At 39.0% G+C, this 288,358-nt stretch overlaps 1 protein-coding gene across 7 annotated transcripts; it reads left to right on the forward strand.

The window, feature by feature from the left end:
• Nucleotides 1–5,157: 5,157 nt before the first annotated feature.
• LMO7 (LIM domain 7) lies at nucleotides 5,158–137,240 on the forward strand. 7 transcript variants are annotated; one of them, XM_030234063.2, is made up of 34 exons: nucleotides 5,158–5,312; nucleotides 40,201–40,271; nucleotides 44,001–44,070; nucleotides 62,913–63,019; nucleotides 92,180–92,210; nucleotides 92,606–92,719; nucleotides 93,167–93,365; nucleotides 94,480–94,732; nucleotides 95,162–95,461; nucleotides 95,822–96,109; nucleotides 96,381–96,581; nucleotides 97,049–97,765; nucleotides 99,298–99,327; nucleotides 101,579–101,696; nucleotides 102,860–103,002; nucleotides 104,304–104,757; nucleotides 105,488–105,802; nucleotides 108,695–108,809; nucleotides 114,468–114,629; nucleotides 116,005–116,189; nucleotides 116,881–116,941; nucleotides 117,937–117,993; nucleotides 120,139–120,164; nucleotides 120,473–120,577; nucleotides 122,345–122,437; nucleotides 123,779–124,149; nucleotides 125,815–125,880; nucleotides 126,207–126,272; nucleotides 127,908–127,960; nucleotides 129,510–129,729; nucleotides 130,619–130,891; nucleotides 132,228–132,336; nucleotides 134,064–134,166; nucleotides 136,485–137,240. In XM_030234063.2, exons 1-34 carry the CDS (start codon nucleotides 5,178–5,180, stop codon nucleotides 136,505–136,507), a joined length of 5,634 nt encoding a protein of 1,877 aa, XP_030089923.2. In that variant the 5' UTR covers nucleotides 5,158–5,177; the 3' UTR covers nucleotides 136,508–137,240. The 7 variants fall into 7 exon arrangements, with proteins under 7 accessions (XP_030089923.2, XP_050826311.1, XP_018764279.2 ...); XM_050970354.1 differs by lacking the exons at nucleotides 95,162–95,461; nucleotides 95,822–96,109; nucleotides 96,381–96,581; nucleotides 97,049–97,765 and having other exon boundaries at nucleotides 5,161–5,312; nucleotides 105,488–105,617; nucleotides 105,762–105,802; nucleotides 123,824–124,149; XM_050970347.1 differs by lacking the exons at nucleotides 95,162–95,461; nucleotides 95,822–96,109; nucleotides 96,381–96,581; nucleotides 97,049–97,765 and having other exon boundaries at nucleotides 5,162–5,312; nucleotides 105,488–105,617; nucleotides 105,762–105,802.
• Nucleotides 137,241–288,358: the final 151,118 nt, after the last annotated feature.

The raw sequence follows: 288,358 nt of genomic DNA on the forward strand, positions 1-288,358 counted from the left end.
TTCTTCCCTGTTTGAATATCTGTTGAAAGTTTGTCAGGTGGCATTACTGAATGCTATCTGATAGCCTTCCCCGTGCCATCCCTCCCACTCCACCCACTGATCTTAAGGTGCTGTTGAACAATTTCTGTACCTGAATCAGTAACATTGTGGTTGTTTTCAGTTTGATCTTGTTTGGTTTTGGGTTTGGGTTTGGTTTTTTAGCTAAGCAATCTTAACACTTAAGGATTCTTGTGAAGATTGGTTTAGGTTAATGTGTGTGGTTTTGACATTCCAGAAAAATAGTCCTTATTCACTCCTTTGAAGTGGAATAATTTAGGTTTGCTTTCAATCAAATCCGCTGCTAAAGGAAACTAACCCTCCATGTCCCAGAGGGTGCTTTCATTCTCTATCAATTGTCATTGCAGGAAAAATGAATGGGGGTATGCCAGAAGCACTCTGGCAGAGTTCTCCTTCTTTATAGAAAAGAAAGAGGCCTGGGAGTTTGTCTTATCACTTAAGAACATCTCTTGCACTCTAAAGAAAAAGTTGGCATGTCTGTCTAAAACATGTCACCTGGAGAGTCCAGTAAAAACAACAGTCTGTTTTCTAAGAGTGAGCTGGTTGGAAAAGCAAAAGAGAAGAATATGACTAATGAGCTTCTATTTTTGAAGCTTTTGCTTTTTCACCCCAGTAAAATGCAGTATCATTAAGACTTGGTTTATGTTGCCATGCTCATTAGTAAAGCCCTGAAATTTGCTTTTAAATAAAAATCAGAGGCTTTAGTAACCAAACCAGCTGTGTTGTCTTCTTGCTAATACCAGCAAAATCAAATAAAGGTTGTCAGTACTGCATTGGGATATTGCATATTTTAAGCTAATGGTGACTTGGAGAATTGCCTTTCAAGTAAGCCATAGTTAATATAGATAAGGCCCTTTTAGGATAGGGGAGAGGGTGAGGACAGAGAGGAAGTGCAGTTCAAAGCTGTTAAATAAGCTACATAAATTGTCTACTCTAGGGAAATGGTCTCATCACACATGATCTTCAGTGTTCAAAAGATTTCAGTGGGTTTAAGTAATCAATGGTGTGTGTCTGTTTTTGTGCAGCTGTTTATTGCAAAATCCCTTCAGAAGTGGAGCTCCTTGCTGGATACAAGAACTGACTAGACAAATCCAGGACAAAGATAATAAGGTTAGAATAGTAAATTTGGGATGGGATTTTCTGTGGTCATGCTGAAAAATACATCTTGAATCTTAAGAAAAAACCTATAAATAAGAATTCTTAGTATTTTGGCAGTATTGTAGTTTTGCTTAGCATCTACATAGTCTTCAAATCAATTGTTCTGCAGGATAAGGTTTCCCTCTTTTATTTGCAGTGTTTATTTCTGGTTTATTAATATGTAAGATGGTACGTTTTGAGATGCCAAAGGAAGAGCAGTGCACAGTTTTTATGCTGAACTATATCTGCTCATTGCATGGTCTCTTGGTAGAAACTGTGAAAGACTGCACTACAGAAATTCATCTCACCCAACATGTACATTGTAACAGCCCTCCAGAGCTTGTGAGACTGCTTTGGCACAGGCTTTGGCACTGTCTTGAGGAGCACAGGAAGTAAAGGGATCTACAAGCTGCTGGAATATCTCCGTCATTGACATGACCTGTATAACATGGATAAAAAAAGTGAAGTATGAACATTTGGCTGACTTGTAAAGTCAAGCAAGGTCCTGCTTAGAGGCTGATAAACCCTGGAGACCCCATGGTGCTTTTGGCTCTGTGACGCCCCAATGTCTGAGCTGTACAATCATCGCCTGAGCTGTACAATCTCTGCTTATTAGCTCAAGCTCCGTGGGAAAATAACACTATTTTCTAACTTGTGCAGCCCTGCCAGAGCCTCAAACACCTTTGTGTGGAGGAGCGTGGCTTGGCCATGGGCACGCAGTGCCGGGAAATCCCTCTTCAGCCCCTGCAGTCTGGGCTGGCTATACACACCATTTTATGAAAATGGTGTGTGTAGGAGTGAGGAGGTGATGCATGCTCCACGCTTGCATTAATTTTAGCTGAGAGGAGCTGGTGTGCTATTAAGCACTCAGCATTGTTCAAGCTTTTTAAGTATATTGGTGCAAGTTTTCCTATGTTATTTACAGACATTTTGTTAAGAAATCATAATTTAATAACCACTACAATGCCCTTTCAGTCATGGCTGCATGATTCAATCAAGGGAAGAAGTAGTTGGTTTCTGACATTGAAATGTATGTTTTGGAAAATACAGAGACTTAACAGCCCACACTTACAAAATAAATAGGGTCTTTCCTTAAAGAAAGAAGCCTGCCTTAGTAGATAATATCATTGTGTCAAATATTTGTAGAACTCTCCTTGAAAAGAATATGACGTAAGCTGTTGCTTGACTTATCCCTAGGAGCACACACATTGAAAGGGTTTATTTTTGTCTAGTAGAACAATATTACGTTTGCTACTTTTGACAGCAACAATTAGCAGTCATATCTGGTATATGTAATCTTTCTCTGATCTAGGACTCTGGTGACTTACATTGTTAGCACAAAGGAATAATAAAACTATTTTGGTTGCTCAGGCTTACATAGATAATTTATCTGCGGCAGTTGATTTAAAATTCACTTTGAGGATCAGATTTACATGTCGGAACTTTTTGTACTTAGTGAGGAACTTTGACTTGAAAGTTACTGTGATCCATGCAGTCTATTTAAACACTTAATCAAATTACATGATTACTCAAATTACTTGAATTACTTGATCTAAAACACTAAATGCTTCATTTGTAAGAAAAGTGATTTGATTTGTTATGAAGTGAAATAAAGCTACCAGAAATAAGTGAGAAATGTGATTTTATTTTTTTTTTTAACATAACCTCTTTTGAAGCCTGTTTTATAGAATTCTTAGTTACTTTCTCCCACTTAGGGACAAGCACTGTACTCTTAGATGAAGTGAAAGTCCTTAAAAACTGGAGAAAGGCTGCTGTAGTTCTCCAGAGAAATGTTTGGTAACCTCAGATAATGCAAACTGATGTTAGCCAGCAGCAGCTGATACATGTTTTATTTAGACATTTTTAAGCTTTGTAATCATGGATGTTAAGTAGTGAGATGAGAGGGTTGTTTTCTGATGTTCAGGCTTCCCACTCAAGAAAAATGCAGATTCTTCATTTGTATCTGGTCTTGTGGCTGATCTGGCTTGGAACAGGAAAAAAGGGTACGAAAAAAACCCTTGAAATTACAGCTTTGGTTATATTATTCCTTGCTGTCTCCATAGCATAGATGTCTCAAATCAAACCATGGTGAGGAGCTAACAACATAACTTCTATACATTTGTAACTTTAATAAATGTCAAATATCTCCTGTGGAACTTATTTCAGCCAAAGCACTTTATTTTCCCTCCTGAGTCTAACCCCAGCAACACTGATTTCCATATACTGCAGAAACTGATGGCTTGTTGATCTCCTAAAATTTTTCTTCTCCATTCTAAGAAGGTCTTTCGTAAAACAGAAAGAACACAGATGTGTTCCTAAGTCAACATTTCAAGAGAAGTGAATTTGTGTGTAGTACAAAAGCTTTAAGTTATCTTTTCTCAGTAGTCTTTTAAAAATTAGGTATGTTCTGCCATGGGCTGTAAAAGCAAAAGATGTGTGCAGCAACTCAGTTTTACTTACAGAGAAGACATGGAAAGAAAAAATACTATAAAAATTTCAAGTAGGAAAACATCTTAGAATCGTGAAGGTTGGAAAACACCTCTAAAATTACCAAGCAAAATGTTAAACTAACATTGCCACATTCACCACTAAACCATGTCCCCAAGTACCACATGCACACATTTTGAACACTGCCAGGGATGTTGATGCCCCTACATCCCTGGGCAGCTTATGCCAATGCCTGACCGTGCTTGCATTGAAGAAATTTATCCTTATATCCAATCTAAACCTCTTCTGGTGCAACTTGAGGCCATTTCCTCTTGTCCTCTTCTTGTTACCTGGGAGAAGAGATTGAGCTCCACCTCGCCACAGCCTCCTTTCAGGCAGGAATAGAGAGCTTAAATACTATGTCAAAATGAAATCTAGTACTCCGAAAATCCCAAATCAACCAAAGCCAAAACACAACAACCTAATCCTGTGGATTAGTATTATAGAAAATGGCTTTTTCCCCTGATACTTAACTTTTCTGCTTAGCACTTGCCCATCTCTATTGGAAAAAAGGAATTCACTGTGTTCGGCCAGCAAACCATCTCTCCCTCCTACCTCCCGTGCTTCTGTTTGCGGCAGCACAGCGTGATCCCAACCTGCCCCACATTTGTGGTCACCGCAGCGGGCAGAGCTCAGCGCAGCTGAGCCCAGAACCACGGTGGAGCCGTGCTGAGACCGGGCTTTAGCTCTGAGCCTGGGATAGCCTGTGGAATTGAGGAGTCGCAAAAATGTGTTGCAGTGAGCCGGGCACAGGGACACGAATAAGCCAGAGCAATGGGCACTAGTGTGGGAAGTGGGAGCTAAACCAGAGTTGAGGCCAGCGCGGCTGGGGAAGCATGGAAGCCGAGCCGTGCCGGCTCCAGCTCAGCCAGGGCACCTCCGCCTCGGTCACTTTGTCGAAAAAGCGCTCGAAACGGAGTGCGGGTCTCTCATGCCTCCCGTAGCTGAGGAAAAGGCTCCTAACTTCGTCCCCAGACAGGACAACGCTGCAAAGCGTGGAGCCGCTTCGCCGGGATCACGGCGCTGCCTGTGGTTGCCCGGGGAAGCCCCATCGGTGCGGAGGAGAGGGAGGCGGCCCGGGCTCCCGAGGCTCCCGCGGCCCCGCCGGAGGGAGGGAGGCGGCGGCGCGCTGGGCAGTCCCGGCCGGGCGGGACGGCAGGTGGCGGGGGCCGGGGCGGCGAGGCCGGCCCTGAAAGGTGCGATTGTCCCCAGCTATTCCTGGTATGCGCCGGGGCGGGAGCCGCCGGGGGCGGCCTCCACCGGCCGGGAGAGCGAGGGGCGCCGCGTCCCGGCGGGAGGGAGCCGCCAGGGCCGCGGGGGCGCGGCCCCTCCCGGGCGTCCGGCTGCCCCGGGGGTCCCGGCTCTGCCACAGGGCCCGCGGCGCTTCGAATTCCTGCGGCCGCGAAGCGCCAGCGAGCTCCCGGGAGGGGGAGTTCCGCGAGGAGGAGGCGGAGGGGGAGGAGACGGCGCTGGCAGCGTTAAAAGGAGGCAGCTGAATGACAGCGGCTGCCGCCGCGCCCCCGCCCCGCCGAGCACCGGCCGCCCACCGCTTGCTGCTGACCATGGACGGGAGAGAGGACGCGGAGTACGACTGCCAGGCGGCGTTCGCCGAAGCCCGGCGGTGGCTGGAGGTGAGGCGTCTCTCGGTGCTGCTGGGCGCCAGCCCCTCATTACCGCGGTCCCTGCCCGGGGCCGGGGTCCCGCTGCAGCCCCCGCGCGGCGGAGCGCGCAGCGCGCTCCCGCGGGGCTGTCCCACCGGCCGGCAGCAGCTCCTGGGACACGGCCCCAAACCTGGATTCTTTGTGGGCAGCTGCGGATTGCTATTTTTAGAAAGTATCGTGGCAACTTGCAGAAATCTGTGCAGTATCGCCACCGCCCCCTCCTCGCAATCCAAATTAAAGGCTGGCTTGGTTGCCCTCCTGTCGTTAAGGCTTATAATTTCTTGCCATCTTGTAAATTACTTCTGTAGCGCTTGCTCCGAGACAGTCTGAATTAAAGACACTCCTTCCTGTCTCGAAAGAGTTCAGGACAGAGAGTAACCTGAAATTAACACTCATTTTCTTCTCTCCTATTTTTAAACATGATTGTCTGACTGCACACAGCGCTTGACGTAAATATCCGTGTTTCTGTATGATTACCCCGAGTCACGCCGGTGCGGTACGTGCTAAAGCGTGGGGAGAGAGGTTGTTCCTGGATGTACCTGAGTATGACCAGGGCAGCATCGGCTGGACGAGAGAGGCTGATGGCTTGGAAGCTGAGAAATGTTAGGAATACTGAACAGCCTCCCTCAGAGTCGTGGTGTGCTTTTAAAGAGAGTGCTGGTTTAGATGTATTTTAACTTATTTCTTTGTCCTTAGCCACTTAAGATGAAACTTAGTGTTGTCAGAACAACTATCGCAGTAACTTTGGAAGGAGGAAATATTCAAAAAAAGACGTTTGTTACTTTTTACCCCTCTTCTTTACAAGCTTGTCAAGACCTGAGTTCAGGTTTCTTTGTTTCCTCTGTAAAACAATGACATCTAGTGCTTAAGAGAATGAGAATGTTGAACTGAGCGCACCAAAGGCAAGGGTATCGTAAATGACCTCCACAAGTGTCAGTTTTGTGTCCTCTGTGAATGTAGGTAATTACAGCAGTCCTGGCTTCCCCATGTGTCAATTTTGCAAAAGCTAGCTGTGAGTTTGAGTAATTAAAGCATTCCTCTCTCAGGTGTACCTTTCTTGCATTGCTTTCTTTAAATTGGCAAAGTTTACTTTAAAAAGCTTCATTAAGGTGATGTAATGTTGACTTTGAAAATCCTATTTTAAGGTGCTGGGGATTTGTTTTAATTATTACTAGATTTCATATGATACTGGCTTGTTGTACCATTCCTACTGAAGTTTTGTGTCTTTGCCTGCCAGCAGCATGTGGGACCTCTAGCAAAGTAATGTATGTAGTGAGCACTGTTTGTGTAGGGGGAAAAAACATATGCTCAGCTTCCCCTTTGCCCAGTCTAATTTGTGTGGCTATCCTTTGATATGTGAAAGCTGTTCTTATTTTAAAGTAACTTTTAAACTTACCCCTTGGAGAAACATTTTACTGTAAAGAGAGCAACTTGCAAACTGTAAGGTATTGATAAACAGGATGCTAGGAATTCCATAATGTTAAAGGAAGATGTAAATATTTATTTCCCTATGAAATGAGGTTTGTGTTTCCGAAGAATTGTTGTGTTTCTCTGCTCTTCACATCCAGATGGATTTAAAAGCCAAGACTAACCATTTCCGTTGTTGTATGGAAGAGTAATGATATTTTTAGGGTAATGAGGCATGTCCCAAGGTTTTGTGAGTCTTTGTAAAACAAAGTAGTGTGTACATGACAGTGAAACTTGGTGAGTCCTAATGATTAAACAATTTGTTTTGAAGATGAGGCAGATTTTCAAATATTTATGATCTTGAACTTCTGATGTTTTGGTAAGGTTTTGTGTACCAGCTTCTCCCTAACATTAGAGGAGATGAAAGCATACAGACACTAGCTACTATGTATTTAAGGGAACAAGCCAAAATATCTTTGTAAACTGTTACTCTTTCCCTTTGCTAATGAAAGCTTTGTTAACATATTTCTGTATTTCAATGGAGAATTTTATGGACTCTGATACTTAAAAAAAAAAACCCTCCAACCTTGAAGCTGAGGGCTTTTTAGTAACAGGAATGAGCAGCTGTATTTGTCAGATCCCAAGAGAAGTAAAAAAAAAAAAACCCAAAACCATGAAAAAATATTACCCTGTATTTTTTTAAAGTTTTTGTGAGAGAAAACTGTGTCCTGGTCAGGTTTCTTTTCTGCCTGTTCCCAGCTGAATTCTCCATGCTGTAGGGCAGCCACTGGCTCATGGGACCTCAAGTATTTGTTCCTAGTTCTTATGCTACCAAAAAACCCCCAAAAAAACCAAACCAACAAAAAACCCCCCAAAACTAAATAAACCCCAAGCCCCCTCCACCCTGCACCCTCAACCTCCAAACAACCCAAACCAAAAAAGCACAAGAGCTTGACTAAGAATAATAACAACAAAAATTTGTATCTGATATCTGGTGTTACTTAAAGAAAGACTTTGTTCTTTAATTCAGGTTCATGTTGAGACATATTTTATGATAATGCAGACAAGGAATGTCTGAAGTCTTCACAGTGCAAAGACCTCTTAAAGTGTGGTCCCCAACCTCTTGTGTTTCATGTGTTGGGAGCTGGGAGGGGATATTGCTTGTTACAAGAGTTGTAGTCACTGGGAGAGCTGCATGTTGAGGATGTCTACTTCTTTGGGGGAAGGAATGGTCATTTCCTGTGCAAAACTCAAGCTCCTCTCAGGTGTCCTTTCCAAAGAAGTCAGCACTGTTTAGTGGTGTTGGCTTCTTGCATCTGAGACTTTTGGCACTTTGTGAGCTCTGCCTGGAGCAAGTGGTGCTGATCAAACTCACCCAGCCTTCACTTGGTGCCTAAGCTGGGCAGATGGTGCATGCTGAGAATAAAACATTGGAATACCATGACTTGGCAGTAGTTTCTCAAAGAAGCAAAGACCAAGGGGAGACCTCATCACAGTCTCCAACTTCCTCATGAGGGGAAACGGAGGGCAGTCACTGATTTCTCTCTAGTGACTAGTGATGGGACCCCAGAGAATAGCATGAAGTTGTGTCAGGAAGGTTTAGGCTGGATATCCGGAAAAAGCTTTTCACCCAAAGGTGGCTGGACACTGGAACAGGCTCCCCAGGGAAGTAGTCACAGCACCAAGCTTGGCAGAGTTCAAGAAATGTTGGGACCATACTCTCAGGCACATAGTGTGACTCTTGAAGCTGTCCTGTTGCTGTCAGGAGTTGGACTTAATCCTTGTGGGTCCCTTCCAGCTCAGGATTTTCTCTCATTCTATGAAAGGTAGAGCTTGTTTGCCAAAGCTAGAAATAGCTGGGTTAAATTGTTTTACTGTGTTCTGTTCCATATTATAACTTCAGCAAGCCAAAAGCTGTTCCTCCAAACCAAAGCATTCTTCCCCCAGCTATTAAATATCCCAGACTGCCGAGTCTGTTTTCCTGCTTCAAGATGTGGGAGGGCAGTCTGCCTCTCCCTTTCTGCAATCCACCACCAAGTTCACCCTTGTGAATGAAGGGGAGACACAGCGCCTCTCCCCCAACACATGCTTCACTGTTTTAGGAGTGATGCCCCTTGAAGAGTTTGAGAGGAAAGAAGTCTATGCTGTTTTCTTGTAAAATGTCTCAGCTTCTGATTCTACTTCTGTGTTTTAAACAAATTCTGATATTCTGGTAAATGTCTATGGTTTGAAATTGTTTGCTAAATCAACTTGAAACCTGACCCACAAAGTCTGTAAATCTTTAGTTAAAGTGCCTTGAGGCAAATAATGCCTGAATTTTTTTCCCCCTGAAGTAGTCAAATGTACAGATCCAGTCTGTGGAGGGTGGCCAGCGAGCGTGTGCCTGAATGAATTGTTGGAGTGAAGCAGCAAAGCTGTAGGAAAGCATGTGGAGCAACTTCAACGAATCCACTGAAGTGAAAAATGGGTGTTCAGCCAAGTAACTATTAATATTGCAAATTTTTACAGCTCTTCTTGTGAGCTGAATTTCTTTCTCTAATAACTTCTATGGAGTTGTAAGTCAGTTATTCTGAGAAGTACTAATCTCATCAGAGTGTGCTGAGAGTGTCAGGACCCTGAAATCCTGGAATTGTTCCTCACTCAGGGACACTGCAGGAGAAGTTCTTCCTGTTGCTAAGACTACCCAGTGATGACGGAGAGAGCTGTTTCACCATGAAGATTTTTATAGCAAGATAAGGTTTTTATCAGTTTTAATAGGCAGTGTTAGCAGAAGGAAGCCCAGCATCTGGATGGCAACTAAAGCCACTCCTCTCTGTCATTAAATAGATAGTGAAATGGCTTAATTATTTATTTTGAATGCTGGTGTGTATTGACAGCTGCATGCAGTATTGCATTACAGTGGATGTTGGAAATTATTTAGGGCCTTTTTTTCCCTTCTTTTTTCCAGGAGAAAACAAATTTATATATATGTGTGTGCACCCCCTGCCCCCTTCTCAAACCTACTCAGAAGATTGAAAAAGCAGATTTGCAAAGTAACTTGGTAGAAGAGTCTGGTTGAGGATAAAACTTTAGAATCAGGACAACTTATTGAAATCTTTTGGTTTGGACCAACAGTACAGCAATCAAATTCAGGGAATGGTCTCTGACATGTGGTCACCAAATGTTTCTTTTTTTCAAAGCTGTTTGGAGTTTGCATTTCTCCTGTATATTTTTATGGCTTCTGCAAATGCAGCTAGAAGTCTAACAGTGATGTTTTCCCTGTATTTGCATAGAGATCTTACCTCAGTGATTATTTTATTTTGTTTCTCCCCCAAGCATGAATCTAATGCATACAGTCTGGTATGGGAAGAATAACTGGGGAGATAGAAGACTAATTTCCCTGTTCAAATCCTCTTCTTGTAGATACCTTGTTTAAGTTGAATTAATCAGGATGAAAAAAAAATGTTTTTCTTGGTTCTGGATCATGTACTCCTGGATAGTCTGTAGAGAACCAGTCAGTATCCTGAATAGCGCTAGAATAAAAGATGTGTGAATGAGAAGGCAAAATCTGTATATTCTGTTCCCTAAACCATGTTTAATACAGGGTAATTCTGTCAAGTCATAAAACCTGGGTGGACTGGTTTCTGGAGAACCTTTTACAGCACAGCTGCCAAACGTCCTGGCTCACGTTTACATAAGGGGTGTATTTAACCCTGCTTTAGGTGGATGCATCAATATTTTATTACTGTGTGTATATTCTTGGCAATGAGTATTTAGTGGAATAAATATAAGTGTATCTAGTTGATGTATAAATAATAATTGATGTACAAATGTACATGTTGTGAAGTAAATACTGTGGGAATTTTAATCCTGGAAATAATATTCTCTCAATTGCCTGCAGACTATGAAAGTGCTGTGGTAAAATGCCATATAATAGGGCTAGCAACAATGTGTTAGAGAGAGAGGGTGGCAGTAATGCCCTTTGATCTGGCTGAACGCTTTTTCCTCCGTTTCTTTGTCCTCTTGCTTCCAGATCTCAGGAAAGGTGTCTGTAATATGTTTGAGAGACAAATGGGACTAATTTTTGCTTGAGAGTAAAATCTATTTCCTGCTTTCTGCAAGGTGGGTTTATATATTTTCAAGTCTATATTTGGAAATTCTCAGGAATAATCAAAAGTCTGTCTTCACATAGTCTTGTGCGATGGGCATGCATAGCTTTGAGCTGAGTTCACAATGTAGTTTCCTTTATGAAGTTTCTCTTTGTAGTTTTGAGCATTGTATTAAAATTTTGCATGAAAGCAGCATCTGCAGGCACTTTGAGAAAGAATTAACTTTTTGACTGTAGAAGTGGGTATTTCTTCTATACTGAGGAAATGCATTGCAGCTTAAGGGGAACTGCAGACAGTTCTGACCAGGCTTTTGTTTTCCTCCTGTCTGTATTTTGTGGTTAGCAACTAGAGTTAGTTGAGGCATTACTTTTGTTGTTTTTTCTCCTGTCCTTTTGTTTGTTTTTTGAACTGTGTCCTGATCCTTTCTGCAGTTTTGTGGGGTCAAGCATTTTTTTCTTTGCCCATAGTTTAGGGAGAAGGTGAGATGGTAATGATTTCCATGTTTAGCATGCATTGCTCCCTCCTCCCCCATTACTATGGACTTACTTTTATCACCTTTTCTTTGTCAGGTGCTTTTTTGGTCTAAATTTTTAAGTTTATAATGAGCACTTGTGCGTATTATGTTAGATGGTGACCTTGCTGAGCTTTGGAAAACACTTTGGTTTTATTGTGTTGTAAGAACCAGATACATTCCAGCTGTTTCTTGTACCTACCACTCCTCCACTTTAAAGTTCCTTTATCCACTCCTGCAGGACATTTTTTAGAAACAAAACAAACCCTGACCTTTTCTGCTTAACCAGACTAATATAACTCTTAACTATCATTTTCTAAACAGACTTTCCAGCTACAGCAGTTTAATGAAAAACAGCATGTGCTCTCAGACACAGTGTACTAGAAATGCTTCTGCTGGTCTAAGGTGTGCTTGACACACCTCACTTCTTATCCAAATTATATCTTGGGAGGAGTGTTTCGGTTTTGCTGTTTTTCACATTTCTGAATGCTGTCAATCCAAGTGAAAATCTAACTTTAAAGGAATGTAGTGAATAAGTTAATTTAAAATAGGTTCTGTTGCTCTGCATACCGTGAGCTTCTGCAAGGTGTTGTGAATTTAGTGTTTATTATTAGTGCGAATTTTTTACTTTTCTAATGAAAAGAAAGATGTATGGATGTGACTCACAGCATGCTAGCTTCCAATTGGATACTTAGCTATAAAACTTTCATTTGTGTTATATTGAATAGAGAAACCTAATTTGAACAGTGTTTTCCATTCATGGTACAAAACATCTGGGATTATCTTGGAAGGGCATGAAGATTATAAAACTTGCTTTATATTTTTTTGCCAGTGTTGGCGCATGTTGTGCGAATGTTGGCACATTTTTTTTGGTACCAGCTCATGTGAAAGTTCTCAGTTTTGTTTCTGGATGTGATTCAGCTTTCAGTTGTTACTATTAGAAAAGAACACAATATACTAACTTTGGGAAATAGTTATTACTGTGTTGGCCAAAAAAGTCAAAATCCTTGTAATGTATCGCAGATTTAAAGGAGTTAGTGTGGCTGAGATCAGTTCAGCTAGCACAAACAGTGAAATCTGTTGTTTGGGCCAAGCTGTCCTCCTCCGGTAGATCCCACGACAATGTGGTTTTGTGTTAGTGCTGAGATGTTATCCCAGCAGGGTGTCGTTGAAACTCCCGTGCTTGGCCTGTGCTTCTCCTGCCTCCTTTTGCTGTGTCAGTGGCGTTTGTCTGATGCTCTGGTGAGTTCGCTCAGGGGAAAATCAGAGTGTTTTGGTATTTGCTTGGCTCCTGAAAGGTAAGAAGGACACCAGTGCTCCAGCCAGGGAAGAGGCAGTGTTGATGGAGGTCGCCTTTTGGCAGCAGCTCACTGTTGGGCTGCAGCTGACTAGTGGGATGAAGAGAGGCAGACGCCTGAACTCAGACAAGCCATCTCTTTCCCTGGAGGTTTCTCAAGTCACCTGCTTCTGCCCATTGCTTGGCTCTCTTCCTTACATGACTCAGGAGCTGTTTGCTAGGTGCCCAGGGTCGAGGTATAAGCTAGACACCTGGATTAGGGAGGCTGGCTTCTAGCCATAAATAACTTCTTCAGGATGAATTTCTTAAGGTTTATAAATACAGTTGGAGCTGTTTTAAATAGCAACTCTGCCAGGAGTTTGAGCCAAAGCATTTGATATGCTTATGCACTGACTTTCCTATGGAAGAAGCAGTCCTTGTGTCTCACTGAGGCTGTGTTGGTTGGGAGATGGTCCTTCAGAGGTATGGGGATATCTCGCTCAGAAGTTCTGCAGTCATCATCACCTGCCCTTCGCAGGGGCAATCTAATCCCAAACCCCATTTCTAGTGTTATTTGTAAATTCTTTCCTGGAATTGCTTTATTGACCCTGCTATTTGTTATTTGTTTATTACTTTTTCTTTCAGGAAGTAATTGAGAAGTCTAGCTTCTGGAGTTTGATCTGAGATTTTCTGTGTGGTCAAATGACCACGTCAGCTAATAAATCAAGATGTGGTAAAGAGCAGAAACAAGTGTGGGATGTTTTTCTTTTTACTTTAAGGAAGTGGATGAAAAACCAGCCAGTGCACCGTGGGGCTCCAACATGCCTTTTGTGCAGCTGGTGTCAGAATTTGGGGATGCTGGAAGAGGTGGATGGGTGCACTGTGCCAAGTTTTTCTGCCAGTTGTAACCACATAGCCTGGGTCAGTCATGGCAGTACTGTGCCATTTGCTGATGCCTCCAAAAACAAGTATCCTATTTCTGTTAGATAGTATCTGTTTGGCATTGAAAGAAGCAGAATGTTAGGCTTGATGACCTTTAAAAATCTTTTCCAGCTCTAATGATTCTGTGAAGCCAGATGCCAAAGTGGTTGTGGAGGAGGAAAAAATAAAGATCCAGGTTTGACACTAGAGCATTGGAGGAGTTTTGTAGCATTACCTGTTGCGCTGCCTTGAAATGCTTCTTTGGAAACTGTTTAAGATTAGGTGAAGCAGGGGACAAAGGCATTGCTACATTTTTGCTCTAGGAAAAACCTTTGCTTCCTTGTGTCACCTTGCTGTTTGCCTAAACAGTGCCATTGGCACTTGATGCACCTGAAAATGTAATCCTAAATGAAACAGGGCCAGACATTTGGTTGCAGGTTCTTTTGCAAATATAAGGGGTGGTAAAAAATTGATGTTGACTGTCTTAACGAACTACAGGGGTCTCACCTTGGTGTATATGTGTGTATGGGGGGGGTGGTTTTGGTTTGTTGGTTGTTTTTTTAAATGCCAGGTGGGCATCTTCTTTGTGAGTTCTCAATGTTCAGTAAAAAGGCTGCTTGTAGTTGATCTTATTCAGACAGAATGGAAATAGAGTGAGGATGAAGGTGTGAGCTCCAGGTACAGATGGATATCTTTCACAGACATTTGCCTGATGCTGTGGAGGCAAAAAAAATCCCTGATATAATAAACATCAACTTGATGATTATTCAAGAGGGTATTGCTTCACAGCTACAAGTCTTACATGTGGATGAAGTTTTCAAAGCCAAATCCTCATTAAAATGCACAGACTGGGTTGCTCACTAATGACCTAGCTTTCATGTGTCTGATAAAATCCCAAAGTTCTCTGTGACTTTGGGGTAGGTCTGGCAAAGTGATCTCAGACTCCAGGAAGGTCTGCATGTCAGGTGTCAGTGGAATAGGGCTGGGAGCTGTGCACTCTGAAGAAATGATAGAGAAGAGAGGCTTGGAAAGGGACGAGGAGAAATGTGCACCTGAAGTTATTTGTAAATAACTACTTTTTCCTTCATTGATTTCTAACCTTGTAAGTATTTAAATTGTGAAATTTCATAGAATGTGCCAACTTTTTCAACCTGTTGTTTTCGGGTTTTTTGCATTTGTTTTGCATTTAGCCATTTAAAAGATTGGGGGAATGCAGTCTCAGACTATTCTAAATTTCTGAATGTGTTACTACACTTATTTTAATTTTTTCACATATTTAAAAATTAGTATCTCATCTGCTTTACTTACCATTGAACACGGAAGCCTATTGTTATACCTGACTGAAAAATGCTTACATGTTCATGCTTACGGTTCCTTTTTTGTTTTCTTCCCTTTCTTACCTCCACAGCTAAGAATTCTAAAGTAGTTTGTTTTTTTTTTCTTTACTGAGGCAACTAAAATCTTATGTCATTCCATTTTCCAGTGGAATCTTTGACCTTTCCTTGTGAAAACTCTCTTCCTTTGGAAATGATAGTAAAAACGCAAATGTTCTTTCCCTAAACATACTTAGATATACCATAGTTAAGGAAGATAACGCTGTTAAACCTTGGGTGATTCTCAGTGCAATGGTTAATTTTTTGTCAGAGCACAGGATATTTACCATGCACATTTCAGCACCAGGGTTTGGTGTGTGCATGCAGGCAGGTCTCTTGCAAGACCCAAGCTGCCTGGTTGTGGCAGTGAAGCAGACAGCTGGAGCAGCGGCTCCTGGCAGCGTGGCAGATGTGGCCGGGAAGCTGGCAGCAGTTCTGTTCCCTGTGTCGAGTGCAGTGATGGCTTAGATGCGATCCAGCCGTGCACATTTCCAGTGGTGACTCATCTGATTATTTTCTCTTTCCTCTGTGATTAGCTGAGGAGGTAGGATACAGGAGGATGTCTCTCTGGAGGTGGAAGACTTCTCTGTCATGCTACATTTCCGATATGGGGGAATGAGGAAAGGATATTGGTGTGTATTGGCTGTTTATAAAGGTATGCCAGCCTTCCTCACCCTCCTTTTATTTTGTGTTGCTTCCTTAGAGTGTTAAACCTAATCCAGCTGTGCTCTGGCTGTACCTTGGCCATGTCTTACCTTTATTTTTGCACTGTTCTGGAGTATGGGAATCATACACAGTATGGAATCTTGTGCACACTTAGCTGAACGCACACTGCTCCTGGGGGCAGGATGTGGAGATGAAATCTGGATCTCCAGGTTCTTCTCATCTTAGCCTCAGAGTTTCTACACTCAGGTAAAGTGTATGTGTCTTTTTTTGGTTGGGTTTTTTTTTCCTGGAGGCAGGAAATATGTATTTCCATTTGGGCAGGGGCACTTTTCTGCAGACTGCTAGTGGAGGCAGATGTGAAGTGCACCGCTATTACCAATTTTTTAATCTACCAATGCATAAAATATTGTTAGGTTGCATGTAGTGGTACTAAGTTTTGACAGAGATGAAAATTGAGACTTCTACCTGCTTTGACTGTGTCGGCCTACCTGATGTAGGCTGGAAATTGGAAGCAGCATGGCTGCTGTCACACAGAAGTCCTTGTGAGCCAGGATAGGTCTGGCAAGAATACCCACAGCATTATGCAATATAAATATCCTTTGAGATTAGATTGCTATGCATTAATTGCAGCCAGACATAGCTCATTGTTCCTTCATCTAAGGAGCCTGGATCTTGCTCACTTTTTTTTATGTTTTGTGAGAGAAGATTTGAAGTATGAAACTTGCTTCAGTGCTTTTATCTGTCAGGAAGACCTGTTTACCAAAGTACTAGTACATAGGTGCCTCAGCTATTGTAAAAATACAATGGCTCTTCATCCTTTCAAGAGCTTTATAGTCTTAGTTAGAGAATGCATCATCCTTATCATGAGAAGTGTCTGTTGGAAAAGCTGTTCTTGAGAAAGCTGCTTCAAACCCGTTCATGTGTAGAGATTTGTGGATTTCATATGCCCTTTCCTTTATTAGAAGTTAATGCCATATTATAAGAATTATAATCTCTGTGTAAATGTTAGTATTATATATCCCCTCCTGTCTACTTTTAAAGTGGTTTTAATCCTGGGACTTGGAAGGGAAATAGGAACATGAGGGACATGCAGCTAAAACTCTATCCCATGCCTGGGACCACTCTGATAGTGTGGTGTGTTGACAATCTTTGTGTACAAGAAGGAAGATTTGGGGGATTGAATGTTATGGTAACACCAGCAATCAAGTACTGAACACAGCTGCCCATTACATGCATGGTGGTGTTGTGTTCCTCAGCTTAGAAGTTTTGGTCACCTTCTCAGCTTCCACCAGCAGCTCCTGTTCACTGGCTCTGTTTAAATGATCATGTCTTTTTTAGCATAGGTTTTATGGTAATGATGCTCTCTGGTTTTCTGCTAAGAAAAATCTGGTTTTGATACTGAATTCTGAGCTGTGGGGTTTTGGGAGGTGCTTGGAACTAGGCATGAGGTTTCAGTATGAACTAAAAGGTGAATTGTTTCCTGGTTATAAGTTCCAGGACACTTTCTACTTTACAGTGAATTTGACCAGGATCTGTTGCAGTAGCTCCCAGTGGTCACTAAAACATTGCCTCTGCTGTTGTTATTTCATTGTTACATGGAATTTAAGTGACGTGGTTCAGAATATTTGCATAGTGCACTTCTCTGTATTTAACTTTTTAGCATAATTAGGCCACAGCACTGTCACAAGAACACAGTTTTGGTTATGTGGGATCTTTAATGACCTCTGGAACATTGCATAAGTCATAGCTGTCAGGCTGCAGTGGTGAAAAAAATCTCTGAAGCAATGGCTAGTTTCAGGGAGAGAGTTCAGCAGTCAGAAAATTGGTATAATGCTATTTTTGGCCTTAAAACCCCTTGCTTCTTTTAATATTTTAGGGTCAGTGGGAGCTTGCTGATGATGCTTGTTGCAGATATCACATGCTGCAGTCACAGATGATGGAGAAACTGCTGCATAGAGCAAATGAACAGCTCATGTTCTCCCTCTGCATAGATTCATTACTGGGACCAAGTTACATATATGCAGTCTGGAAATACTAGAGGTCTTTGATCTTTAAAACTTAATGTTTGAAAATGTAAATGATGAGCTCCTTTTGATCTGCTTCTTAAATTAAATGGTAATTGTGAAAATTACATTTGGCAGTTTTCCACTTAAGGGCTTGTACTTCTCATTTCACACTATGTTAATTTTAAGCTGTATGTCCTTGCTGGTTTTCCATCAGTGAATTCTGGTAAGGGGGTGATCCTTATGTTTCTGCATGGCTTAATTATCAGCAGCATGTGTATTTGGTGCTACTCTTTTAACATGCAATTCTTCTAAACCAAGATGTCAGGGATTGCCAGTTCTGCCTGTATGTCCATGACTAGGGCAATGGGAATCACTGAGGCTGAGCAGAACTCTGTGAGAGTTTGAGCTGTGTGTGCCCAGGATGGAAGCCCTGGCTTGTTCACCTCAGGTGTCAGGAAATGCTTGGGCACGTGCTCCACTGCAGTCTGGTGATGGGTCCTCACAAACATCTGCTGATAGCAAAGCAGCAGAGGCTTTTTATCTGTGTGCTTCTGTGCTCCTGGACTACTTGCCTTTCCAAATTACTGGCATCATCTAATCAAAAAAACTGCTGGTTAATTTAGGGCTCCTAAAATGTTGATGAAGTTCATGCAAAGCTCAGTCTTTTCCTTACATCAGCTTTCTAGTGTGTAGAGGATTTGTCTCTTATTTACCATAAATGATGATAAAGACCTCTCTGTCTTTGTCCTGTTTTCTTATGAAAGGGGCCTTTGAAGTCTGAGGGCCACATCAAACTGCAGCAAGTAACTCACAAGTTTATTCAGAAACTTATCCCTGTAATAGGTTCTTTTAAACTTCTGTTGGTTTAAAGCCAACTCAAAATCAGCTGCTGAACTGAAATGAAGTTGCTAATTACCCCCTTAGCAAAATCACTTTGTGTACTTTTCAATTATTAATATTTGTTTCACTCTGCAGAGATTAAATTTGTGGGGGAGAAGGTTCAAGGTTGTTAGTACTGAATGTCTGCCGCAACTTTAAGATGTATTCATGGCTGGAGGAGGTTTTCTGTGGGCTTCTGTTTTATTGGGTCTTTTTAGGAGGAGGTAAAGATTCTTTCAGATCCTAAACAGTCTGTGGAGTGAGGTTTTCTGTTTTGAATATCATCATGTGGACCTCCTGCTGTAACTCATTCTACAGTCCTCAGATTTGTCTTGCTTTCCATCTCCTGTTGATTAGCTTTAGGGATGTTTGCATTGAGTTCAGCATCATGCTGAATTAGCATATTGCTGATTTTGCTGATTTCTGTTTGTCTGTGAGCTGGCAGATTGGAGCATTCATCTCCAGGAATTTGCATAGGATGTTAAACAATCTGAGTGCTTTAGTGGCGCCCATCAGAGTGAGGAAATTGCCCAGCTGAGGTGAACAGGAACATTGCAACTCAGACCTGCTACAGCAGCCTGCCTGTGAATTTGAATTTTTTCTTTTAAGCCCAAAATAGAGAGAAAATATTTCCAAGTGGTGATAAAAACAGTTGCCAGGGAAAGTAAATTTTAAGTATCTTTCTGTGGTTATGGAAAGCATTTACCTTGTGTTTGTGCTTCAGAGTAACCTTTCCTTATTAATTTTTTTTAGTAAATAATGACTTAAACAACCTTCCAGATAAGTTTTCAAAATAAAAATGAGTGCTCACATTTTTTTGAGTTGGAAATTGGATGCTTAAATTTTATCTCTCTTTGTTGAGGTGTGGAGGATTTGGGATCATACTTTTTCAAAATTTCTCTCTCTCAAAATGTCGCTTTGGCTTCTGCAATATTTTAGGTAAGGAAGACTTGTAGAATTATTAAACTCCTTTCCCCCTCCCCCATCCCTATTTCACTTTTCCATGTGAATTTAAATTATCTGATTTAAGTATTTGTGTGGGAAGCACAGGGTGCCACAGAGGCCTTCTATCCCTTCCTGCTGTTGGGACAGAGACCCCCACCAGAGACAGCTGCCTAGGAGTGGGACTGTGCAGCCTGTGCAGCACCATTTTAAAGAGTATTTTCAAATATCATGTGATGCTAAACTTTTGTTTTCATTGTTCCTTTGTAGTGATTAAACTAATTTGAGGTCTAATTAAAGCAAGTCAATAATTAAAGCAAGGAATATTTGAAGTCCAGATTTTTTTTCAAACTTGAAGAGCTTGAAACAAGTGAATTCCATAGGTGCCTAAGAGCAGAAAACTTGTATTTCTGGTGAATGATGTAGCCAGTTTTAAACCTCCTTCACTGCTCCTTTAAGGCTAGCCCAGAAGTAAATAAAATAAAATAGAACACCTTAAGCTTCAGACCAAAGCTTTGATTTTGAATGAATTGCTCAGGATGAAAAAAGAAGAGGTGGGTGTGTTCTGTTTCATGGAATTTAAAAAACAAACAAACACAAAGTAGTGTCTGCTGCCAGGAGAGCTTCTTTCCTGGAGCCAGACATTCATAAACATTCTGGAGGTCTTCACTTGACCCAATGTAATTTCATTTTTAGCCCTGTTTGGGGTGGGGTCTCACAGCTTCTGCCGAGTGGAAGGTTTTTCTAGAGACCAGAGCTACAGAGCTGCCGTGGCTCTGTAACCCTTAGTGCAGCTTCTGTGTCAGAGCACAAGAGCCAAGGGCTTGCTGTTTCCTGTAAAACTCGGTAGGAACAGGATCCTGACAGGACAAGTCTCCTTCCTTTTTAAGGTGTGAGGATCCCATTTCTCTTGTAACCAGAAAAACAGATAGTTAAACAGCACTATGCCTAGTTGTATTCTTTTTGCCCCGCCCTCCTACTGACACTGTAGGAAAAGGTTTGACAGTGACATCTCAAGCTAAACTGGCTCCTCAGGGGCTTGGTTACCAGCAGAAATATAGGTACTTGTTTGAAATCTTAGGAAACTGAAAGGGCCAAGATTAAGGCTTACAGAAAAATAAAAATAAAGTTGTTCTTATATGATATGTACCTACAGGAAGCCATCAGATGTCCTTCTCAATTTTATGATAAATAATGTATGCTGGGGTTTGGCATTAGATCTTAAATGGTGTTTAAATTAAACGCTCATGGTTGGATAAAATGGGCTTAGACAGGCTCTACTTTGTTTTGGTGCTCTAGAGCTAATCATTTACAAATTGCTGAGCTAAGGGGCACAAATTAATGACATTCCAGCATCTTAAAATATCCCTAACTATGTCATACTGAAAAAATGTGTATTCTGTGTTTAGATGCTATGAATTTCACAGATGTTTTATTTATGTGAAACAAAATCAAGACAGAAGCTGAGTTGCTGTTTTGTGTCAGTTACTTTGTTATTCTGAACTGCTGTGTATTTTTGAGTAGCACACAGTCTTTATAATGTTTATAAAATTACTTTCTAGTACAATTCTGCAAAGAATTTTCTGCCATAGTATTTTCCCCATGTAGCGTTTTTTAATATTTTTAATGGAGGTATGGGTATCATATGTTTACTCACAAAAAAATTTCTAGATGTCAAAATGTTTACTTCTTAACCCAGTTTCACTTTGTGCTAAGTTTTCAGATTTGTTAAAAGTAACAATGTCTTCTATTGCAGAGTGTTACTTTCCAAGGATTCAGAAGAAATTTTGCAGGGATTCTCAACTTACCATTACACTGTTTATGAAGGAAATCTTTTGTTTCATAATAGGATAGTTTCAAATAGTGTTGAATATATGTTTCAGAGTTGTTTTACTGTACCCCTTTGTTTTTGGCAAAATGTGTTTTGGGTAGTTACATTGTAGCCTTCTTCCTGCATGTAGGTAAGAATATTAACAAGGCTTTTGATTGTTTTGTTGGATCTTATTTAATTTTAATTTGTTTTTTCAAAGTAATTAAATGGAAGATGGGTAATTTACTTTACTGACCCCAGATGTGTCCTTTGACATCTAATGCAAAGACTGACGGTAACTTTTCACAGCCATTTCTTTTGTTAGAGATATATATTGGTATGAATTTTGTACATTTTAAAGTGTGGCCTTGACTACTACAAATCTTTGTCCAAACAAAACCTCGAAGAGCTACCTCTGAATGTCAAAAGCTAGTAAATCATATTTACTTTTTTTGAGGTTCTGGTGCCAAGTGTCATTACCATGGAATATTTAGTCACCAGGCCTTGGGGCTATTTCAGTTTGCCAGGTTTCTGTGTGCTTTCCCTAAATTCAGCAGTGATGTTGCACAGGATCGCTGGAAGCAGCAGTGGAACTGGAATTATCCAGGCTAGCAACTTTTCCAGTATATATCGGTATAGATGAAGGCAGGAGACCAAGGTGCAGCAAATGTCATGTCCCTATTGCAGACCTGAGGCAGGGTTATGTGAGGGCTGTGCTGGGTACTATGCCAGTGTGGGCTGGAGGGGATAGGGCAGAAATTAAAGTGGCTCTTCTCATCTTCCCACCCCCCTGTTGCTCATATGCAAACATGAACAGCACATCTAGGGCTCTCTAGATGTGTTTCTTCTGTTTCTTTGTCCTGTGTTTCTTCTGTTTGCACCTCTGGCAGCGAGGCTGTGTTGAGGTTTGCATGTTCTTCCTTGAGGTAGCAAAAACTTGACTTTTTTTTTTCAATTTTTTTTTTTTTAATATGTATTAGAAGTAATACCTTGAGCAGGTGGATTCATGTGCCTGTGACCAAAAGCTATGTAATGAAGTCCAGACCTGCTTTCACTTTGAATATTTCCTCCCCCGAAAAATAAAAGTTATTTTTCTTATGTGGTTTCTGGAGGTTCTTCAAAGAAAACCCCACTGTGGTTGTAACTATTCTCTCCACAGGTACCTGCCTTATTCCCACATCACTCTGGCATTGTAGGAGCCCTTTGTCCTTCAGAGCTTGTAGGTCAGTCATTTTTACTAGCTCAAAACATCTTCCATCAAGAAAAGGGAAACCAGATTTTTAAATTTGTTATCTGACTGTGATGTAGACTCTGTGGAAGTGTAGAAAGTGCCAGTAGTGCATAGGCATCCTCAGCACCACCACCCTGCACTCTCCCTTCTCTGCAGGCATCTCCATTGTTTTCAGGGTCACTGGAGAAGCACAGGTGGGCCATCTCTAAGCAGTGTAACACTAATAACCTTGCACATAGACCAACCAGTTTCTTCCTCCCTAGCCCCAGCTAGTGATGAGAATTAACAGACCATACAAAAGAACTGATTAAAGAATTTGTTAGAGAGTATAAATTGGATGTAGCCTTCAAATTCTAGTCAATCCTATCTCTCTGTGCATCTTCTACCACAACATTAGAGTTACAGAGCCTGGTGTTTGGGTTATATGTGGTAGTGTAAGCACCACTTAAATGTTGTGCCCTCAAAGTTGGCAGTTATCCTGATATGAATATGTATACCATCTTTCTTTTCTGTTGCTTTAACAATGCCATGTCATAGTAGGCATTACAGGTTTAAATTTCTGCTTTGGCACTTAAAGGGCATGTCCTAAAATAAACTGATTTATTTGTAGATTTTTTTGCATCTAGGTCATTGTGTGTTTTGAGCAGTTGCTGTGAATACCTAATTTCCAAAACACCACCAAAAACTCTCCTGGAAACTCACTTTGTTCTTTCTTGTGCCTTAAATCATGGAGATACATACGTGCTTAACTAAGAATTTTTACTGGGTTTGATATTTAGATGATGAGACTGAGTGAGTAATAAGTTCTTTTATGTAGAAATTGCATATATGGCTCAGAGAAGCTGAGGGGGTCATGTAGTTCATGACTACTCTTTTGTAAAATTGAATATTCTTATACTTGGACCATTCCTGGCATATCTGTCTATCTCCATTTATTTTAACCTCTTCAAAACTGGTACTTAACTTTCCTGGTTAATTTTTCCTCCCTAATGCATGGCAATCTTTGCTGTGAAGTAAATCCATTAGTGCACATTTTACTTTATACATTTGGAGTATGTATCTCATCTCTTCTTTGCAATAACTAGTCCTTGTACTGCTAAGTGTCTTTTCTTGAAGCACAATACATGAAATAGCGTGACCCAAACTAAGAGCAGGACTCCTACTGCACCAGTACAGACTGGTGAATAACCACTTGAAGCAGTGTCATTGCATGAAAGGGTATGAGGTTGACTTACTACAAACTGACATTGTCAGTTGAAAAAAAAAGTTAACATTGTTGTGAGATATACAGGAATATCCTATTCATGTGTTTGGTTGCACTGTTTTAAGAATAAGATTTTGTAGCCAACCCTGAATTTTTCTTGCTGAACTTTGCACCAGTGCTCCAACTTAGGACTTGAACATGGAATTTTTGTTTCATGCAATGTCTCAGGTTGAGCTTGTAAATAATGTGGTGGTTGTCCATCACCTAATTCTGTTAAGGACACACTGGAGTTATTTAAAATAACTTCTCTTGGGTCTGGTTTAGTATTTCACGTCATGGCCTTTTAATCTCCTTACCTAGATTGCATTTCCACAGTCTGCCCTTAAATAAAATAACAAGGCTTTTTTTCCAGTTGCATAACTTCAGTTAATCTACAGCACACTTGCTGCTTTTCTTGTGTCCAACCAGCTTATTTGCCAAGGCAGAGAAAAAAAGTGTCTTTTCAGACCAAAGTGTTCTTCCCTTTCAAAAGTCATGTCCTTGTGTTGGTGGTGAGTCAGCAGTATTTAATACCCTTCTAGAAGCTAAAGTTGGGGAGAATAGCCTAAATGTTTTTCTAATCCTTTTTCTGTTTTCTTTCTCATGTCATCACACCTCAAAAGGGGATCTTTATTTTTAATTTTTTTTTTCAGTCAATGAGACCTTTCCAGCCCTTTGAGTTAAGATAATTGTTAATGGCTTAGAGCATGCTCTAGAACAGACAAGAACTTTAATTATGCAAATTCTTCCAGGCTTTGCCATCTCAACACTTATACTCTCAGTGGTTGTTTTCCCAGTCCCATGCTTCTCTGAAGCATCTGCCAGCTCTTTACCTGAACATCATAACCATCTTTTGATTATCTGGTTTTTTACTTTCATCATGCTCTGTCCTTTCTGTTTCCTGTAGTAGGACCATAGAATTTCTTCTGTGTATGTTGTCTTTAGTTATTTTTTAACCTAAACTTGCCTGACTTTTTTTTTTTTTTGCTAGTTGTATGAATTTTTTTCACTTCTATTTTTGTGAATTGGTTTCTCAGACTTCCTGTTTAACCATGCTATACTTTGTTTTAGGCTATTAAATTTCTCATAATATTTTTTTGAGAGAATACAAAATTAAACTAACCATAGTACTTTATTTTTTCTTTTCAAGTGTATTACAGAATCTGAAAGATGTTCAATCAAACTAATAAAGCCTTGACACCACTTGCAGTATGCTGCTGGGTATTCGCTCTACAAAGAGAGCACAACTAAGGCTTCCTCCTTTTATTGTCCAAAACTCTTACATTTATAATTAAAATTTTTTGGGGGAAGCTGAGGTGCTTTAACATGTCTTATTTGAAGTAGTTCCATATTTTTAAAAAGTCAGCTGTAATTTTAAATCCTACAGGACACTTGTGGTAGTGTGTATAACTCATTGTTTACCACCCTTGCTAACAGACTAGCTATCAGTTACTGGAGGTACAGTAACATTTTGGGGGGTCCACACCGGTTTGGTTCCCAGCAGATGATGGTTTTAACTGGGGCAAAGCAGAATGTGTAGGGATGTTTATTGAAGTAGGGAGTGTGTGTAAACTAACAGGCTGTCTGGGGACGTCTGTATGGTGGGATAAGGTGCTATGCTGGGCTTTAATGGCTGTTTGTTTTGTAGCTGTTTTCAAGGGTCCTGTAAGATTCATTGGTTTATCTACATTATGCAGTTGCATTTCCTGTGCTTACTCCAGCAAAGGTGTGAAGGCAAATTTCTATATATTTCACTCAGCAGAAGCAAAATTAAAAAAAAAAAAAAAAAAAACAAACCAACAAAAAACTATGCATGAAGGTGAAAATAAAGTTGTTGCATGCAGAACAATTAAAAAATCCATTAATTTTAGTATTGCTTATAAAGAACACAGTTAATGGTGAAAATATACTGAAAAGATCTGAACAAGACTATTTCTTATGTTTAGAACTACAAGAGGTAGGTTCTTGGCATAAAGGTGAACTAGATGATTTTAGATTAGGGTCTCTTCCCTAGTTAAACATGAAGATAAAATTAGCATTTAGTGCTGAAACACACGTTTTGCACTGTGTTGCCGTCTTTCTATTCCTTAATCAAAAGAGTATTCTGACTGGGAGATAGTCTGAATTCTTACTGCTTATAAATATTTGATCAAGTACTTTATCATCTCTTGAGCCATGGGGAATCAGCAAGTCTGGTGGAAATCATATAAGCTGCACATGCAATTTTATTTTGAAGTGTAACAGGTGTTAAGATAGGAAAAGGAGAGGAAAGGGTCTTTGAGCATTTGTGATAAGTACAGTACAGGTTCAAATGTTCATCTTCAAGATAAAGTCTGAGAGGAGACTTCTTATCCAAAGGGAAAGAAGTTTGGAAGCAGAGAATCTGATGGACACCTTCTCTTTCTTCTTTTCCCCTCAAAGTGCACCTGTAACTTAAAAAGTGATGTTTTGCTGCTTTCAAAAGTTTGCCAGCCAATATACCATCCTTCATTCACATTCACATTTTCCCCTAATGTTAATGTACGACATATTTAAAATATGATTTTTTTCCCTATATACAGGAAAGAAATACTGTCAACATTCAGTGTAGAGATCTAAACCTGTACATAATTTAGAGTTTGCTAGGGTACTGTAGAGTATTTTGGTGGTGAAAGTGCAACTGGCACTGGAAAAAAAAAGTGCTGTCTAAAATTAGTATGAAAAATTTCATTTTAGTGGTAGTCTGTTTTGGTATGTTCTGGGTGTTTTTGCTGGTATCTGTCACAAAAGCCTAAAACAATTCATTCTCAGAGAGATGATTGGGAGCATACAGAATGTCTAGATTGCAAAAAACCACCAAAGTATTTGTATTTATGTAATAGTCAAATGATGCAGGTTATAATAAATGTCAGGATGGTAGAAACATGAGGGGGAGGGAAAAAGTGTGGAAACTTTGTTTATGTTTCATGGTTTAAAATAAAAGTGATTTTCCCATAATTTCTTTTCCCTGGATAATTGCTGATATTGAAAGTTCTTATTCAGCTGAAGTCAGTGTTTTAAAGAAAAAAATTATTGTCAAAATAAATTCCACTTTATAACAGCAGAGGTCAGAATATGTCAAGAGATACGAGATCAGTTTTGCAGTGACTCCCAGCTGGTGTATGAATTCACACTTGATATAGACACAGGCTCTCAGTGTGAGGCTGAGAATACTGTCCAGGCTTGGAGAATACTGTCCTGCATAAGATGCATGAGTTTTTAGTAGGATATTCATGGGTATATGCCTTAATTAAAAAGGCATTGCATACATTTATTACCTTGGACTTACCACAAGTTAGACTTGTGTTCAAGTTCTTCTGGCTGCACATCTCCATATGTTGTATAGTGCAAACAACGATCTTTAAGCAACCAAGTATTTTAAAAAGCTTGTTATATAGGCACAGGAGGAAGTGGTGGGTGACATTTCTCCTTTCTGTAATGATTTCTGATGCAAGAGGAGTGTTTATGAAAAGATGTGTTGCTCTCCCTATCTGTGTTTTTTACTATTTAATTATAGAGAAGGCTAGAACACCTCTGCTCTAAATATGAAAGTACTGGTGTCCTCCCTCCCCACCCTGCAAACGCACTGACATTCCTGCTACGTGTCACTGTCAGGATGAGGATGGGATGGACAACTAGTTTAACTCAGTGGGATAATTCCTTTGTCAGTCTTTAAATGTTGTGCAAGTCATGTTTGGATGCTTCAAGTTGAAATTATATCCAAATTCTTGTTCTAACAAATGATCTGAGTCTGTATGACCAATGAAACACATGGTTTTGTGATGCCCCCAAAACCAGAATTAAATCTTGCATTGGAAATAGCATCAGTGCTATGAAGTATCATTCCTTTCTCTCTGGAATTTCGAATTAAAAAAGTCCACAGAGACAACATTCTGTTTTGATAAAGCAGTGGATCTAATGTTAAAAGGACTTCCCAGGCGTGTGGTTTTTTTTTTGTGTTTTTTTTTTTTTTTTTTAGGTAGGAGAAACATCTTTATGAGCTTCAAATAAAGTGGTAAAAATTTTCATGTAGAAATCCTGACCACTTACTAGATCAAGCAGCAGAAATTGGCATAGCTTCATGCAACATATATGGAGTAACATGTTTAAACTGGGGGCAGTCTGTGCTTTGTCTGTTGCTAGGCAAAGTTTCAGACATTCCTGGAGTCTGCATGCCCTGAAAGACAGCTGGTCACAGAAACCATTGTGGCTCAAACCCGAAATGCTTGAGGCATCTTGCCTATGGTAGAAGAAAATCTCTGTCTTCCAGGGCATAGATAATTCTGCCTATGAAAAAACTGTATGGATTACTGATGGTATTTCTCCATTTAATGCCTTGTTATTTTTAAAGACAAAATAAAGTTAGGCTAAAGACAAAAAATGCCCAAAGGACATGCATCTGTTCATAATCTGAAAAGAAGATTCAAGGTACAAACATACTAAATGTGTAGAAGAGAGTAGTCTTGGAAGACTTTTTATAGCTCTGGATATGTTTTCTAGTGCAATTCGCCTGCTTGTGTGTCAGAGCTTTTTTGTGTGTGTTTTGTGAAGCTTTTTTAATCACTGTAGATGTATCATTAGGGGACATTATGTGAATGTATGTGAACCAGCCCACTGCTTATTGAACACTCTGTTTTTTCTACACAGGACTTAAGTTCACAGTGTGTCTTTGAGAAAGGATGTATTTGCCATATGCAGATAAATTGTTTAGTACACTGCTGACTTGTTTTCCTCTGAATGAGAACAAAAAAAAAAATTCATCAACATGGAATTTTCTAATGATATAAAAAGGTGGATACCAAGGATTCACATTTTAAATGTTTAATGGATTGGATATGGAGACTGTGATGTAAATTTTTGCCTCTCCCTTGCAGAATATGGAATTGTTTACAAAGAGTCATGAACATTTCTGCAAGGATGTCATAATAAATACAAGCAAATTATAATTTTCTTATGTAATCAGGGGGAGATAGGCTGCTTTTGACTAGTAATTAAATCCTACCTCTGGGCAGTGTGCGTAGCAACTCTGTGTAGCTGCTGTGATAGTCAATCTTATCTTGGGTTCCTCTGCACACCCAGGCAAGGAGGCAAGCACTCTGTCAAACCAGTTTGGCTCCTCAAATAATGAAATAAATAACGCTGCATTTGCAGAGGAGCAGTAAAATGGCTGGAGGAAGTGTCACGCTGGAGGTGGTTGAGTAACACCTGGGTCATGTGCAATGCTCACCCTGGATCAGAACTGGAGTGATGAGTGATGGTGTTGAAAAAGAAAGGGGGATGGGAAGGGGGAAGTGTTAAAAGGGTTTGGGAGAGCAGCAGTGCTTCCCTTCTGGACCTCTGTGCTCTTCACCTTAATTCTTTAATTGTAGTGCAGCAATTATTCCTGCGTGGAGCTGCGTGTGACTGACAGCTGACTGTGCATCTGCTGTCTGTGGTTTTGCAAACCATGCATCAGAGATCCCTGGAAAATAAGAGCTGGCTAGTAATGCTTGGCTTAATAAATACTCCATCAGCTTCACCAAAATGTTCAGATAGGAAGGACGTGACAGGGAAATGTGGTGCTTAAAGAGGGACCTTTACAAGTCATGTTAAATTGTTTAATAGGGTGAAGTCCTGATTTTGAGGTTGTTAGTAGCCTGATCCCTGATTTCTGCTTTTCTGAACCTTTGGTTTTTTGTAAAGGCAAATATATCTCAAACAGTGAAGAAGTTTGATTTTTTTTTTTTTTGAGAGGGGTGAGGAAATATATCTATAATTATGAATGTGTGGTTACTGTTCATGGTGGCACTGTGCCTGCTGTGAGATGATGGAAGGGTCTTGAGGAGGTAGCTACAACAGGATCCTCTGAAAAGCTGGAAGCTGTGTGTTCAAGCCCAAGAACAAATTCATTTCAGAGTTCTCAAAGTACAAAAACACTTGACCATCTTGCTACTTGTTCACCAAATATTCCCTTTTATTTAAATGCTCTGAAAGGCCAGCATTCATATTTTGAAACTCTGCAAACACCTAATCAGTGAAAAGCATTGGTCAGCAAATTTTGCTGAGCCAAAACTTCTTTATTTCTTTGCCCAGACTGATAGTCTGCCTCATCTAGTTGTTCTCCTGTCATCATTTCAAATGCACGCCATCCTTTTGTGGCTCCCTTGGACTTCAATTTCCTCCACAGCCATTCTTCCTCCTCTGACTGCAATTATTTAATTTCTGTGCCAGAGGCGATTTCTCTCATCTCCTGCCAAGGAGAAGGGCTGCACAGAAGCACAGAGCCTGTGGTCATGTGTTGTAGGGGATGTCTCCCATTAGATGGTGCTGTGCAGCAGCGGCAATGGCCTCTGCTGGGATACAGGAGCTCGCACCTGGAGGGCATCGTCCCCACGAGCCTTGGGAAGGGCAGCATTTGAAAGTCTTGCTCCTGGTGTAGTGACTTGGTCCATGAACAATGCTTTCCAAATAGCCCGATATAATTAGTTGTATGTGTTTATGTTCCTTTCAACTCCATGTTTTAAAAATTTCTAAAAAACAGCTAAGAAAACCCTGATTTTTTTTCCCTTGGTGTCACTGTTCTATGTAGCTTCTCTCACTGCTTACCTGCTATCATATTATAAAATGTAAATGTAGTTAAGAAAGCCCTCAGCTACCAACCAGGAGCTTTGCCATATTGCTTTTTTTTTTTTTTTATTTAGACAGGTCAGATCAGTGGAGTTCTTTTAAGCTAACCCTTCCCCCCAAGTTATTCAAATTCCAGAGAAGAGCGTAGTATTTCTCCATCTGAAGTCAGCATTCGTTTCAGTGACTTCCACCTGATTGTTTATTTCTACATAACTGCTGCTAGATAATATTGAAATTTCCGAGCTGCATTGTTTAAGATCTGCAGTTAATGCCAAGTGCCATAGCTTACTGGGAAGGGATGTTGTGACTACTTTTCCAGGGTCTGTACATGCCACTAAATGCCTTTACAGTGTCTTTGACCCTGTTAAATGTTCGTTTCCGCACAATTTCTTTTTTCACTGTCCATCTGTTTCCTTGTTAATGAGCTAAGAGAACCTGGTGAAATGGCTTGGAAACCAGTGTGTGTAGCAGAGAGAGATATAAAAGTCAGGGGATGTGGGGGCAGGAGGGAAGATGAGCAGAGAACACTGTTGGTTCCCTGAACCCCATGTGCAAGCAAATGGGTATAGTGAGAGAGGGAGAGGGGGAGTGTTGGGAGAGAATGCTTTGGGCTGAATGGACTCCATGCACATCTCAGTATGTATGCTGCTCAAACTACTGCTTACAGTAAAGGCTGAAAATTTTGAAAGGATTGACACATCTCTAGTAATAGCAAGAAACTACTTTCATGCATGAATAACCTTGCTAAACATGAGAAAACAATTGTATCTAAAGGATTTTCCCTTTGTGTGCATTTTCTTTTATCTAATGCCTTTTTTCTTCCTCCTACTGAATGTCATTTCAAGACCTTGTGGTTAGCTCTCTGGTTTGCTCAGTGCTGGTCTTTGGAGAAGCGTGGAGAAGTATTTAAAATATATGAAAAATCAAAGTATTGAATGCACCCAGGATCAAGGCAGTAAATTTGTAAGAGATAGATGTAATCTAGGGCAGAAACATGCTCTGCTCTTGGCCATTTCATCTGTTATCTCTGTATGTCTCTGCCATTTATATATATAATCCCAACAGGGACCTGCTTGCAGATAGCACCAGAGTTGTAGCATGTTTTCCTAATCAGCGTAAGCAAAGATACTGTTTTCTTTAAGGTTCTTCCTGTAAAAATAGATGCCAGTGGATTGAGAGACTGTACTGAAATTTACAGCATAGACTGCAACCTGGAATTATAATAATAGTAAAACTGAACTTAGAAAATACAAATATCCCAAGGCTTTTTATAGTTTGCATTTATCTTTTGTTCTAAATGAGCAATACCAATATTTAGAAATTCAATTGCAGTGAAATGGAGACATTACTTAAAACACTAAATATAAAATAATAGATTGAAATGTTAGACAAATGTTATTTTATTACATCTACAGCAAAAAAGTCTAAGCTGATATTTGCTTTAGTCCTTTTTTTGTGTTTGTCTTAGACAAATATGATTTTTATTATCATAATGTTTTATCTGTTAATATTCCAAGTAATGCCTCTATTTGCATTGAAGCTTTTAAAGACTTTTTTTTTTTTCTTGTTCCCCTGAAAGAAAACTGCTGCAGTTGTCATAGGCCTTTTTTCTCCCTCCTTTAGCAAAAGAAATTAGACAGACAAATTTTGCTTTTGGGGCAGAATATTTTACTATTTCTGTCTGAACTTGAAGTTCTTCATGAACGCAAGTGACTCCCTGTCCCACTGGTCACATACTGCCTGGGTGCCAGGGCACTGAATCACTGGGTCTTTGGGTATGCCAAGCCTCTCAAGGATCTGCATAAAATCTGAATGTTGTCCTTTTCTTATCCTCAGCATGCTGTGGCTCCAGCCCTTTTCTGATGCTTGCCCCCCTGTTTCAGCTGATATGCTTATTTCTGGGGAGGGGGAGAGGTGGGGGTGTGTGTGTGAGGGAGTTACATGAGATGGGATTGGGTTTCTTTAATATATATTTAGTACTATACTGAAGCACAAATAGCCTGGATGATTGCAGGACGCTTCAAAAATGCAGACCCTTCACATGGGCATGAAGCAGAGAGTGGGAATAGAGGCTCTGGTGCGGTTTCAGGATAGCAGGAAAATCATGGCTTTCTCCTGCGACTGGACTGCTCAGCCAGCCATACAAAGCCTTGTGCATCCTAAGTCTGGAGGGAGATATTGAGAACATACTGATATTCTGTCCAGGACAAGTTTTTTTATGGCCCTGGTGGACACTACATAGGATGCATGTATTCATTTATCCAGCTGCAACAGCTGTGAATGGATTTGTCTGTTGATTGCTTATCCCCCAACTTGGAAAGATATTAACAGCTTGAGGTCAGATGAGAACCAGTGCAGTGCTGAATATGTAGATGTTTCAGAAATAATAAAGAAATGGTGAATGGAGAGACTGACTTTTACAATGGGCAAGTTCAAAATCTGGCTAGCATGAGAGCACATATATTATAAAACATGGTCATTAATAGATATATAAGTAGTGGAAGTTCAATTTCTCCTTGTAATTTCTTCTGTTATCTCAGTTGATGACTTTTCTGGAAATCATTCCTTCATAATTCTTGTTCCCAGGGTATGTTTAACTATTTTCTCTGTCAGAAAGAAGCACTGAAGTCTAGTACAGCACTGTTTTACTGTGAATTAAAAAAGACAACTTTCAATAAAGCTGGTTTTTACATACTTATGGAATTCAGGAGTTGCTTTTTGCTTATTTCAGGGGTGGACAGAATGTTTAGATGTCTCTTTCTTCGTGAATGCTTTGTCCTTTTCTCTGTTTAATAAGGAACATTTATGGTTTAGGGGCCCAATACCACCATTCTTTTACCACAAACTACTAAATTAGTAGGGAGCTCAACTGGAAAATTTTAAAATACTAATATTAGTTTTCTGTTGCTTTGGGAAGGTGAATAAATGCCTACTTTTATTTAAGTGGAAGTAATTGTAAATACCTATGAGAAACTGAATTTGTGGTTAAAGTTGAAATCAGCATGCATCATTTAAGGTGGCAGCTTTAGAGCTTGTGTGCATTCAAATGGTGTTTGCAGAATTAATAGTTTCCCAAGAAATCCGACGTAGCTATGTAATTAAAAATAAAATGTCAATGATTTCTGTTTTTCAGCGATGACTAGTCATTCAGATTTCACTTTGCATTGGCAAGCTTTGTGTTACTGGAACACCCACCTCCATCTAGCCGATGCTGCCCATATCTGCACATACAGTAACGCTTTTTTGTCACACAAAGTAATGTATGATGGGTTTCCTAGTTTGACACCTGTCAGTACAGCCATCAGGATAAACAACAGTAGGCTTATTCATCTTGTTTTCCTTTATGGGATGGTCTTGTTTGTGGGGGAAAAGCTTGACTGAGTTGATTGATCCCAAATGTTTATCCCTGCTCTCTCTGCAGCATTGTTCCACCAAGCCAGTGAGCCATTGGAAGGAAAATTCTCCTTTCAGCCTTCAGATTGTGTTTCTACATGTGGTTTGACAGAAAAGCTGAAACGAGCAGAGTATAAGCATCTGATGAGCAGAGATCTGTACTTTTCACACCTACTACGCCAGTAATGTTTTCCCTTCTTGCTCACCCCTTACTGTTTTTCTTCATCTTTTGTAAGAATGTAGCCATGTGTTATTTCAGGAGTCTTGGTATGTTTGTCCAGAAGGCATACCACAATAGGACCCCATCATTATGTTGATGATAGAAAATAACAGTAAGACTTTTTTTTTTCAATAATGAACCATTTCCTTTTATAAATATCTGTTCTGTTTTCCTATCAAAGGCAGTTTGGACTGAAGACTGAAAAATCTCTACATTCTCTGAAGTGTAATGATGCCTAGGGATTTGGGGTATGGGGTTAAACAGGGGAGTACAGGCTTGCATTGAGCCACAGAGAGTGAATTATTCCAACTGAAAAACATTAGTGTTGTGGAGATAAAGAGGAATATTCACAGGGTCCATCATAAGTGATCAATGGCAAAAATACTCATCTCCTTCCCCCTTCTTACTCTTTCTGTTCAATTAGATTATACAACGCATTCACTTGTAGATATTTTTCTTAGTCCGGCCATCCCAGTTCTTTACCTCAGTGGCAACATGCCTGTCATGGATTTTAGCTGTGAGCTGTGGGGATTTCAGATTAAGAGCTTTTTTTGTAGAAACCTAGGTCTTGCTCTTCACTCCTGTGTAGGTTAGGTTGGGCAGTGTCAGGCTTTCATTGCTGTAGAGCTGACTGGGAGAGCTTCTGGAGCACTTGTTGACTGACCCCTCAGGAGTTTGTTGGACTGTGAATTAAATTGTTGATCAGGAGGGAAGATAGCAGCTTTTTTCCCACAATAGCATTTTTTTTTTTTCTCAGTGACCTTGCCTGCTTTGGGCCTGGCATCCCTGCTGCTACCAGAAATGAAATAGTAGTATTTTCCTGTGGATGGGAGCTGTGAATGCCCATTCTTTCTGTACATTTTCTTGGGCTCAAAATTCAGGGAGACAGATCCTGCTGACCTCAAAAATGAGCTGCTGTTTTCTACTGCTTGACCTTGAGAAATCTAGTCATCACTATGGTTGGGCTGTTTGCTGCAACGTCAAAAGTTTTCTATCCAAATGGCTGATTTTTCAACTTGTGTTCAAGACTGTGTACAGCAACCCTCTAAATATGGGTACCTACCACCCTATGCCCTTTGGGAGCGATTTGGATAAAGAAAATTGCTACAGGAGAAAACTGAGGCAATGTTATGGGGTCTTTTTTTTTTTTTTTTTTTTTTTTTTTTTTTAAGAGGGAGGAAATTAAAAAAAATGGGAGGAGAAGACTGTACAGGAAGCCTGCAAATGCCAGGCAGCACAAGCTATTTACTTGAAAGCATAATGACAGCATTTTCTGGTAGCTACCACATAAGCTGTTCAAACACAAGCTCATGTACTGCATGGCATTTAAATGGAACTGCAAATAGCCATGAAAAGGGGAGGGAGGATGTTGGGTAGTGCATCTGAATGTAGGAGAGGAAAAAAATCCTTACTGCCTTTTTGTATTTCTTTTTTTGATTTTGATGTTTCCCTTCTTTCATGATGGAGAAGAAAAATCTGTCAAGCTGAGATATACCATCTTTTGACAACTGGATATAAGATGCAGTGGACTCAAAGTACTACTTGAAAACATGTTGTAAATCTACTTCCAGACCTGGTCACACTGTACAGATGCCAGCACACTGGGAGTTGCCTGCATGCTTGCTTGTTGGCTGGGGTGTAGCCAATGTATTTCCTATGCATCTTGCAGGAGCAGTACCATTCTGCACTGCATGAAGGCAGTTATAGCCAAAGGAGTTCTGTAAATGGAGGAATGCAATGCTGGGGTTATTTAAAGACAGAGCCATTTGCCATGTAGTCTGATCCAGATTTGTGGTAATGGGTAGGGAGAAGAAAGGCCATTGGAAAGGTAGGAATTCAGACATTTGTATGTACATGGGGTGATCTGCTCAGGTAGGCATTGTGACAGGAACTGGCAGGTGTAGCCAAAATTCTCTACTGGGGATGCCACCATTGCATCACTGTTGCATCACTGTCCCAGTTCCCTACAGAAGACAGCCAGTCCTCTCTTCAGCATGCAAAATTTGTCTTTCTTTGCTGCAGACCATGCTGGGGACCTGAAATTGATAAATCAGTGTTGATCTCATTAATTGCCCTCTGAGTAACTTTTTGCCCATGAGATCCTTCAGGCAGTTGCTATCCTCTGTGGTTCAGTATCTTGCATCTTCCTTCCATCCCTAACCTACATCGTTGTATCAGGGAGCTGTATGCTTCAAGCTGATGCAAGCAGCATTTCTCTCAAGTTGAGGCACAGGGACCTTGCATGGTTTGAGGTGCTGTAGTCTAAAGGCAGGGTGGCAGAGGAACTCTGAATGAGGTGGAGAGAGCAGGCTGTATGGTGAGTACCTGTGCCAAGGCATCGCTGAGATTGCAGGCTTGCAGGTGTGGTGCAGCACTGCTTCCTTGTCTCTGGGCAGCTAACGCTGTTGTGATGGAGAACTGGTCAGCCAGCATGCCTGGGTATGTGGTAGAATTCTTGCATTGGCTGGGGAGAGTTTGGCTGTTTCCATCACAGCAAAGTTAAATTGAGAAACCTACCAGTCCATTTTCTTTGAGTTTCGTGTGGTGGTAAACATCGACTGGCCTGTGGTAGAGCTGCCTTTTTGCTAGAGCCATTCAAACCTGTGTAAACCATGGAAACAACTTGATATGAACTCCCTTAGTAATTTTTTTTTTATATTAACACTGAAAGAATCTTTCAACTTGGGATAGATTGTAAGGCAAAGGAGCCCTGCCTTATGATCAGCTATATTTGGCCTACAGGATAGCAAGCCAAAGAAATGTACTCAATGACTATTTTGGTACTTGGGCATATAATCAGCATATTCTGTACTGTGTGCTTTTTGTTCAGTCCATGATGATTTTGATGTCATGCCATGCTCAGAATGGTTGATCTTTGGTTATTTCTTCTTGATTTGTCTCCTGCTACAGGAATCACAGCAAACCTGAAAATAAACTAGCTCTCTGTGTGTGTAAGCATTTTTAAAATGTCTAAATTTAAATAGAGGCTTGATATGCATACTCTTTGAAGAAAATTGGTTGGACCTGGCAATTGCAAATTACCTAAGTATTAGGGGACGCTGTCTTTGAAAAACAACATTAAACTGTTTTATAGCAGCAAATAAATTTGATTTTATTATATAGCCTTTAATTATGTCATTGCTCTCATTCTATCAAAAGAGCAGTGATAGAAGCAGAATATATTCAGCTGAATGGAGGAGAGAAAAGAGACATATAATTTGGAAGGGGATGTTGTTCAAAAATGGGTAGAAATCACCCTTGTAAGGTATTTTCTTTATTGTTTGGTGGCTCTCATGGCTAAGCGGTTGAAAAATTGTTCAAAATCAATTATGCCTATTACATAAGAGTACCACACCCAGTGTAAGCAGTTTTCACGAACAAACAGTGACTCAGAAATCATAGACATAGTTTGAAGATGTAATATCTTAGGGTGGGATTCACTGTCTTACTTAGGTTCTTCCAGGGAACTTTGAGGCAGTCTGTGTCTTTGAATTTTTTTAATGATACCTGTTTCCTGGTAGACTATTATAGTTACAGCTGAGCTTGAAGCTCTGCGCTGGGTATAAGCAGGTGAAAGTCCATAACGAGAAAAGTCCTCCGTCTCTCTACAAAAACAGATTTAAAAATGGAGCACTTACTTTTGTGACATCAACAAATTCAAGTTGTTGTGCAACTTGGAAAGTGTTTTGGTTTCATGCACCAGTGTTAAATTGTTCTTCGAGAATACCTCCTAATTACTTAATTATTAGTTATCCTTTGAAAGTCAATATTAATGAAACCTAACTTGGCAGAACCATGCTTTTATTTTAAGATCAACAAGCCACGTAGTTGTCAAAATCAGTGGGTCACAAGATCAGTCTGACAGTTCCATCCTGTGTAGCAAATGAGCGTTGATTGCTGCAGCAGCTGCACAAATAGCTTAGTCAGAATGCTTCCAGTGTAATGTCTTCTAATGTAGTTTGAAGAGGTCTGCAAGTCTAGTAGAGGCATTTACAGCCTTGTACTCAAATTGGACTCTTGCTGTTTAAGGAAACAGGATTATGCATTGCAGTGTGGCATTCTTGTGTTCTGGAGGGGCTACTCTGAAGTGTAATTTGTCTTCAGTTCTTCAGTGGCACATGTTCCTTGTCTTCCTCTGAATGATTTTTGAGGGGTTTGGGCCTTAGCTACTTAATTCTAGGGCCCCTTCTCTTTAAAAAAAAAAAAAAAAAAAAAAAAAATGGAGGGATTTCACTGTGAAGGTTGATTGTGGGTTTAGAAGACGTTGCAGGCTTGGGAAGGGCCCAACTGTTGTTGAAGGGAGCACCTTGTCATCTATTGCATGCATGACTTGCCCGTAAACTCTCTAAAAACACAAATATTTTGACTGTGTAGTCTTGTAGATGTCAGTGATAACTCCACAATAAGAACAATTTAAGGATTCTTAAGAATTGATTGGAGTTTGAAACATAGCTGTAAAGCTAGACTCCAGATCTACAGCCCTTACTATATACAGCCCTACAGTTCTAATGTATGACATGCAAATGTTAAATTTCTAACTTGAAGAATGAAGAGCATAATTTTAAACTAGGTATTCCTTTTCCTCATATTCCCTATAACCTAGGGAACATAAATATTTATTCCTAAAGTTTCCATGCTGTTATGTTACATTGGCTAGCTTCCCTCAAAATCATCACTAAATATATAGGGTTGGAAACAAAATATCATGCCATATATGAGAAAAGGGTAGTTTTCAGATTCTGTGTTTCTAAGTGATTATTGACAATTATATTTCTAAGATGCAACTTCTAGTTTTCTATAGGAACAGACTGTTGTTATATGAATATTGTATAAAGTGCAATTCTCCTAGGGGAATCATTATCATCCTTTCTTTCCCCGAATTTTGATTTTTTTTTTTCTTATCTTGAGTTGGTGTGCCATCATTCATTTTCTGTCACTATCTGTTACATTTTAGGAAAAAAACCTTAAACACAAAAGATTTTTGTAATATCTAATTTTCTTCTCAATAGGAAGATTGAACTTTTAGCATTTGAATGAAAAGAAAACCTATGTTAAAGCTAATTACTTAATTTGTAGGATTTCTGGGGTTAGTGTGCATCCCTCTTGGAATTAAAAAAAACGATAGGGTGATAATATAATAATTTTACATATCCTAAAAGAGCTTCATCCTGTCCTTTACTCTTTCTACCAAGCAAAGCTCATTCTTTTCAGTACTAATTTCCTTACTTACAGTGATAACCATGAGCTGTGCTCTGGTTGCATGCAGGTTCCACAGCACTCTAAACTGTGTGCCTGAGCTCCTGCACAGGATTGAGGATGGTCAGGATCCCCAGCGGCCGGCTCATAATTAGCTGGTGGCTGAACATGGTGACTTCTAAACTCAAATAAATACAATTCCTAGTATTTGATTTCTGTTCCCAGCTGGCCTATAACCTCTCTTTTGGACTGATGGCAGAATTGTATAAAAGTCCTTTTTTGACTTGTGCATGGGTTATTAATCTGGTGTTTGGAAGAAATCTGCCAAATTTGGTCCCTGCAGGGAATGTAGGCACGGGGGGGGATCTAGTAGTGGCTCCAAGTGAGTATAGGTTTGAGCAAATGCTTTGTGTTTTGGGATTTTGGGGTATTTTTTGAAAACTACTTTGCTGAAAACTTGTAGTCAATTCTTTTGGTTTTGGGTATCTCAAATCCTTTATAAGACATTGTTCTTGTTCGCTGCTTTTCCAGTCTGACTATACAAACGAGTCCCATTAGTATACTCCTGCCACTTGCCAAGGAATGGGAATTGATGTGCACGTGATAATGCAGACTTGGAGTGGTTCTTTAGTCACACTGCCTTAGGTGCAAGTGGCACAAAAAACCCTCACCATTAAAATAGTTTGTGCTAGATATCATGGGTATACACGCTGTAACATGAAGTAGGAGATAAAAGACTTTCTCTCTTTTGCATTTCTGTTTGAAATTTCTTTCATGCCTTTCAATGTGACTGGTATTGCTTCAGAAAATAATAAGTATTCCCTTAGGATTTAGCTGAAGATTGACTTACACTAGAGGAAACTATTTGAAGATGTTGGATCTGACTTCTTTTGAGGCATAAAGAACTAGCTTTTAAATACTTACTTCTTTGAAATTAATGTAAGAAAATAATAGTATGAACTAAGTGTTAAATCAGGGTTTGTTCGTTTGTTTCTAACTACTACTAAGATTTTCCTGCTATTGTTGATTTTTGTCTGTGTGTCCAATTAACTCTCAACTCCTATTCTTATAGGCAGTTACCAGGCAAAGCTTTGGAACTGAAGACTTTAGAGCAGCTCTAGAAAATGGAGTCCTGTTGTGCGAGTGAGTATTGCCTTACCTATATTACAGCCCGTCAGGTTAACATCAGCTGGCCTCTGTCCTTCCTGGCCTCAGAATTTTTATTTCTATTTTTTTGAAGTACCAAAAGTATTTAGTAATAAATAATTTAATTTTTTTAATAATTGTTGTTTGTCATGAAAAGTAAAAGCAGCTTTTGGACGTACTCTTTCCAGATCCATCTGTTTTTTGTGTTGTCCCACACACTTCTTTTTGTGATACTGAGAGGATCATGATGTTGATTGATAATATTGGTTTTAGTTATAATGCCCAGGATATCTCTGGGCTTTCTCTTCAACTTCTGCAAGGTGGTATGGCTGTGGCTGGGATCAAAGCACTCTGTCACCCCTATAAGCACTGTTGCTGTTTGGGTTTGGATTTATGTCCTCCACCCCCTGCCCTTTAGTGTTGATTTTCTAAATCCTGAAACTACCTACTTCTATCACAGAACTTTACACTCAGCTTGTTTTGGAGCACTTGCTGTAAGAAGCTTCCTCGTGCTTATATATTGTAGGCTTGGCAATGATGGGACTTGCCCGGTTTCGTTGTTAGACTGAGTCAGAGGTGTAAAATGTCCACTCAACAGGTCTCATCCACATATCTGTAATTGGCTTGGTGCTTACTAGAACAGGTTTCCAGGACTGGAAGTGGTGCTTATCCCTTAGTATTTTAAGGAACAGCAGTTTTAAGTGTCATTAGAACACCAGCACAAGAGAAATCTCATTAGAAAGCAACCTGGGATGCTGAAAACAACAGCAACAGAAACAAACAAACCTTAAAGAAACTCAAACCCACAAAACTCAGAACTGCTCTCAAATCAGTTCAGCAAAACTAACTCTGAGAAAATATTTGTGCAAGTTCAGCTCTCTGAGCTTCTTTTTCTATACATATTTTTTTCCTTCTGTGAATATCGCCATGTTTTCTGTCCTTGACTTTGTTTTGGACCCTTTGCCTTCCAGTCTTATCCTGTTAGATGCTTCTAAAGTTATCTGTGATATGGGGCGTTAATTAATTTTCAATAATATTGTAGAGCTGGATGCTTTATTTGCATTACTTATGTAATTAAATGTAATGAGTGTGAATGTGGTAATAAAATAGTTTCTACTTTTAATGAGAAAGAATATGTTTAGTGGGATGTATATATTGTATTCAGATGTTTAAGAATTGGCCATTAACTGATACATACTAATCTTCTGATATCTTCATTGTTGACACTACTTGGCAATAGAATGAGGATCTCTCTGCAAAATGCAAGTCAGTTAAATTTAGCTGTAATTATTAATAATGCAAAAAAAAAAATCCTGCAATTTTTTCAGTGTCTTGATTTGAAAAGACAGCTGTCTGCTAAGGAAGGCAGGAGCCTCTCTTGAAATGGAAAATGTAAACCCCCCTCCCTCTGAATTATTATAATTTTGAATTTATAGGCAAAGATATGGGAGCAGGAATAACTGTTCTTTATTAGGAGAAAAATATGCAGTAATACAAAACAACACTGAGTCAGAATACAATCTGACACCCTGGGGGTCAGGGTGTTGGTAGCAGTCCCATTAAATGGTGGCTGCAGTCCTCCTGCAATGACAGGTGTGGTTCTGTTGAAGCAGTGGTCCTGTAGAAGGGTGTGGTTTTCCTCTGAAGGTCCAGTGGTGGTGTTGATGGGCCTGGTCTTCCTCTGGGAATTGTATGGGAAAAGGTTATCTTGTTCCAAATCTCAGATTATATCCAGGTGGGAATGCTTGGCTCCTCCCCCTGGGTGGAGCATCTCACAATGGGGTGATGTAATTTTATCAGTGAGAATCAGTGGCCCATTAACAGAAGATATTTCCCAGAGGGAGGACGGGTTGTGGAAGAGATAAAGAAACTGCCCCACCTGATTTTAACAGGTGGCAAAAGAATACCCACTGCCAGCCACATCTTACATTGCAACCTAAGACATTCTAGTGAGCAGCTTGCCTTAGGAGGCATGCAACTTTCTTTAATGCAAAAGATGCCTTATTATGTTGTACTAAAATAGCTGTTCCCCTGCATCTTAATTTTAAATCTGACATACTTAAGTCCAAGGAGGAGTGATTTTCATAGAAATTCTGTGGAAACAGGAAAGAGCAGATGGCAAAAATTTTTGCATGTCCAATTTTTGCCAATGACAATATAGTGCAAGATCTCAAATAATTGAGACAAACTAGAAACTAGATAGTCCATTTCCTTGGTTCACCTGTGGCATGGCTAATTTAGGTGGATATATTATCTCTGTGGATTGTAGATCTGACTTAAACCATAGTAGATAAGAGACCTCTACTTGCACCACATATTCCTATAGCATGCAGTCAGTTTGTTTGTCCTACTCAAAGACTAAGTGCACGCGTTGGCTGAGTGATGAGTAGTTGACAAAATAAAGCCTTTTACATTTTGCCAATTCTAGTGTGCAAACACTAGAGAAAGAAATTTACTGAAATTTTTCTGGGCGCATGCTACTTCATGTTCTTCAGTAAAATAAATAAAAAATTCTGCATTTGGAAGATTTAAAAATAAAAAAAGGGAGGAACTCAAACCTTTTTTTTTATTCCACCTCAACAGATCACTTTTTTGCATAGAAAAAGTGATCAAATGTGTCTTGTTTGTCAAATAACTCTGTGTTATTGAAAAATCTCAGGACCTGCAGTTCTTTTTTTTTTTCTGCAGGTATTTAGAAATGTATCCTTCATTCCAGTGTATAGGGGTCAACTGTTCTTTGTGTTTATTTCCCAAACACATTTTCTGCTTGAGCAAAAGACGCTTTTCCCCCACACAGAGGTTTAAACTCCCGGTCTTGTCTCTGCGCTGGTAGATACAAAGCCTTGCTGATGCTTTGTGTGAGGTAAAGGGTCTGACCAGAGAAGCAGTAACAAGAAGTGATAGCAAGTAAAAAATCCTCGAAGGTGTAGAGGCCGGTGAAGTCTGCAGGGCTCCTGGGGTCCCTGTTCTCCACTGACCCTCTGGTCCAGTGCGTAAGTCGGTGATCCACAATATTTCACTAGCTCCATGATTGAAAACCTGGGTATAGACTTGCAAGGAATCCTGTGCCTCATCTTTACTGCAGGATAAGGTATGCATTTGGGCATGTGTATTCAATAGTGATGTGTTAGTCTGTCCTATCTTCTCAGCTTAATTATGAATTTTATGTGAAGAGTGATATCAGGTACAGTCTCTTCTGACTGAGATGGAAAATGACTTGTGCATGTAAATAATGTGTGCCAAAAATGATTGCTGCATACAGCATACTGGACTTGGTAGCATTGTAAAAACTCAGTTTATCTCTCACCCTTTCAGGAATATTAGTGCTATCACACTGAACTCTGAAAATCAGTATTCTGTTACATTTTTGACATCTGCTCAGAACCTTTATGAGAAGAAAAGCTATAAATAGGAAATCTGAATCCAATTAACATCACCACCCTTGTAGTAGAAACATAGATCCTTTTCTGCCCACGCCTCCTCAGGCATTTTCTTTTCCTTCTCACTTTGCTGTTCCCAGAAACCTCTTTGTGTGTGACTTGTTTCATTTCTGCTACTACAATCTGTTCTTGCTTGTCACTTCTTGGGAGTGTTAATAGATTCAGCTCAAACTCATTCAGATCATGTTATGTTAGGACCCCATGCAAAGTATTTCTTAATAAGCATTGATGCTCATGCTTAAGTACAGTAAAATATTTAACAGAAAATCATATAACTTTTTTTTAGTTTGATTAACAAGATCAAACCTGGCATCGTTAAGAAGATCAATCGTCTGCCAACTCCAATAGCTGGCTTGGTAAGTAATGGCATTGAATCTAATATCTGGTGTATGAACCAAGTGATCTTTGTTTTTAAAGAATTTTCAAAATTTTAGCTCCATTTTCATTTTTGTTCAAAATTGTACCATTTCTATGTTACCTTAGACCACAAAGGATACCTACTCTGTCATTTGGATCTGTAACTTCAGTCATCCTGTCACTGCATCAAGCTTCTTCATCCCCAGATGTATCAAGCACTGGCTCCTGTGCACAAACCTCTGCGGCATTACTTGTCTCTGTTTAAAGGCCACTGTCCTATCTTAACATTTAGAAGCCACTTCAATATCCCTTTTTTAGGGAATGGGCAAAGTAGGAAATGTTCTGTGTAGTTAAAGTATTTTTAGAACCTGTTTCACTCCACCCACAACAAAGCCTCAGTTTCATTAAAATAACTCTGATGATGCAAAGATCTATCTGCAGGCTTCAGCTGAGGGATTTGCCAATGTTTTGGCTGTAAATCACATTGCTGGGGGTAGAGGTGGGAGATGTATTTCATAATTTTTACAGGAAATGTAAAGGGTTTTCTGTGTGCTGTTTGGAAAATTTGGTGCCCAGAGACTAGATTAAGTTTTGTAGCCATTTAGCATCAGAAACCCTTCGGTGGGCAAACAAGTTCAAAGAATTCCTTCTTCATCACAACAACCTTTCTTCACTACAACAGCCTTGTAGGCTGTTCATGTCACTCAAGGCTATTTAGTCCTGTCACAAATGCCATTGGTCTCATATTAAAAGATCCAGGGTGGACAGGGACATTTGCATGATTCCTGTGACAAATGAAGATCCCACCTTATGACAAACATGCAAGCTCAACATCAGGGAAAATTACCTGGTTTCTTAGTAGGAGTAGAATGCAAAACTTCTCTAGATACTTTTATTTATATGTTTTAATGGGATGAACCAACAAAACATTCGTTTTTGCTGGTCATCCATGCAGCTCATTAGAGAATAAGTGTAGTTAACTTGGCTGCAGGTCATAGGATTAGGTTAAATTGCCATAAGTTATTGCATAAGCTGAGAATGTGCATTTCCACATCAAATGACTGTAGAAAGTATTAATTGCCTTTGTCCCAGACGAGCTCAGGTATTTAGGCTTGTGAATAAGACTGCTGCACATTCTTTTCCTGTGAGACATACAAAAAAGAATTCAAATTAAACCAAAATAATTCTGGGGAGGAGAGCACAGTTATTTGATCAGTGGTTTGATTGTCTATGTGGCCTCTGCAGTAGCCATTAGATTCAAAACAGAAAACCATAAGCTAGATTTCATTTTTGTGGTTAAGTGCTGTCTTGATTCATAACTGCAGGCACTCTTGGTTTTATATGCATTTTTTATTTCCGGATGTAAAAATGCAGAGTATTCACTTGGTGTGTAATTTATGTTTTACTGGTAGTGTATTATTGTTTTCTGAAGTTGTTTCTAGTTCCTACAAGTCTTCAAAAATAAAGGAAAGAGGAGGAAAGGCAAATGATTCTTGTAAATCGAGCTCACCCAGTGTTATTGTTAAAATGCAGCTTAAAGGTAGTAATTGAGAGAGCTGATGTTTTGTGTGTTAACCTGTGGAAAAGGTTTTACATAAACACTTCAGTTTCTGGAGACAACAATTATGAAGACCATATTGGGATGGTTTCAGAAGATGGTGTTTATGGTGATAATAGTGGAAGACTGGTTTTTACACATTTGAGAGGAACCTTCCCAGTTATACCAGCTTTGAAGAGCCCAGGTTGCATCCCAGCAGTAGAACTCAAACTAAAAGTTATGGGGATTTGCATTTATAAGAAAGCAGGCATTGACACCTGACAGGCTCAGGATACTGTGGTTGAAAGATAGGTTTTAGAGATGGAAAAAAACTTACTAGGAAATTCAATGGTAGGCTTGCTTGACGTATTCTGGAAACATTTTCACTGCTTGTAGGTTGCTTCTCCCACAAATTTGCTTCTAGTATTTTCTGTGGCCTCATAAATGTTACATATACTTCTGTGGCTCTCACTTCTTCTGTCTTCAATGCCTTTGAGTCTCACACTAATTGCTCCCTAGCAAGCTTTCATGAGATCTAGAAATCACTGTTGGAAGGGGTGAATTTGTTTCTCATTTTTCTCTTTTTTTTGTCTTTTTTTTTTTTATTTAATCCAGATTAAAATTTTAAGATTGAGAGATGGCAGGTTTTTTTTCTAAAACAAAAAGGGATCTGATCATGTTCTGTCTACAGCTTCTTCATGTTCCTGTAGACTCATAACCTGAAGTCCATTTCCAAAACATTTTATGCCTTTATTGCCTAATTAGCATCCATTTCTCTCCTGACTTTTCTGATTCTAAGGAAACAAACCCCCCATGGTTTTGAGAGTTTTATGGCAGTCTGATTATCAGAAGGAAACAAATGCTTTGAAAGACATCTTGTTTCTCTTCCCCCCACACTCCCCCAGCTTTCCCTCCCCTTTGTTTTTCTTCCCCTCCAGAAATTCCTTGAATTTTGGTTTTGTCCCTAGGGAGTTAATATATTTCATTTCCATGTAAGTATGTTGTTAAGCATTGTGTTCACTTCAACTACTTGACAGGCTTTTTCAGCAGTACAGAAATATGGTGTTGAATAGATGCCTTTGGTTGAATCTCCAGAAAGGTTTTGTTATCTCACTTCTTTGAGTTCATGGTTATTTTGAAAACAAACTGTTTCAGTAAAATGGTAAGTGGAGGCCTATAGGAATAACAAAACCTTCTGTTGTATATGGAATATTGTGTGCTAGAGTGATTTTGCATTGAGTTAGTGTGAGGTGCTGCTTTTAATGAGATCAGTGCATTACTGATTTGTTATGTCTTGATTTCTTTTATGACATCTTAATTATCATGAGATCTAATAGAGGCTTTATGTTAGTAGGAACATTTTACACAACTCAGATTAAGTCTTAGCTTTTACCTTCAGTTTGATTGTACTGCTGCCTAGTGATTTTTAGGTGTGGATTGCAGGGGTTCAGGTCTAATCATGATGGAATGGAAAAATAAATACATGTGTTTTGAGGATTAAATACTGAAATGAAACTTGGTATTTGCTTAATTAAAAATGCTTAATTGCTACCAGGAAAGTTCAAAAAATTGATTAAACTTCTCCCCATTTTGGCATGGCATGGGAAATCTGGGCTGCAGCCTGTGTGGGAGGGTTTGTAAGAAGTCTTACAAAGAAAAAGAGTTGGGAAGGAGAGGTAGATCTGGCTATAACTTGGTATCCATAAAACAACTTTTGCCTCTAGCCTCACTGTTCCAGTTCTCTCCTGAGGCACGTGTGTGAGATGTAGCCATTGTCTTAGCTGCATTTGCCTGTTCACTTCTGTTCCAGTTTGGAAAATTGAACTTCTGGGGGTCAGACAAGTACCAGAGTGGTTGTAGGGAAGCTGTGGTCAGGAACAGGTGACTGAAGAAATGTCCATGCAGCTTTTATGGTGGTTTCCTGGACAGTGAGGTGTGCCAGTTGCAGGGTGCTAACTTCTAACTCCAGCAGTAGTTGCAGAAAGTTGCCACTTGCAGCAGGTTGATTTTAACAGCATGTGGCAGATTTTGGAGCCCATAATGTTCCCATAGATTTCCTGAAGGGAGTTAACTGGGAGGTAGCTGTTGAGGTTTTCTGCTTTAATTTTGACTATTTATTTTTTAAATGCCATTTAGAACCTTTGCACTAAAATAGTTTCTAGAAAATTAAAATTTAATTTCTGATTATATTTCAGACTTCTAAAATACACAGTTTGTATGAAGAGCAGTGCACATATATTTTCCCAGTACAGCAGAGGGGCAAGCAAACTGGTAGAGCGTAGGTCCTGAAGCCCTCAGGTGTTTCTGGGGGGTATGGGAAGGGTAGCAGAAAGGTCAGAGCATTGTGGAAGCTGAGATTTTATTATGAACAGTAGAAAAAGTGCAGATTGCACTTTGTTACTGTAAAGATCCACTTCTTTTGGTCCTTATCTGTGTGAAACAGAGATGGCGTTTAAAGAAAATGACTCAAAGTGATAAATCTTGCTGGGTTCAGATCCTGCAAAATTATTTTGATTACACTTCTTGGGTAGTGGGGTGGTAAAATGAATGTTTAACAAGAGCAAACCCAGAGGAAAACTTTTTGTCTCAAAAAATACATAGTTTTCAGCTTGAATCCCAGCATGTGAAGATGGTTTGAATATAATCACAAGGGGGAGGATTTTGTGGTTTGACAACATATTTTCCAACAAGGCTTTGATGAACAGTTTCAGAGGTGCATCTCTGGCTGCAGCACCATTGTTCCCCAAAAGCCTCCTTTTTTAAACTCAGTTAGCTGAATATAGAGAATCATAACCTGGAATGAAAGTCACAAGATGCCATGAGACAGCAGGAAGATGAATGAGTTATGTATAGATCATGCAAGCTGAACATATCTGTCAGATTAATACGTTGCTTGCTGCTCAGGAGGAATAAGTGTATTCTCTTCAGCAAGGCAGAATTTCAGTGAAAGTGACTTTCCAGCTGAGACCAGGTGGTGAAGCAAATTCTGAGGTAGAAGCCAGTGTCTCCCTTGGAGAGGGGTAGCAAATGGAAATTGTGCTCATACCAATTTTTGCCTTGCAATATCCCATTTTGGTTTTCTAACACCATCTATTTTTGCTTGCAACTCCTGTGAATAAGGTGGAAGTGCAATGCTTTGCACTGAGTTTGGGAAGCTTTTTCTCACATCTGAGACACGAGGGCTGTGAACATACAGCAGGGCAGGATAGAAAGCTATTGGGTTTTTCAGAGCTGCAAATGAATTGACATTAGCACTTTGGTTTCAAGTTGGTCTGTGATTTCAAACAAGGTGAGATGTTGCTAATTCAGACAGTTTTCTGTGTGCAAGCTGGATGAACATGAGCACAAAATGTCATCTTCATAAAGTTCTTCAGCTTTGGAAAAGGGATTTTTATGAATTATCATTTCCTGTTCATACACACAAAAAAAGCTGCACATCTCTAGGCAGTGGGAGGTTTGAAAATGTTTATCTGAAATACTGTAGAGTGTGATTTTTTTTTTTCTAGTGGGGAATTAGGGTTCCTTTAGGGTGGAGAGCATCTTGATGCTTTTTCATGCAGATTTTTTCAAACTTTTTTTTTCTGATTCAACAGGACACATATCCTTCTGATAGGTGCTACTCCAACATCATTGCTTCTCTTTAATGCAATGTAATACCATTCTAAGATGTGCTCATTGAATGCATCAGCAATTATTAATACCACTTGCACCAAGGCAACCACCTGAAACAGTGTTACTGAGGTCATTGGCATATACCTTCTAAGCCAGGAAAGTAGGGAATAATAAAGGTAAAAAGAGAGAAATATGATAGAAAGCTAAACTAAAATAAAAGGGGAGATAAAGAAAAGGGTGGAGAACATAAAAAATAAAAACATTTTTCAGTGCCTTTGTGCCTAACATTTTGCAAAGCGTGGAACCGCCCTGGTATTTCCTTATCTTTTGTCATCAAGGAGAGCTGGCCAAAATTTCCTTTTCTGTGGGAAAATTTTCTCACCAGGGTGATGGAGTTTTTTGGTGGTGTGTTTTTTTTTTTTCCTTGTGTTGCAGGGAATGGTATGCAGATGACATTTTTACTTTATTATAGGACAATTTCAAAACAATTTTTTGGGCAAAGTTCATACTTGTACATATTCGTTCAGTTGTATGCTTTATTTAGGACTTAGCTACAAACTTCCTTCTCTGGATAACTTAGAATCAAATTAGTTGTGATTTCCACTTAAATTCAAGAAATCTCTTGATATATGAGAGGCTTAATTTGATCTAAATTAATTTTTTTTTCAAAGCACCTCTACTTTCAAAGTTCATTCCTTCATGCTGATTATTTTCTCTTGCTGTTCCCCTTCTAGTCTTTAGTATAGCCTTTATATTGGTACATCCTTTTTGTCTTCTTGCATTACATATTTTTTAAAAAATTATTTATTAATCTTAAACTTCTGCTATGTGAATTTGACTGGTAGGGGCTACAATAGTAATAATAAAAATAAATATTAATAATAAAATAATAATAAATAAAAAATAGTAATAAAAATATCTTAATAAAAGCAAACCCAGAGGAAAACTTTTTTTTCCTCAAAAAATACAGAGTTTTCAGCTTGAATCCTAGCATGTGGGGATGGTTTGAATATAATCACGAGGGGGAGGATTTTGTGATTTGTCAGCATATTTTCCAACAAGGAAAAGGTGTCTTGTCTGCTATGAGAAATTGGTTTTAAAGAAACTTCTCATTTCTATTCCTCATGAAAAATGACGAAGGGCAAGTACACAAATACCTGGAGTAAGTTATAGAAAAGCTGTTGTTCTTTGCTTTGCTTCACTCCCAAACCCCAGAAAATATAGACCTAAATTTCCTGGTTGTGCAGCAAAAATGCATGTAAGAAATAGCCTCATAAATTTTGGTCAAGATCTGACTAATGAGCTGATAAACATTTGTTGTGCACTGTTTGCTTTTCCGACCTTTTTCTTGTATTTTTTCACTGATGAGGGAGCAATACTGAGTGATGTGGAGTGTTGCTATTTCTTCTGAAGGTTTAAGTCACCTTTTTGTAGACTAACAGAGCACATCACAGCCAATGTGGTAGCTGTGGGCTCTGCTTCCAGCCCTGCTTCCATGGCCCTCTCTTGTGGCTGCTTTAGTCATGGGGTTTTGATTTAGTCAGTGGCATGTACATTCAGAGGTACAGGCTGCACATGCAGCCCTGCCAAGAGTGAAGCTGAGCAAGTCCTATTTGATATCATTCACCTGGAAGCTGATTATCCTGGTATTGTTTTTCATAAGGCAAGGCACAAGGTGATACCTGCTCTTTGGGGTTTTTTTGAAAGTTGTTAATTTAAATGTATAAACAAAACCTAAGAGGCATCATTACCTGTTTCTTGAATGACTAGGCTCAGCAAGTTGTTGGGAAATTCAGAAAGACAAGTATTTTAAGAGACTTATTACTTAGCATAATCCTTACGGAAGGGAAAACTTCTGTTTTACAATAGCAATTAGTGTTTCTTGTGAATGAACTTCAATAAATATAAAACCAAAGAGGGAGAAAGTGGAAGTGGGTATGACCTACCCAAACTCATGCCCTGCATCCAATGTGCTCTCCTTTATAATGCAGTTTGTATGTTTAATACAGGCTCAGGAGCACTTTGGATAGTAGGAATAAGGACAGGTTCCTCTTTATAGTAGTAGTTTTCTTCTTCAGTATTCTAATGCTGCAGGTAAAAACACTTCTCAAAACTGTTATTTTCCTTTTTTTTTGTGTGAAGCAAGAGATTTGTGGGGGAAGGGAAACACTCTACTCATCTTTGAAAAAGGTAGGAAGGAGGACCCTGGGAACCACCGACCCATCAGCCCAACCCCTGTGCCTGCTTAGATCATGGAACAGCTCCTCCTAAAAGCTCTACTAAGGAACCTAGTGAACAGGGACATGATTTGGGACAGCCAAGGGTAAGTCCCACCTGACCCAACCTGTTGGCTTTGTGTTACAGAGCCACTGCATCAGTGGACAAGGGCAGGAATGCAGGTGTCACTTATCTGGCCTTCTGCAATGCCTTTGATACAGTCCCCCACAACATCCTTCTGTCTAAACTGAAGAGAGAGAGATTTCATGGGTGGATTGTTTGGTGGATAGGGAATTGGTTGGATGGTTGCATGGAGAGGGTAGTGCTCATAGTTAATGTCCAGAGGGAGATTAGGGACAAGTGATATCCCTCAAGGATTCTTGCTCGGACAAGTTCTGTTTAATGTGTTTGTCAATAACACAAAGGGATTGAGAGCACCTTCAGCAAATCTGCTGATTACACCAAGCTGAGTGGTGCAATTAGCACACCTAAAGCATGGGATGCCATCCAGGGGGACCTGGACAAGCTTGAGAAGTGGGCCCATGGGAATCTCAGGAGGTTTAACAAGGATAAGTACAAGGTGCTGCACCTGGGTTGGGGTAACCCCCCAGTATTAATATAAGATAAGAAATGAAATCAGCCTTGCTGAGAAAGACCTGGGGGTGCTGGTGGATGAGGGGCTGGACCTGGCTCAGCCATGGGCACTCACAGCCCAGAAACCAAACATGTCCTGGGCTGCATCCAAAGCACCGTGGGCAACAGGGACAGGGAGGGGATTCTGCCCCTCTGCTCTGCTCTGACCCCACCTGCAGGGCTGCATCAGTTCTGGGGTCCCAGCACAGCAAGGACATGGACCTGTTGGAGCAGGTTCAGAGAAGGAACACAAAAATGATGAGTGGCTGAAGCATCTCTCCTATGAAGACAGGCTTAGAGAGTTGAGGTTATTCAGCCTGGGAAGTGAAGGCTCCAGGTTTCAATATTTAAAGGAAGGTTATAAGAAAGATAAGGACAAACTTTTTAGAAGGCACTCTGTTGTGATAGGAAAAGAGGTAATGGTTTTAAATAAAAAGAGGCTAGATTTAGATTCTGTGAGGGTGATGAGGCATTGGAACAGCTTTTCCAGAGAGATGGTAGATGCTTCATCCCTGGAAACATTTAGGGTCAGGTTGGATGGGGCTCTGAGCAACCTGATCTAGTTAAAGATAGACCACAAGATAGACCAACCTCCCCTCACTGCAGGGAGGTTGGTCTAAGATTGTCTTTAAGGTCTCTTTCAACCCAAACCATTCTATGATCCCATGTTATTAGTATGAGAAAAAAATCTTTTCACATGGGAGTTGACACAGCACTATGTTTCAAATGTAGCCATCAAATAAAGTGTTAAATTTCTTACTTAATGTATTTTAGTGTGATTTTGTCAGTGCTCAGAAAAATTGCAGTTGGAAATTAGTAACTGTGTTTCCACTGGCAACTGAAACTTCTGAATTTTACATTACTTCAAACTCCTAAGCAGATGTTTCTTCAAGTTTGGGAACATGATGGCCACAGTAACTGGGATGAGATTTATGTTTAAATAGAAAACAAAAAAAGTTTTGGTTTTTTAAAATGTTTTTTGTAAATTTATGAAGCATTGTAGAAATCTGATTTTTCAATAGTTAAGTTCAAGAAAAGTCTATCTTTTTCTTAAATAAGAAGTTTTTAGTGTGTCAAATCTTGAAGTACTTCACAAAGAGTTCTTTACCATTGCTTCAGTTCTATACCTAAAGATAGTAGTGTGTGGTTAGTGAGAGTTTTAGTGGCTTTAGTGCTGAGTAATAGTAAGTCACAAGCAAGTCATAGTAGGGTGGGGATGAAATCTTGACTTTCAGTCCAGTTCTCTCACTGACCACACTGTAAACAAAAAAAAGGTAAATTAGCAAATGTCAGGAGTAATGCAAGACCTGATAGGAATGCATATGGAATTATAAATCACTTTTGGTACTCTTTCTGCTGTGTTACAGGAAAGAGGAATGTGGCCTGTATGGAAATGCCTCTAGCAGACAATGAAGAGAAAAGGATTGTGTGCTAGAAAGGAAGTATGGTTATTAATAGTTAGAGATGACATTGTTCTATAGTCTTTCAATGCCTGATAGTGGGAGTATGTAATCTCAGCAGTGGTTTACTGATGCTTTGTGCCCCTCTGCTTGAAAACATATGATACATTTCAGCCTTAGTTCTGAATTTCCTTTAATTGTTTTCTGTTGCTGCCTAAACACTTTGAAATGTAGGGTGTGGAGAAAGAGGAGGTGGATACAAACTCTGTGAAATTTTTAGTAGCTGCTGGAGACATCGATCAGGCAGAGTGAAACCCAGACAGGGGGTTGAACTTGACAGGTTTTTAGGGGAGTGATGGTGGAGTGAAATATATCTAGGAGACATAAGTGGAGAAGAAGTGTATGGATGCAGACCCCAAGAAATGGTGGTTCAGCTACTTGCCCTGGCCTCTTGTCAGGGGGACAGTAAGTGCTGTGCCTACTGGTTGATCTCTGAATCAAAAGCAGTATTTTGGGATGCTTTAAATGAGATCAGGTCTTCCAGACCAATGCTTTTAGTGTGTTACTGGGATGAGATGTCAAAATGCTAACTAATTAAAAATTAGTTTTAACTTTTTAAAAATCTTGTCAACTGACTATAAAGTAATATGATTGGCAGCAAGAACTTTCTAATATCGAAATTTTTTACCCTTTTTCCTGTTCTAAACCAAAGCTCTGAAAAAGTATTACCCTTTTTGCATCAGATTGCTGTCACTTAAAAAAATAGATAAATATGGTTGCCAAATGAACTCCAAGAAATTTCCATCTATCAATTCAATCAGCTGTAGTCTGTGGTATACTCTGTCATTTGTATGCTGGTTTTATTTCTGAAATAACTGATGACTGTGTCTTGATGACTGTGTCTGTTTGTCAAGAAACATTCCTTCCTAACTGGAAAAAAAATGTCAACCATGTAGAAGTACACACCTTAACTCATACTTGTGACATTTGTAATCTGATTTCTCCTTCCTTCTAGAAGGAAGTGCAGATTTGAGATTCTTTTCAGCACTCAGTGTTTATTTGTGTTAAGTCTTCATAAGGTGGACAGTGGATCACCTGTACCCCCCACCACCTCTGGCTTGTCAGATATTTATCAGTGCCAGGTGTTTAAAATTTATGGCAGTTCTCAAAGAAAGTAGATGTTAACTGCAGCAGTTATAACTTTCTCTGTTATCCATGGTGGGGCTGTGCAGCTCTGCTATTCACCCTTCTGTTTAGTACAAAATCCTCATACCACATCTCCGAACGCCTGCCCGAACACCTCCGCACTCATGTGTCTGTGCTGAATCACCCTCCTCCAGTGAGGTGTGTGAAAGAACTATTCACAACAACACCAGCCACAAGTGCTGCCAAATGCAGGCTGCTGAGCTGCTTCAGCTGCACTGACCAAGCTTGCTGTCTGCATGGCAGGAGGATGGGGAGGGCCATGAGGAAGCTTGGCACTGATGCAGGGGTTCAGGTGGGCTCCAAGGCAGGTCATCTCCAAACCAACTCATCAATCCAGGGTCCTGGGAAAGCTTCTCGACAGCATGGGATAAGCCCATGTAGGGCAGGAGGGATTAGACGCAGTACTAGGATGCTACTCCTGTTAAGAAATAAAAGATGCCTGGGTCTTGAAGGAAGCAAAGTTAGAGGAAACTTCCAAATGCTCTCTTACAAAGAATGAAGTACTAAATAATTGTCCAAAAATCGGGGGCTACATGAATTGAGGATCTGAGGCTTTGTTTCAAGTCCTATGTATGAAGAAGCTGAATTTCACCTGTATCAGGTTGTTAACTTGTGTGTGCAAAACAAAAAAACATTATGTATACAAATAAAAAAAAAGAGGGGTGGAGGAGGAAAGCAAGCTCTGCCAAAACTTAGTGTTTCAAGAACAAGAGGTCTTTACTTCTTTTATTACTCATTAGGCTTCAAGGGAGTTTCACCTTTAAGTGGATTACTGTCATTCCAGTTCTGTGCAGTGGGGTGACTTGGCATTGGAGTATTTAGCACACTTTGCTTGCAGAGTCTGTTTTGTATAAACTGTTCAGGGTGTAAAGCATATCGCTTGAATTTTTTTTTTTTTTCCTTTAACTTTGATTGGAATGCAACTAACTGGTGGGAAAGTTAAGGCTTGTCTAAACAAGGGAATAGCCCAGGCTAGTTCTTCCATATTGGCTTTCCAAACCTATACTTTCATTTCAGTATGAATGCCTCTGAGTGGATTACCTCTATTAACCAGGCTTGTCTGCCAACATGCTGTACTTTAGCCCTTCTCCATTCCAGGTAACCTTATTTGGTAGCAGTGACATCCCAGAAACACACCTGCAGTTTACAACCTGATATTCACTCTCTTATCAATAAAAGGCTCATTTGGTACACATTGTTGCTGTGGTATATGTCTGTAATGTCACAGTGAAGGTTATGCTGTAGCTTGGTTAGAGATATGAGCCTGGGAGGCATTTTGAGTCGTTGAAGACAGTTGTTCCTTTCTTATGTTAAACACCTTAAAGGCTGTCAACTCTGAAGTCCTGTTTAAAAAACTCATCAACCCACATTAATTTCTCCTGTGTTTTCCTTAATCCAGTTGCTCCCATTGTAAAGAAACTGTGGAGCTCAATGCTGCAAGAGGTTGTGGACCATGAGGTGGGCTGAGCAGAGGTGTCTTCTGCCAGACCTAAATAACAAGTTTTGGGGAAGATCCTTCAGTACATACCTTGGTCTTACAGAGATCCATGACCAGCTGCAGTCACTGCAGATGGGATTGGGGTTTGGGAGACAGATGGACCTTTTTGTCCTAAACCAGAATGATTCTTTCCCTAAGGGTGCTTCAAAATGTGGTTTCCATAATGGTTGCAATGGCAAAGGGGAATGTTCCTCTTCTTCCTACAGCTATTGATACTGGCAGCACCAAGGTAACCGCAAAGTTTGTGCACAAAGTTTCATTCCTGCATTCTCACAGCAAGAGCACCTGCTTTCTGAGAGGAAAGCTGGCAGTAAATCATTAAAGATTTAGTATCTGTAATCATGCACAGAGCTGGAGCAGGGAATCCCTGTGTCAAGGATCACAGTAATTTATTGTTTTACCCAGTGTGGAAAAGCAATGAAGGGCGTGCAGAGGGGAGTGGCAAAGCAATTAACTCAGTTTCTGATCTTTGGCCAACACAGTGCTCTGTGCACTCTGTTATAGGTGGGATAATTTATTGAACAGAAGCCTTGAGGTCACTCTAAGTCAAATTATGTCTGCAGGATGATTGTTTTAATTACTATTTTTAGTTTTGGGCCCAAAAAGGAGGAAAAGGGCAGTTTAGTTTAGGTATCCTATCCACTTCTGCATTTGGTTCAAGGTTAAAACTGTTGGCCTTCAGAGAAACACAGAGAGCAGGGATCACACACTACAGATGGGATGGATGGGTAATGGGCACTAAACATCCTGACACTCAAGGCCAAGGTGGTAATGGGGAGTTCCTGGCTCCCAGGCCTGTGGTCAGACCCGGGGTTTGTGTTCAGCCCTGTTCCCTCCTGTCCTCTCACCCCTTCTGCCCCAGCCTGCACCCGCAGCCAAAGCTAATAACCGAAACGTACCTCCGAGGAAGAGCAAGTCACCCAACTCGTTCAACAAGCTCCTGCTGTAGGCTCTTTCCTTTACCCCACCTCTGAGTATAAACAATGTGTAGCTTTGCAGTGATGCTGCTGCCAAATGCAGCTCTAAATTCTGCCTTAAACTGATTTGAGCCAACTTGGGTGGACTGTATAATGCTATGCCTATGAAAAATATTTTCTACTTGAAAAAATACAATTTTTTTTTAATGGAAATTGCCCTTTCTTAATGGAATGAGGATGCTAATAAAGAGGGCTTGTCATGAATGCGGAGTTGAAAGCTGTGTCTCCTTCAAGATGACTAAATGTCTTGATAAATGCAGTACTAAGGAAAAATGCCTGTTAAATGTGATCTACTCAAATGACTTTCAGAATTCTGTAGCCAAAAAAATGCATCAGTCACTCTTAAAATGTCAAAAGCTTTTGTTGCTAGGCGCTATAGGTACTTGGTGGTTTTTGTCTCTTTTTGTTGTTGTTTTTTTTTTTGTTTGTTTTTTTTTTTTTTTTTTTTTTTTTGTAGCCTGGAAACTGAAAACAACTTCTGGCACCAAATCCTGGTCTGGATGATAATGTAAAACTTAGTGCAAATACGCTTCATGGCCTTGCAAGCATAGGGTACAATCCCCTTCATACACTGAAAATAACTGCTTAAAATCCTCCCTAAAACCCACAAAAAACTCACCCTTCTCCTACCCATCTCTCCCCTCCAAACTAGAGTTTGAATAGCAGTAGAAATAAGGAGTTTGACTGAAAGAGTGGGTATTTATATCAGAATAGGAGACAACCTGGAGTACTGTCTTTTATTGGCTGATACATCCAGGAAAAACATAAAAACAACATGTTAATTAAATTGTTTTTCTCCCTGTTGCCAAGTGATTTGAAAGATGTGCCATAACTTGTATGCCTACCAGATTTCATTGTGCTTTGGTGCATACAAAGGGATTCAGAGAAACAGTTAACTAGAGAGAAGATCAGGCTTACCACACAGCATGACTGCACCCTAAAGAAAGCAAATGTATTTACACACTTGTTTAAATTATTATTCCTGTCCCACACAGATAATCATGATAATGAGGGATTTTTTAAAAATGAAATTGCAGCTCTATTACACAAGCCAAATTTAGTGTGATGTGCGTTGCATGTAAGTAGTCAAAATAAGATAGCATTTACATGCTCTTATGGGGACACCTCTTTTAATTAGCTTTACTTTAGACATTTAAATTTTTTTTCTCTTATACACACTGCACACTCTATGCCCCTTCTCAGGTATGTGACTTTGGGGTTTTCTTCCTACTTAAGGTCAGCCTCTTCTTGATATTTTTTGCATGTTTTGTCTTTTCTCTTTCTTTCATGTTGCTCATGCTGATTTTTTTTTTCTTTTTCTGGTTTAGAAGTACTTTTTTTCTTTGGTTTCTTAGGTGTTGAGGAACCTCTGTACTTCCCCACCACCAGCACCTCACTAGCACTGTCTTTCTTTTCAAATTCTTGCCGAGGTGACATACATTAGGAGCTGATCACAGGTGGAACACAGAACCACTGCCCAGTGCCTCAATTTTTTAAAAAGTTTTTTTAAGTTGCTTTTTAACGTTTTTAAAGGAAATTCTTGTGTTTCCCCATAGAGTCCCCATAGAGTCACAAGCTTCTTTCTTCTTTGTGGTCTGGACGATAGTGATAGCGATGAGGAGCCCTGCAGCAATGGCCCTGCTCTTCCCCTCACATTCACCTGCTCTGGCACAGCCTCCCTGCCCCTGGCCTAGGAGCAGGAGCAGCACTGAGGACCAGCAAGTGAAGGAGATGAAAGACTTGTCCCTTTCCTCTCAAGTCCATGGAGTTGCAGCAGTGAGAGGCAGTCCTGCTCTGCTCAGATGCTTGAGGGAAAGTATGGACCACAGTCTCATTTTCCATGTAGAGATGACATCTCGGCTCCTTCAAAGCATTGGTTAGAGGGAAATGCTTTAACAACAGGCAGAGGGAAGGGTTTGTGCCTAGCAGTGCCCCATGGGGACCAGAAAGTCAGGTACAGAGCTGCAAGTGTACAGTGTTGTTTGCCTTTTCCCCGAAGAGCAGTATTTAAAAGCCTGCTTGTGGATGACCTGTTTCCCACTGGCAGCTCCATCTCTCCCATATTATGACTTTGCAGAGCTTCTGGGTGTGGTTCACTTTGAAGTTTGAGGCAAAAATGGAATACTGAAGGGTAATAGCTCTATCTAGTCAGTGTTCTACATTGTGCATTTAATATAAGTCTGTACAGCATGTGGAAAACTCAAGCCATGCTAGGAACCTTTGAAATTTTCTGCCGTTCCATCATGCCCACAGTTTGGGGAAAAAAAACAGCCTTTGCCACAGTCTCATTCAAACCTCCACACCCCTTCTCGCTAAGACACTTAGAAGTAGAAATAGCATACCAGAAATGAATTACACTTGAATTTTTTGGTTTAGACTTCAGGCTTTATTTTTGTTGTGATTTAAAACCTGTACTTCTGTGGTGATGCTCATTCCAACTTCAGATGCTCAGGGAAATGCAGTGATTGAGTTCTCTTAATAACATGAACAAAAATTAACTGATGATTTCATCCCTGTTAGTTCAAGAGCTTTCTCTAATAATTGTCAGAACCTTATATTTTCTGTAAAATGTATTTGATCTGTCCAATGGTGAATCCTTGCTTTTGAAATGGGCAGCCCCTCTCTCCCCTTCTGGTTTTGCTTCCCTTGTACTGATAGGTAGCACCAGTATTGCCTCTCATGATCCATTTTATTGGTATCAAATTCTCCAGTTTAAGTCCCTTATCTTCCCTTAGCATCATAATTATTTTTCTCTGCTAATTTGTTTCTTTATTAAATTTAAATGGCCTCCTCGTGTTTACAGAGATTGAGAACACGGTTGCAGAAGAGGGCGGTGGATGCAAGTGTGAGCCTTTTTCTCTTGAGCACATCTTGTCAGTGACTTTTGTCACCTGGAGATAGGTCTGGTGCTGTGCTTTTCCAGGATTTTGAGGTCTGGTTGTTTAAATAGAACTATTTTTGTGAAGCATGATGAGATTCAGATTGCAGTATGTCCTTTGAAGCTGCACTGGCAATGACCATTAGTCTTGTTAAAGTACAGTTACATTGGTAAAAGGAATGGTGTAATGGTTTCTATATTTGAGTGCATTAATCTCTGAAAAATGTTCCCGTTCACATTTTTAATGATAAATTTAATTGCAAGGTTGATAACATGTCTTTTTTTTTTCCTACTTATTTCTGTGGTGCTATTTAAAATTCATCTTCCTATTCATTATTCTGTTAGAGTTTAAAATGGCTGCTAGCTATTTTAAAACCTGTGGCTTTGCTGATTAACTATGATCATTAGGGATAGTCAAGAATAACTTGGCAAAGACAGTATTTAGAAGTGCTGATTTGTTTAAATGATACCTTTTTGTGTCAATAGCCAAACCTGATAAAAAGCCTATTGTGTGTGTCACCTCTCCATACTGTGAGGGTCATTTCCAGGCCCTGACTGCAGAACAGCTGGTGTTGGGGCAGTAACCTGTGAGATGGCAGGCATGATCAAACTTCTGGCTTGGGAGCTGAGGGAAGGAAGATTTTGAACCCTGTTTTATTCTGTACGTGTGCACTGTAACTAACAGTGTTCTGCCTTCCATGTTATCTCTCCCTGCTTCTGACCCCATTCCTGACGGTCTTGACTCTCGTCAGCAGGGATGTTCTCAGGGGCTGTAAGTGCTATCTATCAGGAGGTTGATGCTTGATAGATTTAATTGCTGAAACACCTTCAAAATTAATTCTCTCATGTGCCAGAAGTTTGGTAGTTGTGCAGCCAAGCATCCACTGATGAGCAACTCCTCTGCTTTGTTTTTGTTGCTCTCAGGGTGTAGACGACATCTATTTTTCTAAATCTGACTCTTCTTCCTTGTTTACCTGCACAATGTGCTCATTTTCAGCCCTGTGGTTGACATAACCCATTGGTTTGGGAGTTTGCTCTGAGTTGCTGTGGTGACTGAGCAGACCAATCAGACCATATTGCCTTCACTGGTGTTGGTGTCAATTCATTACCTTGGAGTTACTCATTCTTTCTGCTCTGCTGTGCCTTACTTGACAGTTTCACAGAATCCCTAGTACCCTGAACACTGACCTGATGGTTGTTTAGCAAGTAGCTCCTCTTCTTGCGATGGGACTGTAGCCCGTGGCTTCTTCCACGCAGAGGAAACAATGCCTTTTCAAGTCCTTGCTGGTTTGGTACTAATGTGACACTCAAATATGAATTGAATAAAGTTGACACATCTAGACAGCTTTCCCCATATTACATGGAATGAAAAAAGGGGCATTGCATGGAAAGGAAAAACAAATGCCCCTTCTGAGGCTGCATCTCACAGCATGAAGTTCTTCCCGGGCAAATGTGCAGGCAGCGGCCTGGGCACTGCAGGGACCAGTGCCTGGGCATGGGTGAGGCTGCCTGTCCTGCATCCTTCCCAGCTTCCTCCTCTCATCTGCCACCACACGGTGTCCCCCATGTTTGCCATCCCGTTGCACCCCCCTGCAGCAGAGCAGCCCCCACATCACACAGGCCTGGGCTTAACCTTCAATGTATGAGACACCTGGGATCTTTCAGATGTGGTAACGCAGAGCCCGCAGCCTGCATGGGGAATACCTTGCTCAAATATTTTCCTTGAATTAAGCCATGTTTACAGACTGATAAGAAATACTAGAATCCCAGGGACCTTCAAAACAGAAGGTTGTGGGGATCCTAGGGTTTGTTTTACTTTCTTTATTAAAAGCAGCTGTTATTTTCTTTGTAGATTGTTTTTTTAATGAATTTAAAGTGAAGGAATAACTGTTACATCCAGTGATTATGTGTCAAAAAAAATTTTTAAAGCATATTAAATAGCTAAAGCAAAGCTTCTTTATGCTATGAAATTCTGATACCAGCACCTTGACTTACAAACTCTTAATGACAGGGCTGTGTGCAGCTTATGAATTAAGTAACTTCATGTACCTTTTCCTTTGGCTTGCAGCTGAAGGAAGCAAGTGCTCAAGAGGGCACATTCTTTTGTTGTTGATAGCATTCCGCCTTAACGAGAAGGAATTTCTTGCCTATTGCCCACTGTTCATGAAGTGGAAATAGATCACAAGTTGTATAATCTCTGTATATATCATTAGATTTATTCTTTTTTAACATTTCTCTCACAGGTCAGTCCATCCTGCAGCAGGTGCAGAGAGTGGGTGCCGCTGCTATATTTTGTGACATATCAGTGTGAAGTTGAGGAGGGGGTGTGGGAAGGGGGAGGGACTCGTAAAGAAACCCCCCCCAAGTGAGGCAGCAGCAGCAGCTCTGAATACAGTTTGGTTTCTGTCTCTCCGGAGCTTTGTTCAGCAACCAAACTCAGACTCCAGGTGCAGTATTCCCTCATCAGTCTGTGAGCATAGAAACGAAGAGTCCCTCCTCTTCTTCCTCCCCTGCCAAGAGTTTCTGGGTGGTGAATGTCAGTAGCTGGAGTTATTTTTAAAGGCATTGAGGTGAGGCTTGTCGTGCAAAGCTAGGAAGAGGGCGTTTGTTTGCTGAGCAGAGCTGACATCAAAGTGGAGATTGCTGCCTACTGGCTCACCGCTGCCTTATGCCAGGTAATCTTTAACATACCCCTCAGTCCCTGCGATCGCAGCCCAGCCTGCTGTGTGCATGAGAAACGAGCAGCGTTTATGATCCAGAAGATTGCTTTTCCAGTTTCATTTATGTGAGCTGGACTTTGACATTTAAAGGCTAGTACTAATCATCTTGCAAAACCTGCTTAGTGCTCTTAACTGAGCAACTGCTTTCTACTTCTCTTTGCAGGATAATATAAATGTTTTTCTGAAAGCGTGCGAAAACATTGGACTGAAAGAAGCTCAGCTTTTTCACCCAGGAGATCTTCAGGATTTGTCCAATCGAGTTACAGTCAAGTGAGTTTTGTGGTTTTGTTTTCTCCTTTCCCTTCTCCCTCTAAGCTCTTTTACAGTCTATTTTTTTTTTTTAATGTTTGCCTATGGAAAATTCTTCTTTTAATCTGGTATGAGCAGTCCTGAATACTGTGGTGAGGGTTTAAGCCTTGTTAAAGCTAGAGGGTAAGACTTGCAGAAATGTAATTTAAATGATGAAGTATTATTATAATAGTTACCTTACAAGCAAACTAATTGTTAATGAATATTTACCGCATTTAATCTGAGATGGAAACTGTTCAGCTTATTTTAGACATGGAGCAAAATTGTTAAATGATATCAAGGGCATCACTTTTCTTTATGATTTGTGATTATGGATGTAAATCTGTAAGGCTGAGGTGGTACTTCTGATATTTATCCAAATGGATTTGAGGCTTAGTTGTAGTGTTCCTAAAGGACTGCTGGTCTTGCCACTTCAGGTATTAGTCAGATGTTTGTCTCTGAGTGTCACATCCCCTGTCAAGGGATGTATGTGTGTGTGTATGAGTAGAAATTAAGTACCAAATTGCATGTTTATGGAGATGGGAGTTTTCCTGTGAAATAGCAGTGGCTTGGTTCTAAAATATATTTAGTGATTTTTCATATTTCAAGCCTGCTCTGTCTCCTAATAAGAATTTTATTACCAGTTTCCGAGAGACTAAGGTGAAACTTTACTGTATAGACAGGTGTTTTAAGATAAATGAGTCAAGGCAAAAATCATCCTAGGGCACATTGATTTGTTACAGTGTTAACTATTTTTATTGTATTGGGACAAAAGGGTGAATTTATTGTCTCCAAAACAAAAAAAATCTTTAGTGGGTTTTGCTGGAAACCTGTCAAGTTAAATGTGAAGGACTGATTCCTGTCTTAAATTACCGGTTTTATCAAAGAGGAACAGGCAGTAATCCTTCTGCAAATACAAGGAAAAAAATACTGTGAAATGATATGTAGCTGCTTTAATTAGAAAGAAATCTCTCGTAGGTGGGTCGAGTGGTAGCCTGTTGACATTTTCTCTGCCTGGTTTCAGAACGAAAGTTCATGCTGTTTTGAGGTCTGATATGTGAGATGGCAATGTGTTTTCAGTCTTTGACTCATACCCGAAACGTAATTTCTCACTAATCTGCTGTTTAGGGACTTGGCACGCTTCCAGGACCTTGGTATTCTCTCTGCCTGTTCCTAAGTCATGCCAAAAGCTGGAGGGTTGGTAACCTCTGCCGTGCTTAAATTACTCACAAAGCCCTAGCAAAAGTTGTTTTGGTGGAGGTTTGCTCCAAGGGTATGGCTGGGAAGGGTTGGAGGCGGTTGGGAGCTGGCGTTCAGCAGCGTCAATAGCGACAAGCTGGAAGCCCGGGGAGGTCGAGATAGTGAACTGTTGTGCAAGGTATGTTGTCCAACTCGTCCCAACGTGAAACCTCGGCGCCCAGGAGAGGTCAGCCGTGAAATCCATCCAGTGGGTCTGTAACCGAGGCTTTTTTGGGTCCTTGCAGCACCACCAGTTCCCTTCCTGGCTCCGTGAGCAGAGAGTAAGGCTGGAATTTGAAGTTGTCAGGAAGCAACAGTGGTTTTACATCATACCTTCTCAGCAATGCTTTAATTAGTGTTTTTCGAAAAAGCAGATTCAACTATTGAGTACTTCTTATGGACAGCAGTGTGGGGGGTCTGGGTTAGAGTCAAAAGAGCTGCCAACCATACAACCACGTTCTTGTAATTTGTTTCAGTATGAGTTTGCTTCTCCACACATTATATATCACATGACAGTCCCACAGTGTGTATTAAATGCTTCCAGAGTAATTCAAAACTTCTGTATCTGAGCGTGCTGTAAAGTGGTGTCCTAAATATACTAGCAATTTTGATGTATTTAGGAGGTTGGAAAGGGATGGGAGGAAAGTTTTATTCCAAGAAATAAAGGAAATAAGTTACATGAAGGTAACTCTCTCCATTGAAAAGTTAGTTACAGAAATAATTTTATTACCCAGAAGGCAAGCTATACTTCAGAGGATTTTCAGAGAGATTTGTATTTGTGTCAGGAGAGAAATGCTGTCTGATCAGGACTTTTATCTGATGTGTCCTTTTATTATTTAATAGAAATAAGTAGTTTCATACATTCAAGATGAATTACAAATGTCTTCAAAACTTGTAGGATGCCAGGCCTCAGAAAAGGGATAATGTTTCATGTCTTGCTTTTTTCTTATCCTCTGCTAACTCTAGTTTCATAATTAGAAGTAAATAATTTCTTGTCACCAAGTAAAACTTTTCATCTGCTGACTTATTCAAAAGATTGCATTTAACATTTGGATTTCTAACATTCCTAAGCAAATTCATTTTGCTGCTATCACCTGAGGCTAATTGCCCACATCTTAAAGCAGCTGTGATATGCTGTTTGGGATAACATTAATGTTTGCCTGAAGCAGTGTGTTTTTTGACACCGCAAGAGGACTGCTGTGTTCTGCTGTTGCACCGCTATTAGCACAGGTTTTTTTATCTACCCAAAATAGATTGAGTAAACTGTTGCTTAGAAAAAGTCAGCTTAACAGGCAGAGAACAGGGTGCTGGTAGGACATGCATGTACTGTCAGGTATGACAAGGTGTTGTTTTGCTGTGGATGTTGAAAACTGGTCAGAGGGAAGGTACCATTAGAAGGGTGGGTCTGCTTCTGCTGCTAAGGAGGACACGAGAGTTGTCATCTTATGTAAGAGCAAAACCAGTCTTTCACATTGTCTGGAAGGTTGCATCTCTGTCCTTGTTACACTTGTTCAATTGATCTGTCACCTCAGGAGCTGGGCAGGTCCTCAGGGGGAACACCTCCCTTTTGAAAGGGATGAGCTCTGTGAAGTGGTGTTCCATGTGCTTCTCCTGTCTCTGCTGCCTGGCAGCTACCTGTGGTATCTCCTTTTTACCTTCTGGGAAGTCATATGCCCTCAGGCTGTTGCCATCTCAAGGCTGCCATCCTGTGCCACCATGGCAGGCTCCCTTCCCAGCAGGAAGAGTTGTTTTCTCCTTGTAGTTTATTTCTGAGTGTGCTTGCTGCCTTTTGCTGCACCTTTGCTGACAGCAGTCTTTCTGATGAACACCAATGCAAAGCCATTCAGAGTTACCAAACTCTGTTACATTGTTCAGTGTTCATGTGTCACCTGAGGTAAGGTCAAGACCCTCAGTTCCTCATTAATAGAATTTGTTCCAAGAAAATACTCTTTCTATCTGGTGAGGAGGCTACAACTTTCACTTCTATTTTGTTTTCTCTTGCAACTGAGATGATGCACAGGCATGATGTGAAACCCTCCTCTATAATTACTAGAAGTAATCTGGGACAAGGGAAGCAAGAATCCTCTTACATATCCAGACTTTCAGTTCCAAGTGATTATGTGATTATCCTTTTTGCAAAGAAAAAGCTCCTTAAAATTTTATTGTTTAGAAGTTTGTGTGAAAAAGGCTGGCTAAAATTACTGGTTGCTGCTCCAACCCTTGCAAACTTTATGCTTTGCCAGATCAGCAAGATTAGTAGTTGGGTAGTGTGGAAAAATGGTCCTGGCATGGATGATTTCTTTTCTGCCAGTGAAAATGGGAGTGTGGATTAATGTCTGAGATTTATAGTTCAGTCTTTCTGTAAATCTGCAGAAGTTATTGCTCAGTGGTATAGCAGAGCAATATGTCATGTGTTCCAAGAAGGATCATCCAGATGGACTTACTCCTCACACATCCTGTCTGGCAGTCATGTGCATATCATCTTGTTCAGTGGCTGGTTATTTGTGTCAATGCATGTGTCCCCCTTTTAATTTCTTTTGGTAAATTTGATTTTTCTTTCTTGGAGTAGTGTTTTATTATTTCTAATTGGAGATGTTGTTTTACAACACAGCAGTTAGTGAAGGTTTTTAAAATTTATTTATACTAATGCAAGACTGTCTTAATACTTCATTTGATTCTTTTTTAGTTCTGTCAAAGTAAGAATGTGATACAAGCTTAGTGACTCTCAGTTGTCAGTGTGGTTGCTATTTAAAAATGTTAAGCACTTCCTCACCCAGCTCTTTAGGGGTGACACACCCAGTTGTTCCCAGCTGTGGAAGGGTTCTTAATAAAATCCTACCATGGAGTTATAAGGGAGAGCTCACATAAGGCAGATACCAAGCATCAATTCTGATGGAGTTTGTTATCTGTATCAGTTTTAAAGGAGGCAGCCTCAATGCTCAGAGTGAGAGTGTAAATTCAAATTTGTCTTTGAAGAAAATTAATTCTTCTACATGAAAAAATTTATAATTCTGTAAATTGAGATCTCCAGTTGAAGAATATAATTAAATTTTAATATTAAAAAAAAATTGGTGGGTTAATAGAGTAAAATATTAAACTAAGAAAAAAAAAAAAAAAGAAAATTTACTGCAAAATCCTAAATAGAAAACTTTTTTATAGCTACCACAGCCCTGACATCTGATATTGAAGTTTAACGATACTAATTTTATTTTTCAATAATAGGGCAAGTTGAAATACTTAGCTTCCACTAATATTGTTACTACATTGTTATATTTAGAGTATGTCTTGAATGAAACTGAAAACTGAGGCCCCACCTGGAGCACTGTGTCCAGCTCTCAGGCACCCACCACAGGAAGTATGTGAACCTGCTGGAGTGACTCTGGAGGAGGGCCACAAAGATGAGCAGGAACATATCTCATATGAAGGCAGGCTGAGAGAGCTGGGGTTGTCCATCCTGAAGAAGGGAAGGCTCCAAGGACACCTTCCAGCACCTAAAAGGGGCCTAAAAAAAGATGGAGAGGGACTTTTCACAAAGATGCATGAGATAAGACAAGTGGTAATAGTTTTAAACTGGAATAGAGTGGGTTTAGTTTTAGATATTGGGAAGAAATTCTTTTCTGTGAGGGTGGTGTGACACTGGAATAGATGGAGCTGTGGATGCCCTATGCCTGGAAGTGTTTGAGGCCAGATTGGATGGGGCTTTGAGCAATCTGGTCTGCTGTGGAAGGTGTCCCTGCCCATAGCAGAAGGGTTGGAACTAGATGATCTTTGAGGTCTCTTGCTATCCAAACCATTCTGTGATTTTTTTTTTTTTCCCAAGATAGATCAAAGTATCTCATCACCTTGCAGAACTTGGTATTTGGATTAGGCCTTCATCTTTTCGCTGGCCTGCGCTTTTTCCACATATTCGTTATCAATCTTGTAATATGTTAATTATGTAAGCAAAGAGAAAACCCTGTTGGAGAAGCTTTGCTGAAGTGAGACGTGGTGCTTACATGAGATGAAATAACAGAGCTATGACTTTGGCTCTGGCATTTCAAAATGTTGGGTAGTTTTTAACTTAATCTGCCTAATGTTTCTTTAGCATAATCTTTTTTTCATTAATTCCTAAACAAAAAGCAATCCTGGAAAAATTAAAATGCCCTTTTTTCTGTAACATAAAGCTCCCTATAACTAAAGCCAACTTGAGAGAAGTGACAACTGTTACATGAGTGTTCATCCTTGTGTTCCTGCATTTCAGCTGAGCTTTTGAGACAGGCTCTCTATTTCAGTTCAGAGATAACACTTTCTGAATTTAAAATACCACCCAAAAAAAGAAGTGTTTCAGAGAATAGATGCTTTCTAAATAAAACCTGAGAAAATTAAATAGTTGCTGTGTGGTATGGCTGTAAGGACATATTCTGCACCTGTTGTTCCATTTGGAGCAGGATATATTTCATGGGGTGCTCTTCTGATTATATAAGAATGAACTATTATACCAACCTTAAGTATTTGAAGCCTATATACAGAATCACTACCTTGCATATCAACTCTTGTCTCTTATCAAGAAACCCTCTCCTTTTAGGGGTTGTCAGAAGGGAACCCTTCTAGCAGTGAGTTAAGCTAAACGCAGTGCCCTCTAGTACCTACCATCTTTAGCCTGTAATTTAAATTACAGTACTGCCAGTGCAAATTACTGGTTTTGTGGTAGGAAGTAGCTGTACACTATTTCCTGATATAGTAGATATTGAATTAAAAAATATTCTTTTTTAATGGTAGCTGATGTTTCTTATGACTTGAATGTTCTTCCTGTCTAGTCCCAGGGAATATGCTGCATTTCCTGATTCCACTTCTGTTTCCTGCTCAGGGTGCTTTTTTTTGTAGGGTAAACAAAGGCAAAGTGAAATTTTGTTCTATGGGATGAACATTAGCACTGTTGGGCAGACCACTGAAGAAAGCAATCTACATAGACATTCCTGAAAAGATGATCTTTTGAGTGGAAAACTGTTGACAAGGCTCTTTGGAAATTTTTGGAGAACTTTAATTGTAAAAGCAATACCACATCTCAGTCTTTGGAGGAATTTTTTGGGTTTGCTTTACCAGTATCATTCAACTCTTTAAACTGTTTGGCAAATCAGGTGAAGCTGAGGCATACCTGAAAGCTTGAGGTGTGATGATGAGACACTCTTTTGGGACTTGCATCTTATTTTGCCCTTCCGGAAGAGCTGTCGTGTTTTGCTCAAAGGAGTCATAGTCAAATACCCCGAAAATGAATACTTGAAAAGCCAACCAAACAAGACCCCAAACCAACCTCAAAAACAACAATGAAAGAAGAGAGAATGCAGATGAATTTGTGGACAGATAGTTCAGAGCTGGTGTTTTCTGTTGATGGTACTGAATTTGTGGTCTTCTTTCATATTTATTTGCTTATTTACTACATTATCTTGAATTTTTTTTGCTCAAGAATTGAATGCTTGCAATATGAGAGTATGATAGAGCTGAACCTGAACTTACTGTGCTTATTTTTACAAGAAACATTCATTTTAATGAGTTGAAAAACTTATTTTCTAATTTGGCCTCATAATAAAAAAATAAAAAACCCAACCAACTCAAAACACTCACACAACATAGAACCACCCTTTCCTGCCTTTTTATTTTGCGTAGAATAGAAAGTGGTGAGATGGATGAAAGCCAAATGCTTCAGTGCATGAAGTATGAAAATGATTGGACCAAAACTTGTGTCTCCTTAAATTCTCTTGCTTGTACCTATGTGACTGAAGAGTCAATCATCCCAAAAGCTTCAGCATTTTAGAAAATATGTGAATTCAAACTGAGATGAAACAAATAAGTGACAGCTTTTTGTGGGTCTTGAAAACTGAAATGCAAACCATTTAACCAAAATTTAATTAGGACAATGGATGCAGCTTTCCGCCCCCCATTTATATTCAGGAAATAACATTTTTTACACATATGGTTGTAATAGACCTTTATTGTGGTAACTAAGTTTCCTAGTGACAGTTCACTTGAAATGGAAAAGTGCAGCACTTCAGACTGAAATGTTTCTACAACTCTGTAAGTGTGGAAATTCTCTTTTTGCTGTGGGCATTGTCAAAGAAATGTATTTGCTTCCTGGTTATAGCTATATTCTAAATATTGAAATTGCTGTATTTTTTTTATTATATAGCTACTTTCAAGATCAGTAATTTCACATGTTTTACTTTTCTTAGTATTTGGGACAATTATATAGAGATAAAGAAAAAATTGGTTTTATTCAGTCTTGTGAAACTGATGTGCTTAAGTGTAAAATATTCGTGCTCATATCACTAATCTGTGCAAACTGCAAATCATTCCAGTAAAAACGTTGTAGGCAATAAAATATGTTCCAGACTTTGGACCATACCTGCTAGAAATTTACCTCCAATTCTTAGGTTTAAAGTCTATGAAGTCTTAGGTGTGGTGCTATTTAATCTGTCTGCTTTAGTTTCTGGTCATTATGAATAATATTGGAGATAGATCACTTTTGCTGTTGAGTAATTTAAAAGTTAATAATTTACACTTCCTTTATCAGATTATACTTTTGATAGCATTTGCTTTTTTGTGAAGATGATTCTGCTCTAAGAATGAAGAACTCTGGAGTTCTGTACCTGTACCTAGACGTGTACAGAGGAGGAGTTTGAACAATTCAGAGTAACAATGCAGGTGTAGCATCTGTTAGTTGTATCAAAAGCAATTCATGTATCTCTAGTGACACAGATCCACAGGCTTATATTGGAATTCACATAGTTCTTCTACAGAATTGAATGATTCCCTGAAGAGGATTACAGTAGCTTTCTACTGGTTTGCTCAAAGTCATCATATTTGATCCTGTTACATTTCAAAAGTATCTCCGGGATAACTGTGGTGGGGGAGGGGCTACAAAGCTATTATTACTGTAGGCCTTTATGCTTTTTCAATGTTTGCTTGTATTAACAGAAGTGTCTCTAGCATTTTAGGATTCCCATGAGAATCCGTCTAAATCTTAAATACCTGTATTCATTTTAATCCCCTAGCTTCCCAGGATTAAATGCAGTTTACAAAACAATGCATGAGAAGCAGAACAGCATTTTTGATGAGTAGCAGTGAATACCTTACAAAAGGAGGTAAAGAGAAAGCCTGCATTTTTTGATGGCGGCTCTTTTTTCCTCCATACAAAAAAATGTTTGTGTCTGATGTTGGAAATTGAATGACTTAACTAGCATAAGCTTTTTGTAACATCAGTTACACAGAAATATGTATGCAAGTTCACTATTGTATTATTCTAAATTGTATTTTACTGTAAATTGCTGAAGTTCAGTTAGTTTTTCTGCAGACAACTCAACAGGAAGAGCTGCTATATTTAAATACTGGGGGAAGCTGACTTCTTGAAGTTTTCCATGGATACAGGAGTTTGCCAGTTCATCATACTCTGTAAATAGAGAAAGTAAAGCTGAACAGTGTATTGACAGTTTTTGATCATACTGCATGCAAAACCCTACTTCTGGCCATTTTTATTCCTTTCAGACATTTCAGTTCTAACTATTATTACTGCTTAATTGGAGCACTTATTGTATCCTTTAAAGTGACAATATTGCCTTTTATTTTTGTTTTTTTGCTGTGAATATTACAGAATGCAATTGGCAATGAAATAACAATTTCAAATATTCTTACAAACTGCATTTCCAGAGAGTTACATGGTTGTTTTCATGCCGTCACTGAAACCAATTAAACAAAATAATGTCTCACCACATGGTTAGATGATAAGAAGGGGCGGAGGTTTGGAAATAAAGAGCCCTAGATAGCAGCCAAGCCTAACCACACAAAGGCATGTTTCTTTTAAATGATAGAGATCTGTTGTCTTTAAGAAACAAAAGGAAAAAAAACCCAACAACAAAAACAAAAGAAAACCAACAGGGGAACTGTTTTCCAGGCTGAACAAGCTGAATGATCAAGCTCAGGATCTCCAGCCATGCACATCCTGGTGATCTCCACTCAATTTGCTCCAGTTTATCCATATCTTTCCTGTACTGTGAGACACCAAACTGGAGACAGCAGCATTACCGAGGTGGTGTAGTAAGTGCTGAGGAAAGGGGGAATGATGGGCTCTGTCAGCCTTGTGAGATGCTCTGTTTTGCACACCCATGCTCCATCTCATTCAGCCCTGGGTGCTGCTGGCCAGTGTTGCCAGGACTGGCTGCTGGCTGAGGTTCAGCCCAGCAGGACCACCAGGCCCAGCTCTCCACCCCACTCTGCAGTTACAGGAATTGGGTCCATCCATGGGGCAGGACGTGGACTTTGTGCTTATTGGATGTCATATGAGGTTCCTGCAGAGCCAGTCCTCCCAACAGCCCTGCCCTCCAGTATATGTATCCCCTCCCTACGACTCTCTGTGCCCAGGGAGGGAGCGAGCATGGTATCAGAACCTGACTCAGAAAGCAAAATTCTGAAAGCTGCTGCAGCTGGTTTCTTAGACTAGAGTAAGAAGGTTGACTAATGCTGATGATATTTCCTCTTTCCTTTCCCTTCCAGAAAAAATGTCCTGCAAATGTAAACACGCACACACCTTTGAACCCAGTACGTACAGATATGCATCAACTGACGTGGATTCCAGTGCGTTATATGATAAAATATTTAACTGGGGCGGGGAAAGGGAGTCCAAGTTCAAAATACTTCTGCTCTTGCAAAGGCTATTAAATTACAGACAGCCACTTGTTCCCTGTGAATAACCACTGAAATACGCTTGTCAGATTTATGATGCAGTAATGTATTCTTTTTAACTCTGTGACCTGATGTTGTAAGATGCCCTCAACTGTGATAAATTTTGGGGGTGAGGGATGTAGTTGGTAAAGCACTAGCTAAAAATGCCTGAGCTAACAGAAGGCGGTTTATTTATGTGTGGTTTGACTTGAAGTTGTCACGTATTTTCAACACGGATCTGTACAGTTAGAGAATTACTGTACAATTCCACAACTGAATCCTCAGCTGCCCAAGTATACCAGTGTTAACTACTCTTGTAAACAGCTTTTAGTAGTAATTTTCAGGTTATTTTTTTCAGAAACTGTGCTCTTTTTATGTATAAAATAGAAGGAAATTTGGGTTACTATAATGAGAACAAGAAAACTTAAAACAATTTTGGTTTTGTGTATGAAATGATGAGTTCTGGAATACCTAATACTGCTCAGGCCTGAGGTAAATGGGTCAGAGGTTTTGTGAAGGCAGTGTTCAGTGCCAGTCAAAAAAACCCCGAACAAACAAAAGTACAACCAACCACACAAAAAAAAGAAAAGGACCCAACCTTATTCTAGAAACAAGTATTAGGAATAGGAAAAGCAATTGTACTCTACTGTGCTGCTGTGGTTAATCTGGCATTTGCTGGTGTTGTAATACCATATGAAGCTTTAGGCTTGGATAATTTTCCCTTTTATCACTTTCTCACTTGCCCAAATTCCCCCAAAAGCAGGTCTATGGAACTGGAATATCTTCACCCTCATGGCATCTCTCTGACTAAAAGTAGGAATAGCTTCCCCTGCAGGCTTACTTCAGCACACTGAGAGTCCTGAATGAAAGGTGATGGATGAAGGGGAGAGCTGGACAAAGTTGCACGCTTAAAACAAACAAACAAACAAATAAAACCCTATCAGATGGTGTGGACAAGTGATTCAACTGGTCACTGAGTGCCATGTTATGTGAATAACCAATGAAGGGGAAATAGGCTTCCTTGCCAACAGATGATGTGGATAATCAAAGGTTACTTGCATTCAAGGGATAGTGGAGAAGTTTAAGGGAAATCTTTTAAGAGCTACTTAGTATGTGGAAACCACATCTAGCTTAGAAAGTCCACAAGGGAGAAGCATCTTTCCTGTCTATTTTTGCTCTTCCTTAGGCAGCCACTTGGGATTACATGGGAGGATGAGATCTTGGGCTTGATACAGTTTTTTGATCTGGCCCCATGTGAATATTCCTGTGTGTGGTTTTGGAAAGGTTGCATACAGTAAAAGCTGCTTTTAACTTCTGTAGCTCTACAGAAAACTCTAAGAAGCAAAACTAAGGAAAAATCAATCAAAAATCATATGGAAGCAATTAATTTAATTTGATAAATCAATCAAGCAATCTGCCATTGTTAAGCTTTAGGAAATGTGGAACATTGTATGTAAAGCTATCTGAAAAGATGAATAAAGTCGTGGTAGGTCTCTTAATCCAGGCCGGTATTCTGTATGTGACCAGGGAAAAACTGTGCAATCACAGGGAAAAAAATTTTATCATTAATTATTAGCAATTTAACATATGACAGTTTTTCATTAAGCCATTGGAAGTTTCATGAAAAGCTTCAGAAGAATAATGAATAAGAATGGCTGTTAAAATAAGCTGGTACATGTATTTGCCTGCGCTATATTCAGCATAGTTGCTTAAAAGCTACTTTTTCTCTCAGAAGATCAGTTAATTTAAGAGGTTTTGTTACTGATTTTGGCATGGGAAGTGTAACTGTAAAATCACACATCAGATGGTTATGTAGAAGGCACACCCACACAGGTTGAATAAGCACGGAGTAAGATGCATTGGTAATGATACTCTGCTTGTCCTGCAAAACCCTCTCTCTCTGTGCAGAACATTTTATTCTTTGAAATCTGAGCTTGCCTCTGGTATTGAATGTTGGCTGCTGTTGGGAAATCATACAAAAGTCACTTAGTGCTGGTGGTTTAGTAGTGTTTGCCATTTCATAGTGATATTTTTATTCTCTCAAGAGGAACAGAATCTCTTGCAAAAGGATAATTTGCTTTTTATAAACAACATTTTGTCTTTCTGAAGCGTGTTCCTCGTAGAGCTGCAAGCAAATTCCTCAGTTCAATTCTGTTTTCTCTAATACTGTTTGAATAATTTGTGAATGTATTCAACAAGCTAGTCTGATAAATAACCTATACAGAAATCCCTAGTTATCCAGGTAACATACTCAGTCTGGCATCATGATCATGACCTAAATGACGTGACTGCATTTGTAAATTACTTCTATTTTTTGCTCAGTATTGTTTGTTTCATTGCTAGGATAAGATTTAAATCTACAAATCCAGGGAATGGTGGCACAGAGTAGGATGAGTCTGAGTGCTTGAGGTTTGCTTGCTTGGGTGCCATGTGAGCAATGGGTGGCCCAGCAGCTGTTCTCAGTGTGCACGGGGCTGCCAGCACTGGAGGACCAAGGCAGGTGCTCCGTGCCTGTGCCGTGTCAGGTGTGGGCCAAAGTTGCTAAAATTCCTTCCTTTAATGAACAGTGTGAATTTTATCAGGAGAAAATCTGGAATGAAGGACTGGAACTTGGTTTTCTCAGAAAGTGTGTTTACACAACGGGGCACTGCAGTGGAAGGGCAGGCAAGGGGGATGGGGGAAAGTTGCACCCTCAGTCAGTTTGCAGATGACACCAATCTGGGCAGGAACATTGATCTGTGGAGGGTATGAAGACTCTACAGAGGGATCTGGACAGGCTGGATGGATGGGCTCAGGCCAGTTGGATGAGGTTCAACAAGGTGAAGTGCCAGGTCCTGCTCTTGGGTCTCAACATTGAAATGCTTGGGGAAGAGTGGCTGGAAAGCTGCCCAGCGGAAAAGAACCTGGGCATGCTGGTTGACAGCCAGCTGAACATGAGCCAGCATGTGCTCAGGTGGCCAAGAGGGCCAATGGCATCCTGGCCTCTATCAGTAAGAGTGTGGCCAGCTGGACCAGGCGGTGATTGTGCCCCTCTACTCAGAACTGGTGAGGCCATACTTTAAATCCTGTGTTCAGTTTTGGGCCCTTCACTACAAGACAGACATTGAGGTGCTGGAGTGTGCCCAGAGGAGGGCAGGGAAGCTGGTAAAGGGTCTGGAGCACAGGTCTGATAGGGAGCAGCTGAGGGAGCTGGGGCTGTTTAGCCTGGAGAAAAGGAGGCTCAGGGGGGACCTCAGTGTCCTCCACAACTGCCAGGTGGGGGTCAGCCTCTTTTCCAAAGTAGCAACTGGCAGGCCAGGAAGAAATAACCTCAAATTGTGACATATGGTCAACTAATTGTGTGGTTTAGAATTGGGGTTTAGTAAATTTTTCTTCAATTAAAACACTTGTGAAACATTGCAATAGGCTGTCCAGGGCAGTGGTAGAGTCACCATCCTTGGAGGTACTTATGAGTCTTGTAGATGTGGCACTTGGGAACATGGTTTAGTGATGAACTTACAAGTGCTGGATTAATGGTCAGACTCAATAATCTTAAAGGTCTTTTCTAACCTAAACAATTCTGTGATTCTATTAGGGTTCAGGAGAGATGGAGAAGCAGTGAACACTCAAAATTTCTTCTTGTCACCTGTTGCCCAAGAATGTGTTTGTGTGGTTCCCATTATTTAAAAATGACTTATTACTGCCTGATCAGTGAGATGGTGAGAGAGAGAAGCAGCCTGCTTTCATCTCCCAGGGCAGGAATCTTTTTGATGGACGTGTACCAAAGGCACGTGTACATTACTTATAGAAGGGGCTTTTGTTTGCAGAATTTTTGTCAGGAAAGCAAATATGTTCAAGCTCCTAGAAACTGTTTGGTCAGGCTTAATTGCATGTAGGTTTTGGCATTCAACATTTAATGGAACATGTTACTGTTATTTGTGCATCTGCAGTCACAGGAGAGACTGTCCTCCTTAAGAGCTAAAGTAAGCAGCAGTAAGCACAGTGGAAGAAAACTACTAAACTTTGGAGGTTTTTCCTACCTTCATGTATGAGAGGATACTCCAACTAATTAGTTCAGGTTACTTCAACCCTTGGTAATGTGGCTTCTTTTTTAATGCAATTTTGAATTATGAATATGAATTGTCCCTTCAGTTTCAAAGCAAGTGCATTGAGATTTTTCTTAATTTTTTTTAAAATTTTTTGCTTTACCTGTGAAAAACTTCATAATCTGCTTTTACTGCAAAGAGGAGGTAGTATCTGCTTGGTTTCTAGTTCCTTCTAGTTTGTAGGTAGTCTGTGTGCCACCACTGCTGTTATTTGAAATAGCCTTCTATAACTCTTCAGCTAATTTGGGATACCCAGTAAAGATGCTTTCCCACTGTTTTCATTCTGTATTGCTCAGATGTCTCTGCCAGGCAACTCACAAAACAAACAGCAACACCAGGTCAGCTTCAAAGAGTGCACACTTTGAAGTAGAGTGCAGATGACAGTTATGAAAGGTTAGTCTTTAATGGTATTACAAAAGGTAGCTGTACAGGTTTCCATGCATTTGCTTATTAAAGTGTGTAATGCACCAATCCTTATGTACAAAAAAAATAATTAGTGGGTAGGTTTTAGAAAACATTACCTTTTACTTTCCCTAGTGGTAGAGGATGCAGCAGAGATGAGTTTATTTCCTGAATTTGAAAGTGTGTGTTGAAAGCTTGTGGCTCTTTTTTAAATGATGGTCAACACAGCAAGATACAGGAACAAAGAGAAGAGTGTAAGACAAACTGGGTATAGATGGTCAACTTAACACTCTTAGAAGAGAGAGAGCAGAAAAAGGTGTCTCATTAAATACGGCAAGTTTCAATCCATTCTAATCTTAGTCCCTGCAATAAAATTAATAATTACCTAAGAGAGTAAATACTGTGTTATTGTGTTCATTGGATAATTATCTGCTTAATTTTTCAAAGGGAATTGCTTTTTGTTTCAACAAAAGCACTATTACTGCTGGTGGTGCTCACTGGCCAGTCTTCATCTTGTGAAAGTACTTTGGTAAGCCTTGGTTGTACACATGAAACACAGGCTCGTCTATGCAAGCTAAAATTAGCAAAAATAAAAATCTTTCTGAAAGAAGTAGAATTTAAAAGCAATTTTTATTTTTTTAAGCTGCTCTGTAATCATGAATGTGTTAGTGAACTTATTTTTGAGGGGAATTGGTATGACACTCAAAATAAGTGCATATGAAATTTTACAAATTGAAAATCAGCACAGACTTAATTTAAATGTGCATTTATGTATTTTAAATGGCCTGTTTACTTCACATCCAATCTGTTGATTTCTGTGCTATCAGCATTCATCAATTTTAATTAAAAGGAGAGGAAGCTTGAGAGTGCATTTGAGATGAGAGTTCATTTTTTTCCCTTTGCAAAGAATGTTATCTCTGTGCTTTTAATTTATTAATCTTTTCCTTGTGGAGGAACTGTGCAATCCTTTTTAAAGGATTGCGCAGTTTTTGTTGGGAGCTTTATTATGCAAAAAAAAGTTCAAGTATACTCGCCTGTGTACCTATCCTGTGTCAGGGTTTTTCCTTCAGGGCCTTAGGTAATAACTATGTTACTTTTAATAATATTTCAAGTAATTACATGTTTGACATTCTGTCTGGAGTTCATGCAAGAGTTCTGGATTTCTTTCCCTAGCAGAAGCTTCCAAAGATTCTTTCCTACATGAAAAAAACTTGGGGCACATATTTTTACATGTATTCAATCTGCTGTTTTGTAAGGGAAGAGCTCAAAATGCTGTGTGGCAGAAGGCTTCATATCTATCTTCTTTCAGTAAATATCTGACTACTGGAGCGGTTCTGAATCGGCATCTCTCAAGAAATCAGCATCCAACAGATGGCCGATTTGTTATTTTGTGAAATGCTTTTGATAGTACTGATTTCCGTTACTAAAGATGATGCTTGCATAACTTAGATGGCAGAATGAGCTGTTTTTCAGTATCTTAGGAAATTGTTGTACTGTCCTACTCTGCCATAAATGTGTTTCCTTGATGATGAAGAAGTTTGTATGTCTTTGTACCTTCAGTTGCTAAAAAAAAATAAAAATCTACAAAAAGGACTTCTATTAAATTTATTTTTAAAATATATTACTGTAGCTGTTTAAGTGGACCACTAACTGCATCTACACTGAAATGGAGAGAAGATAATACATTAAGAGCATTCCAGCTGTTTTTTCATGTTATTTTCTACCTAACTTCATGCAGCAAGAAAGTGGTGGCCTATTGCAAAGCACTTTCAGTGTTGTGTGGGCAGTGTGGTCAACAGTTTGCTGTCTGGCAACCAAACCTGATGATAATGCTCAAGCTTATCATCCATGCTTACTATCTGTGGGTCAAAGCGTGGAGGTATGTTCACCCTGCTCTTTTCTCCTGTGCATTCCAGGGGTTACCTTCCTGTCAAGGAATAGCTGGGCTTTGCTGCGATTTAGCAACCTATTCCTAAGCCATCAGCAGAGATTGATGTATCCTCTCCTCACTGGAGGATACTACTGGGTATTCCTCCTCCACACTGAGTTAATTTCTTCCTGTGGTTCTGTTAGCCTGGAGGTGAAAAGAAGAAGGGGAGATCTTGGTAATTATTCTGAGTCTCACAGTTGTAGGGTGCGTGTTGGTGATGAGACCGCTGAGATGACTTTTTGTGTGATTCTTCTGCAACTGTAATTTGTTTCAGGTAGAATTAAGTATAATCAAGAGGAGAAACATCCCATAAATTTTATTGAGCTGCCTTTTAATTTTTCATGCTGTCTAGACTATCAGTCCTAATTGCAGGATGATGGTAAAGTCTTGGCTTTTCACTGAATTGTTAAACTATGAATATAGTGACAACACTGTTGCTGTTGGGATTTCTGAATAAAATAGGGCCAAACACTTGAGATCAAAAGGTATATGAAAGCATAGACAATTCCAAGGTGACAGGTCTGGATGCAGCAGTTGCTAATGCAGCATGTGTACTGTCCCATGGGAAGCTGCAGTTTGTAGTGAACTGGTACTATTGACATACTTTTCAGTTTAACCATTAGTTTGATAATCTTTCCAATGATTAAATGCAGTAATGATTGTGCTTCACAGAGGTTTTGAGACACCCTTAGTTTTCAAGAGCTGTGGATTCCTAGATGAGAGTCTCAAGATTTTTGTTAATCTTCTCTTGGTGTTAAAGAGTGCCTGTTTTTCTTGTAGAAATTATGAGGAATGTTGGACAAAGAATTTATAGAATAACCCTGTCAAGAGCCTGAGGGTTGCTTTTGTGTTATTTTGGCTCTGTGGTTTGATTGACTTGTGGGAAGGATAGCTTACAACCACCATGTGGGTCTTAAGGAGCCCACTTCTCCAGAGCTTCTTCTGGCTAGGCAGCTGGTGAAATTCTGCAGATGGCTAACTGCAATTTCCAAGACTTGATGCATGTAGTATCTTCTTTCTCGTGAGAAGGAAGATTCCCAATTTAGCATTTACTCATGCACTCATTAAAGATGTTGGGAATATTGCCATGGCCTCACTTGGAGCAGAATCTGATCGTTTTGTTCCACTCCTTCCCTACCAGCAGACTTAGTTGTAATAGCTTGTTGGAGCATTTTGGTGATGTCTTAATTGGTATATTAAGCCTTTTTTTTCCCTCAGTCATCAGTTTTGTGATACAAATTACATACTTCATGAGTACTGGTGAAAGAGTGGTGTGAGATCATCTATAGTTCCCTGGCTAGGATTGCTTTCCCATATCATTAATTTTCTTCAAGTTTTTATTTTCAGACTCCTCTAACTTTACAACAGAAACTCTTAAATGACTAATAGCACATTTGGTTTCAGTTGGTTGGGATGGTCAGAATGAATGTAAACTCCAACTTCAGAGGTATATGGTCAGACTAGCTTAACTTCTCTCCTCCCCCCACCTCTTTTCTTTTTGTCTCCCACACAAGTTTTCTAACATTCTGGCAAAGCAAGTACTTGGACTTTTACCCATTCTCTCACTTTACAGTAAAGAAGCATTCATTTTTCCAACATTAAAAACTTGGCAAGAAAACCTGGCCCCAAAATGTTAATGTTTTGAGCAAATGTTTAAAATTACCCTCTGACTTGGCTGCTCCAAGCAGCCTTAAAGCACTGTTTTCTTTTGGGGTGGAAAAATTGTTTTTCACCCAAAAAAAGCTAATTAAAAGAGGTAATATTTATCCAGTATTACTGATAGAAACAAATTGAATTGATATATTTCAAATGTTATAGAAATAAATCTGAAGCCATAAGAAACCTGAATCAGAATAGCTGCATCCTTAAGGAGCTCTGTTAATTGTAGATGTTTCAAGAGCTGAGATAGGAGGTGAGAATTGCAGGAAATGTGGAAAATAATATATACTTGTGTTAGATCTTGTCTGCTCCCTAAAAGAAAAGGGGCACACTTTTCCTTAAGTGTACTACACTGGGTGAATTCTTCTTGATTTTTGTATCTTGTTTTTGGTTTAAATGTTGCTGCTACTTTACACCACGTCTTCTGGGAGAGCTGGTTCGAGGCAATACTTCCTCTTTCAATGTTTTTTTTCTGTTAACCTTTCATAAATATTTGACTTTACATTAATTGAGGAGCTCTTTTCTGGCTCTAAGTATATTTTTACAAATGCAGGCAGATTAAGAAAACAGGGGAAATAATAAAGTTCCGTTGTATCTGCATATCTCATTCCTTTTGGATGTATTTGTTCACCTTAAGTTAATAGAGAATGGACTCCAATAGAGAGAAGTCAGGTTCAGCCTGAATTTCATACTTTTGTGCTCTGTGTGATGAGTGATGTTGTGCTCTGAGTTGCCAGGGTAACACAAAGAAACAGAGAGAAAATACGGACAAATTCCAAAAAGGAAGCATTATCATTTTTTTTTCAGTGCTTCTTATTTGCTCATGAAATATTTTGCCAGAATATTACTGAGAAAACCCAGTAGTTTTTTTAAAGCTTTTAGTCCAAGTGTACAGACTAAATGAAATGATTCAGTCATGCAGTAGTGATTTACTTCTACTTAAGGACAAATGCAGCGTCACTTCATCTAATTTTCAAAATCTTTATCGTGGACTAAGCTGCTCTTACCTTGAACCTCCATTTATTCATCTTTGCTCTGCATCTCTATCAATAAATCTAGATTTTTTCAAAGTCCAGGTTCTATCACTCTTTCCCAAAATCTGTGCTTTTAGTAGCCCCCCTTTGAACTGCAGTTTTTTAATAATGTAACAAAAGATTAGAATGAAAAGAGGCTGGCATATGCATATGCCCTTATTCTCTGTTTTCCTGTGCAACAGTTTGGCCAGCACTACACTTGAATTGCTCTAGAGGGAAAAATGAGCTATTGGAAATCTGTGAAGTGCCTCCCAGGTGCTGTAAATTCCATGTATCCCCAAAATGCAGGGGGTCTGCCTCTTCTCCAGAAGATATCCCTCATACGTATACGTGGCATTTATGGGTCTTGGCTTTGCTGAGGAGATGATGACTGGAGTGGACTGAATCCTGGATTACTTTTATGGGCCTAGAATAGGGCATCTGTAGCTTTTGCTGGTAACTCTGAGTCACCTGTGTGCAGAATTGTTTTCTGAGTATGTGTCAGAACAACAGCAGCCAAGCAGATGCCTATTTGGACTGGTGAAACTGGATGTAGGCACAAGTGTGAACACAGCAATATCCAGTGCAAGTTACTGTCAGTCATCTTTTTTTTTTTTCTTTTTATCAGAGGATATGTTCATTGCCAAATATCTGATGTAAATTATGCAACATAGACTAGAGTTCTGGGTTTTCTTCTTTCTTTTTTTTTTTTTGCATACCCTGAGGAATTGAGTAAACCTTGCTTTTGAGTGTTATGAGCTGTGGTAAACTGTTTTGCTTATACACAAGGCACTTCTGCTCCATTGCTTGTTTGCTTGACACAAGGATAACAAAGGATTACATTTCCTGGATCTTTCTCTGGGCATGGACTAAGGGAGGAGATTGAATGAAGGAGGTTTTGGGGTGGATTTTTTCCTCTTCCCTGTATACAGAAGCTATAAAAATCTCTCTGAGCAAGCATTGTTGTATAACCTGCCAAATCCTAGGTCTTCCCAAGAGACCACCTCTAAATGCTTTATCCAAATTGAACAATTGTGTTAATCCTGGGGGTTGAGTGTAAGAGAGTGCACATAGGCAGTTGCTAGGAGTAGTTGGTAGGTGGAAAATTTTTTACCCTAACATACCTTGCAGTGATTTGTTTATTCATACCTGAAGTTGGTACAGACATGTCTCATCAAGGCTTGGTGGGAATTAATGTGGTCAGTATTGAGGGCTATTCTAAAAAAATTACTTCTGGTGTGTGTGTGGAAACTGGTGATGTTGAAATATTCCAGTTAGGTGTGAGAGTTGGGAATAAAAAGGACAATGGCTTTGGAAATACTTAATAATGGCAAAGAGGCAACAGGCAGTAGAGAAAATGAGTTTTGGTCATCTCATGAAAAATAATGCTGTGAGTTGGCATGGTTGCTGCAGCTTAGCTGAAGCAAATAATAGACTTTTTACATATTTTTTTTTTTTTATAATGCTCTTGAACTATTTTTGAGCAAGCTAGCAGCTGCACGTTTTTGTGGTTTTGAATATATATCTAAAAACTTACAGGATTGCTTTTAATTGTCTATTTTGATACTCATTTTTCAGCAACTCCCCAGGTATACCAACTATTTGTTTTGGAAAGATTGTTAGCCAAATTGTACATTCCCCATCTTGACTTCTCTTCAAATTATTGTACAAAATTTATACACAATGGTCTAGATTTGTGTGGGGGAATGAAGGTCAAGGATCTTTAAAACTAAATGCAGGAGAAGTTAATGTAGATGATGATCCTGATGATCAACAGGATGAGCTCAAGTATGTTGATTCTTGAGGTACAAGGAAGGAAAAAGGTAGGAGCCTTTAATGTAATCCTTGCACAAAGGTCAGCTGAAATATGTACAGGTTTTTAAATAAGAAAATAGGCAGCAGGGAGACAAAAGGAGAGATTCAGCAAAATCATATGCTCCAAGTTCTAAATACCAAAACTTGGGAAGAAATAAAAACCTATAGTATATGTAAGTACTGATATTATAGCTATCTATCAATTTATCTAAAATACTGTGTGCATTAAAGTGCTTTTTTTGATTTCCTTGAGAAGGAATTAATTTCACCTGTGAAATTAAAAAGTCTTCTTGAGTGTGAACAAAGTGATTTGAGAACTCCTAACATTCTGTGTGAACTGAGAGTCAACTGTACAATTTCTAATACTTTGTGCAGAGAGTCCATCTTTTCTCATAAAAGTCAGTGGATGTTCTTATGTTTCTTGGCCAAAGTGTATGGCATGTGACCACTAGATTTCAGAAATAAAATTCCTGCTGGGCTTTTTTTTTTTTTTTTAAGTGCCAGTCTAGATCTGGAATTGGAAGTACCCAATACAGATTGGCAAAGCATTCAAGTTTTTTCCTGGAAAAACCAAGCAAACAAAACAGTGCAAGAGATACACAGTTTAATTTTCTGTAGTTAGTGAAGATGATGAATTTTTCGGTTAGGAACAGAGTAAGAAAATGTCACAAAGAGGGACCAGTCAACAAATCTACATTAATTATTATCAATTTTAGGACAATTTATTTTGGAAAAGATCTCAGAGATCATCCAGTCCAACTTTAATTTTCTTTAATAGAGCTTAATATTTGAGCAGGAAGATGCATGATCCTATCAGCCTGCTTTTTTCCACAGCAACAACTTGCAGTGAGTGCTCCACACCATTTGCCCTGCTCACCCCTCAGACAAGAGCCGAGGAGTGCTCAGGTCATCATTGAGGCTCTTCTGCTTGTTCTTCTGGGGGATTTATTTTTATTTTTATTTGACAGACCTGCCTTCTTCCCTACGGGATGCTAGTTTTCTCTCTGGGAGAACCTCTAGATTAGCCTGGAATATGAGGAAGCTGGCAGGGATGGACCACCCAGGGAGGGGTCGGAAAAGAGCATGAGGAAATGGATAATGTTATCGTCTGGTGACTTGCCGGGGTTGATGCACTTTTCTAGAAGTGCCTGTTTTTGTTTTGATAAGGGATTTCAGAATGATGTGGAGGCACAATGGGTGAGATCAGCAAGGAAGCACCATGCTCCAGAGGCAGTGTGAGAAGACAGGCTCTGAAGCCATGGTTGGTGATGTGTTCCCACGGAGGGTGTTGGCTGTCTCTGTTCCTTCTCTGCCTTTTCCTTCTTGAGCATTTCTCTTCCACCCCTCAGCTTTAGTAGGTGGGGGCACAGGGTGAAGACAGGCTGCTCATTCATCAGGGCCCACGGAACTGCTTGCTGTCAGCCAGGGGTTCCATAGGGGCACGGAGAAATGCTGTCTGCTGTCATTTTATACCTGACTCTGTGCTGCTATGATGTGAGTGGCATTGGGTCTGGTGGATGTGTTGCTATGGAAAATGGATGTGCTTTTTATAGTCAAATAGAGAGGTGTGTTTCCAAACGCTGTTCTCTAACTCTGCAGCCATAGCCTGGCTGGTTTATTTCCAGCATTCTCAGCAGTGAACTGTGGCTCTCGGAGTTGAATATCAATTTGCTAAGAATCCAAGTGCTGGAGGAATGTCCTCATGTTTCTGTACCCATGCAGCAACCACATCTTCCACTGGAGCCTTTCTATTCTCAGCAGCACGTGGGAATTCAGTGAAATCCGATAACAGCAATATTAATAGCAGCTGAGTAGGTGGCCAAAGAGGTTGAAATTTAGCACGAGCCCACTGCTAGTTGGACAGGCAGCATTCATCTCCTGCACAGCAACACCCGTCGGGGGTGCGGGAGTCCTTCAAATCCCCTGACAGCCTCCTCAGAACCGTAAGTGCAGCTGGTCGGTGCAGGGCTGGAGTGCCTGGAGCTTGGCAAGGAGTGGGGAGTGGGCTTTTCTGCAGCCAGCTGATCTGCTCCAGCTCCCAGGCCAGGGTATGGCTCTTCCAAGCCCTTCAAAGGGCATTTTGGAGGTGGGACTGCTGTCTTGATGAATGGTAGCTCAAAGGGAGAGCACCCGTACTTCTTTTTAAACAGCAATCTGTTCAAGTCTTGTGTTTGTGAGATCTGTAGTTCAGAGGAGAGGACAGAAAACCAGGCTGGCAGCTGTTGGGGTTTATGAAGTATTCGTCACCAAGGGATGGGTTTGGCACTGGGCAGGGTGCATTTGTCACTGCCACATTCCTTTCTATCAGTGGGAGTGTCTCTGTTCCTTCTTTCTCCCCGTAAATGGGTTCAGATTTGTCTTATCTCTTTGGACAGGACCACATGTATTCTTGGCAGCAAACCCTCATTTTGGGGAGGACGAATCTCTGTTCAAACTTGCCTCTTTGTTTTGTTGGTTTTGGTTTTTTTTTAATTTTAAATCTTCAATTGATAACTATATTTCAATATGTTTCTATATGAGAAACAGGCCCTTCTCTGAATGGGATGCTTTAAAATTATCTTACAGAATTCTGCTCAGACTTTTGGTATCTTGGATGTGGTCCTGAGCTCCGCATTGTTCTTCCTGGAAAATAATAAAGTGAAGTGTTAAAGTAGATTTGACATCATGAGTTGCTAGTTGCTGGAATTTAATACATATAAGGATTTGGGGAAACCTAAAAAAAAAAAACCATACCATGTGTCAGAAAAATAAAATCCAAACTATTGAGTTTATTGTTTAAAAAATTTTGAAATAAGTAAAAAAAAAAAAAAAAATCCATCCTCTTAAATGCACTGCTCTTTTGTATGGAGGCACTGGAGTAGTGTCTAGATGTCAGTGGATGTATTTTATAATTGGTTAAACTCTAGTTCACAATTTCTTAAAAGTACCGTGGCCTGCTAGCTGCTCTAAGGTGTATGATTGTCTACAGTTAAATAAAAAAAATTTTAAATGCCCCAAAATGCATTAAAATAATCCCAGCATGCTTTCCTCACTCCTTAAAAATGGGAAGCACGGAGCACCTTTGTCTCAGGGTCAATGCATGGGGGTTCTCATGGTGGTGGTGTCTGGAGCAGAGTCCTCCTCTGCCAAGCCCCCAGCCTGCTCCTCTGCCATAGTGCTGGTACAGTTGCTTGTTATAAGCATGATCTAAAACAGATCAGCAAGCTAATTTGGGGGTTGAAAATGTATATTAGGAAAAACCCACAGAAACAGGTGTAGCCCTCTGGCAGTGTGGAACGGCAGTGTGATTCAGGGTTGTGTTGGCATAACCACAGGGGCAGCAAACAGGAGTGGCTGGAAGAGAGAGGGGGACCAGGAAATCCTTAAGCTAGAGCTGCTGCCAAAGCCTTTGTATTGTCAGGCTAGGGCCTTGGTGACTAATTCTGCTGTTTAACCTTGAGCAAACAGTGGAGCTGAGAATAAATTCCTTGAGCTGTGGCTCAGCCTTGTGCTGATCTGCCATGTCACTTTGCTTTATTCTTGTAGAGTGGTCTTTGTTGGAGAAACATCTGTGGGTCTGGAAGTGATGTTTGTCAATGTGTTGTGTTCAAATGTAACAGAGGTGTTTCGTCTCTAAGCGTATCACACACCAAGAAGTGAGAGCTATTCCTGTCCCATTTGCCTTCTGTTTGCCCAAGGATTGACGTAGATGGGATGATTTACACAGAAGGCATTATTTCTCCACAGGTGGTTATTCCACATCTTTTCTCATCAGTGTTCAAGTCTGATTTATGCGGTTGTGCTTCACAATTACTGTTATAATATCCCCCATGTGTTCCTGTCTCGTGGCCTTTAGACTTTAGAGATCTTTTCCAGGGTGGCTAATCTTGAAGTTGTATGTAAACTTTTATTAATACCACTGCCAACATTTAAGGTTCACGCTTTGTGAATCAGGATTCTACTTTTACATTTTGAGACCTCTTTTAAGCTGGAATTTGATATTGAGGTTAGGATAGGGAACTTGGTGATGGGGTTTTTTTTGAGCTTCAGAATGAATGCTTAAATTCTGAGACTGTTGCAAGAGCAGATAAAGTATTAATAATAAATTTTTCCAGTAAGATCTTAACTGCTCTACTTAGCAGCTTTCTTTGCTTAGTTCAGACATCTTTAACAAAGTTGTATTGTTAATGAAAGGAGATATAAAAAACCTGTGGGAAGACAGAGAGGTTAATGTTTAAAAATACACAAAGTGATTTAGTAAATAGTGTTCCATTGTCATGTGGGGAGGAACTGAATTCTTTCAGCAGATTAGTTTTAAGATGCAGCCTTGGCTGTGCCCTCCTCAGCAAAGCTGCAGCCCACATAAAACTTTCGGTACAAAGGTATTCACCTATTCAAATCAGAAACTGGGTTACACCAATATTCATAAAGAATATGATTAGCATCCACTGGGCTCTACAACAACTTTGGATGAAAACAGGAAAAAGCAGACTTCTTTGACAGTAACCAAATGTAGTATTGGCATTTGTTTGCATTGACAAAGATGCTTTAGCAAGTGAGCTACCTCATCAGTTCCTAAGTTAGCTGCTGTATGCGAAATGTCTCTGCAATCAGTTCAGTTCACTTGTGTGCACTTCAGTACTATAGGCTTATGTTCAAAATAAGGCTACAAGTGTCCCAGAGTGTTTGAAAAGCTTAGAAGCTACATTGCTGAAGTTCTTGTACTCCATCTTCTAAATGTGAGAAACTGGGTGTGGAAGCCCAATGTATTTAGAGCCAGGATTGCAAAGGGGAGTTGGAGGTGAGAGCAGGAGCTTGCTGTTAGGTAACAGTTTGTCAGAAGGGCTGTAGGGTCATGCCTACTCTTAGAGCAGCAAAGAATTTGCTGTGGTTGAGACTGGTGACTCTAGCTTGTTCCCTTCTATGAGCCATAATTGTTCAGAGTTATACACAACACCTTAGATGAATTATTTGCATAGATTGCACAGTAGTTTGGGTATTTTTATAACATCTTATGAAGAATTTCCGTGTACTAGAATTATTGTTTTGTGTTTTCATTTACTACAATTGAGTTAAAAGACTTGTTTTTTCTGTTTTGATACTCACAGGGAAAATTAATTAATCCTAAAAGCTCTTCAGTTTGTATCACACTTCTAATCAATAATTATTTACACAATAGATATTTTAAATTGAGTGTCCTGGAAGGGAAATAGGCAATTGAATGTGCAACTAAACACAGATGAGCTTGGACAGGTTGTACATATAAAAGGCTTTAAAGACTCTTATTTCACACAGAGAATGTTAGCAAGCAGATCCAAACTACACCTTTTGCATGCATCAAAGAAGATGTAGCTGTGAATTTTGTAGGTCAGAAATTAATTTTAAGACCTTCCAGTAAGGTAACAACATTGCTTCTTTAATCAGTACTTTTTTTGACCCCCAAAAAATTAGATACCTATCATTTAACACAGATTCTAGGACAGTACATTCATCATTCAGCATCATCCTTTTCCTTGGTTAAGCACCATCAAATAATTAATACGTGTATATGAAAATGAAGAACAGAGTTCTAAATCAGCAGGGTTTCTCTTGGATTTTTTCTTCTGCTGTTCTGCTCAGACTGTGTCTACTGTGACAAGTTGTTTGAAAGGTTTAGAAACCAATAGATGCATTTCAGAGAAGGATAGTAGTAGTGCAAGTGAAGAAACTTCAAGAATGAAGAGTAAACAACTTATCTGTTTGCTTCTGTTGTTAGCAGAGTAAACAGGAATGAAGCAGGGTCTGTCATTGCAGTTTGTGAAATATCTCCCTGCCTGCATTTTTGGTCTCAGACTGTCTTGTTTACCTGAATGACCTAAATTTTTTGTGTTGGTTTTAGTCCAAATACACAGACTTAGTGTATTTATGGTTATTCCAGTAAGGAAATTTTATTGAAATATAAAGACATCTAAATATTGCTTCTGTTGCAAAAAGTTTGATTGAAATTATCACAGAGAACTCAAGGAAAGAATGAGTGGACATAATTGTGTTCAGTCTTGTAGCTTTGGTCTACATGAAGGCTGGCAGCCTTTTGGATACATGCTCCTGCCAGCTAAGGGCAGAGTCTTCCACTCCTCACTGAGCTACTGAAGGTTGGGGGCCAACTTGAAGGCATCCTTAGCAAGGAGCTCTGCTTTTGTAATCTCAAATAAAAAGCAGAAATTCTGCTAACAAAAGACACTGAGGGTAAAGAATGCTAACCTTTAAAATGCTCTCCACTGGGTATGAGAAGTGTAATGTTGATGTAAGAATAGTTTTCCATTCTCTGCTTGGGAAATCAACCTGGCCCTGCATCTGCTACAAACCTGTCTCTGGTAGCACTTTAGGTCACACCTATGGTATGCCCTGCAACATGGACACTGGCAAAAAAATTAGCCCACTGGAAAAAAGAGGGAATTTTTTTTTTCTTCAAAAATAGTCTTGAGTGAATAAAAAATAGCAATGGGTTTTGGAAGGGATAAAAAAACCAAGCAAAAAAAGTGTAAATATTTCACATTAAAGGAGGAGGGTTCTTCCTTATCTGTGTGAAAGAGGTCACTGGCTACAAAGCCAGAAGCATTTCTGGCATGAGATACTAAGGAAGCTTCAGGCAAGGACTGTGGAGGTCAGACCCATCTCAGGACTTTGTGCTCCTGATAGCCTGCTTTCTTTATGATGTGAGGATGGGCAAGCAATTAGAACCACTGAGTGGGAGCAGGTGCTCTCAAAATAGGAAGAAAGAGGAGGGAAGGGATGGTCTGTGTCCCTGATGGTTGTCACGTCTCATTGACTATTCCATTTCCGTGAAGAGTGACCAACCCTGTCCTCATTACACTAACTCCTAACTGTTTCCTGAATGGTTTATTCTCCTTTTTTTCCTGTAATCTTTGACTAGTGTGTTTTTCTAGACAGACAGAAATGGGATAGGTACCTTGACACATTATTGGTCTGGCATGTTAGGGAGTTCTGAATAGGTTTTTCTGCTGCTGTGAAGTCTCTGCTTTTCTGTTTGAACCCCTTTGCTGTGCTGTGTGTGAAGTTTGTAGGTGAACCAGCTCCAAACCAACATCTGGGGCAGGTGAGGAGTTGTTTGGGTGTATTTAAGCCATTTGCTCTTCCATAACTGCTGTCACTGCTTGCAGCAATGTTGTTCAACCACTGTCTGCAGTCCAGCCCTGAGTATTTACACCTGGGGACTAGGAGGCTTTTGGAGCCTCCCATTCGAGAAGTTTCTTCTTGCTCTTAAAATGAGTAGGAGGAGAAGAGGAGTGTCTGTTGGTACACTTCCAAGCTGTGCTACAGACTGGGAATATATTTATAAACGTTCTCTAATCTTAGTGATTGCATATGTATTTAATATTTTTTGAAAAACATGTATTTGTATTAAAAAACCCAAACCCCTCCTTTCAGCCCTACTTCATCTCTCTCCAGATGTCCCAGTTTCAGTTTCTCATTTTTTGGTCTGAAAAGTTTACTCTTGGCTAAAGTGTTTTCTGTTGTTGTATTTAGAAAACAATACAATCAGAGGGAAAGTTACAATTGAATCTCCTTTCATATGGAATTGACAATGTGAGGTTATTCAGCCTAGAAAAGAGAAGGCTCAAGGGAGACTTTGTAGCAGCCTTCCAGCAGCTAAAGTGAGCCTACAGGAATCCTTGAGAGGGATTTTTTACAGGGACATGTAGTGATAGGACCAAGGGGGAATGACTGAACTGAGAGGGTCAGTTTATATTGGCTAATGGGAAGAAATTCTCTGCTCTGAGGGTGAGGAGGCACTGGCATGGGTTGTCCAGAGCAAGTGATGGATGCCTGATCCCTGTGAGGGTTCCAAAGCCAGGCTAGATGGGGATTTCAGCAGCGTGGTCTAGTGGAAGGTGTCCCTGCCCAGGTTAGAGGGGTTGGAAGTAGGTGATCTTTAAGGTCCCTTCCAACCCAAACCATTCTATGATTCTGTGATCTCGCTGGCTAATAGGGGCTGTATTTCCCAAAGTCAACAGCTTGTTTTCTACTTCTATTTTGTTGGTAACTAAATGAGAGCTAATTAAAAATGCCTAGAACCTTTCTGTGTACCTCTCAAAAGATTGGCTAGCTTCTCATTTTACATGTAACAATTGAAATAGTACAGAGTTATGACTGTATTTAAAGTGAACTGCTTCTTATTTCTTTTGGAGCAATCATAGTAGCATATTTTTTATTGACTGATAATTGGTCTTGAAACTTTTTATGTGTTGAATAATAATTGAATTTTAAGCCAGCAATTTTTAAACATTTTGTTTTCTTCTCTTTTTTTTTGTTCTCTGCCCTGCTTCAGACCAGAGGAGACCAACAGAAGAGTGAAAAATGTGAGAGAATTGCGCATTAACTGTGATTAATTATTTTTAAATGCTTTTATTTATGGTACTTTCATGGTAATTTTTTACCTTTTTCTTCAATTGTTGATTTATCTGATACAAATTAATGCCATTTTACAATGATCTCTATGTGCAGCTTACTTTCCCAAATCATTGGAATAATCAAAAACAGTACTTATATCTGCCTGCTAGAGATATATGAGATGCATCATGACACTCTTTAATTGGTTTTGGTGCCAATCATAGCTAATACTGTATGCAAGGTTTTGTAGTGCATTGTGGAAACATCTCTAACAGCATGCTGAGATTCTTTTACACTGGCACATGGCATGAGAGGCAAGTAATTAAGTTTGTATTCAGGTTTTTTTTTGTTTGTTTGTTTTTAGGTTTTGATTACGTTATACTGGCTTGGGAGGAAAGCTCAAAGTGACCCTGATTATAATGGTCCATACCTCAGTCTTAAAGCATTTGAGAAGTTATTAGGGCAAGCATTGAGTAAGGTAAGGAATCCAAAAAAGGAAACTAAACAAATAGGCTGAAGTTTATAGTTTGTTATACAGCAGCAATTCTAAACAGTCTCTTGAGGGGGTTTCATTTTCTTCTTAGTTTGGAGAACATAGTAATTAGTTTTGCTTGCTATCAAGTTCCACAGGAAAGGAATGATTTTTAGCTTAGGTCTTCTACTACCCATATGAATTTCAGAATACATCTGCTCTAATTGATGTGGTAGATTGGGAAGAGCCCTATCTCAGTCCTCTTTGGCTGAGATGAAAGAAATTTAAGACGTTTTATCAAGTTTCCTGTTCTAGCTGTTATATGTTGTTGTGTATGTGTTTTATGGTTTTGCAGTAGTCTTTGTTGTACTTTGTTTGTGAATTCAAAATGCTCATGAATAGCATTTGCACCCTAAATTATTGGAAAAGACCTTTTAAAAGTGACTCTTGTAGGCACTTGAAGAGTCCAGCCAGCCAAGCAGAAGTGGCAGAGATAGTGGGTACGGCGATATTTGGTACGTTGACCGGGGAGAGCCTTTCCCATCTTCAGTTACTCATAAAAGAGACGATTCCTTTGATAGCTTGGACTCTCTTGGTTCAAGATCCTGCACGAGCTTCTCATCAGATATAACCTTGAAAGGTGGCAGTGAAGGTATGTTTTCCTCTCTAAAATCTTTTGTTGACAAGTATGAGTGTGGGGAAAGACAGTGTATGGACCTGGTACTTGGATACCCAGTACTCAAAGTACCTAAAGTCAGTTCTAGTTTTGTAACTGCTGCAGTTGCATTTTGCTTAAGCAGATATTCACCTCTAACAGTTGGTAGGAAAAAAGTATTGCTCACACAGATCTTCCTAGGAAGGGTTGCTGACACTCTTGTTGTCACTGATGCATTAGGGTATGTGTCTATGTCCAGGGTATTTTCCCAGAGTTCTGTAAGGGAAATTGCTAGAAATTATGGGATTACCTAAAATTCACATGTTGCCTTGTTCTTAGGGTGACTGTGTCAAACTGCTATGTCTTTACTTCATTTGTGAATATTCAATAAGGTTTTTCCCACCTAGGTTAACTACTGAGTATTATTTGTTACTTTTACTAGTTTTTCCTGAAAATAAAGGTAACAAGAAGATAGTGACACTGGATCCCTAAAGCAGCACTCTAGCCTGTGTTTCTCTGCTGGTTTTAAAGTTCAATGACAACTTGTAGTCTAAAATCACACAAATTGTGAGGTGTTGGGGTTTTTTTCATGTGAGTAACAAAATCATTGAGCAGAGGCTTCATGGAGCATTGGTGATCTGTGCAAGGCAACATTTAGCTACATTACATACATGATGTACCCTGGACTTCTACTGGATTTTAATCTGGTAAAATGAGCACAATGCTATATTATTTGCTGTTTATTTGTCTTTGTTAGTAAATTTATCTTGCAGATACTATTTAATTAAAAAATTTCTGTGCTGTTTTTTGTCTTCAGTCTGGAGGCCAGCACTGTGTTTCCTGCAGGGAGCAGTGATAATGAAAGAATGGAACAAATGCAGGAGGATCATGCAAGCCAAATTGAGTTTAATGGATCTTATCACAGCTTTGCCACAGACTTCTAAAAATACTTCTCCTACTGTTCTGTCAGTAGCTCAGCAAATTTGCAGCTGAAACAGAAAATACAGACAATAAATTGATTTTAGAAGACTTTGATCCAAGTTTTAGCCACAAGCACATGTATAGAGAATGATGTTTGTATCTTCCCTTTTTATTTCCACATTCTTCTAAGGTTGCGACAGTGACACAGACTCGGAACTGCCTTCCAAAATGCATGACTCCCATAAAGATGACAGGGCTTACCGCAGGATTTCTGTGATTGAACCAAAACCTACCACTGACTTCAACCGTTTCTTACCCAACAAAAACAAGCAGACAGCATATGTGCCAGCACCTTTAAGGAAGAAGAGGACAGAGAAGAATGAGGACAACAGGAGGAGCTGGGCAAGTCCTGTTTTCACTGAGTCAGATGGAGCATTTTCAAGGTACTGGTGTGTGGTTTTAGTAAAGTGGGCTTTGATGTAGAATTTTTAAAATAAGTTACTTCTTTATTAGTTAAAGAAAAACTGCTCTTGCTGCAACAAAAAGTCAAGTATTTGAGTTTTCTATGTTTTATCAAGGGGGACGTTTTGGTGTGGTTGTGTGGTTTGGTTTTTTACATTGTTTCTTGATGTTTGAGTAATGTTTTGAAGCTGGCCAGACTCCAGATGTATTTAAATGGTCTTAAATGCAAGTTCGTGAGGGATAGACCTACCGTTTTGACTGCTTGTTAAAGCTTCCAAAATATAGTGATGAATTTCAGCTGTCCGGCTTCTTGATGCATACAGATGAGATTAGTGGGCAGCTCTTGAGTTTTCACCATTACCTTCGTGACTTCACTGTCTTCATTCTATTCCTGTCTCGGTCAACCTCAGTGGACGTGAAACGAATCCTGTAGATTCCTGCCAAAATAGCAGAGCAGAGTGTGGGCTCACAAATCCAGCTTCCCTCCAGATCATCTATGAGTATGACAGTGGCTCTGACTCAGAAGATGAAAGAAGGCTGCCCGACGTTGTTTTGGATGACTTAGCAAATCGTAGATTTCTAGTCAAAAAGAGCCCTGTAAGCTCTGCTGCACCTGGACATCATTTCATGTTGCGCAATGACTCTCCTAAATCTTGCTCGCGAGAAAGTTATCCAGCTGGTCCACTAGCTGCAATGCTTGAACCACTGAGGTCAGAGATACTAATCCAAGATCCAGTAACTATTGCATTACCTGAATCGCAGCCCTTAAATAACTCCATAAAGTTAGTCTTCTAATTGGCATTTTAACCCAGCTGATAATTTGATATGCTTTTTCTGTCAAATTTTGTATTTTTGCCAGAGAAGATAGGCTGCTGATATAACTATTTAACTTCTTTTAAAATTTTTTTTTACCTAATCTATCTTATTGTTTCTGGTGCTGCAGTGATGAAATTGAGAACTAATATGCTTCATTCACAAGGCTGAGCTCCTGAGCAAAAAAGCATGTCTTTTTGCATTGCTTATGTCAAGTTGCTCCTAAAATATCTTAACTGATTGGATATTTTGAACAGTAACCAGAGGAGGCAGAGGCAGTTGGATACTAAAGAGGAAAACAAACCAAGAGTTAACAATCGTTCACAATTATCTGGGTATTGTGATGAGGACGAGGAAGAAGTAGGCATCCCAAACATTGAAAAAGATGATCTCTATTTTCGCAAGCTAAGTTCTTCAGCGCCACATACAGTTGTTGCTTTTGACCAATTTCTTCCTAAGTTTTGGACTCCAGAGGAGGAATTGCTATGGAAAAAAATCAAGAAATCCTCTTTCAAACCCTGGTATAAAGAGATTCAAGGGTTCAGGTGCGTTTTCATGCATGCCTGTTTCTCTCCTGTGTGCAAAGCCTAAATAAAGTGTAGTCTATGACTCTGAATTTTTAAATTTTCATTGCCAGTGTAGCAGCAGGGTATGTTTTATTTTTTCCTTTTTTAATTTTTCTAAAAATAATTGAAATATTATTTTTGTTATACTGTTACACCTTTTGCACTCTTGCCACTGTGCATTTTACTCAGTGACTACACTTCATGTTTTTTTTTTCTTTCTCCTCTGCTCATTCTTTCTGCTGCTACACAGTAGAAAGAGATCAGATTCTGAGGATGAGGAATTTGCTTACAAACAAAGCTGCACCATTGTTACTAATCAACCAAGACCAAGTTTTGACTGGAACAGTAGCTGCAGAAGGGATCAGAATTATAAGCCAACTGCTGAATTTGTGGGAAGCTCATTGTCACAGATTGCAGAAGGAAAAATCTTGGAGTCTTCTGATCAGTCCAGGTTGATACTGCTGCATGAGCTGTTCTCTTGATGCATCAAAAAGAGATGGCTGGATATGCAACAGCTAAATGAAATTAAACTGCGTCCCATGATGCTGTGCTTTTTTGGTTATTACTGTTTTGCTGGTTTGTTGGGTTTGGGGTTTTTTTCTCTTTTAATGTAGCCATAAGTTGCTGGCCTTCTGAAACATGTAAATGTGAAAGTGTAACATGCCGCATAGGGTTACTGGCTTTGTGTGTGAGCATGTAAGTGTGATGTTTCTGAGCAGGTTAGGATGCCGGGATACCTTTGTGTTGGTTGGCGTGTGCTGAGCTACAGTCAGTGGTGGTGAATGCCAAGTGGTGTCGTCATTCTGCTTGGGATACTGCAAGTCTAAACCAAATGTATATTGCAATACGTTGTGATCTGCTTGTCTCTTGCTAGTTAATGATATTTTTACTTCCCTCCTTTTGTTTTATATGCTTCAGTCAGTTTTCGTTACTTCAGGCCCTGCAAAAATACACTGACTACATGTCTTCTGAAATGGAGACCAGAATTGATCCCACTTCTGGCCCTAGGCTCATAAAATGTAGAAAGAATGTTTCCTTTATACCAGGAGGCAAGCAAGGAGATGAGGAGAATGGATATCTGTATCCAGATTTGGAAAATGATGATTTGTTTGTTCGGAAAACTGGGGCTTTCCATGTGAATCAAGTTGTTCTTCAAGACCCCCGGTATTTAAAGAAATTCTCTGAGCAGGAGCCTCCTCTAGAGGGTGAGATAATTCTGCAACCCAGAGAGGGCCAAACTGTGATTCCAGATTTGGAAAAGGATGACATGATTTTTCGTAAAGTCCTCTCTCAAAAAAAAGAGGTGCCTTTATCAGGTGCTCCTGACAAGTATCACCCAGCACTGTTTCCTGATCCATGGAGTCTTCCAGAAGAGATCCGGTCCAAATTTCTATGTTTACTTGAAAAAAATGCGATACCAGAGGAAAGGAAGAGCAATGGCAGAGTGCTGTCACCATCTTTACACCATAAGAAGGACGATATGCTGACCCGCAAGATTGAATCTTGGAAAGTGGGAAGCAACGTCCAGCCAGTAAATTTTATCCCAGGTCCATGCAGTGAAGAAGACTGGAAGAAGTGGGAAGCAATCAGGGAGGCCAGCAAAGTTAGACACAAGAAACGACAGATGGTGGAGAGGTCAGGTTGTGTCCTGCACAGATTTGAGTGCCCTTGAACCCTTCCCATTCAGAAAAGCATCATCCTGTGCTGAACCATTCGTAGAGTGCCAGTCTATTTGTTCGTGTCGTCCTCAAACAAGCTTTTTATTTGCTTTGAATAGAAGCTCATGACTGCAATACCATATTTTCAATAAAAGATTATAAAGTTTTCTAGTTTTAGGCTGCCATTTTGGAGGAAATACGTTATCATTCCCTCAGGCTCAATGTTCTGCATAAGTTTCTTTCCATGGTTGAACAGGAGTAGTGATTATTCAAAAGACTATGGAGACTAGAAATATTTCCTTCTATTCTACAAGATAATACATAAAGACATTTCCGAAACACATGAAAGTTTTAAAGACAAATTCTGGAAATGGGAATTCTGATATTCTTGCTTGCACCTATGTTTAAAAATGCTTGTAAACTGTCCTGCTACAGTTCCGAGATAATTAGATGAGGTGAAAAAAAAAAAAAGTATTTTGCCTGCCCAAAGTCATGGTGCATGCAAGTTGTGTGTCTATGTAATATTAAGTCCACCATGGCATATTTTATTCTGCCAATACTATCCTCCTACTTTCATACAGTCTCGATTCATTCTTTCCCTTAATTCTTTCCTGCTATCCTCAAAATTTCTCTTGTCTGACTGAATACTGTTTCTTAAGTAGTTCCTATCTCTCCTTTGAATTTTGTATTTACTGGGGGAGAGTGGGGTTTCAATTGTTTACTTAGCTCTGAAAATACGGCATTGCAAGTTGCAGATCTCCCAGCTGTGCATCATTATTTTGTGACTAAGACACTTCTGTGTTCCAGTTGATATTTTGATGTTGCTGCATTTAATTTTTAAGCTTAATGCTGTTAACATTTCAAGCTTCAACATTAAATTTCAAGCTTCACTGAGAAATATTTCTGAAGTGCTTGGAAATTTTGCATGTTTTAAAATTAATTCAGTAGAATTAAATAGGTATATTATAAACTACTCATATTCAAGAATGCTAAAAATCCTCTTGGATTGCCCTGGATTAGGTGTGTCCAGGGATTAATATGCTCAACTTCTATTAGGGTCTTTTATTGTGGTACACATCAAGTATTACTTTCAGTTAGTATCAGAAATGGTTGAAGTAACAAGCCACACTTTTGTTGGGACTCAAGCTGGCATTAATTTTATTTTCTTGAAATGAGTCTCTTTTGAGCATCATGCTGTTCAGCAGCACTGGAATGAAAAGGTTGTGCAGAAATAACACAAGGCTCTATTTGTGCAGTATTGCTAAATGAAAAGTGTTGGAAACTTGCAGGCAGCCTTGTTCTGACAGTTCTGCCCAACTTTGCCCATCATGCAAGTCCTGGTGTGTTTTTTGACTGGTGTCCAATTCCTGATGTGCTTTTCCATGCTGGCTGGTTCCCAAGCTTTCAGTTTCCCCATCACTTAGCGAGAATGCTGGTCTACTAATGGTAATAATGTTATTATCAATATCAAGACACTGAATCTCTTTTTTTTGGTTTCTGATTTCTCAGACTGTTTCAAAAGCTTTCTGATGAGCAAGGGTAAGTTTTATAAAAGCTTGAAAGATTGTAATGCTATTTTTTTGGCCTCTTTTCATCTTTATGCATGCACAGTAGCTAAAAACTCATGCTGAAAACTTGTGCATGATGCTTTGTTGTTCTGTTCTTTGCAATTTATGTAATGAATGTGAGATAAAAGCTATGTATATGGCAAAAGTTCTCTCTGCTGTCTCATGTATTCAACTTATGGTTATCAGGCACTTTGAAAATCAGCTCTAATGTTTTATTCCTGCTGAAGTGAATAATCTGTTGTTCTGTATTTAAATTAGGCTTTAAAACATTCAAAAAGTGTAAAGAGATATTAACAAATATTTTATTTTGAAGGCTGTACAGCTAGAATCTGAAAGTAATTAACCGCAGTGGTATTTATCATGGAATTGGTGAATGGTCTGGGGTTATTTTATATCTTCCAGGTTATTGACTGCTCAGTGGTAAACTTATAGATTTGTGTAATTAGATGTTGTTTATGATGAACTGCTACTCAAAGAGAAATAATTTTTGCACTTGTTGTGTGATGGCATGTAAAGTATTTTGGAATGCATATTGTTCTACTGATTTTTTAAAATTTAAATTTATTTATTTAGTTAAGTAGTTATTTGATTCTGTATTCTTACCCTGAGGCAAATCTGTTAAATTACTGAACACTTCCAGAAATGCAAAATGTTTCAAAAGTTAGGTGTTAGGAGAGGGAGACTCAGAAGACTGAAGTCACTAGTTAGGTTTTTCAGTTTAGACTGAAATTAAAACTAAGATCCAATTCCATGGTATGAATATAGCTTTTCTTAAGTTGTATTTTCTTTAGGTCATGATTTTCCTGTTTTGTTGCAGGCACATATAATGAATGTAGTTATGTAAGTTTTCTTGAACTCATCTGGAACAAATTTGATGCAGCCTTATGTAGTATTTGATTACTCTAAAACAGTTCTATGTGTGATATAACTTAAGCATAAAAAAATGAGGAAAACAACTGTGCAGGAGTTTCTGCAATTCAGATTCTTGCTGAATTTGGCACTCTTCTCATTCAGAAAATAGATAAGCAAACAGATATGATGAGTTAATGCCCAAGCCTTTCTTTCTAGAGGCCAGAGGCCAGTCTCATGTTACCAATGAAAGTGAGTTCAGCCACTTGGGAGGAAGTGAGAGTCTGGTTTGTTAGTTCAGAGATCTCTTGGAATGCAACAGATTAGAGCAAGGCTCTGTGCTGAATCTGTTTTGGCTTTAATCTTATTTTCCATCATATCAGAGAAGTGCCATATTTTCAAGTCCTGCTGGAACTTAATTGCATCCCTCTATATAACTCATACTTTGGATAAATGAAAAAAAAAAAGTATTTTTGAATACTAAGAAACAAAAAACCCCTCCAAGCCCTAGAAACCTAGCTTTCCCTTTGCATTACACCATTGAACCTTATGGTGAAACACCTGCACTTTGCTTACTGTCTCAGAGGCTTGTGGTCAAATCTCATCAGGAGCCTTGTCCTGTATTGACTAGGCCTAATGTCCTGCTATGTTCATCACTGCAGTGTGAAATAATAAAGGAAAAAAAAAGCATTTGGTGGGGGAGAGCTTTGAGGAATTTAGGTTAAAGGGAACTAGCAAATAGGAGTTCCTGGGGGAAACTGTAGCCATGTTGAAGAAGTTAGCTGGAAGACGGCTGTGTTAGCCATCCCAACTTTAATGGAAAGCATCTCAGAGGCTTGGGGAGCATCAGCATAGGCTAGTGGGGACTGTGACATCCATGAACCGAGCATTTGGCTGTGTGTGACTCTTAATCTTTTGGAAATGTGCATCAATAACTGATTTGGAAGGAAGGAAAGGACAGGAGCTGATATGGAGAGTGTTACAGGAGAAAAGTCCAAGGGTGGGAATTTGGATTTGGAGATAAGGGATGCCTTTTGGGTCAAAGAAAGAAACAAGATCAATAAAGAGAACAGCAAGTTAAAACAGAAGTAGCAGTGTTCTAGGAGGAGCTCAATGTGAACGATCAGCATGGAGATGTACAGAGCTGCTTATTCCCTTAACCTGATTTTATTTGCTCAAGTACCCAACTAATGACTTGCGTGTTGGTACCACAGCACATCCCATCAGCTGCCCATGTGCTTCCTGCTCCATTCAAAATAACACTCATGAGCATTCAGTTGTACTAATATATATCTTTTTCTCTCTCTGAAGGTTTCATTCCTGTAAATGAGGGCTAGGATGTTACAAAGCTGAGTTCTCTTTTCCCTTTCTAGGAGTAAATCTTTGAATGATGTCAGTGCAGAGGAGCTGCAGACACTGCGCAAAATCCGTTATGAAGAGCTGCAGAAAATAAAAGAGCAGTTACAAGAACAAGATCTAAAGTGGCAAGAAGTAAGGACTCCTCCTCACCTCTCCTTGTGCATCCTGCTTGAAGGGCCTGGCCTGTCACCTGCCTTCAGTGCCCCTAGTAAAAAAGCTTTGGCATGAGTGCAGCAAGTCATGGGGCTGTCTTCTAAAACAATTCATCTCATGCAGCTACTAGAGTTTTTGGGGACAGTCTGTTTAATGCAGAACTGAAATTATTTTAAATATCCTCCTAAGTTTCTGATAAATGCTTCAGGATAGAACTTGTATGTATTGTAATAAAGCCTTCAGGCTTGATTTCTGTGGACATAAAGAGAAGTTAGGGCATAGTTTCTTGTGTTATCTGCAATTTTTGAATACTTTTTTTGAAGAAATGATTGGAATGTCTGAGTATTTGATCCTCTGGGAGAAAGGGGAATAAATAATACTTCCTTGTGCAAATTCTTGAGGCTCCTATCCCCTAATAATGCTGTCCTAAATCCAGCTTGTAAACTGTATGGTAGCTTTGCACAGCATCATAAGCATATCTAAAGACTTTTCAATTTATTAAAATCTCTGCTTGACAGTAAGTATCAACAAGAAGCTGAAATTAAGAACAGAGCACCAAACAAGAAGTTCACAGTTGTTTGTTGAATGCATCTCTGTTCTAATACTCAATACTTCCCTTAACTCAGCTCTGGTATTTCATGGACAATATTGCCAGTTCACATTGCGGTTTTACAGAAACGAAGAAAGTACAGAAATATCTGTTTTCAGTTTAGAATTTAAAGCATATTTATTCTCAAGCTAGTGAATCAGTCTACCATAGTAGTGATTTGGAAAAATAATGATATCCTAAACTCTAAAGCCCTCAAAAAAGAAATACAGATTGCATTTGCATTAGTATTCAATTATGTGTGATTGGTGAAATATTTTAGAATAAGATTGAAAATGTTAAGGGGAGAAAAAATGGGCCAAATAGCATATAGTCCAGAAGTTGCAATTGTTAACTTAAGGAGGCAGTGAGTCTGCAACCCTAACTAGAACATGAAAACCCCTTTATCATGTAGGGGAAAGGTACATGAAAATGTGGCTGTGATGAAGGCATGCAAATAAAAACAGGCCAATAAATAGCATGTAATGGCATGCCTCTGTAAGTCTATGAGGCCTTGAGAAAATCTGATGGTATACATTTGTGTTATTCTAAACAGGATCTAGCAAAATGGAAGAGTCGTAGAAAGAGTTACACTTCAGAACTGCAAAAGAAAAAGGAAGAGAGAGAAGAAATTGAAAGGAGAGCCTCTGAGGTGTCTGGAAGGACTACCAAGTCACTGAAGGAAATGCAGCAGGAGAGGTAATAGTCCTAATGGGAATATTATGTGTAAGAATGTAATTCTGAGCTTTTTTTTTTCCTTTAAATTTTTGAGCCGCTTTTATCAACAAGTTGCAATTGATTCTGCAGAGATCTTGACAATTTTAGTTGCAAAATAAAATGTAGGAATCTAGGCAATTGAAGGGCTGAATATGGTTTTCTAATGCGCTGTTTGCACAGAATGTTAAGCAGTTTTCTCTATAAATGATATTTTCCTTTGCTATCCATAAATAAAAGTATTGAGAAATCAACATTTGCATTCTCTTTAAATTAGTTAAAACAATAGCACTGAACTGGATAGCTGCCTTTTTTACTTATGGATAAAGTTAACTATTTATCTTCCTTCTACCACTACATTTGCTATTTTTTAGCCACTGTGGAGAACTGCAGCCAGAATTTTAATTTATGTAAAAGAGATGTAAACTTTTACTTGTTTTCCCCTTCATCCCTAATTTTTCCTCATGGTATTTACTTTCTGAAGAGTAAAACATGTAAACTGCACAGTACCATCTCTACTGGTAACAGTCTTATTTATTTATCTATCTATTTATTTATTTCAAATGCACATATGACTGAGCTGAAGGTAATATGTACATGACATGTATTCATTAAAAAAAAAGTCTAATATTTTGGATTTCTTAAATTTTTATTTATTTGTGAGGTCAAAAATTAGTTGCTTGAATAAAAGTATGGATGCTAATTGTACAGAATGTTCAGTATCAATAGGAATCCTATAACTGATGCTTTAAAGATTATCCTTGTAGTGGTTTTTCATTTATGACAAAGGAATGAATAGCAAAAAAAAAAAAAAATTAGCTGAATTTCAGGGCACCGTCCTATTTAGGGATCTGGAATTCAGCATAACATTTCAGAAACATTGAGCACAGTTACACAGTTCAGGCAGTGTTATGGGACTATATTATTCCTGTTATTTCCTAAATAAATCTGAATTTCTGAGGATGTGTAACTTGAACGTATGTGTATCTGTATCATTTACAGCTATATAATTCTCTTGGCAAAGATTTCTGTCATGGTGGTAGCCTGATAATGTGACAGTAGTATGTCTGAATGCTATGAGAGTGCTGAACTGGGGAGGAGGTGGAAGAAGATAGATTAAAAAATATATGAAAATACTAATCTATTTAAATGATTCTATTAATTTTCATTTACTGGAGATGTATTATTTGGCTTATGCTCAGCCTTAAACATTTGCTAGTTGAAAGACTTTAGGCCTGCCTGTTTGTCGGGTCACTTTGGTATTTTAACAGGCTCTATTCCCATAGGGAAGAGAAAGATCAGGAGTCCCATGAGCAGCAGAAACAGGAGCACAACTGGTCATATTCACTGAATGATGATGTGTTCAGTGAAGACAAAGCACCTTCCACAGCAGCAAAAGATTGGTCAGCAGCCAAAGATTACCGTTCGGAAGAAGATGCTTCCTACAGCACTAGGGACAGTAAGAGTGTGTACAACACCCAGCCACCCAAGGAGAGCCTGCCGCAGAGCTCGGCTGCTCGAGAAGCTCCTGCTCCTCCAGAGAGCCTGGAGCGGGAGCAGAGCCCGGCGCTTTTGTCCACTCGTTACTCAGTGAATGCTCAAACTGGGTCAGCTCAGGTTTCAGCTTCTCTCCCGAGAACTTACCAGAAAACTGATACCTCCAGGTTAACATCTGTGGTTACACCAAGACCTTTTGGTGTCCACTCAAGAGGAATCTCGTCACTTCCACGATCGTTCACGGTAAAATTCTGCTTCATTTCTGAAGTCTGTAAATTTGGGGTCTTCAATAGCTGGGGGAACAGTAGTTTTGGTTTTGTTTAAAAAGTGCCTCCTGTGTGATGAAGGCTGTGTTAACAGAGCTGGAAGTTCTGTCGTAGCTGTAGATGTTTACTTGTGTTTCTGTTCTTAAACACATGCCTATAATAAAGCTGGTAGCTATATTTGGTAAAATATTCTTTTTATCACTTGTAGTAAGTCTCCTTTGTGTGCTTCATCAAAAAACTGGCATTGGAGGTAATTATCTGGAGCCAGGTTAACATAATTAAGTGTTAAATATAAATTTTTCAGGTGATAAAAGTTTCCTCTGCTCTGCTGACTTTGTTGAAATTTTATGCTAGGCTAAATTTTATCTAAAGCACTGAAACAAGGAATTTAATCCTCTCCTTCCCCATTACTATGATGATTTTCATAGTTTTCTCCTGAATCCTTATTGTTTCAATTTAAAAAGTGGCAAGAATGTAAATAATTCTAAGCAGATGACTTTAACAACTTTATCTTAAGTCTGGACTATTTGTTCTGCAAGCAACTCAAGAGAAAAAATAAATTTCTAAGTACATAGTTAACAATGGGTACAGGAACCAGAATTTACTTCAAAGAGGGAGGTGGTTTTGTTAAATATAAAAATCACTGAAAGATTCAAGGATTTCTTTTTTAAAGCACTTATTTATCAAGCTGTCATTTTTTTTCCTAGATGGATGATGCTCAGAAATACAATGGAGAAGTAGAAAAAGCTAAAAGAACTCAAACTTTGTTCAGCAGCATTTCCTTTTCACAACCGGACTCTGCACACCCTCTCTCCACTGGTGCATTCAGAAGCAGAGGTGAGGAGGATAAAGGTGTTCAGTCAACACCTCCTCTTAGTTTGGCATTACCTTTAAAGTCCCAAGACCAGGATGCTGAAAGTAGTATTCCTAAGCCAGAGTATGGCATTCCTCCTGATTCTCTTTCACTTGCATCTTCTGCAGAAACTGCGACTCTGACAGAGCCTAAGGATTCAAAATCCATGGTAAGTGTGGAAATGATGTGGTTACTTGGTGTACCTGAATGCCACAGCAAAATAAAAGAGAAAATATCTAAAAGTACATCTAATGCAAGTATTTTTCTGGTAGTAAGAGGACATCTCCTTGCTTTTTTCTTTGATTTAATTTAGGGGAAAGAGAGTATTTGGGGAAGAAAAAAAATTATTTTGCTGAATTTTCCCCTGTCCATTTGGTCATGTGCTTCATTTTATTTATGGTTCTAATTCCAAATAGTTATTCTACGTATATTTAATGCTTGCAAAGTTTTTGCCAGGCTCCAAATTAGCACACTGTTCATATTATCAAGTGTGACAGTTAGATGAATTATCTGAGCTACTGTAGCATTCATTTGCACTTTTAAACTGGTGGTGGAAAATTAAGATCAGCTTTTCAAGGGCTGGCCATAAACATCAGTATCACAGTATCCTTTTTTCCAGCTGTTGATCTGTTGTGGCTTGGATCTTTTTTTTTTTTATTTAGCTATTTACTTGAATCTAATTAATGTTCATGTTAATTTTGAAGTAAATCACCGTCTCTTTGTGCATGTGCTTGTTGCAGAAGGGGCTGGGTCTTTCAGTGTTCTTTTTGAAATATGTATCTTGAGTGCTGTTTCCTCCAACTGGTTGCATGTTTCACCAACAATAGCTTTAATTTTAAATTGCTAAATACATTTCTGTACTATCTGATGATTCAGTTCATAACCCTTGACAGATTTGCATTCCTGATCCTGCTGTAAAACTTAATTGTGCCAGTTGCTTGGGTGAAGGTCATAAGACCTTGGATGCTGATTTATGAAATCACTTCCCATAACAACTTTTTTAGAAATCCATTTGCTTCCAAACATTCTTCTTCCTAATCACTTGTGGAAAAGAAATACATTGCAGTGTAATACCCTCAATGCCTCTTGGCCATTTTAATAAATTTATCAAATTTTTTTGAAACTGTGATTACTGTATAAGGAAAAAGATAATAAGATAATGCTTTTTTTTCTGTGTTGTAGCAAAAACAGGCAGAGGAATTTCTGTTTAAATCAGTGAAAACTGACAGGTTCAATACAAGTTCTTAGTATCTGTTTAAGGCAAATGAGAATAGCATGTACTAGGTCCATTTGTTTTTCTCCTGTGATTAGTTAAGAGATTGTAAATTTTTCCTCCTACAAGTGAGTAATATGGGGGGGGTATTTTAAAGATATTTTTAAAAGTTTAAAAAAAGCCAACTCAGTTGTATTATGTAACTTACCAAGCTCCAAGTAAAGTTCCATTTGATGTGTTTGTAAATCATTGACAGAGGGATTGATATAGCACACTAGCCATCAGGGCCATAGCACCAGGTCTTTGGAGTACTGTTTTAGAGATGACCTATAAAATGACCTATAAAAGTGTTAAAGTTCAGTTTATAAAGTCACATTACTGCTCTGACAAGAGATAGATCTGAAGAGCCATGTTGGAATGGTGAGAAAAAAAAAAAATTAAGACCAGTAGTAATTTCCAGGAACACACTCAGACTCTAAAGGTTTGTATGTTCTCTAGCCCAGTGTGCTAACATGTTTAGCAGATTCACTTTTAATATACTCACCTAAGGACTTGGGTTATATGGGAGAATTTGCAAGCCAGTAGCTGTGTTGTGAAGACTGAATTTCTACCCTGGGCTGTAACGGGGAGTGTTTTCCCAGTAACATTCCTGTAACATGAGATGATACCTTGGGATGATGTCGTGCTCTGTTGTTTTCTTCTCTATCCAGTACTTGGGTGCTGCTGAAACCACCTCTGGCTGCAGCTCCCTGAGACTCTGGCTGGCTGCACCTGCTTGTGCAGTGCTTGCTGTTGCTGCCTGTTGCATCTTACAACAGAGAAGCTTGGAGGAATTGGCATTGGTTTCTAGACTTGTAAATATTTTAAGTTAGGGAAGATGAATCTGACTCTTCAGGAAGGCTGGGTCGCTAGGGAACTAAAATGTAGGCGTACATTTAATATGTGTGTAAAAATGTGCAGGGTCCAACCATGCACATTTTGCTGGAATATATCTATCTTTAAACTGTTTGACAGAAAAATCTAATTTTTTCCCCCTTTTATATCAATGTCAGTGTCATGCTGATGAAGTGTGTAGCATGCATTTAGGTATTTTAATAGTTTTTAATGAGCTCACCTTAGAATGTTAATATATGCAACACATGCTCCAAATATAGCATGGGATGGAAAGCAAGTGTTACAAAATTTTTTTCCATTCAGATATTCTTGTTGCTTAAAATGGCAATGTTAGATTTTGATTCAAGTTCTTGAAAGTCCAGTTAAGATCTGGATTTAGCTGATTTGGGGATTTTTTAATATTACCTAAGGCCTCTATTACAAAATCCATAGCAAGCTGGTAGTGTTTCACACAAAATCAAGAAGATGATTGTGCACCCAAGTAAACCTAGTTGCAGCATTGAGCCTAAAGGAAACTGATGACTCTTATCGTAGGATATGCAAAAAAATAAGATTAATTATGATTATCTAGCTTTTTCACATATCTCATGCTCTCTGAGGAGGCAGTAGATGTCACAAATTCACAAGACAATCCACGAAGGATGATTTAGGGGTTTAATTTCCTCCAAATTCTTAAATTTTTTATTATTGTGTTGCAAAACATTTAAAATAACAGAAATGCAGAGTGAAAGATACGTGTAGAGAAAATATAAATGTAAACTGAAAACACACCTGTTGGAATAAAAAGCAAATGAGTTAGTTAACATGCTTCAGTACTGTTTCCTTTGTCCGTGATGCTAATAATAGATGATTAAAGTGCACATTGTGAGCAGCCTCACTTATTTAGAGGATAAACTTTCCCTCATTTAGATTCCTGTGATACCAGATACTGTAGTGTCATGTTTTATTTTTCAGGAACAGTACAGTGAAATGAGGATCAGTATAAACCAGAGACCTGGCCACAGTCGCAGCTTTGGGTTTACAACAAATTGGAGTTCTTCAGGAGCCATTGTACAGACAGTTGAAGAAGGTAAATGTGTATATATACACAATTTTTTGTTCTTATGTTTAATTTGCAGAGGCTTCTCAATTTAAGCATTTGCTGCTAAGAATGCTGCAAATATTTTAAAACATCAGATGCAGAACTGAAAAATCACTATTTAGTTTGCTAATGTATTTCTGTAAATCCTCATGTCTTGAAACAGGTTGAATTCAGAAATACCAAAATGTATTTTCCTAATCAAGGAGGGTTTAAACATGAGCCTCTTACAGAACAGTATTTAGGGGCAAATACAGACTTCCAATATCCAGACTGTTTCTTACAGCTAAGTTTGAAAGATTTAACTTCACATGGTTTGTAAACACTTGCAGAGGAGACTTAGGAGTTAATTTCTAACTCTGTTTAATTTCTCCTTTCTTAGTCGTGCTGAATTCTGGAGACAGCTCATATTCTTAAGTAGTTGCAACTTCTAAATTGATTTCCAGTGTATTTTTTCAGTCACTTCTGTACTGAGGGAAAGCAAACATTTTTGTCTTGAGGTGACACATATATAAAGTTTATTTCTAACCTTTTCTAACCTTAGTCTTCTGTGGAGAAAGAGCTCAATTTTCTAAAAAAAAAAAAAAAAAAAAAAAAAAAAGGGAACAAAACAACAAAAGCCTAAGAAAAATCACATATAATGCTTGTTTTCTAAACAATGGACTTTTCCATTGCCAGTAATACTTGAGGAATATTGAATTGCTCCCTTCTTTCTGCCTAACACAAGATCATCCTGAGAAAGGAGAAAAAGGAGAAATAACTGGAAACTTTTAATTTAGTTAGCTCTGTATTATGCTTTCCAGAGAGGAAACAATACTGTTTAACAGCAGTTAACGAGCAGTCTTGGATTTGTTTTGGTTTTTTTTTTTTTTTTTTCAAATTCAAGAAGTGAAGCAGCCTTTTTTCACTATGTCTGATTACTTTTCATAATTGAATTTGCTCTAGGTTAGCCCTCCTTGAGCAGGGAGGATGGGCCAGATGAACCACTGTGGTTCCTTCCAACCTGTTTCATTCTGTGATTCTGGAAAGACTAGTATTCACTTTGCCTGAAGAACTTTCCCATTGCTTTTCCTGCTGCTAGGCTTCAGGTTTAATTTCCTTCCTTGGAGGCAGGGGTCTGTCCATTTGCACTGACAGCTGAAAAGGAGAAATCTGAGGGCAGTGAATGCTCCTGCTAGTCATTCACAAAGGTCCACATGGGCTCTATCCCAGAGAGAAGGTGGAGGCCTTGTGGTCGTTATCTTGGTTTATTACCAAGATATTATTATTTATTAATGCTTTATTATTATTATTAATGCATTAATATTAATGATTTATTACCATTCTCACAAGGAAGAGCACAAAGTATAGATTTAACTGATAATGGGCTATATCTCAGTGTTCTCTTTTGTAGCCTGTGTTCAGCACTTTTTTCTTCCAACAACTGTCTCATCTTGTATCCTTACTCAATAGCTGTGGCGCCCTTTAAAGAAATGAAGGATGAAAGAGGTGGATGAGCCATTGAAAGAGTGATATATGCTTTCAGCTAGGCACTTGGGAATGTTGTATTTCCTATTTTTAAGGATAAGTCATAGGATAATTTAGATTGGAAGATCACATAGAGCAATACACTGCTCAAAAATGTCAAGATGGAATCCAGGCCGAATTCCCTAGGGCTTTTTACCCATGGGGGTTTGAGACCCTCTGAGAATGGGATCTACACAGCTCTCTGGGCTTTCTTCTCTCAGAGAAAATTTTCCCTCCATCTCTAGTCAGACCGATCTTTGTCCCGGTTTATAACCACTTTTCTGTGTTTTCCTGCCATAAGTGTCAAGAAAGAGCAGGCTTTCCCTTCTCAGGGACCTCCTGGTATGTTCTGGGGGCAGGTTAGGTTAGAACTGTTAGGTTCTCCTGCAGCCTCTCTTCTCCAGGCTGAACAAGCCCATACTCTTCAGCCTTTCCTCAGGGGTCAATTGCTCCAGCCCTAACCATCCCAGTACCTTCCCATTTGACTTGCCCCCGTTTATTGATGTCTCTTTTACAGAGGAACACCAAAACTGGACACAGTATTGTCAGTGTAGCATAAGAGGTGCTGAGGGAATTGAATGGCCACTTGTCTTCATTTGTTGGACATGTTAGTGTTCATACAGTCCCACCACTGCCAGGGCCCCCCCAGCCTTGCTCTCCAGTGCCCAGCCTGTACCATCACTGGGATTAGTCCTTTTCAGGAACAGGACCCTGCATGTGGCCTTGTTGAGGGTCAGGTTCCTGCTCTCAAGAGCAGCCCCACCCTCCATTGTACTGGCCAGCCTCTCACTTTTGGCAAGGCTTGAAAACTTGATGAGGGTGTGTTTTCCTCCTTCTCCTGCTTATAGGTGAACGCATTAAAGAAGGTAGGTCCCTGGATATATCCTCATTAGATCCACCTCTGAGCAGCCTGCAGGCTGAGTAAGAGCCATTGACCACTTCCCACAGAGCTTGACAGCCAGCCAGTTTTTCACCATCTGGTCATTCTGCCCTGTGGACAATGCCATCCCACTTTTGATACCAGGATTCTGTGGCATATCATGTCAATGGTCTTGTTAAAGACTAGGTGGATTGTAACCACCTCTCTTGCATCATCCACAGAGATCTAGTCAATTCATCTTTGAAGATAACCAAGGTTGGTCAAGTGTGATTTAGGCTTGGCAAATCCAAGCCAACCGTTCTAGTCACCTTTTTCTCTTTCTTGAGCTTCCAGGAATACTTTCTCAGATTGTGTTGTCCTAACTAGCTGTATGATTTTCTTGAGATGGTACCCTGCATGTATATTTTTTTACTGCTTATAGATTACTCTGTATTCTAAATATGTTATTCCTTTAAAAAATCCTCTAAGAAAACTACTTGGTAGGCAAAATTAACTTGTAAGTGTTCTCAAAAACTCTCTTAAGTTACACTTAAGCTTGTAACACATAGTTCAATGATACCCACTTACTACATATGAAAAAGGACAGTTCTCATTTTTCAAAGGAGTTTTCAACCTTTACACTAAAAATTAGGTAAATAGAAAGCCCTAAGTCATTAATCTAGACATTGTTCTGCCAACTTCCCCAGTGCCATATAATCTTTATTGTTTCAGTCCTTCCCCTTTCACTTTCCCTTTGCAATAATTTTTTGGGATTGTGTTGCCATAGGAGTACATGTCTGGTCAAACACTTGCAGTCATGTAGGACAAAGTAAATTTGATCCACATCCTTCAAGTTTTATTTTTTTTCTATCATTGAGATAGTGTTTATCTATGGTAATAACAACGGAGGGGATCGGTTAGAGATACCTTAGAACATATGGAAAATGAGTATTTGGTTGCTTTTGTTTATACTGGGGACGAGTAAGAAAGAAAAGCCTTTTACCTTCAGGAAAACCTATGAAAAACATTAAAGCAATACATATTTTATACAATGAAAACTAAATCCTTTATGGGAATGTACGGAAATGAATTCCTATAGTCTTGGAGGAGCTGGACAGGGAAAAACAACTGGTAGCATACAACTTTTGGCATCTGAATTTCTGGGCAGGCTCTGTAGGCTTCTCTGGATGTGAATCAGAGCAGAAGCCCACTACAGGCACCCTGGTTCACACTCTTGAGAAGTTCTTTTGTCCATAAACTGTGGAGGAAGAGCTGCTGGCAAAGTTACAGGCCAAAAATTGAGCAGTATAAATTGTTCTGGCTATTTTAGGTCCAGATCTAGAGACTGCTGCTATTCATTCAATCTGTATGGTTGGAGTATGGTTTGCATATACATTTCTACTAATATTATAGGGGGAGCTGTGAAATCTTCAACTCCCTTACTTTCCTAAAATTGAGTCAATTGAGGTATACTGTTCACACCTCTGAGCCTGGTCTCATCCCTGACAAATTATTTTAATAAAATAGGCACAACCTTTATTTGGTTACTGGGGGCTTATTCTGTCACAATTCAAGACAGAAATTATGAGTTCTAGTGACTATGCTGGAGCCTGAAGCTTTCCCTGTATCATGAGCATAAGGCTTAATCCAGATGTGGTTAAACTATATGGTACTAAATATCAGACATGATTCTAAATGTTATATGATGTTGCTGAAATTAGTAACTTCAGTATTAGTATCTTTGGTAGCATTCTTAATAGTACCTTCCATTAACAGACTTGAAAAATCCATGATTCTTTAATGTCTTCCTGACCCTTGAGATGCATGTTTTTTTCCAGTTGTACTATTGTCCATATTTCTTCCTCCAGATGAAAACCCTAACTTTTCTTCCACAATACAGTTTAAAAGCAATTGGTACTGATAATTGCAAATGAAGTTTTTAATCCATATTTTAAGAATTATACAGAAAGACATAGGAGCCATGTTCTTCTAGCAGAGAAGCCAGTGGAGCTTTTTAATGAACTATGATGAATCATTATTTGGTGCAGTACTAGGAAACAGAGCATTTCTTAATTTCTTAACTTCCTTGTGTGTGAAGCCATCTGAATCCTTAGTGGATGAGCCAGACTTACAGCAGCATTTTACTAGCGGTCAAAAGACACTCAGGATGGAGCATATGGTGTCTAAATTTTTCTGTCATACTTGTCCACATTTGTTTCTAATAAAGTAATAGGGCATTGTTCTTGGTATATTTTAAGTAAGATGTGTGGATTTCACTACTTACTTTGGAAAATCCTTCCACTGTGTAATTGAAACTTGTTTTATTAACATGAGGGTTTATTGTACAATCCTTAACTATATTTTTACTTGACTTTTCTATTTTCTATGCTGCTAAGGGAATAATTCTTAATGGAAGAACCATTCATATGTAATCTGTAAAATCTTGCTTGGCGAGCTGAGTTTCTCAGCCTATCCATTTTCTGAATTAAATAGAAAAAAAAGTTTATGAACTGGTCTTCTCTGTACTCTGTCCTTAGTCTAGTGAGATTGCCTGCCAATGTGTAGCAGATGAAAAAAGTATAAAGTTCAGCTTGTCTTGCAAAATGTCTGTAGATTCAAAGTCCAACTTGCCATAAAGTTTGCTCTTAATAGATAAAATAAGTAGAATCCAGAGAAGTCTAGTGGAACAATACCCAGCAATATCTTTAGTCCAATTACCAATCAATTCAGAGCTAATAAACTATTCTAGCAAAGCAATAAAGCAGCGTGCTCTTGTCAGCAGAGCTCAGGAAATGTAAATGAGAATATGAGAAAGCCAGCTTCTCCTGGACTTTAAACAGTGCAGGCTGTTTTGGATTTTTTTTTTTTTTTTTTTGACAAATGAGAGGATTACCCAAACATTGGCTGAATTTCAGCTAATCATTGGATATAAACATTGTAGTGCTGCCTCTCTCTCACTGTCACAGATTATAAAGGTGAGTTAGTGAAAGGAAGACTGAACACAGAAGTTGTTTATTAAATGGGGTGGCCATAACCTAAAACTTACAAGTCCGGAAGACTGATTTCTTTTTTGTTCCCATAAGTTCTAAATTGAAAAGCTGCTTTGATACTGAGTTTAGTGAGCTTATGTTACAGTGTAGTGAATTTTTCTAAGACTTTCTAAATATGCACCATCAAGCATTTCTTTCAATGATTCCCCAATCCACTCTCTTCTAATCACAACTGTGATAAAAAGAAAAAATATGAATGGAGACATAATAACATTTTTCTTCTGTTTTCTGCAGGCAGCCCTGCAGCACTTTGTCAGCTGCATGTAGATGATGAGATCATTGCTGTCAACGGCACAAAGGTTTCACACATGGACCACAGTCAGTGGGAAGAAGCCATCAACAGAGCACTAGAAACTGGAAACCTGGTCATGGATGTCAGACGATATGGAAAGAATGGTGAGTTGTTTCATCAGGCAGATACTGTATGCTCTGTAAGGCAAATAAGCTTTGTCTCTGCTGTGCCTGACAGCTGAGAGTCCTTATTACCCTTACAGCAGTAATACGTATCTAAGCTGAGTAGTTTGCCAACGTGTCTGTTGCATTTTAACACAACTTGGCTTTTTTAACTGCTTGAGCATTAGAAATGTCTTGACAAGCAAATCTGCAAAACATTGAACTACTGACCTCACTCTTGTGCTCTGGCCTGTTTCTTAGAGGATAGGTAAAAAAGTGTGCAACCAGCACAAAATCTAACATTTTCTTCCCTGCCATTCCACAAGAATTAAGAGGGTCTGATCCCTAGGGGCCGGATCACTAATTTTTAAAGGCCCTTCTCTCTCAATCACCAGCTCTCTTTCTTCAGGGAAGGAGGATCTTTTGTTCCTTTCTTCAGGGAGCATTTGAAGTGAGGTATAAGCTTGTAGGTGAGACAGCACCTGTGTGTTATGATTCTGGCCATTGACCCAAATTTTGTGGTGCTGTAATCTCTCCAGAATGGTACTACCCATTCTGGGTAGGGAGGGTTTCCATCCTGGCTTGAAAGCCTTGTAGCGTGTCTTGACTTGCCATGGTTTTTATCAGGAAACCCTTTCAAAGTTCTATAAGAATTTTGCAGAGTTGGAAGTGTGACCAGTGACTTCTTTCACAGTATAAATACAAAACATTCTTTTAGTGGGAAGCTAGGTAAATAAGTGACCAGCAAACTGGGGTCAAAACAGTGGGGTTAAGAAGAGACAAGAAACAAATCACTTTATAGGACCTAATACAACTGAAGAGTGAGATTAGTGGCAAAAAACTAATTGAATAAAATTTGCAGTAGGAGGGGTAGGGAGGGGAGATAGGATGGAGTATGTGAGAAGAGCATAATTTGTCTTTGCCTCATCAATTTGCCAGTTTAGTTTAGGCTGCCTTTTCTTCCCCCTCTCTGTGCTTCCTGATGAGCATGGACATGAACGTGACCCTTCCCTGGATAGTGTATGAGTCTCATTGTACCTGGAGTGAGTAAAGTCAGAAGAATTTTCTCAATCCTTACTAACACTAATGAAATAGTTTCCAATGAATGCTAACACCTCTCTAATGTTCAGCTGTTGTAGCACATATCAGCAAAACATCTTTTGTTTTGGCAAACTTTTACCTGGCTTATGACTAACACTTGCATTTTTGGGGAAGGCGGTCTGCTATAAATGCCCTTTTTCCTGTCTTCACAAATTCCATCTGATTTGTGTGTCTCCCTGTTCTGTTTTTGTGTTATTTTAATGTTTTCACTAGCTCTTGTTCTGTTCTTTGACGTTACTGTCTGTATTAATTTCTCAATCCTCCACATACCAAAAAGACTGGGGCAAAGACCTGCCTTCCCTGCCACATGTAAGGCATAAAATCCTCAATCTCACCAGTATGGGTACCAACATTATAGGTGCATCTGAAAATAAATGGATTGATGCAACTTCGGGAGAAAAAGTTTCAAATGCTTCCACCATATCAACAAAAAGAGATTTCTCCAGCAGCCTTCAAAGTTCTGTGAGTATGTTTTTGAAGGTTCATGGGAGATGGGGGGAGAAAGAAAAAACGTAGTGTCTTGATAGTGGGAGGATGGAGAAAAGAACTTGAAAATATTCTGTTCTTAAGCAATACAAGTGCAAGTATAGGACCCTGCATCTGAAATACAGAGATGTAGCTATGTATATATTAAGGTAAATAAGATGTTTTAAAGACTTGCTGCTGTCTATTCATGAGAGAACACTGGTGAATGACACTATTAAAACAGATGAAGACTATTTTTGAGTAAAACCATATATAATGTTTATTCTTCAGAGAGGACTTTGACTTGAATTATTAGCCTAAATGGAATAAATGGAAGTTGCAGCCCCAAAGAACGGGTGCATATGTGCTTTCAAATTACTTGCAAATAAAATCTGCCTGCCAAGGAGCTGAAATAGGAAGATTTTGGTTTCTGGAATTTTCTTGCAAGCTAATGTGTTTTATTTCTGCAGCAGTTCACAGCTGGTTATTGATTCTCTCAAATGCATGCGGTAGCTTTATTATAAATTGCACTGAGGAAGTTTTAGATTGTTTTGTATCTTTCTATAAAATATTACGAAGTTTCGTGATGTATAGTTCCTGATAGGAAAGATGCATAGTTGGATAAACTTCCACAAATCTAATGAGCCTAAGACATTTATTTATTTATTTATTCATTTATGTATTTCAGGATACAGAAGCAAAATTGATAAATGGAATGCAAGGAGATCTTGGCTCTAATGAACAAAGAGGTAAACCACTGTTGCTTTTCATCTGCTAATTGTGTGGTTTGCGACAAGCACAGACACTAAGCCAGTAATGACTGGAAGCGTTATACAGTGGGTGAAGTGAGACCTTAATGAACCAAAAGTCAGACAGATATCACAGAGATCTTGTTGCTTCCAAACTTGCTTGCTTCCACAGTTTGCTAGGCAGTTTGAGAACTGACAACAAAGTTCCAACCAAGCCCCCTGTCTCTGCATTAGTGGTTGTAAATTTAATGTTTGGTAGGGGCGAAAGAGAAGAAGGCACATGATTTATTGTAATTGATACTGCATTGTATGGTCACTGAGTTAGTATGAATATTGACTTATTTCACTACCCAGGAAGAATGTAGAGTATTCAACTTGCTATTTTTTCCTGCCTCTTTCGGTTGTAAGGTTTTGGGGTTAGTGGCTTTTTTCACTATTATTACTTTACTTTAATTCCTGGAGAAAAATATTGATGATTCTGATAGGAAAAATAATTACATATGAGGCTATGAGCAGTTATAGCCTTACTTGACAGCAATGAGAGAAACCAGGTACGTATACTTCCTAATGGAATAATAATCCTGAAGTAGGAGCTTTGTATTTCATTACACATGGCAAAATTTATAGAAAAATTACTCCAAGATATCACTTGCCCTCTGGTGATGTTTTCTGGTGGCCTTGAATGATCATTAGGCTCCTCATTTCAATTTGGAATCCCAGTCAAAGATGGTTAAATTAGACAGGGAGAATCTGAGTCCGAGTTTGACACTTGTGCTGTTTTTATAGTTGGTCATTATAACTGATAAAATGAAATCCTAATTAGTGTATGATGTAACCTCCTAAGGTTTTCCTTTGTGTTTCAAAGGCTTTTTGTTTCTCAGAAGTGATGTTGCAGTGTATGGGAGGTATAACAGAACTTTCTTATCCAGTTGTTATAGTCATTAACAAAAAGGCACCTCATTGACTTGTTTGTATTCTTTGTATTTTTCAAATAGCATCTGAACCTATTTCTTTGAAAAACTTAAAAAGGCGGTCACAATTTTTTGAACAAGGTAAACCAAAGAGCTAACATTTCATGTACTTCCATGAAATTGTTCCTGCTGCACACTCTCCCTAACCAGTCTGGTGCTGGGTGCTCTACCTCTTCAGTGTTGTTTCTGCAGTTACAATGAAGCAACATAATTAATTTCCCTTCTTTCCCCAGGGTCATCAGGTTATTCTTACAATTCATGGGTCTACCTTTGTGGTAATGGGTCTTTGCGTGTTCTCTTATATCTATAGCTGTTTAAATCTTTTCTGTGTTGTTCATACTCTTTTTTTCCCCACTGGGTAGAAGTAAGAAGGGTGCACTCTCTGTTCAGGTTTGCTACTACCTACAAAACAAGAATAAAGGTGAATATTCCAGCAGAGGTTTAGAGAAGATCTCAGAGCTTTGATGAAGAATTTTACTCTGGATTTGAGTTTGATTTGCAGCTCTGTGCTTTTGCATAAATTTGTATAAAAAGGCATCTGCTGGCTTTCCACTATGTGATGATGTCACAAGATCCCAAGAAGACCAATATAAATTTTGAATTTAATATGCCAGCATTTTTTTAAAAAGGCAATGAACGAGGCACTCAATTTTGGTTTTGTAGGTTGCTTTTCAGCATTTTGCATGTCACAGCTCACATACTTCCACTAATGTTGTATGTCTTATGCTGTCTTCGGCCTATGTATGCCTTTCTGTTTTGCTGTAGCCTGAAAGAGTGAAATTCTGGCCTGCTGGAAGCTCAGTTGAGTTTTGCCAATGATTGGTGTGGGGCCAGGATTTTGCTTTTAGTGGTGATGATTTCTGTTTTATGCCAGAAGCAATATGTGAAATGCCACAGTAGATATCTGTGTCTGTGGTTCTGTTTGCTTTTTAAATACTTCTGCTGTATCTGCAATATTGTATCTGCAAGATGGTGGTATTTTGTCGGTGGTTGTTTGTTGGTGTTGGGGTTTTGTTGTTGTTGTTGTCTGGTTTTTATTTTGTGGCTGGCAGAAATTAGTTTTTTCTTTTAATTATTTTTATTACAATATTTGAGGTATTTCACTTGTGCTTGAGGGGGAGGACAAGGTTGTATTTCTAGAGTGCATGTTCAGTACAGCTTGTTAATTTTAAACTTTTGACACTTCAGCTTTGCAATTACATGAAGATTCCTGTGGAGTTCAGCATAAGCTTACAGGGGTGAGAGAAGAGGGGAGCAAAAAAGGTCTATGCTTCCCTTTAATATCTCCTGGCACAACTGCAATAGATTAAGCTGATTGCCTGATTTTCACTGTGGCTGTTGTGATCTGACAGTGACAACAAAATTGTGTATATATAGAACGGATGCTAACCTGTGACTCATTAGAGACTTTTGTATCCTAAACATGAACTTTTTTCCACTTCATATGGTTATACTTCAGGACAATGTTGCAAATTTTTTTCTTTTATGCCTTTTTTAATAAAAAACTGAAATTGGACAGCTAAGGAACAAGTACACTATCAACAAACAAAAATAGTGACGGTGCTTAAGAAATTATTACATTTAAATTTGTGTTTCTCCCCATTTTCTCAGCTTTTAATAAATTAGCATAATACACATCTCTCTCTAATAATCATCTTGTCACAGGATGACAAGGCCAAGTGTGATAGCCTCAAATAGAAAAAGGTTTGTGATGAATGGTGACCAGTTCACTGAATTCAAGTGTGCTTTCAGAAGTACGGAAGAAGGAAAGTTGGAGAGCAGAAATACATGGTTTTGTGGTGGAGAAGTTGCCAGTGGATGTCAGTTGCTCTTAATTCATGCCAAGGGCAGTAGCTTAATAGCTTCTCTACCCTTGTGCAGTGTTCTGGGTATTGGTTATGCTAAACAGTTGGGTCTTACAACAATAATAATAGGAGAGGAATAGTAAAGAACATTTGTGTTGCTACAGTGGAAGGTGTACTGCTAATTCAGGCAATTGCTGATGGCACTCGTGAGCATGCAAAGCTTTGAAACAGTTGTGCACATTAGTTGAAAGCACCTAATAAATTCTGCCCTTGAGAAAGTTCAGCAGGGCAAATGCAAGCATGTCTTACTAAAGAAGAAAAAATTAGTCTGAAGCTCACAGACTTGCTGCAGTTACACAAGTGTTGCAGTAGTTATGTGTGAGTCTAATGATTTCTCTTTTTTGCTTTCCAAATCTCCCAGGAGGCCCGGAGCCTGCAATGCCTGATGTAAGTACTGCTTGTGAACTACTAGTTGGTTGTATAATCCTAGTCCTTTCAAGAAGCTCTCTGCTTTCTGTTGTTTTTTATACTGCTTTACAATTTAGTCAAATATGAGAGTACTGGCTAAGAGTTGCTTTGTCAAGGCATTGTTGCTTTCTGTCCATTTGAAGAAAAGGCTAATTTATGTCCTTGTCACTATAAAGCTCTAGTGTTGGTAATGGTTTCTATTTCTCACTCTGAAAAAATGTTTTAAAATGTAGAGTGTTGATTACATGGCAAGAGGATAATACGACTTCATTTCTGTGCTACATTAGCTCCCAGTCCCCTCCATCAGCGCTCCTAGCCGTCGGGTTTGGGATCAAGAGGAAGAGCGAAAACGACAGGAAAAATGGCAAAAAGAGCAGGACCGTTTGTTGCAGGTATAATTCATCTTCATAATCATGGGCTGTCAATCCCCTGTGTCTAGCAACAAGGAAAGAATAGTAGCACGTGTCTTCTGCAGTTCTTCTTACTGATGGCCTGGGGAGACTCTCAGGTGCATTTTGTGGCCTGCACAATTGCACACATTAGGAGTTCTTCAGAAAAAAGAGGATAATGCTTTAGTGAGCATCATCAAATCAAACACACAATGTGTATTCACTACAGCCAGGAGTGCTCAATCTTCTGGGCCTGGTGTGTTCTTAATGACAACAGAATTTAAAGGTTAAGTGAAGAACTAAGGGGTCTTCTGTTTTGAATGTTAATTGTATTTTTTTCCCCTTAAGGAAATTGCCTCTAGCCTGAGTTTTACCTCCAGTTAGTGATACTGCCTTGTATTCATATATGTAGAGGAGGCAGCCAGTACCTGCCTGCTAGAATCCTGTCATTTAGCAATCAGCTAATCAGTTGGAATAATCTGGTTCCCAGGACCTCTGAGTCAGGAAGCTGAATCTGCTAATGCAAAACCTCCTTGATAACCACTAGCTAGAGCTGGAGGGGGGTTGCAGAGGGAAGGGGCATTGTTTGTAGTCTTAGGATAGCACAAGAAACCCGAGCATACATTTCTGCAAAGAGCTCAATGAAGTGTAAGCACATTCAGCCATGTTCAGAGACACATCTCTGCACATTAAATTGAAGTTTGTTGTCTGAAGCCTGGTGGCTAGGAGAGATGTCAGTGAATATCATTTATTCTGCACAAGCCCTCTTTGGCTGTATTCAGCAGAAAACTGTGATGTCAAAGTGTAAGCATAGAATCTATCTTGCTTTTTGAATGTTTCATCTTTTATTGTTCCTTGCAGCTTGCAAGCTCTGCAGGGCAGCAGCTGTACCTTCCTAAACTTACCTGTGGTCTCTTTTATGGTTGGGATGTTCCATTTGATGCCTGAAGAGATGGCTTTAAAGAGTGTAAACCTTGGCTCCCCTCTCTTCAGAGCAGACTCAGCCATCTGCTATCACTTTTTTTTGCTTCTCCTTTTTTAGTCCTGAATTGATAAATTTGACCAGAGTAATATTGATCTTTCTCTTCCCCATGGTCCTAGCAATGAATATTCAAATAACAAAAAAAAAGGAAGCAAAGTCTTTCTTTGCTTGTTTCCAGTATCTTAGAAGGAGTACTTTAGACGTCCTTAAATATTTTGCTTTTCTGAAGATAGAAGTGGTGACTGACAAAACCACCAAAATCATTTACCATGTGCTTTAAGCAATGCTTTATATTGATTTCATACAAAATCTAGTTAAAAGACAAATTTCAAGGTCCAGATATTGGGTTTTGTTTAAGGTAACATTTCAAAAGAATGAGAGATCTTGCTGACTATTTCACTTAGTGATCTCTTTATATTTACAATATTATTGTGCCTAATTCCAAGTTAAATACAACCACTGTGTTTTTCCAGAAATAACCTTAGATAGCTGAGGTTTTTTGTTCAAATGGTAGCTAAACTGGGGGACAGGGACTAGGCTTTTGTGAGACATAGCGTGTAATAAGCCTGGAGACTCAAAAATCAATTACAGAACTCCTTTGGATTGTATTCAAGCCAGGATTTCATTTGTGGCAGACCTAATGATCTAGGGGAGCTCAGGGATGTTTTTTGTCTGTTTGGTCTGTTTGGTCTGTTAAAAAAACACATTAAATTCCAGTGTACATGCTAATGAAAGTAAAAAATACCACGTTTCTTATTTGCATGTTTAACTTCAATCTAACCTAACAGGAGAAATACCAAAGAGAACAAGAGAAACTGAGGGAAGAATGGCTACGAGCTAAGCAAGAAGCAGAAAAAGAGAGCTCCAAGTATTTTGATGAGGTAGGCTGTGAATAAAATAGTTTCATGAGGGCTTTTTTTCCCTTATACTAGATGCATGAAAGCAGGCAAAATATTAGGTTTTTTATAAAGTTTATCTTCTCATTTTGGAAAATAAATTGTTTTCCATGACTTGGTAGAAAGAGATTGCAAAAATGGGATGGAAAGAGTAGGTGGGATGTATTGAAATATGTTGAATTTGTATCTTTTCCTTATGAGCTGGTTAGGTATCTAACATGAAAAATATGTTGGCAAAAAGTCACAGCATGTATTAATTATTATGATCATAAATGCAGACTTTTACTGTTTATTTACCACCGATGCAGCTTGTTGGAGTTCTGCTTCAATGCTTTATCAAAAAGCATGTTCGTAAGTGTCTGGCCTGTTACTGGCAGACAGTTCATCTGATAAATTTACATACCAAATCAACTTTAGATTTCCAGTTGTATATTTTAAAACACCTAATGTGTGTAGTTTCTGTAGATGCTGACTTCTGTGGCTGTTCTTTATGGGAAGATGAACAAGTTTTTTCCTGAGTATGGGAACTGTCTGAGGTATCTCTTCTTTACTGCTAAGTGAGTGCTGCTTCAGGCATCCAAACTAGATCAGTTGTGTTTAGACAGTCATGAATGAGTAGACCATAATTTAAGGCTTAGAACTTCAATAAGAAAGCTTTTTGAGCTGTTGGAGGACTTTGTTGTACAAGCATCTAAACCATTTTGTATTTTTAATGTCATTAGGGATTTTGATGGACCCATCAACATTATTTTTTCCTGCAACTAAAACGTCTTTTGACCACAGAAAGGCCTTTTCTCATTTTTTAGAAGAGAGTCATAGAGTGATAGGTCTGAGTCTGGACTTTGAAGTGGTAGGAGAATGGAAGAGAGTGGGAGATTCCTCCGCATGAAGATTCATGTGAAATTCATCGGTCTGATATAGATTGCAGTGTATATCTTTGTGTATACACTCTTAAGTAGGTCTCAGGTTTCTAAGTCAAAACAGTAGGGAGAAATGCTGGGTATCATGGAAGGGTTTGTTTTCCATGGGTATTTAAGTGGGGAAGGGATGGCTTGACATGTAAGTGATACTTTGGAAAGCAGAATGTTTCACATAGTTGTGGCCACGCTGCCTGTGGTGCTTGCTAAGGCTGGTGTATGGATTGAAGCTCTTGAATTAGGAGAATATGAAACCAAACTTTGCCTTGCATCTTGCACTGGAAGTGCTGGGGATGATTTTAATATGTGCTTACCATATAGAATAAATTACCTCTTCTGAGCGAGCAATCTATTTAAAAAATTGATCCCTTCCCTAAAAACATGATAATTTCTTTTTCCTTTGCCACAGGAGCAGACTGTTCTAACCCTAAATACAACATCCATCACTTCTCAGGCTCCACCTATGTCCAGCTGGAGAGCAAGCCCTGAAGCAAATGCTCCCAAGGAGCCAGAACGAGATGGGGAAAACGAGCTGGCAGCGAGCTCGCTGCATGAGGAAGAAGGAAGGAGGAGGCTTCAGGAGGAACAGAGGATCCAGGAAGAAGCAACTCGGCATTTTGAGCAAGAAGAGGAACTCCAAGAGCTGGAGCTCGAGAGACAGCGTAAAGAGAGGGAGCAGCAGCAGGCTGAGGAGCAGAGGCGGCAGGCAGAGATGGAGGAGCAGAGGCGGCAGGCGGAAAAGCAGAGGGAGGTGTCAGTGGAGGTGCCTCAGTACCAAAGGTGTGCACTTGTGCTAGAATGCTCTTTCTCTTCCTTCTGCAAATTGAAATGCGTTTCTAACGAGGTTGTATCTGTGCTGAACGTATAAGGATGTTCATGTGAGATTCATGCTGCAGTCAGTAGGAACAAAAGTACTGTATCATAGTCTTTCTTTCCAAAGACAGAAGGATCAGGCATAACACAAAGGCATTCCTCTAGAATCAAGTGCTATATTTCCCTACTTCAGCTATTTTTTTAATGGCATGTGTAAGTACAGTAATTACAGCCAAATGAAAGAAGATCTGAAGGACTTAATGAGAAAATTTTGCAAGAATTGTGCACAAGCCAGTGACTCAACTTTGAGAGCCAGTGAGTGACTCAACATACAGGGCTTCCAGAAGGAATACCAAGGTTAACATTTTTTCAACAAACATGTGGCTGATTTTTACAGATTTATCTCTCATTTTAATTCTACAGTGTAACATTAAAGCTTAATTGCAATTTAACTACTGGGTTAATTTGTCAGCGAGGGATATCATGGTATATGAGCGAACCATATAACCAAACTTGGTTACATATCATAGCCTGTTAGAAATATCCACTGCAGATATATGTGTTCCTCTCATTACCTTCTTCAGCAGCTTATCCCCACCTATTAGTTCTCAAGTTTGTGTTCTTGCCCAGAAGTTTTCAGACTACTGTTACAGGAGATTAATCTGTCTGAAACCGATTAAACCAGCAACCTTTCATTATTTTGTCTCCATTTACCTTGCTGCCTTATGTATGACTTGTGGCTTCTCTTAAAGTTTTTCTCCTTTTCTTATGTAAGTAACAAGACATGACTGAAGAGAACACATGGTATCAAGCTAAGTCTTAGGAGAAAGTAGTATGATTTAAAAAAACTGTATATATTTGCAGAGGAGGTTGTAAGACCCAGAGTTACTTTAGTTTAATCTAAATGACTGCTGCTTGATATGCCTGCTGAGCAAAGCAGAGACACAACGCTACCATGGCTGAACAGGTTCTTCCTGGCAGCAGAGCCAGGATAACTTTACAATTTTTGCCTGTCCCAGTTGCAAGATGATAGGACGTTGTGTGGTAACTTATTAAGCTGCTGTAATATCTGTATATCTCAATCCCTGGTACATTCTTTAGTCCACAGGGATTTCATTGCTTCTGAGGTTGCTGCCAAAGGATGTGTTTTGCTAAACACGGGTGGTTTTACTTAATATAAAGGAGCAAGTTCAGTGAAACTGAGCTTTAAAATATCTGGTGTTAAATATTTGCTATAAGATGATATCCAAAGATAAGACTTGAAATCTGAAATGTTATATAAACACCAGCAGAAGCATGATACTTGCTGCAAAGTACACTGAGGGAGGGGCAGTCAGCTAAAGAGGGTTTTCTGTAGAACTTTGTGAGCTTATAAACAGCACCTGTACACTCTTCTGCAATAAAAATGTAATTTTTAGAGAACTGCTGTGCTTTGACAAAATTTTCTTCCTGGCTTTGAAATGGATGAGATAATCACCGTTGTATACTGATGCTTGTACTTTTTGCAGCACCTTAGTCTTTGGGATTCTTTGAACACAGCTGAACTTTCTGAGGTTTCTCTGAGGATGCTTATTTTTGCTCAGTTTCTAGAATTTTCTTTTAATAAGTATTTTATCTTTATTTTGCTTCTAGACATTACGAGCGCTATGAAGTATCTAAAACAATAGAGGATCGAGCTGGCCATCCTCTCATTGACAGGTAATAAGAAATTGAATCAAGACAGTTGAAACATCTTTAGCAATAACCATTCTGGCAGGCTCATGTTTGGTTTCCTTGTCACTTCACAAAAATGTAATTTCAGGCAGTTTTTCTGACAACTCTTCTTTTTCTGCCTTCTTTTATCAGTTGTATTTCTGACTGTTAAATTAAGACTCCTTAGACCTTTACTTGTTTCAAGAATTTAATTTTAACTGGGTTTGTTTTCCCTTAAGGATCTATTTTGAATATTTCCCTTAGGAACTATCTATGTCTATGTGTGTCTTTTTCTATATGTGAACAAAATGTTTCTTTTTTTTTTCAAATAGGCATTATGAGCGTTATGAAGTTTCTAAAACCATTGAGGAGCAGCCTAGCCAGTCTTTTGCTGACAGGTATGTCCAATATTGAATCCCAACACCAACTGTAACATCACCATTTCTGTGTTAGAAAACCTTTAAAATGTTAATAAACTTTAGTCACAGCAGCTAAATGGATACATTGGATTGCTGCTGTGTTTTGCAGTTTTTATGGCATGTTTTCATACTGAAAAAAAAGCAGCCAAACTTTTGTCAAATGATGCCCTGTGTTGTAAGCAGCAGTTAGTCAGTGGGATTCTATGGGGAGAAACAAAACTGTGAGGAGGTAAATATGTGGGTGGTACTAAACTTACCTGGCTGGAAAACAATTTCAAATCTCTTGTGGTTGTGTCATAGTGTGCTCTACAAACTAAAGGGCAGTCATCACAATTTGGGTTGTGCAACTTGAGAGAGTAAACAAGAAGGGAAGTGAGAGGCAGCAGTAGCATATTTATCGAGCGGACAGTGCATGTTACTCCTGTAGTTTACGCAAGTTAATTTTAAGGTGCAATCTCTTGCTTTACAAATTAAGCCTTTGTTTTGCATTGCATCTCACAGTCACTTCTGAAAGGTGACTTCTGCTGTGTATATGATCACTTCTTGTAGTTGAAGTGAGCATACCTCTCTTACATAAGGAGGAACTCCAAAAATTACAAGATACATTTAACGTGTCTGTTACTAATGGAAGATCTAACTTCAGAAGGAGCATGCACTAAATAGTTACATAATGGATATATGTGTGAGGAGGACACTGCTTTTTTCTTCACTACAGGCAGCTGTGAGAGTGTTGCATCTTCTTAAATAGATAATAAAACAGGTCCACACCATAGGACAGACAGTAAAAGCTTAAGGAAGCAAGATGTGATGTTGTTTATGCTTCATTTATCTCCACATAAAGGAAAAGATTCTTTGAAAATGTGGCTGTGCAGCCAATGCTGTATGTGCAAAAACACTGTAGCAGCTTTGAGTTAGGACCAAGCAAAAGATTTCTTTTTAAATCTTTTCTTTGTGAGTTATTTTAAACTAAAAATTGGCTGCACTACTTGAGACTAATAATACAGCAGAGGTGTTGCTGAAGCTTCTGCTCTGTACTGTCAGAAAAATAACTTCTTGGATTTGTCTTCCTGTATATGGCCTTTGTTGAATGACATTTCTTGGCTAAAACTCATTAAAAAATTATGCTGCTAGCTATAATCAGTGAACAGTAAATTTTTCCAGAAACAGTCTGCATGCAGGGTTTTGAGAAGGTGTTTTGCTTACAGTGTAGTAACAGTGCTGAAGTATTATTTCAGTTTCTCATTAAGCCAAATAAATTGTAAATCTGCTCTGACAGTTCTCACTTCTTCATCTGACAAAGCTTCCACAGGGAAGGATTTGGTTTTTTATATGGTTTTTTTTTCAACAAGTACAATGATCAGTTCCTTATACCTGAAGCACTGACAACTTTCAGTACAAAAGTGAAATTTTTTAATTGGTGATTATCAATTGAGATTGAAATCTTGACATTTTTTCCCCCTTAGAATCCTCTTGGTCTTTAGTTATTTTTTGCCTCTTGTTTAAAGTATAGCATAAATGGTTGATGGGAGGAATAGTGAAAAAGAAGGACTGCAATGATAAAAGCTTTGTCTGTAATGAGTCTTATAATTAAGACAGATGTTTTTATATCCTTAGGAATAAGTCAAAATCAACTACAGAACTGAATGAATTCAATACAATCAGAAATGGTAAGTAATGTATAATTTCCATTATATTTAATTTTTTTTTGGCAGGTAGGGAGGGAGGAAAGTAGGAGGAAAAAAAGTGTACATATAGTCATCCTAAGAAAATTAATTTTTAGAGTGCTTTTTGATAGCTGCATTGTGAATTCATACTATGCCCCAATTTAATGAACTTTCAACAGCAAGAGGAAAATCATACAGTCAACATAAAAGCTGAGGACAAATATGATTACCTGCCCTTTTGAAGACAGTGGTTACAAATGGCTCTTAGATGCCTAAATTTTAACATGAGATTTTTACATGAGATAAAATCAATCACGCAGTTGTATCATTGAAGATATGTGTAGTTTTGATGCATTGACTCCGTCAACAAAAAAAAAGCTGCACATGCCAAGATGATGAATGTTTTTAATACAATTTTTGTCTTCTTAATTTCAGTTAGTGTAGTAATAACAGAGCAAGAAGTCAGCTCTTGATATGTCACAATGGCTTGTGTCCTGGACTCCAGTTCAAATATATGGCTTTGGTTATATCAGAAGAATTATGTGCAAAGCAAACAAACCAATTTTATAAATATATTACCGTCAAAAATGCCTGCAAGCTACTTTTTTGTCTAAAACACAGTTTAAAAAAGTAATCACAAGTAATCAAAGAAAAGTAGATGTATTAAGGAATATATTGCAGATTAAAAATGTTGCTTTCATACATTTAAGCACTGTCATTGAAACTAAAGAGAAAGTAAACTTCCACAGTATTTCACAGTGGTAATCTATGCCAATAAATCCAAGAGCAAATCTACAGTCAGAGCAGCATTTGAAAGGATTAAAGTTTCAATTGAATGACTTATTGCTGAGTAATTTTCTTAATTGTTTTTACTATAAAGAATACCTACTGGATATAGGAAATAAAAAATTATTGCCTTCTGACATGTCAACACCTATTGGAGAAATATTGCTTATTTGTTTTCCCTTCCAAATTTCCAAAGACCATCTGTACCATAAATTTCATTTCAACTCAGTAGTTAACACATAATCCAAATAAAAGAAAGATTTCCCTCTCCCCTTTATATCTATATAAAGCAGTGTTTTTAGTGCCTTGAAGAGAGAAAGAAAGAAATTCTTGTAAACAGAGACAACAGAAGAAAAGAGTATGAACTCCTAAAGAGAAGGAATGTATCTCGTTATTTAACAATGTATTTTATCCATGGTTCAGTTTGTGTTGGAGGAAGAGTCCAAATTATGGCTCTAAAAGAGGTGATACCCTTTTAAAAAGGGGAGTGTGTACACACAAATGTCTATGCATATACACTTAGGAAGTGAATTTATGCATTTAAATTAAGCATTATGTAAAAGGCTACATTAATGGAAATGCAAACAAAAAAATCTCAGTAATGCTGTATTGGTAAGTTTTACTCAGCTGTTAAAGGGAACTGGAATAGCTTTGAGTGGAGTGATGAACAATAGCTCTTGGAATTATAGCCAGAGTGCTGACAGGACAATAACTGCTTCTGTGCCCTGAGGTGTCTGGCTGATGTTTGCACATGTTGCCTGCACAGGTACCCAGAGCAAGTATTCAGAGAGGTCCTGGAACATGGGTGAGTCGCAGAAGAAGTCTCAGAAGGAGCAAAACCTGTCTGCAGCAGAGTTGGAGAGACAGCAAATCCTTCAGGAAATGAGAAAGAAAACATCTCTGCACACGGACAGCAGCTGGATTAGGCAGCGCAGTGCCAGTATACATAAGGAGCCCGTTAGTCTGTACAGCAGTAGTATGAGGAGGTAGGAATCACATTAAAAATTAACTCTGTCTCTAATCATACATTTTGCTTTGGTTATTCTGAGCTGTTGCCTGTATTACAGAGCATAGAAACAAATTGAGTCTGTGAAATGCTGTAAGGTGGACAGCATAGCAGCACAGGTAGAAGAAGGTAGCTGTATTACAGCTGGGATTTGAATGGGTTTTTTTGCAAGTAAGGAATGTGGATGTGACCTGTAAATAACTCAGCTGCTTATTTTTTGGTTGGTACAGCAGCGATGGAAATGAATGGTGTGCCTTGTCATTGACAGATGCATTTAAGAATTTCAGCATGGCAACCTGTTTTGGAAATGAATTACTGTGGTGAAGAAGTATGCCTTTTTCAACACAGAAATGTGTCATAAAGTTTGGATAGTTTTTTTTTTTTTTGGCTTTATTTAATGTATGAATGTTGGATTTGTCACTTAGGAAACACCGAGTTATCAGTCAGGAGTGTTTGATTATTGGGCCAACACCTTGTACCTGGGTGATGCTATCCAGTCTGGGTGGATTGTTTTTTTCGATCTGGTATCCCTAGGAGAAAACATAAACAAAGCTGGTATCTGAGGTCTGTTTCTGCACTGTGGATTTTGATACAGCTCACCCTGATAAGGCTGCAGTGAAGTGTTTTGCTTTTGCCTCGCCCATTTTTTACCATGAGAACTATGCCTGGACACAAAGGATAATTTCTTACTCATACATTTTAAATCTGTGAATGAGGAATATTGCTCAGGGTGATCAAACAAACATATTAATCCCAGAAAATTTTAAAAATGCAAGATAAATGGCTTTCTCTTAAAAAAGTCAGGATATAGCTCTGTTGCTCCATCCGTACTGCCATTTACATTTGAGGTGCTTGTTTCTCTGTCACAGAGGGGAGTCTTTGGACAATCTTGATTCTTCAGGAGTGAGGTCATGGAGGCACCACTCATGGCTGAACCAGTCTGCATCCTCTTCATCTCTATCTTCTAGTCAAGATTTTAGTCGCCCGGTGTCCACTTCAAACCGAGCCTACATGTGCACTCCTTCCTCCAGCAAAGCACCTCCCGTGGCCACCTCTGCAAGAGCCCCCCCCACCTCCCAGACAGCTCCCAGGGCTCAGTCTCCCCTCTCTACTTCCCAGTCAGGGTCCCAGACACGCAACAGGTGAGTGGGTGGCCTTGTTCTGGGAAGATAAAAATGTTGGACAGCACTAAAGGGCAGACTTTATGTATATGCTGGATTTACAACATATGTGTTTTTCTTGCCCCTAACATTGATTAATAAGTACCTGGAGTTTTCTAGCTGGAGGGGACAGTGGAATTACGGGCTGGTATTACCTCCCTGCTCCAGTCACTCAGAAAATTCCCCAGGTTTGTCATCACTGCTTGACATTGGTTAAAAAAACAAAGGAATTTGAATAATCAATCTGCAGTCTCCAAGCTGTGTGTTGGTTACCAAAACGATTAGCAAAAGCCTGTTCCAGATGGCATTTCTGACATTTATTTTCCTTGGTTTGTTTTAACAAAAGATTCCTGAAACCCACGCTTTATGACCCTCATCTTGGTCTCTCCTCCTCACTTCCTGGCATGTGGTCAATATCATCTTGAGGAGCACTCAGGAATGCTCATAACCCATGACCCTGGAGAATTACAGAGTAGGATGTTGATTTTAATCTAGGAGGAGAAAGCAAGAATTGCAACATATTTTGAAACAAAAATGGAATTCAACTGTGGTGGGGTAGATAACTCTGCTGTTTTATGTACTTAAAACATTTTAAAAATACTTTGGGATAGTACTCCAGAGAATCATCCCACACAAAATTACATGTGTTATAAATAACAACAGTGAACACTATTTCCCTAGCTCTTACACTCTCAGGCACTTAGTGATAAATTGACCCCAGTTTTTTTTTAAGCTAATCTTTAATGTCCTTTATGATGTAAGAAAATTGCCTTCTTAACCATGTTTGCTTATTTGTTCTCACTTCCATTTGCTAACCCCTTGGTAGATCTATGGAAACTGACCTTCAAATGGTTTACGTTCAAAGAGTTAACGTAATATTTTATGTCCAGGACTAGCCTTTTTTTATCTAACAAGGTGCAGATGGTGGAACTTGGAAGGGGTGCCTGCTAAAACTTCGCCTTCTGGCCCACAGCTAAGAAGGCAGGAGCACAAAACCTTTGTTCTTACTCTCCAAACTTTACAGTACACTTTTTATTTGTAGAAGCTATTTTATACAATGAGATATGTGCCAAGAATGTCACAGGATTTCTTAACTTGTTCCTATTTAAATTTGATGTAAATTATAACTCTACAGCTTTCCATGGTTTTAGATCTACTCTAAATAATATTAATTTTCAGTTTGCTTTCCCCAAGCAGCCTAATAGTCCATTTTTTACCCATGTGTTTTTTATTTTTAATCTCAAACAGTATTTGGTAACTCTTCTTTGTCTTTTAAACATTTTCAATCTGGTTTTAAGGTTTTTCATTCTATATTTAGGTCAGTCAGTGGGAAGAAAATCTGTTCATACTGTAATAACATTCTGGGCAAAGGAGCAGCCATGATCATTGAGTCTCTTGGTCTTTGTTATCATTTACAGTGCTTTAAGGTGAGAGCTGGGAGTCACATCGTGAAGGAACAGGAACTAATCAGGAGCACGCATGGCTACTCAGTGTTATGCTCACAGGGGTTCTTACTAATCACCTGCTTTGCCTTCTACTCTTGACAGCCTGGTGCATGCATATTTCCATGAGGCAGTCCCATTTGCAGGCATTCAGCATTCGACTCTAGAAGTGTTTCTTAAATTCCAGAGTTAACAAGTAGGACTTTGAAAAGCGAGATGAGCACATGGACTGTGAGATCAAAGATTTCCTTCTTTGAACAGGTGGCAAAATATCGGAAAATGCTGAACCACTTCTCCCAGAGAAAGCAGCTCCTCTTAAAAAAAATAAATAAATCTCAGCCTGGACTCTGGCAATTAAATGATTTAAGATGACCCATCCTTTCGAAGCTAACCTTACCACACAATGTTCTTGTGGTGTTTTCCAAATAAAGGCATATTGGAAGAGTTCAAAGTGGTAGGATAAAGCCCAGAAAAAAAGCTAAAAGTGTGTTTAATACTACTCAGCCCTAGTCACAAACTAAGTGTAGTAGCTCACGCCCAGCTCTCAGACCTAGACCTACTAACATGATTTCCCATCAGCTTGGGGCATTTGCAGAGCTGAAAGAATAAATATTTGCCTGCAAAAGACAGCAAAGCAGTCCCATTCTCCTGCCCTTGGACTAGATGTGGAATTAGACTCTAACTTGGAGGTGCTGTTGGATCCTACTTCTCTGACTTTAAGAAAGAGATTTCTGTGTGTAGTTCAGAACACTTGTCTTCTGTGCCCAGCTCAAGTGCATCACCTGGAGTATTACTAGGGATTGACTCCAAGCTCTTCCTGGTTCTGCCTCCCTGAGCAGGAGAGTCAGGACTAATCCATAGTGATCAATCACCATTCCCTTTTCTGCAGGACGTGTATTCTGTGTGAGACCATCCACCTGTAGCCCATGACCTACATAAGAAAATGCCAAGTTTCTGGTTTTCAAATTTCTGTAAATTAATGAACTGTTGAAAAGATTGCCATCCAAAAGATTCATTACTTGGTTAAGCAGGGAAACTATCTGTCCTTCATAAATTCAGTAAGGGGAGTATTATGTTTTGGATTACATTCCTTCCAGATGTGGTCCATATTCACAGCAAGTACATGTTTAGCTACCATAGCTGAATAGTTTAATGTTAGCATGGCAGTGGTCAAGCCCCTTATGTGTTTATGCAAGAAAAATTAAATCAGCCCCATCTCTCCAACTCAGAACTTGTTTCGATGATGCAAACCCAGGAAATTGGGAGTGCCTGAGTATTTTCTGCTTTGAGTGCCAAGGGACTGAGGAGACCAGTAGCATGTAGTGCCACATGGAAATCTGCAAGTAGCACACCCAGGTGTTCTGTGCCAAAATTCCTGTTGACATCTAGAGAACAAAATTTTCTTTGTGCCAAACCAGTTTTAGTTTTCAGAAAAACCAAAATTCAAATTAGATTAAATTACCTAATCTCTAAAAACTGTCTGCTTTATGTTTGCTTACTTGGTGTAGCTCTGCTATTCATTGTCCAGTCGTCGCCTTAAAATACTTCCTCAGGGTTGGTTGCATTTTGATCTACTAATCGTTGTACATTTGCTTCTAGTGATTGTGGGGTTATGTTTCAGGCTTTGTTGAGCTTAATCTGAGCTGCTTTGAAGAGCATTTTTGTTTCTTAGTATTTTGGAAGGAGTTACTAATTATTCCTGTATGATACAGTGTGTTGCCTGTGGATGCGACCTTGGTGGATCCCGCTCTGGAGCTGAAGTCAGGATCCGAAACAACAAACTCTTCTGCAACGACTGCTATATCAGATTTAAAAGTAAGGCAATCCAACTGCAGTGTGCATGACTGTAGTTCTTCTCTGTGCTCTACAACCTCAAGTGTTTGCACAGCTGAGCCACTTGATAGCTTTCATGTTTATCTTTAAATTAGTGAATAGGTTCAGCAAGGTTTGATTGCCAGTTTCTGTCTTTTGTAGGGTAGTCATTCCTAACTTCTAACTCGCTGGTAGCTGATTTTACCAACTTGTTATTACACAGTTTCAAGCAGACAGCATGGTATAGTCATCTTCCTTCCTTTATACATCTGAGAAAGTGGTGTCAAGGAGCTGTCAGGTGCTAAACAGGCTTGTCTTGATAACAGAGAAGCCTTTTTGAAAAAGTGTCTACATTTTCTTTAAAAGTAAACTGAAATATGTATTTAATTCAGTCCTAATACATATCTGGAAAGCAATTAGTTTATCTTGTGCAGGTGGCACAAATGCTGGTTTCTTTTTGTGATGCTATTATTATTGGAATTATAGGTCTGTAATTGGTTATTCATTTAGGTACAAGTTCAGGAGGAATTGATTTACTTACAGATCTTAATTAAAAGGTGCAGTATAATTTTTTTCCTTCTTATGGTTTGCAGAATTCTGATTTACTGGAGCATGATGTTAAGGTTTTGTGTAGTGGTATTTAGGTCTTTTTTTCTGCTGTTATAGAGGATGGTAGACAACTTCCTAATTTTGATAAGTGTCAGGAGTTTTATATGGCTCTTTTTTAATGTAGAAAATGTGGAATTCTATAGGATAATGAAAATCAGGGAAGGGAAATAATTTCTGAATTACTTCCTGGGAAAAATGTCCGTGTTTGTTTATGAGCCTGGCACATTTTTCTCATGGTGGATTGGAAGGCAGTGAAGGGAGCAGGATATTCATGCTACAGTGCTTGAGCAGGACCTGGGCAGCTGCTGGCTGTGAGACCTAGCTCAGGAAAAGAGAAGCTCTGCATCTGATGCTGTTGCTGTTTGCAGGCTCTTTTTGACTTCCATGAAGAGAAGTCACAGAAATGATGATGTGGTACCTGAGCTAAAACCAGAAAGCGCAACACCTCGTGAGGGTAATAGCTCATTCACAGAGGCTAATGTGATCAGTGGAAAGAGGAAGAGAATCACTCCTTTCCATCTGGAGGTGATCCAGGGCACTGGGTCATACCATGTCTAATTTAAAGTTTGGAGAATGTATCTCCTTGTTGATGACAAGACTACACTCAAGTGACTGTGTTCCTATTTGAAGCACCCAAATGTGTGAGAGATTCACCCTGGAGCTTGCTCACATTATTTTTTTCTCTTTCTTTTCTTTTGGGGGGAAATATTGCTGGATGAGTTGGATAAGTAATTTTATTATGGATGAATTGCTATTTAGTCTCTCTTTGACGTTACAGCCCATAAAGTCACAGCAGTGCCTTTCAGAAGCAGAGCTGATCTGTGAGGAAACGTTTGTATTCCCTTCCCTTCAGACTGCATCTACTTGGGCCAGTGGGCACCTCAAAACATAATTCTATGAGATACAAGTAAAATCAGGAGTTGTAAGAACTTGTAGGTACAGAACACAGTACTCAAATTAGTGATTAGTAATTGAAATCAGCTATTTGAATAATACAAAACCCAGCTATGCAATTACTGCAGCGAAAATGTATTGGCAGCACAGCTCTGGCCTGTGATGTGAATTCCTGTTTTTTGCAGTTGGCATTTGACATCAACCTGGCTAATTATTTGTTAGTTTGGAATGTGAGCATGTTGGCTAAAAGGTTTGATAAACCATAGGGTTATTAATACTCACTTTGAATTTTATGTAATTTTATGTGATATTTTTTCACATTTCTGTGTTAATTCTGTGGTTTAAACTTGGAACGTTCTAGTGAAGCACCACTTTATTGGCAGGTACCTACAAAGATATGCAGAGACGATAAAAAAGTTCTTTATATTTTTAAAGTAATTTAGCAAATTTTAATTTCATTATTGAAAGGTAAATTTAGAGAAACTATCACTGTATCTCTGTGCTAATACTAAAAATAAATTAAATAAATTAAAAATAATTCTTAAGACTTTGGTAAAGTGGATGTTCTGTGGAATATGACTTGGCCTGAAATACTTGCAGTGCTGTAATTGGATTCAACTCAAATTTGTATTATTCATTAAATTTGGATTGCTTGATTCAGAATGCATACATTAGTACGTTACCATTTTCAATAAGTATTTGAAATTTTAAAATGTTTTTTGACTATTAAGTGACTGTTTTAAACTTTAAAATGTTAGTTGTTGTCACAAAAGTTCTTCAGTACTTTACTTACAGTTTCTTTTGTCTCTCCCTAACAGCTGGACAACCAACCTCCATGTGAAGCAAATGAAGATATGAAACCACTGTTGCAGATACAAGAAGAGGTGATTGCTGCTGATGTAGATCTATAAATATATGTATTGTGTGTGTGTGTGTGTGTGTGGTTTTTTTTTTCTAAGAGTCACTCTTGCTTGTCTAGTCTTCATAGCAATACCTTGTATTCTTCATGTAACTATTTTTATTTATAAGAAAGTAATTGCAGTAAGGAAATAGCTGGGAAAAATGCTTTCACATTTTCGGCTTCAAGTACCGAGAGCACAAGAGAGAATAAGTATATTTTCAGTAATAACTTCAAAATATTTTTGAGGCTTATAATCAACTAGTTGACTTTCCAATGGTATATGAAGAGGGTATTTTGTTTCTAAGCTCTTGAAATGAGCGTTAGAGAAATAGCTAATATAAATATATATTTGCAATTGCTGTCTTTATTTTTGACATATACTGAAAGTGAATTCTCTAGGTTAATATGAAGCTGCATTTAAATGCACACAAATGTGTTTGCTTTCCATATGCTGGTTTCTAAAATTATGTGCTTTTTTGAAACCTAAATACAAAGAATAATCTCAGAATTTGCTCAGTGGTGTTGGCATAATATTCTGTGGAATCCATTTAAGAAAGAGAGTTTTCTTTTCCTGTTTGGAAATGTAACTATCACTTTTTCCTCTGCAAACTGAGTGGAGAATGGTTGTTGAATTACCATATATTTGTAAATAAAAAATCAGATGTTGCATTTATTAGAAGTTTTTGTCCTTTCTGTTCAGCTAAACGTGTCTAAGGTAGTGTGTGGAAATATAAAATTATTTGACTTTCATCTTGGGAAAAATATTTTTTCTGACAGGATTAAGTTATTCACATAAATATATGCAAGAACAATAGTCCTTCCTTTTCTCTCTTCCTTTGTAGTCAATGTCAAAGTCTGTGTACAGCTTTTTCATCAAGCTCCTCATGCTCTTTCCTTTGAGTATTCAGTACCAGTGGTGAGACTATATGCCCATCCCTGAAGAAAAAAAAAAAGAGGTGGATGTTCCTCAAAATTTCTCTGGTATTGCTAGGAATGAAGTGCCAAAAATATTTTTGGGTTAGGTTCTGCTCTTCTTGAAAACACAGCTGGAATGTGCTCTATGTCTCAGTGGTGGCTTCCAAATTGTTCCGGACGGTGGCTTCCCCAAATCCTGTCATGCCTGGTTGTGTACCCTTCTGTGTCCATATACTTGGAAGCAGTGAAAAAACATAGGAAGTGAATCAGAGGAATTTGGGGGAGCATTTTGTGGGTAAAACTGAGGGAGAGGAAGCTGGCAGGTGTAGGAGAGCTCTTGAGTGTGAGCTTGTATATGGCACCATGAAGAGCTGCAGTGAGGCTGCAAAGCAGCTTAGGGTGCTCCTTGCTCTCAGGGGCTTTTTAGGAGGGCAGTGCATAGGAGAGCTCAGATTGGGAAGAGAGACTGTGGCTGTGGTAGCTGGGGGCAACAAGGGAAAATTGTGCTGTTTTGGCATAGTGGGAGATATAACCTGTGCTCCTGTTATTTCTCCTGCTTGTAACTGAATGCTGCTTGCTGAATTACAAAGTGCCAAACATTATTTTTACTTTTTCCTTTAAAAACTGTCATAAAAATCTAAAATGCGCCATTATCCAAACTTGACTCTGCTTTTTGGTATTCAGTTAAAGACTGGTAAAGTGTTTAAATTGGTTTTTACTGTTGTGGTAAGTAATGACATGATAGACCACAGGTGACAGCACTGCAATGTGTCTGTACTCATCAAGTACAGACTATAGTCACACTGCCTGCTCATACAGCTCTCTGGAGTCCTCTCTGCTGCTTGTGGAAGAAGCTTGCTTCCCTGAAAGCTGTTCAGAATCTGATTTAGGTACTGTGCAGATCTGGCTTTCTCTTAAGGTGCATACCTTGGATTAATATGGTGTGATGGCCCTCTACATGATAGTTTTCAGACTTCATTTATTGTAGACAGCATCTACAATAATGAACCAATGAACCACTGTCCTCCTGGCCCCCAGATTCCAGATACCTACAGTCTCCACTACCAGCCCTGAAATACACTGAGACACACTGGTTTTTTTGGTCACAAGTCAAAGTTTCTCAACCTCTAACCAATGAATTTATCTTAGCCTGTCTGTGACTCCCCCTCTCCCAGTGCTGTGTTGTACAGCAGAACTGTGAGAAAATTTAGGGATGGTGATGTTGGTTTCTGTATCTGGAGCCCAGTCATGTTTCCCTGTCCATGGGAATCACTTGGGCATGGAAATTGGCGGGTGGTGAAAAATAGAAGGAAAGAAAATTCAACAGCCTTTGGTCTGCAATGCTGCCTGACTCATGTCCCACAGCCTGGAGTGGTATGCTCTGAGCCAGGCTGGCGTCTCTTAGATGGGGTCAAGTACTTCCCTGCAGGTTCCAATTTAATTTTCCCACAAAATATCTGCAAAAAGGCTGGGTTATTTCATTAGCTTGCTGGTGCACAAATGGGTGGGATTTCAAATTTAGTGGGCCTCAAAGAGCTGAAATTGAAACTCTTGAAAAGTTGAAGCTGAGTTTCCACCCGTGATAAAGTCCTGGTTTAAACAAGGCTCCTTCAAATCTGCACTTGTTAATTCACATTAGCAAATGTGAATAACAAAAATTCTGTTGTCCGCTCCTTCCCTTGGAGGGGTACAGGCAGAGGAACCCACCTAATGAATGTTGTATTTGTCTGTTTTGATCCTTGCTGAAGTATTTGGAGCATGTTGGGCTCTCAAGTTCAGCAAACCTGGTTATTGACACAAGATGGCAGTGTGGAAGTGCACCTTGCACATTAAAAAGCCCTTTCTGTGATTGTAATCTCATATAAAGGGTTTTGCTAAATGATGCTAAAGTTGTGATGTAAGAGAACTTTGTCTTAATCTTGGCCTTTTCTCCCCACCTGGCATCATGGAAATGTGTCTGAGATGTCTTCTTGGGTTCCTTTTGTTTGCTTTCTTTTTCCTGTTTCGTTAATTAGCTGCTTCTCAAAGCTCTACAAGGTAGGGATAGTGGTAAAGAGAACAATTCCAGTGGAAAAAAATTAGCTAGATGATTTCTAGTGGAGGTTTTTGCTGTATTTTTTTAGATTCTTTTTTAAGGTAATGTTCCAGGAAGAAGAACCAGTTGCTCTCCCTCAGTTCTTCAGCTGCAGAATTGCTGTTTAAAGTTACAGCCTTCAAATGCATGGATGTACAGGAGAGCTGGAACTCAGCACTGCAGCTAAACTCTGAGTGCATTTAGGGCTGTGTGCTCTGTTTGGGTACAGGGTGCTACTTGGAGTGGTTTTCTGGGACATCTACCCAGGGCTGGTCTGGATAGGGTACAAGCCTGGGAGATACTCATGCAGCGCAGGTTTTGCGGGATGCTGTAGTACTGGTAGCAGAGATGTATGAGTAAACAACTGAATGCACATCAGCTCCTTGCAGCCAGTGGTGCAAAGGTGTGATTCCATGGGCTGGTGAGAACATGTTCACTGTTAGGGGAGATGCTTGGATGTCTAAGCTTCACTGACATCAACAGACATGCAGACTGTGGCACCTGCATTATTGTACACCTGTTTACTTAGTGCTTAATTGGCTTAAAAAAAATTCCAGAATTATCTGAGAACTCTTGAAATGTCCCCTCTCTTTAGGCTTGCAGGCTATCAGCTAACTAACTGCAGTGTATGTTTGAATGCAGCTTTGGAAGTGAGTGCTCTATGGGTAACAGCTCTGTGACTGGTCAAGGTTTAAATAGAGTGGCACTTCAAAAATAGAAATGTTATGTCTAATACATAAGAACAAATCAGACATCTTGGAGTACAATTCAAGGTACTGGATGTGTTCTTAGTTTTTATGAGAGTTTTTTTTAGAGTTTTTAGAACAGGAGATTTGTCAGAAATTTCAACATGAATTAGCTATGAGTTCACCTGTTCAGGCAAGCTTTCACACCACAGGCAATGCTGATCAGTGGCAGGATTTATGCAGCAAAACTCATTTTTAGAACCTGATGTCTGAGTCTGGAGTTCACACTGACACCAGAAATGGTCAGAGCCAGTCTTATTATTTTCAGTAAAATACTTTTCAGATGAATCCCAAGGGAGAGTTCAAGTGATAAATTCAACACTTCCCTTAGGTAATAGCTGTTGTTGCATGGCCCAACCTTGTCACTTATGGAGGGGGAAAGTGTTTGAAATCTGATGATGTGAGCTCAGTGTGAAAAGTGGTATGCTTGCAGCAGTGTTTTAAATTCCAACCAATCATTTGTAATGGATTAGCAAAACCTGTGCCATGGCTGTAATGGAAGGCTTATTAGCAGCAGGCATAATTGCACAAAAGAGCAGCTTCATGCTGGAAGCACTTTAGCATTTTTTAGTTTAGCTCTCCATGCTTCTTGGTAGCTAGGGGCACCAACATAAAACAACATATGAAGATGATGTAAAGTGCTTCTTCTCAAAAGGGATGTTCTAGGGTGAGCAGTAGGGTATCAGTTTATTGAAACTGCAGAATTTTTTTAATTTGCTCAACCAACTTGAAACAAACTTGCCAGTTAAGTACCTGCTGTAGGCAGCAAACACTCCAAAGACCTGCACATTGTGCAGTGGGAATTACTGGGTTCTCCTTAACAGTTGATATTGTATAAAGAGAAAAACCACTTTTTTAAAAAAAAACATGTACAAGTGTGTATGTACCAACAGTTTCTTTTTATTGTTTGCAATAGAAGAAAGAAAAGGCTCAGGCCACCAAATGGGCAGCTCATGAACACAGCCCTGGGAGAGCAGGGTTGTGTGTTTGGCACAGTGTGCCCTCCTAAATGGCCTTCTGCAGGTACCTGGGCCAGAACAAGGGTTTCTGATTCCCTAAACCGGAATTTGCTCTCGTCCTCAGGCACTTAACCAGATGTGCCATTTATTGCTGCTTCAACTGCATATGGCCCTTCTGTGCTGGAAATTCACAGATTTCAGGGTCATACCTGGCTACTGAAATATTTGGTCTGCCTGTATCGCTGCATGATCGTAATCTCTCATCCAGAAATTCCCATATTGAACACAATATTGAACACTGTTCACTGTGTGAACAGTGGTGTTCTTTGCTGGAAAGAAGCTCTGTGTAGATCTGAAGTATGCAAATGATGAAAAGTGTCAACATAAATTGTTCCAGTGGTTAATTAGCCCTCTTAAAAATGTTACTTTTATTTTTACTTAATGAGCTTTCTAGCTTATGATTGTATTTTTGTTTGTTTAAGTTGATTTAGACTTCTAGAGCTAGATTAATACTCTTTGTTCCTTCTTAGATTGTTCATATGTCCTTTTTTGGGTTTTGTTGCATTTTTGGTTTGTTTCTTTCTCAGACCTGTACATAAAGCCTTATTGCTCACATTAAACACAAAATGCAAGATTGCCTCTATGGGTAGACATTTTTGATTGAAAGATGTCCTCTCAGTGAACTGCAACACAAAATTTTCCCAGGAGAATTTTTATAACACAGGAGAAATAATCCTGAAGTGCATTAAAAAAATCTGAGGTTCTATAAGGATTTATTTACATGAGGCAAATATTCAAATAAGAGCTAATGTCCATAATGGAATTTTGCTGCATAGCTTTTCTGGCATAATTACTAAGGTTTTGATTTGCCTTTGTTGGAATGGCCATGCCCAAAGTCGTGTGTGGTTCTGCTAAATTTTCCTGTCTTGGGGAAGCACCTGTAAGAGATTTCCATGCTGATGTGTCTTGACAGACAAGGGGACAAGATGACATTTCATTTCTATTTCTCAGCATGAAGTGTCAGTTGCAAAAAATACAGTTAGTGCCTGCTATGTTTGGCAGATATTGATGTGAGAGGTCCGGCTTGTGGCCTTGCATCAAACTCTAGCTCTGCAAAGATAACAACTGCTGTCTCTTGATGCCCATGTAAACAAGATTCCTGCAGAGAAACACTAGTTATACTTTCATGTGATACTTGAAATAAAATTAGTTCCTGCCAAGGAAACTGTCACGTCTATTAGATATACATGTGCTGCTCGCTATTAGAGCCAGGGGTTCTACCAGCATACTCCTGTCTGCATACATCAGAGGAAAATCCCCAGACAGTTTAGGAAATGCCCCACTGCAATGGAGGAAGTTGGTAAACAAGCAGCTTCAGCCAGACACAGCTCCTGTGTGTGAATAAACCACAGCCACAGATCACAGTGCACTGCAGAACGGCAGTCACAAGTTGTGCTATTCACAATACTCTGTGCAAAATGCATATTACTAATGTGCATGTGTTTCTGTCAACAATTTCCATGCATACAAGTACTTTTGTGTCTCAGCAAGTAAACAAAAAAGTGACAAATCACTTCTTTGCTCTTTGCCATTGAAATAATTGGATGTTTTTAGCTTTTTACCTGTGGACTCAGTGTTCTTTGGAGGGTTCTGTTGCCTGTGATAGTTCATGGCACGTCTAGCACCTGCTAAATACAGTGTTTTGTGTTCCCCTCCCTCCTCCTGTGTCAACTCAGGCGTAAAGGAGAGGTAATTCTGAACTGGGGGTTGCCCCTGTCAATGTACAAATATATTTAGGTTGTTCAGACCTTCTGTGTTACGCCAACCACCCTGGTTTCACCATCACCTAACCCTTTCCAGTTCAGCTGCTTCTTCTAGTGATGTTGTGCTAAATGGAAAACAAAAAGTGGGCTGATAAATGCCAGTTTGGTACTGAAAATATGAGTAGATGGTAAGCAGGGAGGGATATACAGGCTGCAGTATCCATTTAGCTTTATTACACCAATGCCCTTTTTGGTTACTCACTATAGCACTTTGTAGCTACATAGTATTGCCACATAGCATATTTCTGGTATCATATACACTGAATGTCCTCTTAAATCCTATTTCTCTGTAACAGCTTTGACTTGAAGCCAAGAAAGCTGCCTATTCAGAAAAACTGTTTATATAATCTTTTAATCCTCATGTCTTTGCCAGATCATGAGTTGTTCATAAATCTGGAGAGCGTAGAAAATGCCAGCTGAAGGTGCTGACTTTGTAAGGCTTGTAAAACCAAAGTATCCCTTCACCTAGCTATAGAGAGCATTTGAATTATTCCCTTCAGTTTATAAAGGCTATGGTCTCTGAAATATTTCCATGAAAGTGTCAAGAGATGTAGAATACCAGAAGATACAGGGCTAATGTGTATGTCTCAAACAGCAGTAGCTGATGGCTGTGGAGCCAACCATGGATCATTAGTAATAACCTGCTGTGAGAAAGAACAAAATGTCCCTGGAGAAGGGGCCCACACAGAGGTAGTGCAGGACTTTCCAGGATAAAATCCTTGTCTTTGTTCCTGAAGATAAGCAGAACACAGTCGAGTGCAAGTGCAGGAAGGAGAAGTTGGCATGGTCTGGAGGGAGGGATGAAGATCACCAAAGAACTCTGAAACCTTTTGGCCCATTTCCAGAGGAAAGGGCTATGCATAATAAGTAATTTGCATAGAAAGTGAGAAATAAATCTTCAGGGCAGGGAAATCTATCTATAAGATGGTACCCCCACTAAACCCAGGCAGCATCTCCAGGACCCTGGGCATCCCATCAACTGGACTCACACTGAAACCAAGACTGGTTCTCTCTCCTTCTTTCTTTTCTCTCTCTTCCTTATCTTATCCCTCTATCCAAAACCCCATGCCATATGCTTGTATATAATAGGTCAGGGACTAATATACTGTTTTCCATGCCAAGCGTGTAATTTACTAATAAAATTTTGAGTTTTTGCAGACCCTCTGATTTTTGCAGACCTCTGATTTTAGTAATTCTTTTTGACCATGAGCATCTTGGAATCTTGGGTGCTCCGTTCCCCACAAGGCTGGGACATCACAATAGAAAAGGGCAAAAATGCTCTTTGGTCATCCCTTAAGAAGCAGATATTTACACTCACTGGTTTTTGCAATTGAAGTGTTATTTTTTTTCTCTCATCTGTCCTGCTTCATTGGGGTTTTTTCCATGATAACAAGAATGGTTACACTATTCAGCAAGTGTGTTTATCTTCTGATCAGGCTCGATGCTGAAGCAGCAAAACAGGTGTGTTTGTAATCCTGTTCTCTTGCATGTAGATTGACTGCAGCTCTGATTCCCACAGGGCCTCGCTGGTTTTATGCAGAGCACTCAGTGACCATGAGCCTGGGAGTCGGCTGCCTGCGTCTTACCTCCCATGATGGAACAGGCTCTTTGCAACACCACTGCTGTTCTCTAGCGTGGGAAAATGCTTCCCCGTGCAGCCCACGGGTGTGTTCTGCTGTTCAGTAAACTCCAGCAGCTTTTGTGAAAGGAGAGCCTGCTCTGCTGGAGATTTATTTCACTGCTGTCCAGACAGAGCAGGAATATGACTTGAGATCAGCAAAGCCCATTAGTGAGGCTGCGAAGGGATAACCTTGGCTGAGCTGGATACAGTGAAGACTCTGCTGCTGCAGTGCATTAAAAAGATTAGCAGAACTATGCTGGTTTGCCTCAGCTGGGAATGGTGTGCATGGTGCTGGTTAAATTGCAGCTACCTTGGCATTCTGGTCTATAGGTTTTTGTGTGGGTGCTGAAGAGGTCTTGTACAGGTATCACCAGGGGTTTTTCTGGAAGCTTGAGAGAGAAGCTGGAGATTCAAGAGAGTGATGAAAACAATGTGCTGTAATGCTGGGAAGGTGTTCAGTGCTCTTGTATTTTGTTGGACTAGAAATTTTCTTTGTGATGTTCCTGAAGCCTCTGATTTCAAACTGAGTAAATGGTAGTTTTTATAAACCTGGTGAATTTTTTTCTTCTTAAAAAAAAAAAAAAAGAGACCAGAATAAATAGTTTTTAAAAACTTAACTCCTGTCTCTTCAACTAATAGAGTGAGAAGAGTCTTTGATTGACCCAGAGATTAGCTGACTTGATTAGAGCCCAGTGCTAACAATGTCAAGGTTTGGGTTCAATCCCTGTATGAGCCATGCACTTAAGAGTTGGACTTGAAGGTCCTTGTGGGTCCCTTCCATCACAGAATATATTTTGTGATAGATGATTACTTCACCAAAAGATATTCTGAGGTTGAATTCTTTCTTAAATTGCAAAATTGAATTTCAAGCTATCAGCTGGTCCTGGACTCTTGAGTGATGGGTTTGTGATCCCACACAATTTTTAAAAAGAGGCTGCGAATAGTATTTTCCAATTTTTCTAGCTGGATGATTGCAAAATGGATCTGTGCAGCTCTACTGATTAATTATTTTCCACATGAGGACTTAAGTTTGAATTTTCCACAAGTATTTGTGGCACCCATGAGCTTCAAGTGTTCAGCCTACCAACCTGTGAGCAGAATGCTTAAAAGGATGATACATGTTTCAGTTTTGTTTTAGATCTAACTTTGACCAAAATCTGAACTTTTTTGTCTTCAGCACTCAGTTTGTCTGTGTGGAAGATGCTCACTTCCAGTCCTAAAAGGTTAAGTGAATCAAACTTCTTTCCAGACTAATCCCTCTCTACTGAATTAAGTCAGATTAAAAGGAGTAGTGGTTTTTCTCTGCCCACGTACTAAGTCCTGAACCTCTGAGACATGTTTCAACACTTGGCATGGGTAGAAAGTGGCCTTCATCTGCCAGCTTTTCAAAACAAGACTGGGCAAATAGCAGCCAGTGCAAATAAATGCTGGACAAGTTCTGCTGTCCCAGTTCCTCTGGCATTGGAGAATGAGTATGGGATTGGCCCTGTGGGTTGCATTGGACAGAATTTGATGTGTTTTCCTAGGTACCTTCAGACTGCAGCACCCTTCTGTGCATTTTCTTCACTGCTGGTTATGGCCAAGAGGTTGGACACACCCTGTGCTGTGGCTATTGGTTTTATCTTCTCCACACTCACGTTCCAGCACTGAAGTCAGATTTTTGTACTCTTGACAAATTAAATGGGAAGCAAACTGATGTTCAGCCTCTATCAGCCTTTCCCTGTAATGTCAGTAATTGATGGCAGTGTTTCACATGCCAAGCAGCAAGCCTTGGGCGTTGTAGCCATGCTGGAGAGGGAAATGTGGCAGTCTCATCACTTCCCTACCCACTGTCAGGCTGGCTCAGTGATTATTTACTGCCAGTCTTGTTGCTGGCAGAAGAAGTGATGTCTCTTGGCAGCTAACCCACGAGTGACTTGATACTTACAACTTCTTTCCTTCTGCCCTGCTTCAGCAATGCTTTACAGATACAGACCAGGGTCAGGTCTCTTTTCTGTGCTCACTGTGCTGAGGGGGTCTCTTCCCCATTGATGTTACAATTAAGTCAAGTTGTAGGTTTTGTAAATCACTGGCTTTAAATGCAAAGAATTTTTGGGTTTTCCTGATTGCCACTAGCTGTGTGGTCTTCCACTATGCAAAGGAAGTTATTTGTTTTCAGGAAAGTTCACTTCTTCTGTCAGAAATTGCCAGGGGGCATCTGGAGTAATTTAGGGTAAAGAATGTACAAACATACACCTGTTTAAACTGAAAGTGGATAGATGTTTAAACTGAAAGTGGATTTATGTTCTTTATTGTGAGGGCCGTGATGCAGTGGAACAGGTTGCCCAGAGAAGCTGTGAATGCCCCATCATCGAAGTGTTCAAGGCCAGACTGGATGAGTCCCTGCACAGCCTGATCCAGTGGGTGGCATCCCTGCCCATGGCAGGGAGATTGCAGCCAAATAGTCTTTAAAGTCCCTTCCAACACAAACCATTCCATGATTCTATGGGCTGCTTAGCAGGAGAGCTGTTCATCCCTGTTCAGCCCATCTCCAAGAAGAGCAGAAATATGGAAACTACGAAGGGTTACTTCCTGGTTTTAGGTGGTACTGTGGTTAGTGTGTTGGTTTATGTGAGAGTGTGGTGTGATAGTATGTGCTGACTGCAGGAATTTAAATAGCACAGATCACAGCAGGAAGGGGCTGGGGCCACAGTAGTGAAAGGCAGCTATCAATGTCACTGGTTGCAGTCATTAAAAAATATTTTCCTAATCATACCTTTAGCTGTGCCTTTGGTCATCAAGGAAAATAAGAGACAATGATACAATGCAAATTTATGTTTTTGTGCTTTCTGACAGGTAAATTGTCCTGGTTCTTGCCAGGACAAAGTTAACTTTTGCAATAGCTAGGAGAGGGCATGGCTATGACCTGGATGTTATTTGATACCACCTCACCTCCTTGCTTTGGCCAGGGGAAAGGCACACTCTTCAAGGGAGAAGGAGTTCCTTCAAACAGGAAAAAAATGGCAGAGAGCCATTCAGTGTGGTTTATTGTTGGGGGCTTTCTGTGTAATTAGTTTGTTTTTCATATAACTTGAGAAATCAAGAAATTTCTAGAAATGGAAACACAGGAAATGAAACATAAAGACATTAAATGAAATTTAAAAAAATTATAAAATTTGGTGAAAACAATGAAGAGATTGGGCTTAATTCAATGCACTGCCTTTCTCTTCCATTCCGTTTCATTGGGTTCAGTTCATTTCACAACTACATGGATTTTCTCACTAAGCTTTGACCAAGCTTGACGCTTTGGCTGAGGTTCCCTTTCCTATCCATGCCCCTAATGTGGAAGATGTTGTGGCCTTGCCATGATCCTTTTGGCATGCATATTCCAGCCACAGTGTGCCTGAAGCTCTAAGCTCTCTTGCCGTCTCCACCCTAACTGGAACCCAAAAGGCATCTTTTTGCTGGGGCTGATGAGCCCAGAGCCCATAGCCCATGGGTGGTCCAAATTTGAAAGATGTAGAACCAGCAATGTTGTGTCCCTGCCAGGATGGCCTTGGCATGCCTCTTCCAGCCCTGGTGCTCCTGGAGCTGTAGGCTCTTTCATTCACTCAACCCTAAGGCTACCTGCAACCCTAACTCTAGCTCAGCCCTGACTCCAATGGCAGCTGGGCACTGTGGCAGAGATCCTCCTTGCCATAGGTGGCACAGCTTAAAAAGTGTGCAGTTGTCAGTGTTGGCAGCCTGCCCTGATGCCCTTGCACTGCCTTTTAGATGCCAGTGTCCCAGGAGCTGTAGGCTCTGCTGAACCCTGAGCAGAACCCCAAGGGCAGCTTGTGGCTGCTGCTGATCCCCATCACCATGGCTGGCCTGGATTCAGTAAGTGTAGATTTTCTCCCAAGTTTTGTATTTAAGCTCTCTGTTAGGCTTTGCATTCCTTGTGGCATTTGAGGCAATGCCTCAGGCTTTGCAGACACGTAGAATGATTAAGGAGTTAGAAATGCCTTTTAATTAATTTTTAATATTTTTTATTTTAAGGGAGGAAGGGGAGAATAAACACAGAGAGGCAGTACTTAAAAGGTGAAATCCTCGTTCTCCTCTCAGCTTCAGCTGTTGTTATGTTTTAGAATTTCAATTGCTTTGGCCTTTCTAGTTCTGTTAAGAACTGGCTTTGATACTCAGCTTTTTTCTTGCATGAGTTCTTCCAAACTTAGAGCAGTCTTTTCCCTGTGTGTCCTGGTCTGATCTGAAACTCAGAACTCGTGGCTAAGAAATCCCAGCCCAGAGTGGATCACACAGTGCACTGGCCACTTATGGAAAGAGTTAATATTAAAATAATTGTACAAGACTGCATCCATTAACACAAACTGATACAATTTTTTTTGACATGGCATCACCTCTTCTTCACCCTCAAAAATCTTGTCAGCCAGGATGAGTCTCCCCTGTTCAGGTTAAATTCAATAAAACCATTCAGTGAAAGGTCATGTTCTTTTCCACAAATGCCATTTAAATATATTTAGTGAATGAGCTTAAAGGTTGTTCTTTAAAAAACCGCAATACTTAATCACTGTTTTATGCTGAGAAATGGTAGTGGAGTCAATGAACAGCTCAGTGTTATATTCAGTTAAGTGAACATAGCAGTTTCTCTTTTATTTGCTACCAGTCTAATTGAAGTTTTGTTTTCCTTTAAGATTGAATTCACGTAATCATCAATTGTATTTTCCTTGCATACACTTAGAACACTAACAAAGAGAAGGGGAGCAAACCAAGTCTTCTAAATGATATTCAAAATCCAAGTTGTAGCTCTTATGTGGTTGCTGTAATATACATAGATGCCATGCGAGGCTGTCCAACTGTCACATTATTTTTTGTTAATAATTCAAAATGCTCTTGCATGTCTTAATATGGTTGCTTTTTCTGAGGGTTGAGGAAGTGGGGAATTGCTCTTTAGTAGGACCAGAATTAACTTCTTCCTTTTCTTGATGGTTTCTGAGGCTCATTAGTTTGGCTACAGCTACTGGCATGAGTAGGGTCTGCTGGTCCTTTTAAAGGCATTTGTGCATTTTGCAGGTCTGAGGTTTATCTGCTGTCATCACTCACAGGATTGACTGGATTGCAACTCTTGGAACTAGGACAGAGCCCTTCCCAGGCAGGATGCCTGGGGTTTTGCCCACGTGTGGGATCTACTAGAAGAAACAAGGAACTTTACAAGGCACATTCCTGTCCCTAGCTGGGTTAAGGACTGTGGCAATTCTCTTGATCTTTTCTGATGTATTTCTGTGTTACATAAATTCAGCTCCTGACTGAATCTGGGTGTTAGATAGCTGTGCAATAGCTCTTTTTCACTTTTTTTCACTTTTTCTATTCATTTGAGACCTACTTCATGTAGTCAGTTTTGTCACAGCTGCCCCTCCCTGTGGCAGCTTGCTGCCCTCTCTGCAATGCAGATGACTTGAGTTTTCTATGACCAGTCAGTCATAATTGCCCCTCATTACTTGAGGCCACCTGAATACCCCTCCAAAATATGTATAATTGTGCTCAGATTTAATCTACTCTGTTTTCCAGATCATTCAATACCTTACACCACAAAAATAATCTGAAAAGAAAAATTCTGTGACATCCAAGAGTAACCTTTTATTACAGTTCTTCCAGTCTTTCAGTTCATAGCACAGAAAGCCAGTATGAATTATTTTTTCAGATATAATGTAAGATGCAGTATTTAGAGTTTTACTAAAGCACAATACTGTATCAAGCCTATATTCCCTCTGCCTGCTTTCTAATGGTCACTTCTATCTCTGTGTACAGATTTACTGCTTTCTCTTAAAAATGTACTTTAGTGGCAAATTACATTGAGCTATAAGCCAGTGAAGTCTATATATGTGCATAAATATACTCTTTTTTATTTTTCCTGTGCCATATTAATGAGAAGCCTGGGTCAAATCATCAGCTTGCTTCCTGACATATGTAAAAGTGGAGGGCAGTGACTGTTTCTTAATTTTAGGGAATTATCCTAATAATTCAAGTTTAATTATTTGCTCTATTAGAGATAATTGACAATGAACATATATAAAAAATAAAAATACCCGCTCCTATATTTTATAATTTGCTTAATAAATTGGGCAGTTAAAATAATGAAGACATTTTTTAGGCAGTCTGTGAGATTCATTCTTCAAGTATTTTGTCATGGAAACAATTGAAATGCTGTTTCCTAAAAAATTTACACTCGCCAAATTGTTGCATGCTCACCACAAAGAGAGAAATTGGGACTTCAGTATTAAAAACAGAAAAGGTTTCCTGATCTCTGTTGTCCCACATTAAAGGGCAGCAGCTTCTTCTTTAAATGAGTCTACTTTTTGTTTACTTCATGCACAATTAGAGGATCTACTATAAAAACTGATGGATGTGAATTTTTCAAAAAGGATCTGGTCTTTCATTAATTTCAACTCAGATTTTGGAAGGACACTCTTGATTTTCCGAAAGTTTCTTTTTTTTAACAGTTTGATGTGAGACAGGAAATCACCCCAAATGCTATTTTATGAGTAGCATATTAAGCCATCCATGAGCTTTTTGTCAAATTTTGCAATTTTATGTATGAATCCTTGCATTTCAATTTTTAACTTGCCTATTATTTGATGATGCATGTGATGTTCACTGAGATTCCTTTGTATTCCTTTGGAAGCAGCTGACCTACTCTTCCCTCTTCATCCTGACAGCTGTTGTAAAAACAACTCTATTGGGCAATAGGACGCTTTTTTAAAATTCTGCTGGTTGACTTTCAGGCAAAGTAAACATCTGTGCCACCCAAGTTTATCACAGAGCATCTCACTAAGTCTTGTGGAGGAGTTGCACCTGTGGAAAGAACAGAGGATTTGTTTACAAGGTGTAACCACCATGCAGATAACATATGGATTTATGCCCTCAGATGTTACCAGGCTTTCTTTTATCATGCAGCTGTACTTAGGAAAAGATAACAATCATGCTTAGGCATGGACTCCTCCTGTAAATGGGAATAGTTCACCCATGTCAAAAACTTCTTTGCTGTGAGGATGACAGAGAAAGGGAACAGATGGCCCAGAGAGATTATAGAGTCTCCTTCTGTGGAAATATTCGGAAGCAGTCTGGACACAACCCTGAGTAAGGTAGTCTGTTGGTCCCTCTTGAGCAGGGAGTTGGGCTAGGCTGGTTGGATATTTACTGATGCTTTCCAATCTTACCCATTCTGTGAGCTACCTGAAGTGCCTTTCTCAAAATACTCAGTGCTTGAAGGGCTCAATATTATTCTCAGAGGAGTACTAGAGGCTAAACCCATGTGGCAATCTTTCTGAAGGAGAAATGCACGAGTCCAGTGAAATATTTAGTGAGAAAAGTGTCTCTAGCCTAAATCTCCAGGTCAGCCTCTCTGCTGGCAGAAATCAGACAGGAAAGTCTGTTGCTGAAGACACTCCAGCAATCAGATGTCAGTGGGTTGCAGCTGCTGTGCACAGGTTCAGGTGTGTTGTGCTGTGTGTTGTGTCCACACTTAGAAAATGGAAGTCATAGAGTTCTTGTGGGTATAGGAGGAAACCTCTCAGAGGGACCACAATGGAGAAAACTGCAATTTCTTCATTACCAAAAAAGAAGAAAAAACCACTGCTAATTTGTTTGCTGCCTTCTGCCTTGTTTTTTTTTTTTTTTTTTTTTGACTAATCTATCCACTAAACACAACTGCATTTTTCAACCTGCAGTGCAGGCCCACATGCATTTTGCTGTGCAAATCCAGACATCTCTGGGTACAATACTACTGCCAACATCCCCTTGAAGAAGGTGGTTAACTGTGACAAAGAAAAGCTCTGCAAACTCACAGTCATTTGGTTCAGCTAACCTCTGTCCTATGCACTTGGTGCTGCCTGGTTCTTTTCATATAAAGGTGGGTTGCAGCAATAACTTGAAGAAGAATATCCTCTCATGCCTGATATCCCCCCAAAGAGTTCTCTGCCCACAAAGCCATTATCTTATTAGTAAATGAACCACATCTTAGCTGATCACTCTCTTGATATGGTTTTGTGGTTTGTTGTGCAGAGTGATCCCAGAGTTTGATAATTCATTTGTTTTCTCTTTTCTATTCAAAGATTTTATTTAAAGCATATTGCCATATAGTTCTTTGCAGATCTTGAAAACAAGAAAAAAAATTTAGGGTGTGAAAATATGTCTCAGGGTAGCCATAATAGAAAACATATTTTCTGAGGGAAAGAGTAGGGAAAACATGGCTTTAATTGCAAAAATTCTTTGTTGCTTATTTTGTTTTGAAAAAGTCTTGTTTTAGCTTTACTCCAAACCTGACAAGCAAATCACTTCATGACATGTTTGTAAAAGGAGTGCAATTAAAGAGATGGTGAAACTTTCATTTATGGTGTTCAAAATCTGTGAAAAGAGTTTCCCACTTTTCTTTTGTAAAGCAAAGAGAAAGGGAAAGGGAAAAAAACCAACAAAACAAGAGCGTTTATATAAGGGCTGTAATTGCTGCTTGTGCTGAAAATGTGTGCAATTCTGTCTGAAAAATTGGGCTGCTCATGTCATTTCTTTAGGTATCTCCAACTCATGTGGTGAAAAGCATCTACCTTATCCTGATATTCCTCCATTTCCATGGCATTTGGTCAGTGTCTCCTTGCTGCCCCCACCTCTGCCTAAGTGTTAAGGACTGTGACATGCAAAGATCCTGTTTGGCATCACTGAGGAAAGGTGTGCATGTGTGGGTGAAAACAGGAGAGACAGCTTAAAGTCAGACCCAGGCCCAGTGATGGAGTCTTGAGATAAACCTAGACAGAATTCCTCTGGGTGAAAAAAGAGGGCTGGATCTGTAAGTAGAGGAGTGCCATGATTTTTTTAAATCTGGAAAAAAAAAAACCCAAAAAGCCAAAACCCACAAAACCAACAAAAAGTACTATTTTTTTTTAAAAACAAATTTCCAAATAACTTTCAGTGAAGCTTCAAACCGGTGCATTTTGGGTCTCCATTGATGGTCAAAAACTGTGCAGAGACAAATACTAGAAGGGTTTGTCTCAGAGGTGTGATAGGAGGGAACCCACTGAGTGCTATCAACCCCTGAATTTTCTTTATTCAACACGAGCACTGTGATCACAGAGGCCCTGAATATTCATGGTAGTTGTTGGATCTTGCTATTTTTTTAGAGGTCATGGCACTATTTTCCCTTAGAAAGGAGCAACTGCTGAGAAAACAAACTTTCCCATAATTGAGAATTGTTGTCTGAGGAGCCAGGCTGCTGCTTATTGCTGTCTGACTCCTGTTGTATCCAGGGAAACTGCCTTTTCTCTTCTTTGCTAATACATAGCAAGGCAGTATAGTGATACTGGATGTTGACACTAATTTCTCCTTAGTGACTGTGACTCCACTTTAAATTTTACCTGCCAGCCTACAAGAGGATTATTTTTCTCTATTTCTCCTTCCTTGTGTTTTTTACTGTTTGCTTTCTGATTTGTATGTATTTTTCTTCTTGAATCCGTGGTTGGGTATGGTAGATATCCTTGCCTTTTCCTATAGAAAAATCCAGAAAATCCTGGATAAGCTATGAGGATTTAAAAAGGCAAATCTGGGCAATGCTTAGCAGACAAAACCTAACAAACAGCATTTTAGGTTGATGCCATTTATTTTGACATGGCTCTTACTCTTTCTCTGTCACATCAGTGCACCAACAAACATAATTTTTGCTTCAGAATGTGTTCAAAATAAATATTTTTACTGGGGGAAGTATTCTACTTTCAATTCATATGTCCTCTTAGAGTCAGTGCAGTAGGAGCTGCTCCCCATTGACCCAGAAAATACCTTTGAAATCTGTTTTTTGATGCTTTCCTTTGAGTAGCAGCTTTCTTTGATTGTACTGTTTCTTTCTGTCAGGCTTTTGTTGGCCAGCATCTCCTTAACATGGCAGAGGTGTGGAAATCTCAAAACAGACACATTCCTGGGGATTCTGTGAAAATGCCAAGTGGATGGAAAGGGCCCAGATCCATGCCTAAGTGGAAAGCTTTAGGTGAATTGCGATGGATCCAGGCTCAGCTGCCACATGCCTTGACTGACATGTGTTAGCTGTGGATCTCAACCACCTTGGTGTCTTTACAGAGCTGTTGCAGGGCTGGTGGGCACGTAGAGGTGGGACACTGGAGAGGTTTTGGGGCCAGAAGGGCAGCCAGCAGTGGCACCCTTCTGCTGCTTATGGAAACAGTCCTTTCTGAACAGACATGGAAGTAGCTTTGCAGTGTATTGTGAAGTCTTGTCACATCCTTAATGCTTTGCTGCCCATTGGTCAGGGGTTTCCCCCCCCACATTGTTTTCCCCTGCCTTACACCCCAGTTCTTGTTTAAACCTGCAAACATTGTTTCTCCCTTCTTCACCTTAAACAGTCTTTAAGCCAGATGGGATAATGTGGAAAGCAAAGTCCTTTCAAATAACCTGTGAAGGTGTGTCTGGAAAATGTCAGTGGCTCTAGCTGGCTAGTGTCACAGCACAGCTGATGTCAAGCAGAGAGGATAGCAACTGTATTTAATCATGGATGTGAATACTTATTTAGACAAGTGTTCCAAATTTTGAGGTGACATTAACCTGTGTTAAAAGTACCTATATATAGGTATAAAATGTATGTTAGCAAAGAGGACACAGGATCTATATCAACAGGGTCCAAAAGCAGGGAAAAAAAAAAAAAAGAAAGGAAACTATATATAGGGCTTTTCTTAATGCCTGTAAATACTTTTTCTTATTTTCCTCACTAAAGTAACAAGTAGGTGACTGTCATAAATACTAGCACTCAATAGTTGGGGCCCCAATTCTGTTGTTGCAATATATATATATCTTATTCTGCTTGAACCAATCCTGGGAATCTGAGGCACCTGCATGGACCTTACAGATGTGAGGTGACTGACTTGAGACAATTGGATTGCATCCCTACATCTGCTTGCTGAACTGCTCTTCTGCTGCCCTTGGCTGCACTGATTAGATTTCCACTAATACCATGTGAGGCCACTTCTGCAGGTATCCACGTTGGAATGTCTGAATCTAGAGCTGATTCCTACTCTCAAATCCCAGCAGCCTAAGGCAGGGGCTTAATGAATTTACTCCATAGTCATGTAAGCTTTTTTATGACTACAGAAGAAGTTCTCAAATTAGCAGGTCTCAAACTGTCTGGAGCTTCATACTGCAAAGCCAACACTTCAGACAATACCTATGTAGCACTCAGATGTTTGTAGAAATGCAGTAACATGAAGATCTGCTGAGGGCCAGTGAGCCTCACATGTGAGCACTCAGAGGCTCTGCCTGTAGGAGCCAAATTTAAGAGATGTTAGATGGATCAGTTCTGCACATAAAATAGTTTGCACTTAAGCACTGTTTTGATGGTCTCTGTAGATTTGAATTTCTTTAATTACCATTTCTCCTCCATGTGTTTCTGCTGTTGCTGTGTATACCCATTCTCTGACATTAGCTCACTCATTTCCATCTCATTTTTCTTACAACCATAAAATTTGCTTCCCGCTTTGTTATCCTGGAGATGCTCTACATAACATAGCTGCCTTAAGCCATTTCAGCTAAGATTAAAAAGTTATGCTACAGCAAACTGTCAGAGTGAGAATGAGCTTTTAATGACAAGCATTAAAAACTCCCACAAGAATATACAAGGCTTACTTGTGGGGACATGAGATAGTATTAAAGTATCAATGCTGGCTTTGGGATTGAAAAAAATTCTACTGTCTTTCTTACTCATGAAGAATGAAATTGAGACCTGGGCAGCACTTCAACCTGGTCTTTGTGTACATGCCATGAAATCCTGTCACCAGCAAAGTCAATGGGCATCTTACCATTTATTTTTAAAGAAAACATGACAGCACCCTACTGCCATGGCCTTTATGTACCATGTACTTCCTAGGAGGCACATGGTACATAAAGGCCATGGCAATAGGGTGGCCTTGTGTTTTCTAATTCTCCAAAAGGCACTTCTGGCATGAGCTGCTTGTAACAGGGCCACCAGCAAGGCAAAGAGCTGCCTTACAAAGAAATCAAAGTACAGGGAGACTCCCAGCATCTGGAACCAAATACCATCAGCAAAAGCCAATGGCAATGTTCAGAAGGTTTAGCAGGTGAGACATTTAAGGGACACATGTAGAGATTGACTTGTTCAGTATTTTCATCCTTTTCCCCTTTTCCTTTTCTCTCTGACACTTTTCTCTCTTGCATGGGGTGGAGGAAAAGAATAACTGGCACATCTCTGTATGGGTAACACAGGGAAGTAGATGTAGATTATTAAAACTGTCAGACTGACTTTTGGAAAATGACTAAAGCCTGGGTGCCTCCGTGTTTTTCTGTTTGTTTGTTTTACATTGTTGCTTGGTGGGTGAGACACTTAAATATTTGGCTTTACAATTCAAGCACTGGAATATGCTACTTTCAGAGAAAAGCCCTTGTAAGTAAGCTAGACAAAGGTCAAGGAGCCTAAAATCACTAGGTGCCTTTGAAAACACAGACATTTACCCTTTAGAAAAAATGTCTGAAAACAACTGGTAGGAATGGAGACCAGTGGTCCTGACATGTGAGGAGCCTGGTGCTTCCACCCCTTTTGCACCCGGTGTGACCAGTTAGAAAGCAAAGGCAAGAAGGGACTGGTGTAGTTTATTTTTCCTTTAGCAGCCGCTGTATGCAGCCTGTCCTCTCTCCACCTCCACAGGAGAGACAGAGCTGCTGGGGAGCCCAGGGCAATCTCAGGGCAGCTGCTCCCTCTGCAGGAAAAAGGCTGGAGGGATCCAGTCCCCAGGGCTGGGTGAGAAATGGCACAGCGTGCACAGAAACACGAGTGACCGTGGGGGACACGGTGACATGGTGTCACTTGACACCATGTGACAAGTGACGATGACATGACCAACAGGTGTTTTACACACAGGTTGTCCATGCAGCCTCAGAATTTGCTGGAGGTGAGGTCTGAAGCCTCTGTGAACAGCAAGTGTGGCTGGAGGAGCAGCAAGCAGAGACAGCTGTGTTCAAAAGGCACCCTGATCATGGATCATAGGGTGCTGCTCTGCTCCTTTCTGCTTAGCCCAGCCACACAGGTCCCTGGAGTCTGCTGAATGGAATTTTATCTGCTTGGGAAAGATTTTCTTAGAGCATTTCGAGGGTTGACAGCTTTGGCTGTTAAGTCAGAGTGATCTGTGTTTTGCTGAACTCAGGCATCGTGTCTGGCTGTTAATCTCTGAATGTGGTCTCATGCTTTCCACCCAGATCTGCTAAAAATAATTCAGACTTGGCCCAGTCCAGCAATTTTCAATCAGTTGTTGGACATAAGCATGTTTCTCTTTTTTATAGAGATTGTCTGGGCAGAAGTCTGTGCTTTTATATTGTCTATGTAAAAATAATTAATGGGTGTTTTATGGTCCATTTGATACTAAAATTAAATTTAATATGGAATTTTAATTTTACAGCATGGAACAAAAGCTCTGCATCTCCTCAGTTTTGTTAATCAGCATTTTATGAACTTCATGAATGTATCTCTAGAGTAGATACTGAAAGTTCAAACATATAAATGAACCAGGTTTTATAAAATCCCTTAATACATGTTTGCCTAATTTACTATTTAAGTACTGTACATGCAACCTTCCATACAAACCAAGATAGAAATGGGTTTTGTCTACAGATTTGCTTCCAATCTTCTGGTCTTGTCAGATATTAGGATTTTTTTCCATATGATTTGCTGAACAGTAGCTGTTCTTCTAGATTCTGTTCTATATTCTCCTCTTGCTCATGAAAGTAAACTAAATCAATGCAATCATGTTTTCTGGCCTTGACTGTATGAATCACTTTTTAACAAAATACCCCAAACCAGTACACACCATTGACCCTAAATGTTTATTGAAAAAAGGATTTTACAAAAAGGATTATATGTCTTACTAATTTCTGATTATTACATATTGAATAATTATATGTATTAACTCATGGTAGCTATTCAGGAAAATAATTTTTTCTTTTCAGGAAAAAAAGGGAGCAATTTAACTGGCTTATTTGATCTTAAGCAGGGAGGGATGCTGAGAACTGATGTTTGGGACCTTGTGAAGGTATTCCTAACATTTACAGTAAGACTATTTTAGTTACTCAATTTAGGTTAAAAGCTGAAATTCCCTGTAGAGCCATGGGAAGAGTTAACTCCATAGAGTAATTTGAACCACTGAGATGACATATACATTTGCCTCCCTCTTTAGATGCTTTCCAGATGCTTTTCTTCCATCACTGATTGAGCAGTCAGGAGTCTCCAGCTCAGCCTTTAAAATTAGATGATATCATGTCAGGAGACATTTCTGAGGGACAGTGGGCAGTTTCAGTATCACTCTACTCAGGATTCACAAGGGCAGGCTGCTACTGCTCCTTCTCCCCCTGAAAAAAAGAAGTACAATAAATTGTGTTTAAAAAGTTTTTAAGAGAATATATATGTGTATAATTATGCATACATGGAACTATTTCTGCAGAAATATTAGACTGGAGGGAAAATGAGTACTAGCATTTTTGAGGTAATCCACACACATGGAATTCTTTTAATAAACTTTATAGACTCCAGCTTACACTGAATATGGGGAAAATGCCTTTTCTTCTTAGAGAGATTTCTCTCAATGCATACTGGAAGGAGATAAGAACTTGAGAAGCAACTTCTCTGTTGCTGGTTCATTTCCCTCTTTGGTGCAGAGCACTGAGGAATGCCTCAAGCACCAGCAGCCATGCAAAGCCCAGCAGCTGAATGAGTGGCATCACTGCAACTCACTGCTTTGGTGTTAGGGCACTGGGAAAGGGATGAGGAGCCCAGAAGGATTTGCCATTTGTGAACACACCTGGGGCACTGCTTACAGTGCTGGGTTGGAGCACTTGTTCCTGCTTTTAGTTTTCCACTTCAGAGAACTCATCATCAGTGTTAAACACAATGATTTCAGCTGCTGCTTTGGCTGCAAAATCCTGCATATCTCTTTCGTCTCCTTCCCCATCTCTTTCTTGAGATTTCTCCTGCTGTGTGGCCTTAGGTACTGAGGTTTGGGATACAGCAACTGCACTGAGATTGCAGACTGCAGGAATCTGTGCACATTACTTTGCACATTTTGAACCAGGTAATAGCTAATCTCTTTGGGGTGGGACTGAAGAAATTTCTGTTTTTTAATTGTTATTAACTGTTTTGTCATTATTAATCAAATTATCCAGACTCACTATTAATCTTTTACTGTTATTTGAGAATAGCTTACCCTCTTAAATCTTTCTGTTTGGAGCCAGCAATTCCATATGGTATATGTGATTTATATTTAAATTCTGTTTTGATTTATCAGCAAAAGAAACCTTCTCTGGCAAAACCAGGAGGTACCATGAAGTTCTTAGAAGGATATTTGTTTGTTTGTCTTTACATGGATATATCCTAGAAAATTTTATAATTAATGAATAAGGCACTAATCATTGCTAAACACACATAAAATTGTATGCTGTAATAAAGGAAAGCTTTTCATTGATTGGAGTAAGGCTGAAATCAACATCTTACCTCAGAAAGACTGAAGATATTAAACAGGTCTTTACACTCCATGTTGTGGACAGCTTGTTTTCCTTGCCTCATTTTGCTCATTTTAGGTATTAAGGGGTTTTTTTGATGTTTGTTTTGTTTTTTGAGGTTTTTTTGGCTTTTTTTTTTTTTTTAATATAAGTTTTATTTTCAGGCCGTGTCTGAGGAAGCTTAGGCTGCCACAATGCTATGTTATTATTTGATAACTTAAGTGTTATCAAAAAAATATGTTATTAAATACCATATTTTAACAAATATGTTATTTGCTTAAAACCCATCTATTTCTGTAGATGTCTTAAAGCAAAGCTGATCATACACTTCCCTTTTTTCCAAAGTCTAGATTCTGAGAGACAGAATTTTGAGGGAGTAAATGAGTTAAAAAGTTTTCCTTTAAATCCTTGCCATAACCCACCTTATCCCATTTTCAACAAACTTGATTTTTGGAACTTCTCCTTCTTTAGGCACTGGCTGTCTATGGGAGAACTTTCTGACAGCTGATGGGGAATAATGGGATATCTCTTCTTTACTCTGAGTCTTCTTGAAAACAGCTTTGCAGCAGAAACAGAATCTTTTTTGTCTTCCTGCTTTTTCAGGCTGATTTCAAATCAGTCTGTCTCTGCATGTTTTTTGTCCAGCCTTAGTAACAGTGTGTTTATTTTCCTCAACCTTTTTGCTTTATTTGCAGTGGTGGTGTTTAAACTGTGTCTAGGGAGAGGGGGGCCCCCATGCAAGTTTTGCATGCAAGGAAACTAAGAAAAGCAGTGGGTTTAAATCTAGGCTGTGATTGTCTGTCACTTCTGTGGAATCTTGTCACAATCAACACATGAAGAAAATTTCAAACCACTGCTCAGTGTCATACTCATGTTGCATCCATGCTTTTTGCAAGGGCAGGGATGGCATAAAAAGCCTGACAAGCAACTTCCTATGCTCTGAATTTTTCTGCACTGAGCTAGACTCTGATCCTACTCTCCCAGATGGGCCTGCAGCAACTCATATCTGCCAAGCACCAGTACCAAGTAACTGCCAGGGGTTCATTCCTGCTGGATACAGATGTGGGGGAAATGGGTGGCACATAAACACAAACACAGCTATCCTGATCCACCAGATCCTGCAGAGTATATATTGGCTTCTTATTACAGTGGATTTTAGCACGTGAAGTGTGTACTGGCACTTGTTTTGAGAATCAGCTGCAAAACGAATGTCATCCATATTCAGCATTCTGAATTTCCATTGCACTGCTTTCAACATAATAAACTGGCCACAGTTGCACTGACCCTAAGAAGAACCTCTTCAGTGTGTAAAATAACTCACGCTGGTGTTGGGTTTCGTACGGCTTGGTTTTGTAAATTATTTGGATGGTTTGGGTTTCTGCTGTGTCCTTGGCTGAGAATTGAATACAGGATGATTTAAACTGCTCTTGTAATGGATGCACTGTAATATCTGGGTTGTAATTCATGCCATTGACCATTATGTAAAAACACAGAATAATGTGAAGGATCAGAGCTGGGAGCTGAAGGTGTGCAAGAAAGTGTCTTCACAGGCTGCCAGACAACAGCCTAGTGTCAAAATGGTAGTATCCTGCTCTGTTGGCTTGTCTATTGCTTTGCTTAATTTAAATACATTGGAGGTGTTTTTCTATTGCATGGGATCAAAAGGCAGGAGAGACTGGAAAAGCAAAATAGTCATTGTGCATCCTTTTGTTTTGCAGAGCTCCAAATCTCTTTAAAAAGCTGCTGTCAGAGCAGAGAAAGACTATTTGTTAAATATCTATATGTCTCAGCTGCCATCTAACTACTGCAAATGTCAGCACTATGGCCTTGAGGTGACAAGGGAGCAAAGATTGAAAGTTTTTAATGAAATTATTTATTTTCACTAAGCTGGGCCCATGTAATGGTTTGGTTTTTGGTTGGTTTTTTTTTTGAGGATGAGCCAAAACACCCAGAGCAGCACTTCTCTAAATGATTCTACCAGCAGAATAATTGAACTGCAAAACATAGACTGATAAAGTATGTACTGCTTTTGAGTTATTTTGCTCAGTATACAGCCCTTGCATTTTTTAATTTGCTTATGGTTCATTAGTGTGGCTTTTAAAGCAGTAGATTTAATGAGTTAGGTGCTAAGGCCTGTGAGTTTGTGGAGGAGTAACACTTTCACAGTACTTGCCATAATGTATGATGTACTAGTCTACCTTAAACTGTGAGCAGGAAAGTGTTGAGGAGAGATTTGGGAAGCTTCAAAAATTTTCTGTGTTTGATTTTATGTCTACATTAATCCATTTGAAAGCTGTCTTCTTTTCAACTCAGTCTTAAAGTAGGGAAAGATTATGAAGTTTCATGCAATTTCAAAACTATCACTGGAAAGAACTTTATTTCATTTCCTTTCAGTGTTTGCATTGCAAAAGACCACTGTCTCTTGAGAGGAAAAAAAAGAGTGCAAGTATCCAGTTACGTATTCTGCTCCACTCAGCCTTTTGATCTCGTCTGCCTTTACCATTTTCAAAGTGCTCCAAGAGGCACACTTGAGACTGGGATCTCAGTTCTTCTCACATTTAAAACAACTTTTCTCCATTTAAGTAATTTAGTATGTATAGACATAGCAGAACAGAGTTTAGTCCTTTGTGTATCTGTTTCTTTTTGGGTTTTCTGTTAAATCGACAGCTGACATGATGAATGTCTAAGGTGCCTCACTAAGAAAAAAAAAGAAGTGGATTGAAGTCAGGGGATTGAAGTGAGTGACAGGTGAGCAAGAGAAGTCAGAAATAGCAGTTTAGGTGAGTGACAGGGGAAGATTAAAAGATATAACTGAAGGTAACTGCCAACAACCCATAGAATCTAGGACACAAGATGGTGCAGAACAAAGGATTTTTGGAGTAGAAATCAATTCAGACAAGGTGAGAGTGAAAGGGGATCTGCTGTAGTATTTCAGTACTTTTTCCAATAGGAAAAAGAACCAAAACATTTTAATTTTTGATGGGGAAAGGGGAAGGGAAGGGAAGGGAAGGGAAGGAAGGGAAGGGAAGGGAAGGGAAGGGAGGGAAGGGAAGGGAAGGGAAGGTAAGGTAAGGGACGGGCAAGGGAAGGTCCGGGACGTGAAGGGAAGGTGACGGGAAGTGACAGGCCGTGGCGGGAAGGGAAGGGGACGGTTGCCGGAAGGTTCCAGGGACGGGCCTGGCCAGGTTCCTGTCCGGGACAGTGCCGTAAGTACCGGAAGAGCAGAGCCGAGTATCCGTGACGGTCCTGCCTTATCGATTTACGTGCAGAGCCGAGACCTCGCCGCTCCTAGCCAGCGCCTCTCCGCGCAACTGCCTCCCTCGCCGCGACCTACCGCGCCGATCCCGCTCCCTCCCTACGCCGCTACTCTCAGCTCCGATCTACCGCAGCCACGCAGCTCAGCAGAAAGGCTTCTCTCTGATAAACAAACAAGAAAAGTGAGAAGGAAGGAAAGTGAAGTCTTTGCAATAAAAAGGAGAGTTCAAAGCGTTAAATGTTTATTCACAATAAAATGGAATTATAATTGGTATTGTTTGAGGAGGCAGGATTAGGTGTAGTTCAGAGGCAGAGGCCTTGGGGGCAACCCAGAGCTGATTTTTGACTATCTTCAGTGGTGTAGTGACCAGAACTTATAAAGCCTCCTTCTTCCTCTGTTTTTACTGATCACTCTGAGTGTTTCATAAATCCAAATGTAAGATTATATATATATATATATATATATATATATACACTTCTGGTAATACACTTGGGAAGGCAATGTGTTCCACTGACACAAGTGTAAGAGTTGCTAAAAAAAAGGATGCAAACCAAGAACAGGTGACAGATTTGGGGCAGAGCCCTGTCCTCCAGCCCTGCTCCTTCCTTCCTTTCTGCCTAGGCCTGACAGCAAACTCTAGTTAGAAAATGAATTAACACTTCTTGGAAGTTGTTGACAGAAGGTGGAGATGATGGGCTGCTTATTGACAGACTCACTTAGGCAATTTTCTCAACACATATCTGTGCACAGCCTGTGGAGAGCCCACACTGGAGCAGGGAGAGGACCCATGTCTGTGCAGTTGTGAAAGGACTGGATCACATGGAAGAGACTCCATCCTGGAGTAGGGGAAAAGTGTGAGGAGGAAGGAGCAGCAGAGAGGAGATGTTATGGACTGACCACAAACCTCTTCCTCCTTTCTCCTCCCCTGTCTGGAGGGGTGGAAGAGGTAGAGATGTTGGAATGAATAAATAAAGTTTAGCTTGGGAAAACAGGAGAGCAAGGGAAAGGTGCTGTTTTACTTTTGCCTCTGTTTCTCACCATCCATCTCTATATTAATTGGCAATGAATGAAATTAATCTTCCTCAATCCTGTTTTGGTCATGATGATATTTGGTAAGTGATCATCCTGACTTTATCTCAGCACATGGGCTTTTCTATCTCATTTTCTTCTCCATCCCCTTGGGGAGGGGGAGTGAGAGAGCAGTTGGAGGTGTGCCTGGCAGCTGGCCAAGATCCACCCACCACAGCTATATTACCTGCAAATGTTGTGAGCCAAGAGAAGACACGGGGTCAGATCCTTACCTGATGAGACTTGGCAGAGGTGGCTGGATTTCAAGAATGATTCTGCTGACAGAGATCCCAACCTGTGAGTTTCAAGTCTCACACACCATGCAAACAGTGCTGTTTAGTTGTTTGGAACAAACTACATGTAAAAGTACTCAGGAGATGCAGGTCTGGGGTGTTTTGGTGGTTTTTCTGTCTTGAAGAAGTAGAGCTGTAGTGGAAAGCTAGACCTGGTTTTGTTTGCACAGCAAACAATCTCAGCTCTTCCCTGTAGCCTCTCCCCTGTGATTTTTTAATTCTCTGAACCATTCTTCTGACTAAAACCTAATACTATTCTGGCACTTTCTCTTTTCTGTTTGAACTCAGAATCAACCTAGTAGGATGCTACTTTTCAAAATGAAGTGCAAACACAAAAGTGAGGAGCAATAATTTTTTATTGTTCAGCAAGAATATCTCTGCCTCCCACCTGCCTTCTTTCAGCTTCTCCATGTGTTCTTTTCCCCTGGAGATTTATGACACCATAAATAGTAACCTTTTGTTAGCTGGCATTGTAATTTTGTTATTGGTAGATTCCTTTAGTTGCAGGGTTTCTGGGTTTCTGTAGGTGTTGGACAAGTTAATGGCTATTTTTTTCCAGTAGGGACCTCTGTAAATTTGAAAGGAGACATAATATAAAGGGGAGTGGAAAACAGGCCAGTCAAATGCAGAGTGCACACTAGCTACCACTCAGCCATTTTAGAGGACTGCTGCAGAAAAGAGCAGCATCATTAACTAAAAATCGCCCCCTCCTTCTCTGTGGTCACCAGCCTCATTTGTTGCTTTTGAGAGCTGTGCAGGCTCAGGTGTGGATTTGCATGAGCAGCAATTGCGTTTTGAATGGGGAAAGCTCCATTTCTTAGTTCATGTCTGGAACTTGTACCACCAAATAAACCTCCTCTACACACATGAGAGCAGGTAGTGTGAAATCCAGGTTCGCCTAAAACTGAACTTCAGTCACAACTGGCTTCTAAAATTTCTGACCACTGACTTTCTGATCTTCTTTGGTGTGCTCAGCTAAATGTGATGAGAACATTAACTTTGATAAGCGAGGACCTGGCACTTTTTTTGATACTGAGGGGATAAAAAAGGATCATAGCAGGATTTTAATCAGAGATGGAACATTGCATGGCAATGATAAGAGATATCCAGATCTCAGCTGTGTCCCCGGCTTAATAATAATCACAGAAATTCTTCAGCAGAGTACATGGTCCAAGTAATAGAAATGGATCTGATCTATTGAACACAGCACAATGTATGTGCTTTTAGCTTTTGAGGGCTTTATATTTCCCCAACAGCATTTTAATGTTTCCATCTGTTAAGGCTCTCTCAAGCTGCATGGATGTTACCCCCAAACTATTTGTTTCACAGTCAAGAAGAGCTGAAAAATGTAACTGGATCCTACTAAAAAGTGGGTTGAGGTAGGGTTTGACTTAGCCACTCTTTGTATGTTAAGAGACTAAACCACAGGAAATGTTTTCAACACATTGGAATGAGAGTTTCTTAATTTGTGGTTGCAGCCTAACAGTGATAGGGGTTGTAAATATTACAGTGTATTTCTGGAGCAACCCAGAGGGACCACTGACCAAATACTGAACTTTTACATTATGGAAATACCTTTTGAAAAGTATAAGTAATGCAAATCCATGCAAATTAGAATGAAAGTTTAGCCCAAGATGTAAGAATTCCTTTACAACCTTTTGGTTAATTGATTGGATTATCCTCTCAGTTACACTGCAGTAACTCAAGTTTCCCTTCAGTAACTTAAAGCGGGTGTTTGTCTCTGGCATGGCTGGACCTCCTGTGTGAGCAGCAGACTCAGACCATGAGTCCTTGATTTTACTAATCAATCCAAGCCCCAACTCTAATTTAACCATGCTAAAGCAAAACCAAATCCACCAGAGATAACTCTAGATAATGCTCAGGCCTTTCTTTTCATTGTTTTTGCTGAAGAGATGAAAGAGCTCCATGAATTTCTTTAATGAGTAATAGGAGATTGTTTCAATAAATGCAAGTCCTAAGTAACTGAACTTAACCAAGGCCTCTTTATAATAGACTTTTCTTATAAATATACAATCTACATACAGTACACTCAAAAATAGTTAGCTCAGGGAAAGCCTCAAAATCACATTTCAGTATCACATAACAGGAACACACAATTCAGAAATTACCACAATGGACAGAGATAGTAATTAAAACCTCTAAGCAAACACAATTTAAAAAAAGAATTGTGGTATTGTCCACAAGAGTCCCAGGATGAGAGAAGAGACGAGAAAGTTGACTCCATGTATCAGAAGCTTATTTATTATTTTATGATAGATAATATATTAAAACTATACTAAAAGAATAGAGGAAAGGATTTCATCAGAAGGCTAAGCTAAGAATAGAAAAGGAATGAATAACAAAGTCTTGTCTCTGACCGAGACCGGCCAGACAGGTGATCTGTGATTGGTCCTTAATTGGAAACAGCCAGATGAGACCAATCACAGATTCCCCCTGTTGCATTCCACAGCAGCAGATAAGAATTGTTTACAATTTGTTCCTGAGGCCTCTCAGCTTCTCAGGAGGGAAAAATCCTAAGGAAAGGATTTTTCATAAAACATGTCGGTGACAAAGAATTATTCACTGTGTGTGATTATCTGACTGCTTTTAAAAGTATGCTTGAATCTATTTGTCTATTCAGGCTTTGCAAACTCACCCCATTGCTATGTTTTGGTCAACATGAAATTTACCTGATGGTCTTTGGTGGTGGTTGACCTTGGCTAGACTCCCCGTGCCCATTAAGCCACTCTATCACTCCCTCAGCAGAACAGGGTGGGGAGATTATAAGATGGAAAAAAAACCTTCTGGGTCGAGATAAAGGCAGTTTGTTAACACAAAAGTGAAGGACGTGCTCTCAGAAACAAAAGAAAAACCCCAAAGGTTTGATTCCCTACTTCCCTTCAGCTCCAGCACACTTTGCAGTTGCTCCAAAAGACAAACTGGTATCAAATTTCAGCCTTTCCTGCTCCTTTCTCCTAGCTTTCATTGCTGAGCAGACCTCATATGGTACAGAATGTCCCTTTGATCAGTTTGGACCACCCGTCCTGGCTGTGTCCTCTCTCAGGATTTTGCCCACCCCTCTCCTCCTGGTGAGGGTGAGATGTTGGAGAGAGGGCAGTGATGCAGGGCCAGCGCTGCTCAGCAGTGGCCACAGCACTGGGGTGTTACCAGCCCCTTTCCAGCTACCAGTGCAGAGCTCAGCACTGGGAGGGCTGCTCTGGGGAAATGAGCTCCATCTCTGCCAGATCCAATGCAACCTTATTGATATTTCAGCCAGAAAAAAACATATAGAGAGGAGATTCACGCAGAAGTACCTCCTTCCAGAAGAATTTTTCTAGGTTTCTCAAGCTCAGCAGCCAAGGTCATGTTTATAGCCTTAGCACCAGGACCATGCCAATACCAGTGTTGTGGTAGTCCTGTGACTGACTGTATCTTGATTGAAGCAAATGAAAGATTTCTGTGGTTATTGTACCAAAATGGCTATTCTTACATATACCAGACATATATTCTCAATTTAATAGGACCTGAAATCATAGAACTATTTCTTCATAACAAGATATCTGTCAAAACTACATCACTCACTGCAAAAAAGTTTTTATCTGGCTTCAAGAAAAACATAAAGTACAATGCCTAGAAAAGAATTATGCATAATTAAAGGGGGAGAACAACAGGTATTCAGTCCTCTGGGAGGATCTTTCTGCCTCTCAGATGATACTCAATATTTTTCCATTCCAAGTAAATATTAAGATTAGAATATGACTGACAGTGCCAGGTGCTATCCAAATAAGTGTGAAAACATAGTTTGTACAGACAGACATTTAGAGACAAGCTGCTAAAAAACTGGAGTGGGAAGGTGTCAAAGCTTTGGTTTTGTGACACTGAGAACTACGGGATTTACCAGCCAGGGGCAACAACAAAGCATGGCTAAATTAAGAAACAGATGGATCCCCAGGTCACTTCAGCTCAGGCAGGGCTGAGAAAGCATCCAGGGAGCAGGTTTCTGGGCAGATCCAACAGCCTTCTGCTGCCCTCCTTGCCTGCTCTCAAGTTGCCCAATGGGCAGGATTAGTAGCCAGTGAAGACCAAGAGGAACCCTGTAATGCAGGGCCACCCCACAGTGGGAGACAGCAGAACCAAGAACAGCTCCCTGAGGTGGACTGACTGTTTGAAGGATCCTGCCCCAAACCATTTAGCAGTAACATTTTGGTTTTAAGTGGCCCTCAGCAGCTTAGGGGTAGCTAAGAAATAAATGCATGTATACATCTGTGTCTTTAAAATACCTTTCTTACACTCTTCTTTAACTTCTGCACTTTGTCAGCATAAAAAAAATCCACAAAAGCTTTAGGAGCTTTTTGTCATGAACAAGACAAGTGTATTTATCCCCTGAGCTTTCCTCCAACATTATCTTGTGCAAGTATGTAAAAAAAAGTACTTTTTGCTAGGATGCCAGGAACCATTCAGTTAGGACTCCAACACAGATCCAAAGATTTCACCTGCTCTTGTTCCTGTTTGAAACCATTTGAAGGTTTAACATCATATTTATCATCCAGAGCACATAGGTGTTAAATCCTGCTTTATTTATTGAGAGAGTTGTGTGAAATAGACATATTTGAAGATACATAGGATTCTGCCATATATTTCATGTACTCATCATATACAATTAAGGGAATGGTATTCTTTTCCTTCTGCATTTTAACTCATAAGACATCTCTGGGCTGTATTGCCAATATTTAAGCTGGTTTTGGGACAAAATTTTGTCCTCTCCATAAATTCCCAATTAATGCAGGTTTTTGTGTTAAAAATCCACAGAGCTTTACAGAACTTAAAGGACTCCTCTTGCTCTGTAGGCCCTAGTCAGACTGTTCTGGGATTGAATCCTTTGATAAACATTTCCTTTTCAGGCAGGCCTTCATACCCCTGGGTGCAGAAATCTCAAAACTGGACACCCAACTGTGAATTATACATCCTGCCAGCTCCTTCTAATTTCTGTGGAGTGAAACAGATTTTTTAAGAGGGGAATTTGTAAGATCTCTGTTATATATTCCCAGAAGACATTGTATGTCATCCTAATAAAGATATCAGAGAGCATTTGGAAGAAGCCTTGCTTTTCTCCATAAACTACAGGGATAGTTGATTTATAAACTATTGTTTGCTCTTCCTTCAGACATTCGAAAGTGAAAAAATCTGTGTGAACAGATATGGACATTTGCAAATTTTGCTTAATTTAACCCAGAGTGTAAGGTGCAGTGTAAATTAAGTATTCAGAGGCTGAATGGTAACTATTCCATGCGGGAATCTGCATCCATGTATCTCACAAAACGAAACCTGTACCCAAACCTTCCATCTTAAGCGAGGCATTAATTTTTTAACTTAACTGATAACATTTTTGCTGGTAAGGAAACAAGAGCAATTGGATGATGGTCATTCTCCTACCCATTTTTTCCCCAATTATGAGTACAGAGTAAGTTCAGAGAGGGTGAAAATGCACTAATGTGTATCTCTACTGTTGTGCTGCAACTTACAAATTCTCCTGGGAGTCCTTTATTAAAACTCTTTTAATAGATTGAAGAAATTAATTTCCATACATCTGGTAGAACTCAGCATTTATTCCAGGCCAGATATGATCTGTGATTCATAAAAATACTTCTGCAAAACAGCTTTCTTTCTTTGGAACAGAATCAGTTTGCCATAGGAGCAACAATAGAAATGCACAAACAACAGGAATTTTAATAGTTAATTATAAGCTTTAACTATTATAACATAGCTCTGTCTTTAAGTAATAAGTGAAATTGTGTTGCTCACTCAAATATTGTTAATGTTTTCTCATTAGCCATGTAGCTGCAGTGCATTTTCTGTCATTGGTGAGTGATGATGAGAATGTGCTTCATTAGATGGAAAAAATTGTTGACAGCTGTAGAATCTGTGGAAGAATACAAATATGCACTGATCAAATTTAGATTCACAGGCTTGAATAGTATGTCAAAAAAAAAAAAAAGCCCATGCAGAGGAATTAAAATGAGACTGAAAGAAATTCTAAAGTAAGAGTGAGATTACTAAATGAGTTTTGCCTGATCTAGTTTTCCTTGCAGTGAGTGCACAAAAAAATAATTGGAAAATTACAAAAGAAGATTTTTTTCCAAAATAATATTCAAAGATTCCTTTTAATAAGATGCAGCAGTATGGAACTTACTCATGGGTGAAGAACTAAATAAAGAGAAGAAGCGTGAGCAATGCAATTTTCTTTTTTGATGAGATTTGAACAATGTGAAGACATTTCCCATCTTTCACTATTTTGAACTTTGCTTGTTTCTGTGAGATCATCTATTTGTGAAACCAAAATGAGCAGGTGAGAGAAACTGGGAAGTTTTCCACTGCAGTTCCAGATGGCTCACCAAGATATAGACACTGTGGCATGGATTTCTTGAAGATGATTTTCACATTAGGCTTGGGGATCCTAGAAATTTTAAGTTGGGATTTTTCTGCACATAAGTTTGTGGGTGTTTATGGAAGTTTGCTGTACATGTGTACTACAGAGAGAAAACTGCTTTATTATGAGCTGTCACAGTATTAGCTGACACATCTTTACAACCTCATTTATTGCCAATGCCACAGAAGTTTATTGTGTTCTTTGGGGTCGATGAAATGTACAGAAGTTCTAAAGGTGCAATATATGATGCTATAGATGGAAGAAACAGGTGTTTACTATTTGCTGTAAGATTTTCTCTGTTGACATGCAGGCTGGCAGGAGGGGGTGTTCAGGGAAAGAAAATGAACATTTTTTGAGAAATATTAAGCTAACATTAGAGAAAACTCTCATGAATTGTCAAAGATCAGAACAAGAAAAGATGCAGCTGAAGTTGTATCAAGAGACAGCTTCATTGTCTTACATAATTCTGTGTGTGAATGCATAAAGAAAATAAGAAAATTATTTAAAAAAAGATGAAATCCTCTGAGATTACCTTGGAAATGGTAGGAGAAGTATTACAATTGTACATGCATAGAAGTTCTAAAAGCTGCCTTCTAGTCTTTGTTCAGGTGGAAACAAAATATCACCCTATCTTATTTATTTTGTGTCTTTTGTGGTGCCTCTACTTGCCTCCAGGTGTTCCCTACTGAGGTCTGTTATTTCTGAGCAGACACCAGCCCTAGGTGCAGTCAGAGTGAGTAAATGCATAAAAGGGATAAACAGATGGGTGGTTATTTGAAAACATATGCTCTGTTTTTTCTGATAATGGCAGTTCTGCTGTTCTGGCATGCTGCACTGGGCACCATGGTGCATGTCCTCTGTAGAACTGTCTCACTCCAAGCTGAGCACTCAGCAGGCCAGTTTCTCTCAGAAATGCAAGTTCAGGAGGGATTTAAGCTGTCCTGGGATAGTGAAGCTGTTACTTAATAGGGGCAGCAGAGTCCCCTGGTCTTCTCCTACTCTAGCTGTGCAATGTGTGTTTGGCTCCCACCATCTCTGCTATGACAGAGCAGCTGTTCAGGACATGTTGGAGACCAAGAGTCTTCTCCTCCAGAATGCCAGCAAACAAAGAGACAAACTCCTTTACTTCCAAGTATTTCAAGATAATCCCTGAAAAATAATCAGCTTCTCTCCCCAGCACATGGCAGAATGGTGCTCAGTGTGGGAGACACCTCATCTGCCACCTGCTTCTGAAATGGGGAACATGCAGGAACACGTGGCCTCCACTGATAATGATCTGGGAGATGTCAGGATGTAAGTACAAAAACTTTTGGAAATGCACATATTCCTGTCAAAGGTGGGACAGGCAGAATACTGGGAGATCTCATGGAATAGACAGTATGCAGCAAGCATTTCTGTCTCTGCCAGCTCATGTGAGGAGGGAAGTACTGCTCCTGTTTCAGCATTCTCAAAGGCAGCACACTAGACTGTGCAGCAGAGGAATGAAAGAGGGATAAGGATGAAAGCACAATAAAAAACTTCAGGAATACTTGCTTTACCTGCCTAGTTACCTCAACCAACTGGGTTTGGTTTTTTTTTGTTTTTTTCTTTCTTTTTTTTTTTCCTGTTGTTCTTTCTTTTCTCTTTTCCTTGAAGACATAATTCAGACCTGGCTATGGGTCCAGCTCTCTACTACTTGGCCTTTCTGTATCCCATAGGATGCTCTCTGTCTCTACAATGTATTTTCTGGTTTTATCTGCTTTTCCCCAGCTCTATGTCATATTTACTGTTTTACGTGGTGGTTTTTTCCAGTTCAAAGTGTCTAAAATTTCAGATGTGTGTGGTACATCTCACATATATAGTGGCCTTTTTCCAGCACAAAAATAAAGTAAATTTAATGTGACATGAGGACTTGAGGAAGAGTTGAAATGGGTAGAGATTGCTGAGATAGCCTTGAAGGAATCTATTTTACCAAAGGAAAAGTAGCTGATGAAATTTCAGCAAATTTTTGTAAGAAGGGTCGGGATCCTTCAGGGTCCCCCCTGAGGTCAGGTTATTTCAGAGAGTTTCAGAATTACAGAGCTGATTGTTTTGTGCATCCAGTGCAGCCACAGATCTCAGAGAAGGTCTGCAAGATGAGACACAGGGGCTTCACCAGTCCCTTGCTCCATGTTTCACTAACAGTTCTGGAAGTTACTACGTTTGCAATTTCCAGGTCAGCAGGGAGAAGCAGGTCTCAGCCTTCAGAAGAAGTAAAATGTACCCTAATTTACATGTCTTTCAGGTTTGCCTTTTACCTGGATAATTATCTTCCAGCTAATTGTCCAAGTGTCTGGACTAACTGTTTTCTCTATGTCTACATACCTATATACCTGTAACTATATCTAGATCTAGCTATAATTTTTTTTCTTTCTGCTTTGTCCCTTTGGATCACATGCTGTTAGCCAAGGTGTAACAATCATCCACATGCTTCTTCAGAGTCTGCAGACACCAATATTGTTAGTGGCTAATCTGCTTTTCCTGGCTGTGTCTCCCTCTTAGATGCTGAATTTGGTAGTAATTCTGTGGAATCCTGAATTGCCTAGGAGTTCATGTGGCTTTGAACTGGTCCACAGTTCAAGGTTACAAAATGAATGAACACAGCAGTTTCACAGAGTCTGTAAAATCCAGGCACTATTGTGAATAAGGACCATTTGTATGTGTGTGTAGCATAAGCAGCATTTTTACCTCAGCATTGTCAATGCACTTTTATATTGATTTGTTTTTTTTAATGTTGCCACGAGAACCAGTAGTGGTCTGTATGCTCATTCATACAGAGAAAATAGAGCTGCAATTTTTTGAGGGAAGGTCTTTTGAGTTTAATTTTAATAACAGTCCCTGTTATTAATTAGGGATATTATAAATATCCCTACCCTGGCCCCAAACTCTGAAACATAAATATCGAAGTTAAGCCTTATTATTGTCCTTCTTACTTAATGTTAAGCTTCTTCTCTCCACCATTTGTACACCCCACCTCCCAATAACTTACTCTTGATTTTAGTGGGAGGATTACAATCCTGTTCCTCAGAGAACCTTTGGTACTGTATAATTCAGATGTGAAGGAATGCAAACATTGTGTAAGAAGTTATCCCTTTTTGAGTAGTGGATAGAGTTCAAACTGATCATTAAAATATTGTATTCAAAATAATTACAAAATATTCATCAGTAAATGTGCATGATTGATGCTGAGGTCTTTGGCAGTTTTTATACAAATTTACAATTCAGTACATATAATTTCCATGGAAAATATAAAACAAAAAAAAGGTAATATAAAAATGTTAAAAATAATTTACAGTGCATATGCTGTCATTAAATAGATAAATTCTTGGATTTCTTAAGCCTGTAATTGTGATCAAAATACACAGGCCTGGTTAGCTGAGATAAACAGGAAATTAACTCATTTTGAGACCTTGCAAAAGAACAAGGAGATATTTTTTCCAAACAAAGACCTTCATGACATTCATGGCCATTCCCACACAGATTTCACTCACCCTCAGAGCCCTTTGAAGGTCCCTTCCTACCCAAACAATTCTGTGATTCTGTGACTCACCACCACAAAGCACAAGGACTTGTGTCTAAGAGGTCTGCCCAGGGTCACTTGTGTATGACAGGGAAAAGGTACACCAGCAGCTGGGTCCTCATCATTTCACACTGTTCTTCTCCTGCACTGTTGACATATTACCTCTTTTTATAAGTCTTAGTGTGATTATTTTGCCTCAAAAATGTTTTTCTTAGGCCTGCCTAAAACACAGCAAATTTTCATCAGCATTTCTTCCTTTTGGATCTCCCCACAGCATTACCCGATCTCCCTGCTGGGATAAGAGGAACTGGATAGCACACACACTGTGGTATCACCTTCTTGTCATCTGTCTGTTGTTAGCATGCAGATTTTCTGCTGAAAGATAATGTGTGCAGTGGTTTTATCAGATTATAGACCTGCAGATGAGAGTTATTCCTGAGTTTTAACCAGTCTGTTGCTGTCAGCCGTGTCCTTGGCTATCAACACATGCTTTTATTTTAACCTTTGTTCTACATTGAGTTCTTTGGTGCTCTCAGATATTTCCATCACTTCTTCCTTCAGACCAATCAATATTTCTCTTAAAATTTCTGTGGGTGAATGGTTTGGATCGTTCTCTCTAGTTTTGATATTCATTGTCCTTTTTGCATTATTTCACTTTTCCCTGTTTCCATTTCCTCTGAAACTTCTTGACCATCACTATATACCTTGTCTTTAGAACAGCTCACCTAAATACATGGTTCCAAGCAGCCTCTTTATTCCAGTAATTGATATTTTTCCTCACTTCCATCAGGCTCACCTGATGTCTTGGAAATTTTCATCTGGGTAAACTGCAAGAAGCTGAAGTTAGCATGCAAGTCAACATTTCAAGGCACTTACCATCTTTTCTTTAATAGATGTATAATAAAATGTGAGATGTATAATAAATTGGCAGCAAAAGCTTCCAAAGTAATTATATTTTCTGTAAAATAAATAAAACCACTAACAAGTAGGATATATTAACAACTGGATCATTAGTTAAATTTCTCTTAAAATGTTTAGTAAAAACTATTTTTTCTGCCATGTCACTGTTTAGAGGATGCTCTTGTTCAAAATAAGCTGTTGATTCAGTGCTCATGTAATATTGCATACTAGGGCTCTCTTATTCTGGATCATTGGACAGGAACAAGAACAATTTATTTTGTTGAACAATATTCTAACACCACAGGTTATCCTTTGTCTTCTCCAGTAGCTACTCCAATATGGACCATAAGGTAAAAAAAAACCCATGGATAGTGCAGTGTTTGGGGTTTATATTTTCAATTTATATGGCAAGTTCTTCAAAGAAGTTCCAGTTTAATATTTCAACAGGGATCCCGCTCTGGATTAGTGGATTTAGTCATGTATTACAGCAAATTGTCTGTCAGTTGTGGATCTTGTCATGTCAACACAGTCATGCCAAAGATATTTTGGTTAAAATGACAGCAGAGATGATGAAGGGAAACCTAAAATAATTAAAAATGTGTAAGACTTTGATCATCTCTAACATTTCTATTGCACACATCCCACCAGTAGTTCTATATACAACCCACTCAACTGCACAAATAATTATTCAAAGTAACTGAAAATAAGGGCAGAAAGTTAGAAACTTTACTTGAAACCACATTGAGTTAAACCAGCTGTGTCTATGTCCTTTTCAGTTTAATTTATATGCAAAACATTGAAAAGGCGCAAAGTCACTGAACAAAGCAAATGAAGACTCTAATATATTGCCAAGGAAAGCTGGATGCAATATTTTTGATGGAAAGCTGTTGCTTCAGCAAAACAGAAAGAGTTGCTGAAGGTGTATGAATTTTACAAAATTTTACCTGAGGAAGTAATTGATAGAGAATGAAAAGCAAGCCAAGTAGTTAGGTGGAGTGCAGTACTTCTATTTTTGACATCAAAAAGCTGGATATATTTGGATGACGGGATAAAAAATGGCAAATGAAATTTTGCATAGTCAAGTGTAAAGAAATATACATGGAGGAAACCTGATCTTATAATTGTGTAAAATGCCCATTATTACTGCTGCAGAGAAAACCTCTGGAGTTCTGATAGATAAATGAAAACATAACCCTAGTAGCAGTCAAAAAACCATATTAAAGATTAGGGATCATTAAGAAGGAAAAAATAAATCAATTTTAAGAATCCCATCATCTTACTGCCATATAAACATCTGTTTTTTCACAGCTGATATTCTAAGCAGAGTTCTGATCAACACATCTTCTGAGGGAGACATTGCAACCCGAAAAGGGTGTGAAAAGTGGGAATAATTAAAGGATGGAGGGTGCCAGTACAGTGTGGCAGAGATCTGCAGCCCTTGAGTGGCACAGAAAGTAGAAGTCTGTTTGCTTCCTCTTCTGTTGTGAGGCCAAAGAACCATGAAATGCAGCCAGTGGTTGCCAGACTTAAAGCAATTGTAAGGAGTGGGTTCTTTGTGCCATGAGCAGCAGACCTGTAGGACTTCTTGCCAGGGAATGCAGCCCTTTGTAGCTGATCCTTGCACAGATAAATGGGCACCTTGCCACTGTTCAGAGCATTTCCCTGCCTGTCCTCACTACTGCAAAAGCTGCCACTTGGCTTTTCTTGAATCAGGTCCTTTATTTTTCAAACTGGAAATCCCATTTATGATTGATTACCTATTCCAACCCTTTTTGGTATTACAGTGGAGTTATTTGTCTTTGCTCTTTTTCAATACTTTCCACAGTGAGATGTCACACACATGACTTGTATTTTCTGTCTGAGCAGTTAATGATTACAGTGGTGGCTTTAAAGCAGAATCAGGAGGTCAGGGTGGCTGGCTTCTGTTTGCAATCTAATCACTGAGCTCAGGCAGTCAAATTGCTCTCTTACCTGCACTCACAGTTAGCCTGTTAGTAGATAGATGTAAGAATACTCCTCGAAGTGAGAGAACAGGGGGTGCTCTGTGCTCAGGTTTTTCCCTATTTTCCCAAGGTGTGCTCACTACATCTAGGGAAGGAGGATTTTATTTAAAGTCCATGCAGAAGCTATGTGGAAAATATTGCTCCTGCACTAAGCAGGAGTGTGAGATCAGCTGGAGCTGTGAGGTGCTGTGCCCTGATGCCTCAGGAAGGCTGTATGTCCCCTGAGCTGTGCACCCACAATCCCTGGGCAGAGAGAGGATGTCACAGAGCTCCTCTGTTCCCAATAACTTCAGCTCCCAGCACCCCATGCCAGCTGGATCAGGAATCCCCTCCTGTGGTGAACCTCTTGTGGGTCCTGAGTAATTGCTAGAGTTTCATGGATTTGAGTGTCTCTCTGCCTATCACAATGCCAGCATTCTGCTCCCATGAAAGTGAGCTGTGCCCAGGGCCTGCTGAGCTTTAACCCATTTTATTCCCCTGAAACAGCGCTGAAATCCCACAAGTGGAGCAGTGACGAGTCTCCCACATGAAAGCTTAAAACTCCACTGTAATAATTCCACATATAAAAGGTGGATTTGATCCAATAACCCAAAGTAGAACCAGTTAAATTGGAAGCCCTTTCATGATTATCAGAGCCCCAAGGATACAGCTGACAACTTTCTGTTTCCTTTCTTTCTCTTTCTGTCTTTGTCAGTAAGCTATAAACCTCTTGCTGTGCTGTAAAAAAAAAACAGCAAAGGCTGATATGAAATGAGGACTGCCACTGCAAAGCAATTTAGAGTGCCCTTGGTAACCCATTACAAGTTCCCTGGATTTTTTTTTCACTCCATTCTTGGGATGCTACACAAAGAAATCTACCAATAAAAATATTAACTAATTGTTAAAATTTCTAAAAGCTAATGGATCTTCCTGGCTAACTAGGTCTGCCAGCTTGCTGAGCTTGAGTCTAAAAGGGTAAATAGAGCTGAGTCAATAGAACATTAAAAACTTCAAGGACAAGAGCCTGAGAAAAGTTTTGCTTTGAACAAAGGAGTAGTAGGAGGTACTGTAGGCAAGTCTTCCAGCTGAACATATACTGAAACAACACTCCAATACTTCAGCTGTTTTCTACTTCCTGAACTCCTTACAGGATCACACTGAGCTGTTTGAAAGCCACATTGATCATTACTCCTGATGTGCCCAAGGTCTTTCTTATGGAGAGGAATGAATTTTGTTCTAAGACAGTACCCAAAATACCATAAACGTAATTTTTTGTTTTGTTTTGGTGTTGTTTTGATATGTTTTGGTTTCTTTTTTTCTTTTTTGATAAGTATGAGCTTTTCCCCATGTTTCATTTTTTCTCTCCTATGCTGAAAATTCCTATCCAAAACTGTGTGTGACTCACCAGGTATTTGCAACAGAGTGGAGATGCTGACAGCAAACAAGTTGCAAGCTTGGAAGAAGATTGGCAAAAAGTGTCTTTGTGAAATCAAAGCTTAAGTCCTAGAGAATTTCTTTAGAAAGATGGATCCCTGCATGAATCTTAAAACAGTAGCTAAGCCTGAATTGTGCTGTTCATAGCTCTAAACCAATATTTCTCAAATATGTGTTTTTCCTCAATTATTTAAACAAAACTCCTCAGGAGACTCATGATATGCCAGACAATATCTCATCTGGGAGCAGAAGATTCAGAATTGCTTATTAGTGGTGGCAAAGGAGTCTAACAGGCTTATACTTGGTGAGTTTTGAAATGTTTGGTAAGCACAGAGAAATTACATGTATTGTGGTCTTGAAGCGTTTTGGTTTTGGTTTTGGTGGTTATAATCCTTCACATGACTGCAATTTAGTGATGTTCAGTTCAAGTGACCTGCTGAATTCTTCTACCAGTTCCAAGACTTTTCTTACCTAGAAAAGTCCTGTGGCTCATCTCAAGGCCACCACCTAATGATGTTATCAAGACACACACACAGTATTACTGAGGAGTGAATGCTTTGCCTAAGAAATAAATCAGACTGAACTGCAGTAACCTGAATTTTCAGACAAATTCTCAACAGGAGCAACTAGGGGTGCTCTCAGATCACAGGGTATCAAAGTGGAGACCATCCTTTAGGTGTCTCTGAAAGCAACAAATGAGTAAAACCAAAGCAATAGATAAATCTGGAGCCAATGCATTTTCACCTGAGGTGTCCTCAAACATCCATGTTTTTTAGGCAACATTGAAGTCATTCATTAAGCAACCCATGGGTAAGAATTACAGGATAGTTCTCATGATCTTTGTGCTGTTTCTGAATCAATGAATCTTAAAATAACTTGTGCACAAAGCTCAAAGTATTGGTTTTAATCAGACTGATTAAATAATGAGAGCAAATAGTAACATTAAAGAATAGGAGCAAATACTGCATGTTCTTGCAAGGTCCTTGTGTACACCCTGTCAGCTCAGAGAGACTGTAATTAAGCCAATCTCAAGAATACATAGGAAATAAACCTCAATCTCCCTTTCCTTTGATATGTGACTTAACTAGTGAGTTCTCTGTTGAAATTTGGAGAAGAGTCTGAGGAGAGAATGTATCAACAGCAGTATTTGACAAGAAAATACATAGCTGTGTAACATAGCTGTGGATTTATGACAATTGTTGTCAGTGTGCACTTACTGACTGGAAATGATTACTAGATACTTGTAGGGGAACAGCTGATTTCTGGACCCTGGGTGATGCTGGACATTGGTCAATTGCTGAGAAACTCTCACTTTGAAAACAGTGATGTCTCCAGGACTAGGTAGCAGATAAACAGACACTTGAAACTGCAATTTTAAGCTTAGGGGCCCTAAATTCTGCCTGGGTTCTGGCTTCTTTCATTTTTAAATTAAGTTCATTTCAAATGATAGCTATTCACACTCTCAGGAAGACCCTACTGCGAGAGCTCACTCTCCTGGGCAGTTCTGGTGAGCCAGAAATCTTTAAAATGTGAAGAATGATGGCTTAGAAGTTCCTGGTCTGAATTTCAGCTAAACCTGCATTCTCTGTGTACCTGGCATCAGAATGTTGAGAGAAGTACCTACCCCTAGCTTATCCTATCTATGCCTTGCATTATCACTCCTGTTCTTGTCCACAGATGAATTTCCCTCACTTTCAACTGGTCAGTTTTTCAGGACACAACATAAAAATCCCCAGCAAAAGCTAATTTTAAATGACTGCTCCCCCTTTTTGTCGTTCTGTATTTTCTGTAAGTCTAATAGAGAATTTTTGGGGTCAATATTAAAAAGTTTTACAACTTGCTTTCTGTGTCAAGATTAGCATGAGGAAAGGAAGGACCTTTTTTATTGTTAGAGCTCTTTGTTAAAATACTGGCAGCACATCACGAGACAGCATGCCTCTTTCATTGATCTTTGCAGTTTATTCGTAAAAACAGTGCTTATTATTGCAACAGAGTTGTAAGCCAAATTTCTTTTCTATACTTAACTATAAAGTTTTCCCTATAGGGTAGAACAGATGAACAAGTTAAAATGTTATTTCTAGGACTTTTGTTGCTGAGGAGAAAAGGTTTTGCAGACCTCGGTTAACTCTTAGTATGGTTTCTTTGTATAATTGCCTTTAATATTCATCTTGAATAGAAAACTCTCAGGCAATGTGTTGTGCCACCAAAGGATCTGTTTATGAATTGAAACTTTATTGGGAGAATTCAGTCCTGAAGGATGAATTATTGTGGCTCAGAGCAGAGCATTGTGATAGGCAGATAAAAGGGAATCAGTATATATGGTTTCAGCAGAGAAAAGAAAGTCTGATTGCTTTGCTTGTTTGAACCATAACAATTTATTTAGGAGCATTATTACTAGAATAGCAGTCCAGTTTATTTCAAGCTGATTGGAGCTGTTTCAAAGGTTTAGAATTCCTTTTCTTTGTAAGTTTTATGTGGGTTCCAGTTCACACTCAGGCTGGTGCTCTTGCTTTGTGCTTATTCCAGATGCTGCCTCACTTTCATGTTTTACTGGGATAGCTTTCATAATTTCTTTTCTCATGGAAGCATCATTTTTTCAGCCACAAAACAAAGTATCTCAGTATGTTTCCTGACAGCTATAAAAGACAAAAATCTCCCACTGATGCATTTTCAGACACGGTCCCTGAGAGAGCTTTTCTACCTTAATGGAACAAGTAAGGTCATGATTATACCAGGGCTGAAAGGTCAGCCTGATGTTTCCATACTTTTACAATTATATTTCTTACAAGAAAGAGCCAATTTTAATGAACTAGTACATATGGAGACAAAATAAGCTTAATTTGTAAGCAATAAAGAAGTTAAATAGTCCAACTTGCGTTTTTGTACGATCTTTATGTCATTATTTAATTGACTAATGATATTGTTGCAGAGTATGTCAGAAAAAAGAATCCTATTTTTCCAATTGGAGCTCTGTAAATAGGTCAAAGAAATGGTTTTCAGCTGTATGCCTAATAGAAAAACAAAAAAAGTGTGCACACAGCCAAAACTCCCACTGTTTTGGGCAAATATTTTCAAGTGGTCACCAGCACATTTTTGGCACTTTTGTTTTTTTGGGGTTGGGGTTTTTCCCTGTTGTTCTTGTTTAGGCAGCTGTTGGCTTTCCACTAGCACCAACATTCTTAAGATTTTTTCTCTTCCAAAAAACATTTATCTCATACTGTGGCTACCCTCTAAATATCTATTGATCTCAGAGCCTCTCCTGATGGCCATAATAGGTTTCTGTAGAGCAGTCTGATCTTCTTCTCTCTTGGTGAGAATTAGGTCCATCACTTTTATTACTTTAAATGCTGTGGGGAAATCCACACTTCAATTTCCTTTATTCACTCCATCAGCTTTCTGGGGCAAACCATGTATTGCAATTTGCTTGCAATGCAAGTATCAAAGTGATAGATAACAAATGAACAAAGAAGTTTGCTGCCCCTCTGGCAAAATTGATTTCGATCTTGGGGAAATTACAATTAAAAAAAATAAACCCAAAATATCCATGTCTTCCATGCTATGTTTACTTGGTGTTGCTCTCAAGAGCAACGATCAGTATGTAGGGTATCCTAGTTGCAGAGATTGACTCAGCTGAGAGATCAGCAGTGATTGGTCCTCCCTGATGGAGAAGGTGCAGAGGAACAGGAGAAGGAAGTTAGCATCATGCATGAGAATGAAAAGAAAGGTAAGTGACTTGAACTGAGTCAGATCAGAGCAAGAGTTTGGAGGTGAGTAAGAAAAAGATCAGACTAAAGGGCAAGGATGTTGACTCTCTATCTGTGTGGATAGATAGTTGGACAGTTGATATGTTTTGCATGAACTGTGAGAACTGTGAGTGCTGAAAAAGGCCAAGGAACAGTAAGGAGCAGTCAGCTAAATGACAGAGTTTACTTGCCCAAGTATTTACTAGAGGGACAGAGGGAGAAAGTCAGATGTGCAAGGCAATTTACCTAAAAGCACTTCTTGGTGGGTTGGTTGATTTTTTTTTCCTTCCTTATCTCACTGCCTTTAAATGATCTGTCTGACTTTGCTTTTTCAAATCATGTTTCTGTTTGCCTTCCATTAATATTCATGTCTTGTTCCTCTGTGTGATGTTACCTTTGAAGTGCCTAAGCGTTTGTGCTTCTCATAGAAAGACTTAGCACTGAGAAACCCTGGTATTAGATACCCTTGAGAAACTGCCAGTTCCCTTATTTGCCACTTTGTTTATGACAAAATATCACTCCAGTTATTTTTCTTTTTTTTTTTTCCTAGCTAAATAGCCTGGTCCTTGTTTTTGTTCTAGAATCAGGTCACACGAGATGCATCCAACATCTCTGGCCTTTATGCACTATGCCTTGTCATGCATCTCCTGAACTGTTCTTTTGCCTTTTGCTGTTTGAAGTGACTGTGTCACCCTGCTCTTAACACAGTGAACATACATAAAATGTCTTGGCTCCTTATGATGAAGAGAAGCAGACATGCCCATGCCCTGGCAACAGGCTTCCTGTGGTGGTGCTGACAGCTTGTTTTCTCCCAGCTAGGGGAACTGCAGGGTGTGGAGGAACAGAACAGCACTGGAAAAATAAACTTGAGATGAAAAAAGATCTACACCTATGACAAAGGACATCAGAGAAATAAGACAATGGATGAGCAGGCAGCCATTCAAAACATTCCAAGCAAACATCATGCCATCCTTCAAAGCAGACGAGTTACCACACGATATAGATATGAGAGCAGTGTCTGAACACAGCAGTGCTCAACAGGGCTCCAAATCCAAAACCTGGGGACTGCAACCCACCATCTTCAGAGGGGGTTACTTCTATAAACACCCAGACGAGCAGTTGTGCATGGCAAGCATCAAAGGAACATGCTGCTTTTCTTTCACTCCTGCCATTCATGATTCATGGAAAAGACCCCCTCCTTCAGGAGATCAGAGTAGTGTTTGGTACCAGATACCTTGCTCACATAGGAGGCAACAGGAGAGCTTGGGAAAATCACCAGTTTTCTTATGTCCTGCCCAGATGCTTTCTTTTATCTTTTTTTTTTTCTTCCGGACAAAGAATCGATGACTTAAAAAGCTGTGAGATCAGGAGTATGTTGAACATCAGACACATTTTTAAACATTTATGAACACTACTAAAGTTTGAAAGGCTTACAATAAATAAAAAATAATGGCTCTGGTGTCACCTATATCCTCTCTGTGTATATATAGAACCCAAATATTTGTTAGAAATAGTTACTTGAGAAGATAGCCAACAAGCAAGGCAAGACTTAGATGCTGTGAAATAAAGACAGAACATCTGCCTGAAATAAGCATCTGTCTTTACTATACTACTAGTTCAGTAAGAAGTACTCCAAATGTATGACCCAGGTTCTGTATTTTTCCACAAAGGAGTTGATATTATTTTATAGGTAAAGACTGCCAGAAAGCACTTGTAATACCCTTTGAAGCTTGTGTATGTAACTGTCATACTTCATACTCAATTTATTGCTTTCCTGCAATTTCAGACCAAATGGAGTCAGAGCTACATTTAAGAAACTCCAAATATGATTAGCAATCATCATCACTCATACATTATTTATGGTGTTGTCAATTTCAGGCATTGATACTCAATTTCATATGTTCTTCTCAACTGGCAACTGATTTTAAATTATAACCCTTAATTTTGCACTCTAGGAGGTGAAATGAAAGAAAAAGTCTCATCCAATATCTGGAAACTATGACTATGCCAACAGAGGTCATCCTAAAATCTACTTTATCCACTGGCACCAATGGAGTTTGCACAGCAAATACAAATGATGTTGAATTCCCCAGGAATTAATAGATAAATCCATTGACTGTCAAGAGACATGCTCAGTTTAACAGTCTGAAGACTTAGGATGTTCAAAATAGCACTAGAATTTGATTTATCACAACAATAGATGTGAGGTATTTTACTTAGTATTTCCATTAATTATAATAAAAAAAATTAATAAAACCTAGATATTTGACTCTAGGAACTACTTTATAATAAAAATTAGTCTGGTTTGTACATTTTTTGCATGCAATACTGCTATGTATCTGAAGATGGATTTTTGTTTAACCTGACATCAATACTGGAAACTATAATTTGCAGCTTTGTTTTTTAGGGATGAAAACCTTCACAATGCCCCTCAAATTCTCCTAACCTTCAGATTGGAAGGAAATAACTCAGTAGACTGCCAAAAATTCTCTTCCAAATGTGTTTATGGGCCAGGAAAAGGAGATAGCACTTTAGGACAGCCTAATTCAGTGCAGACCAAACTCAGTGAGACCTACTGTTTTTTATAAAACATGCCTCTGGGGTTGTAAATGGGGATGTTCTACTTAGAAAAAACCTGTCTGCTTATTTATTTAAGGTGAGATTTGCATCTGATTAGCAATAGACCATACCAACTGGAGTGACATGGGAGTTTCTTAATTGCTTTCCACTACCTGGAAAATAACGAGCTGTTCACTCTATCTGCTAATGTGACAGCTCACCGTTGTTGTGCTGTTCGGCTGGCAAACTCATTTAAAGATGATGTCAAACCCCAGCATTTAAATAGCAGAAAGGGAGCTGTTTCCCCAACACACATAGGGGAAACAAACCTTTTTATAATGGAGCTTTGGTAGGGATTGTCTCATTGCGTGCACACAGATCTGATGCCTTGGACAGCTTCGAGGGAATATTCTGTCACAGTGTCAGGGGCTGTTTCTTCCTCAGCTGCTGAAGTGCCTGAGAGCCAGTAGAGAATTCCTGCACCATGTTGTTACTGCTGTGTGAACAAGAAAATTCTTCAGAAGGTAAAGAAGAGAATCTGACAGGCCAGGAGGCAACTTCTGGATGTGTTTCATCCAACTCCCCTGCTCAAAGCTAGTGTCAGGATTTGCTCAGAGCCACATCCAGCTATGTTTTAAGTATTTCTATGGATGGAGATCCCCCAGCCTCCTGAGACAACCTCTTCTAGTGCTTGAGCACTCATAGTGAAAATCATTCTTATACTATTCACATTTTTCTGTGTTCCAATTTCTGCTTGTTGCCTCTTCATAGGTAACCGTGCACCTATTAGAAAAATATCTTTATCTACACCTGGTATTGTTCACAGCAGCAAGATGCCCCACCAATAGTCCTCCCTTCTGCAGGCTGAACATGCTCAGACCTGACATGATCTCCTTCTACCTCATCTTATCCAGCCACAAATCTGCCTGGTGGACTCTGTTGCACTTTTACCTGCCTGTCAGTGTCTTCTACTGTGGAGTCCAAAACTAGACACAGTATTTCAGATGTTGTCTCACATGTGCTGAACACAATCTCTTCCCTTAACCTGCTGGATTAACTTCTAATATGGTCAGGACACCTGGGTGTGGTGCAAAGGTGCATTGGTGGCTCATGTTCCAACCTTCCAGCTGAATCATGGGGTCATTCCTTCAAAGCTGATCTCTAGTCTGCCCTGACACTTGAGGTTATCCCATCCCACATGCAGGACTCTGTATTTACCTTTTGGCTGGATTTCAGGAGGCTCCTGTCAGCTCAAGCAATTGAGAAGAATCATGTTAAATTTTGATTGATTTGTGTATTTAAGAGACAGTGAACTAAGAAGTCAGCTCCAGCAGAGATTGCATAAGTCCTTGAGGACTCTTATTTGGTGTATGCTGAAAGCCACAAAAAATTTCACAATGCTGTTAGTTTCCAAAAACTCCACTTGAAACTCTATCCTCTTTTTCTGAGAAATTGCAGAACATGTGCATGCAAATGCAAACATTTACTTACAAATGCATATACATAATAATACCACTGACTTCTCTACTTTCCACTGAGATCCATTAGAACACTCAAGCCAGAAAGCAAGGGAAGACCCTTTTACATTATAAAGAATTATATCCGTTCTACAAAGGGCGGCAGAGAACACAAAATAAGCTAGTATAAGTTCTGTTAATTTGACAAATATCCTCTTGATTACAGCATCATGATTGTGAGGCTCAATTATTGCAAAATTCAACTGTGATGTTGGCTCATTTGACAGTCAGTTACTCTGCTGTGCATCTCTTGGAACAAAGAAAGTTTAACAAGGCTTGTAACAGGGGCTCATGAGACTTTTTAAAAAGCTGGTGAACAATTCAGATGAAAATTTGAAGTGTTAATAAGGCTGTCTCTGAAAAGTAACAACCACAAGATGGAGGTACACACTACAACTGAAATGATATTTGAGAGTTTTTCTGAGAATATGGTCAATATGGAGGGAGTTCCATGTCCCCTGCTTTCCATTGCAAAACTGGTGGCACTATCCTCAGTCTGAACTCACTGTGGAGAATATGTGGAACTCATTGTAGGCTGAGGAATTTGTGTACCAACACCAAGATATATTGGTGATATACTGATATCTTGAAATCTTGAACCCAGTGAAGTCAGGCAAAAATGATTCACACAAGCCTGGATTTTATTTCTAGAATATTTTATGAGTGCTTGTCTTGCACATGTTTGCATAAATGTCAGCTAAATAAAAGACCCAATATCTCTTCAGCAGCACAGGTTCATTTAACTTACATGCTCTCATTGAACCCAATAAAATGTTTGTGTTCTGAGCTGTAATAAGTCATTAAATGATGTTTAGAGTCCAGGAAAACAGATGTAGAACCTTTAGGGCATGTCAACTAGGAAAATAAAACTATAACCCTATGGCAAGAAAGCGATGTACAGGTTGTACACATGACATGAAGTTACACAAAAACTAGAATTTGCATATTAGCATGACTTCAAAGAGGATTTTGTGTGTGTGTGTGAGTGTGTGTGTTTGTGCATTTGTGTGGCTGAAAGATTCATAACCTGACTGAGAGCATCGAATTATATTAATTTAAAATTAGTGTAATACAGAAACAATATCTGTGTGAAGCAGTGTCCTTTAAAAGTGCTCTGGGGAGTTGTAGGTCAGGTTCAGAAAACCCACTGGCTTCCAGAAACTTCATCATCTGCCACTGGTGGGAATGGGATGCCCCCAGCCTTCCATGGGTGAGGATTTGTCATGCTGTTTGCAGTGTTTAGGCAAAATCTGCCAAAATCTGCTGGCAAGTGACCTTTCATCCCAAAACCCAGCAGATGGCAGCCTACAGCCAGTATTTTTTACTGTGCAGTTTGCTGCTGTAATAAACCGAAACTCCTCAGGAGAGGTTTTTGTAGGGAAGCTATGATATATTTAGGTGCATGGAAATATGAAAATGGGTATTTGTACTGTTCTCTCCTGCCTTGCCTCTGTGGCAAAATTGTGCTCAATTGTAATTTTTGTGTGGAAGGAATTCTCAATTTTTTTTCCCCCATCCAGCTGGTGAAATTTACTGCTGCAATGTAGTCAGCTCCTCAAAGAAACTGAGCAGAAGCAGCTGATCTGGGGACAGCAGGAATGGAAGTTTTAAGCTGTGGGATGCTGCTGATTACAATTTCTGCTGAAGTCAAGAAGGTCCTTATGACTTTTTTTTTTTTTTACTTTCCGTTGAGCTATTATCAGTGTGGTTTAAAATAAATAATTGTGAAATTACAGAAGTAGCATCTCCCTCCCCTGCTGCTGTGCTAGAACACTGTGCTGTGAAAGGCTGAAAATGGGTGTGTACTTCTGCAACTTCAGGATCTCCATCCTGCCCTTTTAGCCTGAATGCAGCTACATTAGGCTAGCTAAGGGTAGGTACATTCAGGTACCCTACATTTGGGTAAGCTATACTTACATTCCAAATGGCAGAGGGTCTGACAAATTTATTTACTGGCCACAGAGTGCTTTGAAAGCTGCTTTGAAAGCACTTTGAGCTGTGTGCAGGGGGAGCAGGAAGCTGCATGTATCCGTGGCTCATGTTTATCCATAGACATGAAGGAGCAGCCTGCAATGTAAACACAATTGCTCAGTCTAGGAAATATGATCCCAGATCTTGGATTTGCTTTTTTAAGCTTTCAAATTGCTTCTATTTCAAGTGTCTGGTCCATTCTTCTCCCCTGTTCTGGTCTCCTTTGCCATCCCCAGGACCCAAGCAAGAGAGCATGGGTCCTCAGTGGAATTAGATGTCAGGTTTAGATTAGATGTTAGGAAGATGTTCTTTGCTGTGAGGGTGTTGAGCCACTGGAGCAGGCTGTCCAAAGGAGTTGTGGGTTCCAGATATCTGAAGCTACTCAAAGCCTGGTTGGATGGGGCCCTGAGCAATATGATCTGGTGGGTGGCATACCTGCCCATGGTGGGGAATTTGGAACTAGGTGATCTTTAAGGTCCCTTCTGATTCAAATCATTCTTTGATTCTGTGATTCTATGAAATGCTCTTATGGAGCTGCCTCTGCCCCCAGAGACACACACCTCTGTGCCCTGTAGCTCTCTGCAGTGATTCCTTGCTTGCAGTTCTTGCTTTGGTGTAGTAATTGGGTTGTGCAGGTTACAAATGTCTTTTGTGCACAAATATTTACAAAAACAGCTAATACAGTAGTTCTTCTAATATTCAGCTGACCAGAATTACTTATAAGTCATCACCTAAGGATATCAGAGTAGAATGACAGTCAATTTGTAAAGGATTTTCTTTGGATCAATAGAGAGAAAAACTGAATGTTTTAAAATATGATCTTTCACCACAATTCGATTTTATAGATGTGAAGTTTTATGTACATTTATTAGGTGAACTATGAGCCATCTTCTTTCTTTAATTTGCTGAAGAAAAATCTGACCACAGAGAGGTTTTTAACAGTATTAAAAAAGCCATCAAGAACATCGCCAAAAGGATATTTCATCAATAATTCAGGATATCCTTTACAAAATACAGAAATATTTTTAGAACTTCTAAAATGGAAAATCACAGAGTTTCTGAATCCTGTTTCATAGGAGAAGTCTAGCCTCAGTTGCTATCCTTACAGAAAAATGTGGTGGAAGTCACCTTTGATAGTGCTCACAGAACAGAGTCTGACATGTGAGCTCACATGACCTTTTCAGCCTTGGGATTTGCCTCCTTTCATCAGAAAATACAAAAAAATATCAACCTGGAGCCTCAGTTTTGTCCCCTCTTCTGTATTCTTGTGATCCTGTGGTCCTGGTCCCACCCAGTCACTCAGTCATGCCCCAGCAAGATGGGAGAGAGAATCACAAGAGCAAAAGCAAGAAAACTGTGCTCTAGATAAAGGCATTTAATAGGTGAAGCAAAGCCATGCAAGCAAAGTAGGGCATTCATCTACTACTTCCCATTGGCAGAGAGATGAAATCCCATTGGCCACTTCCCTGAAGGTGCTGCCTCAGCACACCTAATGCCTACTTAGAAAGACAACTACCATAATCCCAATTGTCCCTGCATCCTCCTCCTTCTCCTGAGCTTTTATGTCTAAGCATAGCGTTAAAAAGCATGGAATAACCCTTTCCCAGTGGTCAGCTGTCTCAGCTGTGCCTACTCCCAGTGTTCTGCTCACCCCAACCTCCTTACTGGGGCAGAGTGGGAAAAATAAAACCCTGATACTGGAAAAGCACTGCTCAGCAATAGCCAAAACACCGGTGTGTCATTGAACTCTGTTTCAGCCACAATCCAAATCCAAAATGGGGTGCTATAAAGAAAATAGAACTAGTCCATCTGGACTCAATACATCTTGTATTCTCCCCTTCTTTTGACATTGGATCAGCGTTACGTAGACAAGAGAAGATCAATAAATTCATCCTTTCTCTCTATGTCAGCTATTCATATATATATTGGGTAAACTTTCTCATTTCAATTGCTTGATGATAACTCCTGTTCTGTGAGATTCTTATTGGGAAAAAGAGGAATTAGTCTGCATTTGACAGGGATTTGGGGGTTTGGGGCTGGGGAGGGGGGTGTTGGGGTTTTTTTGGGTGGTGATAGGTTGGAGTTTTTTGGTTCCTTTTTGCCTGCAAGGTAGACATTACATTAGTTGTCATGTTTCAGGAGTAGGGTGGAAGTTGAGTGTATAATCTTCAGCTTTAGTGGAGACTAATTTTTCCCTTAATCATTCTTATAACTAATATATAACTTCTTATAACTAATATATCATTCTTATAACTAATATATTCTTATAACTTCTTATAAATAGTAGAATCAGAAACAAGGAGTATTAATATATTGCTGTTAACTTCTGTTAGTGGAAGGTGGATGAAGTGTGACTACAATGCAGAAGCAAATATTTTCGAAACTCTCTAGTCCCGAAAAAGCAACAGCTCAAATCCAGACCCTCTTCTCGAGTGGCATGGTAAAGCTGTCATCCCCCTTCAAAGAGCAGTCATGTATGAAACAAATGCTCTGTGCCTCTCAACCCTGTCTTTGGATGTCCCCTGTCCTCCAATGTGTAGAACCCTGATCTTCATGTAGGTGTTGTGTGCTAGGTGTCAGATCGTTAAGGCTTGGGTAAACACCAAAGTTATTAGGTTGCATCCTTCCTCATTCTTCACTCTCTTTCTCAAGTCATGATTGTTGTATTTCATGCTGCTGTAATAAACTTCAGCTAGCAGGAAATTGTGTTCCCTAACTGGCAACATATCCAGTAACGAAGAACTTAATTCCAAGCAAATATGGTAGAAATTATTAAAGCAGAGGTTACAAGAAGGTTTTTAGTTTGTACTGGCCAACTACTTTGTCAAAGCAGGCAAGTCAATGTGCAAGGGATATCAGGAGTTAAAATGGGGAAGAGAAGGAAGTATGAGGAATGAGAAGGGTAGGCTGAGAATGGCAAACATTATTAAAGTGGAAAGGGATAGTTTTGTACATGTGCAATTTTGTGGAAGGTTCAGAGTTTTAAATTTTCTCATGTTGGTGCTATTGCTAAATTTTGTGTAAGGGAAGAAGAAAACACAAGAACACACCCCTGCCTCACTGCACAGATCTGCATACAGGATTTCACCATTTGGATGGTGCCTGTAGAGGCTGAGCTTTTTCAATTTGCTCTAGCAGAGTAGAAACTTGTTTTTATAGTTGTTGGCAAAGCTGTTTGATAAAGGCAAAGAACTTCTTATTTACCTTGGGGAATAAACAGTAACAACATAATGGTGTTTAACCTTAAAACTCAGAAAATAGATGTGCTAGAAAAACAGTTATTTCTAGCAATTACAGATTCTATGTGTTGCTGTAGATGTTGTGGTGCTGCCCTCTTTGTTAAATGTTACCTTTTAGGAAGTACTGTTTTCTTGTTAAAGAATATTTGTTTAACATGGGTGAGCAACAAATATATAACAGCAATTTCCTAAAACTTTTTTTTTTTCCCAAAAATTGAACAAAGAATTTTTTTTTTCATTTGAATGACGTCTAGGCACAGACACTTAGATTTGTACAATCAGTAAAGTGAGAGTTTACATGCCAGACCCAGTGGTGAGTCAGTGAGATCAGTCCTTTAACGTAATATGTGAGGCTTTGTTTCTGATGTCTGTATTAATCTGTTTCATGTTTCATGATTTAGTGACAGTGCTTCTTTCATTACCTGCATTTCTATGGTAACCAAATATCCCATAATGGCCCTGTTATGATGCCAAAAAATGTTTCAATTTAAGCTAATCTATTCGATCTTAGATCATTATGCTGCAGTACTAGCAGGGATGACATTACAGCCCTTTTGGTTTTGTCAGGCTTATTTTGTTGCTGAGAAAAGGAAAAAACAACTCTAAACAGACTGTTGTAAGAAGCCCTGGGATGTCCATGAATTCAGAAAAGCTTTTGTAGCTGTCTGGCATCTAACTTAAATATGTTTTGTGATCTTGTGATCCTCACAGCTGTATCCAACAATTGATTTTTACTTTGAGAAAACAGCAAAGTCCTTTTTTGATTCTTGTGTCCTGCTTTGATTCTTGTGTCCTTGCTCTATCTCGTATGGATTTTGGATATCTTAAGTTTCCTCTACAAGGAACAACCATGCAAGCTTTTTGTAGCCTATGGTCTCTTATGTTTAACAATATATACTTTTTATTCTTATTGATTAAATATTGTGATACTGATCAGAACAGTTTGATTGTGATCATTTAATAGATAGACTGACCTCCACTTCTAGTGGCATAATTAAAGAATGTAGCATTATGTCTCTGTGGTCTTAATAATGAATGACTTAAGAGACACGTGAGCTTGAGTCACCAAGGCTCTTGCAATCACCTGTAATTAAGCATCTGCATTACAGTTTGAAGAATCAGGTACCAAATGTAATTTTTCATTCTGTTTTGTCAAATCAGTGAGTGAAACAATGGGCTTATGAAGGTATTTCTCAGCACAGTTCCCTCTGGTGCAAAAAGAAGTAGCTAGTATTTCAGCAGAGTGCCTTGGAATCAGTAAGTTATATGCCTGTTTTTTCACTGTCTATCTGCTCTGTATTCCTCCTAATTTCCCCTGAGATTCTCTCACACAGAAAAACTTCTGCCCTGATATGAACAAACTGATGCAGGAGTTATTTCACTGCTGTGTCCCCACAAATTCCTGTTATGAAAGTACCACCAAGACTCCTGATTTGATGAAATTAAGCAAAGCAAGAAACCCATTTATAATTCTTGCAACTGCAGCTAGTAAATGTGTTTTGCTACTAGAACATGACAAGATAAATACCAGCAACAAAATTGAAGCTGAAGAACTGAGAGAAATTGAGTGATTTTGCCTACATTGAATTAAAGAGATATGTATTTTTTTATAGGAACAGAAGATGAAATAAACTGTGTGGATATATGAAGCATACTCAGTGCTGTAACTACAATAAGGGCATACAACACCCAGCAGATTGATTGTGAGAGTGTGTGCAGTGAGGGCAGGCTAAGTCACAGTGAGGAGTGGGGCTGATGGATAGATAGTGTCACTTGCTCTGCCGAGAAGGGGAGAGGCAGCACGTCTGGAGTTGCTCAGTCTCACTAATGCTGCAGGATATACAACACTCAGCTGGATTCTCTGGCCTGGCAGCTGAGCACAGACAAATGGAGGCAAGTGGTGGCTGAGATTTTTTTTGGAAGGGGAAGGAAACGTAAATGAGGACGCTTTCTGCACATACTCCTTGCAGTGGGAAGTAGGTAAGTAGTTTGTGTTTTTCCTGTTCTAAATCCCCTGCCTAAAAACCCAGTCTATTGCTCCTGACCTTTCCATTATTCCATCCAAACTGCTCTTTCTGTCCCTTTCCCGCTCCTTTCCTGCCCTCAGGGATGACTGAGTTGGCTAAAGAGACACTATGTCCTGTACCATTGTCCAGATGTTTCTCCATGAGGTTGCAGAATTGCTCCTCTCCACCAATGGTGACAGCCATCAGCACTGATGGTGAGAGCTCAGCTGTGGAGGCATCAAATCACAGGCGTGTCCAGACACCAGGCAGACCAATTCTGATTCCTGTCCCTAAATGACTCACCAGAAACAACTGAACAGATAAAACTATTTGCCTCAAATATCCCCCATTCATTAAGTACCCTACAATTGTATTAAGTTACAGAAAACTGATAAAAAACCAGGAAAAATCCCACTCTATAATATTGAGCTTTATAGGCCACTATTTTTTAAATATGTGGCAGGGACTGGTACCAAGCTTTTTTGTATGTAATAATCAGTAATGACATACCAACCTTAAGCAATAGAGATGTTACATGTCACATGCTGTAGCTAGCTCTTCTTCAAAGTTCAATGGTGAAAGAAAGAGAGATGGGAACAACTGTGTTATATTGACATTGCAGCATATTGCAGGATTTTATTACTGTAGTATCTGCAAACATCAGGAACCAGGAATGCTTAGCTGTTTATTATTGGATATCTGAAAATGAACTTAAATTCATGATCAGTAGCTAAAGAATGTCATCACAGAACAGAGTCTGATTTTCTGCTCTGTCCAGCTCTATTCAGTAAAAAAGCCGCAGTTTCTATCAGCTGAGCATATTGAGCAAGGGCCTTCACATAGCTCATCAATATTGTGCCATTTTCAATCTGTAATGAGAACACTTTTCTAAAACAGAACATTGTTATCCTTGCATTGAGCAGTTCTTGTGACTCGGTGGGATGCTATGGTTTTCCTGGAAAGAGTACTGGTAATGCAACATTACAAAAGACAACTGCAGAAGATTCACCCATTCACAATCCTTTGAAACACATCCAAGTGCAAAATTAACTAGGATGTGCAGAACAAGATAATGAAAGATTAAATTTGTATTCTTCACTATCCTTGACAATTAAATACTGGCCTATTTATTGAGAGAAGAATGCTGTTAGTAGAGCAGAAGCTTATCCTTCAAAGCCTGCTTTCTTTTGGCCAGCATCCCCTTGTTCATCAATGAAAAACGGGCAGAGCTCTCCCTGTCTCTCCCTTTTGGCTGGACATTCATCTTCTGTTTATCCCCTTAAGCCACAAAATTTAATATTGTCAAAATTCGCTGCTTTCTTTAGAAGTCAGCATGATGCAACAAGTAATAATACTTTCAGTTTTAAAATCTGACAAAGAACAAGCAGGCAACTCAAGCAGTGCCTACACAATGACCTGAACATGTTAAAATGTGTGCTAAGAAATATTCACCTCTCCTGTGATTAGTAGCATGTGGTCTATTTTTTAAAAGTGTGGCTCTGCAACAGCTGTACCATTTTCCTCATGACTTTACACTGCCCCATGCACTATTTGGATGTAGTGGGAAATTTCAAGTGCTGTAAATGGGTAATTTAAATTGTTAGACTACTATGCTCATCACAAGTGTAAGAGTGAAGAGCTTACACTTTGGTTCACAACACAGAACACAGTTTCCTTCTTCAACTTAAGTATTTTGCTGCTTTAACACTTAAACTAACAGGAGGAACTGAAACTTGTAAAAACACACAAAAAATCACTGAAGGTGTCTCTCAACATCCACTGAAGTATTTGTGTGCAAATTTGTTTCTCTTTTTGTAATCCCAGATAGAGAAGGAAGATGACAAAGAAGCTGGCATGATCCCTATTCTGCAAGTGAAGATCTGTGATAAAAGCAGATATCCAGACAAGCAGAAAAAGACTGTGTACTTAACTAGACTGTAGAGGTGAAAAATAGGAATAAACAAGCTGCTCCCTGATCCACACATTTTCTGTTTGTCCTGTGAGCCCCTGTCACAGCTGAGGCTGAGGCTCAAAGCACCAAGCAGCTTAGAAAGAGGCAAATTTAAGATGATGGTGGATTTTGCTGTATCTTCATCAGTCCCACCGTGCCTAATCATTTTACATTGTATGAGCATGAACTATTATCTGACCATAATACAATCTTTGACTGCACTTGGAATAAATATTCAGGGGGACAAGTGACCTGGCTCAACAATGGGCTTAGTTCACTGTGATGATGACATACTACCGACATATACAGGTTCACACAGAAAATTGTGTTTAGAAAGCAAAGAGGGCACCAGAAAGAGCATGAACCTTATGTTCACTGCTCCTAGATGCAGTATAATACAGGGCTTGCAATGAGTCATGAAAGTTGATTCACAGAGTGAAGCACCTGCAGTAGTAGCTGTACATTTTGCTCCTGCAACTTGCTGAAGTTTCTACCACATTCAAAGCATTGTTTTATTCCTGCAGATGATGATGACAAAATTGAATAATGTATTTTAAAAAAATACATTGCAAAGTCATTGATTGCAGTATTGCATTAATGGGAAGTGCCTGACCAGGTATCATAGTGTGGTGTCAATCCTACCGAATCAGTTCCATGTAAATAGGCCCCAAACCACTCCTTGGCTCTCTTCTCTGCCAAACACCCTTCCTTAAGCCTTATCTTTGTCATTCTCAGAGAAAATTCACAATAGTTATTCTGACTCCTTGGGATTCCTCACTCATTTTAGATATCTGTAAGGTGGATATCTGGCTCTCAAATTCCCAGATTCCTTTAATAGTCACTAGAGAGGAAGGGTCATTTTGGGGACCATTGCCCACTTCATTCCCAAGTGGGTGCATATTTTTAGAGTGACTACTTTACTGCCCATCATTCCTTCTGGCATAACCTAAGCATGACCCTGTATCTCTCTATAATCTCTTGTTGAGATCATATACTGCTATGGCCAGAGATCATCTTTTGTTTCTGTGTTGGTAGGGGCATTATCTGAAAGGGATCAAAATTGAGGCTCTGCATGTTCCAGTCATGGGCATAAGAACAATAAAAGAACAAAGTACAGAATATACTTCCAGATAATTATATATCTCCTATCCGATGCCATCTAGTAATTTAAGGGTGTTTGTGTTTCCAGATGTAAGATGTACACATGGTTCAAAAACAGGCAGAATTCAAACACCCGGGGCTCCAAGTCCTTCATTCCTGTGACATGGCCACCATAATTGCAAATCTGTGAGCAGGAAGAGGAGACTCATTTATAACCTGCTCTGCTATGGCTGAGGAAAACAGCTGTAAGGTAGAAATTCCTGAGACTCAGAGAAGAAATAGTGGCATAAAAGAGTTTTTTTAATTTTCTGGGTAGACTGTAACAACTAATCCTATGTCAGTCTGGCTAAATAATGAAAAAACTTTCTTCTCCTCAGGAAATTTGAGCTTTTAGCCTGTCCAAGATAAGTTTTATGAGCATGCTTTCAAAACATTAAAATGCATTTCTGCAATCCATACCCAATATTACATGCAGTCATTCATTTTAGTTATATAGCATTCCTCATACAAGTGCCACAGAGAGTTTGACTGCAAAGCACATTTAATTAAAATTCAGCTAAGTAAATAGGATTGGATTTTATAAACCACAAGACACCTATCATTTTAATCACATATGGAAATGTAGTCCATACACAAGAGGCATGCTTGAGGTTGTTATCTAGAGAAACTACAAAAACAATCCTGCTTTTATTTTTTCTGAATTTCACCAGAGATGCTAAAAAAATCAGACTTCCTATAAAATATAAAGTGTGGGGCATCTGGTGCTTAATGTTCAGATATCTAAATACTGAAAAAATATTTTATGTGTGTAATAAAACAGGCTGTAATAGTGGAGGGTTAAGGCCAAATGTCTATTCCTCTTTCAGAAAAAAGAAAGAAAGAAATGTTCCAAAAAATATATGCTCTTCAACTTGGAATCTTCATCTGCACAGTAATATCGCCTTCTAGTCTTTTTGTTTTCATAGGAATTATGTTGGTGTTTTATCACTCTGCTGCTTCTCTGGATATTACATTTATGTATTCAGCATGATGCACAAGAAATGAGCCAGATAATTAAGAGTAAGCTGAACCAGCTGCAAATACAGATAAAGTACATTCATTATGCTATAAAAGAAGACCGTACGTATATAAAGGTTTGTATACTGTGTTTATGTCTGGGGTTTTTAACTGTGATGCCTGCACTGTGAGACATGCCACAAGGTTTCCATGCTGTCAGACTGCTATTGCCATGCTGGACTCCAGAGTGCACCCTGCTAGTGGACTTCATGGCAGGGCTCCAGCTGAAAGTCTGCTTGGAGAAGTGAATATCTCACAGCAAGACCATGAGTGCTTAGCCACTGTAGCTAAGCCACTGTAGGATTAATAATTAACACAATTTATTAAATGAATGTTTCATGGTACGAATGACACTTTGAAAGTGAATTACAAACCCTGTAAACAAAGCACAGGCCTCTTGTCTATGAAGGGAAAAATATTAAATCTACTGATTAAATTGCTTCTTGAAAGGTGAATGGAAAGCTCAGTGCATTTGCACTTGACAGCTACTCTTGTTGTCATAAAATAATTTTGACATTTAAATGTCAAAAGATATGCTATTCTTACAAGACTTTAATTGTCTTTGATCATTCGGGTATTTCTGCCTGTGTCTTTCAATGCTTTAATTTCACTGTGGATTTATATCTGATGCACTAAGACCAACATTAACCCAATGTACTTTGCAACGTCTTGGAAAAATGGTGATCCTTACAACTTCTTTCCGTGCATACCTTCTTTCTTCCTTGACTTCCTTTCCACCACATCTCTTTCCTTCTCCTCTATTTCCATGAACTTTGTCTTCCAACACAGAAGTGAGAGTTGTGGATCACCTCAGATGGTAAGTGTTATCCCACCCTTCTGCCTTGTCTGTTTAGGGTGCAGTTTTCCAGCAAGGACTGCAGGTTACCTTGTCTTGCTCTGTTTCATCCTTAGACTTTATTCCAATAACCAGGATTATGAATGCTAATTAGTTTTCAGAGTTAAATGTAGCATAATATTGATTTGACAGAGATGGTTTTATACATTGCTGTAGGGGGAAGAGGTCTGACTTCAGTTCATGGAATGCTTTTTAAGTTCCTTAAAGTGAAGTTGGGTGAATTCTTCCTCCCACATAACTTGGGCATCTAAACAGCCAACAAAGATGTGCTTACCTTCATGAGTGAACAAAATGCTGAAATGCTTACCATGAATGCCAAAAGACAGATGAGAGGGATATGACCCAAGGTCCCCATCCAAAAAGTTTTTTGGCTGGTTTTCTGTTTTGAGGTGGGGTTTTTTTTGTTTGTTTGTTTTTTCTCAGAAAGAATTCAACAGCAACTAGCTCTATCACAAATGAGCTTCACATATACTGTTTGTTACACATTCAGGGAAAGTAAATTTCTGTTTGAGCTGGAACTGGGGTCTCTCAGGTTCTCAGGAGGATGCTCTATTTCTTTGTACTTTTTCTTTCAGTACTTTTAAAAACCCTTAATCTAAGGGCCTAAAAGGGAAATATATCCCATCTAATGTGTTCTCTCGTTAGTACTACTTATACAGCTTTCACCAGCATTTCATTTCACTTCATTTAAATAAAATATGGCCTCTGTAACCAAGAAGATAATTAGTAGCTGGTGGAAGCTCATTTGTAATTATATTGAGTTGAAACTGATAATTATTACATTACTTTATACGTACAATGTTTTCCTTCCAAATCCCCTCTGATTCCCTCAGAGATGCCCATAAATTTTGCAGCAAATTTGCAATCACTGTTGTGGGAAATGGATGAGATTCCAGCAGCTCCTTGTTACCTTTCTTTCATTGCACGAAAAGGAAAAAATTCCTCAGCTTGTGAGGAAACCATCCTTCCCTAAATTATACTATTTAATCAGAGACAGTTCATTACTGGGTTTCATTCTAGAGCATCTTGCTTTGATACTGACAGAACTTGCCTAAATGATACAGGTTTGTTTTAACTTTTTAGTAATGGAATGGAAAATTTTAGTGATGGAATGTTTCCCCAGGTGCCCTGTAAGAAACCTTTAGTCTTTTTAACAATTTCTGGTAATAAACACTGGGATGTGCTACTAGTTGGACTTATATGGCTTTGGGGGAGACTGGCTATTTAGTGAAAGATGAAAGGAAAGCACTGCCACCAAGATGCACCTCAGCAAAGCTCTGCTCTAATTGACACAGTGTACTCTCCCCTAAAAGGCAGATTTTGCCTCTTCCCTCTCAATGCATTCCCCAAGGTCTCTGAGGTTTCATGCAGAGCCTGGAGACATTTCTGGGGGGTGCACTTTGATGTGTTAGCACCACTAAATAGTGTCATAAGTATCACAGCTACAGGGGGGTGATTTGCTCTTCTGCTCCGGCCTCCTGCAGAAAACTGCTTGTTCAGCAGCAGAATGAATCAATCCAGGGCATCTCTGTGAAAAAGCCAGCAAGCCTAGGCTTGAAATTCCCTGCCTCTGTGTGCTAGCTTCTCTTTATTGAGGGAAAACAGAAATTATCAGTCCTTAAACTCTGGCATCTCTGTGAATATTTTCCTGATACTTTGCAGAATTTTGCTGGCAGAAATTTCTTTCCATGTGAACAGGTGTGAAAATTGACAGCAATGCATGAGAATATCTCCCATGCCTTGTATTATTTTTTTCTAGACTGTGACCAGATCTCTACAAATAGCTCTCTGCAAAATTCTTCCCCACTTGTCATTACCTTCTTTAAGAATGTTGACAAGAGAGCTCCAAAAGCTTTTGCAGATGGTATGTGGAGAGGCAGCAGCACCTTCCTCCTCCTGTTTGATACCATTTGCCCTACAAGTTATCACATTGCTCTCATTCACTACCATGATGCACAATATTTTTTTCTGTGTCTTTACATTGAAGGAAAAAACTGGCTTCATGTAACTGTGGCATCAGTTTCTCCTTGAATGTTTCTGACAGATGGGATTCATTTTGAGATTAAGACAGATCAATCTAGACTGATAAATTTAGTGCCCAGTGGTGTCTGTGGAGGAGAATTCAGAGTTGGTGAAGATGTGAGGCAGAACTCAGCTGACCACCATGAAGGATAGGATTCATTCACAAGACAGGACATTCATGCCACTTCCCCTGTCCTCAGCAATCTCATCTGGTGCTGCTCTAGAAGGGCAGCAGTCCCCCCGAGTCCCTGTGACACCAAGCATGCCTAGAGACAACAAATGCCTCTGCAAACCCACGTGTGGGCAGCTGACTCATCCTCTAGAAGTCTGTTTTACCATGAGCTGGAGTGTTTTCTGGGCTTCATTGCCTGTAATAGGATTTTAGACATCTATAGACACCTACATGGAGACATTTAAAGTTTCCTAGTCTGAAATTGACTTGGGCCCAAAGGCTCAGTTTAGTTTCCTGAAAACAGATATTTACCAATTCTTCAATCTTAGGTCAGCTTGCCCTACTTTTTTCTTTAATTGCTTTTAGGGCCACATGATGGGAGACTGTGCAGGGAGAGAGACTCTAATGGTTCTGATACCCTTAGGTGCAAGATGCCTGCAGTTCCCCAGCTTGAGAACATTTAGCTTTAACAGTTAGCTTTTAATAGTTACAAAGTTCAAACTTTTCAGACTTGCAGGGAGCTAGGAGCTATTCCATGCAGGCTGGAGGATTGAAGTACATCTTTCAGTTTTCTCCCGAGACAAGGACTTAGTGTATCTGTTGGATGCTGCTGCCTTCAGATCTTCATTGGCAGTGGTGTCAGCAGTGTCTGGTGTCAGGACCAGTGCTGGGACTTCCCTTGCACACGGTGTGCTGTATAAATAATGTGTCTTGGGTATGTTAACATTCCAGGTACATGACTCTGATAGCCAGGAATACCAGTATGATCATCTTCTTTCTTTTGAAGCAAACAGTGCTGGTTCCTTCTCTCTGTATCTGAGGCCACTAATGCCGGTCTATACAATGGAAATCAACTTCTTGTCTCTCTACCAAATGCTGCCATAATCTTTGATTTTTGTGGTCTTATTAAATAGTGCAAAATTACATTCTACTCCTCTCTCAAAGTTCCTTTCAAAATAATGTCAGTGAGATTCTTAAGATTAATATGACATTAATTCTTATGATATATGACAATCTTTTAATTTTTGCTTGGACTATGAAATATTTTTATTTACATTTAGAATTAGAATTAGGAATAATTTTGAATTCAGATTTACATGCAGTAGAGACACAGAACATGAGAACTATAGGATCTGGATTACAACTCCATTTTCTAGGTTTTGAGATAATGTTCTGTAATGTTTTACAGACAATTTAATATATTACATGCTTTCCTTTTTATTTCTACAGTTTATTTGTTGAGATTTACTTATTAATGTCTAAAACCAAGATGCTTGAGTGCAGGGAAGATAAAAGCCATTGTCATCAATGCTGCACACATTCTTTTTCACGTTGTATCATAGGCTCTTTAGGCCACAAAAGCATGCTGAAAAGGCACTCTAAAGATGTTGTATCTGATGCTTCTGCCATTTCACATAAAAGCTTATGGGCTGTACAGCTCAGCTGGTGGTCCCAGGTGCACGTGCACTTCATTTCAGGAGGCATCACTAAGAAATATTATTATGGGTCTAATAATTGCAGGAGAAAAAACCACTGCTGTAATGGGAACTACAGTATCATTAGCTTCTTTAAATTATTTTTCATCTAAGTTGTTGTCTTAATAGTGCCTTTCATAGATACAATAGATTAGCATACTCACGGTGGGATCCATCTGCCAAAATGTAAGACTCTAAAAATTAGACATACAATTCCAAGTTAGTCATCCTAAACTACTCTGCCTTTTGGGAGATATACACACCTACAGAGGAATATTCAGATTTAACTCTCATTTTATGATAGGCTGAATTGCTTTTTAAATGTAGCTATCCCTTATTACTCCAAAGGGAATATAAAAGAACAAGTTTAGGTTCAAGTACGTAATTTTAAGTTAACTAGAATATTAAATTTGGACAAATAAATTCTTGGTTAACTGTAACTAATTATTATTTTGTTTTTATAAAAGCTTTCCCCAAATAATCTATTTTTATTTATATAGCACAATAGAAATTAAATTTTATTATTTATCCCAGGAAAAGTGACAAAGTTTGGTAATACACATCCAAAATACGGGAGTTTTACAGTATGGCAAATGACCTGATCTCACGGATTTATTTTCTTGAGCAATGTCACAAGGACACAGAAAGGAGAAAGGGATGGAATTGGCTGTGCTTCTCCCCAGGGTTATGGCTTTGTGTGGAAGCCCAGCCCAGAGCTGCTCATTTGGCTTCACAGCTGTGCTGGGGTGTGTGGTGGCTTTGCAGGATTAAGTGCCATTTCCTGTCCCTGTGGCTGTTCTCATGTTTCTCACTCTTCTGATGAACATGCAAACTGTTTTCAAGAACACGAGGCTGGGGAGCACATGCTGCTGTGCCAGGCATGCAGTGTAGCAAACAAAAGGAGTCATTTCCTCAGACAGAGAGGGGAGATGGGAAATTCTGGCAGAATAAGTGCTGTCTTGCACTGATAAAAATCAGACTGTTTTTATCTCTCTCCTCTGTGGTTTTACATATTTATGGAGACAAGGATCTTGGTTTATTCCTTTGCACTGTCAGCTACAGTTAGCATCCCTAACTGATAGTATCTTATTTTGTTTTCATGCAAATAGACAAAAGCGTGTTCCCTTCTAATAAGCAGCAGCAATTATACTTTTGATGAACCATGAATGCTGCAAATTTTATTTCTGTGTGGTTTTTAGGTACAGGCTAAATAGGCTAAAGAAGTTTGGCATTGGTTTTGAGACCTGCAGGCAGAAACAGAGAGTAAATACAGACACCTATGGAATCTGTTAAGGCAGGGACAATTGTCTGTGAGCTAGCCTGTGCCCTGCTGAGTTGCAATGTCTGCTATAGAAAGCCTGAGTTCTACTTTTTTTTGAAATAGTTTATTGGAATATTGGTTTATTTTGAGTTGTTTGAAGTGTGTTGTCATAGTTGTGTAGTGAATCATTCTGCCTAAAAATACTTTCTCTGTAATAATGTAAGGTAGTTTTAATCCTATATAATGTTATATAAGGCAGTTCAACCAACACAACTTCAAAGTTTTTAGTTCTTCATCTAGTTACAAATAAGCTGTTTGAAAAAAACCTTTTTTTCCAAGTTTTCAAATGTTTTTAAAGCAAATTATTAGGATGGGGTGCTGACTTACTGCTTCCTGAAGAGGCCTGTGCTCTGCCTTTGCCAGCACCATAGCATTTCAGTTGCAACACTGAAGTGAAATGCTTGCTTGGCTCAGTGAACCGGGAGCAGTTCCAAATGCCCAGGCTGTGTAGCATTAAATTTATGCAAAGTGTTTGTGATGGTATCTAAGATATTACAGCCTCTACTTTCATTTTCCAGAGAAACATCATCGTGTTTCTCTGGAAGACAGAATGCCTTTAATTTCCATTTCAGTGTAAGTATTTTTGCAATATTTGCTCCATGTCACCCAGGAGGTAGAAGGTATAAATTAAACCATGTCTCTTTTATCTCAAACTAATATGGTTGAACTGAGATGGACTGCTGTCCTTGAAGACACATTTTATGCTCCCTTCTATGAAAACCTTAGAGACAATTGCAATCAAATACTACACCTCTGTCTTTAAATAAATCTTACCCTGGTTTGCAGCTATAAAAGGATGGAAACAGAAATTCTGTTAGCGTGAGAAGGTATATTTACCTTCAGATAAAAAATATTTTCACCTGACTAAAATGTACTAAAAGTGAGGAGCTGCCAGTTTTGGCACCCTACACTGGGGACACCACTGTAGCCAGTGACAAAAAACCAGCTGTCTAAATGGGTACCTCCAACAGGTGATTTGCCACACTGCCGTGAGAACTGTTATTTGCCACCTTACTGATACATTTCTCTTCTTCCTCTTGAAAAATGGTGATCCATTATCCATGCTGGTGCATCCTTTTCCAGAGGAAGATTATTCACTCATCTGATTTCCCCTCTGAATACTTCTTTTAAACCCAAGTGCTCTGATCTCCCTGAAACAACCTCCCCTAGGCTTCAGGCTCTACATGGAGGATAGTGATCCCCCCTTTATGTTATGATACCTCTGATTTATTTTTAATTTTTTTTCTGAAGATAAATATATATTTTATGATATAAATAACTCGTTAGGGTTGAAGTTTGGATAAAAAAATCCTAGCTGTGAAAACCTTCAAGTAGGAGTTTTTATAAAGTAGGAAGTAAAAGTGCTTCTAAAGTAGTTTTTAGAACCAGCTAGTCCAAACAAATTTGGCCTTCTTTTGTTCAGGTCCATAAAGCAGTTTTTTGCTTTTAAAAACAGTATCCCATTAGTAAAATATTGAAAACAATGTTCCTGGACACTGTGTTCTCTCAAGAGCCTGATGCCTTGAAGTGAGGCCAGCATCATTTGTCTAAGAAACTCAGATGTGGTGCTAATAGCAGTGCTATTTCTCTGATAGATTCTGCTTTTCTGTTGCCTCCTGCTGTTTTATGTTCCTTTAATCAAAATCTTTTGTAGTTCTCTTTTTTTTTTCCCAGTAGATTCTGATGAAAACCCTCTTTTTATTGAAGGTGGAGCTACTCATGTTTTGCTGTTGGCTGGGGAATGGCCTGAAGTCGTGTCAGGGGAGGTTTAGGTTGGGTATCAGAAAAAGTTTCTTCACCCAGAGGGTGGTTGGGCCCTGGAAGAGACTCCCCAGGGAGATGGTCACAGCACCAGCCTGGAAGAGTTCAAGAAGCATTTGGCCAATACTCTCAGGCACATGGTGTGACTCTTGGGGATGCCTTGTGCAGGGCCAGAAATGGGACTCAATGATCCTTGAGGGTCCCTTCCAACTCAACTTATTCCATGATTATTGGATTTTTCAGTGATATGTGACTTTTACTTCCCAGCACAAACCTCCTGCCTCCTGGAAGGACATCTGCCATCAGGTTCTTTCTTTTTTGGCACTACTATTGCAGTCAGTTTACCAGCAAGGACATCCATCATTTCATATATGATGATGCAGAGAATTGTCAAGTGTGCATAATCCAGAGGTACATACCCGTCACTCAGAACAAATGAAAGAAAATGTGCCTGGCTGTATGCAAGAATAATAGAAAAGTAAGATTTTGGGCAGAGAGAAATCTTTGTGATGCTGTCTGAGAAACGCACGCTAAGTTCTGGAGTTCAGCTTGAGTGACAGCTGCAAGTCCAGCTTGAAATCTTTCAAGACTTCCTGTGTCTGAATGCAATAATCACAGAAGCTGAGCTCTCAACTAGTATAAACCAATGCCATTTGTCCCAAAGCTTCATTAGGTATTGAGGCAATTAAAAGCCATTGAATACAGGATAGGCTTCTTCAGATGGAGACATAGGATTTTTAACATCTCACCCAGCATGGCTCTTTGCAGCAGACCATGTCCTGGATACAGCTGTGCAGGGATCTGCTGCTTCTCCCAGCCCCTCACAGGGATTCATTTGTTCAGCAAGCATGTCTAGGAAAACTTATTTTGGGTCCTACAGATGCCTCCTCACTGCCTGCTGCAAGACACACTAAAGGATCACACCAGGAACTCTGAAAGGATTCTCCTGAACTCTCTGTAATACTGAGAATTCTCCTCTGCTACTTTGTCGGGGAATAAGAATTCAAGTTATTTGGGCAGGTTTGTTGGTATGAGAAACTTTGCAGTATGACACTTCGGTGAGATACTAAGAGCAAGAAAGTGGAACTAGATAGTTTTTAATGAGTATCCTTTTGTCATGGTATCACTGTCTGGGGTACTTGTCGTGTCCCAGACATTGCAACGTGATTCACAGGGTGACTAAGCAAGTTGCCTTACAATTCACTGAAACTATTGCTTTCTCTCTAGAGAGATTGTTTTCATATTTTAAATAATTAAACTGCATGATTCCTTGTCACATGATATCGTGGAGGCCAAAATGGGTTCACATCCCTTAACATCTGTTAAAATGGTTATCTGGATGCAGTCTCTGGTGCAGGAAGTACACTCATAGTCAAATGGTAAGTTTGTCAAGGTCCATTCAGATCTCTCAAAGTTACAGGACATCATGCTCTGTGACTTAAACTTTGTAGTCCATTCAAATCTTTCAAATCCCTATGCATACCCAGTCTCCCAAGCATCTTTTCAAGCCATATTTCAAGACAGCTACTTGAGCAGAATTGATCTTTGGTATTACTCAATTCAGCTGATTTTATGTTCTTATCATTACAGGATCAAGCTTAAATGCATTTGACAGACATTATCCAACAAAAAAATTCTTACTGACATCAGGCAGAGTTTGCTTTTCCTAGCAATTGTATTTTATGAGCAGCAAGGCCCACATAGAGTGAAATGGCTTAAGGCTTGGATGAGCTTCAGCTGAATTTCTTAACATAAATCAATATATTTCAGAGATCTGAGCACTTTTTTTGGTTTGTTTTTGAGCTCCTAATTTCCTCTGTTCTTTGACATTATCATGAAAGAAAATATTTTGGAGGACATTTCCCAGCCCCCATCAGAGGAATGAAGTTCTGTCAAGATGCAAAGCAGCAGTTGGTCAGAAAAAGATTTTAGCTGAATTCCTGACTGTTTGCTTGGTTTCAGAAGACAAAGAGAAAATGATGGGTAATTTCTATGAACTCATCATTTAATCATTACTTTCCAAGCACAACTCTCCCACTCCTCTCCTATCTTTGACCTTGCAAACATAGATGAGTGGTTCAATGATTAGGAATTTCTTAACTTCATTATTTTCCAGCTTCCCATCTTGTTAAGAAGAAGAGATAGAAAGTTTGCTTTGGTAACAACTTCTGGATCTTCAAATGAAAGTTGGTGTAGGAAGTACAATATAATCCCCTGGAGGAATGCTTGGCCAGGTATTGTATATGCCTGCATTAGACATTGTGAGAAATTCATTAGGCAGCCCAGGGGAAATTCCCAGTTCCAAGTGTGAGTTTCTCCCCTGATTACAGCTCCTCACCCTTTCCTCCCCATCTTCTTTTCTGTGTGCTTTCCAACAGGAAGCTTGAACAAACACAGCTGTGCAAGGAAGAAAGAGGAAAAGTCAAGGAGAGAGAAGGTCTGTTTTTTCTATTTTATGCGTGTATTTTTCTAAATCTTAAGATGTTACAGTATATAACAGAACATTTGAAATTTCTCCTGTCTATTCTTTGAGTTTAGGACACATGATGTATTTATTTATGACATGAAAGGGTCTGCAGGAGTCTCTTCCTGTCTGGTATATAGGATAACAGGACACCAGTAACACAGGTACACAGGGAATTCTTGTATTAGCAAATGAATCCAACAAATATGAATAGGGTGATGGCATTTTTTCCTTCATTATTTTCATGGTGGGAACATAACTAAGCTAACACTAGAGCCTTTCCTTTTGTCATTCTTGTTCATGTTTTTCTCAGCCAGCCTCTAATCCCCCTTTGATCTTCCCGCTATTTATTCCAAGTCACCCACAGGGCTCTGTGATTTACAGCCAAAGTTTCTAGGGTTTAATTTCCCTGAAGGGTCCTCTCCAAGGTTATGAGTAGAAGACCTCTTTTGGAGTGGAGACTAAATGTAATCCTGATGCAGACACATTTCTGAAAAGCAAGAAATAGAACAGAAAATATGTTTTCTTTCCCACATTTTATTAAAGTGAAGGAGTTTTCTGTTCTTTCCAGACTAAATTTTTTTCTTCAACAAAGGTGACAGATGGAGGACTTGAAGAGTATGTATTGATGGCAAATATAGTAAGTATTTTCTGAGGAACTAGTGAGTCAAAAGAGGCCTTTTAGGCAACTGCCACCCAGAAGCCATCTGATAGATGGAAACACTCAAATCAACAAGCTCTGAAACTAAGCCCTTGACCATTCTGTGATAGACACATCAGTCACATTTTTATTTTTGCATTATTACCTTTCTAGAAAACCTTTGCTGCACTTGCAGATGCCTGCCCACAAATTCTTTTAATCAGAGAAGATGACATGACAGATTGATAGGTTCTGTTTCAGTGGAAGCTCTTGCAGTTTCAGCTCTGTATCTGCGCAGTATTTACTGGCTGTATGACTGTGCTTTCAGGTTGACAGCATCAGTCTCACCTGACAACTCTCTGTTAGCTTCACTGCCAAATAACCCTTCAAGTAATAACCTGAATATAATATATTCTCACAGCAAAATGGTAATTTATAAAGGTTTAAGGAACTGGTGACTTCTTGAAGAACAGCATTTAGAGCTGGGCATTTTCCTTGTAAGAGTAGGGGCTGAGAATGGAGAATATGACAATTGCATTTATTTAGAAGTGTATTGCACTTTTACTGTTATAGTTCAGGTAGATACTCTGCTGAGGTATTTGAAGAGGCATAATTTGCATGTTGAAAAGATACAATTTGCAAGTTTATGAGGAGGTTTTTTATTGAAATGACATGGATAATGGCTTAACTCTTTATGGTACCAAAAATACAAAGGGAATGTGTCATGAGAGTACCTTGAAAAAGAAGAAAATAGCATAGTGAATCACTCAGCACCATTTCCACAATCCACTGATCAGTTTCTACTGGTTGAGTTAACCTGAATAAAAAAAAAATTTTTGAAAGGTAATATATGCCTATCCCAACTAAAATAAAGGAATTCTAAAGCTATTTACTACCTAAATAAAGGAAATATAAGGCTAAAAAAACTATAAAGCAATATTTATTTAAGCCCACAATTAACATAAAATATGAGTAGAATATGTAAACTACTGCCCTGTACAGTTCCATATTTTCAGTCTTAGTAGCTTCTGTGGGCCAACCAATTAACACAAAGGTCATTGTTCTCATTTCTCCTGTATCAACAGAACATTAAAGCAGCACATCTGTGATTGTGTTGGTAGACAAGGGATGCTGCAGCTGAGATGAAATTTCAGTTTCTCAAAGGCTAAGACCAAAGTTCATAAATTTAGCAAATAATATTCTATGCACTAAACTTTTCTGAAAGAAGACAAATGGAGCCATCATGAAAGCACACAAGCAGGGAGAAGTGGAAATGGGGACAGCCTTTTTAATTTGATCAAAGATGCATCTAATAATGATAATATAATTAGTGTTAGGAAGTTGATAGCATGAGTCAAGTGTCAGAAGTTGCAAGAATAATGTGTAGATGCCAGTAGAGCTAAGCTGGTTTCCTGTTGTGCTGCTCTTCTCAACTACCTGAAAGGAGCTTGGAGAGAGATGGGTATCAGTCTCTTCTCCCAGGTAAAATGTGTCAGGATTAGAGGAAATGGTCTCAAGTTGTGCTGTGTTTATTCTAGATTTTAGGATTTTTTTTTTCATGGAAGGAGTTGTAGGTCATTGGAGCAGGCTGAACTGGCAAGTGGTAGAAGCACCATTCCTGAAAGTGTTCAAAAAATATGTGTGGATAGGGCACTTGAGGACATGGCTTAATGGTGAATATGGATGTGGTGATGGCTGGGCTAGGTGATCCTAAAGGTCTTTTACAGCCTCAATAGTTCTGTGATTCCATATGACCACTGTGTTGTGTATACTTAGCTTAACTGGGAATGTGTCCTTTTGGTCAATGCCAGCAGGAGAACTACATTCCTTTACATTTTATTCTCGTTATCACAGAATCCTAGAACGGTTTGGGTTGGAATGGACCTTGAAGATCACCCAGTTCCAGCCCCTCCTGCCATGAGCAGGGACATCTTCCACAAGACCACATTGCTCAAAGTTCCCTCCAGCCTGGCCTCAAGCACTTTCAAGAATGGGGCATCCACAGCTTCTAGAGACTAGTTAAGACTGGGTTAAGACACACACTCAATATTGCAGAGGATTATGTGAGAGCACTTTAAGGCTTTTCTCAGGTTTCTCACTGCCTCTGCTTGCATCAGAAAGATAAGACACAAACTTTTCTTCATAACCAAATGATAACTTAACTTTATATTTCATCAAGAATAATGCAGTGCTGATAATAAAGAAAAGGAAGAATTTTTTTTTTATTTCACTTGAGCTTGGGTTTGGGCTTGAATAATGATAGGAGGCCAAAAGGATTCTTAATTTAGGTAAAACATTTCTCTGTCCTCCATGTAACTGACTTCTAATGCCATAAGGTATGATCCTTCTCACCTCATTTGATTTCTCATTAACACCATGTAACACAGACTTTCATTTCCAGGAATTACTGCATCATATGTAATTTTTGATTGAGTGGAACCATACCTCAAAAAACTGACATTGTGCATAAACATGCAAGCCAAAGAATTCAACAAGGAAATCTGATGCTCCAAGTTATGTCCTGCTAAAGACAACTTCAGACATGTTTGAAATAGAAAGAGAGGTGAATGAAGGTACTCCTGAGTTATCTATTGCAGAGAGAAGGAATGGCACAGCACCATGACCATATGGTGGTTTTTTTCTAAAAAATATCTCTGTACTTCATAAGTGGATTGATTTCTGCTTCATTATGTTTAATGAGATTTTTAGCTGAGGACATGAGATTTTTTGGGGGGATGGATAAGCAATGTGATAGCCTTAAGGCAGGAACTTTAATATGAAGCCACATGACATTTTCTGAGATAATGAAGAGAAAGAAGAATGTGAAGAATTTATTTTTCAAGCTTTCCAAGAAGAAGACCTGCTTGGCTTTAAACTGAAGCATAAATAGGAAACATAACTTCATATTATTAACTGTATTGGAGTGAAAATTAACCTAGTACTAATGCCTAGAAATGTGCAGAATTAGCAGATTGGTGTCAGTGTGATCATGTTTTCAGATACTGTAGCAATGTTAAACCTCTAGTTTCAGCTGGCTTGTTTTGCATAATTTTTTATGGTTTCAGCATGTTGACTTTGTATCTTTGCATCAAGAAAACCATCTAATCAAAACATTATCTTTGGTTTTGCTACTAGTATGGAATAAGCTGTGGGTTTGCTATAAGCATGGATTAAATAATAAAAAATAGTGGGAGAGTAATTTTTTCCAGTTTCTGCTGAAACTTGCAGTTGATTTTCATGGGATTTGAGTACAATGATGTTTTGGGTTGATTGAGATACTCATGTATATGGAGAGATATAGAACCATAGATTCTTTAACAATTTTATATAGAGTTTCAAGAACATGTGCTGCATTACTTCAAAATCAAAACAAATTTTTTTAAAGTGAAACCTAGCTACAAAAAAAAAAAAAAAGGAACACCCAATGAAAATCATAAAACCATATCCAATACTTCTCCAGCATCTCCAGCACAGCTTGAACAAAGTTTTTTGGTTGCCAGAATTTATCTTAGACCTGACTTGCACAATTCATCTAAGATACCTTGCTGTCTCGTTAGTAATGAATCTCCTATTATTTAGAAACCACTCATTTTCTTGAACTTTCATTGCTAAGACTGAGTAGGTGTCTAATGTAACTTTTAAAGGAATGTGTTTAGACTCTATTTTCAGGAAGTTTGAAAAATAAATTAAAATTGAATTTGAACTTAAGGTGTTAGATCAACGAGACTTGTCATGCACTGATGTTCTCCAGCATGATTTGATTACTCTGTTTTTGTACAAAGCATATTTGACTCTGTTAAATACAGAGATGAAAAGCTGTTAAAAATCTGGGGGGGAAGTTAGATCCCTGCTTAGCTGGCTGTACCCCAAACATAGTTTAAGTCTGTCAGTCTTTTTAGTAATTCAAACTTCCAAATACCTGGATAAATGCGGAATAAATACTGACCCTGGGCAACCTAATCACACCTCTGCAGGGAAATTCTTATGTATCAGGAAAAGGAATCAGCTTGTTCCAAATCATTCTGAAGTACAACAGAAGCACCAGACTAATTGCTCATATGTGAAATATATTAGACACAAGCAAGAAGCTCCATTCTCTAATGTTTCACAGAAGGGAAGAAAGTAAACAGAAATTATCTTTGATGACATAATCAATGGGTGAAGGAGAATATAATAATTGTGGCTCTTTCCCTCTTTCCTCTTGATATTTATGCACCCCTTAATTACATTCTCATTTTTTAATTTCTGTTGCTTTTTGTGAGAAATTCCTCAAAGTGCTACTTTCACTGGCAAATTTAAAATGCTAAAAAAAGCAAGTGGTGAAAAAAAGAGAGTCATTGTCAAGCGCCACCCAAAAGGCTTGGTATTATTTGTTTGGAAGGACATCTTATTTCAAAATTTCATTTGGATTATTTGGTTTTTTTAACTTCAAAATTAGTAAAAAAAGAGAAGACCTGATACTAATAGTCTGCTAACTCTCCAGAACTAACTCTGCCTAATTCTTTTCTATTTAAGCTAGTACCCTTTGTTTTTATAGAGCCTACGCATGTTAGAATTGCATAATCCTCTCAAAGATCTAAGTATATACCAAGTACATACTTGGTACCCTGTAGGTGTTTCTGTATGCATGTGTATAAAGGGTAGGTATGCAGACATGGAGGAAGCTGAAAATTTTCATGCAAAAACCCCTTAAATTAAGTTTAGCAGAACACATTCCTCCTTGGATACTGAAGAGAAAATAAGCCACGACATTTACCATGGGAATTGTTCACAGCTGTGTCGGAGGAGGTTCAGACATGACGTAAGGAACTATTTCTTTATAGAGACAGTGGTTAAACACTAGAACAGACTGTCTGAAAAAATGCTTGATACCTGCAGCATGTTAAAGAAGCATTTAGACAATGCCCTTAACAACCTGCTTTAATTTTTGGTCAGCCCTGAATTGGTCAGGCAGTTGGGCTAGAATATTATTGTAGAACCCTTCCAATTAAGGTTATTCTATTCTATTCTATTCTATTCTATTCTATTCTATTCTATTCTATTCTATTCTATTCTATTCTACTCTGTTCTTCAGTGCTGAATTATTCCTATTCCCATCCTCCACTATGCCACCATGTGGATTCCCATATGAATGTGCTAAATTTAGAGACAACTTCATGTTTTCCAATGTTCAACTAGTAGCTGCAATTCCAAGCCCAGGCTCAAGAGGGAAATGAGTTGCTGCACAGCTTGCATATGTTCATTTATCGTGTGAAAAGAAATAAATGCATGGGAAGAGCAGACCCACTGCTGCCCTGACAGTCTAGCTTAGGGGATAAAATTTAGAGTAACAGGAACTTTCTCTGGAGTCCTTCAAAGTTATCTCCCTCTCTTCATTAAGCCTCTAGGAAACTTCAACTCTTATTTTGGAAGGCTGTTTTGCTAGAAGTTGTTCACTGGCTTGCTGTGTTTGTAAGTCAGGCTGACTGGATTTCAGTCTAGATGTATCTGAATTTCAGGGATAGTTTACTTGGCTGTATTAATTCCTGAAGTTCATACATCTCTCATTTTTCTTTTTGGCCTTAACACATTCAAATCAGGAGGTCAAAATTTCCTGGACAGGCTCTGCTCTCTTTCATTCCTTAGTGGATCAGATGCTTTAACTTTTTGATAAAAAAACCCCAGCAGCTTACAGCTGCTGGTAAAATAATTAAAGGTTTCAAGAAGGTTGGGGTCTGAGTAGTCTTCTGCTGAGTGCTACAGGATTCAGCTGTTATGTAGAAGGCTTGGTTAATCTCTAGCTGAAGAAACAAATACTGCTGTAGTAGTTCAGGGGCCGGATTCCTCCCCCAGATTTGTGACTAGGCTTCTTACATGTGGTGAATGTAGGGTGAGTAGGATCTGAGGGCGTACATCTGGAGCCACCTAGTACAAAAAAAGTAAGTACAGGGTCATCCTGCTGCCATCTGAAGAGTACAATCTTGCCCTCTGTGTGTCTGGAGAACTCAGGTCAGGTGCCCAGACTGAGCCATAGCGGTGTGCACTCCAGCAGTGCACATACGGCTTCCTTCCGTGAGGAGAAGTACAAGAGTGAACTGATGCTTTGTATGCACAGACCTAGGAGCTGGAATTCCCATCTGCACCAATTTAAAATGATTTGTTGCTGTTACTGCAGGCAGAGTGCTGTGACAGGCTGCAAGGTACCCTGAGTTTGCCCATCCCCTTGTAAATCTGTGTTGTTGAAAACACCCAGGATACCAAAGGCCAGATTGCCCAAGCTGGACCTTGGCCAAAGTGCTTCCAGTATTTAGTGTGGACAGGGACAGTCCTGGCTTGTGCTTGCTGTGGCAAGATTGGGACTATGCTATGTACTAAGAATGTAGATGTGAGTTAGGCAAAATGTGCTCCGACTCAGGAAAACAGAGAAGGAAATAATCAAGGACAGGACTAGAAGTGTCCAGGGATATTGAAAGTAAAAAAAAAATCACTTTATCTTTTGTATATGGTGAAAACTGGACATTTGATTTCAGATCTAAAGTTTCCTAGTTTTGGTAACTAAACCAGACATATTTATATATTTTGGGGTTTAGTTATTATATTTATTTGAACAAAAAGAATCAAACGTCTTATTTCTGATTCAATTTAGCTGAGAGCATTCAAATCCTTTAAGATTCTTTGAAAATATTATTGGAAGTTTCAAAAGCCTATGTCCAATTATATATTTATATCAAGAAGTAACCCTCAGATACATCTGTGGTCCAAGATGAAAGTAATTTAAAGAAGAGTTTTTCTTCTCTCTTCCTACCCCATCTTTTCCATGCTCGCTGAGTCCAGTGCAGAAATGGTAGCAATTATCAATTTGGCAATGCACATAACATGAATTTCTTTTCCCTGGAAGGTAGGTATGCCCAGATGGGTTGCTAGTTGAAACAGGGCATGTTTTGGTACACTTATCTCCTTGGTCAATTGGAAATACCCTGCAAGCAGGGTACCCTGCAATTGGCTGCCCTCTAAGTGATAGGAATGGGCTGCTGAAAGAACAGCAGTGGGTGATCTCATCAGTCAGAATTTTCAGTGACATTGACGATAAGACCACATGGCATCAACTACTATAAAATAAAATGTGGAGAAGGGAAAAAGTGTCATGAGGACAAATGCATAAAATTTCAAAGAACTTTTAAATGATCTGAAATGGCAGTAATTTTTTTTTCATTTCAAAAGACTTAAAAAATGCTTTAAAAAGAAATAAATTATGGATAAATGAAATGTGGCACATCTATCTCCTTAATTCTCTTGGTCTTGATATAATTATTCACTCTCACAACTCAATTATGAATTTTTAATATGACATTCAAGATATAATCTAAAATTGCTACCCTTGTCAAATTGGTGGAGAAAAGAACAAGTGGTCTATCCTGGTTACTAAAAATGAAAAATGTGCATTAGGTGAGACCCCTGGTCATCTGAGAAAATTCACTAACAAACAGAGTCAATGCAGTGCTTTTGTACAAGTTATGCCACATTTCAGTCTGGAAAACTTTCAGTGACATCAAGAAGAGCAGGTCAGGTGAAAAACTTTGAATTAAAATTACCTACTTTTATCTCTTCCTGAAAGCCCCCAAATTCTTAAAGTCTGAGGTAATTTTTAATAAAAGCAGCAAAGTTTAAGATTCAGACTTGAAAAGAATAAGCAGTACAAAAGCTTTTTATTAGAGTTCCCTTGCTTAGGTACTTTCATGAGAGCTGGAAGAAGTCTGCTGCTAATGAAATGACATTTGGAGTAACCATTAAGAACTCAGTTTAATGTGTTGTATGAATTCAAAGGGGATACTCAAATGCTAAATGCAAATGCTGTCCACCAGCTAAAAGATTGCAGACTACTTTCCCTCTGATTTTGGCTTCCAACTCTACTGCCTTAAATTTCCAAATGGGCTTAGTTTAGTAATAGGAGCTATTCAGGTCAGAGGGCTTTCAGTGTGTGCAGGGGTCCAAAACCCAGGATTGCTGGATCCAGTGCTAAATGCACGCAGATAACCCTTTGCTGGATAAAATCACTTTCAGTAAAAGCCTTTCCCTAATTTTATTCACTAATTCTGTGATTAACAATATCTTTAGAATTTATATTTTCAAGAGGGAGAATCAGCTTTCATGTGCAGCATAGATTACACCTCTGTCTACACAATCATTTCTTTAAAAAGGAGCTATACCCTGAGCTAACAGGCAACTATTATTTCTACAAAGCTACATGTGTGATTCTTTGAGAAAAATTGGACTCTGAGATAACTTTTAGTTATGGAGTGAAAGGTTACTTTTCAAAAATTGTCTTCAGTGTTAAATATCCCTTTCGACAATCTTTTAATTTGGAGAAAAAACCAATTGGTCAGAAAATTAATGGTTTCCTATTATAAATGCAGCAGTTTAATACTTTTTGTGCTTCTGGGCTCTGGTTTTAATTTCATGTGAAAGCACTACATTTTCAAATTTATATAGAAAAAATTCATGGCATTTTGTTGCTATGGCAATATAGATCCCTATTTCTTCATTTATGAATAATAATAAAAATATAACTAAATCTAGTTACATTTTTGTTCCAACATTTCCTGAAGCTAGAATTTCATGAAGACATTATATACACTCAATTTAAACAACTTTATTGCCTTCTCTAATAGGATTTTGTGTCCTACTTGGTTTTCTTTTTTTAAAGATCAAGCATTGATTTTAGCTTATGCTACCCCATTGGCAAATATTAATGCATAAATACAAAATATGGGGTGTTTAATTAGGACAGTCAAGCAGTGGAGCATGTTGCCCAGGTTGGGATAAACTTCACCCTTGGAGTTCATCCAAGCAAATGCCACTTGAAGCAAGAGGCTGGACTGGGATTTTTCTGTAATTATTTTCTTTGGGTTCGTCTTATTTGCAGCTCCCAAGAGCCCGGTTTACATCAGCTTGAAAACATAAAATGAAAATTTTTATATGAAATTTTTTTATATATGAAAATTTTTTTCTGAAGTCCATACGTGTATCTGGGAATGTAGCTGGCATTGCTGAGAAAGTTTCCTCTCAGAGACTTCATCACTGTACCTCTTTTTACCCTAATGTTTTCACTAGTTTTAATTTTGTCTTCTGCAGCGCTTGCAGTCACACATTGACACTTTCCTCGGATCATTCAAGGAAATTCTTAGACCTGAAATATATCAGATTTTGGTTGTTATTAGCCTTTACTTCAAACTCCAGCTAGAAATCAAGTGTTGTAGTCTGATAGTGCCATATGATGTTATCTCTTCCTTCTCAAAGGAGTCATACTCTCAGGTTTAGACTGAAAGACTATCTAGGAACACACTCAGGCAGAAAGCCACAGTAAAATTAGCCTCTGACTTCACAGAGTACGAGCTGAGCACTGCAATTGTATCTGTGGAGGAGTGGGCACTTTGAAACAGAGCATTTATCAACTGATGTTTTTCTATCTGTATGTATATATCTGTATATGATGCCTATATCTGTGATATTTATATAAAAATTGTATTTAGGTATCTATAAAACAGAAAAACCTCTGTTGTTTTATACATATATACATACATGTATATGTGTCAGTGTGTGTTTGTATTTTATATATATATACACCCCTGCTGGAGATTAGGGCCTCACAATATTTTTATAATGACACTGTTGTGTAAATTATTACTGTATGATGAAAATTTCATTGCAAATTAATTTATAATATGTATCATTCACATTCCTAGATGCCGACTTCAGGTCAGTTAACTATAAGTAAGGTAATTTTCCTAAATTGCATTTTATTTTCTGTCATGGATATTCCTGATTAAAAAATATGATTCTTGGTGGTCTTGCTCTCTCACTGCAAGATATATGTATACATATATATATACACATCTATCAAATGCAAAAATAATAAAAAATACTGTATGTCTTTAGGCACGTATGTATAAGTATGTATATATATATATATATATATATATATATATATATATATATGGGGGGGTATATACACAGAGTAAATTTAAGGGCCTTTTTTGCACTGTGTTCTGTACTTCTAGGATTCCAGACAATTATTTGAGACTTTCAAATTAGAAAGATCTGTTAAAGGGGAGTTTGTCTTTATTATTCTGATCTGTCATTTCTTTTATGTAACAAGCCAGCTGTTATTTGAACAGCATCATTCATTTCCTCAATGGAATGATGACACTACAATCAGCCTTCATTATCTTCACATGCTCCTATATGAGAACTAAGTGTAGAGGAAATACTTTGTAATTACTCTAGGCAGATTTCCCACATGTTAGAGATGCCATAGAGGGGATTAATGAATATCACTTGAAAAGGTTGAAGTAGACAAAAACAAAATTAGGCTTCAGTAATCGCAACATGCAGATGGGTTGAAATGCTAGTGGGAAAAAATCCCATCAGCAATTAAACTTGCTTCTTGGAACAGCAGATGTGCCTAGTCTCTTTACTGAATATTGAGCACACTTGAAAGGAATTTGTAGATGAAGAATGCTGAAATACACACAGATCTGCTCAGGCAGGGCTGGGACAAGTGACAGGCTTATGCTCACTTTATTTAGCAGGCACCATGACTTGCCCCTCTCTCTGCCCAAAAGAATCCCACAGTTGTGCTTGTCGATGAGAGCTCTTCTTGCCACTTCTGCTGCTTTCTGTTATGGAAAGCTCTTCTGCCATCAGAAACCTGTTAAAGGACTGATGTAGGACAGCAATGATATGGGACAGATTGGGTCTTTAATCTCTGGAGGGGTATCATTGGTTCTGAAAAGGAGACATTTCTCAAGGTCTGTTTTACAACAACAGCAGAAAAGTGTCTCTGTTGGCTTCCTCTCCAGATAATCTTCAAGATTATTTACTAGTGAGAAAAATGCAGATGAAAGGCCACCAACATAACCAATTTAGCCACCCAGAGAACTTGCTCTGAGTCACCAAGCAGGGAGCTGCAATGTAGAGAGGTAAATGCATCAGCCAACAACACAAGTATAGGACCAGTTGTTTCAGTTTGTAGTGCCTGGTTCCAAGCCAAATCTGACTTGCAAGGTCCAAACACAAGGCCCACAGCCATCATTTCAGGATGCCTCTAGTTATAGAACCTGGGAAAGTAGGAAGGATAAATGAGCAAAGGGGCATGCTCACAGGGATTCTACTTGTGTGAATTTTTCATTGACAACTTTTATTCTGATATATTCTGCTGGTCAGTGTGTAAAGTGACCTCAGAGGACTTGAAGAAGTTATTATAACTCCTCAGTTACTGAAAAATGGACTCCAGTGTCTTTAGGTTGTAGCAAGAGAAAGGAATTTGACTATTACAGAGCTATCTTCTTCCACATTGTATGAAAGTAGTCCTTGACTTGACCCACTGGTTAAAAATACAACATTTACTGTGAAAAAGAGCTTTTCTCCTTAAGGCTGAACATAAGCTTTCCTCACTCTCTTCTGTGATGGGAAGAGAGTGGTTTCTGCTGTTCCCAGACCACAGGTAGGTTTCAGGCTGGATCCAGAATCTGGCACTATGGACATGATATATAGAGATGTATGCAGCCACAGAAGCATGAGCATATAAAGAGGTGCAGCATTTTAGAAATAACCGGTTGGACCGAGTCTTACCTGTAATTTGATCTCAGAATCTACAATAACTTCAGCTCACATCTTGCACCTAACAGTTATGAATTAAGAGAAATCTTTTGGAATTGCTTGGTTGCAGTCCAAAAGTGCTTATCTGTCCCTGTAGGAAGCCAAGTGTGTTCTTGAGTGTAGTTATAATATGAAAAATACTATGCTTGTCACTAAAAGGTCTGTATGTGCCTACCTATGACTGTTATTTCCTCTTTGAAGGATATGGGAAAACATCCCTGCTACTGTTATGTTTGAAATCTTGCTGGGAACAAAAGAGAACCCTTTGGATACATACATATATATGTACATTTATTTTGTTAGAATAATCAAAATTATAACAATCAAACCAAAATACAGATAATAGTTACTCAGTCAGTTCCAGTACCATTAACCATTATAGTCCAAGGTAATATGGAAAAACATCCTCAATAACACCCTTAAAATAATTTTAAGAGACAGCTTAATAATTTCTACCCTTTTTCCTGGAGCTATGCTCACTCTTGCAGTGTCCCTATGGACCTTACAGCAAATAGCTCCAGCTGTTCTCAAGCAGAGGGGTGTGCATGGAGGTGGAAGGTCCATGACCTTGTGGGTGGTATCCCTGCCCTTGGGGGGGGGGGGGGGAATTAGGTGATCTTTAGGATCCCTTCCAACCTAAGACATTCCATGATTCTGTGAGTCCTGGACATCATGCACTCTTCAGGAGGAGAACTACAGCAGTGGTAAGGGTACATTCCTCCTTGATCTTGGGGTCCATCTGTGCCTATTTTTAAGTGTTTCGTTAACAAGGCCTGCCTTTACTCACTGAGCATCACCCCAATCCTTCAGCAGCTCTTGGGAACATGAAGGGCTGATGTGTGTCACACAGTGACTACCTAGGTCTGTTGGATCTTTACCACACAGAAAGTTGCCTTGCCAAAAGATAAAACCAGGCACTAGTTCTTTGACTATTGCTAAAACTGGCTCAAGCTCAGAGAAGTCCTGAGTGCCTCCAGTGCCAGTTCTGTGTCAAGCCTGTGGTTTTGTGTGACTAAATTACATTTACTAATTCACAATACCACTTTGTGATTAGTGGTGGTGAACAGAAGCTGTTAACCTATTCAGCAACATGTGAATACCTATGTGGGAGTGGAAAAGCTTACCTCTGCCACCCACATAAAATCATCTTCAGTTTTTATTTCCCTTTGGTTTGTGCAGCACCCTTCTCCCCACTCTATGGTCAAATCTCTTCTCATGTGAGCACAAATAGACCATTCATAACATTCCAAATGTTACAACTTTGTGGAAAATATTTAGAAATCAGAACTGCTGTGAGTTCACAGTGGCCTGGTTTGGGTTGAGTCAGTGCATACAATAAAAAGCTTGCCAGCTGATGTCAGGGATTTATGGAATTTTCCACAGGAGGAATAAAAACTCTGGTATATCCTCTATAAATTTTCTGTTTATTCATCAATTTATTTTTGGTCAGTATATATTAAATTATTATTTCAATGTCCTTTTTTGAACCCTTTCACTTTTCAGAATCTTTTTTTTAACTACTGGTTTATAAATTAAACCACAAGAAATGTGTTACTACAGTCATTTCACAAGAAGCTGATCTCCAGTCCTGGGAAAGCTCTTAAGTACATGGCAACTGGATTCCTGTGAGTGGAACCCTCCAAACAACTGCCATATACAACTTGTTTTGTCTACAATCTCTTACACAGCTTTCCATCTCTGCATAAGTCTTTCAAGCATAGATAAAGAATTAGCTGCAGAGATCAGCAGATGGTTTTTCATTGTTATTATTCCTACTGGCACCTAAAATGCTTAAATCAATAAGCAGGCATTGGAACGGTATTTTCTCTTCTATTTTTCATTTTTGTTGTCAAAGTAATTTGAACATCTCCAGATTAAACTCTGTATGTGGTTTATCTATTTCATCAATACTCTTACAAAGAGAATCTTACTTTCTGCTTCAACCTGTGCCCCTCAGTCATTTCTGATTGTTGAACCTAAGTGTGCCTCTCACACCTTGTTATCAGATTGTTGTCTACATTTAAAGAGAGGTGATAATTTTAAAATATCAGAAAAATAGTAGATTTGGGGTTGTTATTGTCAGTTAGCAATCAGTATGCTTTATGCTTCTTATGAGAAGACTTTTAAAATGCTTACATGTCTTCCTTGATAGGGCTATTTTAACTCAAATTTTCAAAAGCCTGTTTCTGCCCAACAGATTTATTCATTTTTAAATCAACTTGTAAATGATTTGATAACATTAATGGAATGGAAATATACATTTCTTTTGCTCGTGTTATAAAATTCAGCCTGTTTTTTTTTCTTTTAGAAGACCCATCATGCATGTGTGCATTTGTGTGTTTTGGCAGACAAGTGCCTTTTCTCTCTATGGATAAAGCTGCTCAGCTTTGGCCTTTGAAATGCCACAGTTAGCTTATGTTCCAGAGATATCTTCTTCAAACAGCTTTTCAGGATAAAGCCTCCCAAAATCCCAGCTGCAGCAGGTCTATCACGTGATTGAATAAAACTATGCTTCAAATCATAACTGTGACCTAGTCTTATCGTGCCAAGTCCAGGTTTTGGATCTCAGAGGTCTTTTCTCTCCCGTGTGTTTCGGAGCAACTTTCTTGCTGGGCCCAAGAAATCTGGAAAAAGACTAATTTGTTCATAAACCAAGAGGTTAAAATAGCTTTGGAAGGTAGGGGTGACCATGGAATGGCACATGGAAACAGGGTGTGGGGCAAGGGGTGGGATGCAGGGCTGAAGATGGTGGAAGCTTGTATTGCAGGCTGTGGGAAAAGTGGGACTGGAAGTGAGGATTGAAACAGTGTGTTTGTCAAAGCAAGAGGTTGAGGGTGAAAGTGGAAGAAATAATATAGAAGAAGGAAATTAAAGTCTACTGTGGGGGAAAAAAAGAAAAAAAGAAACTGCAAGCTCATTAGGCATCTGGATAAGTAGAGTCAAGTTGGGAACCAGTGTCCCAAAGGAAAAAATGTGAGAGAGCAGGAGAGCAGGTAGACATGCCCTGACACTGAGGCAAGGTTGAGGGGCAGGGAAAAGAGACCTGGGTGCAGTAGAACCATGGATGAGGAGCTAGATTAAAACAAAATGTGGCAAAGTCTGGGCACTCGAGATTCAGTGTTGCTAAAAGGGAAGTGCTCAAAGTGTTATTGCAGGCTGTGGGCTCAGCAGGTGGTCCTGGTTGTTTAAATGGAGAGAAAAGAATTGTTCAGACAAGGAGAATTTCACTTTTATTAAAAGCTGGAGAAATGGGACAGACAGCCTGGGGCTATGATGAGACTGAATGACAGAGAAGGGAAAGACTGCAGGTGACACAAATGGCAAGGTAAAATTAAGCTAGAAGGGAGTCAACAGAACAGCCTGTGTACAAGCAGAAAGCTCCTACTACAGTCTGAATTTGATAAAAAGTTCAATCAAAACTGCACAACCCATGACCATGTATATATTTGTACCTGAACTAATGTAAATTTGCAAGCCCATAGATCTCTCTGGGCTGTTTCATTTATGCTTCTCACCAGGAGGTATTAGGTTAGGGAATGTACCACACTAACAGAGTTATGAGTCAGTTTCCTGGTGCCTTTGCTAGCTCAAATATTTCTATTTAACATTGCACAGTGCTTGGTATTATCCATGTTTCTTGAGTTCCAGTTATTTTCTTTTCTGTGTCAAACCTACGTGAATCACTGCTATTGCTAAATGCTTGTTACTTCAAATTACAGGGCTGGTAAAGTTCTGATTCTTACAGTTTACTTTCTTAAAAACCTAGAGACTTCTACTAAAAAAAATCACTCTGCACAAAAATACTTAACAAGAACATTTTTCAAGCTTGAAAAATCACTGTGTATGAAAATGTTGCTAAATACCAGAGCAAAACCTGCTCATGATGAGGATTACAAACGATCTTATTTTACATGTCTTTGCTGAAGTGGCTGAGAGATTTTTGCTGTACTGTGCTAATACAAATTTTACCTGTGAAAAGATAGATCCTCAACCTAACGAGAAACCTGAGCACAGAACAAGCAACAATAATGCATGTTACCAAGTTTCCCTTAGAAAAAATGTTTTGCAGATTAATTATTATCTCTTTTCATGTCTGTGGTTTAGTAGTTGATCAGATCTGGCATTTAAATAGTGCTCTCATTCTGAAATGAAGAGACTGGGGAGGAATAAACTAGTGAAGCATTTCCTTTTCTATCTCCCTTTTCTTCTTCTACTATGCATTCCACAAGCACAAGGTTTTCTACAAGCTCAGGAAACCAGTTGTGAACCAAACCAGGATAATTTGGTTTTGAATAAGGCATGTCATTAGGATTTCTTTTTCTGAAGAGTAGTGAAAAGCAGTTTGCAAGATGACAGCAGATGTAAAAGCCAGGCTGAAGCTGTCAGCATGGATGCAGCAGTGCAGCCTCTCCCTGCCTTTGTGAAAGGTCAGTAGAATATGCAAACAGCTCACACAGCATGTAGATGCTGTGAGGATTAGGGCAGGAGTGTAAGTACAACACGAAAGCAAACAGAACATGCAAGCACAAAATTCATAAAGAAACACGTTTTACCCGTGACAGGGGATGTCAGCCGCAGCAGACAATGCCTGCCAGCTGGGCAGGCCATCACACCTCACTCCCCCCAGGAGAAAGAGGATGGCTCACCTCTGCAGACAGCCCACAGGGAGGCAGGAGCTGAAGCCCACTGAAATCTATCAAAGCTCGTTTACTTCCACGTGCTTTGAATTGGATCCTAAGACACCACATCCCTCTGGTTTTCATGTTGTGAGAGCCACATCTCCCAGCAGGCTGGGATGAAAAACCCCTGAGAGGCATTGCTGATTTAACAGAACTGCACAGGATTATGTTTATTTCAGGTCTCTTAATTTCAAACAATTTGTCCTAATTTCAACCAATTTGGAGCAATAATTAGAGCACATGTCCCCTGTAGTTTCTCACAGAGAAATCTTAAAATAAATTTAGCCAGTTTAAGAGCTGAATCACCTTTGTTACTGTTGGTATTTCTACCAGACTATGATGGACAGCAATGGCTCCTCACTTAGGTGCCTTCTTTGGGTCTCTGAGGTCTGGTAGAACAGGGAGCTACAGCAGCAAGTCCATGCACATCTCATACTGAAGCCTGAAATAAAGCAGCAATAAAATTCTCTAGTTATAACCTGGATTAAACAGCCATGGAAAGGGGAAGGGTGATTTGAAAGCTCACTGACTGCTAAGGGAAGGAATGGAAGAAATTAGAGTTCCTGAGTGTTTTCTGTCCTTTGACAGCCACAGACAAAGTATGAAATGATCCCCTTGGGACATATAATCTTTTTTCACATTAAGAAAGGTTTGCCCTCTATAAAGATCTTTTTTATGTTACATTTTCAGATCTCATTGCATTATTTCATTGTTCTCTGCTGCTACTGTGTCAATCTCACCCTCTTAGCCCTCTGGATATATTACCAATCCTAAAATGCCATTTTTCTCTTGTGATACAGTTGCCAAGTAGAAAGAATTCCTTTTAGTTCTGGTTGCAACAACCATAATGCCTAAGTTTTCTTGTAATTTATGTTAGTTTCTTGCATGTTTTGACTTTGCTTTACAGGCTGGATCAAAGTCATCAGTTTCCTTTAAGGAGATAACCAAAAGTCATCCTGTGATACAGCAGTACACCCAGTAGTACTGTGAATAGGGTAACCACAGCTTTTGCAAGGTCAGTATCCCCCTCTAATCTAATACACTTATAATTTGTTTTTTTATTTTGCAACCTATTTTCTCAATGTAATTTCCATCCCATGACAGGTAAGAGAGATTTGTCTGATTTTTACATCCTGAGAGTTTCTTCCCCTACTCCACAATATCTTATTTTCTAATATATTTTTATTATTAGTCTCCTTGGGTTTTAATTCTAAATTAATACATTTTTGCATTAATACACTTTTATATTGACAGCTTGACCTCTCTCAAATAATCACACACATTTTTTCCTCAGGTACTTGCTGAATATAATACAGTTCCAATGGATTTTTATTCATTATGTAAATGCCATTATTTACCTCCCATTTGCTCACTTAGTGGAAATTGAAAATGCTAAACTACTAGCACCACTTACAGCTTTGTAGTCAAAACAAAGCCATCCACACAGCAATTATTTCCATAAACATGAAGGTCTCATTCCAACCAGGAAGCAGCATGCCAGTCCATCCCTGTGCTCCTCAAAGGCATGCAGAGGATCAGTCTGCAGAGCTCACAAACAGACAGAGAGCAGCAAGAAGGAGGGGGGGAGTGGGTTGTAGGAAAGAGCAGAGAGACTCATCAAAAAGCAGGGAAGGCAAGAGAAAGGGAGAGACATAACCAAGAGATAAGTAGTGAGAAACAAAGCCAGGAAGGAGAAAATCAAGGAGAATAATAAACAGAGGTGGGAGAGGAGAGAAAGAAGGAAAGATAAGGTGACCAAAAAAAGCCCTGAGGAGATAAAGAATCAGCATATTCAACAAAATTTCGTGTTGTATAAGTATATCAACACTTATTGAATCTAAAGGAGCATTCTTTCATATGAACATCCTAGAGCCTACATGAAGTGAAAAGGAGTAAGATATAATATCAGTCTAAAGTGTAACATCAGCATTTCTAAGGCCACAAATTTAGGATAAAGGAAAGCCTGTCTTCAGGATCCAGTCCAGATCAAAATGTTACAGCTGCAAGGAGCAAAGTGCTGATCCCATATAATTTTTCAGTGCTGGCTCAAATTAATGCAAATCTTCTCGTATGTGTGGAGTGAGTTTTATCCTGTGTTACCTGTTTTTCCACAGCTGACATAAAGTCAGCATACCAGCATAAATCTAACATAAAACTCATGTTGCATTCTCTGGCTAATTCAGCAGAAATGTATTCATGTGTTCATAATTGTCTTTAAAGTGCTGTTCCAGAAGGGCATAAAATTGGTAGTAAATGGTCTTGATACACTGCAAATGTTGCTATGAGCAGAGGGGAACGTACCATATATCTGAAACTAAGCATTTACTCTTAACCAAATTAATATCTTAACAGTCTTAGCAATTAACTCTGTTAGAAAAATATATGCTCATTGTTCAAATTAATACAGAGATGTCACATCAGTAATAGCCTTCAAATTGTTTGTGTCTCCTTGGTGTTATTTCACATGTTCTCTGGCAAGAAGTGAGAAAGCTGAACAGAAGCCTCCATCTGCCCCACCTGACACAAGGGCTGTTGTTTGCCCCAACATATGACATACCAAGATATGTCAGGCCTTTGCCTCATGCAGTACCCCTGCAAATGAAGTTATAGGTAGAGAGGCTATAGCCAGTCCATTGACCACAACACAGTCATTAAAGCAAGCCAAGGTCAGCTCTGGCAAAAACAAGGCCAAAAACTACCCAGACCCTGAGCCATCAGATCAGCCCAAAGGTTGAAGATTTTTGCTAATAATGGAAAAACCCGGGTTCATGAGGGTACAGATTCAGTGTTGTGTGTTCCTTTTAAATCCTTTGTAAAACTGTATGATGCTCTGTAAATCTGCTTTATGTCTCTGGTACTTGAAAAGATGTTCAATAGGAGTTTTAGTTTGGTTTTCAGCTGACAAATCTCTGCTATGTACTTGTGAACTCAACTATCAGTGTTCCAAGGACTAATGTTTAAAATGATGGAGGTCTGAACTTCCATGCTTCTATAGGAGAAAATATCCCTTCTCTTCTCCACAAAGCATTTAGTTTAGCCTACCCTGCAGAAATCACAAAAAAACATTAGTTCCATCTCAATTATTGCAGTTGCGTTCTGTTAGGATCTAAATTTATTTCACAGCAGCGTGTATTTGTGTGCTGTTAACACCTGACTGCTGAAAAGTACCAGGCTTATTTCAGCAGGACCTTTGAATGATGTATTCTAGTTCCTACTAAAAAATAGTGGCTGGGCAAACAAAACCTCAAGAGTGAAGTTCTGACAACATCTGCTGTCCTTACCTTTAGCTAGCTGCAAATTTTGGCTAGAAACTCTTCCCACCCCTTCCTTCCCCCTCCTTTTTTGCAGGTCTGCCAAGCATGCATAAAGAGAATATTTCAGCAGATGGTGTTCCTCATTGTTATTCTTATTGGTATCCAGGGATTTTTGAGTCCATGGGCACAAGAATGTTCTTGCCCACTGTGGTTGTAGTTCCACTTTGGCTTTAATTTCTAAGAGTCCGTACGGCCAACATAATCTGTGATACCTCCTAATTAATAATACTTGGCATCCAGCATTGCTCTTGATGCTTTCAAAGTTGTAATTGCATCTATATATTAACAGGTTGCTTGTGCTGCATTCTGTCAGGAGAAAGAAGAGCATGCAGGTGATTTTTATAAGCTAGTAAAAAATGCTGAATCATAAAAGAGGATATACAAACCTCTACATACAAGGAGAAAAATGTTATTAGATCCTGCCTTGTTCAGTGCCAATGCTGCAAGGTAGTCATGTTACTGTAAGAAGAATTACTTTGCAAAAGATTGTTTAAAAGCATATTAAAGACAGAAAGACTGGTGAGTTTTTTCCCCTATATGACTTGCCCAAGCCAATTTAAGCAAATCTGAAAGTGAAGTAGCTCTTCTAGTTTCTTCTGACCTAGCCTGTGTCTTCTGCAAGTACATATCTTCAGCATGTTTCAAATTATTTATGTGAGAGTGTGCGGCAATATGTGCCTGTAACTGTGTTAAATGTCTAAATTCCCACTGTAGTCATATTAAGAGATCTAGAGCAGCATTCAGTAGCATAGAAAAGTATCCAGTACCATATGGAATACTCCAAAGGGAATCCATACATTCCTACTTGACTGCTGAATTTCTCTGTAAAACAGAGAAAATAATGGTTGAAAACCAATCTATTGATATCTTTGAAGACTTCCAATAAAGGGACTACCAGGGATAAAAATCTTTGTCTTTTCAGGAGTGTATGATGCATGAGGAGTGACAGGGACACAAGTTATCAACAAGAATAGAAATTACTGAATAATGGCCACATCATCTACACTGTGAGGATGACTGTTTCTTTAAAATAGACATTTACTGCTGAATCATAATGCAGAAGTTGCAATGATAGGACAAAAAGGGATGTTTCACTAAAGGATATAAAATCTGCATCCTGGATTTTGTCTCTGTTGCAAAACTGCTATTCCCTCAGTTAAATGTATGGGTTGTATGGTTGTTAAATGTTTGGAAGTTGGTTTTAAACTGTCATTTAATGCCTTCTAAAAAATGCAACAGGCCTAAACTTCGAATGTTTGGCCAGAAGCACATTTTGCCTCCAGGTAAGATGCAACAGCAAATGAAATTCATTTGGTTTATTTATCCTAACACCCTATCACATGCAAATGAACTCTAATATCCCTGTATTATAATACTCCATTGAGAACATAAAATCTTCTTGGCTTTAAAGGTGTAATTAAAAAAATTTATGAAGTGTTATGATATTAAGTATGAATCTTTGGTAATCAGTTTCCTTCTCTATCTTCGTGCAAAGGTTACATAGTGTTGCATCTAGCCATATGCAGTTGTGAAAGGGAACTGGATTATGACATGTGGTCTATAAAATGTGGCATTGCTGACTGAATCAAATACAATAGCTATGGTGGTGCTTCAGGACCTGACCTTGCAATCCATTATTCAATATGCAAGTGGCTGTCCATGTGGCTAAACCATCTAACTGCTAAAGAAATTAGCTTTCTAATGCTGCATTCTTAGAACAGACTAGAAAACTAAGAGCTTGGACCTCCTCAGCTCTTCACTTATGGAAGAAGCAAAAAATTATTCTCTCCTTTCATCTAAACCATCCTGATGGATAAGTGTAGCATTATTTCCAAACCTTTCCATTTGGAAATGATAGCTACATTTCAACACCATTATCTGCCTTCAAGCTGTGTTCCTCTGCCTACCCAGATCTTTGTTCTAGGTTCTGTCACATTTTCAGCAATCCAGAGTGTTCATTTTAAAAGATGCCAGATTGGGCACAGGCTGTTTGAATTCATGATACTGGACAGGGTGAAGGCAAGGGGATTTTTGAATTAATCCTTTTTCTGATTCAAGATTGGAATAGACTAATAGAAGACAAATCTTAGCAGTCCAAGACCAGACTAAACACTGTAACATATGTATGAATTTGTGTTTTGCACATATTTCATTGCAGAATGTGATTGGTAGTCTTTAAGACTGTGTTACTTCTTAAAAGCTCGGAAGGTTTTTCATTTACATATCAGGGAATATTTTGTTGTTCATTCCAGGTATTTGCAATGTGTGCAATGGAACTCCCTCCAGGCTCTGAATTGCTAGGTGTTAAGTGGGGCAGTCCATACGTCCCGCCTGCATGCCGAGAGTAATTTGTGAGCAAGGAATTAAAAGCCTGGGTTCTAATATAACAGCTGGCAAATCAACATTGTGTTTCATTCATTCAATTAAACTACACAGTACGATTTTGGACTTGGTCCAAGTCCTACCCTGGAAAAATATGAGTCTTTCACTGAGAGTTCAATGCAGTCCTCAGTGACTTGCAGCTATCAAATAAACTGCAGCTCTCACAGTCCTGGAAGATTTATGACCTTCTCTCTAAGCTTGACTACAGCTGTTAAGTCCAGAGCTTTAGAGGGCTGAGCCTCTGACACTCATTGAGTACATGGGCTGTATTTGTCAAGCTGACTAATTTCATACAGAGTTGATGTGAATCATTCCTCAAAGTACTGTTAAAAGATGCTGGATGTCAGACATGAAACAGGTCTGTCATCACTTGCTCCGGTGACAGGCACATAGGAGCAAAATACTCTGAAACATGATAACAACTTAAAATATTAGCAGGTACAAAAAGAAGAAAATTTGCTTTTTTCTTTCTCCACACAAACTGAAATGATACATATCAGCATGCTATGGCAAGTGGCTCTTCTTCCCTTATGGGTCAATAAAAGAATTTATACTAAATGATCATGTCTCTTTATGTTCCAGAGGGACTGTCTGACTTTGCCCAGAGTCACCTTTCCTATATGGACTCCATGTTAACTGCTTCAAGAAATTATTTACCATGTATTCCCCCCAAAAATAATCCCAACCCAAACCTCCTAGCATCATTGTTGCACAGTATTTTTTCTAGATGCTGCTTTTATTTTTCAAATTACTTGCCTCATTTCTCTTTGAGCTGGTTTGAAAGGATTTACAAGCAGAAGTCTAAACTGACTCTGTGCATGCATAGTTTCATTTTCCCACCATATTGTTAAGGCATATCAAGATACAATCTAGAGACAGTATTTCAAAATAATTTCATATATTTTTTTAAATCTGGAGAGCTTTCAAATATAAACTCTTTGCTTAAAAAATAAAATAATCCAGTTTTCTTTCACATAACTTTAAATAGGTTTATAGGTCCCTTTCATGTTTCATTATCTACTCCCTGGAATTACCTACCTGTTGTATTTTCAGTTACAGATGAACTTTTCCTGTACACAGTGTACCTACATCTGAACGACAGATGCTTTCATTGCTGATATGCCTGCTAACATCTTTGTTTACTAAGATAAATAATCAAACATACCATCAAGCATAAGTTACTTGAAGCACATCAAGAAAACGGATAGAATTTGTTAGTCTGTGCTAGACAGAAGCCAGTCTTTGGGCCATGACCAGATTTAAATGATGCTATCAGAAATTTCCATTAATATATGCTTTCTGACTCCATTATACATGGTCAGAGTACATGCAGACATTGTCGTTTCCATAGGAATGCAGAAGGAGAAATTAAGACAATCCCATTACTATCAGCCAAACTTCTTAATGCTCTCTCAGCCTACATCATCTACTCTTTCAATTTCATAAACTTGTTTTTCACACATCATTTCTCACAGAGAAAGAAGGTGCAGCCAGGATGTGGATGGAATATGATGAGATCTTTCTTATCAACAATAAGCAAAAAATTTATTCTTTCATGATTTTTCATGAGAGCAGACTGGTTACCTGAAAAAAAAAAAGTTTTCCTCTGTTTTATTACCTGTTTTATCTGCACTTCTTCATTGGTGATAAGAACCTGAAAGCAGAGAAAGATTTAGCAGTTGTTAGTGATTTTAAAAATACACTAGGAAAAATATTAATTTAAAAGTCATGTTTAAAACATCTATTTTCATGAAAGGAGGAAGTTGTCAGACCTGCCTGATTTAGTTTTGATTTATCTATGTGGTACTGTATAACACAAGTTTGGGGCAGCTCTGCAAAATAAACTCTAAATGCCCTAAATTTTCAGAACTATAAGACTGGACTCCTTTAACTAATTAAATCTGATCATGCAGTGAACTTGAGAGTTAGATAGATTTGCTTTGTGGTCGTCCCTTCTGTTCTTGCAAGTTCCTACTATGGCTGTTTGATACATACTACAGTAATTTGTATTGACATGAGTCATTGGAAACATCAAGGGGAAAATGTGACTACGGGGAGGAAGACCCCCTCACAGGAATTTTATTCCTGCTTAGTGAAAAGTGAACCAAAACTTCCAAAAGGTAGGAGAGAAATTGCCTTAGCAGCAGATAAAGGAGAAAGCGTGGGACAGCAAACATCCCTCTTTTACTTCTCTGAGAAAAAAGACTGAAGAGAAGTTCCTCTGACTCTGACTTCCTTTGTTCACTCTATTTTTAACAGGAATCATGGGATTTCTGGACATGTGTGAAGGAAAACAAGTGGAGGAAGACTGCTGAGACTATCAAAATAGGAACATCTTCCCTTTTGTTGGTGAGGAAGCAGTGAAGAAAACAGGAATGACAGAAATCCCTATGCTTGTTCACTTTCTGTTCCTAGTGTTTGGTACCATCATCTTTCCTCCTCTTCTCCCCTCAGGCTGACCTGTATGAAATGTACAGCCTCAACCTGTGTAGTGTGGCAGGAAGAATAGTTGTTTGACACCTGACTGAAAGGCAGTCACATGGAAAATAGGAAGGCAGGTTAGTGAGTCTAGGACTTGAGAAGCTGGGGCTAAGGTTTCTCTATGCTAGGAAAGTGCATCCCTTGTTAATCACTGCATGAATCCGTCTTATTTAGGGCTGAGAATAATTGTTAGGTAACTAGATAAAAACCACACAATGCCTTTCCCCATACCCTTTATACATGTTTGATACTGTAATTCTAACATTTTACCCTAGAGTGAAGTGTGTTCCTGACAGCAGCTGAGATGAAAGCTGACATCTGGAACCTAACTAGTCACATTTAGTGGAGAAATCTAGGAATATATGCCTTCCTCTGTGTGTCTTCAGGGAAAAAAAAAAAAGAGAAAAAAGGAAAAAAATAAAGGAATTATCTCAACTGTGAACAAGGGAATTCAGACCTGCTAGCCAGATTCTACTTAAAATGCCATAGTGTGACAATCTGTCTGCTCAGCTTTGGCACATACCTTACTGTGAAACTTTGGGTGCTTAAAGAAGTAAGTTCCCACTTTCCCTCTACAGTCTGTCACTGGAGAGAAATCACATGGTAAAGTCTGTTTGCTAGTTTTAAGCAATATTCCATGTGTCTAAACTTGTGTAGAAAAGGTCACCACAAAGGCTTTTAGCAACACCTTCCTGTTGCCAAAGAAGAGAACTTGCTCTGGAAGCACTCTAACAGTTGGAAACATGACAGGTGTAGGATGTCTGCCTGATGGTGGCATACCTCCCATTTTACATAGCCCAGAGCTAAACAAGGAGATCCTCTTCCTTATCCTCCAGTTCCCCTCATCCTTACAGAACCCCTTGTCCTTCTCTCTCTCTATCTAGCTTCTGCCATGCTATTTTCTCCTCTTGACTTGCTTGTCTGTTTCTCACCAGTGTTTTCTCCCTGCTGTCTGTGCTCCTTGTTTCTTCTGATCCCCAGTTCCTCTAATGTCAAAGTAAAAACAAGTGCTGAAGCTTTCATCATTAACACTTTTCATAATGTTAGTAAAGAACTGCCAGCACAGTTTACTTCACAGATTTTCAGTTTTCTGAAGGCCATCCATCTCCAACTGATAACATTCCATGATGGAAGGTCCAACAAATGCAACTTGGTATTTTCTGGAGACAGTGTGCAGAAAAGTTAATGTTTTCTTTTTGGCTTCAGTGGGGTCCTGCCCTTTTCATAGAAGGAAGAGAGTATATTAGGATGGGTTACAGATATCTGTGTGGCACCTGGCATAAGCTCATTTCTGCAGGCTGTAGTCTAGAGCACTGAGCAGTCTGTCCAAGCACCCTGTGGAAAGAATATTGAATTAATACATGGTTATGAACAGTCCATCCTTAATGGAAAATAGTCAGATGTCTTAGGTTTGATTCATACTTAAATACCACAAAACATTTCCCACTGCAACACTGATGGGAAGCAGCAGGAAGGCAGAGTAACATACTGCTGGGGCAGTCTCTTGGTATGGAGAAGAGACTCAAACCTCGTGAATACCAGTGTATAGCACTCACTGCAAATATTTCTTTGCTTATCTGCTATTTCTGGTATTTTATGTAGGGCTGGGAATCACAGAGTAATTGACTATATTTTGATTATATCCTCCATCAGCCCAGGAAAGGACCAGTTCCACACTCATCTCCTTCAATCACAACACTAGACAACAATGCATGACTTAGAACATAAAATGAAGGAATTTAATGAAAGACAAGTCATTATCACTTCATATGAGCTGTGGCCCCATGAGGCTTCTGCCAAGCCCAGTGAAGAAAACTTTCATGATCTCTTCCAAAGTCATACAATAAACTGATAACTATTTTCTGACAGTTTTTGAGAGGATGATACTATGTATGGTTAAAAATTAACATTTTAATGAATGCCTCTGCATGAGAATTATTTACATTTAACCAATACTAAGATAGGAATGAAAGAGAAATTAATAAAAATGAATGCAATATGATAGACTGAGAGAAATACTCCTGCTAGTGTTAATATAGAAAACAGTTCAAGATCTAACAAATACTATCTATTAAATATAAAGCAAGTACATTATCAAATGGAGAAAAAATAGAGAAGAATCTGTAAAGCTTCTCTGTAGTATGTCAGAAACAGGTTGAAAACCACTGACCTGCCTTAGAGACTAAATGGGTACAAAGAGATCAGCCATAAGTAAAATGGAACATGGGTAATATGGAGGTGGCAGAAACTTGTGGACTAATTCTTTCGTGAACTTTCAAGGTCTCCTAAATAATGAATGATATTTGAAAGATTCCTGTACGATATTGTGGGTTTGGAACATAAATTGTTTTAAGGATTTAAGCACTATTTCTAGATTTTTTTCAGTGGAAAAAAAAATTAATGGGAGAAAAGCATTAGCTCACAGCATCAAAGCCCCTACTAAAAAGGAGGTCTTGTGTTCCTGTAAGACACTGGGCTTTCAGTATTTCAGGATTGTTATGTCTTTTAATACTCTTGACTACATTAATATTTTCTTGCAAACCTGTTGTAAATAACCAGACATCTATTGACGAAGCAGGGGAGAAATAAGAGGATAGCAGAGCCAGCAGGAGGTCCATAAGGGTACAGTACTGGGAAAATGAAAGTCAAGTGAATAGATGAATGGAGAAACATTGGGAGGAAAATAGGGGGGAAAAGCAGAGAGAACAGTGAACACAGCAGGGGACTGTGCTTTGAAGAAAGGAAGTGCCATAAAAGCAAATGAGAAAAAGCACAATGAAAGAGGAAGGGAAATGATTTAGCTAGGTTGAACCTAATCAGAACAGTCAGAAAGATATGGATTTTTTTATTAAGCAGAGACTTCAAGGGACACAAAGCCTACTAAATGGCTCTCTGTCATCTGTTTGGCAGGTACACCTGTGGGGAGAAAGAAGCACAAAGGGCAGAAGAAAGTAGAGGGAGCAGGACAAAACTCATGTTCCTCTAACTGGTTTTTGGCTTTCACAGTTGCAGACTGTACAAAAAATTGCCCTAAGCATCTCAGCACCTACTCAAAATTCTGCACCAGGTGAACTGCAGCTTAAGCTGCTACAGTATCCAAGAGGGAAGTGTAAAAGTCAAGTAAAGTTCAGGGTCCTGTTTTTGTAATAGCCTTAATAATAGCTGTGTTAGTTATTGAGACAGCAATCTGCTTTCTGAATAGTTGTGTGTCATTCACAATATCCCTTCAAAACATATTCTCTTCTTTTACTGCCAATGGTAGAAACAACTTTTTTATGTATTCTCTGCTAGCTTTTAAGAAAAGATAAAATACATCAAGATCATTTACAAAGTAAGAGCCAACCTAACAAAGTAATCTTCATGCATTCTTTTCTGAACAGGCTGATGCTCTGCCATTCTGGTTACCTGCAAGAATGATCAATAACCTTTACATGTTAATCATGATGAATGCTAGTCTTGTAAGTGGAAAATTCCTGAAAGAGAAGTACCTTGTAGAGCTTCCACTCACACTCATAGATACTTTAGGCACTGTGGTAGAATTTCCCAAAGCAGTTAGGAGTTTTGTTTCAGATATTTAAAATAATTTCAGTGTCAATTCATTAAGGCAGTGGTGTCTTTACACATGATCATGGCCCTTCTAGATGCCTACACAGTGTTTCTCTGCAGATGGCTCTGTCACTTAAAAAAAAAAACATGCTGAATGTGACAGTACCTACCACATCAACTATGAAAAGTGGATATAGCAGCTCAAATTCTTTGATACTGTAACTCCAGGGGAGGGAAAATAAGCTGTAACATCTGTAAGCTTTAGCAGATTTGAGGCACCAAATCTCTTTGATTCAGCTCAAATGTTATGCTGCTAAGCAAATTCTAGTTTTATAGTTCCCAGACAATTTTGCCTCTCTCAGCTTTCCAACTTAGGTATTCATCATGCATGTCTTTCATGTGTATTACAGTTTGAAATGGACCATGATAGTGTTTGAGGGCTCCCAGTGTGAGAATTTGTGTGGCTCCTTATTTTGGCTGTACAAGGTACTGAGCCCAGCTATGTTTTCTAAGTTTGTAATACCTGTGATCTTACCAATTCATTTTTGTGCACACAGCCCATGATATTCTTTACACTTCAACAACAAACTAATGTTTAGATTAATGCCAAAAATATGCAAATTGTCAAACTTTTCATTTCATTTACAGTCTTCCTGACTAATCATATGAAAAACAGTATTTGTTTGAATGTAGCAACATTTTCAAAAGGGCTCTGGGGGCATGGAGCCAGTCCCCCAAAATGACATTGCAAAGAGCAGTTCTGTATTCTCCTTAGATTGATTATATCCATAGGCTTAGCAACAATTCAGCCCTGTCAGTTTGATTCAGCATGATGCCAGGATTTTAGACCACTATGCAGACACAGTCCCACTGTTTGTACTTGTTACAGTCCCGTAGTGAAACTTTATTTAATAGCTTGTGGCTATTCAGAGAACCTGTGAACAAACACTCTTGCACTAGATTCAGTGGATCTGAAACAATTTAGGATCCGAGCAATGCACTGCAAGCTCACCATCTCCAGATTTTCACTCTAAGGTAGTAGCAGACTGAGGAGAACACGAATGACAGGATAAACCTGAGATTTTGAGCTCAGGTATGGGTTACTTGTGGCTTTCAAATGACTTATCACCAGGTCAGTCATAGCTACTGTATTGTAGCCATGCTGTTTTCTGGTTAAGGCACAAGAGGAATAAACAGGTTTTCTGTTATGGGAGAAAAAAACAACCAGAAAACCAAACACCAGGACCTAATTAGACTAACACTGCCAGATTATCCTGCAATGCATGGCAGTGCTGAGAGAGAACAGTGGGATGCCTTGGGAGCCTGATCTGTCCCATTAGTGCAATGCCCCCCTGCAACTTTCATCTTGGATCTCTGTGAAATGTGCTATTTTCCTGCTGATTTTGCCCATATGAACATGAAAACGTGGGTTGGAGGATCACGAAGATGATCTGCTCTTCTTCTAGCTTAGACAAGAGTAAAAGGGTAAAACTTACACGTGTCAATGGAAAGGTTCTCAGTGACTTCAGTGTTTGCTTTGCTGGGGTATGAGTCAGAATGACACACAGGTGGTGGGGATTTAGTTATCTCTTGAGTGTTTCCTGTCTATTTTAAGCAATTATCTGGCTCAAACGAATTTAGGAAGCTCACTATGCAGCTTGCAACTGCATAGAGGAAATATGCAAGACAAAGCCTCTCATTGATTTGCTTGTATATAAATACAACCGTAATAAAGTACAGTTTTCTTGCTGTTAATAGCATACTGCTGATGGAAGAAAGGAAAGGAATAAACTAATAATCCCCCTTCCTTTGTTTTGTGCTTTTCTTACTGCAGGCTGCTGAAATGAGACAAGTCTACCAAAAAGTTTTGCCTCTGTAATGCAATCTGATGGGCAGCAAGGTTTGAGGCATTGAAGCACCATGAGGGGGTGAGAAAGTATGGTCTCCTAACGTTAGCAGAAGGAATATATATGTTCTGTTGAAGGATGAAAAAAAATACTCGAGTTTACACTTATTTTGTGCTCCTAACTGATGAGTCTAGGAATCAAAGAAAGACAGTATTAGGGGGAGTTAATTAGTGATTAAGCTACAGCCAAATACAAATGACTGCCTTAAAATTCAGTCAGAAAGCTCCAGAGATACCAAGCAGTCAAGGCAAGTAAGAAACCCTGGGGTCTCATTTCATTCTTCATTGATTTGTATGAAGTGCAGAGCTCAGTAAGGAGTGAATTTTGAACTACTGCAATCTTGTAAACCCTGTTTTAGAGACTTGAAAGAGATAGCAGAGAAAAAAAAAAAAAAAAGAAAGAGGAGCTTTTTTCCCATTCTCTTCCCTAATGCTTGACAGAGATGAACATGTAATTTCATCTCACAATACCTTCCTGATTATGTGACTTTAGCAACAGTTTTGTTTCCTATAAATCTCCAGGTATTTTGTGTTGCTGTCTGATTTCCTGAACAAAAACATTTCTGCAGTTCTTTCTGTTTCTGCTGCCTCCACTAATGAGTTCTCAGAGGTACATTAACCTAAATAGATTTATAAATGAGAGGAGTTAAAGGATGCCTCTTAGTTAGTGCAGAGGGCTTGGGAATATGTGTAAGAAGCCTTCTCCTCTATTTTCTCTGTTCTTCTTACACAGCATCTTCCTTTTTTAGGGAAAAGGGAACTGCCATTCCCAGTAAGTGCCCAGCCTAAACTTGATTGGACAGAGTCATCTTTCCTTGCTGAGACACACAGTACTCCAAGTATCATGTCTGCCCACAAGAATAAAAGTCTTTCAGCACTACTCCTATTTTCCCTCACCATTTTTTTGGTGCTGGGGAACATCAGCTATCTAAATAGTGAAGAGGAATTGAGCATTATAAGGGACATAAGCAAGCTCTATGGCAGGTAAAAGAAATCAGATATCTCTGGGGCTCTGATGTTGTTAATTTTCCTAAGTTCTTGTTTAGTTCTAAGACAAAAATAATTATTCATGTGCAAGTTGGCATGCTAAAGTTAGAGCAACCATTCAACCAGGATTTTTGGTGCAGTATCTAAACTGGCCTTTGTTCTCTTCATTAATATCTGACCTACTGTGAAGCAAGTGAGAGAGAGTACCTCAGGCAAGACAGGGATGCATCTACTTGGGAAAGGATGGCAGCTTTCTCCCCATGGATGGATGTTCCTGTATTACTTTTCCTCCTTTAACTAGTGTCAGATAATCTGAGGGAGACAATGTAGCTGTTTGTGTGTTCTTAGCAATCACCCATAATCATTGTATGGTGGTCATTGGGAGCGGAAACCAAAATAGTTAAAATATTTCAAATGGCCTCATTGGACAAGGCTTGATATTAAAACTGCAGCAGGTGTGGAACTTTTTTGTTCAGCCCTTTTTTCCACGAAGAAAATCATTGACCAACTGCTGGAAAACCATTTAGTGCTGTGGGATGACATTTTGTGTTCTTTTTGTTCAGCAGCAATGATTTATAAATTACTGGGACTCTACACATAAGGCCCCCTATTACAAAACACCACCCCAACCCTTCTTCCATTGTGGTTGATATAAAAGCTCTTATTGGTTTTAATGTGTTCTGTATAAAGCCCAATGATTGTAGTGGGGAGTCAGGAATAATTTATGCCACCTACTGATCAACTAATACTCTCTGGTGGGTTTTTCTTTGTGTTTGGAATAAGAGAGCACAGACAACTTCCATTTAAGATAATTCAGCTGAAGACTGCTGACTGAGATTAAGCTGTGTGGAGTGTTTTCTGGTGTTCCTATTTGATACTGGATAATAGTAATAATAACACTAGCTTGTAATTTCTGCAGTCATTAAAGTCTTTGAAAAAATATGAAAAATGAACTACATATTTATGACTTTCTTGAGCAAGCTTATTAAAAATTTTTGTCAATAATGTTCAACTATGAGGAAGAATTCTGACAGGTTATTTAACAGAACATTTAAGGTTTTCATTAAAATGACTTTGAGTTGTCTGAAGTTCTATAGTTATTCCATGAAGGCTTTGGCTTCAGCATGTAGCCTACTCTCCTTGAAAAAACCCCCACTAAATCAAACCAGAAAAATAAAGCAACTTAATCCTATAATTTCCCATGTGGCCTTTTTCCCTTCAAAATATATTATTGACTCATGAAAACTCATTGTGTGTTCTTTCCCCCATCTCACTTTTTGAAAGTGCCAGTGGCATATGCTGTCCAATGGGAGGACAAGGGCCCATCTGTTGTCTATAGGGCCTATCTGTTGCTGCCATCCTTTATACCTTGCCAGTGTCTCCAGTTGTTGGATTAAGGGTGCTACAAGGTATTACCCTGTCTATCCCTTTGATACCTGTCTTTGAGAGTGATTCTCATGAATTTGCCTAATCCCTTTTGGAATCTGCTGTTATTATCTGCCTAGACATTTTCTGTGAAAACTAATTTCATATCACCATTTTGCTCTATAAAGAAACATTTTGCATCTACCTCTATCTTGATCCAATTTTTCTACTTTCAGAAACTGAGCCTTGCTTCCTGTATTGCAAGATTTAGCAAATAAGGTTCTGCACTCAGCTTAATGTTTCATGTCTTTTCAAACATTTCAGTCACATTTCCTTAGGCTTCTCCCTTTTGAAGTTTCAGCCCTTTTAGCCTGTCCTCACAAGGCATTCAGTCTGCCACCCTGCTCATTTTAACTGTCCTTATCATTACCCACTTTAAACTCTGTTACGTCTTTCTTAAAACATGGAGATTTCCAATTTTCTATTTATCCAGTCTGAACTTTGAGGACAGAAATCCTTAAACAGAACTTAGACTACTTTTTTCCCCTGAATTAGGATTTTTCAGTCTCTTGCAGAAACATGCTTCCACTGTTAAATTTGCACCAAGGTTTGTCCAAATAACAAAGATGACGCAAAAGAGGGCTAAAGAGTAAAAAGAAGAAATGTAAATACATGCAATGCTTTTCATGTTAGTTTTCAAGTTCAACTCAAGATGGTTCATTGTGCCCGTATTTTACTTAGTGGGGAAAAAAAAGTAGTAAGATATTTTGAAATATATTTTGCTTTTTCAGAAAGTACAAGACAGTCAAAAGTTAAAGCTTCTTATTTTTTTGAAATTTGTAGGGGAATTTTTGTCACCTAGATTTGAACAGAGTCCATGGCTGCAAATGTCATTAATATTTTATCATATCAAATATCATTAATGGTAGTTGATGATATACAGTACAGTACTGTAATAAAATGAGATGGAGCTATGAGATTGAGATTGAGTAGTTCTCAGGAAAGTTCATGTGTATGCATACACACATCCATTTTCTAGACAGTCTCTTTGAAAGCCTCATGTTCCCCTTTCCAGAAGCATCGTGTTACCTGTCTGAGTAGCTCTCAGGTCATTTAAAGCTGTATGTTTTGCCTTAGTGATTTGCAAACAGAGCACTGAAATCCAAAGAGAATTAAATCCTCACAAGTGAGTTAGGAGCATGGTGCTCTCCAGTTGTTTTGTGGGAAATGAAAAGAAATTGGTCATTAAAAAATCTCTGAAGAGGAAACTATTTCTCTTTGTTGCCAATTGAGCTATTGAGTTCAATTACAGGTGGAAGAACTGGTCTGTAACCTCGTAAACATTTTTAATCTTGTTTTAAAACCAGTAAGCAGGAATTAATTTAACATACAAATTGGCAGTAGTTAATTCAATGATTAATTGCTCAGTTACATTTATTTCATACTGACTTTTTTTTCTTTCTCATTTTCCAACTACTTCATCTTATATCCTAGAGATAGGTAAACCAGTTTGGAAAAAATAGAAATTGCTGTCAAGTTCAAGTTTACAATTCTCCAAGGAGAACCAGGGTTCTTTTAGATCCAGAATATTTTTAAGACATAGCATAATGCTTATTTTTCACTCTGTGTACACTTTGGGGTCTCTGATATTTGGACATTGGTTTAAAAATTATAATGATAAAATATGGTTTTGACAAAACCACTCATCAGCTAAATTTAGTAGATTATGATCAGCAAAATTGATTACATGCTTTATATAACTGGTATGCAGATTAAGAAGTCTATTTTTTTTATTGGTACGTTGACTTTATTTTTAAAATATTCTATTCAGTTGAAAAATTATTTGTCATTTTATATAAATATATATGACAAGTAGCCCTTTAAATCAAGACAAAAATCAATCCCAAAATTTCTTTTTAAGAAAAGGCTTTAACTGAAAGGGTACCTCATGGATAGCACTAGCAAGCAATCTTCTGCAGCATTCTTATCAGCATCTCAGAGAGATGGGTTCAGAAATTCCAGTGGAGCACAGCCTGGAAGCCCTCACTCTTGCTGTGTCTTCAAGATTGATAGAGATAAAACTTGTGAGTATTCCAAGTGAGCCTCTGGATGCTTCTGTGATTTCTTCTGGAACTAATAATGCTACGGTTAATTAAAGAGGTTGAAATTCCAGTTTTGAGTGTGTTGCCTTTTAGTGAAATACCCTTCAAGATCTTTGTGCTGAATAAGCTAGTTACATGATAAGGGTCTCTTACTATGAATTATTTAGTGGATATGTTAATTTTCTATTCAGAAGAAGAAAGCACAAAAAACATATCAGGAGCTAAATGACATGTATTTTAGAAAAAATATCATGTAATGTCAGCCGAAGCCACGCCCAAACTCCAGCTTACCCTCTGCAAAAATAACTAGGAGCAAAAATAACTAGGTATTGCTTTCTTAGATACAGCTGTCTGTATTCTCTTTTGCAATCAAATCAAAATTCCATGATATATGTGAAATTGCTTCATGCCACCAGGACACCTATGAAATAAAATTAGTATAAAGCAAACTTCACAATGGATCTGATTTGGCAGAGTTACTGAGTTTTGCTGCCCTGTCAGTGAAGCTTCTTTTTGCAAGTGCTGGAAAATTCCAATGCCTTGTGGCTTAGAAAAGCAAACATAAACCTACAAGGATCATCAAGGATCATAAGCATTATATGTTACAAGCTGATTTTTGAGAATTTTTGGTAGGGAAGAGAAGATCTTTGGGTATTTAGTAAGTTCTTACTCCTTTTTGTTTCATGTCTTCCTTTTCACATCATCTTGCTTCTCCCTTTTGTATACAAATGCATAAATAAAACAGGGAAAGTGAAGCCCCATTCCTACCTCCAGGCTAGTTACCAAAATTGTATTTTGCTCATCTTCTCAGGAGCAGAGGTGTTATTTGAAACACAGTGGAATAGGTTAAAAGGAGTCCTGGTGAGCAGCACTTTGTCAGCCAGCTAGGATCCTGAAAATCTGAGTCCTGCTACATGTTTCAGTCAAAATTTATGCTAAATAAACAGCAGCAAATAGAGTCCACTTCAGCTCAGGATAGTGGGCCAGTGTTTCTCAGAAAGAAACTTGGGTTTATATTTTCTGTTGCAAAAGGAGAAAGTGAATCCAGTTCCTCTGAGTCCTGTGCATGCGTGTTATTCATATTCACCCCTGGAATAGAAGGAGGCTAGTGTATTATCTGTTTTTGGTAAAATCATGGCTCCAAATAAAAATTCATTTGCATTTTCTTTCAGTCAAGTCTGATTTGCAAAATACATCTTTTCAGGACAGGCATACATTATTTGGCAGACTTAATATTTGTGCTTCAGAATATGTGCTGCTCCTAGTAGAATTATGGTGGAAATGTAATGCATTACTCCAACCATGACTGTAGCAATGATTGTAAATTATGGAACCATGTACAGTGTTACTGCAAACAATCCAAGCATACATTTAAGTCTTTTGCTTTTCTGAATATGGACATACACCAGAATTTTATGTATCAAGGTTAAAAATTTGATCATAAATATCCAAAATTAATTTTAAAAAGTCTTATTTCTTCTATATTCAGAATGAAAGGAATGTTAAACAGAGTAATAAATAATATGAATTATTAAATACTGAGTTATAGTTCCCTTTAATTAGTAAATAATAAAGGAGGATTGATATATGTGCTTATAATCTTATAAATCTAAAGATTATTACTTTGTTGTTAACTTCTTACATGTTTCTTCTAGGCAGATCACTTTATTAAATCTGTGATTTAAGTACTGCTGAAAATCCTGACATACTGACCTGTGAGTAAATTACATTTCCCTTTTCTTAGTTTGAAAAGTTAATATCTGAATCATACATTTCCAAAACTCCAGTCAGATTCTTGAGATTTGATACTGTATTTATTTTTTGTGAGGAACCTGTTTTAGCTTCTGTAGAATAAAAGCATGAATTTATGCATTATGAATATGTGTGTGACAGTTTAATCAGGATTTGTCTTGAAACACAAGTTAATGAACAGTGTTTATTTCAATATGGCTTGAAAAATTCCCTTTTTTTCTCAAAATTAAGGTAATGAATCTACAAATATGAGGACTTTGTATAAAGATAATCACCACATTGCTTTGCAGCTAAGCAAATTATACTTCTCAGGTGGCAGTAGGTGGCATTATTACACATAGCCTGCAAATAAGCCTCAGAGCTTCAGGGAGAAGATGTTGTCCCATGAGCCTTATGTTAAGCTGCACTCTGGCTGAGACTGCAGCCTTTGGAAAGGTGCTTTGAAAGAGGGAGGGCAGTTTCCTCCCTTCTTTCAAATTTGAGTAAATGCTCAAAACGAAGAGGTTCTCTGTATACCAGGAGTTTTTGTAATTATAGTATTCCTGAGAGGGAGACTCGCTGCTGGTTTTGGTCCACATTTTTCTGGCTGCTCTGTGTATGTGTGTGTGTGCTGACAGAACAAGCCAGACTTAAAGTTTCTTCTTACTAAGGCCTTATTTTCTCCTTCCCTTGAAAATTCATGTACAAGTCCCTGAAACTCCACTGCTGAGCAATGAGGCAGGACCACTGTAAGAAGGGATTATTGACATTGAGAGAAGAGGGAACAGCATACAGGGAGCACTATCCCAGTTCAACTTGTACCATCAAAGTCAGTTGTAACATTAAGTCTGTGACTTATTAAATCTTTCTTAAGGAAATCTTCAGATTTATCTGACAGCATATGCTTAACACCATTTTAGTTTTCTACCTATCTAAATTAAAAGTGTCCTCCACAGCTTTTCATTGGATAATGTTGCCATAAGTATTAAAATATATTTCTGCAGGAAGAATTTTTTTAAAATTTGTAGACTGCTTTGGAAAAATATTTCAATAAGTGATAGTCAGAGCTTCAAATTCTGTCAGTGTGCAAACTGCAACCCCTTGCAACCTAATGTGTATCTATACCATACATAATCATAGCTACTCTGCAGCTTGCACTCAAAGCAGGAAAAGAAATTATGGTGGAGATTAAGAATGTACCAAATGTGTAGAAACAATTGGTAGAACAATTCCTCATGATAATGGACTTAATATACTAGCTACACTAGCTATACTAGCCATACTCTACAAAGACAAAGATACATCCAGTGGAGAAATCTTTCCCCTTCAAACATGCTTGAGGAAACAGATTTCAATAACAGTAATTTTAATAAAACTCTTAAAAGTATTCCACAACATAATGAGCTGAATGAGTTCAGGATTAATTACTACAATCACCTGGCAAGATGAAAGTACTTTCAGTGACCTACATTTGCAGTATTACCTGGGAACTGAATAAGGAATTTAGGTGAGACCACCACCACCACTACTACTAGTTGCCAGATGCTGCCCTTTACCTTGAGCTCTATAAAGCAGCACTAACATTTTGCATGTCAAGAGTTTGAGTCCTGGACTTTCCATCAATATTGACCCATTTGCTACTGAAAAAGGGCAGATTTCTGACTCTGGGGACAAATAGCATAGAACAACACATAAACTTCCTCTCCTCCTGGAAAGCTGCTTTCTCCACACATTTATTGGGATAATTTCTGGCCTTACTCCATCCCTCATAATTTGCAGAACTTTCTCCAGATGACATAGGACAAACTATTCTGAATTTGCTGAAAATTTAACAATATAGATAAGTGTGTGCAAGGACTCCAATCTACCCCGTTCCTTTTCATTTACTGATGGGGACACATTCATTAAGCTATTTTGGGGTAAAGAATGATAGATATTCCAGATTCTGCCCTTGTTTATATATTTCTCAATAAATGCATGGAAGTTTTAGAGAAATCTTTAAATCACACAAGCAGGAGTGAGATCAGAAGCTGGTTCTCAGGGCTGATTTCAAAGACCTAGTCTGAAAGTCCTAAGAGATACTAAGGTATAAGCTACAGATTCAAGCAACTCCACAATGACAGCTGAGGAGGGAGGAGGACTTTATTAAGGTCCAATTAATTTTGTGTTAAAGTAGCTAGCAAAAAAGGTCACATGGATAGCCTGCTAAATAAACCCACCTCTCCCCCCTTTATCTGCAGCAAGTCAAGGCAAATAACTTATACATGAACTAAAACAAATTTTTACAATTTGTTTGTTATCCATAGACAAAAGAAAAGTCCTGTTCTTGGTGCATCATTTCAGTGCCTCTCCAAGGCGCCGCTTTAAACTTGGTTGGCAAAAGGGCTCTTTGCCCACTGTAAACTATCTTCATAAAAAATGAGATGGGAAGAGGTCGGTGGAAAAGACAGTGGCATAAATCTCTACCAGAAAGCTTTCTGATCCTGCATAAATTCCAAAGATGGGCAACACAGACTGCATAACAGCTAGATAGCTGGATATCCACATGCAGCCCACTGGCAGATTAATAGGAGGGAAAAAGCACTTTCAAGTATTTTGTACCCAAAAAAAATAGTCCCATAATAAGAATCACTGGAAGGAATTTAGATAGCCTAGGTTTGTTTGGTGTTGGTTATGGGCTGCTGCAATTTCCCATTTCAATACTATGTTTCCATGTTTTTGCCTATCCCTAGCAGGTACTAATTTTGTGATGCTTGATCAGCGTGACAGTTATTGACATTTAGGGAAAATGCATCATTGATTTACTGGTTTTCTGTTACTTTTTCGGAGACAAGCAAAGCGACAGGCACACACAAAGGCTCAAGTTATTTTGGGGCAGCTCCTTTCATAGGGCTTTCAAATTTCCCTTATTCACAGACGTGAATCAGCTCCACCTAGCTAATGATAGGGGTGCAAAGGAGCTTCTGAGGGGTTGGCTGAGGTTCTCTGTTTGGGTTTGAATCTGACCCATTGTTATCATGTCTGGGGGCTTGCTTACTTTGAGCCAGGCTGGTCGAGCTGGTACCTGTTAGCCAAATTATCAGTGCAGCTTTACACCCACTGTAGCTGTGACAGTTTTCCATTCACAGAGTGAAACTGAAGGACCATTGGGAAATATGAACTAAAATTGCTTGAAAAATATTTATCATTTACTAGTTGAAGGTAACTGCTAGAAAGATCGTTTCTGATGAAGTCTTATTCCAGGTTTGTCAGAATAATGACTGAAAATGAAAAACTGAAGGCGTTTATTTGCTCTGGTTGCTGAGTTACAGGGAACGGCAAGTCCTAAGTGTAATGTGAAAGCAGTGAACTCCCAAAGCTTCATGTGTAATGCTCTGGTTTCAAAATGAAAGGACCAAATTGGAGAGCAATATTTTGCTAAGACTCTTTAAAGAAGCCATCTCTAACTTGGCATACTGACATGCAGGTTTTTCAGGGTCAGATGCAAAGTTGTACCTCACATGCTTTCCAGCAGAAAAGACCAGGACAGTATGAGGCAGTTCCTTCCAGTGTGGATACCACCAAGATCCTCTGGGGAGACCTGGTCCTAGCAGGGTGGGAATGCAACACCAGGCAATGAGTGGTAAAGGGCCACGGGGCACTGTATCTGCCATAAGCATCAAGTAACTCATATGTAGCTAATCCAGCATTAGCTGGGGCCTGGCATGGCTGGAGTAACAGGAACATGACGTGTGGTGGCAGAAATGATTCCTGCAAAAATATGGTTTCAGCTGCAGCTTTCTTTCTGGCTTTGTTTGGGGTTTGGGGTTTGGGGTTTAGTTGTTTTTTGGTTTTTTTTTAATTTTTTTTTTGGTTGGTTTGTTGGTTGGCTGGTTGGTCGGGAGTTTTTTGGGTTTTTTTAATGAAGGAAGACTTTGTGGGATTCACATTCTCTGAACCTGAGAGAAGCAATGAGAGAAGCAGAGAAAAGAATAATCAAAACAATTCTTATCTCATTTGCTGCTCCTGTGTTGTGCCAAAGTAGAATGCAATATGGAGATTGTTTACCCAAAGTGATGGTGTTTTGTTTCCTTGGCCCATCAGGGCCAGGGGCGTGTGTCGGGACTGTCAGCTGACTGTCACAAGATTCTGTGCAGCTGAGTTGAGTGGGGTGCTTTGTGCAGATTCAGTTTAGATGTAATGTAATATAGTGTAATATAATATAGAATAATATAGTATAATAAAGTAATTAATTAGCCTTCTGATATCAATGTAGTCAGATGCCTCATTCCTCCTGGATGTCAGGCAAAAATATCACCGATAAGACTTCCTCATTTTTGTGCAGGTATTCAATGGGTATGCATCTATTCATGAAGTGGATATGTATGTACTGTGATCTCCCTGCTCAGCATGAAAGGGTTTTTGAATCCACATCTACTGTGTGTAAAGGAGGTTCTGTCAGCACTCTAGGGGCTGACATACAGCTGGTAAAAGTGATGCTTCCATGCATAGGTGAGCAGGAGAGTCAGCACGAGGGTGTGAGGGCTGTACAGCTGGGCTGAGGCAATCAGCTAGCAGGGCCTGAAGCTTGTACATTCTTGTTTAAGTTCATTGACAGTGGGAAAAAAAACAACTTTCAGCATCTTGATTTGTTCCAGATGTAATGGAGTGGGTGGAGAAGAGTTTTGAAGTGTCTCAGACTGTGTTTCCCTCTAGTTGACAGGGTACTGATCTCCAGGATGTCACGACCAACAACAGCAGAAGTGTTGCCAATGGCATTTATTAAAATTGTTTTGGATCTGCTGCAAATACATAGTTCAACTTGTAGCATTCACTGCAGAAACCATGAGTTCTCTTGGATAGTATCTTTCTAGTAATTTTCATCTTTCATAATAAGCTCAGAGAAATATTTTCTTTCTACAATGGTGGAGTGAGTCATAGTAGCACTTCTTACTTAAATGTGTTCATGTAGATACTTATGCATTTGATTCATTATGAAACAAAGACTAGACTAGAAAAAAGATTGATTTTCTGGTTAACAGAAAAATTCCAGCTTATTTACAGCAACAACAAAGAGTTTGTGTATGCAAACCACTTAAAGAAAAAGAAAGAACTCACTTAATTTGTGCCAGGTTTAAATGCCTTTAGCAGTTTTTCATAATGGGCACAACTTCTTGAATGAGATGCCGCTCAATAAACAATTACAGTTAAAAAAAAAAAATCAAACCCTTATAACTTGGCTTCTGGAGTAGCTTTTCACTAAAGATGTCACCAAATGACACATATCAGAACCTAGTTGTCTGTATCCTTAGCATGACACACAATGCATTGCCTGCAAGAAACAACCTCTTCTGGCAACTGAGTTCTTTACAATGTTTTCTAAGGAACTGCTAACACTTGTGGTGATTTCCTCAGAATTCCCTTGTTCTTCCCTGGGTGTGTTTTCCCCTGTTGCAAAGCTGTGAACATTGGAAATTACTACCACATACAATGGCCACCATCATGTCTCCTTGTGCTGTTGATCTCTCATCCTGTAAATGGCCCTGATTTATGAATTTGCTGAAGAAAAAGGGAGGATAATCTCACAGAAAGTGTTCAGGGATAATCTCATGGGAGGTTAAGAAGGATTAATGTTATCTTATTGAAATAAAACTAATTTCATGTGTAGAAGGATATATTTTGCCTAAAGAAAGAATGGATAAAATTAAAGCCTATGCAATACGTTTAGCTGGGTCTCTGAATATATTTGAAAATAATAACTCTTTACTACTTTGTTTAATATGTAATGTGAGCTGAAAACATAAACCAAAGTTTATATCTCAGGCTTTCCCCTTGTCTGTAACCCAGTTTTTATGAGATATTCTTTTGATGTCATTGTACTTTATTGTGTACACTGATAGGGACTTTAATCCACAGATTAATGGCACAACAGAATGACAGTTCCAAAATATGTAGTTGCTTATTCAGAAAACATTAATCTTCAGAGCTGTGTTGTATTTAAGAAGCAATATATTGTATAATCCTGTAGAATGCTTTCCTGCATACACATAGTGCTGTGTTACTAAAACCTTTATCAAAAAATACTCAAACCAACTTGTTTATCATTTGTTCTGCTACAGTTTTCAATAATTAGGGGATCAATTAATTAAAAGATCAAAAGCCCTAATTAGTAGGTCAGTTATGATTCTCCTTTTAAAACATATTTTGTGTGCTTCTATTTATGAACATAAAATAGCTGTTCATATTGAAGCAATATTCAGGCTTCAAAAAACAGATAGATCTGAAGCCAAAGTTACCTTTTTTCCCCCCTTCTTAGTTTCTGTCATGCATAATTCTCAAATGAACAACAGGCCCCATGCTGTAGCAAATTAAAAGCCTTTGTATGTAAAGAACATGGAATTGCTGCACATTTCAAACAGCAGCTCCAGCTCCTGAAAAAACCCTGATGGTGCAAAATGGTAGAAGAATGCACAAGCTTTTTGGAAAGGTAAAATGTTTTAAAGCCTTTTCTGATGTGCATGAGCGCATCCCTAATGTTGTTTCTCCTTACCAGAAAAGGCCCTTGTTGACAGGACAAGGTAGCATTCAGAATTTTCAACCTCCAAGGTCCATCACCTTTCACACCCACACATCATCCTGCTTTTCCCACCTGCATTTCTCTCAGCTGCAAACATAGAATCAGAACAGAATCATCCTTTTGTCCCTCCTGTAACCACACAGCTTACCTCCTCCAAACACTGTTATTGATCAATCCCCATCCCTCCCCCACTTGCCTAAGTCCCACAAACCAAGGTATCAAGCTCTACAGCTCATGCACAGCCCACAGGAGAAGACTTTCTCTCCCACCCTCCCATTTCACATCCCACCATCCCTGTCATGGTTGGCTTTGAACCTGGAAATACAAATGTAGACACTGGTTGAATTTCTGGATTCCTGCAGGATTTTAAGGGATATGCAGTTAAAGATCTCCCAGGTAGGGCTAGGAGCTTTTGCCTTAAATAATTCTATTCTCAGGAATTTGCTGTACTGATGAAGGAGCAGTTTCATGGTAGGTATTACAAGAGAGACATTTCTGCCTGCTGTGAGCCACCCCTGTGCCACAGACATTGATCCTGTTATTTGGACTATGGGTCAACAGGCAGGTTCATGGATGTAGTTTGCACATTCTCATGTTATACAATCATGTTCATTCACTGAGGGTTTGCCCCTCATCATATGACTTTTTGTAGCATTTGTCACTTTTGCATATTTCTGAACCCTGTTTCATGCCATTTACCAAACAAGCCAAAAAAAAAAAAAAAAAGCCAAAAAACCCAAACCAAACCAAAAACCAACTTTATTTCACTCATATTCCCTCATGCAATTAGTTTATTTCTGCTCTGTCCCCGTTTCTCTTTATTCCTGATATGTGCTGCTGTGTATACTTAGAAAACAGGCTAGGAAATTAGCACTCTGGGGATAAGCAAATCATGGTTTTCTGTTACATTTTTTTTTTCCATCCTTCCTTAGAAGTTATTTTTTAGTGAAGCCTGTACTGCAAATGGAATTTATTATTGGAATTACCTTTGTTTCCTTATTCCTAAAAGACAGAAAAATTAAAATTTAAAATTTTTAAAATACCATGTCTTAAATGCTAAGTTTTCCCAAGGATATTTTAATGGGACAACTTTAAAATAATATATATAGTAGGGTTTGGGGTTTTTCTCTGTGTAAATGCCACTGTGGTAGCATGTTGTTTACTAATACCATTCCATGAAGTTATGAGCAGGTGGATGCCTATACCCAGGAAAGCATATGGCTGTACAGTTACACTCTCTCAAAGCTAAATATTGAGCATGAGCACAAATGTTTTCCGAGTTAAGACTTCAATGAGGACTACAGAGTTAAAAGGCACTGAGAAGAGTTGCACTGTGGAATATCTCTTATTTATGCCTTTTTTTTCTGAGCACATGAAAGAAGATTCTTTGGATTGTCAGTAAAGATGAAGGTGCTGTATCCATACAGGTAAATTGAACGTTTACTCAGTCACTGGATTACCTTACATACAGCACTAAATCAATGGGGTTTAGACCTGGGACAGTTGGCATTCTCCCAAACAATTCCTGGGCTATCTTGGAATATATAGATTGTTACATTATTTTAAAATTCTATTGAAAGTGAATGTTTTAAAATGTAAATTATTTGATCTTATAAATATGGACTGGTCCATATTATTGTATTCTTTGCCATAGCAGACTTAACTTTGCCTTTAGAAGTGTTTGATTCTAATAGTTATTTTCAGAGATGAAAATAAAATCTAGCCAACTCAGTTCTATCAATTATGGGAAATCTTTCTTCCATAAATTAACATTACATAATCAGTCTCTGAATAGTTCCTCAAATTTCACATGGTTATTTCTCAATCACAAATTCAGTCCTATTTGCAGACATTTTTGTGTAAGTGATTTAAATTTTAGTTGTTTTCTTTTTTTCCTCCCCCAGAAATATGTCAGCAAAGAAACACTATATGTATGCATATTTATATATTTATGTATTCATGTCTTGGTTTTTCCTGCTTGCCCATTCTTGGCAAAATTGTGGATTATGCTGATCCTTCTTTTAGAGGTGCAGTGCGCAAATAATATCTTTAACTAAGTGCACCAGGACCTTGCATTCCTTGCAGTACTATAAGTATTATCAACAGATTCTAACTATGCATCAGCCATGAAAACATTACTGCATTACCAAGCTGCAGGAAAGCCTTACCAGCATCCACACAGACAGCAAATAATCAGGTTTTTCAGAATCCCCCTGTCTGCACAACTGAAAGCATTACTGCATTTTGCCAGCAGGGAAAGGGGGTATTTAAAAAGCACAGGCAAGCTGCAGCAGCCAGGAAGCACATTTCAACAGCTATTGTCAGTTAAGCTTATTGTGAACTAATACCATGCCTCCTTTTATTTTGTCACTGTGTCCTATCTGCCGTCTTCCTGTCCTTCTGCATTTTCCTCCTGGCAGGGCTAGTGCTTATTTCATAATAACTGTTCTCTCTCTGTGTCAAGGACCCTCTTATGAGTGACTCTTTGTGCTATTTCATCCTGTCTTCCCTTATGCCTTTCTGTTTCTCTGGATTAAAATACTGCTCAGGCCCCCAGCACCTCCTGCTGAGTGGTGGGGCATCTGTCATGGGCTCTGTCACTCTTCTTGTTCCATTAAGACCAGAACAGATTATTTTGTCAACTCTGCTGGTTTGTGAACTCATACCAAATGTTTTATTTGCTGGGTCATTTTGTCCAAACTCTTTCATCCCCAGTGGCAGCATTCCTTATTCTCTTCTCAGAACAGGTGCCATAAGTATTGCTTTATCCCATTCCTCCTATCCCACATTCATCCATTCCTCTCTTTTCTATCCAATGGGCAACTCCAGTTTTTCTTTCACCAGCTCATATCCTCTTCATATTCCATGACATCATCTTTTGTTTGCAAAATGTGTTATCAATCTGTTCTGTTCTCTTGAGTGCCAGGAATTGCTTTGTATTTTTGATGGCCTTATCAAGTGTGAAACTGCTAGTGGTTGGAAAGTCAGTTACAGGAGTGCTTCAACCAGGGGTTGTACTAAAGAGATGGCAAAGAATGCACACACATCCTTTTCTGTTTGACTTTGCCAAATTCTGGAGTTTTCTACCTATAAATTATTAGTATAGTTCCTAAAACCTGGGTGTGATGGAATATAATCTTTCAAAGATTTGTCTACTACTTCACAAGTAAAGTAGTAGACAAACTGAGAGATTTTTTTCTTTCAATTACTGGAAGCTCCCAAAATAGCACAAGTAGGGCTATCCTGATAGTATTTTCAGCTTTTCTGAAATTCAATATTTTTTTATACTGCTTATTATAGACATGTACTTTAAAGATGCAACTAAATTAATTTCTTTCCCATAGGTTTTTCCTTTCTGTCAAGCCACATGATTCAGTTTGTAACTGAGTAGTGTTCAGCTATTCACCACAGAAAATTGGTTTCAGAATTTGCTGAATCACGTACTGCTTGGGCGTCCTTGTTTTTGCCAAAAATTTTGAAATATGGCATGAAAAATCTGTTTCCAAGAAGAGAGATTTCAGTTTTTCTCTTAGAGTATTTCTATATTTTTCTAGAATTCATATTGCCAGGGGTATTTTTATAATGACCATAAAATCTGCTGCACTCACTCAATCCTCCCATTATGTGTGAAAGAGCAACACTACATGCATTGGGTTAATTAGAGCATAATTCCCCAAGCAACATACATATGTGCTGGCACTGGAATGAAAAGTTTAGGCTGGTTGGCTGATTTTAATAGTGCTCTATCATTTTCCATCTGTCAAAAAACAAACCAGTAGCCTATTCTGTCCCCTTCCGACCTCTCACAGAGAGAACATTCACTGGAGACACATGTTTTTATCAGGAACACTTGAGTCACCACCCAGCCTTCTAGTTCTGCACATACAAGATGGAGAGCACCATGGCAGGGTATTTGGCCATGGTATTTCTTTGCCCTTGTCAATATTGGGTGTCTTTAATAGTTCTCTGTAATCTCCATGCAGCTATGATAAACATGCAGCAATCTGTGTGTTAACGAGTACGCAGCATTGCTTTTCCTTCAGTGAAAGTCCTTGCTCAGAATCCTGTGTGAACAGGGTATATTTAATACTTAGGCAAACTGCCTGCAATAAAACTATTTTGAGCTCTCTTCTAGATGATCTGCCCTTTAGATTAGTTCAGGTTCACACAGCTGCACAGCGAATAGAAATATTTCACAGCTCAATAAATGGGGCAGCTGGTATTTTGATTCATCTCAGAGCAATTTCACTGTGAATCAATAAAGTATGGTGCTCATTTTGAACAAAAGAGCACGTTTCATGGGATATCATCATTGTCATCATGGTCAGCTTCTAGCAGCCTAGAGATGAATGGATATGTCTCTCAGAGCCTTACCTTTTCTCATCTTAACGTACACACTGACATTTCACTTCCCTATCACTTATTAGGTCACAGCCATTTGAAAGAAAACAAACAAGAAAACAAACAAAATCAGAAAAAAGGAAAGAAGAAAAAAGATAAAAGGAAATGTTAGGCATTGCTTGCGTGAAAAACAAAAAGCAGCTGAAATTTCCCTTGTTTCCTGGGAGGGAGTACCCCACAGGGATATCAGAATATATCAATACTCCAGGAGCGCCTCACCATTGTAGAATCAGAATTCCATTTTTTAACTTCTACAAAGGCTCTGCCTTCTATGCTAATTTTAACTTGGCTGTTTTGCACTTTCAAGACCACCCTTTTTTTCTTTCTCATGTTTCAGTCCAATGGTCTCTAAAATATGGCTCTAGTCTGTGTCAAGATATTTATCTTGTACCTTTGTCTGTAGAAATAATTCTTAAGTAGTCACTTTCTGCTTTGGTTTTATGTCAGTGATATTTCTTATCTTTTTGCTGAGATGCTGCTTGAATAACTATTGGCAGTATTTCAGATACTTCCTTATTTGTGTAATACAATGACAATTCATTTCTTTTTGAAGATGGAAAATACAACCAGGGATCATCTCTTCATAAAACATCATTTGAAGGCCACTGAAGGTTTCATCTCTGGCTATTCAAGCCCAAGGCTACATTTATTTTTTAAAAAAATTATTGATTTTTTTCCTTCCCTTGCTCCATCTGAATTAAATAGATTTTTCTTGCATATTTTTCACAAGTCTAATTTTCACTAATTATAATTTCCATTAATATGGCATAATATAGCTAAACTGATAACTCTGCTTCTACAACCACGTAGTTTTTATTCAAATTTTTACCTTTTAGCCTGAAATTATCAGTAGTTGGTCTTATTCCAAAGTTGTTTCCTTTTACTAAAATGGAACTTGGTTCATCTTTCAAAAGAACACAAAAACCTGCTCTTAAAAATTATGAGATTGTGCTTCACAGGAAAAAGATGGACAGTGAAACCTTGCCTGGAGCTAGGGATTTTTTCCTTGAATAACATAACAAACAGGAGCTCTTTCCTTATTTCTTGTAGTTGACCATATCACAAAGTGAATACTTAGCAAAAAATAACTATTTTGGTAAAATTATATATTTTGTTCAAAATCACAGCTTTTCTGAGCATAATATTATGGAATATTATTAATTATATTAATATTAAAATATGAATAGTATAAATGAGCTCAAGAAAGGAGGGTATAGCCTCCTTTCTTGAGCTCATTTAATAGCTTGACTCTAAACAGACCATTTTTTTGAGTGTGTGCATCACTCGCATCCCAAAAGAAAGAGGGGAAAAAAAGTCAGTCAATGGCCTTTTGACCACTGCTAATTGTAGTCCTTAAAAGAGCTGTAGAAGCAGTCAACTTCATATTCTATACCAGAAGGGGATATTTGACACAGTACTGTTGATACCTCGAGAGGCTATCTAGAAGAAAAGCTAGGCAGTGTGAAAGGAATAAAGTAGGTATTTATTGAAAAGGCTTTCAAAGGATAAACCCTGGGCAGCACAAGAGCCGTGGCTCCACCCAAGATGGAGCCAAGATGGATGCGAGATGGATGACCAGTCACGAGTTTTCACACTTTTATAAGTTTTGGTCCATTTCCATGTTGGGGTTAATTGTCCAATTACAGCTTCAGGACATGAAGTCCCACCCTCCCAGTTTGCTCTCCTCAGTTTGCTGCTGTTTGTACTTTTTGGGTCTGAAGCTGCAATGGTGTCCTTGGTTCTCAGGCTGGAAAAGGATTGTTTTGTCTAACTGAACTGTGAAGAGAACTTGCTAACACTTTATGTGAAGTTTAGAGTTACATACTAATGCAGTACAGAATATGGAAAATATGAAAGCTAAAATTTAAGGCACCACTGTACCACCTAGAAAAATTTTGAACTCCTCCCATGTATTTAATGATTTTTTTGTTTGTTTGTTTGTTTTTCATGAAGCCATGTTTTATTCCTCTTCTGGGAATTTTTGTCTGAGGTTTGGAGTGCACATTGCCTTAGAGTAAAAGATTGTCAGTGGGATAGTCAAAAGGGTGTCTTGTCTCTGTGGATGGTGCTCACACACTTTTTATTTTCTGAACTTGTGGATTTTTCCTAAGAACTCCAATAGCCACTTGAACTCAAGTGGGATGTGGCGTGAAATTTGCCATCCATTCTTATCTGAGTTTTGATTTCTTTACAACATAGTGTTAACTCTGGTGTTAACTCTGCTTTGCCAGTTATTTCATATCACTGTGGCTTTGGCAAAGAGTAAACAAAAATATTGTGGAAAATAAAGTGTTTGATGTGCTGAGGGATCTTTATTTAATATATTTTTAGCAACTGGGAAAATTTTAGTCTTATTTCTCAAAAGCCCTTGCAGCAGTAATTTTATCCTGAATGTCAGTATCCCCATAGCCAAATATTTTTCATTTTCCACGAAGTGTTACAAAGACACAGTTAAAATGTACTTACAAGAGACAAACAATACTACTACAGGAGTAGCTGGGAAGAGAGTCATAATTTAAAGCTATATATATAGAGGAAAGAGAAAATGAATTTAACTTGCTATTAAAATAAATGGAAGCTCCTGGGATTTTCCTTTTTATTTTTCTGCAATTTTACAGAGGGAAGAAAGGCCAAGAATCTTCAAGGTAATTGGATGTCCAGCTGCATCTACAGCCATGAACATATGCCAAACCATGTAAGCCAAACCAGGTGTCTTGGTAAACAACATTTATGTTATGGTGGTAGGTTGTTAGCCTGCAAACACAAACTTTTGTGTTTGGCCTTGTAGTCTTTTATCTCAGACTTGAGGAAGAGAATTTTTTTGTCAAAATTTTTCAATATTTCAGCTGAATAGATTTTATCTTTCTGCAAATCTGCACATAGCTACATTCAAAAACTTAGTCCTCAAAATTGTCCTTAAATCCTCTTAAAATCCTGCCTAATTCTGGGTATGCCTCCAACCATATGGTTCTCTGTTTTGCCTAGGCTTCTGCAAACATATCTGTGGGAGCACCCAGAGCCTTTTGCATTCTCAGGTGAAGGAAATGTGATTCTGAGGACAAATCTACAGAAGCCCTAGATATTAGAGGAGTGAAGTAGGAGATGGAGGGTAGCTTCACATCTCAGCTCTTCTCATATTGGAGGGATATGGACTCTCAAACTCCCATGAGGGTGACACAAAGGTGTCATACATACACCTTCATTTTTCCTGTTGCATCTGTGTAGCTCTGTGGAAAGAAATGCACAATGCAGAGACCAAAAGAAAGAAATTGAAGAGGCAACAAAATTCTTCCTAATAGGGGCAAAGGGCTGAGCTCATCAAGGTGATGGAAATGGCTTGTATTCTGATTTCTCTTCTGTTCTCAGCGGTTTGGGCACCACCCACTGAGCATTCATTGAGTTATTACCAACATCTGCTACCTCAGAGATTCTGGACACTTCAGTGGGCTATAGCATCAATAATTCCCACCCAGAAAAATAAATGTAGCCATCCTAAAAGTGGTCCTGTTGCCAAAGGAGATGACAGCAGCATGGCTGCAAACTCCCCTGAGCTGTCATGATTGCCCATTACCACCACTTCTGATTTAAAATGAGTAGAGCCTTGGCAGCTCTTCTTCATTTGTGATTTGATCTCATTTGACACGCAGACCAATAATGTTTCTAGTTGTTGATAGCAGTACAAAAAAATTTGCAGGAGATACTTAAATACAAAAAGAGACAGGGTAGAAAGTGTCTGGAGAAGTTTCTGGGAAAGGCAGATTTAAACACTGGCATTGGTGTGGGAGGAATAAGAACTGGAACAGATTTCAAGTCTCAGAAGTAGATTCATTGTAGGGCTTAAGCACAAAAATTTACCTGTTCCTGTGTTTTACTGTTGGATAGTCAAGGCTCAAATTATATTTAATGTGGAAGTTTGCTGTGTGTAATTTAGACCACTGTGTGATCAAAAGGATACTTAGGGGCAAACACTCACATTACTGCATGCATGTCATCTCTGAGACTGAAATTGCATTACTTGTGTGCTATGGAAGTCTTAGCTGGACCCTGAATTTAACTCAAGGTTCATAAATAGGCCAAAGACACATTCTTGATACATGTTGTTAAAATTAAAAAATGTACATGTATGGCCGTTATAAAGCAATTTTTGCTGGCCTTAAAATATGGTGGGATTTCTTTTCTGAAGATTCTCTGAAAAACCTCTGGACTTCAGTCTATAAATCCTGGACTATTTTTGAAAGTAGAAGAGAAAAATAAAGAGGTAGTGATCTCCAAAAGGAACGTGGGAACATTACAATGGGTTCTTTCCCACTATTCAAAATCTAATGTATAGAAAAATGCTGTCTACTATTTGTAAAGAAGACAAATGTATGATCTGTTTAATAGGTAACCAAATACATCTTTAGCTGCTGAAGGGAGGAACAGGGTAGGGGGAAGGTCAACTTAATGCCATTTCAGTTAGAAACACAATAGTTTGGGGTTTTCTTTCAGAGATTTTTTTATTAGTAACCACAGAAGCCAAAATTATTCAAATGACACAAATCCAGTGATTATCTGAAAAGTAATGGGATAATGTGCGAAATTATTTTTCCTTTTGTTCTGTCACATTTTTAAACCCTTTCTTGTGTTCATGTGGTGTAGAAAAACAAAGATTCTAAGGATTTTTCCCATCTTATTTATAATCTTCTTTGAAAATTTAATATTGCTGCTTTTAGCTATATAGTATTTAAATATAGGCTAGTACCCTGGCTAGTAGCCATTGCTCTGCAGAAGCAATGAAGAAATCCCAGGCTGTGGAAATTATTCTTCTTCATAAAGGGAAATATGATAAAAATTTGTAGGCAGAAGTAAATCCCAGCTTGTTCTTTTTCAGGCTGTCAGACATAGTGTTTTTGAAGGCTAAGCCAGCAGGTAGTGGGGCAGGTACTGTGGGGGTTTCTGCAGGCATTCCTTTCTTCCACATGCTCCTCTGAGGCTGTTCCCTATGTTCAGCACAGTTTCAGACAGAAAGGATTATTCTGTAAATGATGTATGTTTCTCTGCTCTAGCCAGCTCCTGCCCCTTTTGTTTTCTTTTCAAAGGGTAAAATACATAGCAATTATTTTTTCACTTGTAACTTGTTTCTCTGAGGCCAGATACAAAGCCATAAACCTCAGAGTTACCTAAGAAACTTCAGGTGATATAAAAAGAGTTTACTTTTTTGGAATCCATACATAAAAATAAAATTGGGGCTGCTATTGGAGGCTGTGAGTCTCTCCTCTCCAATACAACCCATTAAGAAAAAGAGAGAGAGAGAGATGAGTGAAAGAAAAAGTAAAAACCACAGAAAAGTAATGGAGTTAAGGGAAAAAGGAACCTTGAAGGTCTCCATGTCCTAACTTATAAATGTACACAGTGGATGCTGCCCTGAAATTTAAAAAACATATTTATTTAAAAGGTTCCATATTCTCTCTCAGCAAACTGATCCTTCACTGTGGGATTCTTTCTCTTAGAATTTTCTCTAATATCTAATGTAAATTTTCCTCACTGAAGTATTCTTTTATTTCCTGCCCTATTCCCTTTGTGAACACAAGCTGGTCTGCCTCTTAGCAGGTCCAAGAAATACACACAGTATGATTTTATATTTTCCCTCATTCTTCTCATTGCTACAATGAGCCAAACTCCTTTCCTCACATTTTCTTAAAGGTCCCATTTACAAGACTTCCAGTTATTAATGAGACTTCCCAGGACAGTACACCAGAATTGGCCCATGACTTTCAGAACCACCTTTCAGTGGTTCTGAATATTATGGAAGGACTGCTTCAGTATGTCATTCAATTTACACCTTCATCAGCATAAATATCTGTCAGTAGCTTCACTAGAAATTTGGGCTCACAGGGTGAGTTTATCTGACCAAATGTAGATAGTTAAATCTGATCTTGTCTCCCTAGCTCTCTTGGGTAGGGGAAACAGGCAGTTTTGAAGTAGGACTTCAGTCACGCAGAAGGAGATGTCTACATCTGATTGAGAATTAAAAAGAAATCAGATCTAAAAGAAACACTAAAAACACCTAAAAGTGCCTATTATGTTTATTTAACTGTATGAAGTCTGGAGGTAAGCAACTCAGAGTGCAATTGCCTACAAGTCAATAATAGGAACCTATGGAATAATATGTTTAGAAGAAACAGTCTAGGGCAGACTTTTGTTGATTTCCCATGCATACTTACAGAGAAATAGGTGACTGTATCTTCAGCAATTTCATATTTGCCCTGAAAAGGATGGCTAACCTTCAGAAGCTTCACAACATTCTCTAGGACATAGGGTGTTACAGAAGGATTGAACATTTATTTAGGCTATTAAAGCCAAAGGGGGAGCAAGAGGATGGAGCTAGGTGAAGATAAGGCTTTTCATTAATTAATTTTTCCTATAGCTCTGCAGTTTGGCACATATATGTCACATTCAATATGTGATGCCTGATTAATCTGTAATATGAATGCAGAATTTTATACTGCTGTAAATTTTTTTAATATCTGAAAATGTATTCATAGTATACCTAATTCTCCCACTGGGAGCACTGGCAAAATTCCCAGTGGCTTGAATAAAATAAATGCAGAATAAAGGAACAGGGTTTAAATCAAGAGTATAAACCAATTAGATATTTTCATGTTTGGTCTTTGAACTTCTAAATATAATTAATGCCTATTGTTCTGTTTCAAAAGGCAGCAATCCTGTCAACCTTGCTGACTCTTCAGCCTTTTTCATGCCAACACTAAGGGCTGTTTTCTGTTCTGTTTTAGCCAAACACCATCATGTGCCCTTCCCATGTGCCCCTCTCTTCCCTTAGCATTCAATGTTCTTAGACTCCTTTTCCTAATCAAATCTTTTAACAGATGATAAGAGGGCAGAACATATGCAAATCATCTTAGTGAAATGGATGCTAAATAACTGAATCAGCAACATAACTTCCAACTACCACACTAATTAATCTCATATTTATGACTCATTGTCAACTGTACATTTTTGAAGTGCTGACAGATATAGCTGGCATCCAGCAGTAAATAATGTTTCAATGGTCTCTTACAGGCCAGGATGCAATTTAAAGCTGTGAATGACTCAAAATAAGATGGGGTAACGTATAAACACAGACACACCAAATGATTTTATCCCACCTTAATTACATAATTTTACTTTTTTATTTGGCTAGCTCTGTATTAGGAAATTGAATGTGTAGAATATTGTGCTCATTTGTCATGTACTTAAACACAACCCAACTGAACAATACCTATCAAACAGAAATGTTTGTCAGAAGTATCCTCATTACTCAGCAGTCAGTGCCATTCACTACCTGAGGCCAAACTGATTCTCTGGGATCATACACTATTAAGTAGATTCCCAGTGTATCTGATTAAATAAAGTGCAGAAATATACCTGTGAAACACTGTAGCATACATTGCTGGCTAAACTTTCCACCACCTACAGTTTTAATGAGGGGTTTCCTCTTCACTCGTTGTAAATTGCTCCAAGTGGGGCCATTAAACCCTCTGAGGGTGTGCACATTAGAAATATGGCAGCCTAGATTTGGCAGATCTTTCCTGACCAAAATGGCATGGATGATACCCTACTCCAGGGTCTTGAAATTGATTTGCAGGAAGTCCTAAATCAGAAAATAGAGTCATCGTTGAAATATCCTCCCTGGCTTTTCTTTCTATTCCTGGGTATGGAACAGTCCATGACAGAAATTCACAACTAAGAAGAGAAATCAATCTCTTATTTAAACATGTGCTTTATCAGACTGAATTCTTCCTGAATACCCATTCCATCTCAATTAGATTACATATATGCATATGTACATCATACACACACACACACACATATATCACATGCACACACACACACACACATACATACATACATATATATATAACAATTCCATATCAGTGTCCTTGCACCTATGGTATAATTGTAACAGTACAAGGACAAGGGACAGATGCAAACCTGGTAGGGACCTTCCTGATAAAAAACCTTTGTAGCATATATACTGGTGAACTCAAAGAGATGCTGGCCAAAACCTCTGTACAATTCAATAAGGAAAAGGTCTCCAGATCTGCAAGTCTCTATTCCTTCTCTGGTTCATGGTGGTTAACTTCTTCAATTAAATCTTAAAATCAGAATTATTTATTTTACTATTTTTTGGTGATATATGAAGCCAAACTAGCTCAAGTTGGAGCTATTATTCCTATTGTGTGTGGACGTCTTAATTTTGGGACATCTGCCCATGCATAATCAAAAATCTTTTAATATCTGATCTGTTATGCACACAGTTGAACTGCTCACAGCTATCTTCAACTATCTAGAAAATATACCATGCAAAGTTAGTTGGTATAAACTCATTTAACAGATTATGGGAGGAAAAACCCCTCAATTTTAAAAAAGGGCCCAAAATAAACATGCAAGACAGATTTAATGAGTCTCCATAAGGAGCGTTCATGGCTCTTTACTGACTACTGGAAATGCCAAGACAGGTGGTTTATAAAAATTAAACTCATAGTTTGCACAGGTTAACAAGAATAACACCCACAGAGATGTAAACAACTCTCTCAGTGCAGGAAGATGACATGGTTCCTAAGTTTTACCTCTTGGAAATTACCATGAGAGAGTTGAAAGGTGGGTGGGGAGGGTCAAAATTCTGAAACAAGATGAAAGAATTAATCTTATGAAAAACATTTCACATTGCTGTTTTACAATAGTAACCACTGTGGTTTAATTATTAAACTTTCATGAAAAACATAAAAGCAATAGCGTACATGATAAAGGTTGATTAGCTAACTTAAGAGCATTTATTTTTTTCAAAACACAAAAATACTGGTTATGGCACAAAGAGAGCAGCCCTCATAAACTGGACAACTCTATATCCTGCTGTCCTTCAAATGACTCTTTTCCAAAGCATGCATATCACTGTTGATTCCATTTCTTTTACAAACCTTTTGTCTTTTTGTGATTCATCTGTTCACTGGTTCTGATTTGTTCCAAATGATGTTTCTTACAATTTTTCTTGTATCGACTGCTAATTGGTTTGTGTAATTGACAGAAAAAAAATAAAGATGTTTGCTTTTGAAATTGAGAGTATTTGAGTAAAAAAAATTGACCATTTTGTGTAAAACAAAAAAAAAAAACTTTTCAGAAAATTATTATTAAATGTCGCCACATCTCAGCTTTCTGTGAAAGCCATCAATACCTTACCCAGTGCCCAAATCAAACAAATTTGCTGTATTAACAATTGGATCCAAATCCTTAGGCAATTTATCAAGTTTGTTGTCCTTAGGGGGATTTTCACTGATATGAAAACAGGGCATTCAGGAAGTGCTTGCAAACAGAAAAGAAATGTTGAATTTTGGTTCAAAGAGACTGGCCTGAGACTATATCTCCTTCCAAGAATAACAGTTTATAATCCATGCTTGTTTATGCCTAGAAGAAGGTGGATGGTAATTCCTCCTGCTATCTGTGAATTCTGTAGAGAACTAAGCTTTTAAATGGCTAAGACTTTCTGAAATGGATAAAGTATACATTTACTCCTAATACAGGCCAGCATAACAACTTGTAAGGAGTTCACTCAAAGACAAGGAACTAATTTTGTATAGGCTAGAGCTTTCATAGCATCTCATCATGTTCATTTGTCCACAGGGAAAGCTACTTTCCTAAAGAAAACACCAAAATGCAAAGGCAAGGGTTGTGCCAATGATTATAAACAAGGTAGAAGAAAGGAAAAGGTCTGTAAGAGAGGCACTGTGTTTCTTTAAACATGCAGAGTATAGAAATGTCAGTTTAGGGTAAGTTTAGCCATGTCAGTGTTCAGACAATCCCCATGAAAGCTCAATTTGAGATTGTAACCACCTGAATTATAAAAAGGTACACTCATTGTCCACAAACAAAGAGCTAACACAGCTGGTCATTTTTCCTTCTACTCTGCAGAATCAGGTACTGTCAACTTTCTTGTCTAGGCAGAGGAAGGTAAATCTCATAGCAACTGACACGATGTGGAGCTTAGAAGTCTAGTTGGGGTAGAGTAAAATCCTCTGCCCTTCTTTTTTTTTTTTTTTTCCCCACAAAAAATGCGCTTTCCTATATTTCTACTTTTTTTTTTCCCTTTTTGACCATTCATTTTCCCATTTCCCAAATACTGTTTCCTTCTTCCACAGGCAAAGTATGTTTGGAAGAATGGGAGAATAGTCTCTCTCTAAAGAGGAAACCAAACAAGACTCCTGCTTCACAGTGGCACGCTAGCATGATGTAAGGAAAGCACTCAGGCTTGACTTTCACTCTCTGTAAGGGTCTATAGCCTCGAGGACAAGGGAAAGAGCTCTCCTCTAGGTATGTGGTGCTTTCAACACAGCTTCCTATCCCTCTGCTGTTGAGCAGAAAGGAAAAAGCACGGTTTTAGTAAGGCTTAAAAAGCAGGATATTTTTGCTGCTGATGAGGTCAACATTCACACATTAATGCAGTCTGAATGGATTTTCAATTAAACAATGCTGAGATGAACCTGTCACCAAGGAAATATGAGCAGATGGAGGAAGCAAATGCAAGACAGGAAATGTTATTAGTTTCATACTATTTTGTCCTCAGTGGCATCAGTTCTGTTCCTCCATGAGGCACACAGGATGAGTTTGAAGATGAAAAATGCATTGATAGCATTTGATTCATTCTCTTTCTACTGTTTGGCAAGTAGTCATGCTGTGCACTGCCACCAATTCTGGTGACCTTGAAGGTCAATCATTCCATATTTTGAGCAAGTGCTTGCTCATCTCATTCTAAACAATGAAATCCCCAGTGTAGCACAATGTAATGAAATTATTCAAAGCCTCTCAAGATTTTCCTATGCACTACTTTGCATTTTTCAACTTTTCTTTATTACTTCAAACTTGTTATACCTTTTTGTTTCTATCTTCCTTCTTTTCTCACTTGAAGGAAGCCAAAATTATGATCCCTCTCCCAAAGTGCTCATGTTATTGTGAGCCCCTTCTGCTTTCATTAGGCAGATGTTCATGCAGTAGGCAGAAAAGAAGAAGGACTCAAGTGAAAAAAATGAGCTCTGGGCTGCCTATGCCTTTTAAAGCAGTTGGAAATACATTTCTATTAGAGATGTGGAGTGTTCGGGCAGAGCTCTGAGCTGTGCTGCCCCTTGATTACCGTGAATGCTGTCAAGCAAATCTGTGATTTTGTACATATCTTGACCGTTCACTTAAAGAGCAACATCATTCAGACTTGCCTGTCTGTTCATGACTGTCTTTTTAACATGTCCCTTCTTTCTTCAGTGTCCTCTATCACAATATTAAATTTGTAAACCCAGTAGTGCTAAAAGCAGGGTTGTATTTGGTGATACATAGCTTCTGTTCCCTTAAAATATTCAGAATCCTACAGTAGGCAATAAGTTCAATGGCTTTGGGAGAACTGCTATTTTCCTGGAAGATTATTCCAATGTTTTCAGGAAATCAAGGTGTCACTGAGACCAGATATCGAACAATTTTTTGTTCTGAGATTTCTAAATATAGAAGTGCATTTCAAAACCACTCAGCTTGTTTAAGCCTACTGATTTCATTCTCCTTATTTTTCCCATGAACTTCTGGAAATTCACTCAGAGGGTTGTTGGATTAATGACAGGTGCTGCATTCTCTGGTATTGTGGGCATAGAAGATGAGGATCAGCACCTGTTTTTTTGACATTTCTGGCCAGGCATCAAGGCAGATATTCAGTGGTGGTGCAATGTTCCTTGGTGCTGGATGCTCATGCCCATCTGTGAGGATGGCGTTGTTCCCATCTGTGAGTTCAGAGTGCCTTTGTCTGCAATCAGCGATTGGTTTAATTGAGCAGCCAGCATTGGAACGAAAACGCTGTTACTTCCCCACCACCCTCTCGTGTGCCAGAATGAAGCTGTGGTGACACCTTCCTCATCCCTGCTGTCACATATATCTGTGCAAGCCTGAACAGCAGAATGGAGGGAATCAGTCACTATTCACAGTGACTGCTGGCTGCCAAAAAGACACATTCGTACTGCAGCCAAAGGTGGGGAATTTCGGTGTGAACATTAAAAAGGGCTTTCAGAAAACTCCCTGTGTGCAGATCCAGAAGAGAAATGGGAGCCAGGAAGCACACTAAACCACTGAGGAGCATTTCTGACAGTGCTGAGGAGTAACACCTACAAACAGCTAAATTAGAAGTACATGCTCTTGATCTGGCAGCAACGTAAGGGACTCTTTTTATTCAGCAGGTTGTAACACTGCTGCTCAAAGACCATGATGTTCAGTTAAATACTAGGTGTAACCAGCTATGTCACACGAGGAGAGAAGGGGAGGGAGGGCACTGGCAACTGGGCTTTCAAAGAGATTAAATGGTATTAAAGTCAGAGCTGAACTGGCCAAGGCTCTGTATTTCCCCTGCTGTCTGGAATTTGCCTTGCAGAGTGCAACATCCAGGTATCCTGAGTATACTTCAACATCAGCAGTGAAATGCAAAACCACAAATACTTTCTCCAAAGTATTACTCCTTATCTCTGGCCCAAAGCAAGGTACTGTCATGGAAAAAGAGTGCTCTTCAACCATTTGCATTTGTGTGCTCTCCCACTGTGAGCTCCAGCATTCAGAAATGTGAAGTAGAGATCCTTGTTACCTAGGTCCTTGGTTTGAGACATGCTTAAGTTTATAAACAGGTTTTTAAAAGGCTTTCTTTCCTTAAAGCACTTTTAGTGACACAGAGGTTTCAGCTACAAAAATTGAGCTGTCTTTCATTAAAAAATCCTACCTCTTTTAGTTTCTCTGCCTTCCTGCAAAGCAGTAGGTATAAATCAGTCTTGCTTTCATTTATTCTCCTTTTCATTTTATGCAGGCCTCATTTGGTGTAACTACAATTTTTATTTGCTGATAAGGTCATTCCATAAATTATCGTGCTGAATTAGGTCTTTTAATTATTTGCTCCTTCAGAAAATGCATTTTTCAAAATTTCTTATTTCCATTACTGTGAATATTCTTTTTTTGTGTTTCTTGTGTTGTCAGATTTAATTTAAATATTATTCATGCTGTGCTCTGATTTCAATTCATTATTTAAATATGCTGACTTACAAATTTTCTGATTAATTTGGGGGGAAAAAGGTTATTACCATTAACTGTGATTCTTGAATAATTCTGTTGTTGCATATTCATGCTGTGGTCCTTGCCAGTTCTGTGCAGTACTGTAGAGCTTTTTTAGGGAAACAGGTCCCATACAAATCATTTAAGTGCTTCTCCCAAGTATGAGTGCTAGCTGCTGATACTATCAAAAACAATTAAATTCACAGATACTGCCAGTACCCCTGTTAAATCCTTAATATTTAAGAAAAAGTTCTGTGGATGCCTTTGAAGTGGGGAAAAGACAGAAAGCAGTTGGCACCAAGGAACTCCAAGGACATGTGCACAGTGAGAAATGAGAGCATATTAACAACGAGTTTGCATCTATGCTGCTCAGGGGGAATTGTCTCCACCATGGATTTTTCTTGGAAAAATGTATTAAGGTCCCAAACAAAGACAGAAAGCAAGCTAAAAATTAACTGGTGTATCCTTGGGATAGACACACTGTCCCCAAGTCAGTGAGACTTCAGGGAAGATCTAAAGCTCAGCATTTACAAACTGCAACTAGCTGTATGAGCCAGAATAGTATACCAAGGTGTTTATGGCTGTTTATGCCTTCCCTGAATTCATGATATTTCTTCTTTCCCTGCATTACAGGGACAGGCTGTTACCCCTGACACCTGAAGTGGAGTCCTCCTGCAAATTTTCCCTTTGATACAGTCATGGTTTTATTATCCATGCTTCATTTTTAGTAACTGTTAGTTTATCACCCCATGGTGATTACTGCTAAAACAATAATTGCCAGGACCCATTTGAAGCTTCAAAGGGCAAAGGGAAGACTAATGCAAAGAACTGCTTTAGGCCCAAAACCCTGGCATTCTTAACAGGCAGGACATGTCTTTAAAGCCAGTGCTGGGGATAAAAGGATTTATTTTGTGCATTACAGAATCAGTTCTAAATAACCTTTATTTTCACTTGGGGGAGTGAATTACTTAAATACCATGTTAAGGACCCTAATTATGCTTACATTCCCTTTTAAGATATAATATTTTATTTTAATAATGTTTCCCACATAATAACAAAAGAAGCATTTCTTCGAGATTCCCTCTTTATGGGATGTCTCAGCCCATGGTTGATTCTTTAACATTTCAGCTTGAGAAGAAAAACAATTTTGCTAGGGTGACTGCTAGATGGATGCATGTTACATACTTTCCTTTCCTGCTACTTGTAGTCTGATGAAGATCAGGAATACTGAAATTCTTTTTATGGCAATAGTAGCAAGGGAAAGGGGATTCACCAGTCAGTGGGGAAATGTGGAGTCTGTCAGGTAACTGGCTCAAGTCCAATCCAGAATGTTTCTGCATTCAGATCATGGTTATCCAGTGGACTCTGGCTCTTGGTGAGACAAGTGTTTGCTTCAGTCAACATCAAGTGCTCAGGAGGAAAGCCAAGCTGCAGATTTTGAGGATGAATTACTTTCCTATGCCCAGGAGTGGGCAGTAGAGCATCAGTTTGATAGAGCAGTTCAGTTACTTAATTTAGAGCAGAATTAGTATAATTGATTTCAAGACATTTAATGGGGCCACTCACTTGTTTAAAGCTAATCATATCCTCAAGGATATTTTAGTTTTGCAGCTGTAGCCATGTTGCTGTTAAGGCACTTCAGTGAGGCAGAAGAGGAAATTAGTGTGCTTTTCCTGGTTTATAAACAGAGGACTTAACTTTTCAGTTCTGCCAGAGCACCATGTTTTGCAAGCATTAAAATAACAACATAAATGCTAAAAGTAAAGGAGCAGTATTGTATAGAAAACAACTATCTAATGGCAAACAATCCACCCCATTTTCTATGAACCTAAATTATCACTGATATATCCTGGCCCTGCAGAAACCAGATAGAAGAAAGCTTTGTAGCATAAAATTGCTTTAAACATCTGTCAAAAGCAAACTGAGTTGATTACATTCTGTTTTGATTTGCTATAAACACAGAGGTTAGTTTTTGAAAAGCAATCTTTAGAGTTTAATCACATTTCTTTGACAGTGTGAGACAAAGCTCCTCAATAATATAATATAGGAACTAAGTGGCTTTGAAAGAATTAAGAGGCCTTGAATGAATGGGAGCAGATAGAAATTTTGTGTTGGAGCAAACAGTGGTGTGAATCAAAACAATGGTGAGAGAAGAAGGATATAGAGATTAAATAAAATAGTCATCCTTCATAGAATGATTGCCAGCAGCAGGTCTTATGAAACTTTTTAAAGGAGGGAAGTCTCAGTATTTTTCTTAGAGAAAGGTAAGGACAGAGAGGAAAGAATGACAGAACAAAGCTCTCCTCAACTCCAGAGTCACATTTCATCTGCTAGGCTGCCAATGAAGCAAAAGATTCAAAGGAGAAATAAAAGTCACAGAGACAGTATGGTAGCTCTAGTTCTCTGGAGGCTTCTCTACAGTGGGCAAAATTTCTCAAATCCAAGAAGAATAAAACTATGTATATGAGAAAAAATGACAGAAAAATTTTAGAGTATGCTTTGTTTTAAGCAAAATTTATTTATGTCTAAATAACCTGGAATCCAGTGACAGAAGGATACAGTTGTCATGTGGAAGACTGCCAAATTCTTGCTTGCTTTTCATGAGTTAGGTGAGGGTCTGAGTTACAAACTCCATCTCTCGTTTAGTGGTTTTACATTTTATTTAAACATTTAAACATGTAAACATAATTAGTGAATGAGTTCTTGATTCAGTAGACTCCACAGGCTAATTGGAAAGCACTAAATCCTTATCTGATTACCCAAATACTAATGAAGAGTGTGTTGGACTCTGCATTTTTTTCTCCTTTGCTAAATATTTCTCAGATTCAGGGAAAATTGTCTGGTCAAAAGCCATGAGAGAAAGGTTAGGATAGAATATGATCTTTAGGAAATACCACTTTTCAACATCTTGGTTTAAAAGCAAAATGGAAAATCTTTAAAATGTTGATGTCACAATTTATTTTAAAAAATGGGAGAATAGTCCCTCTCTAAAAGGGAAGCCAATGGAGCAAGAATGCTGAAATGACACCAAAAAAGTTTGCTCAGACTATATGAGGATCTACACATTTGAGAACAAGGGAAAGAGCTCTTCTCTAGGTAAATAGAGCTTTTAACACAGCCTCCTCTCTCCCTGCTGTTGAGCAAAAAGGGCAAGGCACACTCCTTAAAAGGCTAACAAAGCAAAAATTCTTGTTGCTACTAAAGTAAACATTCACACATTAAATCATTGCAAACCACTCAGATTTTCTGTGTACAGTTGAAAACGTAAGTTGTAAGAGCTTGCACTCTGAATGGATTTTCAACTAAACTTTGCTGAGATGAACCTGTCACCAAGGAAATGTGGGCAGATGGAGGAAGCAAATGCAAGACAGGAAATGTTATTAGTTTCATACTATTTTGTCCTCAGTGGCATCAGTTCTGTTCCTCCATGAGGCACACAGGATGAGTTTGAAGATGAAAAATGCATTGATAGCATTTGATTCATTCTCTTTCTACTGTTTGGCAAGTAGTCATGCTGTGCACTGCCACCAATTCTGGTGACCTTGAAGGTCAATCATTCCATATTTTGAGCAAGTGCTTGCTCATCTCATTCTGAATGATGAAATCCCCAGTGCAGCACAATGTAATGAAATTATTCAAAGCCTCTCAAGCTTTCCCTACATGCTGCTTCCTATTCTTTCACTGCTAAAAGTGGGTGGTGAAATTAAGTCTATCCTACTTATTGACTTTTTCCCTGATATACACTGGATGATATCTTGTGTGTTGTATAGCCAAACATCTGGGGAATGAATGGTGCTGGCTGGAACTGCCAGGGCAGAGCTGTGGGATTGAAGGCAGGCTTGCATCTGTGCCACATTAAGGCTGCATTCTGAAATTACAGCTTGCATGCTGTGACGCATGGCAATACTCTGAGTATGGGGCCCGAATTCCTTGGACCAGAATCAGGTATGAACATGAAGGCTGACAGAGTTCAGTACCCCTGATGAACAGGTACTAAAGTGGTTTCAAGGGGCACACAAGCATGCTTTGTTTTCCTGGTGGCAGAACTCAGATGGTTCAACCAGTATATGAAGCTGAATCTGTTTGTGTATTAACTTACAGACAGACAGCATTGGAACTGTGGTATTCTGTGACTGAAAGATTGAGAGGTCTGCAAGTTTGTCCAATATTTTCAACTTCATATAGGCTACTGCAAATTATTTGTTTGTGGAGGCTTTATCCCTCTTAATTTCAGATTATACTGCAAATCACTGACAGAATTGGTGTCAGCATAAGTGGGAAAGTTCTCCTGACAATCATCTGTAAGTTCCTACATGCTGAAATTTTTTTTTTCCCGCAGTACATTTATTTTCATTTTCAGCTTTGGATCACGGGGTTCTCACCCCAAAAAGCCCTGTTAGTGTCTCCATACAAAACAGTGTCATCTCCCTTGAAACATTTCAGTTGGCCTTTGTTCTGCTTAAAATAGAGGAAGCCAGTTTAAACATATGTTCCTAGATGTACGATTATAGTGCTTTTTATAATTGGAGGGTTTTGCTTGGAGTAGTGTTTGACATACTTCAGTGACCAGCATGCATTATGAGGCATGTGGAACTTGGCTGGCCAGCAAACAGCACTCTTGTGGGTTTTTAACTCCTTTAAATGAAGAAATCAAACCCATAAAATATCAATAAAGCTATCCACTCTAGGTAAGGGACGACCAGACATAAAGACAATCTCCTATCAAGAGTGCTGTGGCCACATGACTGTAGGCTTGTCCAAGTCTTATAAAAGTACAGCTGGTCCTCCCTTTCTTTAGTACTTGAAACACCTTGTCTTCTCAAATACTTATGAGTTTCTAATATTTATTTTCTTTTCCTTTTTTTCTTTTTCTCTGTAACAAAGAAATCAAAGACAAATGCGAAGAGGAGACTTTTAAAAGAGAATCCTCACATCTACAGTGGGCTTAGTTCTATGACAGTTGGTAGAAAAAGAAAACCACAAATTAGAAATTCAGACTTACAATTGGCTTTTCCTCCCATGTCTATCAACTAACAATGAAAGACATGAAAATACTATGCTTTGTACACAATTCATGAATGTGGTTTCAAGGATTACAGGTACATTCTACATTAAAAACTCAGGACAGTTCATATGAATGCTTTCCTTGTTCAGCCTTTATATTTTACACTTACAGGTTATTATAAAACTTGAGTATTCAGGGTTTCAAAGGCAGTGGATAAAGTCTACACACCTAGTCACAAAATAATTCCTGTATAAATTTCTTGTAAACATATAGTTCCTGGTAATTTTTTGTTCTCATTAACCTACTGCACCTCTCTAGATAACATACATAAACACATATGTCTACAGCCTCTCAGTCTCTTTGATAGTCATCCAGATGTGAGGATTTCAATTCCTTAACCTAAAGATTGAATGGAAACTTTCTCTATTTATAACTTATTTGTGTGGTTTTCTTGGTAGGGTACTTCATGGATAGGTTCAAGTTCATCTGTTTTCACCTAACCTTTGTTTTATAGATATAAATAATATTACTCTCCTTGTCGTTCTTCCACCCTTTACTTCCCCCCCCCCCCATTCTACAAGGCTGATTTTTAAAAATCTGCAAACTTAGATTTTTCCATCAAAATCTTGTATAAGGAGGTCTTGCACCTTATACGCCAGCAGGAAGAAATAAAAGAAAAAGGGAAAAAGAAAAAGGATAAAGGAAAAGGCGAGAGGACGGAGAGGAGAATAGGAGAGGGACGAGGAGAGGATAGAGAGGACTTCGCTTCTCTTGATCTCTTCGGTCTTCGTCTTCTCGCTCTCTTCTCTTCATCTTCTCTCTTCTGCTTCTCTTCGTCTCTTCTCTTCCTTCTCTTCTCTTCTCTATTCTCTTTCTCTTCTTCCTTCTCGTTCTCTTCTCTTCTCTTCTCTTCTGCTCTTTCTCTTCCTGCCTCTCTTCCTTACGTGTCTCTCTTCTCTTCTCTTGCTCTTCTCTCCTCTTCGCTTCCCGCTACCCCTCCCCCCTCCCCCCCCTCCCCCCTCCCCTCCCCTCCCCTCCCCTCCCTCCCCTCCCCTACCCTCCCCTCCCCCTCCCTCCCCTCCCCTCCCCTCCCCTCCCGCCCCTCCCCTCCCCTCCACCTCCACGCACCCTCCCCTCCCCTCCCCTCCCACTCCCACCCGAAACAACCATAAAGTCTGGTCAGTGTTTTGATCACTTTGTTGCGCATAACAATTACCTCAAGCAGAGCTTTTTTCATACCTGTTCTGTAAACTCCCCATTCATATACAAGACAGTAAAACAGGAAGCTAGACTTAATCTTCAGACATTGTACTTTTTGTCTACAGTGCTTCCATGTTTGTGTTTCCTCCAGCAACTCCAGAAGATGGATGACTCAAGATATGAAGACAGATTTTGAAAAAAAAAAAAACCAGGTATAGCAGATCCTTCACAGATGCTTCACAATCATCACTTCTTCCTTTCTTTTTTCTGTTAGAAAAATAATTTAAATTAAACAGATTTGTTATGTGCAGCGCAGTGTTTCCATGAGAGCCTTGAACACTTTGTTCAAGAGCTAGGAGGCCAGCCAACTGCTTTAGTTCCTTAAAGAATAACAGATGTGTCCTTCCAAGTCTCATGCTAATGGAATTTAGGCTGTGGTTAGGAATTTAAAAATACTGTCAGTTCTCTGCAGAATCTGTTTCAACCTTGTTCTTTTGGTTAGCTGGTTCAAGGCCTCTCTCTCCACATCATACAGAAAGATGGCATGAAATGTCAAGATGAGCTGAAGCCACTAATATTTTACTTTCCCAGACTGAAAACAAATAGTTAAAAGTAAAAGTATATTGGATTCAGTAATGTAGGATATTGTGTCTCCCAGTCTGACTTTGTAACTACTATACTTAATAAACACTGGGTAAAATGCTTTCTTTGTGTATATACAGCAAAAATTCTTTTTTTTTTTGCTTGCTACCTGCACATGCTTTCTTTCTTTATTTTGGCTCCAAATGTTAATGGTATTTATGTAAAGGTGAAGCAAAAGATTTGGCACAACCATCCTTAAGCAAAAGATGTCAATAAAATGAAATGGTAAATGGGGAAAATCTGTTGATTTCAGTTTACATTTTAGAAGTTGCAAAGGCCCTAGGACCATGGCAAAAATCTGTAGAAGCTAGGAGGGGAAGCTACAGGGGTTTTTCTCCATCAGAAATGCAGCAACATTGCAAGAGAAAGTGCTTGTCCTCTGTCAAAACCCTTACTTCAGTTTTCTGCACTTCAGCTGTGAAGGATGCTTATTATGATCTGATTGCTGCTTTCCTCTTTGTCTCATGTCTCTCTGGATTTGAGACTGTTACTGACAAAGATCCTGAAGGCAGCAGTACTGCAAGTGGCTGTGCTGAGGGCTCTGGCTCTTTTATTTCACCACTTACTGTGAGAAGTGTGAAGAGATAATGGTTCAAGACCAGCCCTGCAGAGAATGACCTGGGGGTGCTGGTGGATGAGGGGCTGGACATGGCTCAGCCATGGGCACTCACAGCCCAGAAACCAAACATGTCCTGGGCTGCAGCCAAAGCAGAGTGGGCAGCAGGGACAGGGAGGGGATTCTGCCCCTCTGCTCTGCTCTGACCCCACCTGCAGGGCTGCATCAGCTCTGGGGTCCCAGCACAGCAAGGACATGGATGGACCTGTTGGAGTGAGTCCAGAGGAGGGACACCAAAATTATCAGAGAGATGAAGCACCACTCCTATGAGAAAAGGCTGAGAGAGTTGGGGCTGCTCAGCCAGGACAAGAAAAGGCACCAGGAAGAACTTACACCAGCCTTGTCCCTGAAGGGACCTGCAAGAAAGCAGGAGAGGGACTTTGCACAGTGGCCTGAAGGCACAAGACAATGGGAAATGGCTTCACATTGGCAGTGGTTAGGGTTAGATTAGAGATTAGGAAGAAATTCTTTACTCTGAAGGGTGGGAAGTGCTGGAACAGGATGCCCAGACAAGTTGTGAATTTCCCATCCCTGAAAGTGTTCAAGGCTGGGCCGGATGGGGCTTTGTGCAACCTGGTCTAATGAAATGCATCCAGGGGTCCAGGGAAGGGGGGTGGAACTAGATGATCTTTACATCCTTATTAACCCAAACCATTCTGTGATTCTGTGTTATAACTGATGAGGTTACATTTGCCCTTTCCAGGATGCAGTGCAAAGAAGTGATGCAATATTTTTTTTCCTCAAAGGGCAGGCTCTGTTCTCAGAGGAGCCAGGGGAGAGGGCTGATGGGAAGAGAGATTATTGATGGTTTCCAAAGAAGGGGGGAAGCATATGATAGATTTTGGTTCAAGGATCTTGAACTGAAAATGATGCTAAGTGGCATGAAGAAAAGATTAGAAGTGGAAGGAGCAGCTGGAGATGATGTATTTCTTCAATATTTCTACTTTACTTCCTTATTTCAGAATTGCTCTTTCCTGAAAATCGTCCCTTCAGAAATACCCCACCTCCCCAACCACTCATCCTGACAAAATTCTTCCAAGCCAGCATTCACACTGGATTTCCCTTTTATTTCTTTTTCTGTCTGCTGCTTCTAATATCTTCTTATTTTCTCTTTCCAGAATCATTTCTTTGTTCTCAGTTTGTACACTTCCCTTCACTGAGACAATCACAGTCCCTTTTCCATTCAGTGTACTTTGCATTTCTTTTCAGCTGTGTTTCCTATACTCTTTTGTCTCTGTTGTCTACGATGAGTTCTGCCCCCACCCTACTACCCCTCACCTCAGCCTTTACCACGCAAAAGTTTTCCCTCTTGACTGCTTTTTTTTTTTTTGCAAGCTTTTCCACTTTCTTCAGTTTATCACCTGGAAACTCCTTCATTGCCTCTCTCATGCTTCATTCAAAGAATGTTTCTTTAGACCAATAATTTCTACCCTTTTTTTTCTTTTTTCCTTTTTATTTTGTTTTCTTCTGATATTTTCAGAAGAGGAAGATGAAATTTCCTTGACTTTTGATAGCAGAAATATAAATGGCAAACTCCTTTGTGGTGGTTTTGAATGCTGTTGCCCCAGTAATGCAATACCTAACACACATCAGGCATCACATCATAATGGGCAGCCACACACACATTATCATTAGCAACAAAAGGCAGATGGTACTCTGTAAATACCACCTTGGCTACACACCTTCATCATCTTTCAAATAATCTGTAACAGAACACTTTGTCTGCAGAATTTACCTTCCTTAATTTTCTTCAGAATGGTGAGCAAAAGCTTTTAAGCAGCAGGTGGTCACAGCTTACATGACAGAATGCAGGAGAATATTCATGTAGTCATGACTTTATTCCTGAACAGCATTTTTCCTCTGGTCAGAATTATAAAAGCAGTGAAATCCATGATCTACTGCAACTAGGACAAAATCTACTGCAACTAAGACAAGAATTTTGCTGCTAATTCTGAGGTCCAAGATCCTGCCCAAAATTGAGTATTTCACAGCCTCTTCTATCTGAGCTTGAGTTTCATTTCCTTTCTTTTCTTTTTTCCCCCCCTTTTTTAGGACATGCCTAATCTCCAAGTAGATTCTTTCTTCTGCTTTGCAACTTACTTTCAAAACACAGCTCTGCAGTATGTGAAAATCAGAGGCAGTATTGCAGAGCAGAGAGAAGTGCCACTAAAGCACAGATATTATATCCATATCAAGGCAATGAACCTGTGCACAACTGTTTATAAAAATGAGCATAACAGATATGACAAAAAGTACAAAGGTTTTTGAGATATATTACTTTTTTGCTCAAGATGCTTTCTATGTTGGTTTCTCTGAGCAGAGCTCAGCTTCCACAACAGAAAAAAGCAAGAATGGGAACCTTTGATTAGAGACATTTTACTCTCTGAAAAGTGATATTGAAAGTGTGGGTGTTTCTGAAAAAATTTTGGTAGGCTAGAGACAGTTTTCAATTTGAAGAGATAAAAAAGAGATGTATGAAATGTAAAAATGAGGGAGACTTGTTGGATGGGACCTGTGGAGAGGCATCCCTGGGGATCCAACACAAAGTTTCTCAGATGCTAGATTCTGGTTTTAAATTATCTGATTGCACAGCAAGCTCTCCAAGAAAAATTCCACACTTCTACTAGAGATGTCAATGTGTAACTACAGCTCTGGGTGCAAAATGCTGCTGTGTGCTGATAATCCTAAACAGGTAACCAATAAATAACAATCATCTCCCTGGTGTCAGTGTTTGTGAGCCATCTTGAGATGGACCATAGAGGGTAAGAGCCAAATTAGTTCTGTTTACTTCTTCATGCATCATTAGTAAGCAAAATAAGTTCATTTGAGCATTTTCTCTTCTTTTTGAAACTCATTACTCTACCCTCTCTCTACTATCAAAGCTTCACCATGGAAAAATCCATTGGCCAGATTCATTTCTGGATAGCCACAGTGATGAAAATGGACTGTGAACTGCATTCCACCCAGAATTCTGCCAGCTTTGCTTTTCTCTGCTCTGAACCAGCAAAATTTTGCAGCCATCCATAGACATGTGGCTACTTTTACTTCTGCTCTCACTCTGTGCATGCTGTAATCCCCAATCTTTTGAGAAGAAACAAATACAGAAGGCATTAGAGATAGTGATGAGCCTCACACCCCTTATTGCTGCTAACAAGTGTCTCATTTGAGCTGTAAGTTTGGTAGCAAGGGGGTACAGATGTGCTGGTTTCCCTGACCCCTGGGAGTGGAGAGGACACATCCACTCTTCCACAGGTGATTGAAGAGGCATCTGCAAGGCACTTCTGCTGCTGCTGAGCAGCACAGCTAAGCAAAGAATGCCAAAGAGGTAGCAAGAGCTTTAGTCTTTTCTTCCTCTCTGTTGCTTCCCCCTCACCAGCCTTTGCTGTCACCTTGTGTGGGACTGAACCAGCTGGCAGTGGGGAGAAGCAACACCTCATAACTTCAGTCAAGTATCAGCCCAGTTGAAAGGGTCAATTGCAAAATGAATTTTTATTGTTTTTATTATTCTGATGTGTGTGACATAAATCTGGGTATTATTAGCTGTCAATATTTCTTGTTTCTTACCAGTTCTTTTGTAAATGACGGCAATAAAACTCCATTGGAAATAACTTCTTAAAACATTTATTTGTAGGATTGCAGAAGCAACAAAAAGTGTGAAATACTCTAAGGAGGGGAATTCAGTAAAACTATAGAAAGCACAAGAATCTGCTTATTTTAACTAGGCACAAACAACTTGCCAACAATGGCCTGTATTTATATTTCTTCAGTCTGTAACACCAAAACTTACTTGTCTTGGAAGCTTAAAAGAAAAAGCTGTTTGGAACTGGCTTCAGGGAGTTTGAACTAAGGAGAAAAGCATCAGTACTTTCTGCTAACACACTACAGAGGTTTACCCACCAATGCCAGGTTTCCAGATCTAGAGATTTGGAAATGTTCCATAGGTTAAAATAACAACTCTTGATCACTCTCTGAAGCTATTTATATTTTCCCATTTTAATATCCTATTTATTAATAGTGTTCAAAATTAGGATGACAAACTCCCTGGCTTCTCCAGTCAGCAGGTAGCAGACATCTCGTGACAGTGATTTTAAGAGGAGCATAATTAACAAGGCAAACTCTACAACTTCCAGTTTGATTCCTTTGCTGGTGCTTATTCTGATTCATTTCAAGCTATGCCAGTAATTGGCATAATTGTTTAGAGGTATTTGGAAAATGTCCATAAGTAGATAACCTACTTATAGATTGATCTCAAGGGCAGATATATTGTATAATAACTGCTTTCTCCATGTTTCAGGAAGTACAAAGCAGATTCCTAAGGCAAGTGATCAGTGGAGGCTGTGGTCTGTTGGGTTACTACAGATGGAATAGGGGAACTCAAAGGAGATATGACTGCCTGTCCTCTCCTGGAGCTCTTTTGGATTCTAGGTACTTGGAAAAGTAAAATCCCCAGCAAATCTAATCCAAGGCTGTGAGACAATTATGACTTTTCATGAAAACTGGACTGTTTTATGAAGGAAGTAGCCAAATGAGATCTTACTTTCTATCTCATAAAATAAAAAACAAACAAACAAAAAACCCAAACAAAATAACCCCTCCAGTTTTTTAAATTACACCAAATTCCTGTTCCACTGCAGGTTTTCATAATGTCTTAGAGCTATTTTCCCCATCTGGGTAAATTCTCTGAGTTGCTGTTTCCACCAGAAGCCATATCTAGAAAGACAGGCTAAACACCATATCTATCATCAGGCTATTTGAGAGACCAATTTTCTCAGCTTAGAAGCAAAGCTAAAAGTTCTGACCCCAGATTCACTGGCTCATCACAGGTTGCTATAGGACTTCCATGTCATCTCTCTACAGAAAATATCTGTACATAAGATAATCACAAAGGAGTAGTAATGCACCTTGCACAATTTTCCTGAGTTTACTCTGATATATCAAAATGCTGCCAATTTTGCAATTGCTAACATGTATTTGAGTATTTTCTCATTAAATCAGAATATTTTTTATCATACTAATGCATTTCCATTTTTCACTCTTTTTAATAGCAAATAAACTTTGTAAAATGAAGAAAAACATTTTCAACTTTGCCACCTTCAATAAAGAATAATTTTGTTTTCATGAGGCAGAAAAAAACCCATTTGTTTCACATTATACAATGATCTAAAAAATGCAAGTATTGATATTTGACTTGTCTGTAACTGAAATTCAATTGAAAACTTCAAACTTGCTCTAACTACATTTACATTCATCATGAAGATTAAACCAAGTGTTTCCATTGCATAGATGAAACTATTTCTGGCTGTTATTTTTTTTCTCAGCTTCATTTCTTCAAAGTCAAACAGGCATAATATACCAACTGAGTTTATCCAAGAACATCTAAATTATTAACTCTGAATTCTGGCATATTTCATAATCTTGACCCTGTCCCTGTTCCATAATTTCACACACAATGTAAATTACATATAGCATCATAAGACAGTGATCCCTAAGGACTCCCTAACATGTAAGACAAGAGCATCTTATAGACAAGAGTTCACAAGGTGTCATGGCAAAATTTCTACTTGATTTTAACCAAAACATAATAAAATCCCAACTACAAATTTACATCTGGTTAATGTATTCTTTTTTTTACACGCTGAAGTTCATCACTTAGGTTTGTTGATACATCACACTTTCTCAGAAATAAACCATCAGAAAAAATTGACCTTTACCTTCAAGAGGATTGATTTTTGTAAAAGTTCACAGCCCCTTGCTCTGTCTGTCATTATTATCTGTTAATAGGTATAGGGAATGGAATTGCAGAGATGGTTGAGACTGCAAAAACAGTAAAGGGAATTAAAAAACCCAGTCTTTTCAAGACATTAGCTACCCAGAAAGCCAGAGAGCAGGTAGGGTTAATACTGAAAATGAAGCCACCATTGGCAAAGGTCTTATCTACTTTGTAATTTATAATACTCCTGGACTTTCAATTTCTAATCTCTAGCTTGAGAGAGATAGAGACTGTCTGCAATTTGTGTGTGCCTTTCTTTAAAAGGCTTATTTCAGCTGCTGCTGAAAAACCCACTGAAGCATAAATCTTATGCTTTTAGTCAGAACCAAGTGGCATTGTCCCCACTGATTTATCTCTGTTTGTTTCCTCCAGCAGTCTCCTCTGATTTACTTCCCTGCCTTTAGGATAATATCACAAAAGTAAATTGACATGCACATTAACAAAAATACATTTAACTGTCTTACTCCCTGCTCCATTTAAGGGTCCACAGAAATCCTAATTGAGGGGCTCAGCACCAGGAGTCACCTTGCTCCAATTTCATCATTAGTTTGTCTGCCTGCCTTGGCACAGTGTGTGTAATTTTTGCTCATAAATTAGGCAGATTTCAATTCTCTATGACTAGTCAATGGTGGACACAGTTTTCCAGCTTAGAGTCCTGTCTAGTAATACTGTTGATGAGAAATACATTTGCACACCACCAAATTTTAGAATCAAGTGTGTAATGCAACGTTACCTGTGAGAACTTGTACTTACATTTTATAAAACCAGCTATAAGGAGCACTCAGGAGCATGATGAAAATTGCAAATAGAGAAAACATGCTCTTCACTTATAAAAGGATTAAACAAAGCAGTTAAGGGTTTTATCTTTCTTTCTTCCCCAAAGAGGCTGTTGGTCTAAATGGAATAATCTTTTCTATTATTACTTTATTATTGTTTTATTATAGTGATTTATATTTCAGCCTCTTATGGAATGGCAGTTATTATACCACAGATCTTTCATATTCTAATGAATTTCATTCTATCTTGGGAATTTTATTCTGAAAATTGCCTTCTCCTTTTTGCTCTTCCTTTTTCTCTTTTTTTTTTGTTTTAATTTTATTCTGAAATTATAATGCAAAAGAGTCTCATTTAAGAGTTTACCCATGAGACATACAAATGTACCTGTCTCTTCTAGTGAATACCTAATTCTTCAGAAGATATTTTTGTTCCAAAAAATGGTTTATATTGAAGAAAATATGTGATTTATACTCAATAGTCTTATGTCTTTCATTGTGTCTCTTTTGCTTTTTGTAAAACTGCAGTACAATCCTGAAGGTAAATTTGAGAATTTCGTAAAAGTAAACTTGGCAGTCATTTCTAAACTCTGTCTTCTGTAAAGAAACTTGTGGAAGAAAACTAGAGTGGAACCAGAGCTGGTGGAGCTGATAGATGCAGCACAGTGCCCTGGCAAAGTAGTGTAAAAGCTTAGATGCTTCACAGGTTTGGCAAGAAGAATTAGCTTTGTAGATAATTAATGGAAATATATTTAACATATCTGCTAAAGTCACTGTTTAGTTTTATCTTCCATTCTCTATAGTTAGCACTTTGCTGTACTTGCAACAGGTAACCATGGAAGCAAGACAAAAGCCAGAAGACACTAATGTTAGGGCTCCTCAGCCCAGGCAATATGCTTCAATGGTCCTGATTTCCTTAAAATAACTTGATACAATGCTTTGGAACTTATTTCTTTGCAGATGTAGTTAGCAGAGAATTACAGGTCCAAAAAACCAGAAGATAGATAACAGCAGTTGTGGCTTTGTCCAAGACTCCGTAGGCTTCATTGTGCTTGCCCTATAAAGCTAGAGGCGTTGAGGCTAAGTCAGACAAAATAACAAAACCCAAGTAATTGGTTATGTACTCTCTTTCTTCAGAACTGAAAACAAAACACTTTACTTGCTTTCATTTAAATCGCATTCTTTAAAGTTAATGTTTTGGGATTTTTTGGTGAATATGTGCATTTCTTGCTGTCTAATAAAGTAAAAGAGATCACAACAGAAGTGACATTATAACAGGGAAGGTCAAAAAGGAGTGCTGATAAGGGTTATCTTCAGTGAGAACAGTTTTTAATGGAATACAGCAGTTTGACAAACCCTAATCTCTTCATGCAAATGTGTCATTTTAAACTAACCCTCATTGCAAACTTGGTGTAGCTAAAGGGCAAAAGTTGAGGAGAAAAACAAAAAACAATTTCACAACCATACCATCAGGAAAATGCTCAGGAAATGTCCTGAAGGTGTTGAAGAATTATATGCAAATCCCCCACTGTTTTGGATCGATGAGGAGTAGCTAATCCTTCTCAGTCTCTCCTTTTGAAGCTGTTTTTCATTATTTATTGTTCCCAATAAAGAAACTAAAGCTGTAACCTGTGCACTGGGGCACTCGATGGGGAAGAGAAGTGTCAGCCCTGAGTCAGTCAGAAGTGGGAACTGACACACCATCTCCTGTGGATCAGGTGAATATTTTATCCACAATGTCATGGTGGGTTATCTTTTGGTGGTTTTGTTTTCTGTCTTAATTTCCCTGATGAAGAATATAGAAATATCCTGGCTTTATTCCAGTGAAAAATAAAAAGAAAAAAATATTTTCTTTTTTTCTGAACTATAGCTCTTGCTCTCTAGATTTCTAAGATCAGAAGGAGATAAGGTGTAAAAGTGCAGCAGAGACCAGACAAAGGTCTTGTACTACAGATGGGTCAAAGCAAAGATAAGGAAGCTGAAGAATAGATTGTGTCTTTGGCAGGAAAACCATTAATTGCTCTTTCGAGTCATCTTCTGTTAATATTTGGACACATTCAAACAGCCAGGTCCTTGTTTATTTACACTGAAAATTACTAAATATTTTCTAATATCCAAATACCTCCACTTGGGGGAAGGGCTGATACACCAGAAGGTTTAACTGTTATTTAGAGAGATGTTGACAGGCTTCAGGAACTGCCTGATGGGAGCCTCACCAACTTCAAGCAGGAGTGCTGGAAACATCTAGGCAGGAACCATCCCAGACACCAGTATATGCTGGAGGGTCAGCTGGACTAAAAGCAGCTTTGGCAAGGAGAGCCATGGGGTCCTGATGGACAATATGCTAAACAGGATGTTTCAATGTACTCTTGTAGCAAAACAAGACTCCAGTACCCTGGAGTGTACTGGGAAAGTGTTGCCAGCAGGATGAGGGAGGTAAACCTTCCCTTCTGCTCAGCCCTGGTGAGACTTCATTGGCAGTGCTGTGTCCAGTTCTGAGCTCCCCAGGGCAAGAGAGACATGGACATACCAGAGACAGTTCAGTGAGGGTCCATAAAGATGGAAGGACTGGAATCTGCCTTCTGTGAGAAAAGGCTGAGAGAGCTGGGACTGTTTAGCCTGAAGAAGAATAGGCTTGGGGTGATCTTTTCCCTCTTTATAAGTACCTGAAGGGAGGCAATGAAAGAAATATTCTCAGTAATACCCAGTGACAGTAAAAGAGGCAGTGGACACAAATTAACATCTGAGCCTGCTAGAGAACCCTTTTTTACTGTGGAAGTGATCAGTCAGTGGCACAGGTTGCCCAGAGAGGCTTTGGAGTCTCCATCCTTGGAGATATGTGTCCCAACCTGAGCAAGGAGTAATTAGAGCAGATGAGCTTCAGATGTCACTTGCAATCCAACAATTCTGTCATTCTGGAGTAGCCATTTCTGAGAGCTTTCTTCACTAAATTCTGCTTGAGAATTCTGAGATGGACACAAAAGTATTTGTACTTGTGTTAAGGCTACACTTCTCAAGCAGTACCAATAACCAATGTTTCAGAATTTACTAAGGAGAATTTCTGTTCTTTTTAAGTTGTGAAAGCTCCTGACAATCTCCTTTTGCTTAATGGCCCTACAAATTTTCCTGGAAGATGCTAGAAGAATGTGTGGTTATGCAGATACCCAATAACCTTCTTTTAATATTTTTGAAAAACTTCCAAGGCATCAAACCAGTTTTGTTTCAACAAAAACATCTTTTATTCTTGATTTCTCAGTGACAATTCTTTTCAAAAAGACACCAGACAAGGTTTGCTCCTTGAATGTTTATGAAACATTTCCACTCATTTAAATGGGTCCCACCATTCATCAGGAAAATATTTAATTAATCTGGAATGCTCTCAGCCGAGAAACTGTGACCTGGGAAATGGGCATATGCTGCAGATTCAGCCTGTGTGTAGTACAGCTATATTGGACCACAGAGTTTTTACTCATGGTAGGACTAAGGTTTTATTTCTCTTATTTTCATATTGGTTATGTAATTATTATATACCCAATAAAAGTTCCATTTTCATTAGGATGCTCTAAATTTGAAAGACAATGTTGAATGAAGGCTCATATTTAGTGGATAGCCATGCCTGTTGTGTAGCATGTCAAATGTAGGCAGTTCTGTGATTCTTACTCTAACCTGACCGTGTCCACAATAAGCAAAATAATTGACTAATATATGACTAAAATAAATTAACTTTTATGCTAATTTTGAGCAACAGAGAAATAGAATTACCATGCATTATCAGTTAAGGAGCTAATGTGGGGAGAGAGAGCAAAAATATTTTAAACTATAGGGTAAAACCAGCTCAATTATTTAATTGCTTGCTTAGGATGACAAAGGAATACCATAACAAAAGGAAGCAGATTCCAATTTCCAGAACTAACTTATAGAATATATCCCATTAAAATTATTTTCTTTGCTTTGTTAAAACTTTTTCCCCAATATTTCCAAAACCCATTCAATTAGACAAAAGTCTTGTGTGTACGGAACTCAGGACACCCTCTGGAGTCCGGAGTTTCATGGGACCTTGCAAGGGGGACTCAGAGAAACTGGCACAAGCCACAGAACACCATCTGGTTCGAGTGCGGCCATGGAACAGACCTGGGCCACAAACAGGAACTTTGCATGAGGAGATAAGAGGCACATGGAGGTCTAGATGGTATAGGGAAAGTACTCACAGAGGGGAAGGAAGTGTGAGGAAGGTGGGAGAGGGGGGGAGGGGAAAAGAGGAGGGAGTGGGGAGGGGAAGAAGGAGGAGCGTAGAGAGAAGGAAGCGTGTGGACATTTTTTCTGGTGAGGTTGGCACTGGTAGATGCGTCTCGAGTGCGAAACTCACTTCGTAGCGTAGATGAAGGTAATGGAAATAGTTGGAAAATTAGGGACACGTAGTTTGTAGTATATAAAGATTAACACCGCCCTGGGGGAGGGGGAGTGCCTATGACGGTCCTGCTGACGGATCGCGGCTGGACAGGGAGCAGAAGAATTTTAGAGCAGATGTAATACTAACCTGGACCAAAAAATGAAGAGCCCTGACTCCTTCTTCAGAGTCCAGGCTGGGAAAAGACTTTCGAAATTTTTCGGGGTCACTCTGACCGGCTAGGGAGAAGACCCCGGCAACTGGCAGGCCATGGGGGTGGCCGAAGAAAACGGGCATAAGCGTGGGGGGGGACAGAGACAAACAGCGGATCGACATTGTGGAAATAATGTGGGAGGTAACAGCAACCAGAAGAAATTCTTGATGTTAAAATGTGTTGGAAAACTTCAACTATTCCCATTTCCACCAGTAGCATGTCTGCAGACAGCAGAGTTCTGGTGACATATAGAAAGGTTCAGATGTGCAGTCCTAATATATGCTCTTATTTAAGGACTCTATACTCCCTGAGATTGCTGAAAATGAGACATGACATACAAATCAAAGAAATAATGTTTTTTGAAAAGTGATACTGTCTGCCTGCTCCACATCTGACTTTGAAGATAGATCCAATATGAGGGCTAACATAAACTCTCTACATGTGCCATATAAAAAGAGCCCTCAGAACAGAAGATAATCTAAAAATCATGTTAGGCCTCTCAAGGACTAAAGAATTAATCCATCTGATTCACTTCCCAGTGGTCTTGCCATCCTCCATAGGCAAGCCAGCATCCTGTGGTCCAAGATATG

The sequence above is a fragment of the Serinus canaria genome, chromosome 1, assembly GCF_022539315.1.
Source record: "Serinus canaria isolate serCan28SL12 chromosome 1, serCan2020, whole genome shotgun sequence".
NCBI classification, from domain to species: domain Eukaryota; kingdom Metazoa; phylum Chordata; class Aves; order Passeriformes; family Fringillidae; genus Serinus; species Serinus canaria.

Bases quoted from the DNA above. Each gene is read 5' to 3' on its own strand.
- LMO7 (XM_030234063.2), top strand. From the start codon at position 5,178: ATGACAGCGGCTGCCGCCGCGCCCCCGCCCCGCCGAGCACCGGCCGCC. The intron at 95,462-95,821 runs GTCAGAGATACT...TATTTTGAACAG, and splicing joins GCAATGCTTGAACCACTGAG to TAACCAGAGGAGGCAGAGGC. The intron at 97,766-99,297 runs GTCAGGTTGTGT...CTGATTTCTCAG, and splicing joins AAACGACAGATGGTGGAGAG to ACTGTTTCAAAAGCTTTCTG.